Here is a 262,561-nt window from a genome sequence, read left to right on the forward strand (position 1 = left end):
CTGTAACTGCCCCGAGGAATGAAATCTTGGCGTCACTGGTGTTTTGAACTCTTGAGGTCAAATTCAAATCTGACGGTCAAGCATTTATCCATAATCCCTTTCTTGTTTCTTTCTACAATTCTCAATAAATTATTAACACTGCTGAAAAATAATTCACATTTTGAAATTTGCTTCACTGCTAAAGGCATAACAAATAAAATGTATTTCATTTCAGATATATTTTATTTTTACGTTTTATATGCTTTTATAACACTATTTTATTCAACTACAGTAGCACTACTACTGTTGTTTTACTGCAGTCTACCGCAAATCCAAAACATACAGTAAATCACTGTAAATAAAATGCTAATACCCATAATGCAATAATGTACAGTAATGAACTGGAAAAGAAAATGATGGTATTTTACTGGGCATTTTGTGGTAAGTAACTGTAGAAATTACAGTTAAGTCTAACAGTGTAGACACGCCACAACGTTCGCACATCTGATTAACTGTAAAACTATCCTGTCTTATGTGACGTGTGAGACAAATACTGGAAGGTATAAAAGGGAGGTGGAAACAGCACATTTCAGCTTTCTGTAAATCAGCAAGCGCTCTGTGTTAAAATTGTTTGTCAAATTGTGTGTCAAGTGTGTCTAAGAATGTTTTCAAGTCTGAGCCTTTGTTTTGGAACCACTGAAACTTCCCAGCCCATTGCTTAACCAAAAGGTTAATTTCCGGAAGCTTCATTCAGCATTGCTCCCTAGTGACACCTAGCTACTTTGAAAAGAAATGGCAGATAAATAAATAACATTTTATCCAATCACCTAAGCAGAAATTTGTTATAAATTTGTTACAAATTGTCTGGTTATAAAATAAAAAATGCATATGTATCTACAATAATACTGAATATATAGAATTTAGGACATGTATAAACTAGACTTATTTCATTTTAAACTGCTTAACATAACACAAAGTTGTTACAGTTTGGTGTAAGTCCAAAATTCCTAGTTTAAATAAAAATAGTGTCCATCGTCTAATTCAAAATGATACAGAATCATTATCTTGGTTTTACCTTAAGCCAGTGGTTCACAAACTTTCTCCACTGGCCCTCCTTTTGTAGAAAAAAATATTTTCATATACCCTTTGCATGCAAACTCCTTATAGGATGTATTTAAAACAGTGTAATACATTACTGCAACTTCAATGTGTGACATCTTACTACAAAAACTTAATGAGAAACAAATGGGGGCATTCAGACATAACTCTGAATTAATATAGTACAAGAGTACTTTAGGTTATCCTTAATTCTCAAACAACAAAATGTGGTGTACATAAAATACCAAAAAATAGTTTTATTGACCTGCTGATTCTAACTGTATCTCACATTATTTATACAAATATTCATATTCACAAAAGATTATATTGCACATGAAAACATAACTTTGTGAGCTTTGTTTTCCTTGTATAAAATCCGATCCATGTGAGTCAACTCAGACAGCAATGCGTTCCCATGTTGATGACAATCAAATACAGTTTGGTTTAGTTGAATGCCTCCAAAAGCGCATATACAGGGAGTTCAGCTCCAGGGATCTGAGTGATGTCGAAGGTTGTAGTCCTGTAATTTAATCTGATCTTGGATTTGACTGATAAGGACTTGGGAGAGCAGGATTCCCACCAGCTGAAAGAGAGGAAACACACATGCTATCATCATGAGTCTTTTGCTGTGGGATGGCCAGGCCCAGTGCAATGCCTCCAAGTAAAAATAGGTTGCTGTGGATCCAATTAACTACTTTATCAATACAGCCATTGGTATTAATAAATTCACTTGCTGTAAGGTAATCCTTCTTCTGCATCCCATGACCACACATAGTATTTATTACAGTCTGGCAAAAACAAAACAAACAGACAAAATGTATTTGGCCATTTCAGACCTCAATGTAGATATAAGCACACACACAAACACTTAAGGAGTTTTTTTACCTCGTTTTCAGCGAACAGACAGCAGGAGTAGGGAACTGAGCAGCGTTCATGACTGGGGTTCTCTTCAGAACAATTAAAGTAGATGTTTTGAGACCAATCCATGTAAGAGATTCCTCCACAGCAGTTAAACTTTACATCAAAAGACAAAAACATAATCATGAGCAAATAATAATGCAATAGAAAAACAGATTTGATCTAAAATGTAAATATTCAGTAATGTGCAAAAGTCTTAGGCCAGTGGTTCCCAAACTTTTTCAGTGTGTGGCCCCCCTTGTGTACGGTGCATTCCTTTGCGGCCCCCAAAAGAAAATTTGTGACAAAAAACTGTTCTAAAACTCAACATTTTATAAAAAAAAAACCCATTAAATTATACAAAAAGTAGTACTTTTGGTTAGTAGCCTTATTTTTTTTTAGGTTTAATTACACAGAATTCATGATAAATTAATGTATTTCATAAAATGTCATAAAACTGGGGTCCCCCTGGCACCTTCTCGCGGCCCCCAGTTTGAAAACCACTGTCTTAGGCCACCATGAGATTTATATAGTATAATAATCTCATATATATAATCATGTATCAGTCACAAATTACATGGATTTACATGGCTTACCTCTGTTTGTCCATAATCAATGAGATTTTGTAGATCTAGATCATCCCTGTAATGCTTCATTGAGCTGTTGAGCATTTCTGTAACCTTGACACGTGCCTGTAATGGACAAATACTTTCTGAATGTCTGAAACTCTGATATTTCATTAGGTCTCATTTATTAATAATGAATATAAAAGGCTTTATGAGAAAAATACCTGTCTACATAATTATCAGGGAATCAGGTACAGTGTGGTGCATTGTGAAATACAACTAACAGACAGTAGAGGGTGCAATTGAACTAAAAATTGTTATGTCATGTCAGGTTCAGTATCTTTAAATAATATAATTATGCCTGTCTCTACAAACCCTTTACAAAAACACATTTATTAATTAAGACAGTAAAATTGTATATTACATAATACAGGTCAAATTTAGATCATGACAAAATGGACATTTGTGTACAAATAGATTTATTTTGTGCATTTGACACATGCTTTTATCCAACCTAAGCGACTTACAGTGCATTACAATCTATACATTATATCAGTATGTGTTTTTCCTGGGATCAAACCCACGACCTTGTGCTAACCCAATGCTCAACCACTAAGCTACAGGAACACAGGTCAATACTTGCTAATGGTATGCATACTGAGACTTGCTATGTTCTATTATTAGTACACCACATATTTTACCTTGTCTGAAAAGACAAAACCCAGAACACCAGCCACTAGCTGCAGCAGAAAGAGTACAGTCAAGCAGATGCAGAACTGCAGGAGAACAAGTAAACAAATAAAACATCTATTAGAAACAACATGAAACACTTCCTGTAACCCACTGCAAATGTTTATAAACAGCATGAGGGATTCTACTGAAGTCTGTTTGTCAAGCTACTGACCGTCTGCAGTAAGCAGATGTTTTCTCTCAGAGATCCCACGCAGCCACAGAAAGTGAGGAAGAACATCAGGACCCCCACTATCATCAGTAGCAGAGCAGGATCAACAGTCAGACAGGCAAACGCTGTCTCTGCATAAAAACACAAACACATTCATATCAAACACAGAATGAAAAAATATGAATTGATGGTTAAGAACTGAAATTGAAAGCCAGATTTTCAGATGCATTTGAAGTTTAGATATCAGAGCAATTTTGCGCTTGTAAAGTATTCTTTCTTAATAATGGCTCATATGCTGTTTTTACATTACATCGCTTTCAACTTTTCAAATTATTTGCAGGACCTATGGTAATATACCACCTCAGACCCCCAAGGGGACCCAGACCCCCTGTTGAAGACTATACTTCAGCTTTATATACTATAATGCTAACTAAAAGTTATAAATACTCTAACTATAAATAAATACACTTACCATGTTTTACTATTCTGGAATAAATCCCAACAGATATCAGGACCAGTGCGATTACCTGTAACAGACAGATAAGACAATAGACATCAATAAAAGTCTGTTTAGTACCTAATACTGTATGTTGTGTACACAGTGTGTGTAGCCAATTCTATATCTTTAATAATATCTCTTAAGGGTGCAGCCTAAAATAGTTTTTCTTTGGTTTTAAATGTGTAAAGGACACGTTCTGTAAAGGTTTTGAAAGGTCTTTTAATCAAGGGTGCATATGTTCCTTTAATTGACTGGTTTATGACTTTACAAGGAGCAAAATCATATACAAGAAGCAAACACATCAGAATTTGATAAAGTTCATGGTATGAAGAGTGCTCGAAATCCTTCATGTAGAAGTGAAACTTCAGACAGCTTTTAATCTCTAGTTCACCAACCACTGAAGTTCCCAGTTTGTTTGACACAATGAAGCCTCTCTCTCTCTCTCTCTCTCTCTCTCTCTCTCTCTCTCTCTCTCTCTCTCTCTCTCTCTCTCTCTCTCTCTCTCTCTCTCCATATAAAACAGCTATCAAGTTACTATGAAACTCTGCATCCTTTTATCCCTGAGAATGCAGTGCCTGTCTGAATGAGTTCACTTCAAAGCAAATAGCCTAACCTTACTTAGAGGACTTATTTTTACCAGTTGAAAACCCAATGTCTTTACATTTATTCACTAAAATACACTTATTTATATTGTTATAGGTCGTGGGTTTTACTCCTATGGAGTAACAATAAAATAAAATAAAATAAAATAAAATAAAATAAAATAAAATAAAATAAAATAAAATAAAATAAATTAAATTAAATTAAATTAAATTAAATTAAATTAAATTAAATTAAATTAAATTAAATTAAATTAAATTAAATTAAATTAAATTAAAGAAAATTAAATTAAATTAAATTAAAGAAAATTAAATAAAATAAAATAAAATTAAATTAAATTAAAAACAAAATAAAACACTTGACGGTACCCACTGACTTCCATAGTATTTGTTTTTCCTACTATGGAAGTCAAAGAGGCTCAAACAGTTTTAGAACAACAAGGGTAAGTAAATGATGACAAAACGTTCATTTTTGGGTGAACTATCCTTTTAATAAACAATTTTATCTCTATTGGCTGCATATTTGGCTTATTATGATGTCCAACCGATGTCCGAGAATCAGACACAGTAGATAACTTTAAATCTAGACTTAAAACTTTTCTCTTTAACAAGGCATTCATATAATTTGTTTTAGTAATGGTACTTATCTCACAATAGCTAGCTTGTACAAGCTAATAAATAAATAAATTAAAACCTTATTTTCGTCAAAACTCCAAAGCATGGTAAATGTCATTAATACTCTTTAGTAATATGTTGAAACTTTGAATTAGTTGTCGGTTGAGTCTTAATTTCCACATATGGTCGGGTTGCGATTTTGGCTGTTGGCTTTTCTGTTTCTGTTTTAAAGATCATATGGGGGGCCCCATACATAGACTCGCCCTGGGCCCACAAATTTTCTAAAATCATCAACTATATGTAATACACTTAACCAGCAATAGTTAGCCTGTCCGGAACCGAGCTGACTTAAACCACATCACTGTGTGACACTTGCTTTACATGTGAATGGCCCCTACACTAATAAGATTTTGTTTCTCTCTCCCTGTCTCGTCCTCGATCCCGAGGACAATGAGACAAACAGATCCAGTTCCGGTAAATGTGAAAATCGGCACACCTCTGATCTACTGGCTGTTCTTCAACATGATGCCCAGCTGATGCCTGACCAATGACCACCGGCAGAACCCGCTTAATCTCCGCTTAATCTCCTTATCCATTTCGATGTATATATATATATATATATATATATATATATATATATATATATATATATATATATATATATATATATATATATATATATATATATATATATATATATATATATATATATATATATATACAAGGGTTTTTCCCCCCTATGACTTTTTTTACTTCCCCAGCTAAAAGGTCCGGGGTTTTTTTCTCCTAGGGGGTTTTTCAACCCGGGGAGGCAGCCTTCTTGGGCTTAACTTCTATACGTTACATTAGTAATACGATCGCTTATGTTGATTCATAGCCGCAGCAAATTTAGCTGCTTGTGCTATCGTGTATTATGTTGTGCCATCTGTCGATTTTCTGTGCTTTTCACTGCTTCTATTAATGTAAAGCTGCTTTGATACAATTTGTGAAAAGCGCTATATAAATAAAATTGAATTGAATTATTATAACTGCAATGATATAATGTAATAACAAATTGATTTTATTTGGTCAAATTTATTTAAATTAAACATGATCACGTGCTCAGCAAATTAAGAGTTTTTAATTTTTCATAATCATATGATGTCCATCTTCATGTGGTTTAGTGGCCTCAAGCAGCAATTCAAAAATTTAATACAAATATATTTTAAGCATTTTCTCATACACATTACAAAAAAATGAAGAAAACAAGTTTTCACATGTTTAAGCATCGTCTCTGTTCACAACAGACCCGTAGGCCAAAGATTCACTTCCACAATTTCAAAACAACCCTTACAGTCTAAACATGTAGACATGTATCCCCAAACACTCCCCAACACTGCCGGTACATTACAATGCTGTACAGCTACAGTATCACTGAAAGCTAAAAGCAACACATATGTGCATATTATCAAACTAAAAAAGAGGGCTTGGTGCCTCTCCCTCCAGTGCTTACAAAAACCAACCCAAATGTCAACAACAGCAACAACAGAGTCTTGTAGCAAAATGCAAAGCATTATAATGAGTTATAACAAATAGCGAGGTTTACGCACAAAATCTCCTTAGGTATTTCCATTTGCATATTTACACCATCAGGCCTGCAATGAACTACAATGTGATTGCTACTTTTTAATAGTTACATTGTTGCTGTGAGCTGACTTTTGTCACATGTCCAAATCAGCCCCACTGTTTAATCCACTAATCCATGCCCATTTCAATTTAAAGAGTTAACCAAACGATGCATCCAAGACTCTTAGATATTTTGGGTATCTACTAAAGAAGCACCTATTCACGTAGGTCTATTATGCACTGAATACTACAGGGCAACAAATAAAAGCACGGGGCCCTCACTCATACAAAACACACTGGGTTTCTTTATCAGCATACGAATCAATGAGACCCGGTGCTTAGCAACAGCCACAAGCTCAAAAAGTTTGGGTTCGTAAACTGGCAGTATCGAGAACTTAACAAAAGAGGGTTTTGTTTAATGTAAACTCATTATTATTCTAGTAAGATCTTATTGCACAGCAGGCTCAACTTATTGGGGCAAAATGCTGGATGGGAGTTTATGTCAAGATCGAACAGGTTCAGATGTTGCACTTTGTAGGATGAAATGTTATGCATGCCCTTAGTATGCTAAGAATCTACCCTATTGTTGAGACATGCCCATAGGTGATGTTTTAGTATGTTCATACCTAAACACACATTTAAAACTACAAGTATGTTTTGAAAGTCCTTGCAGTAACTATAGAAACCATCATCAAGATTTAACTGGGTTTAATGGTTATAATGGCAATTGTATTAGTTTCAATGAAAACTATAATGATCTCATTGGGTCTTTACTGGTAATGTACTCAGTTCTGTTAATGGGATGATGGGAACCAATAAATACCATCCTACAGGATGGAGTTTAAAAGTCAAGATGGAGTTTAAAGTCATTTGGTTAAACATTAATAATTAAACCAAAGGACATGAGTAACAACACTTTTTTATATAACGCAATCTTTTGTTTATTTACTCTAAAGATTATGTTTTTAGTTCTTATTAACTTTTATAAGCAGAAGTGAGCATCACTTACCCAAAATATCATGTTGAAGAAGAAAAGTAGATATTTGACCACTGGGCTTACGAAAGAGTAGTCTTCGTCATTTTTTGCTGTTCGATTTGATCTTGACATGATTAAATTGATATGAAGGTTGTCATACACAAACCTTTAGCAATAACTCATATTTGCGGAATCAAATTGCGGCTCTTTCTGAAACGACTCGCGTCAACTCTCTCGGTGTGTGTTATTAAACACCCAGCATCGCAAACTACCGCAATCACAAAAACGCATCGCAATGAATCTGTGTGTGTCGTCTTTAAAGGTATTTCCTGATTTAGTACAGTCAGCCAACTCGGAAAAAGCTGAACACAGAGCCCATGTGCACAAAAGAGCAGCAGTGGGCGTTTCCTTCCTTCCTCCTCGTTTATGTATTACTATATACAGGTATGAGGTACCTGACTCACTGTAAAGTCAAGGTGAATCCAAGCAAACAACAAGATATTATGTGATTAACACGACATCTTTTTTATAATATCGAAATGACGTTAAAACGACATATTTTCTCATAACAACAACAAGATACTATGCACGGCATCTTTTCTAAAATAACGATATGTTATGTCATTAATGTTTTCTCGATATAACGAGATATTCTGTCGTTAAAACGACATGTTTTCTTGTAATAACGAGATATTATGTCATTAATACTAAGCTTTTCTCGTTGTAACGAGATATTATGTCGTTTAAACGACATTTGTTTGTTGGCTCAATTATATTTTTGTCTACAAAATTATTTAAAACGTTTAAGCATAAACCTTCAGATCAAAAGATGTTTATATATAATGTGAAACAATATAGTAAATGACCCTAACATTATTTTGATGATGTTGCATAGTTGTTACACAAGAGGGCGCCATTGCCTTGCAATTCTACTAAGATATTTTAAAAACCAAATATTGTATTTTTATTTTTAGCTTTTACATTTGAAATATGCACTTTCTAATCTATACTTATACTAGTCGTAAAGCAATTTTATTAATAATAATATTATAATTATTTTTATACAATTTCATTCAAGGAGCGCTTTAACCTAAAACGTTAGTAAACTTCATTTCCCATGATGCATTTCGGTAAAATCGAGTTACGTATGCGGTTGACGTAAAACCTCGCGCATCCCTGCGTGGATTACGCAGCTCTCGTTTGTAATTAAGGACGTTCCCTGCTGTTACACAGTAACAAGAGTGTCGATGCCCATCCTCTTGTTAACTAAATTCAGGACAGAAGCGGTGAGAGGTAAGATGCTTTGGGTGTTTTTACCCTTTTAAACTACAGCGCAAAGCTCTTTTCTGGTTACACTATCTCATAAGTTACCTGCCTAACAGGTTTTCAGGGTCGTTGATTTAAACACAATGAAGGTATGTTTTTGTTATAATTGTGCATTTTAATATCCGATGTATCCAAGTATTTTGTACAGACCAACAGACACATACAAGTGTCATTGCATCAAGACTCCGCAGATAAGGCATGTTTACATGCACGTTAATTGTTTGTCAATGCTTGAGTGTTTTGCGTGGTTGTGGTGTTTATTTGTACGACAGTTTTATCAACAAAAGTCACTTCTGGGAATAGTCAGCATATCCAGGGACAAGAGTAATATACAACCATACACCCCCTGCTAAAAGCTTATTACAACATTCCTATGTAGTGTGTTGGGTATTTAATGGTAATCCACTGGTTCTCATTTGCCAGATAACAACCCACCAACAGAAGGCTAGCAAAGACCCACAGAGATAGACCCAGTTTCTATTAAAACCAATACTATTACCAATCATTTAATAAATTATATTTTAATTTCTCTGATAGTTTCTATTGTTTCTCAGGGCATTTATGCATAACTATTTTGTTTAATATAGCCTTATAGTCAGGTGATGTGCTAAAAATGGACTTGGTCATGCAGTACACCATCATAACTTGGGGGGCTGTTATTGCACAAGCTGAACACTGTGTCCTTGGTTTATGTGTTTTAGACGGACTATTGGTGTGTGTAAATAACCTTTTGTGATGTTGTGTACAACCTCAGTGTAGTAGAAAGCCATCAGTCACATGCATTTATATGCAATTTATTTAAAATTAAAGCATTTTCCTGAAATGCATAAGCAGGGAAACCAGTGAAGTATCTTTGTCCTCTAGATTGCAATGTAGTTTGCATTACAGATAGACACCAACTTCTCTAGCAAGCTGGTAAGGCCAAAACCGGATGACATTTAAGATTATTTTAAGGACTTGTAATCATACACCATACACGTGTCAAAAACAGGGGGTTGTCAGTGTAACCCAAACTGTTTTAATGTACTCTTATGTCAAAACACTGTAATTCTCCTGGAACAGATAATCAGCCCTGTGTTTAGTCTTTAGACACTGATTTTTGTTTCTTTACAGACAGATCTCGCCACCATATTTTAAAAACAGGAAGTGGAAGTGTAGGAAGAGCACGTGTGCTGTGTCTCCGAGGTCACCGGCTGCCTGATATGCCTGCATTTTTACGGTTGCTATGGAAGATGTAACTGCTAGTGAGGAACCGTCTACCACGGTCATGTACCGCGTGGAACGGTCTGTATTCAATGAAAGCTATATTGACTCTGAACTTCTACACAGGAAGAAGAAAACACCCAAGACATGTATACGGAGAGTTACTGATCAGCTTCGGTAGGGTTATTTCGACACATTGTGTTATCTTTTTATTCATCTTTAACTTCAAGAGCTCTGTGTTGTCAATCACCAAAACTTGCATGTTGGTTTTATAAAATGTAAACATTACATTATGCATTTGGCAGACATTTTTATCCAAAGCTTGCATTAAACCAACACATTTTTTATCAGTATGTTTGTTTGCTCGGATTGAACCCATGACCTTTGCATTGCTAACACAATGCTGTAATAGTTGAGCTATGATGAGTGTGTAATTGTGTAATTTTGTGCTCTTTTTGATCCAAAACTTTTATGTCCTGTTGTGTACAGCAGGGATTTTCACATAAAACAGAAAGGGTTATGGGAAAATTTAAAAAAATGTACTACTGTGTCTTACAATTCTCATATATTTTCAAATTAACCAGAATTTTGTAACCTTTGCAACCATGGAAATATATGAGAATTGTAGCAGACAGATGAAGACCAGTCAGATGTTGAGGAAGCTAATGGTTGTATGTGATCCAGTTTGTATGAATTATCCAAAATTTAATTCCTTAATTTCCAACTTGGAATATTTCCAAAATTCCCAAGCTTTGCAACCCTAGTCTACTGTTTAGCCAATTATTTAAGTTTATAAACAACTTGCTGTCTTTAAATATCACAATTACAATTTATCTAACACAGTTAAAATGTTTCTTTATACAAAATATGGGTATATGGATATAAATTTTAGGAAAGATGTCCCTCGCTAAAGGTTTATCATATGTGAGGGTCCCTGCTATACTTATACTTGTATAAGTGTACCTTATTATTACTAAAACACAACAACTTTATCTGCTTTATTGAGGAAAATACTGTAATTATGGCATCTAAAGTAGACTATAGGCGGTGTTATCGTAATAAACTCACGTTACTGAGTGAATAACCATTAGTCATTCAAGACGGGCTTCCTTGTTTTATCATATCATGGTGAGATTGCAGTGCTATAAGTATTACACAATAGACAGCGACATATTTCAACTGCTGTTAAACCTGCCCGTCCCAGTCTGAATCTGATAAATCCATGACTCGATTTATTGCACCCCGTAGGGTGCACCCCCAAAGAAAATATATGACTTAAAATAACTTATAATTTAGCATGTTTTGTGTCATTCAAATTCTATTTTACAAAATATATGATGAATTGATGTATTTTATAAAATGTCATAAAACTGGTGCCATCTCGTGCACCCCTCCCATCTGTTTTCTCATTTTCCAGCTGTTCATCTGAGAAAGCCAAATCTATTGTACTTAGTTTCCTACCCATAATAACATGGCTGCCATCATATCCAGTGAAAAAGTGCCTGTTTGGGGACATAGTTTCTGGTATCAGCACAGGTGTAATGCAGTTACCTCAAGGTCAGATGTTATCCAGTATTAAACCAAATCATCTACAAATATTGTTTGCACTCATATGTATTTGATATTAATGTTTGAATATCTCTCTCTTTCTTCTCAAGGTCTTGCATATGCGATGTTAGCAGCCGTGCCTCCTGTGTTTGGCTTATATTCGTCTTTTTATCCTGTCCTGTTATACACATTTTTTGGTACCTCCAGACATATATCAATAGGTAAGGTTCGCTGGCATGCGTGCAATAGTAAAATGCTCATGCCCGCTGTGTTTTGCTAAGTCAGTATTATTTTGCATACCTCTTTTTCAGTGTAGTGGATCTGGAAACCACAGACCTGTCCATATAAAAACTCTTACCTGCGAATAAGTTTTCTATAGTTCTGCCTAGTGTATAGGTCGACCACACCGAAGTTCCTCCATTTGCAATGTTTTGCATTTTGTTAGCGGGGAAAGAATGCAGAAAAAACTCTTGCACCACAGCATTTCTAAGAACTTTATTAGCATCTAGCATTGGTCCAGGCGTCGTTGTACTTTGTCATGGTTGGGTTGATGCCCCGTGGGGTTATTTTTGTCTCCTGTTTTAGCTGAACTCCTCGGTTATCTCTTCAGGAGGTTAGAAACCCACTGTGAAAATAGATGAAAGGTTCAAAAGTTATAAGGTTACCCAAACCAGAGTTGTTACTTTAATATCTTGCTGCTTGGCTCCTATTGCTGGAAGAGAAAGAGATGGTGGGCTCTAGTCCAAATGTTGGCAATAGTTTTGCAGCACAGAGGCAAGTTGTATCCTGTTTAAACAACCCTTGTGGTTTACTCTGTATGGTGTACTGGTAACACATCTACTTGCATAGGGCTTTATCTAGATGGAGAGGCAAAGCAGGTCTCAGTACTTTTTCAGATAATCTTACGTAAGAGCACTGGGACTTATTTGCTAGCATTGCATACTTTGTTTTTCTTTAGGTTATTAAAGAACTTGTTTGTCTATTATACAGTGGCTTCGTCAGACTCCAATCACAAAAAAGTTCAGTAATTTCGCTTTAATGGCAATGAAAAGGTTATTAGTCAGTAATTGAAATGCCGTAGTTTCACAAATGTCACTTTAGTCATTTCATTGGTATTTATTGGCCGTATAATGTCAGCTAGCAGCTAATAATGGCAACTAATAACACTGTCTTACAATATTAATAGCACAAATAAACATCCATCCATACTAAAAAGAGGTATGTTTAAGAATAACACGTCGTCTTAACATAGTTGTTTATTCTTGCAGGTACATTTGCAGTAATAAGTCTGATGATTGGTGGGGTTGCTGTAAGGGAGGCTCCGGACTCCATGTTTAAAATCAATGGGACCAACGCATCACAGGTGGTGGATCATGAAGCTCGTGATGCAAGAAGAGTAGAAGTGGTTGTAGCTCTAACAACGCTAGTAGGAATCATTCAGGTAGCTGTTGTCTGACAACCCACAAATTATATCTTGTATCAAAGTGAGTGTAAAATCTTGTCATATTATTAGTTTCAATAGAGATGAGGCTTGTAGTTTTTGTTATTTATGGTCTCCTGTGACTGTCACAATTTCATACAGTGAGGAAAATAAGTATTTGAACAGCCTGCTATTTCGCAAGTTCTCCCACTTAGAAATCATGGAGGGGTCTGAAATTGTCTTCGTAGGTGCATGTCCACTGTGAGAGACATAATCTAAAAAAATACAGAAATCACAATGATTTTTTAAAACTATTTATTTGTATGATACAGCTGCAAATAAGTATTTGAACACCTGTCTATCAGCTAGAATTCTGACCCTCAAAGACCTGTTAGTCTGCCTTTAAAATGTCCACTTCCACTTCATTTATTATCCTAAATTAGATACACCTATTTGATGTTGTTAGCTGCATAAAGACACCTGTCCACCCCATACAATCAGTAAGAATCCAACTACTAACATGGCCAAGACCAAAGAGCTGTCCAAAGACACTAGAGACAAAATTGTACACCTCCACAAGGCTAGGAAATGAAAGAAGCTAAACATGACTGTCAATCTCCCTTGGACTGGTGTTCCATGCAAGATCTCACTTTATGGGGTCACAATGATCCTAAGAAAGGTGAGAAATCAGCCCAGAACTACATGGGAGGAGCTGGTCAATGACCTGAAAAGAGCTGTTTCCAAGGTTACTGTTGGTAATACACTAAGACGTCATGGTTTGAAATCATGCATGGCACGGAAGGTTCCCCTGCTTAAACCAGCACATGTCCAGGGCCATCTTAAGTTTGCCAATGACCATTTGAATGATCCAGAGGCGTCATGGGAGAAAGTCATGTGGTCAGATGAGACCAAAATAGAACTTTTTGGTCATAATTCCCATAAACATGTTTGGAAGAATGATGAATACCATCCCAAGAACACCATCCCTACTGTGAAGCATGGGGGTGTTAGCATCATGCTTTGAGGGTGTTTTTCTGCACATGGGACAGGGCGACTGCACTGTTTTAAGGAGAGGATGATTGGGGCCATGTATTGTGAGATTTTGGGGAACAACCTCCTTCCCTCAGTTAGAGCATTGAAGATGGGTCGAGGCTGGGTCTTCCAACATGACAATGACCCGAAGCTCACAGCCAGGATAACCAAGGAGTGGCTCTGTAAGAAGCATATCAAGGTTCTGGCGTGACCTAGCCAGTCTCCAGACCTAAACCCAATTGGAGGGAGCTCAAACTCGTGTTTCTCAGCGACAGGCCAGAAACTTGACTGATTGTATCTCTGTCAAATATTGTCTTATCCTAACAAACCATACATAAATAGAAGCTAATTTATTTTGTTTTCAGGTAATGTATAAATCTCAATTTAAAAAATGACCATTATGGTTTTGTGGTCCAGGGCCACATGTCACCATTGCAAAGCAGGCATCTTAACTGGATTAACCATTGAAAAAGATAACTCTTTGTAAATGACTGTAACCAGATACTTTTGTGAAAATTGTGAAACATAACTGTTCTGATTTTCTGTAGTTTGTTTTGGGTATGCTGAGATTTGGCTTTCTGGCGATCTATCTGACTGAGCCGCTGGTGCGAGGTTTCACCACAGCCGCTGCGGTGCACGTCTCGGTTTCACAGCTCAAGTACCTGCTGGGGGTGCAGACTAATCGCTTCAATGGGCCTCTCTCCGTCCTCCATGTGAGTAACCTACACCCTGTTTTCATATGTGACACAATCACACCATCCACACGTACACATATATTTATTATAAACATTTACATAGACGTTGTAATTACTTTATAAGCACTTTTTTACCATTGGTTAAAATTTCAGGTGCAGTTCTATCTTTCTGTCGGTCTGTTTGTTCATCTGTATCTGTCTATCCCTTTTTCTGTCTATCCATCTTTCTGTCTGTCTGTCCTTCCATGTTGTCTATCCCGCCTGTCTGTCTGTCCGTTTTAGTCCATCTTTCTGTCCTTCTTTCTATCTGTCTGTCTATGCATTTGTCTGTCCATCTATGCCTCTTTCTTTTTGTCTATTCATCCGTCTGTCTGTATGTCCATTTAAGTCCATATTTCTGTCTGTCTATCGTTCTGTCTGTGCGTCTGTCTGTCCATCTATCCCTCTTTCTGTCTGTCTATTCATCCGTCTGTCTGTCTGTCCGTCCGTCTTTCTGTCAGTCTATCTGCCTTTCTGTCTGTCTATTTATCTATCTATCACTCTATCTGTCTATTTATCTGTCTATCCGTCTGTCTGTTTGTCCATCTGTCCCTCTATCTATCTGTCTGTCCGTCTTTCAGTCCCTCTGTCTGTCAGTATTTCTGTCTGTCTATTTAACTGTATCTGTCTTTCTTTCTGTCTGTCTGTCCCTCTATCTGTTTTTCTGTCCATCTGTTTGTCTATTTATCTGTCTGTCTGTCTGTCTGTCCGTCCGTCTATCCCGCTATCTCTCTTTTTATCTGTCTATTCGTCTGTCTGTTTGTCCATCTGTCCCTCTATCTATCTGTCTGTCCGTCTTTCAGTTCCTCTGTCTGTCTGTCTGTCCTTCTATCACTCTATCTGTCTATTTATCTGTGTATACGTCCGTCCGTCTGTCTGTCTGGCCCTCTTTCTGTCTGTCTACTTATGTGTCTATCTACCTTTCGGTCTGTCTAATTATCTGTCTATCCCTCTATCTGTCTGTCTATCCGTCTTTCTGTCTGTCTATTTATCCGTCCCTCTGTCTATCCTAGGTCTGTTCGTCTGTCCATCTTTCTGTCAGTCTATCTGCCTTTCTGTCTGTCTATTTATCTGTCTATCCGTCTGTCTGTTTGTCCATCTTTCCCTCTATCTATTTGTCTGTCTGTCACTCCGTCCGTCTATCCCTCTATCTGTCTTTTTATCTGCCTATTCGTCCATCCGTCTGTCGGTCTGTCCCTCTTTCTGTCTGTCTATTTATGTGTCTATCTGCCTTTCGGTCTGTCTATACGTCTTTCTGTTTGTCTATTTATCTGTCTGTCTGTATGTCCATTTAAGTCCATATTTCTGTCTGTCTATCGTTCTGTCTGTGCGTCTGTCTGTCCATCTATCCCTCTTTCTGTCTGTCTATTCATCCGTCTGTCTGTCTGTCTGTCTGTCCGTCCGTCTTTCTGTCAGTCTATCTGCCTTTCTGTCTGTCTATTTATCTATCTATCACTCTATCTGTCTATTTATCTGTCTATCCGTCTGTCTGTTTGTCCATCTGTCCCTCTATCTATCTGTCTGTCCGTCTTTCAGTCCCTCTGTCTGTCAGTATTTCTGTCTGTCTATTTAACTGTATCTGTCTTTCTGTCTGTCTGTCCCTCTATCTGTTTTTCTGTCCATCTGTTTGTCTATTTATCTGTCTGTCTGTCTGTCTCTCCGTCCGTCTATCCCGCTATCTCTCTTTTTATCTGTCTATTCGTCTGTCTGTTTGTCCATCTGTCCCTCTATCTATCTGTCTGTCCGTCTTTCAGTTCCTCTGTCTGTCTGTCTGTCCTTCTATCACTCTATCTGTCTATTTATCTGTGTATACGTCCGTCCGTCTGTCTGTCTGGCCCTCTTTCTGTCTGTCTACTTATGTGTCTATCTACCTTTCGGTCTGTCTAATTATCTGTCTATCCCTCTATCTGTCTGTCTATCCGTCTTTCTGTCTGTCTATTTATCCGTCCCTCTGTCTATCCTAGGTCTGTTCGTCTGTCCGTCTTTCTGTCAGTCTATCTGCCTTTCTGTCTGTCTATTTATCTGTCTATCCGTCTGTCTGTTTGTCCATCTTTCCCTCTATCTATTTGTCTGTCTGTCAGTCCGTCCGTCTATCCCTCTATCTGTCTTTTTATCTGCCTATTCGTCCATCCGTCTGTCGGTCTGTCCCTCTTTCTGTCTGTCTATTTATGTGTCTATCTGCCTTTCGGTCTGTCTATACGTCTTTCTGTTTGTCTATTTATCTGTCCCTCTGTCTATCTGTCGGTCTGTTCGTCTGTCCCTCTTTCTGTCCGTCTTTCTGTCAGTCGATCTGCCTTTCTGTCTTTCACTCTATCTGTCTATTTTTCTGTCTGTCTAGAAACAGTTGCAGAGGTTCCTAATATATTGAATAGACTTCATATGTCATGATAATAAGATATAATTTACCTGTCCATTAAGCTTATTAAATTAGACTAGTTTTACCAACCTTGCGTCATGACACTAAGCGGGCATTAGAACAAATTTATTTTATCTAAACAAAGACTACAACTTTGCATTTTACGTTTTATTATTTGTTTCGGACACAGAGCGTTGATGCTGTCTTCAGGAACATCGCAAGCACTAATATTGTCACTCTTGTTATTGGACTGGTGTGTACCCTGTTTCTGTATGGTGTGAAAGACCTCAACGAACGCTTTAAAAAGAAACTACCCATCCCAATCCCTGGAGAGATCATAGTGGTAAGACTTAAGGCCCTGCATGTAAAACTTTGCGCTAACCTGTATGTCTAAAATTATAAATTTAAAGGGCAATGCACTTGTGTTTATTCAAAGGTAATCGTCTCCACTGGGATCTCGTATGGCCTGGCTATGCATAAACATTATGGTGTGGACGTTGTGGGTAAAATTCCCACGGGGTAAGATCATCCGGTGATCTGCTTTGAACCGAAACCGTTTACATTTTTCATATTTAAAACTCGTTATGTTTAATTTCCTCTTTTTAGGTTGCTGCCACCCAAGGTTCCAGACTTTTCCGTCTTACCCAACCTCTTTACAGATGCCATCGCTATAGCTGTTGTTGGCTTTTCAATCTCTATCTCACTAGCCAAAATCTTTGCTCTCAAGCATGGCTACAGTGTGGATGGAAACCAGGTAAAAAAAGATGTGTAAGCACTGTGTGGTCTCTAAGGTCACTTTTATACAGTTGTAGATGTGCGCCATCATTATTTGCCAAGTAATTTGTTTCTGTCCTCTTAGATACAGTGACATGCACTGTTCAGATATTTTATGGCTTTAAGAAAGACCAAACCAGCTTGTGCTCACAGTTACTTAGTTACTTGCCATTTAGCGGATCCTTTGTCCAATGTGACTTATAGCAGCACACTATTTGTAGGAACAAATCTTGGACAACAACGGGCGAAGCACTATGCCAAGTGAACTTCGGAGAATGACTTCGAGCTTAGTAACTTACAAGTTTGTTTAAGACTGTCAAATCATATGCAACAAATGTGACTTTTTTGAGGTCATGGACCGTAACTAAATAGGTGTATGTGAACTGTTCTGCATAAACCTAGAAAATATACTGTAAAAATAAATGTAAAAGAAGTGGTTTATTTAATAAATGATCATCAATTACAGAACCTAAACATAAAAATGCTAATTTATGAGAAAACATGTCAGACGCACTTAGAGGGTTTTGCATATAAACTCTTCATATTTAATCTGATATTGTGTATTATGTTTGCTGTTTAAATGCCCATAAGGTTAAACAGTATTTTTTGTTAACAGATGATTTTGTGTAAATATGATTGTAGGAGCTCATCGCGCTGGGACTCTGTAACTTCATCAGTTCATTTTTCCACACGTTCGCTGTTACCGCCTCAATGTCTCGCAGCCTGGTGCAGGAAAGCACGGGAGGACACACTGAAGTAAGCGACATCCACATAGTCGCATTAAAATTCATCACATATACGGACGCAAATATGCTGCTTTCCTTTTATGGAGTGACCATGTGCTGATGACATCACAGAGGCTGCATTACTGCCATAAAACCATTAAGATAAGATAATCATGTTTAATTATGTTAATGTGTGTGTCTGAACTTGCAGGACTCCTGGCGTCTTTACTTGTGCTACTGGTGATCGTGGCCATCGGGTTTGTCTTTCAGCCTTTACCTACTGTAAGTGAAAACTATGCTGTACTTGTATACTAGCTTGTTTCCATGAATAGGGTGCAAGTCTGGAATGCTTACATAATTTTCTTTATAAATGGGAATTATTAAAGGTGAAATTGTCATATTAAATGACAAAAATCTGGATTTTTTTTTAAAAAAAGTATTTGTTTTTATCTTAAAATAATTTGGGCAAAAGATTTCAATGATTACGTAGCACTGACAAAGGCAGTGAACAGAAGAGTTTTTGTAGTATAAGTTTTTGTCTATTTTTGTATTAAAAATGTCTTTACCTTTCTTACCTGCTTTGTTGTATAAAAGGAGTGTCACATGCAGTTATGTTGGGGTTCAACAAAATATTTAACATGTTTAATATAGTTATCAAAACAAAAATGGGATTGTTGCTCCGCTTCAAAAATGTGTATTGTATTGTAAGTGGTAGATAGCATTCATGTAGTTGATCAAACTAAATCATAGAAATTGCTTAAAATGTTTGGCCTTTCTAAATGAAACCCAATCTAATTGGGTATCAATGACCAAAACCCTCGTGACAGAACATATGCATTCTTGGTGCAAGACAACAAATGTCAGATAAAGTGTATTTAGTGTCATCTTATATTTACTTTTATTAGACGGTGTTGGCTGCTATCATCTTGGTCAATCTTCTGGGGATGTTTAAGCAAATGAGAGACATCCCTGCATTATGGAGGACTAGCAAGATTGAACTGGTGAGCGTGGGGGGCATTTAACATTTGCTTTTGTTTACAAAGGTGGACAGTTACACCCACCCATTCGTACTGATTTCTGTCTATGCTGTATTTGATAAACATGATACCCTTGAAGGGTTCATGAAAAGGCATCATGTATGCAACATTTTTAAACTTTTCACATGTTAATGGATTTATTTTTAAGACATGGTTATTGTTTACTGAGTAGCGTTTTTTTTCTCAGGCAATTTGGCTGGTGTCCTTCATCGCATCAGTTCTTCTGGGTCTTGATTATGGACTGGTGGTGTCCATGGGTTTTGCCATATTCACAGTTATTTACAGAACACAGCGGTAAAACACACTTAAGTTATGCTTAATGCCAAACACATGCAAAACAGTTATTATCTTGTTATATTTCATACATAGTATATATTAATGTTTTTGTATTAGTCCTATGAGTTTTTGTATATTTAAAAAAAAATCTTTTGTGCTTACATTTTGGAATATTGAGCATTTTTCTCTCATCCAAACTTTATTGTTGTGTACATTATTACTTTGTAGTAATAATCATTTATCCAATGAACTGTCCAACTGATGAATCTTTTATTCTAGTCCAAAAAATGCTCTTCTTGGACAAATCTCAGATACAGGACTGTATTTTGATGTGGACGAGTATGAAGAGGTACACAAGATATGTTACTATATATAGTTACAAAAAATTCACCCCCCTCACAGCAAAATTAGCTATATAGACCAAAATCACTTTTTGTACCAGGTTGTAAACATTTATTTCTGCTGTAAAGTTGGGCATTTTAACATGGGTGGTCTATGGGATTAACTCCACTTTGGAGCTAGTTAATGAATTACAGTTTAAGTCACTTCCTAATAGGTGTAACGACAGAGACCGAAGGTTACTTTACTGTTACATTACATTACTTGCATGACTTTACAATTACATCACATTACTGTCAAATAACATAAGTTACATTTTACATTGTAATGTAATGTGACAATAATGTAATGTAATATAATGTAATTGTAGTTACATTACATTATCAGTGTTGAGGAAAGTTACTTTTAAAAGTAATGCATTACAATATTAAGTTACTTCCCAAAAAAGTAGCTAATTGTGTTACTTAGTTACTTTTCATGGAAAGTAATTCTTACGTTACTTTTTCGTCACTTTTTCTTACTTGGCTGAGGCTTGATCTCTTTTAGGCATTGTAGGTGTTTTGCATTCAGAAATTGCCTATTTCCCTCGCTGTTTCTGTCTCAAACTGTTCCTGATCAGGCACGCACGCATAAACTGCGTAATTCTAAGAGACTACATTCAGTTTAATTAATAATTATAATTTTTTTAAATCAAATTAATTAAACTGAAAAGTAACTCGCATTAACTAAAGTAACTTAAATATTAGTGTGTACATTTATAAAGTAATGCGTTACTTTACTTGTTACATCAGAAAAGTAATATTATGATGTAATGCAAGTTACTTGTAATGCAGTACCCCCAACAGTATACATTATATTACAATTACATTACATTACTGTTACATTACAATGGTCTCGTACACACAGCAAACTTTCGGGAGTGACAACCGCATTAAAATGCTGGAGTGAATCCCCTAAATGTTCGTTTCATGTCTGTACGGAACAAGACTCACTCCCGAAATGTGATGATTGACACAGAAATAACCATAGCAACGCTCTGCCGTCTTGGGTGCTTATCACTCACAGCTTTGACCAAAATAATAACCGCATTGTGTTTTGCAATAAACCTCCGTCTTGGCGTTGTGTATTTTACGCTTTTGTGAGGCTCACAGCGTGCGGTATTGCCGTGTTGCCAGGTCCTCGTCTTTTTGTACGTAAATACCGTTTTGCCGCTTAACCGTTTATGGCTTTTGGCTCATGAAGCGATCAAGTTTTTGGTGTTAATAAAGTGTGAGGGTGCCGGTCCCAATATTTTGATCTTTGAGGTAAAGCATTTAGATTAATTTCGGTTTATTATTGGATTTTTCTTGTTTGCTGTTTTTTCAGTGCAAGATCTGGCAACACTAGTCAGCAAACACTTGTGCCTCTGTCATTTTCTGAACCGCGCATACAGAAAACTTTTTCCTCTTCTAAGCAGTTTTTTTTTTTTTGAAGAGAGATGATAAACGTTTAAACACTTGATTAACAACTAGTTGTTCAGTTCGGTTATGTACAAGTTTTTGTAAATTCGGTTGTCACTACCTGCTTTTTGCGGGAGTTAATTCGGTTGTAGAATGCGGTTGTGAGTCCCGTAAATTACTGAACTGTGTGTGTACAGAACAGGATTAAGGATTAAAAGGTGAAGTGACAACCGAATTAATATGCAGTGTGTACGGGACCAATGTATGTACATTACATACATTATGTCCTGTTAACTTTTCAATCTTTATATGAGGCTGAACCAGTAACATTGCTTTAAAACCCCAAACCTAAAAATCTTCTCATCTTTTGAAGTCACACAAACCCAAATTAGACATGATTTAATCCATTATCCTTTTTCCCTATCTTTGTTCTCTTATCGGTGTTTTGTTCTTTTGTTCAAGGCCGAGGAATGCTCAGGGATTAAGATTTTTCAGTCTAATACCTCCTTCTACTTTGCAAACAGTGACTTGTATGTAAGCGCCCTCAAAGCAAAGGTAAGGATCAATGCTTAACATTCTGATTAACTAAAAAAGAATAAGCAAATAATTTGACCTTTCTTCTACTTTTGTATTATCCTGTCCTACAGTGAGTGATTATATGAACATGAACAGCAGGTGTTTTTGACCTGACTCCAGTGTGTTTTGCACACAAGATTGTTTTGTTATTCTCTTGTTTTTGTTTTGTGTGGCTACAGACAGGAGTTGATCCGGTGAAACTTCTCGCAGCCAGGAAATCACAGCTTGAATATGCTCAGAGACACACCAGGGAAAAGAAAAACTCGAAATATAATTCTTCACCCAAGAAAAGCTCTGTTGTTTTACTGGTATGAAGTTATATACAGCTGAGGGTATTCAGGACAGATGTCATCTTACATTTAGGCATAAGCTTTCCAAAACTTAACTCTTAAAAAACTGCAATGAGTCTATGGTGTATTGGTAAGTGGTCCGACATGAGGTGCAAATCCAGCTTTTAGTGACCCAAGTTCGATTCCCAGCCCGTGGTAATTTGCCTGCCTTGCACACCTTTATCTACCAAATATTATCCTGTCTTTTCCTTAGCTACTGTCATTCAAATAAAGACAAAATGCCCCAATAAAAAAACTTGCAAATATAGCACTACAGCTGTAAAGTTTATAGCTGCAAGGTTTTTTCAATCTTTCCAGGTAATGATGCAGTATTTCCGGTTATAATTGATACAATCTGAGTGTTGTCTGTGAAATTTGTTTAGTGTTCCTGTAGCTCGGCTGATAAAAGATGACGTTAACTAGAGATGGGCGATTTCGAAAGACTGCTTTATGAAGCCTTGAAACATTTACAAATCTTTTGATTTGAATCAGTGGTACGGAGCATGTTTCAAACTGGCCAAGTCACGTTATTTTACGAAAATCAGATGGTTTACCGCTAGGTGTTGATCACTAAGTGCAGTTGGTGAACCCATTGATGCTCGTCTAATATGGTTAGGTGTACTCGGTTCAGTATTATTATGCTAATTCATAAAACATTTATCCTTCTGACTGATAGTATTACTACCATTTGCCTACATTTTGTTTTGTTTTAATGACAAACATGTGCATGAGTGTTAATGATCTGTTTGCCCTAAATAAAACTAAAAACACAGAATACACTTTTACTTAATGGATTATTTAAGTTAAATAGTTTATTTTTCTTAAAAACATATTTTTAGAAAAACCTTTGCAGCTAATTTGTAAAAAGTGTAAAATATTTTTACAATAAAATATATCAATTGATTCAGTTGGAGTAAATTATAATATCCTTTTCAGCCTTATAATGGCTTTTGATAGAGCCCCATTTTTAAAGCTCCAAAAAAGTGCCATCTATCAAATGCTAATACCATACAGTAATTAAATATCTTGAAATGAAGCGTTAGTTTTTTAAATGTTTCCTTACAAAAACCCATTGCCTTGTGTCTGTCTCCATTCTTTAACAACACCCAGGTGACAGGTTTGAAGGGAGTGCATTTAATTATAAAATGATAGCTTGAATTGTCGACAAGCTGTTTTGGGAAAAGCTGATCTGATAAATGCATAATTGTAAATATTTTGTGTTGCCCAACAGGATATGGAGTTGGGTGTCACTAATGAAGTGGTGGCCGAGGCAGACAAAGAAATGGATGTATTTACAAATGGACAGGCAACTGAAACCCAGACGGAGTCGGAATCTGAGGACGAATTTTTCCTGCAGCGTCTGACCCCCATTCACTCCATCATACTGGACTTTACACCCGTTAACTTCATTGATTCTGTAGGAGCCAAAACAATCAAATCAGTAAGTAAACACTTATTAACACATGTGAAGACAATTGTATACATTATACCAGTGGTTTTCAAACGGGGGGCCGTGAGATGGTGCCAGGGGGGCCCCAGTTTTATGACATTTTATGAAATACATTAATTTATCATGAATTCTGTGTAATTAAACCTAAAAAAAAATAAGGCTACTAACCAAAAGCACTACTTTTTTGTATAATTTAATGTTTTTTTATTAAAATGTTGAGTTTTAGAACAGTTTTTTGTCACAAATTTTCTTTGGGCGGCTGCAAAGGAATGCACCGTACACAAGGGGGGCCGCACACTGAAAAAGTTTGGGAACCACTGCATTATACCATTGTAAAGTATTATATACTATATTATAGGGATGTACCGATATGGAAATTTTGTCCGATAACCGATAACTCTTTATATTTGGGGGGCGATAACCGATTTTTTATATATATATATATATATATAGGCCGATAAATATTCATATTAATTTCACAATGAAAAACTCCCAGACCGCGGACATCTTGTCTTTGTGCTAGACTTGCATACTCTTCTTAAGCCCGCAACATGTGTCATCTTCGTGCTATGTCACAGAAAAGCACCAATCAAAACTCCAAATGGCCAGCAATGAGCAAGTGAAGTGGTTCAAGAAACCAAAATAATCCATCATTTATCGGCTTTCATTTATCGGCCTAATTTTGCTGTCAGACCGATAACCGATAATATTAAAAATAAGCAGTTATTGGCCGATAACGATATCGGCCGATATATCATGCATCCCTACTATATTATATTTAAATGCTATTGTTATAAATTGTTTCAAAGTAAAATTAATAAAGCACTATTAAAGGGGGCTAATATTATGCAAAATCCACTTTTACAAGGTGTTTGGATGTAAATGTTGGCAGTGTGTGAACAATGGAAAAAATCCACCCTCTTCTTTTTTTAATCCCCATTAAACCAAAGCAGTCTCATGAGACATACTGTTTTGATTCACTATAATGTGATGTCACACAAACAAAGCCCCACCCACAACCACTAACTGACTGGTTAATTTTACCCAAAAGCTTTTTTAAATGTGTGTTAGCACGTTGTAGTGCTAATGCAGCTAAATATACTATTGTCCCAGACTGTACTCACAGGAATCAGATCTATTTTTAACTAAAAGCACCTATTGTCTGTTGGTAAGGGAGTGAGGGCTGTAGCTCATTTGCATTCATTTGCAACGTACACGCATGGAAAGAGCACTTTTTTGCTCCCACCCAAATACTGGCATTTTGGACATGCTATAATAAATTATCTTTACGGTATTTTGAGCTAAAACTTCACAGGCACACCTGAGACTTAAATTACATCTTGTAAAATGGGCATAATATTGGCCCTTTAATTAATAAACCACTTTTATTATTTTATTATTTGTGGTCAGAATTTTTGACACCGTTGTTTTTGTCCTGCAGCTGATTAAGGACTATGCAACAATCGATGTGAAAATCGTCCTTGCTGGATGCAGCAGTAAGTATATTTAATAAAATAAAATCCATTATGTATTGAAGACCTCATTAAATGGTTTGATAAGCAGTTTTCTTTAAAGTTACCTATTTTCTATTATTTACTATTGAACAGGACAGGACATATTGAAAGGAACAGAGTTATTTTAGTAATAGCCAATAGGCTTAGTTTACCATGATATGCTACTTGAGATTGCTATATAGACCATTTTAAAAGATGTAAACAACACTGGTCCAGAAACACTTCCTGTTTCAGTTTGTGACTGTTTTTTTATTTCACAAATATATCATTACCTTTAAGATGCTTGTTTAACTTTTTGACTCTGTTCTATATGTTCTGTTGGTTGTATTTTATCCGAAAGTTTATCTAGTGTTAAAAAACTGAAACAGGAAGTGCTTCTGGACCAGTGTTGTTTACATCTTTTGAAATGGTCTATAGAAAGAGGAAGGACCTACTTATTACAGAGACAATTTAATTTTGATAAAATTTTGTCATCAATTTTTTTATTTTAGATGAGATTTGTCTGAAATGTATATGAAATGTTTATTTATTATTTATTTTATTTATAACACCGGAAATATTTCTTGGTGTCTTTGAATACATGAGACCCTGGACTACAAAACTAGTCATAAGTTGCACAGGTATATTTGTAGCAGTAGACAACAATACATTGTATTGGTCAATATTACCTATTTTTTAATGCCGAAAAGCATTAGGATATTAAGTAAAGATCATGTTCCATAAAGATATTTCGTAAATTTCCTACCATAAATATCAAAATGTATTTATCATTAGTAATATGTGTTGCTAAGGACTTCATTTGGACACTTTAAAGGCGATTTTTCCAAATTTTGATTTTTTTTTTTGCACTCTCAGATTCCAGATTTTCTGGACAGTTGTATCTCGGCCAAATATTGTCCTATCCTAACAAACCATAGGTCAATGGAAAGTTATTGACCCTCATGACTGTTTTGTGGTCCTCTTCTGATATGCTTGTGGAAAACACTGCCACCTGCAGTTAAAACCAGTAAATGCAGTGTGAGAGGACAACTTTGTGTTTTTGTGCTTTGCAGGGACTCTGCTATCTGATCTCAGGACGCTACAGTTCTTTAGTGATCCTGTGACCTCTGACCTCATTTTCCCCACCATACATGATGCTGTGTTACACTGCCAAAACCAGAAGGATCCACCCAGCCGTCCCGACAACCAATGAATGACTAATAAATGCACTGTTTGATTGGCCAGAGTTTGTTGGAAGTGCTGTTACTCAACAACATAAGAAGACTTGGAGGTTCCTGATGTAAGGAACAGGCCAAACATTTTATCTGTTAGATGGATACACTTTGCATAATGTGTGTTTATACACCAGCAAACATTGGGCTTAAGATCATTATCGCTGGTGATTTATTACACAAGCCATGATCTTAAGCTTTGCTGTAAATTGTTACAGACGATTGTAGAAGACTCTTTATTCTTCTTTAAAGTGCAATTACGGTAGATAGACACTTGACCAGTGTTTATTTGTTTGCATTGGTCTGGGGCTTATATTGACATTCCAATAAGCTTATTTTTATGGATCACATTTGTTACCTGAATTTAGCATAACTGGATTTAGTTTTTACCATATTTTGCTTTATTCTTGCCACAGTTTCTCTGTGGTGCTGGGTTACTGGCTGTAGTATTATAGCAAATACGCAGTTTAATGTGTTACGTATTATTTAAAAGCTGACCACAGGATTGCACTGCTTTTTATATTTTAAACTGATGTTTGATAAGGCACCATGCAAAATAATGATATTTTTGTAACACTTTACAATAAGGTGGTATATGTTAACATTAGTAAATGCATTAGCTAACATGAACTAACAATGAACAATACTTCTATAGCATTTATTAATCTTAGTTAATGTTTTTTTAGCATTTATGAATACATTTTTAAAATCAAAAGTTGTGACTGTTAATGTAAGTTAATGAACCAACATGAATAGCTGTATTGGCATTAACAAAGATTTAAAAAAATTGCATAAAAACAGTATTGTTCATTGTTACTTTAACTAATACATTTACTAATGTTAACACACAAAAACTTTATTGTAAAGTGTTTCCGATTTTTGTTGTAGCTTTTAGTAACATCATAATTTTCAATCACTTTATGCCAGTGAATAATTTAGGAGTTTTCTTGAATTTTTTGTTTGTTTTAGGATTAACTTACAGGAGTATCAGTTAGTGATCAATGAATCAACTGATTCCATGAAGTCTTGAAAGGTTTTTATTTTTAGGTGTTCCTGTTTCTGGTGCATTACATAGAAAGTGCATCTCAATGTGTCAGTTTGATGGACAAAACTGATCACTTTCAGCACTTTTATGTTGCTTGTACAATTGATCAACAACCATTATAGGACATTTGAAGAAGTTTCTGTACTGATATTTAGATGCCGTTCCTCTTTTAATGAAGACCAAAGTTTAGAAATCAACTGCATATGTGGTGTATTTTATTGTTTTCATGTTTTTGTGTATTTGAGATATTTTGTATAATAAATGCAAAAAAATATTATAAATTATTAAAAGTTTATTTCACACAAGTGACTTGGTTTTACTTTATTCAATATATTTATTCAATATTAATCACACACCGCTCCTCCCCCCTTACGAAACACAGAGAAGCTACTACAGTAGCCACCACAGGACAACGTTTAATAGTCCCGAGACAACATTGTGACAAAATGCGCTTAGGTTTACGACTTCCATGTAAGGGGACCTTTAAATGCACCTTTAAACTAACCAATGAGCAAACATCTGGATAGAATAAAACTGTAGAAATTATGTGTAAGTGTAATATGGATGTTTTTATTAGTTCAATAATATCACAGAAACATGAAAATCCACTTAGGATCCACTATCAGTCAGAAAACAAACGCATACGGGAAAAAACATTTAGTTGTAAGTCATGTAGCGAGGGGTGGCGCTGAACTTGGCGTAGGACTTGATGACTTTGTTCACGGCCTCCAGAAAATCTTTCTCCGTAGCGATTTTTCTGCGAGCTCTGATGGCAAACATGCCTGCCTCTGTGCACACACTGCGAATCTCAGCACCTGGTTAGAAAACAAATAACAATCATACGTCAAATAAAGATGTACCTGAAACATCAACGTTGATTAACATAAAGCGCCGAATTCGAGATCAGTACTTACCTGTGCTGTTTGGACAAAGACGTGCTAACAGCTCAAAGCGGATATCTCTCTCAACACTCATGGAGCGAGCATGGATCTTAAAGATGTGAGTACGACCCTGCAAAGAGCATACAATTACAATGTAACACATGACATCATGGCTATTTTTTGGTCACTCCGTAGTTTTTACAACTTAGATTGTATTAATAGCATTTTAAAATGAATGATAGTATTTAACACTCACTTCTAGGTCGGGCAGGCTGAACTCAATCTTTCTGTCCAGTCGACCGGGTCTCATAAGAGCAGGATCCAATGTGTCTGGTCTGTTGGTGGCCATCAAGACTTTAATGTTTCCCCTTGGATCGAAGCCATCAAGCTGATTGATCAACTCCAGCATAGTCCTCTGCACTTCATTATCACCTCCAGCTCCATCATCAAAACGGGCACCTACAAGACAGCTGCATTACTAAAGTGGCTGATTCATTGTGAAGCTTAAGATCAAGATTAGTAAGGATTACATTACACAAAAGACACCTATGTGACTGAGATATTACCCATAATAACACCATGTAATTAGAGCTGGATAACAGACTGAGCCTTGGACTCCCAGCGGTCCCACAGGACCATAATCCAGTCCCTACTGTATTGCAAGTTTACTGTAAACAAACGAAATCACCTCCAATAGCATCAATTTCATCGAAGAAGATTAGACAGGCTTTCTTGGTTCTCGCCATCTCAAACAATTCACGAACCATCCTGGCACCCTAGATTGAGCACAAACACATTGCAATTACACTTAATCACAAAGATTTTGTTTTGTAAAAATTTTACTGTAAAGACACTTACCTCTCCAACATACTTCTGAACCAGCTCGGATCCGATGACCCTGATGAAGCAGGCATCAGTGCGGTTAGCCACGGCTCGGGCACACAGGGTCTTTCCAGTACCAGGGGGCCCGAACAGCAACACACCCTTTGGAGGCTCAATGCCCAGGTTTACAAAACGCTCCGGATGGGGGTAAAATGGTTTCAATTAACATCTTAATGTCTTTTAGACAAGTGCTGTTTATTTTTAATAGGGAAGCATTTGTGGCTTACATGGAGAAGAGGGGTCTCAACCACTTCTCTGAGCTTCTCTATCTGCTCTTTGCATCCTCCAACATCACTATAGGTCACATCAGGCTTCTCCTCCACCTGTGTACATTTAAAACATAATTATTATTTGTTACCCTGTCTGTGATAGCAGCCAAATGACCATATTGCCAAGGAAACCGTAGCTATTGCTTACCTGCATCATGGTGACAGTGGGATCAATTTTGGGTGGCAGGGGAATGTGGATCTGATACTTATTCCTGTCGACACTGTTAACAGATAAAAGCTTTGTAAGATCAACTAGATGACTTTTTTTAAAAAGTGGTGCTTTCCGTGGCAAAATCAAGCAGTGAATATACTCCAAGCCACAAGTAAAACGATCCAACCCCTGTGTCTCTACAATGTTCTGATGCAGAGATATAAGCTTTTTAATTGGTTGCTAGGGAGTGAATTGGCATCCACCATTGATTATACTCCAACCCATAAATAAAATGATCCAACTTTTGTGTCTCTACGATGTTCTGATGCAGAGATATAGGCTTTGTTTATTCCTTTCCTAGGGCACTGTATATGGTTGCTAGGAGTGGCTTGGCAGTGGCCAATAATGATACTCCATAGGCTGCTTGCCAGTTTGAGTAATATAAAGCAACCGCCATGTCTCTATGACATTCAAATTTGAAGATATAACTGTTTTTGTTGCTAGGGTGCTCAAAAGTGGTTGCTTGGGGTGTGGCTTAATAGCTCTATTAGGATCCTGAGAGACTGATTGGATGCCCACTCATAAATGAGACCACCCATCTAGGCATTTTATAATGGCAGTAAATGGGATCACTTGCTAAGGTGCCTAAAATGGTTGCTAGGGTGAACTTAAACTCCATTGTGGGGTATGTTCTTATAGAGTCTACCACCCTCTTTAAATTTAGTAACCCACGTTTCTATGAAATCCTTGCTCTGACCCATCAAAGTTCAGCGCAATGTTAATTCCAATGGGCTTTTGCCCCATAGTTTTTCTATGGGAAATGTCAGGTGCCTCTTACAACCCCCAGGGGCCAGGGGTACAATGTACACCCCAATCTGAGTCTACTGCCCTCTTCAAATGTTGTAATTCACATTTCTACAAAATCGTCGAGCTGAGCTATGACCCATCAAAGTTCGGCGAAATGTTAAGTCCATGGGATTTTTTTTGGGTGGTTTTTCACCCCTCTTGCCCCACTTTTAAAAGTCATGGAAGAGGAATATACCCGAGCAATAACAAGAGTTATTTGTTATTGCATAAATGCAAGCACCACTAATAAGAGAAACTTTTAAGGTGCTCCTGGAGTTAGAACGTAAAGTGAATAATCCATCATTTCCTCCTTACCCAACTCTCATTCCTTCTTCAATGTCAGTGGGAGCAACCTGGTCGCTCAGGTCCACTACAAACTTGGCAAACTGTTTCACATTAATGATGTACTTTGGATCCTCAGAGTCGGCGTTGATTATCTTGGTGCACCTATGAATAAACAAAATCAGACAATCAAAAAAATTTATATAGATAGATAGAATATTATGTTCATTGTGCCATCACTATTTTATACCTGGCAACCTGCAGAGGCTGTTCACTCTGCAGAGTCTGTTTGTCTGCTGCCAGATCCCATAATGCAGGAGGAGCCAGACCTGTATCAGATTCTTTAATGCCTGTAACATACACAAAAAATATGCATAATTGCCAAAATTACAGGATTTTACCATATGACGACATAATGCGAGTTGATGAGTGGATCCACAAAATGTTGGACATTTTCAATGACGGTGCATTTACCTGTGAGCTCATTTATTTTCTTCAGAAGGGATTGAATATCATCTTCCACTTGTTTGATCTGTCTGGAATAAGTGCTTTGGCCCTGTAAGACATTAACAAATAAGACATGAATCAATTAATTTCTAATGACATCACAATCTAAATAAAGTATTATAATGTTTAAAAACCCTACTTACATATGTTTTTAGGAGTGCAATATCTCCTTCATCCAAGGCTAAAAGAATAAAACAAAGATAAACATAAAAAAACTTAATTTTGGGTCTAATAATGTTCACTTTCAAATGCAAACATATATATATCAAATGAGATTCTGTGCTAAACGTCACATATTAATAAACACAATGAAGCAAAGACGAATTAACACAAAAACATATTTTATATGTGTAGTAAATACATTTTGTATGTTGTTGTTGACAAATTTCAACTACATTGCGGCTAGTTAGCAAATGCTAACTTGCGAATTTCATCCATTAAAAAGACACGAAACGTCTCACAAATAATACCTCGAATTGGTTTGTCTTCCTTTTCCTCCTCTTTAACTTTGCGTTGCTCAGAACCCAAATAGTCAGGCATGACTGCTTTCTTTAAATAAATCTATACGGTGAGTGTTAAAGCTAAGATTACACAGCAGGTTTTCAGGCGAACAGTAGCAGTACTTTTTTGTTTTCCGGTGCAGCGGGACACAGGAAACCTGTCTTAGATTTCAAATTAAAAGTCTTGTGATTCGCCACTACACTTTTACCTGAAGATTCAAGCCAGCTACACGGGCACGACACATGAAATATACCATAGTATATTTTAATATTCACTGTAGTGAATTATTATAGTATGTTATATAGTATATTATAGTAATTTTTACACATTGTTCCTGCATATTATAGTACTCTGTAGTTTTAACAATACGGTATTGATCAATTGTGATAAATATGTTAGTATAATTAAATATTTACTATGGTGTGGTTAAAACACCATAGCATTTATTTAGACATTTTACTACAGTAAAAATAAAGTATAGTACAATTTTTATTTAATTTAAGCGGACACGTTGTAAGACTCTTATTTTGATACAGATTCCCACCTTGAGTCATACCCCTTTGCCTTTAGAAATGTTATTGTTTTCTTATTATCTATCTTGTACGGAGAGGTAAACATTGGGCTGTGAATGTAAGTAATTTTTAATTTTAGTGTGTGTTTAAATAATAACTGCCCATTCCTGCAATAACATCTACATACATTTCTAGGTGATATTGCGTTTCTCTTAACCTGGTTAAATAGCTAACTCAGTACTAGCTTGTTCTTGAAATTCTTTCTGCTTTATTTGTTTGTCGACGTTTGTTTACCAACACATTTTATTTTTGTTGTTGGTAGATGTTACAGTTAGAAGATGCAGTTAAACTCACATTAAAAATACTGTAGTATGCTTTAGTATTTACTATAGTAAACTGTAGTAAATGCTACTGTAGAATATTACAGTAATTAATACTACACTTTGTGAACGTATGCTATGGTATTCTTCAGTATAAAGTATAATAATTTGATAAACGGTAGAAAATACTGCAATTTTTACTATGCTAAGGTGTGAAAAAAAAACTATAGTATGTAGAAATGTACTATGGTAAATGTTAAAGTATACTAAATTATTTTTAATGTTTAAAGGAGTGATAGTCAGCTTATGAAATCGACCCTAATAGAATGAGTGAAAACAACTATAAAGAGAGACTCAAAAGGTTTTATTTATTAACTAGTCTTTTTATTTGCAGATCCAGTAATCCATCCGTCACCTCAATGCCTTAATTAATCTACGCGGTCAGGTAAACAAATACATATGCATGTGACATCAGCATATATAGATTATACCTGAATGCTATATACCGTCTCTTTTGTTTAGCATGAATGACATGAACCTCAGCCCAGTGGGCATGGACCAGCTCAGCGTGCCCCCTGTGAGTGCGAGTCACCTCTGCCTTCCCACATCTCCAACCCACAACCCCATCACCACTTCAGGTCAGGACACAAACACCTTGATGCATTGCTGTGACGTTTTGTATGATATGAAAAGTTTCATAACACACATCTTGTTTAATTTCAGGCATGCCGGTCGCTATACCCAGCTTGGGTCCATCTCTTGGGCCTCTTCCTTCAGCACTGTCCTTGATGTTACCCATGGGTCCTTTAGGGGACAGAGGTGTTATGTGTGGCCTTCCAGAGAGAAATTATACATTACCACCTCCTCCATACCCCCACCTGGAGAGTAGCTACTTTAGACATATTCTTCCAGGTAACGTTATATTTTAAACCAAGGGTTTTCATCCTTTCCTCAGCCATCCCAAGGACCACCAAAACATAAGGAAATGCATGTTTAATATATAAACAAAATCTCTATTCTCTTTAGGTATTTTGTCATACCTGGCAGATCGTCCACCACCTCAGTACATTCATCCGAGCAGCCTTAACATGGATGGTACGCTTTCTGTCTCCAACAACCACCCTTCTGGCTTAGACCCATACAGTGGCCCAGGCGGCCCTCTAGAACAGGGCTTGGTGTCCCTAGACTCACGGCAAGTAGGAGGCCAGGGTGATCTCCACCAGGGAGGCTCTCACGAAGTGCAGCTAGACACCACAGGACTAACCATGGAGTCACGTGTCAGTAGTCCCATGTCTCCGGATGGCATGGAAGAAGACTTGGCCACCATGGAAGGTGTAGTGGTGGCAGAGACCCAGCAGCAGCTTGGGCCCAGACCTCAGCCTCATGAAGGTTTGGATTCCTCCGGAGGTGTTATGCCCCTGCATGGAGCAGGGCTGGAGCTGCCCGTTGTGATGGAGCAGGAGCATATGGGTGGCAGGGTACGAACCAACACTACTGGTGGGCTGAGCTCTGGGGTGGTTAGTGTTGTGCTCACTGGGGCCATGCCCCAACAGTCTCAGCTAGAACCTGTATCTTTACACGGGCCTGCGGGTATGGGACTAGAACCTGTCAACGTGTCTCCCATCACTGCTGAGGTGTCTTTAGGACCAGACAATAGCCTGGTGCTGGTGAACTCTACATTGCAACTAGAAGACTCAACCTCCAATAAGGAAAACATGGCCACGGCCTTTAACATTTGTAAGTTTGTATAGTCATTTTGCATTGGATTAGGGCAGTGGTTCTCAAACCCCTTTGTGTAGGGTGCACCCCTTCACGCCCCCAGAGAAAATTTGTGACATAAAACATTCTCAAACTAAACATTTTAACAATGTAGTGTTGTTGGCACCATCTCACGCCCCCCATTTTGAGAACCACTGGATTTGGACATTAAACAGTGTAATGTGGTTTGGTCAAATTTCATACTTTTTATTATCTACAAGGGTGTACTTTGTGTGAGCGGTCGTATCCCTCCGACTGCCCCGAACATGGACCTGTCACATTCATTCCAGACACGCCCATTCAGAGTAGAGCCCGCCTCTCTCTGCCCCGCCCCTTATGCATGCGGATTTCAGTAAATGATGAGCCTACTGGTAAGTAAAGTAAGCTTGTTGTATCACTAATTTAAATCCAAAACTGCTTTATCCCACATGTGTTGTTGTTTTTTTGTTTGTTGTAGGTGTGTTTGCTAGAGAGACCATACCTTCACGCACCTGCTTTGGGCCTATGGTTGGACAGCACTGCAGTAGTGTTGAACTTACAGACTGGTCTGACAAGGACACCCCTCAGATATGGAAGGTCGATATCAAATTTAAGTGTTAACTGGTTTAAAATTTTATCACACTGTTTTACCAATACACAGATTATGTTGGCAATGGTGGTGGCTGATTGCTTTTTCTTATTGTACCATAGATGTTTCACAATGATATTCAAGAGTTCTGTATCGTCACGACAGATGAGCACGAGTGCAACTGGATGATGTTTGTACGGAAAGCAAGGTAACTTTATCCCAAAACACTTTTTTTAATCAGAATTATCAGAAATTTGAATGATCTAATCTGAATTAAAGGGATAGTTCACCCAAAAATAAAAATTTGGTTACCATTTACTCACCCTAAACTTGTATGAGTCTCTTTATTCTGTTGAACACAAAAGAAGCCATTTTTAATAAATCATGGTAAGCACACATTTGCCGTTACCCATTGACTTCCATAGTATTTATTTTTCCTACTATGGAGTCAGACAGGTCTTAAGAAATAACATGTCATGCTTTATATGAAAGTCATTAGGTCTATTATATTTGCAGGACTTCAGAAGAAAGAAACCTTGTGGCATATATTGACAACGGGAAGCTTTATTTCTGCACATCCAGAGAGATCCTGCCAGACCAGGAGCTCATGTTTTATTACAGCGGGGATTACAGCAGGCAGCTAGGTGTGACAATGGGTATTAAAGGGTACCATGTCTTCATAGATTAACACTGGGATGGGCTATATGAATGTAAAATTAAAAACAGTACAAACGTCATAGTTTTACTTGTAGATCGCCATTTTGTTTACATCACAATGTCAACCCAGTCATTACTATGTCTATTCAGGTGTACCAGCAGTGCCAGAGGGCCAGATTTGCCACTGTGGAAAAGAGTGTGCCTCTTTCACCGAATTTAAATCTCACCTTAACAGCCATGCCCAGAGCCAAAGCCCCTCCCAGGACCACCCTGCACACGCTACCCACAACCAATCACAAGAGAAAGTGACCAACGAGGCATCCCGCTCCGCCTCCCCTCCACAATGGCAGTGCCATTCAGACATGAGCGAACATTCCAGCAGCAACGGGCACGCTCACGGCCGCGAGAGGAAGTTTAAATGCAGCATGTGCACGAGAGCGTTCACCACGTCCACCAAACTTAACGTGCATTTCATGGGTCACATGGGCATGAGACCGCACAAGTGCAGCTACTGCAGCAAAGCTTTTAGTGATCCAAGCAATCTCAGGAAACACCTGAGAATTCACACAGGTAAAAAACAATGCTATAGAAATATAGTAGCTATATGCTAAAAACTATTTAATTGTTTCAACTACGCACCATTATGTGGTTAGTTGCATTTTATGATCTGCATTTAGCAGATAATGTGTGTTTCCCTGTTATCAAAACAGACACACAACTCATTTTTATTGGATGTTGGCAGTTGATAACCTAAAGTATGTCAAACATGACTTCAGCTGTGCTTTTACAACTTGAAACTATTGCAAACAGCATAATAGGCTGAATCAATAGGTGGCCATGTTTGCAACACCTCCGTGCAGTTATTTCAGTCCGGCAAAACACTTTATTCAGGGTCGTTTCAGCTACTGTGCATGCACACAGTTTGGCAAGCGCCTCACGTGACTCTGTATAAAGCCCCACCCCCAAATAATCGTCAGTCTTTATTGATTGCTGATTGGCTCTTTTAAATAGGTGGTGTAACTTCTGTTGCCAGTGCAGCCATATTGAGCGTCGCATTGTCCCGTATTCGTAGTTGCTATCTAATATCTTTGGCTAAATATATGCTGCTTTTTTCTGCAGGTCAGAAGAACTTTAGGTGTACAGTATGTGGAAAGTCTTTTACTCAGAAAGCACATGTGGAATCTCATATGGTCATACACAACGGTACCAAGAACTTTAAGTGCGACCATTGTGACAGGATGTTTGTGCGGAAACAAGACCTTAAACAGCACATGTATTCACACTCATTGTAAGTTTTTCAAATTAATAGGTATGCTTTTATTTTGCACAGCTTTAAAATGTGACCCTGGACCACAAAACCAATCTTAAGGGTAAATTCTTGAAATTGAGATTTAAACATTATCTGAAAGCTGAATGAATATGCTTTCCACTGATGCGTGGCTTGTTATGATAGGAAGATATTTAAATAATTATATTTAAGAATTAATTAAACAAAAAAAGTAACTCAAATATCAATGTGTACATTTAAAAAGTAATGCGTTAGTTTACTCGTTACTTCAGAGAAGTAATATTATTACGTAGTGCACGTTACTTGTAATGCATTACCCCCAACACGGATTTTAGATATATTTATGGTAGGAAATGTACAAAATATCTTCATAGAACATGATCTTTACGTAAAATCGGACTGATTTTTGGCATTAAAAAAATCTATAATTTAAACGATACACTGTATTGTTGGCTATTGCTACAAATATGCCCACGTTAAATGGAAGTAATGATGGTACTAGATAGATATATTTAAAACAGAATTGACCCATTTTACTTTCTTAATATGTGTTTCTGGTCTTATTGTGAAGTATTCATTTTAAAGTTAGTCATTTGTAATTGTTTATAATATATTAACATCCTCTCTATGTCTGAAATGACAACTTAGGATGTAAAAAAATATTTTTTTACCCTGTCATGGTCAAATCAAACGTGGATGGATGAGCTCAGATCTTGCAATACACATAGACATGTAGTCATACAATCACACTGGACAAATAAAATAGTTTGAGATTGTCATATAATATCTAGTAGTCACCTCGTTGATTGTTCTTTATCTTTCCCCATTCTAGAGACCGCCAGATAAGCTGTCCAAAATGTGACAAACAGTTCTTGAAGATGGACCATCTCAAGAAACATTTAAATTCTCACGATGGCAAACGGGATTTCATCTGTGAAAAATGCAGCAAGGGCTTTCTTACTAAATACCACCTCACACGGCACCTTAAAATCTGCAAGGGTCCGAAAACTGGTCGAGGGGCAGCACAGGGGGAGGAAGGGGAAGACGAGGAAGAGGATGAGGAAGATGACGAGGAAGAAGAGAGGACTGCTGACAGGGATCAATCAAGCCAATGAGGAAGAGTGTAGAATAGGGCCATTTTCTTCTGAAAAAACTCTAACTATCCTTAAATGTATTGGGGTGAATTAAAGTCTTGTTTAGATTATGTTTTTGTATTTCTCTTTTAAGGCTTTAAATTCATGTTGCCAAAATCATTGTACCCACAAAAAATAACTGGTCAACAACTCCAATGTAATTTTGATTTAAATAAGGAAGAATTATGAATTGAAATGTTGGTCAGATATTGAACAACAGATATTGTGTCTTATTAAGTATTTGTTTACACCCACAGTGCGTTTTCTGTTTGTTTGTTTAATGTGTTTCTTGACAGCAGTCAGTTAAGCCTGTTCTGTACACTTAAATCTTGCATTGTATTTATTTTGTAAATAAATTAATACTTCAAATTTTTACATGCAAATTGTCAAACTCTAAAAATGAACTGACAAGCTCAGATGCAAAAGACGCTTAACACCATCTCTATCAAAAATGAGATAATGATATTAACCAAAAGCTCTCGGCACATATTATACATTCAAATATGCTAAATCCCTCATGCCTCAAGTATTTCAGAAATACTGGTTTGTTGGCAGAATCCATTCAGAGTCTGATTAAAAATTCCCATTTAAAAGAAAACATGTCAGACGCACTTCATGCGTCATTTCGCACTTCATCTGAGCTATCATTTATATAATGCATGATAACTATAATGTATAAATACACTTTAAAAAAAATGCTGTTAAAATAACTTGGTTTTGCAAGTCAATTCAACCTACTGTTTTAAGTTTTGACCTACGATAAGTTGACATAACTTATAAAAAGAAGTTGAAATTGTTTAACATAACAATATTGTGAGTCCACGATGTTTGAAAAACGCGTTGGAAAAGAAGACGGGCCGACTACCAAAACACACTTATAGCCAATCAAATCAAATGCCGGGTTGCGTATGTGTGGGTCGCGTCTATCAACAGAAGGTCCAGATTCTATTGGGGTAGGGGCGTGTTTGTTTGGGTGATTTCAAAAATCAACATTGGCTTTCAAACATCGTGGACTCCGCCTTTAAAGTAACATATAATAATGTTGATTTGACAAAAATGCTGCATTTGTTTACAGTGTATGTACAATAATAACATTACACAAAAACAAGTTTTAGAAATTAGACATAAATAATATACAGTATTTAAGAAAAAAGAGAAATTGCGGCACATAAAAGTAGTTTAAATATTCTCAGTATATTTACATAGTACAAACTGTGCAGGTTTGATAGCATCATTTATAGCAAAGTGGCTAATGCAATGTGTGAGTAGTTGTGTGTCCATTGGGTGGGGGGGGGATATAGTTTGGTGCTTCTGAGGACAGAGAGGAACAGAGTTCAGAGTAGCAATGTGTGTTTTACTAAAACAAATGCATTTCATGAAGTTTATCTCTGCTATGAGTCCTTTAATACTTTAAGGAGTCTGCTTGATTGGTTTGTGGTTTTAGTGTAAGAATGTCATGTCATGTTTTAATCTCTCTGGGGACAAAAGACAAACAATCCTGTAACAGTAGCAGCCAATTAGTTATTGATTTTCTCTCATTCACGTAAAAGTCTTCTAAAGGGACTTTGTTTGACCTTGAATATTAAGACAAAAAAAGGCTGTGGGCCACATATTAAGCCGAATGCGGGCCGCTAACCCGTTGCTGACTTATTTTGTAAAATGATCTTGGGAACAAGAAATAATGCACAAAAATAGTTTAGCTTTTATTGAAAGAATTGATCAGATGTCATATTTATCAGAGTTTGTTTACAGATTGTTTTGCTCAAAAAAAAAAAAAAAAAAAAAATACAGAAGCAAAAAAGCTGAAAGTAATGTTATGCTGTACAAAAAGCAAGATCAATAAAGCTTAAATGAAATCCAACATGCATCTGCATAAATTTTGCACTTCACATCAAATTTACAGCTGACAATGAATTAGTTAATGCAGACTCAACAAAATTTTACCATTTCATTTTTCAGGGTCCCCACACTTGAACATGATCTTTTAAAACAACCCAAGTATTTGTGATTACAGGAAAAAAAATTGTTTTTCAGAGATTGTTTGGCAGATTTATGTTTGTTTGAGTAGCAATTTCTGAATTAAAAGATGTGTCCAACACAAAAACAAAACTGATGTCGTCACACTGCGTTGTTTACCTAACAAAAGTGCTCATCTATCTGATAAAATATATTTACTTTAGAAATTACCATTATTCGTCTGATGCTGCTAATTTCAAAGACTTTAACAGGCTTGGAAATCACAATTTTAAAATGTTTTTATGACTGTGGGAACCCTGATTACTATTTATCATATTACTCCACATAATATGTTATATTCAATATCATTATACAATTTATATATATTAAAATATTACAAATATTTAGTAATCAAACAGTATACTGTTTTAGAGTAACATAGCATGGCACAGAGAAACCCTATTTATTTTAGTCTTATCTATATTAAAACATCATGGCCTGGTTTCACAGACAAAGCTTAGCTTAAGCCAGAACTATGCCTTAGTTAAATTAAAATGTTTAAGCATTTTTTATAAAATCCCTCAGAAAAAGGCATTACCAGAGTGCATCAATGGCACTGGCTTATTTTAAAATCTGTCAGTGTATTGAAAGTTATTTTCAGTTGAGGCAGCTCATGTGTTTTAGTCCAAGTGATGTATTTGACTAGTAATGCATTAGGTGTACTCACTGGCACAGCATTTCAATGCATTTTTGCTTCCACAGCAACAACTTGAAATACCTGCCAAATAAAATAGTTATCTCGTAATACAGTTTTTTTGCGCCTTAATAGGCCCCAAATAGTTGTGCCTAGTCAATATAAGCCAATATATCTGGATAATGCCAGCAAAAATCTTTTATCTGTGTTCTCAACAAGGAAGTACCATGTGCCATGCCACATTACATATACAGATCATACAGTTACACTTTTAATATATGCGAGACCAGGGCTAGTAGTCACATAAGGAAATTGTCAAAAGAGATATATTTCAGTAACTATAATTTTTTAAAACCTGTTGGGTAAACAAATGAACCCATTAAACAATTTTAACACACATTCAGAAAAGTGTCACGCGCCCTCAGTAAAATGAGTAACTAATGACTGTATAGTTTTATATGTTACCTTTGACAACTAGCCCAGATCGCCTCTGCATATATAGTATATTAGTTATATAAATGTTGTATATTAATTATATATATATTGACTCACAATTATCTCAGTTGGAATGCATGTGTATTTGACACTGTCTGTGAAATCCAAGATAGTCTCACTCTAATTAGAAGCATCAAAGTTTGATTTCATTCGTTGATCTTTGACATGGCCTTACTGTCAATTTTAAAGGGGACATTTCACAAGAGTTTTTTTTAGATGTAAAAATAAATCTTTGCTGTCCCCAGAGTATGTATGTAAAGTTCTAGCTCAAAATACCATATAGATAATTTTTTATAACATGTTCAAATCACCACGTTTTTTTGGGTGTGTCCTTGTAAATGCAAATGAGTTGATCTCTGCACTAAATGGCAGTGCTGTGGTTGGATAGTGCAGATTAAGGGGTGGTATTATCCATTCTGAGATTACAAGAGGACCCAAATTTCAATTACCTATTTTTTCACATGCTTGCAGAGAATGGTTTACCAAAACTAAGTTACTGGATTGATCTTTTTCATATTTTCTAGGTTGATAGAAGCACTGACCCAATTATATAGCATTTAAACATGGAAAGTCAGATTTTCATGATATGTCCCCTTTAAGAATATCAGGTTATATTTTTACAGAATACAGAATAATTTTATCTATTTTGATTTCTACTATAGTTCCTGTACTAGTCCGACCTTAGTCATAGTAATGATAACATGGATTCAAAAGGCATGCAAAAGAAAACAATCATTCATAAAGTTACTAAATACACCTAATGGAATGTCCTAATGGTATAAGCGCCAAAATTCGTAAAAAGAAACCATATGTTATATAGGATTAAACACTGTAAATGAAGGATGTGAATATATAGCAGTTTAACACTTACTTAAAGAAAATTAGTAAACATATTAGATTAGAAGCTTTTGTTTAAGGGCACAATGTAACATGACATCACTCCACTGATACCTTTTTTGGTGGCCCGCCCAGATCTTTCCTTACTTTACCACACCATTTCGCCTGTGGTGAAGAAAACACATAGCAAAAGTCACTCCTGTAAGTCATGTAAAACTATTTCACTGTCAGAAAAGGTCTGAAAAGGTCCTAGTATGCACCATTTAGGTACAGATATGTATACATTTGGTACCAAAATGCATCTCTGATGTATAGGCTACTATTAAGAATCAATAGGTGCAAATACTTTTGAAAGGGTACTACCCCAGTGAGAGCTAGGGACCTTTCTGACAGTATATTCTGACAGTGCATGACCCAACAAAAAATATGATCTAATCCACAGGAATGATAAAGGCTAAAATGTAATGCTCCTCAAGCATACAATATTGAAGTTATTAAAACTTTTTTGAAAGAACTCACCAATTTCAGCCTGGACAACCTGGATAATAATTCTAAATGATGATAGATAAAGCAACCAGAATTCCAATCACAATGAGGACAATCTTCAAGGCAGATAATCCCTCTGAAATGCATGACAACAAAAGTGTTGATTAAGAGATGAGATATATACTAGGCAAACTGAAATGTGAAATAACATTAAAAATGGTACTGTTTCGACTGCAGTCTTTATTATAACCATCTTGTTTGCCTTCTTCACCTGTATTATTTGACTGGGACTCCGTGGTTGTGGATTTTTTCACATCTAAAATTTGAGACAAAAACATAGACAAAAGCACATTTTATATCGTCTACACAGTAAAACAAAAAAGCTCTGTTGGAAAAGGTTAAAAAAAATCGTAAGTACTTACCAGTAAAATAGATATTGCAATTGAACTGTAACAGAAGAAAAATATTTAAAAATCATACAAAAGATAATGTTAATGTACAGACATACACATTTGATACATACCACCGGCGTGGGACAGTCAATCTGCAACTGAACATTCTCACAGCTGTTCAGTGACAAGTTGGGTATCGTTCCGCCATTTGAAAAAACAATACACGTTCCGTTCTGCACACAGAAAACTCGTGAATTACAAACAGATTTCTATTTATGAACATTATTTTAACTGTACAGTTAAGGTAAATAAGCCCCACCAGATAGTACCACCCATGTTCACAGTCATTTGCCAGATTCATCGGAGGCGCAGTGTATGTCAATCTCTGAGCAGCAGTGTGAAGTTTTTCACACGAAATGATTTGCGTTGTTGGACATTCTGTCAAACACAAAGCACAATTTCTTATAAAAAGGTTAAATGCTTTCCTCTCACATCAATGCATTTAGCAACAATGTAGTAAGTTAACCATTAACTCGTCAACTCTTACCGGGTTTTTCGGAAGCCAAGCTGTTGATGGTAATCAGCAGACTTGCGCAAATGATCATCATAATCATTATTATTATCCGATGGATCGTTGCTGTCAAATTCGCCAATTCCGTAGATCTACCGGAGCTCAGACTCGGATAAGATAGAGCTCGTTCTTGTTTGCAGCGCATGCTAAATATTAAAAAAGTTCACCTGTTCTCGGTTCCATATACGGAACGCCAAAGTGAGTGCGGTTTATGGGTTTCCCACCGGCGCGCCCACGCGTCAGCGCACCTTTCAAATATTCTGCTTGCGATGCGGCTACACGTGGATTTCCCCGGCTTATCCCCATATAGTCTCGCGTAGCCAGACCTTCAATACTGAAGTTTGTGGGCGTGACGTCTGAGGCTGAGATTAATTTCCTATAGTTAACTATAAATTACAATAGTACTTTTAATACAGTTTACTGTAGTACATTTACTATAGTATGGTTCAAAAACACTATAGTATTTACTAGAGTAATTTTACTTCATTTTTTATAGTTAGATAACTATAAATTACTATAGTACTTTTAATACAGTTTACTTTATAGTATGGTTCAAAAACACTATAGTATTTACTAGAGTAATTTTACTTCATTTTTTATAGTTAGTTTACTATAAATTACAATAGTACTTTTAATACAGTTTACTGTAGTACATTTACTATAGTAAGGTTCAAAAACACTATAGTATTTACTAGAGTAATTTTACCATAATACACTATAGTATTTTTTCATGTGGGACTGTGATGCAAAGATATCCATCTGGGCATTTTATAATGGCAGTCTATGGGATAGGTTGCTAGGGTGCCCAAAATGGTTGCTAGGGTAACCTTACACCCCATTGTGGGGGACATCCTGACAGAGTCTACCACCCTCTTCAAATGTTGTAACCCACATGTTTCTACAAAATCCTCGAGCGGAGGTATGACTCGTCAAAGTTGGGCGCAATGTTATGTCAATGGTGGTTTTTCGCCCCCCTTTCAGAAATCCTGCACCCGATCGCTTATAAAAGTCATAGCACACCTCTCCTCAACAATTCCGTCGATTTGAGCCCTCTTTCATGGGACTACGTTAAACCGTGCGGGACGAGTTACGCGCCGAAAAAGTGTCCAGAAAAAGAAGAATAATATGTATGAGGAATAATAATAGTGATGCTTTGCATAAATGCAAGCACCACTAATAAGAAGAAATCATTTGTATTGCATACCGTGCGGGGACAGGCCCGGCTGCAGAATGAAATGACCGAGGGGGCATGTGAAATTGTACGCAGCACCATGACCCAGAAAAGACTCACACACCTTTGGCTGATGCATGCCCACACAGAAATTCTGAACTCCCTGGGCATTCGTCCCCTAGCTCATGAGAGACTTTGGACTTTATTATACAACCGGGGCAATGCGCGACGCGAGTGTCTTTTGCTAGAGTAAGCGTTGATAATATGCGCAGTATTAACGGGATGACAACTCGGGTTTGCTTATCACATACATGGATGCGAAGCAGCACAAAAACGCGTTTTAATATGAAAAATTAAAGGATTAAAATGTAAAAGATTATTATTGAGTCTCTTGGACATAAATGATGACCGATTATGAGACGTTAGAAGGAGCAAAGAGCTGCTTCATCTGTAGCTAAGTAAAATAAATGCTTTGCTTTAAACTAATGCATCTATTTTTAAATGTTTTTAAAATGCAATCCCACGAATTTATTGTATATAATGACTCTGTACCTGTGGATATGGTGAGATGAGAACGTTTGTAAATTCTTTATCTCTTGTTTGTAACAAATAAAGTATTTTTAGAGTACAAACCTTATATAAAGCCTAATATATTCTAAAAATGCAATTATACACCATGTATTTCTTTATACAATATCAGAACTAAACCCATTATTATTTTTGTTCAATTTATGAATTATTTAAAAATAATAGTACTATTTAGTAAAAAGGAGCTATATAAAAATATACAAGGTATGTTACTGTGAGAATATTATTATATGTTATAATTGTTGTTATAATATTATATGTTGTATGTATATCTGAAGTTGTAATGAAAGTAATTCCCCCTGGGATTTTTAAAAGTATTTCTGCTTCTGATTAATAGCGCATATATTCATCTGAGAATTGATGATGTCTGTGTGTTTCAGACCCTGGCTGTGTGCACTGACTGAAGTGTATATGACAATAAAGTAGTGAAACTCAATGTATTTATTTAAAAAAACTATTTTCAAAGGAACTGTATTCTTACAGTTATTCAAAGATGCACACATTATTCCGCAAATTATTTGAATATTAAACGAGAGAATGTATATACGGCAATGGACGTCTCATATGGCAATAAATATCCACATAGGCTATAACTTAACATAACAGCATGATGAAATGAATAAACAAACAAGGAAGCAGGATTGACGTGTAAATTGTATTATTATTACCGGAAAAACAGCAATATTACTGAAATAAACTCTGAGGTAGGCTAAATGCGCAAAGAAACACGCTTTTAACCGCAAGTTAATACGCAATAAAAGTGGATAAAAAACATTATTATCTCTTAGAACTTTATATGACAAAAATCATATTTAAAGGGAATGTATTCTTACAGTTATTCAAAGATGCACAAATTATATTATTTCCTGCACGTTCGTCTCTGGCCTCGCTCTGTTATGTAATAGCTGATTGACAGGTGCGCATCTCCGTCTTTTAAACAGGTATAATTATAACCTTTAACAATAGAGTGAACTTAATAGTTGCTTCCACTGTGTTTTTCTGATATGAATAACACACGTCGGCAAATTATTATTATTTGAAATTGAAAATAATTAGTTTTTATTATTTGCAAATTATTATCTTATTTGACTAGATTTGTGTTGTTGCTTCCACAGACATCAGGGCATATTTTACAAACTAGGCTATTGGTTTACCAGTGCTTATGTGTATTTAAATGTCTGAAATCTAAAATAAACATTATGAGGTTGAAAACACATGCATAATGTTGATGACAGCGCTGAGCTCGTCCATCTGGCTCAGCCTCAACCAACGCGAAAGACATTTGAATCTGATAGTATGTGACGTCACTGAACATTCTACTCATATGGGGATAAGGTTAAATTATTATTTAAATCAAAAGGATGAAAATTTTATTTGTAACCATGAATAGAAAAATAAAACAGAGGGGGCACAAATCAGATCTGAGGGGGCAATGCCCCCTTTTGCCCCCTCGTGGCGCCGGGCCTGGGATAAGGTTAAATTATTATTTAAATCAAAAGGATGAAAATTTTATTTGTAACCATGAATAGAAAAATAAAACAGAGGGGGCACAAATCAGATCTGAGGGGGCAATGCCCCCTTTTGCCCCCTCGTGGCGCCAGGCCTGTTCAGGTGTGTTTGATTAGGGTTGGAACTAAACTCTGCAGAGACACTGGCCCTCCAGGACCAGGATTGGTGACCACTGATATAGTGTGATATAATTACATTTTAAATGTATATATATTTTTAAAATTTTAAATAAATACTATTATTTTTAATATTGAGTAGATTGTGGTTCATTACTGTGTAGCGATGTGTGTTTATATTTAAAACTAAAACAAACGTTTCAGGGCTTGACATAAATTTTTTGAGCAACTTGTCCTTCGGACAAGTAAATTTGTGTTTCACTTGTCCATGCACAAAAGTCACTTGTTCGGGTAAAGATTTATAATATAATGTATTTTTTGTGTTTTGCTAATCAGTGGCGGAGCAAGGGATTTTTCATAGGGGTGGCCAGGCAGGGGCCAGCAGTTACTCTGGGGTGGCATATAAAATCTCTATCATCCAACATTAAAATACTTTTAAGTATTATAGCTGTGTTAATCAGAATAATGTATAACATACAATTGCTATACTTTAATTTTAATTAAAATGAATTGAGATTAACATACAATTTATAGTCAAAATTCAACCATGGTTTTTTAAAACTATTTAATCAAATAAATGTTTTGGAATTTACTTTGAAACCAGGATTTATATCTCCCATTGCTGAAAAAACTATAGAGACCAGAAAATCATGTGATGAAATGTACGATTCATTTGGCTGCTTCTTGCTACTCTTTCTGAAGAAGGATGTTATATCTGCTGCCTTTCTCTTCATTTTTCCCACATTTCAATGATTGTCTGACTTTTAAACACCAAAGCAAAACATTTAAACATTACCATGTTTTAAAAAACTTATTAGGATAAATATATCTAGATTATCTGTTATATATAAAATCTTAATCTTGGCATTTACGCTCTAATGTTTGTTTGGGATTTTTAGTTGTTTGGGATTTTTTATTTTTCATGGCTAACTTACTCCTTAAAGGTGCATTGTGTAACCTTTACGAAGATCTCTTGACAAAAATGCAGTATAATATACATAACTATATTATCATTGGTGTATAAAGACTTTAAATAATGAACTGTATTGTTTTTATTACCTTTGAATGAGCTGTTTTATACGATTGACACGATATATACGATTGATGCTTTAAAAATAAAATTGTCTGCCTCAAAAAACTTTCTGGTTTAAAACAGTTTTTGTTCATAACCATTTTTTATCACCTTCTTACAATCTCTGTGTCATAGACGTACATACTTAATGATCCCAGAAGGTAAGTAAAGGAGTCACATTTGCCAAAAGTGTAGAATAGGGCCATAGGGACATTTTCTTCTGAAAAAAAAACACTCTCTAACTTTATCCTTAAATGTATTGTGGTTTGTTTAAATTATGTTTTTGTATTTCTCATTAAAGGCTTTAAATTCATGTTGCCAAAATCATTGTTTCCACAAAAAATGTTCAACAACTCATACCATTGTAATTAAGTTTGAAAAAGGAAGAATTATGAATTGAAATGTTGGTAGATATTGAACAATAGATATCGTGTTTTATTTGTTTAAACCCACAGTGCGTTTTTTGTTTGTTTGTTTGTTTCTTGACAGCAGTCAGGCATGCCTGTTTGTTTTGTACACTTAAAAATCTGTATTGTATTTATTTTGTAAATAAATTAATACTTTTTACATGCAATGTTTTACATGCAAATTGACAAACTCTTAAAATGACATGACGAGCTCAGATAGCCTACAAAAGCCGCTAAACACAATCTCAGTCAAAAAATGACCTCGCACTTCATCTGAACTGTCATTAATATAATGCAGATAACACAAATGTATAAATATGCATTCTGAATTAGATATGCTTGATAGCAACTTTTACGAGCTTAAATATAAATAGCCTACTAGTTATCATTATTTAGTCACAAGACATGCAAGAACTAATGAGGTTTACGTTATAGACGTGCATATTTGAATTTATCGTAATGTGATTGTTTTGGTTTCAATTTCGCTATAATGCTCAAAATATGAATATTTTCTCCTCGTAGACCCATCCTTTTGATGTATAGTACATTTGGTAATATTTTGGAGTACACGATATTATAACATCTTTATAATCTAAAATCCTTTACTAATATTCAACAGATTAAATTAAGGCATACAACGTCGGGGATGAGAGTGAGTGAGTTAATGATGATGATGATGAGAGAATTTTCATATTTGTTTAAACGATTCCCTAATTAACGTTAAAACAGGATCCAATTGGTGAAATCCTGTGACGTCAGCACCGCATACGACGTACGCCCATAGATATGCGTACGCCCATAGATATGTATAACCATAGATATGTATATAAAGGCTAGATGGCTCAAGGCGGAGTCCGTAACGGCATCACCTGGCGGCCATCTTACGACAGGGCGCTCGCTCACTCGTAGCATTGAGTTTAATGGTGCAGGTACATTTAAATGACCATAACTTGCTCAATTTTCTACCGATTTTCAAACGGTTTGGGTTTTTACAAACGTTATTAGCGTGGCTATAATTCTGGATGCTTTAACATGTTTCATGAATTTATTTTTTATTTTTAGTATAGGTATGCAGTGTCATAGGTACATCTTTGACGTTTATAACAAACCAAACCGTTTGAAAATCGGTAAAAAATTAAGCAAGTTATGGTCATTTAAAAGTACCTGCATCATTAAAACTCAATGCTACGAGTGAGCGAGCGCCCTGTCGTAAGATGGCCGCCAAAATGCGGACGTTGCACTCAATTGGCCAGCAGCGCGGACGAGCCATCTAGCCTTTATATACATATCTATGTGTATAACCAACCGGCACGCAACCAGTCGGCTCAGCCTGCCTCAGACAAGAGCAGTCGATATACCGAGCCGCGTGAACCCACCGACCTCCACCTTGCACACAGACGGTTGGACTTGGACTTCAAACATTTCTGTCAAAGTTTGCTTACGCGCTTATCATCATTCGTTCACCATGGCAACGTCCGTGAAGCTAAACACCGGGGCAGATATGCCAATCGTCGGCCTGGGCACGTGGAAGGTATTTCGTGGTTTCCTTTTGTTTTCAAGAGCGATCATGTTTCATTAACGTTACATAAGTGCACAAGTATGCTTGCACGTTGCATGGGAAAGTTATAAAACTCAAAAGATTAATTTTAAAAGCATGCATAATTAAAATATTACTTATAGATGAATAAAATATTCTGCATTTGCACAAAAATTATTGACTTAATCGAGTAGCATAAATTTTGTGGGAAAAGTTGTGAAGTTACAATGAAATGAATATTATTCGTTTATTAAATTAACATTTAAATAAAACAAAAAAAAAAACTGTAAAATGAAATGAACGATTATAGGTAAATTATCGATAAACTACAATGAACGATCCAAATTGTTTGCAGTTATGAAACATGGGAAATGGGCGTGTAATGTTTTTTTGTTAATGTAAGGGTAACTTTAGGGAACCTATGCACTTGTTTGGTCACAGTGAGTAAGCAAATTCACAGATATCAATCAACTTTTAATAAGACTTTTATTAGATAAACTTGGATTAGATAATCAAAGGTCAAAAACCTTTTTTTAAATGCTTGAATCAGTAAAAACTGTTTTTTAAGACAGTCTAAGCCAGGTGTCCAGGGACCCCCAGAAAGTTCTAAGGGGTTCTAAGGGGTTCCCAGAAAATTTCATAAGAAAAAAAGCAATGAATAAATTATATATATTTATAATGAAAGGGATTCCTCATTATGATAGTAAATGTATTCTCCAGTTGTGAGATGCCTCGGGGATCTCTCCTACACTACAAAGTGAGTTGTTTTTTTAGTCTCCTCCAGGTAAAGTGACAGAGGCTGTTAAAGCTGCCATTGCTGCAGGCTACAGACACATTGATGGGGCCATGGTGTACCAAAACGAAACCGAGGTTGGAGAGGGAATTCAGGCCATGATAAAAGATGGTGTGGTTAAAAGAGAAGAACTGTTTGTGGTCAGCAAGGTATGTCAGATTGCACCCTGTCTATTTTAAGACTAGCATGAGTAACACAGAATCAAGATTGTAGAAGTTGTACGTTTGATATAAATTGCATGTTTTTTTTCCGGACAGCTCTGGTGCACTTTTCACGAGAAGTCTCTCGTCAAGGGGGCTTGTCAGAAGACTTTAAGTGATCTGAAGCTGGATTACCTGGATCTTTACCTAGTTCATTGGCCAATGGGATTTAAGGTAAATTATTTATGCGTGTTAAGAGTTTAAGATGCTCTTGTTACCTTTATTTGTGGTGGCGTTCAACGTTACCAGACCCCCCCCACCCCCGTTGTTTTTAATCCCAAGAGTGGCATTGCTATGTAACACCAATATATATATATTTCTTATGTCACACTTGCTTTTAAGGCTGGGTCAGACCTATTTCCACTGGACAGTGAGGGCTTAACCATCAGTGACAACACTAATTTTTTGGACACTTGGGAGGTAAGATGACATCACCAAGGAGGAATAGTGTATTTACATTTTATTAATTGTGTAGTTTACATTGACATTATCTAACAATTGATTTTTTACTTGGGGTTAAGATTAAGACTTTATAGTTTGAATGCTGTCAAAAATGACTACAGTATGAGCTTTGTGCTACAGGCCATGGAGGAGTTAGTGGATGCTGGGTTGGTTAAGGCTATTGGTATCTCTAACTTCAATCGAGAACAAATCGAAGCTATCCTAAATAAACCAGGACTCAAGTACAAACCTGCCAACAATCAGGTCAGTACCATATACCCAAAAAGGCATCAGCATGGTTTTATTTCATTCACAATTACAGATGAACAGAGAAAGGTCAGCGTTTATCTAATGAACATCATTTCGCCCCGAGCAACCGTGTAATGTAATTATCCCTTAAATTTCCTGCTATTTGTCAAAGACGAACACCATCCTTTGTCTGATTATAGTCTTAAAATGTCATTTGGACCCTGTCTGCGGGCCTAATGCTTACTTTGCATGAGACACTGAGAATGCTGTTCTTTGTTTTAACTTTAAAAGCGAACTCAAATTGCAGTGAAAGCAATGGTTAAAATATTCACGAAAAGATACAAATGCATTACAAAATAATAGTAATATTCTGAATTTCTTTTTAGATTGAGTGCCATCCATACCTGACTCAGGAGAAACTAATAAGCTACTGTCATTCTAAAAACATTACAGTGACTGCGTACAGTCCCCTGGGTTCACCAGATAGACCATGGTAGAGACTATAGCTTCATTTTGCATATGATGATTTTATACGGTTGCCATTTACATTTTTCTTAATTATAGGGCCAAACCAGAAGATCCTTCGCTACTTGATGACCCAAACATCAAAGCCATAGCAGAGAAGCACAAAAAGACTACCGCCCAGGTATGGAAAATAAGAAAATCATCAGTTAATTTAGATCTTGCCGTTGATTCAAAGTATGACATGTTTGCTCTGCACCAATGCACAGGTCCTGATCCGCTTCCAGATGCAGAGGAATGTTATTGTCATCCCCAAGTCCATTACACCTCAGCGGATTCAAGATAACTTTCAAGTAAGCCCATCTGTTGGATGTCTTCAAAAGTGAAGTAGTTTTATAACGGACATAAAAATGCCCTTCAACCGTGATTTATTTCACAATATAGCACAGCCTTCTCATAGTGCTTCTTGTATTGCTTGCATAAGACAGAGGACAAGAAAAAGGATCAGAATGTAGATGTCATGTTGTATTTAAAGTTTTTAAATTGTAGTACAGCTTTGAGAAGTGAGAAAGATTGCAAGATTTATTTTTTTACATCCACAGGTCTTTGATTTTGTGCTGAGCGATGAGGAAATGCAGACCATCTTGAGCTTTAACAGGAACTATAGGGCTTGCCCAATGCATTGGTGAGTAGCTTTTTTAATGGGGATAGACCGTATTTTTCACACTACCTCATTTGTATTTAACATGTGATTTCTTCCTCATGTCATATAGGGGGGTGAAGCACAAAGACTTCCCATTTAATGCTGAATATTAAAAAGAAGAACATGATCAAAACATGCTGTTCGGTCGAACTGGATTTTTCTTTTTTTGTATTATTGCCATTGAAGCTTACAGTTTATGCTTGCCGTGTGGATTCCAAAAATCCAAAGCAAATAAGTCTTATGTCAAGAGCTAGATGTATGAAATACACTGGCTCAAATGCTTTTTGTCCATTCACTGTTGTCTGTTAAAGCATTAAAAATGTTAAAACAGGCTTGCATGGCTACTCCTTAAAAGTGCATTGTGTAACTTTTACGAAGATCTCTTGACAAAAATGCAGTATAATATACATAACTATATTATCAGTTGTGTATACACCACAAAATGAACTGTATTGTTTTTGTTACCTTAGAATGAGCTGTTTTTATATACATACACCGCAGGTCCCCTTACATGGAAGTCGCACCGCCATGTTTCTACAGTAGACTTAAACGGACAAACTGCTCTACAGAGTGAAGTAATAAGTGTTTGTCCTATGGTGGCTACCGTAGCTTCTCCATGTGTTTCGAAAGGGAGGGGTGTGATGTGGACTGAGCCGTTGGTTGCAATTCACAATCTCGCCGCTAGATGCTGCTAAAAACGTACACAGTGAACCCTTAAAATGTTTTGAAACCAAAGTAATTTTGAGTAGTTTTTTATTTGAATGATGAAACAACTTTTGCACAGTTGGTCAAAGTTTATTTTCGAACAAGTTATGCACACTTATATTTAGCACACTCCCCTTTAAAGTAAGACTAGAAAAGCACTTCCAGTTTACTCACAACAGCAACTATTGTTTTGCATATCGATTAATGCTTTAAAAATAAACTTGTCTGTCTCAAAAAGCTTTCTGGTTTAAAACAGTTTTTGTTTATAACCATTATTTTACAATCTCTGTGTCATAGACATACATACTTCAGTGATCCCAGAAGGTAAGTAAAGGAGTCACAGTTGTCAAATGCTGTTAAGCATATAAGATCAGTATTCTGCATTCAGTGGATAATCCTTATGCTTGGATGCCCTGCAAGAAAAGCCAAGAAAAAGGATATTAGGTGATGTTTCCAGGAATCTTAGAATATTCCAGAGGAATATCCTGCAATCTGTGTACCAACACTAACCATTCTAACATAAAAGCCCTCCAGTTTCTGTTGAAACTGAAGATTGTATCCATGTCCTCTTTACTGAGCTTAAAATCAAAGACCTGTGGGAATAAAATAAAAATCAGTGGACATCCTACAGAAATGATTTATCACATTGATGCATCCACGCATTTTATTTTTGCAAATCCGTACTGGTGGATCATGTCTAAAACATGGATGCACATTATTTAATATAAATGGGAGTACCTGGAAGTTCTCTTTGACTCTTTCAGGATTTATGGATTTGGGAATGACCACAACATTTCTCTCCATGTGAAAGCGGATTAAGACCTGTAAAGAACAGGTTAGCATATTATATGATAAAGGTATACCATTTCGAACGGGATATAATGCAAAGAGTAATTTTACAGTGTCAGTGAATAATTTAGGCAAGGAAAGGATATTGCTTTTTTAAACAATGCAGTGTTTAATTAATGCACGGCTATTGGCTCTAGCAATAAACTTTCACAATCATATCCGAAGTAATAAACTTGTATTACTTTACACCCATTATTACTACACGCTATTACTTTTACACCTACCTGTGCTGTGGTTTTACCGTGCTTATCTGCAATAGCCTTGATCTTTGGCTCTTGCAGAAGGGATGGCTCATCTGGCGCTGCCCTATGGGAAGTATAATCTGTAAGTAGAATGTAGCACCAATGCATAGGTATAAACTAGTCAATATAGGTGATTATTTTTTAAATTTATTTTTAATAAGTTCTATATATTTAAATAACCTTATCAAATGAGCAAATCTTTTGAATTAAAAATTTCTCTGTGCAATTATTCACAGTGTTCAGAACTGACCAGGTTTAGCTCAAACTTGTCATTACAGCAAAAGTTCAGTCCAGAAAATTCAAAATTAGTAATAGACATAAATATCAAGTCTATCCAGTATATTTATCTTTACTCACCTAAGGGCAAATCATGTAAACTATTTTGTTTGTTTTTCGATTTATTTAGTAAGACATAACATACAGCTACTGTTGGTACCTACCATGGTCTGGTTGGGGAACCCAGAGGACTGTATGCAGTGACAGTAATGCCTTTAGACTGACAGTAGTTAATAAGCTTCTCCTGAGTCAGGTATGGATGGCACTCAATCTGGCCATGAAAAAATATCAGTGTCACGAAAGATTTTGGCTTATAAAAACTCAGATTTATTATGACCATACCTGATTGTTGGCAGGTTTGTACTTGAGTCCTGGTTTGTTCAGGATTGCCTCAATCTGATCATGGTTGAAGTTGGAGATGCCAATGGCTTTGACCAGTCCAGCATCCACTAACTCCTCCATTGCCTTTGTGAACATAAACGTGGTGATATTAATCTCAGCAAAAAATACAGAATCAAAATGAATCAGTAAACTGGTTTGAGTTGCTTTTGTCTAGTGTCCATTGCCTCCCATGTCTCCAGAAAGTTGCTGTTGTCTGGATACACATGGCCATTCTCATCGCATGGGAAAAGCTCTTTTCCAGGCTGCCAATTAAAAGACAAAGATCAGTGGTTACACTGTATGTGTTTTATTTTTATTCTTGCACATTTTTTTAAATGTAATATGTATATAATAATAACAATATTTTAATATTATGCATAATATAAAATAGCAAAAGCAGTTTTGAACTAGTACTACCTTAACGCCCATAGGAAAATGCATTAGATACAGATCAACGTAGTCCAGTTTAAGATCACTAAGTGTTCTTTCACACGCCCCTCTAACCAACTGCTTCTCGTGGTGCGTGCACCATAGCTGCAAAAATGTGAATATATGTATTAAGCAAAATTTCAGTCCTAAAAAAACTCATATGACAACAAACATTTCTATTGTGGTATAAAATAAATCATTGTTCTTCCAACCATGTCTTGCATGTGTGTAAATGCACAATTACACTTAAAAGGCATGACGTAACAGTGGATTATAACTCAACAGCACATGACTAGATTTGTGAGACCGTATTGTATCTCCAGTCATGTGCCCAAGAGAAACAAATCTTGAAATTAAGATGTTAATTTACCTTGCTGACTATAAAAAGGTCTTCTCTCTTCACCACTCCTTGGTTAATCATAGCTGTTATACCGGCACCAACTTCACACTCATTTTCATAGACATGGGCCCCATCAATGTGGCGATAGCCGGCTAAAATAGCTGCCTTCACGGCTTCTGTTACTTGACCTGGTTCAGACTGAGTTTGTGAAAGTTTTCAGTTTTTTAGTTTTAGATCTCATTTGAGCACATTTTCAAATAGCTGTTAAAACTCCAAAATTATAAATCTGTAATATAAAAAATATAAAAAGCATTACAAAAATTAAACAGTTCTAGGTGGTTTATTTATTTCAAGTGACAAATGGCATTAATGTAAGTAAATAAAAAATGCACAAACCCAAATATACTTATGATTATTAGAATATACCATCAATTATTATATAGCATTAATATGATGTTTTTCCTTGTAAAAAAATGTTTTAATCAATTTGCTTGGAAAAAAATAATAATACAGAAATGCATAAAAACCATTCCAAATGAAATTATACTGTACAGCAAAAAATGTATACTTACCCTCCAGGTTCCCAAGCCAACAATGGGCATTTTAGCACCATTATTAAGAGTTACAAATGTCATAATGAAAATGTATTTTTAAAGCACTTAATAAATACAAACTACAGCCCTTGATAGCCTGCACACAGCAACAGCCTTTTCAACTCAAAGCCTGACGCATCAGGATTTTATCTGCATTTGATTGGTCATGTCTTATCCCACCCCTAAAAGGCACGGCAAGATGTTTCTCAATCGTTATGGTACACCATCAAACCGATTTCTTTGACTATAAAATAAACTTTATTATAAAATTGTTTATGATTTAAATCGTATACATAATGCATCAAAGCTGCGTCAACGCTACGTAATACACACGATGCAAACCTCTAAGCCTTAATGCGCTGCGCAGACCGATCAATATATGACATCAAAATATCGCGAGAGGGATTTAAAACAAATCCGAGCATCTGCTCTCGCGGTAGTTTGATGCTATATTTCGTTCGATCTGCGCAGCGCCTCATTGAGATGGCACACTTATTTTGACTTCACACATTTTCTTTTGCGTCTGCATGTGCTTATTTCGCGACCACACGAGAGGCAGGAGAGCAAAGCAGCCGCCAAATTCAAAAAGGTAAACGTATATAAAGTTAAAAATGGACGGTGGCGAGATGTGTAAAGGAATGTATTCATTCTACAGACGTTATAGTAATCGGCCATATCGACGGTCGGTCGTTATTTTCAGTCTTAGCATCAGTAACAAGTGTCTGCAGTTGTTTTTCTTAGTTTTGTCTTAATAGCTTAAAATCAATTGAAATGTCATTCCAGACATCCCTCTCCTCGCAAATACCCCTTTTAGATAAATATAGGACATTTTACGTCTCGTAATTGAACCAATATTTATATTAGCATAATGGATATATTTGCAGGTAATGTCTGCATTGTCCGCCAGATGTCACCGGCGCAGTGTTATTCAATGTGATCCACTGCTCACGTGTGCTGTTTTCAACACCTCCAGCTGATTTCAGTAAAGCTCAGTGAAGGGGATACTAAGGTATGCGTTTTATTATAAATGTAAATGATGTTACTCTCTTCAAATATTTTTTATTAAGACGAAATATTTAAAAGATTTATAATTAATACTCACTTATTATAGTCAAATTAAGAATGTAAGGATTATAATGCTGGCCTATGAAGTGTGTACAGTATGTTGAACATGAATACCAACATTGTACCAACATTTCTGGATTTATTTAAAATTTCTCCTCAATCCAATCCTTTGGTTACAACAGCAATGTGTTAATAATGCACACCCCAAAATTAAATTCCTCCTTTGTTTTTTTCCTCACATATAAACATAAAATCAATACAGTTGTATTAGAACTCAAAGCAGTAAAGGGCAGATGTTTGTGGGAGGTTGTATGGAGTCCCTCTGTCCATTCACTATAAGTATTTCCAGCTGGGATGGGAGAAGCTTGTGCCTGCCCAGCTGCTGTTCACTGACCTTCTGCATTCAGCAGGAGGCACATAGTCATTTAGTAATGCAAGAAGCAGGCACAGATTTTAAAGATCAATTTGACTGAGTTAGTTTTAAAGAGGAACATTCATCTCTACATCAACTTTAGATTTTTACATTGTACATTAAAGTTATAAACAACCAAGATTAATGTGATTTGTTATTAAAATTGTTGCTTTAAAATGTATTTAATAGAAAAAAAATCAGATCAAGATGTTCCTGTACATAATTAAAAATAAAGGTGCTTCATGATGCCATAGAACAACCATTTTTGGCTGAATGGTTTTAACATCCAAAAAATCTTTCAGTTTCAAAAAGGTTCTCTAGATGAAGAAAGTTTTTAGATTATAAAAAGGTATCAAATAAATGGTTCTTTGACTGAATGATTCTTTGAAAAATTAATCACTGTGAAGAACCTTTTAAGCACCATTATTTTTAACAGTGTATAGCTCAGTTAGCACTACATTAGCGACACGCAGATCATGGGTTTTATCCCCAGAGAACACACATAGTGATAAAATGAATAGGTATGCACTGCAAGTCGCTTTGGATAAAAGCATCTGCCAAGTGCATGAAATAATGTGGAATAATAAATGTAATAGTTCTAACCAACATTTATTACTTCTCTTTTCTCGGCTTGAAGCTCCTGGTTTACAAAGCTTTTTGGCAGATAGACAGATATACAAATTATAAACCCTGTTGTATTGTATTTATACATTTTTTTTTATTCCAGCTTAAAGGTGGAATACGTAGAATTTTTACCAGTAGATGGCGCCAAAACACAATAACATCAAATGACGTTGTTTATATATATATATTATAGTATTGAAACACTTTATATCCAAATGTCAAAAAAACTTACTAAAATCAATGAACAGCACTAATAAAGCATCATTCTTACAGATCATTAACTAAAAAAAGTTGGTTCTACACACTAATGTTGTGATCAATATAATAGCAAACGTTTTTTGAAGGGTTACAAATCAAAACTACTCACCCATCACGTAAAAACACAAGCAGGATCAGAATCTCTGTCTAGTTAAATGTGGTCGCGAAGCTCTCCCATCCAGATAATGCAACACCAAATTGATCCTCATTCTTTCTCTCGTTTTGTTCCAAACTCTTCTTGGGTCGTTTGGTTGGCCCATACGCTTACCGGAGCTGTCTTTGCTGACACAACCAGCAGCAGACGGTAAAGAGTAATCCATAAGTCCATAAGAAAGTGTGTAGCCGACAGTCACTTCCTACTTTCTGATATAAAAATATTTAAATAAATTATTTATAATTATAATTTAAAATTAAGTTGAGTCACATCATATAGACCTACTAATCAAAATGCAGAAGAGTTTGGTTAATTCTGTAAGGCCATCAGTTGTTTATAAGATCATAACGAGTTTAACTGAAAAAAAAAACGGGAGTAAAAAAGCACAAAATTAAATGTGACAAAACATGCTATTTAAATATTTGTTTGGTTTAATTTGACACTGATCCGTAACTTTGGTTTAAGTTTTCTCCTCATTAGCTTTACAGAACTATAGTAAACACAAGGGCAATGTCTTCTCTTCCTCCATTTGTGTTTTCTAATTTCCCCTCTCATCTCAAACAATCAATTACCAGACTGAAGTAAAGCCCTTAATGCCTTTAGCTGAAAATTGCCTTTGCACCCATGCAAGCCAAACAAACCAGATTAGCCGGTGGTGATTGAATTCCAAAGGCCTAATCTCCTGACTGGGACAAATTTCCTCATCTGCCAAACTCCTCCGGCAGTCGGGCGATAAGTCTGTGTGAACAGCTTGCTATCTGTGTCCCTGTGTTTTTTTTTCTTGTTTCAGGAAGATGATTTTTTTGCCCTTTCTGTGTTATGTTTTGCTAGTGCAAATGCCTATGTTGTGCATTGAGCATTTGGCAACAATTTATACCCACTGAAGTGGCTTGAAGTTACAGTATGATGACTCCTTCCCCTTTTAAAATGGCCAATAGCGTTTAATTTACCTCACTGAGAACCAGCCCCGACAAAACGTTGCACAGCTTTACTTTTACATATTTATGTTTTACAAATACAAATAATTAAAAAAGTGATTAGTATTTGTTATAATGCCAATGCAATCTTATGGCAATTTGTACGTATTTTACAAGGTGGCTAATTCGTATTAATTTGTATGCCCACGTTTTGCTCCTGTGATGTTGGGGCTAAGGGTGGGATATTGCTATTGTTTTATGCTAATAAATAATTATGATAATCATATGATTCACTTATTAATTTTTACGAATTAGCCAACTTGTAAAATACGTACGAATTCATGTGAGATCAGGCTGATAATGCTCTTCTCTCTTAGAAGTTTGTGCAAAATTTGTGGATCTTTTGTATCACAGCATAATATTAAGCATTTTGTGTGCTTTAATGTAATGGACGTCTTTAAAGGACATCTGTCCTTTTGTATTAATGATGTAATTTGTTGACTTAAATGTCGACAAAAAACTATTGCGAAATGCGAAGTTTCCATTTACAGATGTTATGCGACTAAAACGTAATTTTGTTATCTCGCGGTAAGTCATTCCATAAACCATGGCGCTGCGCTGAGCGACATCCGGATGACATCAAAATACAGCGAGAGCGACTCCCGAATTGCTCTTGCGATATTTTGATGCCATGCGCTTGGCGGTGCATGAAGTCGACCAAACCTCCTCTGGCTTGGCCTCCAATCAAACATACTGCGCCATATTTAAAGAATGATCATGTGACTTTAACACGTGTCAGATGACATATAAATGCGAAAAAAGTGTTTCCATTGCAGTTTCGCGATATATTCCTTTTTTAAAGTGCTTGAAAAAAACACCTAACCTGAGCATAAAGAGTTTTATGTGATATATGGGAGCTTATCTGTAATTGCCATGTTTCCGTTGGGCTTATTTTCAATTCGCTATTTTAATTTGCGCAACCATGGTCGTGTGTGGTCTGTTAAGCGTTTTTAAGAGTGCCTCAGGTAATACAACATCTATACGGCGATTGATCAATACCTAAACATCTAATAAATCACATCCAGTCACTTTCCTGCAGAAAGCATCGGGGGTCTCTGACATAGATTGCTGCCCTAGTTTCACTGCAAATATCCTCTGTGCTGAAAATCTGTATGAGATAACAAAATTGCTGTTAGGGGAAGCCACCGAAAGGTAATTTCACTCAAACTGGGGCGGATAGTGCATCTCATTTTTAGAAAGCCATAAATTCTGACGAAACATCAGAATTAAATACACATACGAACGATCAGACATAATCCCACGAGGGCCATGGTGTCCGCATTAGGTGAATGTAACTTCAGTGTGTTCGGTGGGCTTGTAATATTTAATAGCTCATCTGAGACCATGATAAAGTTTTAATGCATGCACAAAGGACCCTGCCTCTGCTTAATGAGATAATCCGATTAATGCTAACTTCACACAACCCGTTGAAGAAAGCTCCCTGCCTCCCCCCAGACACAAGACAGCGGCAGGGATATAAATAGGCCTTTAATCGATTAATTCGCTTATTATGATTTGTTTCCATGTCAGAGTTGGATCCAGGACCTAGTGACAAATGGTGTTTTTATATGGTGTAAAACAATTATGTTATTGTCTGTTCCACTTTTTTTATTCTGAAGTGTGCAACCAGTGGATACTTTACTATCCCATAAGCCCATGGGAGCTAAGGGCCACTGCTTTCATTATATATTTAGAGTGAGATCCAAGTAAATTTGTTTTGGTATTTTATTATGTTATGCTTTCTTCCTGCTCAGTTGCATGGCATAGCAGTGCTAAAGGTCATGGGTTCGATCCCATGAGACACACATACTGATAAAATGTAGCCTCATAATGCGCTGTTAGCAACTTAAAGGGGACATATGATGAAAATCAAATGTTTGTGAAAATGTGAAAAACGCTAGAAAATGTGAAAAAGAACAACCCTTTGACAGTGAAAAAATTGGTTTTTGAAAATTTGGCTCCCCTTGTGATGTCAAAAGGGGATCTTATTATAATATACCGCCCCTTAATCTGCACTATATCCAACCACGGCACTGGCATTTAGTGCAGAGAGAGAGAGAGAGAGAGAGAGAGAGAGAGAGAGGGAAAATAAATAATGGACAGCACAATTGAGTTTCAATTTGAACAAATCACTATTATGGCGATCCGTGTTTGCATTTCATCAGCTCATTTGCATTTAAAAGGACACACCAAAAATGGCACATTTTGTATTCTGTGTATTTTGTGGACACAAAACATTTATTTTTTTAAATGTCCCATTAAACGTTTGCCAAGGGCAAATATGAGCCAACATTTTCAACAAATGTGGCAGCGATGTACAGTATTTTTATTTTAAAGCTGTATAGCTACACAAAGAAATTCAGACTCAGTTTGGGCTTTCTCTCATCTCAAGTTTCTCACCCATGCCACATGTGTTTCTCAGCTTGTTCTACCGCCATCTCACACGCTTTAATGATGTGACTTTCTCTCACAAACATTCAGACAAGGTTGGTTTTTCAAGAGTTTTACAGCTGTTGGCTTTGTCACTTCAGTGGCCCAGGGTTTCTATGTTCAGACAGGAAATTCAGAAATAGCTGGTCTCACAAACTCATTTGAGCTCTACTGCCCCCTTAGAGACCAAGCCTCCAGCCCTGGAACCAATTAGAGCCAGAGGACTCCCTTCAACCGTCCACCAGAGACACCTTCAGTGTGGAGAGATGCAGGTGCTACTGGCGTTTCTCTGGAGATGTAATCAACAGCAGTTCTGTTTTAAGGCGAGTGTCTTTTTGAATGCTGGGTCACACTATGTCAGACATGTGGGTGTGTATGGGAAGGGGCCATATAATAAGGATGTAGCCCCTTTAAATCCCCTGAGCTATGTGTTCCTGTTGCTTAACTGTTAGATCATTGAGGTAAAGGGTCATGGATTTGGGGAATATACATACTGATACAAATGTCTAGATTGAATGCAGTGTAATTCTCTTTGGATAAAAGTGTCCACCAAATGTGTAAATGTAATAAGAGTCACATTTTCCCTGATCCTTCGGGATGAAAGACTTTGTCGAACTATAGAAACATACTGTAAGTTTAAGATCTCGAGTTTTCCTTCTCTAGTAAAACAGGTCCTTGCATTTCAAAAACTTAAAATATGAAAAAATGCCCACCCACATTTACACATCGTCACCGTTTAGAAACTTGGCCCGCCAAGTCACAATGAGGTAATAAGGAGGACATGAAGTAAAAAATGGGAAAGTCAGCCAAACCTTGTGTTTTCCTGGCTATGTGTCACATACTACTCCAGATGAAGGTTGGAAACTATATGAAAGAGTGACTGAAGTTGTTTAACAAGGCCTAGAATTGTTACATTGGCACATTTTGGTGTTAAATTATTTGTGAAGCTGTCACAATGCATTGCAAGATTTTTTAAGACTGTTGTTGAAGGATGGGGCGTTTAACAATATATTTTCATATTCTTATAATGTTTTACACTCTAAACAATTCTGGTTTATTTTAATGTGCCCATATTATGAAAAACTCACTTTTTCTGGGTTTTGGGGTGTTATTTTGTGTCTCTGATGCTTACACACGCATACAAACTTGGAAAAAATCCATTCATGCTGTTTTGAGTGAGATACAGGTTTCTGAATGTCCTCTGCCTTGAGTCTCAGATTGCACGAGTTCAAACTCAGCTCCAAAGTGACGTAACTAGCCGTTTTGTCACATTCCGTTTGAATTTTCCCGCCCACCACCCCACTCGCAGGTCTCCACCCACCAGGTGGCTAGAGAGCACAGAGCAGTCACTTCGCTGATACCCTCTATGCTGTTATCATGTCTCACGGAAATAACAGCGCTATTTGGATATTATGGATTATACTCCGGCCTACTTTTACGAACAAAGTTTTAATGCGTATTTATTTAAACCTAAAATGTGATCTCATATACAGTGTGTTACGACGCAAATAGTCCTCAGATTATAGGCAATAAGACGTTCATGCGAAATCTGATGTAAACAACAGACTATATAATTATATTTTACGGATTATACGCATTTGTGGACAAAAATGGTCATTTGATGAACTCTATTAGACTGTTTTCATGGGTTATTCACACATCTGAAACAGACTGGATTCAATTCTCGATCGTTATATCAACACAAAAGGTAAGAAGTCACGTTTATATTTTGCATGTTGTCATCTTCTGTCACAAAATACTACATTTATGATGCTAAAGCATCTGTATCTCAAAACAGAGATCATACATTGATGGTAATCCCGTAAATTATACCTTTTAAATGTATATGTTAATATTATTGTTTGTAGACAGTAGGCTATATAAATATTTTTTGCAGGCTAGATAGTTTGCAGCGTGGTTTCGAAAGTTAAACAAATATTTAACGGCCTTATTTTACAATTCTCCATGAACTAAGTAATAGTGCTTTGCCAAACTAAAAGTGTTTTGCCAAACTAACCGAGACCGGGCCTTACCGACCCTGCTTTTCTGACGAGGCTAACGTACCCCCGAGTCTCTTATAACTTTACGGTCTGGACCTCCCGCTAGCTTCTAGCAATTAGCACGCGGTCCACAAGCAGTATACATCCCCCGCCGGGTCTTAATTTCTGTAATTTGCGAAAATAATGCGTTTGAAAATGTTTTATAACGGGAATATGTTAGCATTGTTCAGGGAAAACGAGTGTTGAAACTGCTACATCACAATTTACTCTGGATTGTTTGTCATGAGTTTCTTCTCCTGTAGTGTACTTATTAGTGATACTTTTCTGCTTGATTTGTCTGTTGGCAACATAAACCGTTAATAATAATAATAATATGTAAAAATAACACAGTATGGTCTGTACTGCTCACGATATCACTGAGCATGCGCACATGACGTTAGTAGTGGGGCGTGATCAAAGGAGCAGCAGCTCATAAATATGTAATGACCACCTCAAAACGGCACAATCTGAAATGCACTGAAACAGAGGCTAATCGTTTCCTACAAGCTATTTCGAGCAAACAGCTTTTGAAACATGCTTTATGGAACTCATACACCTATTTAACTTGTGGAAAAGCAGTCATATGGGCACTTTAAACCCAGCATTGGGTCAAAAAAGGACAAACCCAATCGTTGGGATAAACTGACACAAAAAATGTTTACATTTTACCCAGCAATGGGTTAAAACAACCTAGCATGTTTTGTCAAAACAACCCAGCATAGCATGAATTTGAAAATTCAACTTTTTGATGATTTTTTTATCTTGACTAGTAGTGAGTTGCTGTAACTTATAAATTTGCATTATCGTAACTTATTTCAACTTTATTTTCAAACTTATTTCAACTTTATTTTAAAGTTACAGCAACTCATGACTAGATAAAAAAATCTAAGTTGAAATGACTTAAGTACTTAAAGGGGACATTTCATGAAAATCTGACCTTTTCATGTGTAAGCGCTATAATTGGGTCCTAAGTGTTTCTATCAACCTGGAAAATGTGAAAAAAATCAACCCAGTAACTTAGTTTTGGTAAAACATTCTCTGCAAGCATGTGAAAAATAGGTCATTGAAATTTGGCTCCCCTTGTGATGAAAGTAGGGGATAATACCGCCCCTTAATCTCCACTATACAACCATGGCACTGCCATTTAGTGCAGAGATCAGCTCATTTGCATTAAAAAGATATCCCAAAAAGAAATTATCTATTTGATATATAAAACATGCACCTTTAAATGCACACTCTAAAAAAAACTGTGTTATTTGCAACCCAGCATTGGGTCAAAAAGGGACAAACTTAACCCCCCTGAGTTCAGTTAACCGAGAAAATGTTTAGATTTGACAAAAGGATTGGTTAAAAAAACAACCCAGCAAAAAATAAATTACAACTCAACAGGTTCTGTTCGTCCTTTTTTTTTCCGTTTAACCCCAACCCTGGGTTAAAAACAAGCCGACATTTTTAAGAGTGCAAATAACTGTAGTAAATGTTTAAATTAATCTTAAGGAGAAAGGACAAGAGATCCAAGGTTAGACGTCTGAAAACACTGCAAAAGATAAATCTTTATTTCTGCCAGGTTGTAACAGTAAAAAGTTAACAAGTGCAATTACAACTCAGCTGATCCCCACCCGCACCTTTAACCCAATATTAAAAACAGAAAGAAGTTTAACAGGTGGACGGCCATATCACACTTCAACCGAAGTACCAACCACTATCACAGAACAAGGTGCTAGGCATGTACTACAGCTTTACCGTAAGGCAATTATAACTTATTACTCCAAAACATAATGTATCTCTCTTCCCTCCACGAGGGAAAACTATTAGATTCACCTTAAATAGTTAAAACAAGATCACAACAATTTCTCCTCTATACACAACACAACTCAGCACAATGCTGTGTGTTATTGCAGGTGAATACTCACAGCCTAACAGTGGCTACTGTTATCTATGTCTAATCTGTTTCAACTCAGTGCACAAGTTCGACAGGGATAGAAATAAAGTTACTGTATTTCTACAGTGAAGTAACCCTCAGATACATGATCGTGTGTGTGTGTAAAGATCTAGAAAGCAATCCCACTTAGTCAAGTTTCATTTTGTACGGTCATGGTTCATAGATCAATAAATGACAAGTTTATCCTAAACGTTTTCGTATTGCTATTGCTGTAAAAGTAATTTCCCCCCTGCACCCCATATTTCAGTAGTAACATATGTTTCAAGGTCTTACAAAGTGTCCTATATAATAGTGATGCAATTTCCTTGGAAATAAGATGAGAACATTTCAAACGATGTTTAAATCCAGAACTATTCAACTTTGTCCGCCATCTTACGTACGATATACTGTACGAATAAAACGTGATTTTAAATCGAAATTGGGTAACCACGATAACCAATCTTTTTCTGTTACTTCAAGAGAAGCCGACCAATGGCTTCACAGCAGTACAAACACATCTACAGATTACATCGAGTCTCTTCTTTATCTTATGTTAAAGTCCTTTTCCCTGTATCCATAACTCCCGAAATGGCAAGGCAAGGTAGTGGGCAACAATCTCACTAAAGTCCTTCAGGAGCCGCTTGAAAATAGTTGCCAAACATCCATCTGACTTCTTTGCAGCTGTCAATGGTGGACGCTCGCATTCTCAGCTTCAGCATGTCGAGAAAACGTCATTCATCATATCTGCAGGAGGTAGACATCATGGTCTGAGTCACGAATATTGATGGAGCCAGAAAGAGAATTTCCAAACGAAATCTCCCGTTCCACTGGCTCACATGTGCTCTGGATCAAAGCTGAATATCTAGAGAAACACAGGAGGAACAAATTAAGATTAAAATTTAAAAATCCTTTTTTAAAACTCCAATAAATCTAGTTTCGACATCAAATCAGCATGTACTTTTATAAATCTCTTTAACTGTTGACACTTATTTTTAAAGGGTGGCCTAAGCATCAGAAACTTAAGTGAAAGTAAAAGTTGTACTTGTAGCTCAGTTAGTACACTATCAAAAAACAAAGGTCAAAAATGGTCCCTGGCTATTGGGATGGTACCCTTTCAAAAAGTCCACTTTTGCACCTAAACAGTTCATATTTGTACCTTAGAGGTATGCATTGATATCAAAAAGTGCATATTAGTGCCTCAAATGTACATATTAGTAGCTCAAATACTGTATTAATACTCATACTGTATCTGTAGCTAATATATATATATATATATATATATATATATATATATATATATATGTACCTAAGCCAACGCTGCATGGCTTAACCCATTATTGTACTGTTTTCATTTAAATTTAGGTGAATTGGTCTCCAAATACAATAAAGTATAAACTTTATGAATTTGAATTATTATTATTGAATAATAATATTATTAAACACATGGAGAAAACTTAAAAAAACTTTAATGAATTAAAGAATATTCATGACGTTGTTATAAAACTATTTAACAGAGTATTAACACTTAATGACATTTTAATGACAAATTATAATTGTACCACTGTAGTTGAGGTCAAGAAAAATAATTATGACACTGTTATAAAACACTTAATGATTCAATTCAATTTGTATCACTGGTAAAAAAAAAAAGTCAAGTTATGTAAAGTTGTCATAACAAAGACATCTCAAACAATTTAATCTTTGCATTAAAATGACATAATTAAACGAATGACACTTAATGACAGTTAAACGTGCATAAAGTCTCATTTATGTTCATATCACGTGTCATGTCATGACCATAAGGGTGTCATGTCAGTCCTATGAACACCCCTTCAAGTAGTGTTACCCATTTTATTAATAAAATGACAGACAGTGTGTTTCCTCATATTTTAAAATATGTTGATGGGTCCCCGGATAAATTATACCTATTTAAGTGGGTCATGAAATAAAAAGTTTTAATACCCCTGGTGTAGGGTGTTGTGTGTAGGGTGTGAGCTCAATCCCCAACTAAACATACATAAATACTTCCACCAAATGCATAAATGTTAATTATATACAAAATAAAATCTCAGTATTTCAGAATACAGATAAGTTCAAAGCATGTGTTATCTGATCATTTATCAAGGAAAGGAGTGCAATATCTCCCAGTGAAACAGATGTGACGATTAAGCCCTTGTGGTTGTATTACTGTTCCATGTAATTAAACAACAGCTCCATAGCCACGGACAAGCCAGAGCACGAACCATTCACCAACAATCTCCATTCACATCTCAATTTGTTCACACACACTTTGGATTGCTAATAAGATCAGATACAGTGTAAAAAATACAGGATAATGTGATGCACTTGTGCGGTGCAACAGTGGAGAAAAAACATACTTTGTGAAACAATAGCATGTAATCTTAGCCTGAAGTACATGTAGAGTGGTCACATGACCCCTGTTACTCTTTAATTGTAACTTACAATAGGCATAAACATTTGTATACCTCTGCCACTTGAGTGGAAATGTTAGATAAAGACAGAACGTTTAATCAAACCTTTCCTCTAAAACTCTCCTTATTTGTAATGATAAATGCCCGGCTGACAGCTCGGCTGACTGATCCTTACCCTCCTTTGGACGTGGTAAGATTTTTAAGAATTAAGTCTGGGCGAAAGTTTGGGCAATGTCCAAAGCTTTGCCCTACTTCAGAGAAGGGGCTGTCTACACAGAGCCCCATGCTCATTTATAATGCATTACAGAATGCTTTTAAGCAATGTAGGCCACGAGCGCAGACAGGTTAGTTGGTCTTGGAGAACCACTGAGGAACACATGCGGAGTTGAAATGGCTCCGGTTTGCTCACAGGTCTTTCCCTAACTTCCCTGGAAAATACTTAAAATAGCACATTCTGGATTTAGTAATCTACATTTTAATTAAAGGAATAGTGTACCTAAAAATATTTTTACTCACCTTCGTGCCTTCTCCTTTCTAAATATAGAAGGAAATGGATCCAAAAGGCAAAATACATGTCATCTTGTTTGTGTCAGCTGGATTAAAGTCATATATAGCTGGGATGGCATGAGGAGGGTGGGTAAATAATTTTTGGGTAAACTATTCCTCTAACTTAATGTTAAAAAAAGTATTTAGTATTAAAGGCAGACTTAAGCAACTGAATTTGTGAGAGGAAAGTATGTTAATGTCCTTCATCCCAATCTGAGACAAAACCTCTGTGCTAAGACGATGATGAGTTACTTCACACTGAGATATTCACACAAGATGAAGGCTCCCTTTGGTGTACAATAAAATTATCAGATGGTCTCGCTGGGTTTGCCTCCGTTCAACGCCACAACCCCTGAGAGATGATTGCTTTGGGAAATGAAGCGGAGGCGTGAAGGCAAACAATCAAAGTTGATCTGAGCATTTGGTGACATTCAGAAGGTAAAAAGATCCAGTTGTGAGTGGTGTCCTTTCAGAGCATGAAAGCTTAACATGTGAAAATCAAGATGTGAAGGCTTTTAATATGAAAGGCAAACTAAATAACCACAAAGTTTTGAATTACTTTTCCAGATCAGCAAAACCAGTATCAATGTCATCTAGACCAAGCAAGCAATAGCTGTCATTTTACCGTCTAGGTCAGGGATTCCCAAAGTGTGGTACGCGCACCCCCAGGGGTACGCGAGCTGCCACCGGGGGGTGCGCGAGTGGAAAAATCTAATGGCGGTCTGGTTCTTTAAGTGGGATTTTTCCATACAATAAATGAATAAAAAACATGAACAGTAAACATTTCCTTTGTAATCGCTTTTATTTTAAATAAAAAAACTATACTTTTAGTTTTTGATAGAAACGTAGAAGACAGCTGCTGTCTTTTTCTACGCACTGCTCTTCTGTTATGCACTGCAGCCATGCGCGTCAACTTGTTTCATTCATTCCATATTATAAATATGCTTAACTGGCTGAAATCAGGGAAACTGTCAAGTGGGACGTCTTATGATAAAGTTGTTAGTCACGAAGGAGTAGAGGGACCAAGAGAGAGAGACTTTTTTCTATGGCAAAAATAGAAATAATCAAATGGGACGAGACATGGGTGCGTCTAATGCACAGGCACACGCGAGCAATGTGCTTTCATGCAGAGAGACCGGCAATTAATTTTTATAATAAAATACATAAATACTTACAAAGACACTGTAGAGAACTTATTAAAAGCTTTCATTTAATTTTTTTTTAAACTTGAGCTGTTATAATGAATCTGCAAACTATTATACACCTTTTGTGCGAACTGTAAAGGCTTTTGTGAATGTGTTTGATGGGTCTGCACGTGACGCACGCATCTTGAGGGAGAGCGCACTGGTGAACATGAGGAAAGCTCTCATATGTCATCTATTAGCTGGCGGCAGTAAGTGTACGTTTCTTACCATAGTAAAATCGAATGGCGTCTAAATATTAAACGCATACACGGGGGCGCGCATCATCTACGCTGAGCGTAGCTGCGTCTAGTCGTAGTTTCAGATGGTGCAACAGGCGTAAATATTTTTCACAATGTCAGACGTAGCTAAGCCCGACGTAGGACTTACACCCAACTTATTTACGGCGGGGTGTTGCACCCGGCCCCGTGTTATTTGCACTTTATTAAAAATGAGTCTTTATGGCGAGTCTTTTTTTTTTTTTTTTGAAGTGGGGTTTGGGGGTGCGCCAACCCGGTCGGGACATAGAAGGGGGTGCGCAGGAAAAAAAGTTTGGGAACCGCTGGTCTAGGTTAACGGTATATCAAGTTTTGATTATTGTATTTATTTAAGTAGTCTGGGACAGACCATTAAATTGACCGGTTGAACACCTTGGCTGTTATGTGCATCTGCACTTCATCCATTTATTTATTTAAACACTTTAGGTTGTTGAGTGTACAAGCTTCTTCACCAATAATGAGTTCCCCTGACTCCTTAAGAAACCATCTCCAATAAATCAGAAACGGCAGTAACAGAGCTAATTTTCAGCCATGTTTGTAACGGCTCTTGGGAGTTTTTTTCAGTTATGCAAGACTAAAGTCTTTCTACTTGAATGAAGAAAGACAGATATCGCTAAAATCACGCGCTAGAATCGTAACATCTGTGACCCTGTCTTTAATCAAGACTAAAGTCTCAAATCAAACTCTAAGATAACGAGCATCAAAGTTTGGTTTTTATTCATTAATTTCAATCTTTGACAGGGCCTTATTCAGTCAACACTCTAAAAACAAACGGTGCTATATAGCACCAAAAGTGGTTCTTTGCTCGTAATCATAGAAGAACCGTTTTTAGTGCCATATATAGAGATGTTCCGATACCATTTTTCTCTTCCCGATACTGATTCCGATACCTGGGCTCAGGGTATCGGCCGATACCGAGTACCGATCTGATACCTGGGTGTATATCTGTAAAATATACAGCTATACATACTACTAGTCCTGTATGAATGGATATAACGGTTTTATGGTGTGCTTCAGACTTATTCCTGTATAAAACATGAACAAATACATCCAGTGAACTAGGGTATTTTTATTATCTGAAAGACATTTGACAGTAATATTTATTTTTCCTAAGAGAAAACGAGCCACAAATCTAACACTGTACACTGAAAGGGTATTTTAGTTTTAGAATAATTTGAATAATCTGTGGAATTCTGTGGGATGATTTTAAATGTTTTTAGAAGAAATTAGAGAATTTAAGCTATTAAATATTACAAAATTGCATCTAAAATAATTACTTTTTAAAGGCTTACAATTAAAATGAATACACCAAACCAATGAGTCCTCTGAATTAAACTGGACCAACATGAACCAGATAATGTGCATGTCAAGATAGAATTATAGTTTGTAGCCTATATAAAATGACATATATTATTGTTAATATATATTATAGCAGAATAAAAAAGCTTGTGTAAACGTTCTCATTATGAATTAAGCCCGTATGAAGATAATTTCATCATTTTTACAACGCAATGTAAACTTTATATTAAAAATAACAAGAGCATTCGTCTTGTAAACGGATTTGAAATTATGGATGTGCTGTGCCGACTGTCGCGTCACATAGACGAAAGAGACAAGTAAGATCTGCGGTAAAACTCAGTGGTAAGTTTTATTTCATCTCAAATATCAAACGGTTCATGCTCTTATCATTAAAAACAATCACAGCAAACAGCACACGCAGGGTTTATGTACTTATCAATGCTGCTCACAAACGCGCGAGGCTATGTATGTGTACTTGTTGTCAATGACAGTACTGGTCACTCACAAACGCGCTCAAGCCCGGGGTGTGTGTGCTTGTCAATCACGGGCATTAACTCCGTTGAGTACTCCGCCGAAATCTGCGGGCGCGGATTCCGTTGAGACATGTCGATGTTTTGTTTTATTAGTCTGAAATACTAACAAACAGCGGACATACGGCTGCATGCTTTCATTTCTTTGCCGCTCTAAGTAAACAGTGGTTGCGTCACGCATGAGGTAACTTCCTGGTGTTTGCATTCAGAGCAGCGAAGAAGAAATGAGTTTCGCTTTGCAGCGTTAGCTATAACGGGCATAACTAGGTTTAGTAAGAAAATGGTATCGGATCGGTACATGGGTTCAAGTACTCGCCGATTCCGATGCCAGATTTTTTTGTGGTATCGGCCGCATTTCCGATACTGGTATCGGAATCGGAACAACTCTAGCCATATAGCACCGGTGAAGCACCAGTGAAGCACCTGTGTAGAACCATATAGTGCTATGTAGAACCATATTTGGTGCTATAGTGGTTCTATATGGCCCCTATATGGTTCTACACAGGTGCTTCACTGGTGCTTCACCAGTGCTATATGGCACTAAAAACGGTTCTTCTATGATTACGATCCAAAGCAACAGTTTTGGTTCTATATAGCACCGTTTGTTTTTTTAGAGTGAATATTAAAGCGATCTCCAGGGTCTATTTTCACAGAAAGTTCTTAAGGAAGGTTTTATGTAGAAAACAGTAAATAAAAAAACGCATATCTGGCTTTTCACAGGCAGGGTCACATTTCTGACCAAAAATTAAACCTAAACTGTACCACACAACTCTTGTTTCTTAAGCTCAAATTGCGCTCAAAAACCCCTTCCAATGTTGTTTTAGCTGCGGTGGATGCACACAGATTCACATTACTCTGTACAGAGCCCCGCCCCCAGAAAATCATCAGTTTTCATTGATTGAAAATTGGTTCTTTTAACTGGAAGGCGGGATTTCCGTCGCCATATTGAGTGTTGCATTGTCCCCTATTCATAGTAATAGCAGTGCTCAAACTTGTTATGTACAACATCTTTGATAACACATAGGGTGTGTCTCAATCAGCTCCAAAGGTCTTGAATCAGTATATCGTGTATACAGGTTTGGGCACTGGTAAGGACCATAGCTCACTTCACATTGTGACACTGTTCACTTATTTTCCTGTGATGTGACTGCTTAAGCGCGTTGTGATAATTCACGGCTTATTCATCAACAATCGGCAAAACCAACATTTTAATTTTTAAACAGTTATTATAAAAAAAAACTTTAATTTGGAGTAATATTACATTTAAATATTAAGTAGATTGTGGTCTCTTCTTGTATTTATATTAAAACTAAAACAAATGTTTATAAAAGTTCTGTCGCATTTTCAGCTGGAGAGCTTCAAAAAAGGTCCCATGATTTCCGTTAAGGAAACATATGAAGAGTTTGGTTCCAAAACGCGATAAACACCATTTAAAAAAAAAGGAGTTACTGCCAAAATCAGTATTATATTAGGTCAGTATTTAAATGTTAATTCTCAATTTTACGCAAAATACAATATCTGCCGTGTTATTCTGTCATCTTTTCTCCCTTTTTTCCCAAAACGCGACAAACGCCATTCTCCTTTTCTACAGAACGCAATAAATCCGCTCCACAAATTACAGCGCACTGTAATTCCTGGCAATGTAAACAAACAATGGTGGCGCGTTAAGTACACGGAATCCTAGTTTTCCTCATCTACTTTGTACTTCGTGATCAACAAACAAACAAAAACAAAAGAATACTTTAATGGCATTGATAAACCTGTGGTGGTTTTCTGTGACGAGAAAGAAACGTAAGCCATCAACATCTAATAATTTACATGAGAAGCACTCGGGAGACGGAAAATGCCGGTTGCTTGTTCCCCCGACAGCATCAAGCTCTCTCTCACATTGAGCCCAGGGGATCTTATAAAAACTTTTATTTTACGCGAAGCCAACGAAAATTGAGCAGGACCAAACATTTTACAGCTGATCGCGGTCAAAAAAGTTCAGCGACGACGTCCCAAGTAACCGCAGCAAATGACAGTGTAATTAATATGATTAATTAAGTGTTTTGGTTAATGCCATTAATGTTTATTTTAATCAGTGGATACCACTAGTCAACTAAATGAATATAACATGGCAAAGATGAATGCACATTTATATATTGACTCAATAGATTTATAGCATTTTGGGAAAAAAACTTGTCATGGATTTATTGCATTTTGTGGAAAAAATAATTCAATTTTGTAAAAAAAATTTGAAAATCAAATTATGGATTTGGATATTTTATGTTTTATAACCTAAAGATGCTATGTGAAAGTTTGTAACAGAAAATAGTGGTTTTCATCTTGTCACTTTCTTGGTATAGAAAACACGTTTTTACCCAAATTTGTCAAAATGCATTTATTGCTTTTTGGAACCAAACTCTTCATATGGCCATCAATGCTTAGTGGTTTTTGCGTTGCATTGTAGGAATTTTTAGGAAGCAAAGATTCTAGTGCACTGAAATGATTTTGCGATTTAGACAGCCCTTAAAATAGCTGACTCCCTGATCAGTGCCCTGCCTACTGAACAAGGGAGCTGATTGAAACACAGCCATACATTTGAGTTAGGGAGTTGGAGTTTTGGGAGTTCGCCCTTTACTTTTAGAAAAAGTTCAGACTAAAGCTTTTAAAAAAAGAATCATTCAAAAAGCATCAACTGGTGAGAGGGCAATCTTGACACAGCTTGACAGTCTCTAACGGAGGCCAGAGGAAGGCGCTCACTTGTAAATTATCTCCTGTCAACAGCATGCAGGTGGAGGACTTTAATTATCAGCACCTGCACAACACACACTCGCACACATACAGATAAACCAGATGGAAGGAGGCAGACCAAAATCACATTAGCTCACTTACATTATAAATGACGGTGTGTGTTTTTATGTTTGTAATGCATTGTTGCAATTGTCTAGCATTTTTAGTGGTCATTTATCATGTATGGCTTAAGGTGTTAAGTGAGGTTTGCTACACTGAATGCATTCAGGAACTTCAATGTAGCGAACGTGTCTGCAGACATCAGAGAAACTGATTCGCACAGCCTAATCTCAAGTATGCCGATACTCAATTAACCTTATCCGGTAAAATTCCTATAGAGTCTGCAGTTGAAAAGCCAAACAAACGTAATGTAGCCATGAATCCACCTGTCTTATCTCTGAAATGTGAGAGCTTCATTTCTCTACTATCTTCAAAGGGTGAGACACGCCATCATCGTCACATTACACGCTAGATTCCACTCGCTCACCTTCAGTCGTTCTGCTCTCAGATGTGGGACAACACGAACGGACAGGTGTGCAAGGAAAGGGACGAGAATGGGTAAACAGGAAATGGCTTATTTAAGTGTTTAGTCTACTTTTCAAACTAACTTATCATATAATTTGTCTCCGCATCGGATGGCATGTCCATCTACAGCCTGTTCTCTAGACCGCATATGACTCCGGGTCGAAAACAGCCCCGGATCCGTGCCAAAGTAAGCAGCTCCAGTGCAGATTCTGTCTGGCTAACCATCTGATGCATGTTGCACAACAAAGATGTTTTCAATGTAGTAAACGCTGATCCCATACGGCAATTTTTTTTTTCAAATGGCCATTAAAAAAATTGCAAAAAATATGTACTAAAATATATTTTGAAAAATGTTTACAAAAATGTATGTTCCACCAGTATATTTTTTGGCCATTTTTTGAAATATATTTTAAAAATAAATATATTTTAAAGCATTTATATTAACATCGCATTGGAAGAAAAACTTTGTATGTTACAAACCTGTAAACATAACAGGTTTGAAAATATTAAAATTAAATTTAAACTGTTCAACTTCAAAAATATATTTATAATTGTATACGATTTATACTGTACCAAGCCCCTAAGATGACATTGGAGTAAAAAAATCTGAAGCTTAGTTTCATGTGCTCACGCGAAACTTTCGCGTGCTCACCTGAAACCTTCATGTGCAGATGTTTTTTAAAGTTTAGTTTCTTGTGCGCATGTGAAACTATTGTGCGAGTGCACGCAAAACTAAGCGCGATAGTTTCGCGGACGCACATGAAACTATCGTGTTTAATTTTAAAACTAAATTTTATTTAATTTTTGCTCCATGTCCCCTTAGGGGCTCCGTAATACTGTATACATTTTGTAAAAACTTTTATATTTTGGCAAGGAAAATATATATATTTTTGCCATATAGGCTGTAAAATTACAAATAAAATTTTTGCCCCTGGAATACATTTTAAAATTAATATATGAAGGTTAAAACTAAATATATTTTCAAATTCAAAAATATATTTAATTAAAGGCAGGGTCCATGATCTCTGAAAGCCAATGTTGACATTTGAAATCACCTAAATAAACACGCCCCTACCCCAATATATTCTGGACCTTCTTTTGATAGACCCGCCCCACACATACGCAACCCAGGCAACAATGTCGTTTAGTAGACACGCCCCTTACTGCTAATTGAATGTTTTGATAGTCGGCCCGATTCCCTTTTTCAAATCGCTTTCTTTTTCAGGAATTGTGCACTCTGCATTTAAAGGCGGAGTCCACGATGTTTGAAAAACGCTTTGGAAAAGAAGACGGGCCGACTACCAAAACACACTTATAGCCAATCAAACCAAATTAAATGCCGGGTTGCGTATGTGTGGGGCGGGTCTATCAACAGAAGGTCCAGATTCTATTGGGGTAGGGGCGTGTTTGTTTAGGTGATTTCAAATATCAACATTGGCTTTCAAACATCATAGACTCCGCCTTTAAGCTTTACTTTCTGAAAACATATTGTTGGCCAGAGAAATATATTTTTTGCCGTATAGGATCTGATTGGCAAAAAGCACCTGACGAGGTCACAGATGGCAACCTTAAAACATCCAAAGATTAGGTCTGACCTGGCAAAGTTGGCAAAGCTTTGGTTTGGCATAGATGCGAATCCGATGCCAAAGGTCGCTGTGTGAAGGTCACATCAAGCGACTGCAACATGCAACATATGGCAGAGCGATTGCTACCTCATGCTAATCCAAATTAGCTATGACAGACTCATGTGGCCAACACCTGTCGTGGGTAGAATTTGAATCTTTCGCTCCTCTGAAATTATTTTGAGGCTTCTGAGTACCAAGAATGTGCAGCGGAGACTGGTTTAAAAGGTCAGATTTCATCCTTCTTTTATTAAACAATGTCTTCTCGGCTGTTAATATTCATGTTGTGAGAATATCCAGCAGATGATGTCTACTTGGAAATCACGAAATGGATGCTGTAAATGTCTCCCAGATGTTGAGTAAAGAAACTCTTTGGACCCTCAGACATCTGCTACGCAGGATTTTACAAATCACATGCAAACAAAACTAGGGTTTGTTTTTGTCTGCAGGATTGCGACCAGAAGACTTGAGTTACACTTCCTTTCATGTTGATGTGCCTCATTCAATCTTACTGAAATTATATTTACTGGTTATTACAGAGCTCATGGGAGCTTGTATCTGAAGCAACTTGCAATGCATATAAGGAATACTTGTTAAATGCATTTTAAACTTATGGTACTCCTGATCATCATATAATACAACATACTCACCACGCTGTAGAGGTTTGAAAGGTGAGGAGCGTGGGGCTCTGTGGCTCCCCTCTCAAGCTGTGTCTCAGATGATGGTGGTGACCCAGCTGCGAACCCACGGTCTGTTCGCCCTCCTGAGCTGCACTGTGCCATTGACTCCTGGCCTTTTTCAGCCATCGACCACCCAGTCCCCATTTCTCCAAGTAGACCCGGCACAACTCGTAGTTCATGGCTGAGTAGTACAGGAAGTCTAAAGCCAGGAGAACCATGACGAAAAAGCCGTAAATCCACACACCAACGAGGGCGGTGTAATTGCTGAAGCAAGAAAGATAGAGAAAATAGTGATTAGTATATTAATTCTCTATTGAGTTTTTTGTAAAAAGGCAATATTTTAGAGATTTTTTTCAGAGATAAATGGCATACTATAAACTCAATAAACGTGTATCTTAAAGGAATAGTCTACTCATTTTCAATATTAAAATATGTTATTACCTTAACTAAGAACTGTTGATACATCCCTCTATCATCCGTGCGCGTGCACGTAAGCGCTGGAGCGCGCTGCGACGCTTCGATAGCATTAGCTTAGCCCCATTCATTCAATGGTACCACTTAGAGATAAAGTTAGAAGTGACCAAACACATCAACGTTTTTCCTATTTAAGACGAGTAGTTATATGAGCAAGTTTGGTGGTACAAAATAAAACGTAGCGCTTTTCTAAGCGGATTTAAAAGAGGAACTATATTTTATGGCGTAATAGCACTTTTGGGAGTACTTTGACTCGCCTGAAAAGTCCGCTCCCCTTCTCCCTCTCATAATGGGGGAGGGAGGGTGTTACTGCGCCGAGTCGAAGTACTCCCAAAAGTGCTATTACGCCATAAAATATAGTTCCTCTTTTAAATCCGCTTAGAAAAGCGCTACGTTTTATTTTGTACCACCAAACTTGCTCGTATAACTACTCGTCTTAAATAGGAAAAACGTTGATGTGTTTGGTCACTTCTAACTTTATCTCTAAATGGTACCATTGAATGAATGGGGCTAAGCTAAATGCTATCGAAGCGTCGCAGCGCGCTCCAGCGCTTACGTGCACGCACACAGATGATAGAGGGATGTATCAACAATTCTTAGTTAAGGTAATAACATTTTAATATTGTAAATGAGTAGACTATTCCTTTAAAAAAACATTATGGTGTCCTGACAGAGAAATTAGTTTAATTTTAAAATATATGCCTTTTTTATAGGGATTCACATGTCCCTACTTTCTTTTCTATAAATTCTTCAATCATTAACATTTAGAAATTTGGCAGGCACCTATCCAAGGTGACCAAGGCTGGATTTACATTTTGTTGCCTGTATCCGATTTTTTTTGACCACCCGCTTACATCATCTTTTAAAAGCGACTCATATTCGATATTAGCATTACACTAAACACTTGCCAAAACAATTCACGGTAGACATACTAACCCGGAACAAAGGAAGCTAAATGCTGCAATATGCAATGGACACTTTACTTTTTACTTTATTTCTGTAACAACACAGAAAACTTCAACATTACTCCACTATGTGGAGCCGTCGTCCTCCATTGCGCTGCTAAGAAGAGTCATGTGATCATGGTGTTGTCCACTTGAGGTTACGTCATTTGTAAGTGTCGCATTTTTAATGATGCAGGTCGTGTCTTGACATGAGAATATTCGATCTGGCTGCTTACATTGTGGATGCTAATGCATGTATCCGATTCATATGCGATTTAAAGTTATTTTTTTTTGGCCATTTTGCCTTTATTTAAACAGTGATAGAGTACAGGGAGGAGAGAGGGGTATGAAAACGGCAAATGACCACGAGCCGGGAATCGAACTCGGGTTGCCGAAAGTGCAAAAGCACCACATGTAAGAGCGCTGGCCACTACACCATTGGCTCTGACCATATCAGATTTATTTCCACATGTAAATGATGCCTGAAACCGATCGGAGAATATCGGAATCTATGCACTTTTTTCCTGCTTACACGTTCGTGGGTCATATCCGATCTGTGCCACATAAGGGAAAAATTCTGAATCGAGTCACTTCAAACATGCAATGTAAATTTGGCCTTACAGTGAGTTCAGATACAGTACAGCTCCCTTGGAATCAAACCCAAAACCTGCTTTGCTAACATAATACTTTACTCATTTAGTTTAAATTAGGCAATGTCAAAGTCAGCTTTTACCCTGATGTTCCTCTTTTAATATTTCACCAGCTGTGAGTTTAACTAGAACCCCCTTTATACAGCACGTTGATCCCAAAAAATTGCCTACGTGAACGCAAAACACATCCTGGAATTGATCCCAGAAACGCTTCCGGGATGGGGGCCTAGTAACAGTGTGTGAACAAAAGGCAAGAACCACACCATAAGGGGTGAATCATAGTGGTGATGAATGTGTCGTCGCAACAATGTAGTTTTCATTCAACTATTTAACCTGGAGTTTTGAGTTAAGATATTTTATGATCGTTTCAAAAAATGCATTTAGGTGGTTTCTCAAGAGATAAATCGCAGATAATAAGCAAACTTAAGACACTGGGGAAAAAAAATCCCCCAATTGCACAATTACATTACACTTTAGGTGTCTATACGAGATCTTTACAAAATGTTTGGGAACGCATGCACAGATTCCAGAAAATCACTGGCAGTGTGAATGAACCAAAGATCTTGGTACAAATCCCAGACATGTTATCCATGTATTTTCAGAAAACTGTATGTGAAAAGTCTCACCGTGGTCACCAAGTTTGTGACCAATGAAATGTGCCCAAATGTTCTGTATCTCGATCATAATGTCAACTGTGTCACACAAATAAATAGTTTAATTATTTGTCCTGGTACTCGACAATCATTGGACAGCTTGTTAACAATTAACAATCAGCTTCTCTAGCATTTTTCTTCTGAAAAGTAGAGAAAGAAAAAGCTCTTTTTTAATGAGTACAGCAATATCATTACTAGGAAGAATTGAGCTGATTTCCTTCCACTTAAATGAAAAGAGAGGTCAGCGCCCATGCAGTGCTAGTAAAGTGCTGTAATTGCTTTCCACTGGCCTCTGATATAACTTCGGCAGGATTTTGTATGGGTCAGAGCGGCAGCACATAAGTGAAGTGTTGTATGGCTTAGCCAAGCGAACAGCCAGTGGTCTGGTATGCTTCGGTTACACAGACGGATCAATTTCACTTGAGTGGTGAAAAAATAAAATTTCCATGCTCGACCAGAGCCAGGACATGGTGTCAGGCTGCCCTTTATGCCACCGGCCCATTGTGAGTATAAGAGTAATTGATTTGATCTGAATGTTTTTCAAAGAAATTCCTGTGTCTGGATGACATGGTTGATTTTGTATGCACCTTTAATGTTAAAAATGGAATCACAATTGTGCAAAATTACGGTAAGATACTGCATTATAGAGGAAAAGATGCTGAATATAAGGCGTGTGGGATTCTTTCATCTTTACAATTATATATCAATACTTGAGATTTTTCTATTTTATTTGCGTGCATTCAGTGTCCTATCCAACAAATGAACACGTTTGTTTATCAGTTCTCTGTATTTAACCCTTTCTGTCAGGTATTTGTCATCCATTCATGCATGTGTATATGTGCTCTATATTTTGTTTTTTGACAAAACATCCATCTCAGTCAGCTGGAGGGATAAACAAGCCATGTTGATATTCAGTAGAAAGGCGCCACACTACCAATCCCTGGTCTGGCTTGCACCTCCAGGGACCGGGATTCATTTTTCAAATTTAGTATTTTTACCGGTCTGCAGGGAAATATGAACAGCCCTGCTATGCTGTTGGTTGTTACAGTATAGGAAGGCATTTAACAACACAGAAAGTAAGGGTCGAGATCTTGTCAGAAAAGTGTTTAGACTACTGTATTCTCATTGTGCGTGTTAGAGTCTGAGTTTAAATGTGTTGGAAGGATCAATCAATTCCCATTTCATGAGATGTGTGCCGGTGCGAGCATATCGCTCTGTGTATTGATAGGGCAAGCACAAAGGTCATGGGTTTGATTTCCGGTGAAAACATACTAATAAAATGTGTTTTTAATGCACTGCAAGTTGTTTTGGATAAAAGCGTCTGCCATGTATAAATGCAAATGAATCAAATTGATCGCTGTCATTTTATTTCTGTTTACCTGTTAACTCCAACATGTGCTTATAACCCAATGCCGTAACTTAAGTATCATAAACTGTTAAAAAAGTCTGTAGAAATTACAGTCTACAGTCTTCATCTGTACAAAATAAAACTAAAATAACAGCCTCATGCAAAGCATTCTGGGAACATAAATGAAAAAGGTTGATGAGGATTTCTGTTTCTCAGAATGCTTTGCGTGAGGCTGTTATTTTATAGTGACATTGTTTTGTCTCAAGATGCACACATGTAGTGTTTTTTTGTGAGGTAGGTTTGTAAAAACTTCTTAAATGACCTGCCTGGTCATGGATTAACCTAAACCCTGTCAAGGAAACCACCCAAATGTGTTTAAATGACATTTTCCCAAGACACACACAAGTACAAACCTGCACTCTAAAAAAGTTGATTCAACTTAAAAAGTAAGTTACCTGGTTGCCTTAAATTTTGAGTTCAATCTTAAAATATTAGTTGACAACAATTTTTACTTAAAACTTTTTTTAGTTAACTTTTTAGCTGAATTTTAAGGCAACCAGGCAACTTACTTTTTAAAATTGAACCAACAAATCTTTTTTATAGTGTGGCATCTTCAATTCATTCTGACAACAAAGCACCTAAACACAACAAGCTCGTAATCTTGACTACAGAAGTGGGAATTATCAAATTTACGATAGCACATCGAGTTTTAACCAATGGGATGTCTCTGTGGATGGGGCTACCCAGATTAACAGCACAGACCTACCTTGGTACCTTGTCAACCAAGCGCTTGACAAATGTCCTGTTGCAGTTAAAAATAAATATGAAACAGCTTGTTGTATCTGGTTAGGACATGGTGCCAATCCTAAAAAAGTTATATATTTGTAAAAAAACAAAAATGAAACTCCAGCCACTCACTTGTGGGCAAAGCCATCTGAATTAGTGGTGAGGTTGAGTTGCATCACACTCTGAAATTCGCTTTCGTTGCAGCAGTACTTGAAGGTCGTGTTGTTATGGTGACAGCAGAATATGTAGGTCTTGTTGTCTGATAGTCGAGGGCAGTGGAAACCGAAATGATAACGCCCCTTGTGGTCGGAGTAAGGCTCGCACACCCTGAAGTGTGCAGAGAGAGCTGCGGAGAGAAAAATAATAGGATGAAGGGGATAAAGCATGTCTTTCACTGGTTAATAGAGCTGAGTGATTTAAAACAATTTGAGATCTAAATCAAAGTGGAATGGAGGACTTCTAAGACATGCACAATAGGGATTATTGGGCTGGAACAGATGAAGTTCAGAATTGGAAAGATTTATGGATCAGATCTTTCATATCACCAATTAGAGCTGTGGCAGCTAAATTCTGCCAAATCATTAAATATGACTCTCAGAAGTTGATGACAAGGCACATTTTAGCTCCAGATTATTAACACTGTAGAAGTGACGGGTTTAGTATCATTCGTGACACAACGAACATGTTCGTGTTGCACCAAGCAGCGACTCATCTCGAACAGTAATTGCTCAGATAATGCAGTTCCTCGAACACTAATGATAAAGTACATGAAGTAGGAAGTATCTCAGGAAAATATTTTTATGGAAAAAAAAACCACACAATTCCTCCTCAGCAGCACCCATAGACCCACTCCAACCACCCAGCTGCTCATCTTTAATGTTTCATATTCAGGTTTATGGTGGAAGAAAGCACCATGCCGTCATTTGCATATAGATGAGTGTGGTCTGAAAATGCAAGATTGGTAAGTGGAATAGACAGGAACACTTGAGTTCTCTATCAGGTCCTCTCTTGTATTTGATGAACCCTGCTGTCCATTTTTACAGTGTATTAATATTTGTGCTGGAGTGGTTCGGTTGGTCGATATCTTGGAAATGTGCCTTGGGCATTTTCTGTGTAGGCAATGGGGCCTAAAATCTCCAAAAACATATTGCATATCAGCAATAAAGTATGACAAGATTGATATCATAAGCTATGCATTTTTTGACCCGTTTAATGCACATACGTACGTATTTTGCATTGCCTTATCAAAAAGCTGATTGGCTCTTTTAACTGAAAGGCGGGGCTTAGCATGTCTATCCACTTTTTTAAGGCATGATCTAAGGGATACTGTTTCCGGGTTCAAGCCTCCACACATTTCATTAGAGGATATTATTTAAATAGCCGTTTATGATCACTATTACACATTTAAAGGAATAGTCTACCCTTTTGCCATATTAAACTATGTTATTACCTCAACTTAGACAAATTAATACATATCTATCTTTTTTCAATGCATGCACTGTACAGCACGTCGTGAATGTGTTAGCATTTAGCCTAGACCCATTCATACTAATGGTACCAAACAGGGAAGCACCAAACACTTCGGTGTTTTCCCTATTTAAATACTGTTACATGAGAAGTTATACCAGTAAGTATGGTCCCACAAAATAAAACTTTTGTTTGGTACCATGGGAATGAGTGGGGCTAGGCTAAATGCTAACACATTCACAACGCGCTGTAGCCTACAGTGCACGCACTGAAAAAAGATAGGCATGTATTAATTCGTCTAGGTTGAGGTAATAACATAGTTTAATATGGCAAAAGGGTAGACTATTCCTTTAAGTGAAAATTATATAAATTCATGGTGTACATGTGCAGCATTCTCACTGAATTACCGGCGACAATATATTAATAATTCGTAAAAAATTCATGTCCATTAGTCCAGGTCTGGTCGTCCAAGATGGGTTGGACCCGGAAGTGCTGCATGACATCAGACTTAAAGCTCACGTAACACACGCTGTTTCTGCATTTCTGATATCAATCTGGAGTACCTATAGAGTAGTATGACATCCTTTATATCTCTGAAGAGTCTTTAGTTTAATCAGATTTATAAAAGAAATATTAGCTTTAACGAATCTTTCCGATAACGTACGAAAAAATGAAGAAGGAGGAGTTATAACACGGGAGGAGCAAGTACGAGTCATGCAACACTATACAACACTTATAACGTATGATTCACTACATGTTCGTGTCATTTATATAATATACACGCGCCTATTTCCAACATAAGACAGAAGTCTTACTTACCACGTATAACTCGTCATGACCCGGTTCTGAAAATCCACCGCATCAAACACACACGCAAAACTCCGCTGCTAATCCGGATAATAAACTATATCCATTGTTTCCATAAGGCTGGATGTCTTCTCCTTACATCCAAAAACACACTTCTTGTTGTGCCATTGTTGACTTTTGAAATTAAACAAAGCTGAGTGGCGTGATAAGCTGTTAGCAAGCTCTAGCGTCTCCCGCTGACTGACGGCTGGGCGGGGTTTTCCGGGGGAAGTTTTCTGGCGGAAGCCCATATAAAGAAGTGATACGTATCGAAAACCCCTGAAACGTCAGTTAGAACCGTAATCGAAAAAAATTAGCCGAAACTTGTACGAACCCTGGCGAAGTGCATTCGGTACAGAAATACTCTGAAACACGCCCAACTGCATTTTTGACACTTTGCCTACGTTTAGCATGAGGAAACAACTCTATAACTGTGTTAATAAGTCAGAATGCTTAAAATACCATTAAACCCCCCCTTTAACAAGCGGATTAAGAGTTGTAATTTCATTCATTTTATACTGTCCCTATTTGAACTGTTGTGGGAAAAACATGTAATTCTTTGTTAAAGCTTTCCCTCATGAAAACACCAGAGATAAAACGGCAAGGTTCTCAATCATTCCCATTCACAGCATATCTGAAACAAGACCCTTTAATTGTTATGAATCAAAGTTGAGTAAGAGAAACAAAAATATTATGAGACAGGAAATAATTTAATGTTTGCCGCATTTGACCCCTCGCTAATGACCAAAACACTCAATTGTATGAGTGTGCAGGCATACAAAAAAGCTTGGTAATGATCTAAATAAATCAGCACTGACAGCGGTGTGGGCCAGAGAGCCCTCCAGCACCACCTCTGACCCTATAAAGAGCTCAGTATTGCAAGGGGAAGTTATTTGGCAGGGCTCAGACTACGTATCCATCAACCAAATAAGTAAAAACTCAGGCAATAAGGCAGGTCTTTCATATTTGGGGAAAAAAAATTAAAATGAAAACCACCTGTTGGATATTTTCCTTCTCTTTGGCAGCAAGACCATTTGAGCGTGCACCCCATTCTTAACACCAGCTACAGTCACAATGTTGACCACTGACACGTAGGTTCGTGCTCATTTCGCCAGAAGTAAAGGGAGGATGAGATATGAGTGTGCACTTTGTTCAGGTAAACAGAAAGCTGTCTGATTGCTTTGAGACCCTGATATGAACCTGAAGTATTAAGTACACCCTTCAACCAAAATATCTCTTCTCCGTTCAAAGTGTTGTCCTAACCAGACTTGACAAGTGATAGGACATTTTGTCACTTGTGAAAAAGCTTATTACAGATGACTGCTCATGTATAATGAACATTTGTAGCGATCATGGACCCAGGACCTCTTTTAGCAAAAATTGATGTTTCGAAATTATTATCCTATGTAAATTAGGCCCGTTACCGATTGCGCCTTATTTATGCAACTCTGCTGTTAGCCGGACGCGAATTAGGGACAGCGCTAATTTTACGGGCATGTTTTTGCCATTACCCGATTTGCTAGATGCCTTAAGGGAGCTCGTGCAAATAAACACAGCTTCTACCGACCGCAATTTACTCTGAACTCCCTCGTGTGTGTATCACAGCATATACAGACTAGAGCCCGACCGATTTATCGTTTTGCCGATTTTATCGGCCGATATGAGCATGTCGCAGATATATCTGTATCGGCGTATTAGCCGCAGATATGAAGCCGATATGAACGTTCCTTACAGAACACATTAAATGCTTTTGAAAGATGTAAGTACTTGTTTGTCCAGCAGAGTGCGCCATACTGGTTGCTAATGGCGACCCAGATCACTCACTGTAGTGACACCAGCCAATCCCCCACCCCCTTCACTTCAGTCGGTCAGTCTCTCAGTTCAGGTGGCGGCAGCCAGTCACGCGGTTTCTTCAAAACATTTTACACCTGGTATTAAGACGCGCTTTGGTCGATTGGATTATAAGTGGACGAGAGAGACACATTCCTGTTTACATTTGGTGGTTTTAATCAGTCTTTTTTTGTCCACTTGCGAGTTGGTTCAAACGCAAGCGGAAGAAATGACGCGAGGCGGAGAAAGGACATGCTTAAACTGACGCACAGTCTGTGGGAGTACAGCTGCTTGTGCTGTTACATGCTCATTTCAAAGCAATTGATTAAATAAGCTCGCGCAACTTTACACGCTTTCTTAAATAAAAGAGGCGGAGAGCAGACGCTTTAGTTTTATAAAAGTTTAAAGTCCCGGCAGAACACTGTGGGTTCGTGTTATAAAAAAGTTGTGCAGTACATTAAACATTAGCCTACATCAGTATGTTGTCAGTAATTCAAGCATTGTTGTCTTAATGGTAAGTTTTTAATTAATTTGTGAAGTCTATAACTTACTCTAAAGCTAATAAACAATGACTTTATAAGTTTCCATTTAAAATAAGCCCAATATAACATTATTCTCGTTAAAACTGACAATGGTTTAAGTTATATGTATTTTGTTTTGTTTGTGTTTTAAAGTTATTTATAATAAGTCAAATTTACTGTTTTGTGCACTTATATCAGAATCATTTTGGATAATAAAGTTTATTGTTAACTTGTAAAACACACCTGCCTATATTACATATCTTTGTCACGTCATTTTAAGTGTTTGATCACCACATTTGTGGTGTGATCATAGAGTGATCATTGCAAAAAGTATTTATATATAGTATATTCTGTTAATGTATATAGTGTATTCTATGTACAGTACTGTAGTAGTATAATATACTGTAGTATATGTGTACTGTACTATAATATGCACATAATGAATATCGGCCGATATATCGTTATCGGTCTTTTTTTACTCTCTAATATCTGTATCGGCATCGGCCCCAAAAAATGCATATCGGTCGGGCTCTAATACAGACACACTGAAGTGATTTAACCAGTAAGCCCACGTCCTCTTCACCTAACACTATGTTTGGCAGGTTTCACACACTTCAGCTCATACAGATTATTCAGAACCCACATGCTGTGATGCAGGCACACCAGAACTGCTGAGACATGCCTGAACGATAAAGACTGAACCATGATGTCTCTTTCTGAAGACAAAATCCAGAAAGTATTTGTCTTTTCATGCTTATCAAGTCCAACGAATGTTGTAAGGATACTGCACTTACCATACATGGATACATTTAGATCTGTTAACCTCAGGCAAAGGCAGATTTTGGATTTGGGTTTAATGCTTCACGAAGCCAAACATGAGGCACGGACTAGCTGCGCGGACTTATAAAGGTGAAAGTTCACTTTCTTGTGGGAGTTTTGGCAGATGAGGAGAATCAGCATGTGCTGTCTGGCAGAACTCCTGGAGAAAGCGGATCTACCTGGTTGTGTTTTAATGATGGTGGATTGTAGCTCACGCTCATTATAACCAGTACCATGACTGCAAAAAACATTTCATGCAAGAAATATTAAATATTTGCAGATGTTTGTAAATGGCCGTGTCCTCAAGTTACTTTTGATAGTTGTCTCTGTCTATGTCAGGGGTTCTCACTCTTTCTAACTTCCAGGTAGTGAATAAAAGCTCTGCTGCAAAGTAAACCTCACTTTAGCCTCCTTGCTAGAGCGCATGACTTCCATGCCAAACCTATCGCCGGTTCGAGGCCCACTTGGGGCTGGTTTGAATTGTACCGGTTACAATGGTGCCATGACCTGGATGGAAGTGAGGTTTAGGGGGGTCAGTGTAACAAAGGCTATTTAGTCAATCAAACCTGTGCTGTAAAGTAACCCTCACTTTCGATCTCAATAGAGGCTGTGGTCTTAAGCCTCCTTGCGAGAGCACATGACTTCCTTGCCAAACCGATTGTCAGTTCGAGTCTCACTTGGGGCTGGTTCGAATTGTACCAGTTACAATGGTGCCATGACCCAGATGGGAGTGAGGTTTAGGGGGATGAGTTTAACAAAGGCCATTTAGTCAATCAAAGCTGTGCTGTAAAGTTAACCTCACTCCCCAATATCAAGAGAGGCTATGGCCTTTAGCCTTCTTGCTAGAGTGCATGACTTCTATGCCAAACTGATCGCTGGTTCGAATCCCACTTGGGGCTGGTTGGAATTGAACCGGTTACAATAGTGCCGTGACCTGGATGGAAGTGAGGTTTAGGGGGGGTGAGTGTTACGGAGGCCATTTAGTCAATCAAAGCTGTGCTGTAAAGTAAACCTCACCCCATGATCTAAAGAGAGGCTGTGGCCTTTAGCCTCCTTGCTAAAGCACATGACTTCCATGCCAAACCGATTGTTGGTTCGAGTCTTACATGGGGCTGGGTCGAATTGTACCAGTTACAATGGTGCCATGACCCAGATGGGAGTGAGGTTTAGGGGCTGAGTGTAACAAAGGCCATTTAGTCAATCAAAACTGTGCTTGTAAAGTTAACCTCACTCCCCAATATCAAGAGAGGTTGTGGCCCTTAGCTTCCTTGCTAGAGTGCATGACTTCCATGCCAAACTGATCGCCGGTTCGACTCCCACTTGGGGCTGGTTTGAATTGTACCGTTACAATGGTGCCATGACCTGGATGAAAGTGAGGTTTAGGAGTAAGTGTAACAGAGGCCATTTAGTCAATCAAAGCTGTGCTGTAAAGTAAACCACACTCTCAATCTCAAGAGAGGCTGTGGCCTTTATCCTCCTTGCTAGAACGCATGACTTCCATGCCAAACCGATTGCCGGTTCAAGTCCCACTTGGGGCTGGTTCGAATTGTACCGGTTACAATGGTGTCATGACCCGGATGAAAGTTAGGTTTAGGGGTGAGTGTAACGGAGGCCATTTAGTCAATCAAAGCTGTGCTGTAAAGTTAACCTCACTCCATGATCTAAAGAGAGGCTGTGGCCCTTAGCCTCCTTGCTAGAGTGTATGACTTCCATGCCAAACTGATCGCTGGTTCGACTCCCACTTGGGGCTGGTTGGAATTGAACGGGTTACAATAGTGCCGTGACCTGGATGGAAGTGCGGTTTGGGGGGGGTGAGTGTAACGGAGGCCATTTAGTCAATCAAAGCTGTGCTGTAAAGTTAACCTCACTCCATGATCTAAAGAGAGGCTGTGGCCCTTAGCCTCCTTGCTAGAGTGCATGAATTCAATGTAAGAGCGAACGCCGGTTCAAGTTCTGCTCAGGGCATGTTCGAATTGGACCGATTACAATGGTGCCGTGATTCGGATGGGAGTGAGTAAACCTTACTCCCGATCTCAAGAGGTGCTCTAGCAACAGATGCTAGAGGCCGTGGCCCTTGGCCCTTAGGCTTAGAGAGCCTTTAGACCATGGTGGACCGATCGGCGGTTTGATTCCCTCTAAGGGTGGGTTTGAATAGGACCAGTTACATATGTTACAGTTAAGATATCTGTGCTTACTGAAGAGTAGCAGTGAAATGTTTTGCGTGCCGTTCTTTCAAAACATTTAGCAATTAGCTTTTAAAAAACAGTGTTCTCTATTACTTCCTATTCCTTCCTCAAGGACAAGGTTCAGAATCTTGCAAATGTTTCATACAGGTATTAATGTGCTAAATTAACAATGAATTAAAATGAATTCATTGTAATTCTTTTAAGCAGCAGTTTCTATGCAAATGACACTTTAAAATGCAAGTCATTCACCAAACTCAGTACTATTTCGCCTTGCGCAGTTAACGTTGTTATTACTGCCTGTTAAAAGCAGGTGGCAAGAAGAATTTTAGAGAGAAAAAATTGTTGTTGATCATAGCAGCAGAAAAATAGCCGTATAGCCAGGCACATATTCAGAATAATGGTATATATCGAGTACACTTTCTGCATTTTAAAAACCCAGTTCACGTATATCTGGATCGCAGTGGTGGAGAGATGTTTTACAGACTAAACCAGATAGGAGTGATTGTGGCAGAAGAATTACAGCATGCAAATTGCAATAAGCGTGTTATTTCTTATTTCATTTTTTGTGGCGTAACCTGCATTGCATATTTAGTGAATTGGGCGCTAAAACAAACCAGAGAGTGTGCAAATAAAAATGCTATTAGTGCACACAATTAATCTTCTTGAGTATTATGGGTTTGTTTGAGTTTGTTTGTTTGGCCAAATATTACAAGAGCAAGTAAACAGATTAAAAATGAAAATAATTTGCTGTAATCCATAAATATTTTCTTAAATGTCTCTGTATTTGTTTTTTTCTCATATACTTATTCCATATTTTAACCAGAGCTCAATACAAAACACACATCTGTCATCACCCCAGCCTTTAATGTAATGGCAGAATAAGACTTGAGGGTTATGTTCTGCCTGTTTGTCTTACATGAAATGTGGTTGTAGGTATTGAATGCATCTGAGGGCAATTTTCCCCAAAATTTGATTAAATGTTCAAAGAGTCCCTGCTGAACAGATGTAGTTGCAGTTTCATAGTGTATTTGCTATTATACCCAGAAGAGATAGAAAGAAAATGGTAAAGAAAATGGTTTTCTATTTTTGGTAGTCGGTTTCAGTGTTTAATTAAAAAAAAAAAATGTATAGCACTTTTTACAACACACATTGTTCCAAAGCAGCTTTACAAAACAGAGAAAACAAGAAAATAGAAGGAAAGAGAATAAAAATACAGAGTGCTTTACAGGCGCCAGATCAAGCAAAAAAGTGAACTGTGCAGAGAAAATTTTAGGAAGAAACGTTAAACCAATAGTCAGCTGGAATGTAAATGGTTGTAAATGGATCTTTTAGTTTAAATATCTGGATGGCAAGCCTAGGAACAGGTAAGTTTATAATCTATTAATCATATAGGCTTTAATAATAAATAACTTGCAATGCATATTTATTACTATCTTAAAAATATATGAGGGAAAATGCACAGTAATGCATTTGCATTTGTTTCACGGTGGGTAACACATCATTCCACAGCTGTTACGTCCTAAAAGACCACACTAGTATTATTCCCCTTCACACACTTGTGATCTAACTACAAATTTCATTTCGCACTACATATTTTGCCCTGCAGAAAGAGCAACTAGATGATTGTTCAGTTTGGAGTGACTCATTTCAGTGCTTGGTGTAAGCCCAGTCACCCGAAACCGTAAGAAAGTCAAAGCTGAATCAGCTTCTGCCAAGTTAAATCCTTAAAACTCCAGTGATTCAGCGTTATTACCACTTCTAAAGGCACACATCTGACAAATTGTGTGTGTGTTGTAAAACTTAAAGCTGTATGGGAGTCTTTTTGCAATGCTTATGGGTGTAGTCATAGTCTGTTTGAATGTGACAGCTGTATGTACAACTCTGATTGTTCTGGATGTACAGGAGATGATTGAATACTGTCTCTATTAACATTTAACCAAATTACCTTTTTAACTAGCGATTAATGTGACAGATTAACAAAGATATTATACTCTATAAAGACTTTGAGCCTTTTTACACCTGGTCACTTCATGCATTTTCTTTGATCGGATAGCTATCGGATTGTCAAAAGACCAAGTGTAAATACCCTGTGCTGCCTTTTGTTGCATAAGCTTCGTCTTAAGTTTTTTAAGTTGGAGTAATGAATAGTGTGTTTGCATTTTCCGCGGGGGAAGAAGATCGGATTGATATCCGTTTTGCCAAGACACATGTGGCTGAATGTAAATGGAACAGTTTTAACAAATTCGATAGCTATTCGATCATATAGTGATTATAGGCGGTTCTTGGACGCATGTGCTGTGACGCAATACACTTCTGGTCCGAACTTCCGGTTTCGTTTTTTAACAGTCTGACTAGTTGCTAAACTGAACTTTTGAACAAATGCGTCGTTGAAAATAACAAATGTTTTGGTTCCTAGGTAATCTATGTGTTGTTTATTTAGCTTGTTATATAAATAAACAACGTTTAAAGTACTTTGTTGTTATTTATTCTTAGCAGAGTTTACCAGAAGTTACGTGTTGACCACGGCAGCCGCTTGTTTATGTTGTTACTGCTGAATCCCTCTATAATACACTAATACAGTAAAAAAGGCGGTCACACTACACTTTCCGACTTCCATTAATATGCATAGGAATGCAACAGACCGTAAGCCGCAAGCTCGTGCAAAGATATTTGGCATTTCGCTGCATATCCGTATCATGTGGAGACATGTGACTAGTAAGAAAACAAGTAGCCTACAGATTGACCTTTTTCTTGATTAAAAATGTACTTCAATTAGTCAGACCTAAAAAATTGAATTTGTTTACAAATTTTTTCACTTACATTTTTTCACTTTAAGTATAAAATTGGATAAAAGTTGATAAAGCTTAAATATATAAGTGTTATCATTTGAAGTAATTTTATTAAGTAAACCCAATTTTCACTTTTTACAGTGTAGAAAGGTTGACAATGGCACTACCCACCCATATTTGCAGCAACGTCCGAAAAATATTTGCGTGCTCTATGTCTACTGTGACGTCCCTGAAATCATTATTTTGAATCTGAATCACACTCCAATTACTGTATCAAGTGTAGCTTTAGGTGTGTAGATCTTTTAGGTGCGTGATCTGGGCTTACCCGCAGTGGACAGCAATATAAAGATGACGGCCAGTGTGTTGAAAGACCAGCGACCGTGCATGGTCATCTCTCTGCCCTCATGAAGACACAGTGGGGAGAGAGAGAGCGTGTGCGTGTCTAGGGGGCTTTATCGTTCAACACGCACTCATTGCTCACTGCCTGGTGGTCATAATCTTTATCTTGCAAGCTCTGAAAGAAAGAACACAGAGATATATGAGTGTAAACTTTGCATGCTCAGCATACAGAATTTGAAGAATCAAAGTTTTTCCAAAGTAAATCCAGTATAGTAAGAGTAGTCTGTATATATTTGGTAATGCACCTTTGGGAACTGCCTAATTGATTCTAATTTATGATGCAAATTAAAACAGGATTGTGAGGAATAGACAGACTGTATATTTTCTATTATAAAGTAACGCCTACCAGTGTGACTTATTGAACTGACTGTATCTGCTGCATCACCCACAAATACAGTTCTATTTCATCCCTACTGACCGCCAGAGGCGGTGCTTAAGCACTGAATGATCCATCTCGCGCATGCGCAGGTCGAGTGTTTATACCAACAAAGTCACCCGTGACCCCTGATGCCTACGGAGAGTCTATAACTTCCGGTGACATCAGAGGATCTGTTCCTTTTCATCTTCTCGCTTCGCAGGTTGTTTTTTCCGCGCTAGCAAAAGACTACAGGATATTGTGTTTCATTCGTTGCTGGTGGCCTTGTGACATTTTATTGTCGGAGCAGCGAGTTGCTCGCCCTCCAAAGGCCGCAACGAAATCTACCGACAGGTGAGTTACAAACTTTTTATATAACTGCTCGTTTGGTGCATTTGTTGGTGACGGCTGTGTTTTCGCTCCCTCTCCCGACATTTGTAATCTAACGTTAACAGTTACCTTTATATTATTGATTCATCTGCGATTTATTGTTGTAACACGGACGAGTTTTTTGGTTGATTGTTCAACTGCGCTCGTGTAGTTACTTTGTGCCAACTCGGTTGTGCCGGTTTATTTTGTTAAACGTCTTTTTGCGCTTTAACTGCGCTTTTTGTATTTAGTACCAACTCGGTTGTGTCGGTTTTTGTTAAAAGTTCGGCGCTTAACTGCGCTTGTGTATTCGTGCCAACTCGGTTGTGCCAGCTTTTTGTTAATCGTTCGGCGCTTAACTGCGCTTTGTGTATTTTGCAACAACTCGGTTGTGACAGTTTTTTGTTAATCGTTTCGGCGCTTAACGGCGCTTTGTGTATTCGTGCCAACTCGGTTGTGCCGGTTTTTGTTAATAGCGCTTACCCTTAACTGGCTTCACAACGTTTGCGGTAACGGTTGTGCTTTCGCTCCCGGCACCGGTACTGCGTTTAGTGTCTTATTTTCTCGTTACCCTAAGCTGGTGAAGGCAGTGCTTTCACTCCCGTTACCAGCATATTTGTACCTCAGTGACTAGATTGGTGGCAGTGTTCCCGCTGAAGCTAATCTTTTTTCTTTTTTGCTACATTTGTTGGTGAAGGTTGTGCTTTCGCTCCCTCTCCCGGCATCTGTACTGCATTCTGTGTCTATTTTTTTCGTTGGGATAGTTTACCCTTAGCTGGTGAAGGTAGTGTTTTCGCTCCCGCTCCCAGCATAGGTGTGCCCCTGTGAATAATTGGTGGCAGAGTTTCCGCCGAGGCTACCTTTTTTCTCAGTTGCCAGCATGGTTGTCAACCACTCCTGCTCGGCCTTTATTGCTCCTATTCAGCTTGAGGATGGCCATGATTTATGTCCCTCATGTCTTGGCTTCGAACATTTAAAGGAGGGTCTTTCTGACGACCCCTGCATGAACTGCGGTATCATGCCTCGGGCAGTGAGGGCAGCTAGACTGGCTGAGGTGGAGCAACTGTTGGGCTCTACTTTGTCGATTGGACATTTGACCCCAGCCCAGCGACTGGTTCCAGATCAGTCTGGGCAGTCTAAACGTCGGGCTGCTGAGGCTGCAGGCCCCACTCCTGCAAAAAAGGCTAAGGGACCCCGGCTTGCCTCTAAAGTGGACCAACTAACAGCGGAGCTCAATACTATGAAGTCCCTCTTCCTGGCTTTCCAGTCCGGTACTGGAGCAGAGCCGCCAGATGATTTTGTCCCCTCGGCAGCCTCCTTGGAGTCGGAGGACGATGTGCTTTCCATGGCAGCGTCAGCTGGCCAGTTTAATGAATATGAGCCAGAGGTACTTCCACAGATGGAAGCCTCCCAACCTTCTGGGGCCTGCTCCCGTTCTTCAACCCATAGCTCTACTGGTGGTGTTGAGGACTGCTCTATGGGAGCCATCATTCGTATGGCTCTTGCTCGTCTCCAGTTGGACGTCCCGCAAACTCAGCCGGCTCCGGCCAGTGCTTTTTTCAGGCGTGTCCCAGCCTCCGTCAGCTTTACTGCGCCCCCATCGGAGGAGTATTTGAGGGAGTTGCAGGCATGTTGGAGGGATTCTAGGGCCCTCTCTCATGCAACGTCCGATGGCCGGACCCTGGCAGCCATGCAGGACGCCCAGAAGTTCGGATTGGACCGCATGCCAGCAGTTGAGCCGACAATAGCGGCTCTTATCATCTCACCTGATGAGGCTTTGAGGCCGGATGCTAGGTGCCCTCGTCCCCAGTGCCGGGTTACAGATGACCTGCTCTGTAAGGCCTATGATGCAGCGGCCCGCATGGGACGCATCGGTAACTCCATGTCCCACCTGATGCTCGCTTTGTCAACTTCCCTGCAGGAGACTGAGTTGGATGCCTCTGTCCACAATTTTAGCGATGCTTCACTACAGGCATTCGCATTAATGTCTAGGGAATTGGGGCGGTTGATGTCTACTCTTGTGCAGGCTCGCCGCCAGGTATGGTTGGCACAATCTCCTCTCACTGAGGCCTGTAGGAGAACCCTCCGCAGTGTTCCGGTGGAACCAGGGGAGCTGTTTGGTTCCGCAGCTCTGGAAGCGCTTGAGCGCACGGTCCAAGCCGGACGGACTCGACAGCAGCTGTCCGGGCTTCAAAGAAGCGTTCCGCCTCCTAGCAGGCCTAGAGGTCCTCCAGCTGCCCCACAGCGCAGCTCTCGTCCACAGGCTCACCCTAGGGGCTACCTAAGGTCTCTGCGCCCACGTCCACAGCCTGCTCAGCAGCAGGCCCCGACCTTTCGGGTGCCTGACCGGCTGCCCTCAGGACAACCTCAGTCCTTTCCAACCCGTCGTGCCTCTGGAACCTTTAGAGGCCGGGGACCCCGGCGCTGAAGCCCGGGGGTCGGCCGTCGGCTGTTTTTCCCAGCAGCAGCTCAGCTATTGGGCTGCTTCCATCAGGGACCCATGGGTGCTCTCAACCTTAACCCACGGGTACAAACTTCAGTTCCGACGCCGGCCCCCAGCCCATGGCCGGGTCAAGATGACCATCATAAGCGACCCGGCAAAAGCCCAAGCCCTCACCCAGGAGTTGTCCGCCCTCCTGGACAAGGGCGCCATCGAGCCAGTAGATCCCCTATTGCACCCCGGGGGGTTCTACTCAACTTACTTTCTGGTAGCAAAGAAAGATGGCGGACTCCGTCCTATCCTCGACCTAAGGGGTCTCAACAGGTTCCTGAAGGTTCTGAGGTTCCACATGCTGACCACTGCAGAGGTTCTACGTACAATTGCCAAAGGAGAGTGGTTTACGTCAGTAGACCTGAAGGATGCCTACTTCCACATCCCTATAGCTCCACACCATCGGCAGTTTCTGCGGTTTGCCTTTCAAGGGCGTCATTTCCAGTTCCAAGTGCTCCCATTCGGTCTCTCCCTTTCCCCTCGGGTGTTCACCAGGTGTGTGACGGCAGCCCTCTCGCACTTGCAGTCGCGGGGCATGAAGATTCTCCCATATCTGGACGACTGGCTCATCTGTGCGCCATCCCAGTTTCAGGTGGCTCTGGACACGTCGTGTCTTCTCTCTCATGTGGCCCGCCTGGGCCTCCGGGTGAATTTTACAAAGAGTTGCCTGGTTCCATCGCAGGGCACGCTTTTTCTCGGGATGACTCTCGATGCAATCACCATGAAGGCTCGCCCATCACCACAGCGGGTGGACGACATCCTCCGCCGCCTCCTCCTGTTTCGGGGGGGCAGGCAGTTATGCTATGTGGAGTTTTTGCGCCTCCTAGGGAAACTCACAGCTGCCGCTACCGTGATTCCTCTAGGACTGCTGTCGCTGCGTCCCCTCCAGAGGTGGTTGCACAGCTTTCACCTAGATGTCAAGTGGCACCGGCACAGGAAACTCAAGGTGTCACGTCGTTGCCTTCTTGCTCTGGCCCCATGGAGAGTAAGGTCATTTCTCCTGCAGGGCATGCCCTTGGGTTCCATCGCATCTCGTCGGGAAATCCTCACAACAGATGCTTCCCTCTCGGGATGGGGTGCTGTGTGGCAGAATCGAACAGCTCAGGGGCTGTGGTCTGTGCAGGAGCGCTCACAGCACATCAATGTCCTGGAACTGCGGGCTGTGCACAAGGCATTGCAGGTTTTCCTTCCCTTCCTGGGAGGCCGGCATGTGCTTGTGCGATCAGACAATGTCTCGACTGTGTCTCACATAAACCACCAAGGAGGCACCAAGTCTGCACCACTGCTGCAGGCATCCCAGGATCTCCTGCTGTGGGCAGGGCCACACCTGGCCAGCCTGAGGGCGATGTATTTGCCTGGGGAGCAGAATCAGGCGGCAGACTTACTCTCCCGTTGCAGGCCTCCGCCGGGGGAGTGGCGGCTTCATCCGGATGTGGTCCTCAGCATCTGGGACATCTTCGGCAGGGCAGGGGTGGATCTCTTTGCCTCAGAGGAATCGACCCATTGCCCCCTTTGGTTCTCCTGGACGGAGAAGGGCAGCCCTCTGGGCCAGGATGCTCTCGCACACGATTGGCCAGAGGTTCTCCTCTATGCTTTTCCACCAATCCCTCTGATTCTTCCAACACTGCAGAGAGTCCTCCAACACGGTCACAGGCTACTGTTGGTAGCCCCCTTCTGGCCGGGAAGAACATGGTTTCCACTGTTGTACAGTCTCTGCAACGGTTCACCGTGGCGCCTCCCAGACAGGAGGGATCTCCTGTCTCAGTTACGGGGCCAAATCTGGCATCCCGATCCTCACCGCCTGCAGCTGTGGGTCTGGTCGCTGCAGGGCCCGACCCGCTGCTGACTGAGTGTTCAGATGGTGTCTGCAATACCATATTGAATGCAAGGGCACCTACGACCTGGGTGCAGTATGAGAAGAGGTGGCAGCTGTTTACAACATGGTGTTCAGACAGGAATGTGGACCCTGTGCACTGTTCAGTTCCAAAGATTCTAGAGTTTCTCCAGTCACTCTTGGATGGCGGCCGGTCCCCGGCTACCTTGAGGGTATATGTGGCAGCCATTTCCTCTCGACATGCTCGGGTGGACAACGACACGGTGGGGTGTCACAGATTGGTGTCCCTTTTTCTGAAGGGTGCATGGCGGTTACGCCCCCCACGAGCACAACGCGCTCCAGCCTGGGATCTACACCTGGTGCTCGATTCCCTATGTTCACCTCCCTTTGAACCCCTGGCTCAGGCAGAGCTGAAGTGGGTCTCTATTAAGACTGCCTTTCTCCTTGCTATCACATCAGCGAAACGTGTTGGGGAACTTCATGCGCTCTCTGTGAGTGACTCATGTTTGAGGTGGAACTCCGATGGCTCGGGGGTTACCCTGTGGCCGAATTCAGCTTTTCTTCCGAAGGTTTTGTCATCAACCAACTTTAACCAGCCTATCCACCTGGCACAATTTACTCCCCCAGAAGGGGAGGACAGATTACGGCTGCTGTGTCCCGTACGGGCTCTCAGGGCCTACGTTGTCGCGACTGCAAGTATAAGGCAGTCAGACCAGCTCTTCCTCTGCTATGGTGGTCCTAGGAGGGGCTGTGCTCTCTCCAAACAGCGGTTGTCTCATTGGGTGGTGGATGTAATCACCCAGGCATATAAACGAGGTGGTCACCCCCTGCCATCCGGGGTGAGGTGCCACTCTACCAGGGCAGTCTCAACTTCATGGGCGGCCCTGCGCGGCGTGCCCCTGGAGCGCATCTGTGAGGCGGCATCATGGGCATCCCCGAGTACCTTCTCCAGGTTCTACCGGGTGAATGTCGCCACCCCCCATCCACTGGAGGTGGTCCTGTTGCCAGACTCTGCGCTGTCCTCTCAATAAGGTACGTGCTAAATTCCTCGTGACTTTTCTGGTATGTGTCATCCAGTGCTTAAGCACCGCCTCTGGCGGTCAGTAGGGATGAAATAGAACGAGAGTTACGTATGTAACTACGGTTCTATGAATCCCGGATGACCGCCAGAGCGTTCTGTCACTCAGAATTCCCGTGTACTCGCGAGAAGATTCTGTAGGAACAGATCCTCTGATGTCACCGGAAGTTATAGACTCTCCGTAGGCATCAGGGGTCACGGGTGACTTTGTTGGTATAAACACTCGACCTGCGCATGCGCGAGATGGATCATTCAGTGCTTAAGCACCGCCTCTGGCGGTCATCCGGGATTCATAGAACCGTAGTTACATACGTAACTCTCGATACCACACATAGTTACCATCACTGTCGATTTTGAAAAATTGATGATTAAGAGAATAAAACTAAGAAAATTGATGAAGGCAATTCATGTACAACATCCATAAAAGATACACATAATATGAAAGTATGCAACATAAATGCAACATATCGCAAATGATCACAATAAATGCGATCATGCCTTATTGATGGTTTCACACATGCTGGTCTTTCCACATAGGTTTTTGATGAATAGCACTTTTTTAATGGAGGAATATAATTAAATATCTTCAACCTCCACACAACTCATCAAATCTCATTGTCCAAAGTCCTCTCAAAGCCTGTTCGAAGACCATCTGTTTTTAGTAGTATTATGGCAGTCTAGAAAAAGGTACACAAGCTGTCACTACAATGGTACCCTTTAAAAGTTTTAGGTAAAGATATGTATACATATGATAAATGTACCTCAGAGGTTCAGATTTGTAATGTGTACGGCACTGTCCCAACTTTTATACCTCTTTTTTCTGAGAGTGTAGGTTCGGATCCAGATCACATCATTTCCGTCAACTGCACTTTTCCTATTTTCCTTTCACCTCTTGATTAGTGCTATTTTAAGTTGTGCCACAAGGGCAAAAAATGTTTGGAAATAAAAATCACTGATAGACTGTAGATTTATTTAGAAATATCAAATCAAATGATTCATTAATTTATGATAATCAATGTTAATTTATTTGAGTAAAATGTCGAATGCGCATTTGACTTTTCACAGTCCAGTCAAGCGATAAATCACAAACATTAAAACATAGATTTGATAAATCTCATTTTTAGTTCATTTGTCATCACCTGTCTGTTTTTTCATCTTCAATGTGGTCAGTCCGAGCAAATATAATGCATATTTTGCCAAATGTTGTAAATCATTTGGACATTATGTGGCAAAAATTCCTTAATGGTGCCGTAGAATGTAAAACTGTATTTATTTAGGCATAGATGAATAATTCAAGTTTTGTACATGGTAATGAGTCTCAAATGCAATTGTTTCCTCCTTATGCTGCGTTTACACCAACCGTGGTAGAGGCGTGAAGCGCGAGTGATTTCAATGTTTAGTCAATGTGAAGACGCCTTGATGCACGTCTGGAGGTCTAGCTCGCGCGAAAGGCGCGAATTGAGCATTGTGTACGGTACGCGCGAATGGTGCTTTTTGTGCATTTTGTGTTTGAAAATTTGAGTTGAAAATGTTGAACTTCGGTGGAAATTTCGCGCCGCGTTAACCAGTCAGAAGCCTGCTTGCTGCTGTGGAGGCAGCCCCGCCCGGAGTCACTCATTCAACCTGAAGGAACGCTTGATATTGTTCGTAAGCAGTCACCCGGAGCTATACGACAAGTTCTTATTCCTATAGAGACAGGAATAAAAAGGACCTTGCTTGAAAGAGTGTCAGTGAGGACATTGGGCAACCTGGTAAGTTGTAATACACATTTCACTTTTGAGTCACGTGACGTTTATCGACCCGCGCCGTTTATCGACCCGCGCCGTTTATTTTCCCCTATAGTAAGGTTACCAAATACAAACCGATAACTCTCTTGATAAATGCACAATCAACATCAGCCATCTTGCAAACAGACAACCCCATATCACTTGCCCCTCCCACAAGAAGCGGATTTTGTCTCTGACGCGCGTCAAATGCTTGCTTTTTCCTCGCGTCTACTCCGCTCTACATGCGCGAATGCATTCAAACCGTTCAAGCGGCATACTAGGCGCGGTAGACGCGATTTTGACGCCTGAAATGCGGTTGGTGTAAACGCACCATTATGTAAACATCCCAATCTCAACATAACACCAACTGTGACGTTACAGTCGAGATGCACACCCCAACATTAAATTACACATTAAATTACAATGCTAAAAACAAAGTTGTGACTGCTGGGTTAGCAATATATGCTAGTTATTGCTATATGCTAGCGCTTTTTCCACCTGTACACAAGTTGCACTTATCTCTCAAAGGGCATGGTACTTTCTAATGTTTGCAGGTCTGGTCTCATTGTCTACTGTCTGCTGGGTACTGTTGTTGTTGATGTATAGTGTTTGTCTGTTATTCAATGTTTACATTTGTTAATATGATGTGAAGATGCTATTTATGTCTGAGGGTGTGGTACCAAGACAAATTCCTATCAACTCTGTTGTTGACATGGCAATAAATTTATTGAATCTTGAATCTTGAATCTTAGGCAGAAGTTCTGCTATTGACATTATATTTACGTTCTGCAGGTCCATACTGAAAAAAATGACCACTCAGAAATGTCCATTAACAATCTCCAAACATTTGATTTTTTCCTCAAATTCTGTATTTTCGCCTGATACAGGCTCAAACTTAAAGTCTGTTTACACACAATCAGAGCTATTGAAGGGGCCGAGCCAATCAGAGCCGGGCTCAATATTATTATTCATGACCCTTTCAAATAAGGTAATAATAGACCATTCAATTTCAACTCCCGCAATTCACACACACCCGGAGCATTGAGCAGCTATCACTACAGCCTGGGGAGCAATGGGCGACAGGTGCCTTGCTCAAGGCCACCTCAGTTGCAACCTGCTGGCCGTTAGACCGTTAGAGGGTTACAAGCCCGACTCTCTAACCACTATGCCAAGCTCCTCTCTCCTTCTCTCTCCATCTATGTATTTACACAATCTATCTTATCTATCTTTGTGTTTACGCAGCAGTCAGCAGGTCTGTGTTTGGTTTACAACTACTCCAACAGGCTGATGGCTCCGAGCTGGCCGTCTGTCATAACACGTCACCATGCCAATCCGCTTCCCTCACCCTCGCAGCCCTCTGAATGACTGTTGGCAGTCACAAACATTCCCTCTTGCCAGCATAAAGGAAAACACACCGCACATACACAAAACACATTTTATATTACCGCTTTTGGCAGTGGCTTTTATCCAAGTGCATTCAAAGTATGTTTGTTTTTGTGTTTTATGGGAGTCAAACCCATTTCTTGGCATTGCTAGTTGGATCAGTGGTGCTACAGGAACAGTACACACCAGAGGCCAACTAGACAAACACCAGTAACTTGTCCATGCATATTATACAGATTCATATTGGTAAGGTAAACTCTGATTACAATAATAGCCATAGCTTGCAAACATAATATGAAGGAAATTGTATTCCACAATACCGGAAGCCAGGCACTTGCAACAATTTTGTGGACATTTTGGAAAAATCTAAACATTTAGGCACTATGGTAATTGCATTTTTCTTCACAATTTAGGTTCATATCGCTGTCACAAATGTATAGAATCTTCAAAAAAGCCTTTAGTTCCCCATATCCAAATCTGAATTATGTCATATATATTTGCTAATTACCCTAAAGTTTTTCTATACTGTAGCTCATCTGGTAGAGCATTACAATAGCAGCGCAAAAGTTTTGGGTTCGAATCGTTAGTTGCTTTGGCTGAAAGCATTTGCCATATGTAAACAAATTGTATGAAGAAAGCATCTCTTTGTTTATTGTTTGTTATTTTAATAGTCTAAGAATATAATCAACACCGAACATATGCTGTGTGACTTAGTTGTAAACTAACGTAGCATTTTTATATGCTAAAAGCTAAAAACAAATATGGTGAACAACATTGTCCTACGCACATGCACACAGATTTAATGTTACCGTGGAAACTCAGAGAAAGTGCAATCGACATTAACATGAACACCAAACTTTTCACAAACACGAAACCACAGAAATCAGCATCTACACATTCACTAACACAAACCATACATAATGTACTACATACAGTACTTTGGTGGTGGTAAAATGGTACAATGCAACACAATCTCACGAAAATGTGTACGTATTTTACAAGGTGGCTAATTTCGTATTACTTTATCCAACGACAGTCATACGTATTTGTATGATTTGCTTTTTGCCCCTATGATGTTGGGGTTAGAGGCGGGGTTTTCAGTTAACCATGCTACTTAATAACTACTGTACAAATTATCATGGTGCTACATGTCCAAAAACATGCTAATAACTGGTCATGATTTTACCATGGTATCTTTTTGTACTTTTTTGTAAGTTGGTATTTTACAATCGAACAGCTTTTAATACCTATAACTTTGCACACACAGTGCTACACACTAGTTGTGTAGTACTCGAGAACAGTCTTATCTTTGGTCTCAGATTTCGTGGTCTTGTGATTTTATTTTAAGACTGGTTAACTGACCGTAATTACACTAAATTGCTGATGCATTGTCTGATCTATGTTCTAACATAATTGATGTAATTGGTTAAAAAAATTTCAGAATTAAAAACAATCATTGACTTATTTCTTGTTGGATTTCTTTTGTTACTGTTGTGCCGGTAAGAGATGAATGGGAAATAGTCCAAAAAGAAATTTGTTCTAGATGGAATTCCATCCATTTTTTATGGTCTTGGTTTTGTCTCGACCTCAACTGTCTTTGGTCTCAGTCTTGGTCTCGGCCTCTCAAAAACTTGGTCTTGTCTTGGTCTCTACACACTCTGGTTTTGGTCTTGTCTCGGTCTTGACTGTCTTTGGTCTCGGCCCCTCAAAGTCTTGGTCTTTCTTGGTCTCGACAAACTCTGGTTTTGGTCTTGTCTTGTTCTCGACTGTCTTTGGTTTTGGTCTCGACACACTCTTGTTTTGGTCTTGTCTTGGTCTCAACTGTCTTTGGTCTCAGTCCCTCAAAGTCTTGGTCTTGCCTTGGTCTCGACACACTCTGGTTTTGGTCTTGTCTTGTTCTCGACTGTCTTTGGTCTTGGTCTCGACACACTCTTGTTTTGGTCTTGTCTTGGTCTCGACTGCCTTTGGTCTCAGTCCCTCAAAGTCTTGGTCTTGCCTTGGTCTCGAAACACTCTGGTTTTGGTCTTGTCTTGTTCTCGACTGTCTGGTCTTGGCCCCTCAATGTCTTGGTCTAGTCATGGTCTCGACACACTCTGGTTTTGGGCTTGTCTCGTTCTCGACTGTCTTTTTTGTCTCGGCCTATCAAAGTCTTGGTCTTGTCTTGGTCTCGACACATTCTGGTTTTGGTCTTGTTTCATTCTCAACTGTCTTTGGTCTCAGCCCCTTAAAGTCTTGGTCTTGTCTTGGACTCGACACACTCTGGTGTTGGTCTTGTCTTGTTCTCGACTGTCTTTGGTCTCAGTTTTGTCTCGGTCTCTGCCCTTTAAAATTTTGGTCTCGACACCCTCTGGTCTTGGTCTTGACTTGGTCTGGACTGTCTTTGGTCTCAGTTTTGTTTTGGTATCTGCCCTTCAAAGTTTTGGTCTCGACACCCTCTGGTCTTGGTCTTGACTTGGTCTCGGTTAAAGTGGTCTCTCGACTACATCACTGCCACATACGCACCCTTCACCCATCTTGAACCAATGGTGTGAAAAACATCAGTTTTATATGGAAAGCATCTTGGACAAGCAGCTTATATTATTTTGCAGTTTGCTCTGTGGGCAATTTCTGTTCAGCTAAGGTCCAGAAAATATATTTATGCATACAGTTCAAAAATGTAAATAAAGATAGACTACTAGACAGCTGCCACTGTTAACAGTTGAAAAATAAGGACAGAGAGAAAAATTTTGAAACGGTTCCACCAAGTGTGGATCAGTGTAACAGAAGCGTGTTGCATATGGCTCTGATTCACAGACATTTGTGCCACTCCTGGCAGTACATCACATATTTCTTCACAGAAGGAAACGTGTGAAGAGTTGTCTTCTCTCAAAGCTACACTGTCCCCTCTAGATGAGTGTGTATCTGTGCGAGTGCAGGTGCGTGTGTGAGATTTGGGGAAGGGAGAACGGAAGGCGCTCGAGTTGCCTTTGAGCAACAGATTTCAGCAAATTCTGCTCGAGTCATCGCTTATCTCCCAAGATCAATTAATATTTATATTCATATGCTCGCCACTCATCTGCATACCTTTATTCTCCTTCTATTGAACAGCAAAGTAGCTACTCGCTAATTGTTGGTGAATTATTTATCACAGAAAGCTTTGTACACTAATTTCATTTTAGAAAAAACAATGGGTGTTCACAGGATGAAACATCATCCTCTGAGACTTAGAACTGTTATATGAACAAGTCCCTTACAGTTACAAGGGATTTTTTTTGACAGAATTAGGTAGAGCTAACGAGGTTTATAATACCTGGAGAGAGCTATCCACTAGCATTCCCATTAATCTCAATGACAGGTGCTCAGCAGGCACATGACCCCCGGAAGGCAACCTGTATGCCATCTTACTCATGGGTACAAGTATTATTTTTTTTTTTTTGATGCAGATATGCAAATACTAATCCAGTAACAGCCTGTGAATAATTACCATGGATGAAAATTACCTCATGACATCTCTCATGTTACCAAATATAGCTGTCTCAAGCCCTTTCCTAGCAACCATCTTAATCTGTCGAAAGAGTCATTTATAAAGAAACATCTATTATAATACAAAATACGTATTTATATGTAACATATGTGCCAGATTGCAAAGCAACTTTTGAATAGCTGTCAGTGAAGAAATAAGCTTTTTGCCTGCAGAATGGTGTGGATGTGTGATCTACCAGCCAAAACTTGAACCATTGGGTATGGAAGCTGTCCCACACATATACTGGACAAAAATTTAGTAAGCATAGGAAAGGAATGTGCTAGGTAGAGGTATTAACATGTCCACTTATATCCAAAACCCGAGGTCCGAACCGAAATTGTAATTTAAAATGAATGTGTTTTTGCCGAACAGATCAGAAAAGACACGAACTATCTCACATGTGTACATCGAGTCCTTTTCCAAACCCCCACCCTGTTTGCCAAGAGTGCTTGCGACATCATGTGGCTGGCGGTAGGTTAATTTTCGTTGAGCAAGACATATCACTCAATTTTAAGTGCACACTGTAGTGGTTACCGTCATCAGATAACAAATGAAAGTAGATCAGTCGGCCAAATTGATTGCGAGGCCACCAGGGTCTGACTGGTGCATGCGGGCTGCATACTGCACAGGTTGGTGCCGTTTACATTCGGGTCCAGTCGGGTTAAAAAAGCACCATGGGTTGTGTCGTACTCAAGTCTAATTTTGTTGGGTTTTTCTCAGGTCGGGTCTTTCTTAAAAAAAATATGCACATCAGGTTTAGGTGAAAAGTGATTCGGGTCGTTTTGGGTGGGGTACATTTCTTTGGATCCGAGAAGACCTTTAGTGCCAGGCTGTGTGTTCACTGTATCACAATTTTGGATCATGTTGCTCGTTAAATCTGACTGATATTCCCACAAGTGTATAAAACGTGTTCACAAGTTTGAGCTGGCACGGAAAAAAGACGGACCCCTTACAAAGAGCCCGAACGCTCACTACCCAAGAACACCATTCAAATTCAAAACCACTGCAGGGCCAAATGCAAAGTATCTCTGAATTTCAATAATGTCCCTCGGTTATTGGTCTTTTGTCGTGCTTCTGCATAGCCAGACAATTTAAAACTTATTCTCCTCCATAGAAACTAACTCTATCATAAATCAGACAGAGAGTCAGTGAATGTGAATTTTCTTGAGTACATATTCATGCATCTACTTTTGTCCAAAATGTCACGATTTTTGCTTAAAGATTTGGTGTTACTTTCATGCAGATTTTTAAGAGGTCTGACAGCTTAACCACATTTTTATTTCCACATTTAAAGAGGCTGATGTGAAAAATTGGGGACTAAAGCCCCCACATAGACTCTAGCCACATCTCTGCCCTGTATGTGTCTGCTTGTACTGTAAATGACCTCTTTTAGAAATTGGTAATGTTATTTATTCTCTGTTTTCCATTTATAAGAAGTGACTGCATTAACTGCCTGTTTAAATAAGAGATCAACAGCCACAAATAGCTTTTATATACTCTCTTTCTCGGTCCATTTCTGCTTAATTCTCTCTCCTGCGCTCTCTTTGTTGTCGTCTCACTAAAGAACTGTTTATGTCTCCTCTGTGACGTTTTTCCCTGGTAATGTGAGAGTGATTGAGAAAGGTGAATTCATTACACGCTTTACTGCTTATTGTCCTTAAACATCTAAAATGCCCGTGAGTGTAAAGTTACATCACCTTCACTTCACAATGAGCCAGAGGGGAAAACTGCATTCGGTATGATCGACTACAATCATTACATTTTACTGTTTGAAACAAAAGCAAGGTGTAATAGGCCTGGTACACAGTTCATTTAAATTCGGTTGTCACATAAGCACCTTTTAGTGCGTATTCCTGTTCTATACACACACACTTCAGTAATTTACGGGAATGACAGTCGCATTTTACAACCAAATTAATTCAGTGACAAGCGCGTTTACAGAAACTCTGCATGGTGTGTACATTATTAATAAAGTATTTAAACGTGCATCAATATGACACGTCTCTCTTCTGAAAAAAAACCTTAAAGTCTTCTGTATGCAAAAATTTCTGACTAGTGTTGCCAGGTCTTGCACAAAAAAAAATCCAATAACAAACCAAAATAAATCCAAATGCTTTACCTCAACGATCAAAATATTGGGACCACTAGCTTGTCACTTTAATAACACCAAAAACGTAATCGCTTCACGGACCAAAAGCTATAAACGGTTAAAGCCGAAGGTATACTAGGGATGTCCGCGTACGAGCGCCGTCTGCATAACGTAATTTTGGCATTAGGAAGGTCCACGGTCGCCCACGCACAACGTCCGTGTGGGGCCAAAAATGCGAGAAAATATTGAGACAGGACACTCCACTACAAAAGGCAATAAACAACATTGGCACAAACACTATCGTTTTTCTTATTTTATTTTCACTTCTTCCAAGAACAGAAAGCTGTGAAGCATTTTCATCACCTAATTTTCATCAGCAGCCCTGATGGCCTGGTAGAGATCATCTATCACTTTAAATGAGTGATGTCAGGCGTTGCCGAACTGAATTGTGGATCCGTCGGCACCACGTCAGTGCCGTTGCTTGCAGCAGAAGTTGAACATTTCTCAACTTTTCAAGCAGCAACGTGTGCGTCAGCCAATCAAATCATCTTATGCAAATAACCTAGGCAGAGCCAGCCAATTACGTTTATGGAAGACCAGAGCATGTGTTGTGGCCACTGTGATTGGCCGTTGGCCACGCTTCAGAGAAGCCTTCCGTCAAGCGCTAACCCCGGATTTCCGCCGACTGCGGGGCTGGCTGCGGATCGGCTCCGCTGCGTTACGGCTCCACACTCCGCCGTCCGCTAATACACACCGGTTCCGTATTTGTTGCAGAGCGGCTGCGTGTTGAAGTGACGAGGTCTCGCAAATTAACGTTATGATCGCGCAATATCTAGTTCTGTCTCCGCCCATTATGACGTTAAATTATGACGTTTTGCTGGACCAGCCCAGATCACAACACGAGATCTCGCGATTCAGGTATGATCACGCGATATAGTCATGGCTCCGCCCTGGGGAGCTGTCCGGCATCCGTCAAAAATAGAAGCTTTGCGTATTTGTTCCTGAAGGCTGCGGATGGCCGGAGCTGTGACGGATTCGGAACGCAGTCAGTGGAAATACACACATTGACTTGAATGGAAACCGATTGACTCCGCCGCCGTTCCGCAGCGGATCCGCAGCCGTTCCGCAGTCAGTGGAAATCCGGGGTAACGCTTTCGCCCCGTGTGAATGTACCGTAATAATTTGAATAAGAAATCATTTGTTTTGCGTGCGTGTCGAACACGGCCATCCGCGCGTAGCCACAGTGAGTATACTTTGAAAGGTGCGCGGACGCATGCGCGCGCAAGCCAGAAACGTATAAAAGGTATACAATACAAAAAAGACCGGGCAACACTGCAAGACAGCGCTGAGAGAAGCAGCCTCACAAATGTGTACAACACACACCGCCAAGACAGTGGTGTATTGCAAAACAAAATGCTGTAATATTATTTCCGTCAAAGCTGCGAATGATATTCCATGTGAGACGGAAAAAGTGTTTACAAGGACCATAGAAGCACGATCTCTTGGTATGTCTCATACATTAGAGATTTTGTGTCTCTTAACACATGCATTCAAAGCAAACAGGCTAGAGGCATCCAGAATGGGTTGTTTCTAATTGAGAGAGAAGTTTCTCGTATGCTCGCTCTCTCTCTCTCCCTCTCTCTCTCTCTCTTTGTGAAAGGCAGATAACCAATGCTGCCGGGGTAAGAGGCCTGAAATATGGACCTCATTAATACCCACGCCTTTGTTCTCCATCCTAAATACATTTCTCACTTTCAGGATGACGCGTTGAAGCTAAAATTAGCAGCCTAAATTCAGCTTTCCATTCATAGAGAACAATTTCCGGACAGCGTTCCCGAAAGGCCCACTACAAACAAAAAAATACCAATGATGAATGAATTTAAACATTGAAAGGGAAGCAAATTAGGAAGTCTTTAAGCACACACTTAATTATTATGTGTCACAAAAAAAAACTTAAATAGCCCTCAGGGAGAGGTACAGCAGCACGGGTGGGCTCATAGTGATGTGTATACTTAAATATTATTTCATCGTGGACATCATATGAAAAAATATTTGGTTAGATAAACCCAGAGATGCCTTAATAAAGTACCTTCAAGAGAAATCAGCTAAAAAGTCACCTTACCCCTCAGTTGAAGTCTTGACAAACCAGCTTGAGGGCTCAGTCCAAAATCATTCATCACTGCTCAGCTGAGGACATGTTTTGATAAACTGAAGTATACTTGAGTGCAACAACTGACATCTCAACTACTCACAGAGATAAAGAAGAAACACATACACATAGTCTGACAAACAACAGAGGTGGGGAACCCGGTTACGTACCAGACCCAATGCTTATCAATCCTTTGTTGACTTTAACAAGTTCATTTCAATTCCCCTCCCATTGTCCCTTATCACTTTGAAAACAAGCACAAATGTACGCACAGGGTGTGCTATCCACGCTTCTGTTTCCAAGTTACCAAGGTATCTCCTGACGTTTCCTCTCCACTGCCGAGCAACAGGATAAACAGGTGTGCGCAAACTTCCTCGCACGTATCCAATAATACCACAAAAACACGATCTCGCAAACAGCACACGCAGGCTCCCGCATCATTAGCAGATACACTATCACCTGTCCAATTATCTTAGCTTATGGATGAGATGTTTTCATAGATATATCCACATCAGCAGTCCCAGGATACTGTACATTAGCTGCCCACGTGGGCACAATACTGCAAATATCATTCATTCACCCAATCTGTGAGCATTACGGTAGGCTTGGAAATAAAAATCACAGATTGCAACTCAAGTGCATGTGTAGCACAGCAATTTTAGCGCATTTGTGTTGGAAATGCATCACAGGAAATGTTTGCGATTTTTGTGATATTACTAAATGTAGAGAGCAATAGTGATAGATGCCAATATTGATCAGCTGGACCTTTTATATCAGTACTGCCTATTGGCTATGTGACTTGAGTCTCTTTTGACAAAGATGTCAGCCTACCATAAAGTATAACAGATCAACCTTATGTAGATAATGGGAAAGTGATTCTACATGTGAGGATAAATAGGTGACTTTTATTATTTTTTTTAAAGCTGAATAAGTCAGCTTCTCATTGATGTAGGTTTGTTAGGATAAGGCAGTGCTTCTCAATTATTTTCTGTCAAGCCCCTCCTAGGAAGAAGTAAACATTTCGCGCCCCCAACTCTCCGCCGCGACTGTAAATAGTATAATTTGTCTATAAAATGACACATCTGCAAAACATTGTATCCTCATTAACATTAAAGAAAACACAAAATAAAAAATATCGATCAACTTACAACAAGGAATAACTTTATTAACATTGTTTTTTAGTCTGTAACAAAAAAGATTTAAAATGCATCAATTTGCCTGAAAAAACAACAACAATCCTTATTTAAAGTATAATATTTTTGGACCATTTGATACTGAAAAATTAAATTAAATATAATCAATAAATAATAATAAAAACTCAAGCGGCTTATCAGCGTAATTGGGGTGTAATGTCTATAAGTGACAGTGCAAAAAAATCACTTCCTGAAAAAGTATTTTCCCCGGGGTCTCGCGCGCCCCCCTGGTGTCGCTTCGAGCCCCCTTTGGGGGTCCCGCCTCACTATTTGAGAAGCACTGGGATAAGGCAATAGTTGGCTGAGATACAGCTAGGAAATCTGGAATCTGAGGGTGCCAAAAATACAAATTTTGAGAAAATCACCTTTAAATTTGTACCAACTGCAGATGGTTTGTTTTGATTTAAACCTTCATAACTTAAAAAATACAGCTAAGTAGCACCATAAAACAAAATAATAACATGATAACATAATAATGTTTTGACAAAAAAGTTCATATATACATTTAGAAAATATCTTCATGTAACATGATCTTTACTTAATATCCTAATGATTTTTGGCATAAAAAGTCGATAATTTTGACCCATACAATGTGTTGTTGGCTATTGCTACAAATATAACATTTGACTTATGACTAGTTTTGTGGTCCAGGGTGACACATAATGGTGAGCTTTATATTGTTTGTTATTTATGCGTTATGTTATTTAACATTTATGGAAGATATGTTGTGCTTTTAACTACAAAAAATACCACTCCAAAGTGGTAGAATAAAAACTTCTCACAGGACAACCATGCATACAGTATATACATATATACATTTATTTACATTCAAAAGAAGGAATTGCATATTCCTTCTTCTTTTTCAGACAGGTCTTCCAAATATGTGGCAGTAGTAAATGCTATCTAATTGTTTGAGATAACGACGAAGGTTTTGGTCTGTCCTGTCCCTAAAAATTTGGCAGTCCAGACCCTGCTTGGTGATTCGAGCAGCTTCTTGCCGTTCTCTCTTGGCCTTCATCTTTAACTCATGCTTTTGCCAATAGGGCAAGGGTGTTGACACAACTGGAGGGCAGTTGGACCATCTGCCAAGAGGTTTCGCTCTGTCGCTCATGTGTTGGTTTTCCAGATCATCTCTTCTGAACTTTTTAGTTGCGGGACACTCAGTGGTTGTCAGTGTGCATTCATCATTTGCACTAACTTGATGCTCTGTCACCTTGAACATCTCGTGTTGCATAAATGAGGTGATTGTTGCCACCTCAGGAGTGCGGCGAGATGACTGGTGAATCAGGTTCGGTGTGGCGTTCTGGTTTCCACCACTAGTCTCAGGCAGTTCTCGCTTCCGTTTCAAGCCTTTGGTAACTGGCCCGCAGTTAGGGTGACCCGTCCCATCTCTTGGATTTCTTTGTTTGGGAATCCTTTCAACACCCATGTTTGTAGTACTCACAGGGTTGGTGTTCGTCCCAAGTTGAAAAAAATCTTTGGTGTCCAGCATTAGCTTCTTACGAAAGTAAAGCTCTGTAGGAGAGATGGTAGTCCTCACTACGCTCTTCTACGCTGGATGAAGCATTCACATGCATATGTGCCATATTTGGATAAATTTCTGACGTTTCTTCAACAAAAATATGCTGATCAACTCTAAAAACAAGCTTTCTTCACTCAACTCAACTGACAATTTTGACAGGTGAAAGTGATGTAACTGATTTAGAACTTATGACATCACAATGCTGTTACCATGGAATTCTGATGCACAGTGCTAATGTAGAATAATGACAGTTAAAATCTACTTATATTATGCCTTATGCTCTTAATAAATTACACTGAACACTTTCTGGTTTAGTAAAATATATTTGATTAACCCTCATAAGTTCTACATGGGAAAATCTAGTCCTCAATACATTTTATTATTACTAAGTAAAATTATAAATAAATACACAATTTATTCATGTCAAAAATGAACTGTTTGGGAACGGTTAGTCTTATTATATATTTTCTTGTATTATTTGACTGTTTTAAAGTCACTGCACATAAACACATTTTAATCCAAATCTTAAGCGCGTTCAAGTCTGCCTAAAAATCTTAGTTCATTTAACTTTTAAGGTATCCATTAAACTAAAACATTTAAGTGAAATCAACTTAAAATTATCAGTACATGTTGTAAAGAATACCCATAATCCTTTATGCCTGAATAATTTGACTATTTAAGCTTTTTTACAGAATAGAAACTGATAAGAGTTTTAAATACTTAAATATTTGTTAATAAAATGTCATAGAGGTTTAAGCTATATTATATTTTTAATGTTGTTTTGTTGTAAATGATAATTTTGTAAAGTCACCTTTAAGGTGATCAGTGTTAAAACCCTGTTCAGCATTTTTATTGTATTTCTCTCCACAGTACTGACATTTCAGAAACGCAGTTTTGTATGTGTTTATGTGCAAAATCATTTTTATTCAATGATACATTTTGTGTTATAATGTCATTTAAAACATTAAGGGGTGGTTTCTCGGACGGGGATTAGACTAGTCCTAGACTAAAATACATGTCTGTCCAAACAGAAAACAAGTTGCACTGACATATCTTAAAATACATCAGTGCCCTTTGTTTTGCTTAAAATGCACACAAGTGATGTTTTTAGTAAGGCATGTTTGTTGAAACTAGTTATATTTCCAAAATAATCCAGGGCCTAGTCCTGGTTTAAACTAATCCCTGTCCGGGAAACCTCCCCTAAGACTAACTAAGTCCATACAAATATGTAAAAGAAAATAACAAACAATAAATACAATACCCTTCAACAGTAAATAAGATTTATTTAATATTTTTAGGACAGCAATGCTTTAGTATTTAAAAAAGTAATAGACTTTACCTAAAAAATTTAAATATATCTAATAGTTAAGTGAAAATGTACTTAATTAATTAACAAATGTGTCATTAAGAAGATTTTGGTAAGTAAGTTGTAAATGAAATTAAACCAGTAAATTTTACTTAAAAAAAGTTTGTGCAAATTGTTACTAGGATTTTATTAAGTAAAGAAGTACAAGTTATTTTTTGTGTACCTTTTTGTTGCCGATAGTAAAATGTAAAGTCTGTCTGAAATGTCATTGGTGTTCCTGTGGATTCTTGTGCTGGAGCATTGCATTAGCAGTGCAAAGGTCATTCATGGGTTCAATACAGTTATATGATACAAATGTATGAATGCGCTGTAACTTGCTTTAGATAAAACCGTCTGCCAAATGTGAAAATCTAAATGTTGTGATTGGTAAACATAAATGTTATTATTATTATTGGACCATGCGGTATGACACCACCAACTGTGGGACAGCCATAATTTTGATACATATTAATACATATTAAAATGCTTTTTTACACTTAAACTTTAAGACAAGCTTCATTCTTTTGCTACATCTCAATTGCTAGAGCATTGTGTTAGCAGCCCAAAGGTCAAGGGTTCGATCCTCAGGGAACACACACGCATACACACACGCACATGCACACACCTTGTGCTGTAAGTCAATTTGGATAAATATGTAAATGCCAAATGTGTAAATGTAGTGGTACATTGGTAAACACCCATGTTATTGCTATTGGGGCATGTGGTGGAAATGACGCACCCACCACCAACTGTGGGACGGACATAATGTTAATGCTTTTACACTTTAGATTTCAGATAAGCGTAGTTCATGTGATACATGTGTTCATATATATATGCAATTGCTGGAGCATTGCGTTAGCAGCCCAAAGGTCAAGGGTTCGATCCCCTGGGAACCCAAACATACACACGCGTGTTGCACTGTAAGTTGCACAAAAAGTGTCTGCCAAATGCCGAAATATGAAAATATAAACATAATGTAACTTTAAAGGACTGGATAAGTAAAAGAATAAATCCCTCATAAAAGCACTGGAAAAGTAGCAAAATTGTCTATGACAGCATGGTATAAAAATGTAGCTTTAATGTGACTTTCACATAATTAAAATAAAAAAATTTAAATGTTAAATATAAATCAACCCCTGGATATAAACTTCACTGCATGCGTCCCACTAATAAGGTCAGGTTTAACGTTCAGCACTTATAAAAGAACAGGGCAAGCACCAGGGCTATAAAAGAAATTATTACAGATCAATAAAGTTTAATGGCTTAATGAAACAAAAATCACCTTGACACAATCAGGGTGCATATTTAAAACAAATACGATATGTGAATTGACGACGTAAAAAACAAAACATGAATAAATATGCAAACACAAATGCAGAGCAAGATAATAAACATTATGCAAAGGATAGAAAGCAAGCAATAAAAAATAATAAATGGCTGAACAGAAGTAAATAATCTTGTAATTGAGGAGCTGCGCAGGGAGAACGAGAGAAGGAAAAAGAAAACGACACGTTTAATTTTAATGAGAAACAGAGAAGCGTTCTTACCTTTTTCTTGTGTCTTTTTTCTGATAAAGTCAAATTGCCCAGTGTTGTGGCATGTTGAAACAGTCTCCCATTCAGCGCTGAATAAGTACGCTGAGCTCATCCAGGTACTCTCTCATCCTGCCATTCCAGTGAACGTACAGTCACAGACTGTTGTGTAAGTGCAGATGAACGGAGGTAAAGAGGAAGGGAAACACACACTTCTGCCCTCTGCCTTTCACGCACTAAGCGCCTGCACTTAAACTGCGCTCAGACAGAGCGAGTGAGAGGAGAGAGAGAGCGAAAGGGAGGGGGATTGTGTGTGGATCAGGTTTTGCCTGTATTATTGTAGGTACTAAATGTCCCCACAAGGGCAGTAAAACCTGCTATCACTAATATCGCGGGGACCACATAATGGCCCTTCATGAGAAAATTAGCTTAATAAACATTATGGGTGACATTATGGCTCATCCGTATTGAATTTTTATCATTATTTACTCATCTTTAGGTTTTCAAATCCATTTGAATAAATGCTGGGTTGTTTCAACCCATGGGTAAAATATGAACAAACCCTACGGCTGGTTTTAATTAACTTAGAAAATGTCTGTATTTAACCCAATCGGGTGATTCTCTCGAAATTGTATCACTTATGAGGTGTCATGAAACCTTTTAATAAAAAAGTAAATGTAAGAGTAAAAGAAAGAGTATCAAAATAAGAAGCAGTTACAAACATCTCTTCATGTACTATTTTGCACATGATTTCAAATGACATCATACAAACCAATTTTTTTTTCCATATTTCAGGGGAACATTTTCAGTACCGCAACGTGTCCATGAGTGGATTTGGGTTCTTATACTACAATAAAGAAACATGTGGTATTTGCTGATCATTGGTAAATGTAGAGACAATAATAAGAAATACAAATGTGTTCAAGACCAATTTTCTCATCCTCCGCAACAATTTTCAATCATTGTTTAAGCCCTCAAGGAACTAACATTTTCAAAAAAATTGTTGGAAGGGACATAATTGACTGTGACACTAAAGATGGCTACCAAGTAAGCAGTGTTTGTCATAGTACCTAGACAACTTTTTAATTCTCATTACCGAAACATCAGTTTGTAAATGCATATATTTAATGTATTATCATGTTACGGTAATGATAATTTTTGATAATGATAATCTAAAAAATGTTAATAATTCTTTAGGAAATCTTTTTTAAATTCTCTAAAAATAAATGTTATAGTAAGTTCAGACCTTAATTTTATATGTGCAAAAAAATTGGTTTCAAGGGCTTTTAAAAAAAATCTGATGTTGGACACCTTCTAAGTCTGGATTTCGTGAGAATCACCCAATTATGGATTGAAACAACCCAGCATAGGTTAATTTACATTTCATCCACTTCAAATATATATATTGAATTAACTGCTTTAACATTATTTACACCTTGCATGGATAAAAGTCATATGGGTTTGAAATGCCATGGCGGTGATGACATTACAGAGTTTTTATTTTTTGGCTTGTTACAAAAACAATGACAGTCCCTACCACAATAGAAAACAAACATATGCAACAAAGCTGCTATTTAATTTTCTATTATATTTTACAAATTTATGAGTGGGTGTATGCTGCTAAATATGCGTGTATATGCGTAGGTGAATTCTGCCCACGTGTTGAAGGATTTGGATATAGTCCAACGGCTGAAGGCGCAAGGTCAGTATTGGCTCACTAATGAGGGTTGGTCTGGGTGTGAATCTGACAGCTGGCTTGAGCTCAATCAACCAGTCTTTCTTTTTTTCTTTCTTTCTTTCCAACACTCACATGCATGCATCCTCTTCTGAGTTGTTTAAATCAGTTCCTCCGTGGTTGAGGATCTCCCCTCCCTGGAAGAAAACGAGAGAGAGAGAGAAATAGAAAGATCTTTTTGTTTACAGTTGGTCCAAACTAACAAACAAGACCTAACTAGCAAACTTCTTGATAACGACCATACACCAATCATCTCTGCTCATAAATAATGCACATGATCAGAGATTTACTCGTACTGTCGTACTGACTGATCTGTATTTGAGGCTGAAATATTTAAACTTGCTAAAATGAACTGAAATGAATATGTCATAAAAAGACAAACAAAAATATATCTGCATTGAAACAAAGAGCTTCATCACTTCCAAACCATGTATTTTATTGTTTAAACTTGAATTGAAAAATATCAGAAATTGAAATTTGAATTAATAATAGGCCTACACACTGATATAAAATAAAATTGGCAAAACTATAATTTTGTTATTTAACGAACCCAATGACTCCTCCGCGCTTTCCAATAGTTTGCACGTAAATATTTGTGCATATGTGCCACCAGTACTCCGTCAGAGCGGGCAGCACCGCAAAGAGCAGCCAGCACTTCCATCCGCAGCTTATTAAAACTAGACAAAGTGAACAAGTTGGTATTTCTGGCCAGTAACATCGAAATTTAAACATGGTCTGTGCATGTAAATCCTGCGTTTCGGTCGGACTGTTGTTCCCGTTTTCTTGTTCTTGGCGTTCGCTGAATTCTGGGTTTATATCTAAACTGCCACTTCAGTGCACTATAGCCACATAGCTAACATAGCATGTTACAATGAGCACGATCTCCCGAGACACTACAATAGGCTACTAATAAATTATTAATATGGGCTGTTTTCTGTACAAAATAAAATATTTTTAAGTTAAATGTACAACATGTAAAAAGACAAGATTCTAGCAATGTCAAGATCAAATGCCTGACAGGATATTTTTACAGACTAACACACGTCACGTCTCAGGCATAGACTACAGTATTTAAAATAGCATATATGCATTAGTTGTATTTTCAATTTAATTTATAGAGCAATTCCCGCAAAGATTTTAGGTTAACTATAGTTTATAGAAGAGAGTTAGTCTATGTCGACTCGCAGCGGAGTGGGGTGGGGGCGTGGCATCACGATGGTGTCTCTCCATCGTGATGTCAATCAACCATCACGATGGACGATGATATCGTCAATCAACCATCACGATGGACGATGATATCGTTCATTGGCACAACCCTAATATCAACATTATTTCACGGAAAGTCATGTTATAGTCATGAAAAATTTGATTAATTTATTAGTGTCCATGGCACGAAATTCAGTTTTTTTCATGCCTTGAGCACAAATATCTTTTTCATGTCACCTGCACAAATTTCTATATATAGTTTTTCATGTCCATGGCACGACTTTCTTTTTCGTGTCATTTAAATGAAATAGTCTCCCCGTATGTTGAAATCAAATTGCTTGGGGTTAAAGTTTGGGTTTGGGTTAGGATGTCTAAAAATGTAACAGAAAGTAATTCTAACCCCAACCCCACGCGACAATAGTAAGAAAATTGGAAAAAACTATAAGAAAACAATACATAAAATGAAACAGAAAAAGAAAGTTGTGCAACAAACACGAAAAACTATTTACAGAAATCCATGCGGGTGACACGAAAAATAAATTTGTGCTCAAGGCACGAAAAAATTGAATTTTGTGCCATGGGCACAAATAAACTAATCAAATTTTGCATGACTACAACACAACGACTTTCCGTGAGATCAGTCTGATATATATGGAGAGAGATAGAGGGGAAGAGAGAGAAAGAAAGAGAGGTACAGTATTTTGCATAAATGACATCATGCGCCCCAGCTGACAGTTTGTGCAAAGCCTGATGTGACACCAGCATAATTCTGCATAAGTAGTATCCCAAAGACCATCTTTTATTAACCTTATGGCTAAGAGTTAATGTGGCCAATTAGTTTTTTTTTCAAATCTATAATTATTCAAAACACTTTTCACTCAATGCAAGGTTTAAGTGTGCTTTATTAAAATGGCCCAAGCCATGAAGAAACTGTTTCTCCTCAACCTAATATTAGAAAGGAACAATATGCATAAATAAATGTTCATACACACACTGAATTAATTTTTCTAAAATTCTAGAAAAGCCTAAAAAAAACCTGCAAAAAATTTTTTTTTCCTTTTGAAAAACATTCCTGATTTTTAATTTTTATAATGACGAGCACAGAAAGTACAGCAAATTGCTAATAACAATAAAGTAATTGCTACCAATCTGTTACTACATTTAACAGTCTGATATTAAAATATGAAACCTTCCCTTGAGTAAGTGGTGCGGGCACTATAGACAGTTGGCTAATAGATGGCAGCTGGCTAATAGATGACAACTAATAGATGAATATTTTGTGTTGGAAGTATGTGTGTGTGTGTGTGTGTGTGTGTGTGTGTTTTCCGAATATTCATTCACCAAAACACCCCCCACACACCACTTTTCTGCTGCAATACCCAATATATTGCGTTGAGCACCTAAAACAGGACATCTGCATTATGAGACACCTCTGTAGTCCAGATGACATGATTGCACACCAAACTTTTTCATTAGTGTGTCCTGTACCCCCCCCCCCACACACACACAAACTTACATAGAGAGTTATATCATGTCTGCATATAATGGCTTGCATTTCCCAAAAGTTATTATCTCCCTCTTCTATCCATTAACATTTACATCATCAAACCCATAATTAGCATTCACTTTGCATGTTTTGCTGCATATACACACATGCATGATGAATTTTATCTGCATTTCTGTTTTGAAAAAAAAAACGCTTCAGAAAAAACATAACAAATGAATGTTATGATTTTGTTCCATCGTACATGCAGTTCCTATTGAGTCGGTATTTGTTTTCTCTGAGGAGATTCAGTTGATTTGTCTTTCCCAGACATGTCTTTGGATTTTAATCATAAACAAATCTGAGATGTCAGAGTTTTTCTTCCGTAACCACTGCAAAAATTGCAGCGCAAATTACCTGCTGTTTTTCTGGAAACTTAAGGGTCCTTTGAGAAATCTACTCCCAGACTGGAATGTCTCTGATTGCGATATACTAGTTTATTTTTTCATAACACTTCTCCTCATTTAGTTTGACCTTCACTGAATTCTTTAACTAAAGCTCAATTTCTTGAGCGTGGCGCTTTACAAATTTTCAAAATGTACACCTAAATGTGCATATTAGTAGATGAGGTACACATTGATACCTCAAAGGCACATATTAAAAGCTTATAAACCTTTTCTGACAGTGTAGGATGTACATAAATCAATATGTCAACTATTTGAACATCAAACAGAGAAAGAAAAGAGGATTGGACAAAGATTGACAGAAAGAGATAATAAGAAGTGAGTTTAAAAAAAGAAAGACCAACGTTGCAATCTGAGGAAGTGATTTGCTAATGCCAAAATTCATCAAGTGAAATACAGCTAGACCTCTTCCTCACCTTCCTGTTGGTGTCACTGGCTTTTATCAACCTCACCAGATGCCTGGAACAACACACAGAAAGAAAAGGACAACTACAGAGAGCAAGTAGAAACAGATAAATGTATAAAGCCATAGATTGAAAACCCGGACAAGTGATGTTAGGAGATTGCATCAATAAAGCCCTAACCTTTAAAAAGCAAAATTTTGCATTAAAAAATGTTATACATAATTTCGAAAAAGTCACGTTTATACCAATAGTAAAATTTTATAAAATTGGTCGTAGCATATGATACAAGTTCCTATTGATTTGTTTACAACAGGTATCAAATTCGTCCATTGACAAAGTAAGATATTGCTTTGCTTTTTCTAATATTGCTTAGGATAAATAAAAATGAATGACATGTGTGTTAATGTAACAATTGTTTGTGTTAATACCGAAATCTTCAATATTATTGACTATTGATTTCAGACTTGATAAATCTGAGCTCAGTTTGTGGCATTGAGTTCTCTACTGAAACTCTAATGCTGCGTTCACACCAGCTCGATGCCTCAACCGCGAGTGATTTCAATGTTAAGTCAATGTGAAAACGCGTTGACGCGCGTCTGGAGGTCTTGCTGGGCGAATGAGGCGTTTAGCGTGCCGAGGTAGACCAGATTTCACCTCATTCGCGCATCGAGTTCGCGAAAATGGCGCAAATTGAGCGTTGCCGCGGAAAATGTGCGAGTTGAAAAATTTTATCTTTGGCGGCAAAACACGCCGCGTTAACCAATCAGGAGCTTGCTCTAGTAGTGGCGTGATTACATGAAGCAAGCGAAGTTGCAGAAGCCCCTCCCATGACGCGAATTTCCATGTCAATGTCTCGTTGACTAGAATTTTATGCACAAATGAAGCGAGTAAATTCTAAATATTCCAGAGGCAAACTAGACGCATTAGACGCAAATTCGACACCTCAAACGCGGCTGGTGTAAACCGAGGGTAATAGTGGGAGATTTTTTCTGAGGTCTTTTTCTCAGGAAAAATATCTCAATATAATAAGATTGTAAAAAGGTCTCATTTGGGATTTTTTTCCGATGTGGGAACGTCTTTTTTACAGTTTTTTGCCGTAAATTTTACAGTGACATATTTTTATGTTACAGAAAACATAATTTAACAATATTTTACCATAAAACTACATGTAGAATGCCATTGAATATTATAAAGATTTCCACCTTTAATTTGCACCTTTTACTTTCAAAAACTGTATTTACTTTATTTTACCATAAAATTAAATATATTGTTTTTTTTAACATCTGTTACAGTTTTAAGCTGTATTTGTCAAGGTTTTTTAGAGTTAATTCACTTTTACAGAACCTCTAGTGGTGACATTTGTGAAATTTCTGGGTCTTTTTTTCAGGAAAAATATCTCAATATAATAATTGAGATATTAAAGAGGTCTCATCTTTATTTTTTTTCTCATGGGCAGGAAAATTATCATCAAACAATGAAAAATAAGCATTCTGGACATGTGGGACATTCCAGATGAATATGCCTTAAGAGTAAATCTCTCTCTCTCTCTCTCTCTTGCGCTCTCTCTCTCTCTCTCTCTCTCTCTCTCTCTCTCTTAAATCACACAGAGTAAACAAGCAAGCAGCGCTCTTCACTTCTCTCCAAAGAGCTGCTAATTATAGGTAAATCAATCTGCACCGTGTAAACCTCTTTGCTGATAGAGCATCAATTTAATCTACACCACCATTTAGCACATTTGTGGCAGTACAGTTTACAGGCTTGTAAAACTGCAAGCGTTTCATTTGGCCAAATGAAACGTTCCTTGTATGAAAGACAATGAAAGAAAATGATTTGTAATTAGCATCGTGTCAGTGATCTGTTTGTCTGCCGTGTATCACTTTATAATTATTGAGTTTGAGTTGTCCGGTAGATCTCAACAATGGAGGTGAAAGCAAAGACACTTTCTAAAGTCTGCTAACTGTACTATAAAAAGTGCGGAGTGACATACACAAGCAGCGGTTGTACTGTACATTACACAACCATTGAGAAATATAGGCTTTGGGCAAAGTTAAAGATACTCGAGGGAGTTATACAGTAGTTTCACTATACCCTTAGCTTTGTGACCCTAATAAAGGGAGAGTACATTTGGCAGACACTTTTATCCAGAGATATATACAGTGCATTACAAGCTATACATTTTATAGTTATACCCAAGATTAAATCAATGAACTTTTGTTGTGCTAACGCAATGCTCATTGAGCTCTACTGTAGGTTTAGTCCTTGATGCTGATTGGTAAATATGGTTATGATGCCATGGTTTATTAATCATGAAGCACAGTCATAACCTCTTCTCCAGGATACTCATAACTTTGCATGTCATCTAAGGGACCTATAAAATGTATTGGTTATACACCTGTACATAAATATTTTTTTTTTATATTCTTTAATATTTGTATTATTTAGTAACTTTTAGAAAAACAGTAATGCATGCAGTGTTGTGATATACTCTGAGTAAGTTACAGCTTGAGGAACTTGTAACTTAATTTTATAATTAACTCAATATGAAAAGTCCCGCCTTACAGTTAAAAGAACCAATCATCAATCTCTGGAGGCGAGGCTTTGTACAGTGTCACCTGAGGCACTTGCCAACCTAGTGGTGGGACTTCCCTAAAACGACTTTGGTTGAACACAACAGATCACAAAATCCAGAACTTCTTATTCCAGACCTCAGTTAACCTGCATCCACAGGCAGTACTCAGTGTACTAACCATGCTGATTTCAAGCTGTCAGATCAATGGTGCACAAGATCAAGGTTCAGACAAAATATTGTGTTTAATTACAATTGGAAAAAGCTGATATTATCTGGGAATGTTTAGAGATGCCAAGCATTGTCATCACCAGTGCTGTGTTGCTTTGGTGAAGAAAACACAGCTGGTTTCAAGAAAAGATTTCATCTGAATGATTGAGTATTTGTGTCCTTTTACAGGTTGTCTCCTGTGGGACCGGGTAACAGAGGATCTTCATTCCTTCTTTGCCGAAGTTTACAATGGTGATAGAGAGCAGATCTGCACATGAAGAAACTTGAAGTCCACCCAAAAACAGTTCATCCTGTTGACCGTATTGGATCTGTAAGGTACGGCAGAGGAAAACTCTTTTTTTTATAGTTTAGCAGACATGGACACTAAAGGGCTCGTTATAGTTGTGTGTAGGTCCTACGGCGTAGCCACGATGGCGTAGGTTACGTGTCGGTTTTCATTTATACTTTTGCGTGATCATCCGTGTCGTTGTGTATGTTTTGAGAAGACCATCAGTGATGAAAGTAAATAAACAGCAACTAATGTTGCAGTTTGAGTAAAATCACTTCTTAACTTGGTTTGTTCTCTCTGTTGCAAACCGAAATACCTATGACGCAGTTTTTTTACCTGACGGGAGAGGTACTAGTGGACCAATCACAGCACTTGCGGTCCGTGTAGAACTGACACGCTGTTATAAATTTGGTGAGGTGTGCATCAGGCTACGCAGAGGTTATGGATAACCTACAGCGTAGATACGGCGTAGACCTTACGCACGACTAAAAATTGGACTTATGAATTATATATGTATTAACTCTTTCCCCGCCATTGACTAGTTATCTCCTCAATTAAGAAAAAACACCTCTCTGCCATTAACAAGTTTTTACTGCAATCCGTATTTCTGCTGTTATCCACCAGGTGGCGCGCTTACCCAACTTATAAAACACTGAAGGATCCGCTGATTCAAAACAGTAAAAACTCTGTTTTCATTGTATGTTTTATATTTAAAGAAGAACATTTTCTAGAAGGCATTAAACATAAAAAATGCTGGCGATGTCTGGCAACACTTTTATAAAAAATCTGGCGGGGAAAGAGTTAATAGATCTCTTTGAAAAATCTTATAAATGTTTTATTAATTTCATGGCAAAAACAACACAAGTTCAGAACAACTCGGGTGAAACGTGACAAATTTTGCTTGAAAAGTGATCAATGCATTCATGTAAAGTACTGAGAAATTTGTGTTGTGTTTATTTTAGTGCTGGGCAAAGATTAATCGCGATTAATCACATACAAAATAAAAGTGATTATTGGTATAATATATGAGTGTGTGCTGTGTCTAATTATTATGTATAAATATATACACACACATTCACGTATGTATTTAAGAAACATTTACATGTTTATATATTTATTTATATTTTTATATAATCTATATTAAATATTTAAAAAAATTATATATAAATAAAACAATTCTGAAATGAATATATGTGTTGTTAAATATACATAAAAATTAGACACAGTACACGCACATATATTATGCAAAAAAATCACTTTTATTTTGTATGCGATTAATCGCGATTAATCTTTGCCCAGCACTAGTTTATTTATTCTCTTCTATGTCTGTTTCATTTATACATATTTATAATTTCTCATTATTTTTGTTGGTTTTACGGTAATACATATACAATTAAAAATGTATAAAATAATAACATAATTTTCTGGGCAAACTGTCCCTTTAAAAATGACAAATTAAAAAAATAGTATTGCTGTTGTGTTTTGCACCGATCTACAGTAACATAATAAAAGTTGGTGCAATAGATTTTTGCAGATGCCTTTCCAGATGTTCTCTTGCTTAATCACTAGTTTCATTCAAGCCATTCAGCACTTTACAGATGAACCGATTGTGATGTAATATTGTGTCTAAGGGGAGAAAGAGAGAGAGAGAAATGAATGGAAGAGCTTGAGGGATGTGTGGGTAGAGGACAAGATCTATTTCTGTTCTGGTTTTACACTACATTATGACACTACAAGCCACCATACACCAGGCTTTGCCTGTTACTTGTAATTATGTTCCTTGATTTCTTTTTCTTACCAAACAGCAAAACTAGATAATAATTACTGCTAAAAATGAACAAACTAGCCTAAGTTTTTTAAGCTGGTCTTCTAGTGTGACCAAGTTTGGCCTTTTACTGGTCCAGAGATGGTTTTCCAGCATGGCTATGTTGGTACTGGTTGGCCAGTTGCACTCTGGGGCTGACAAGTGCCCAAAACCTTTTTAGACCAGCAAACCAGTTTAACACCAGCCGAATACGCCTTTTTCCAGAGTCTTTATGCTTGAACATCAAACATGTGCAACCATTACTCAGTGCATGCCTTTTTTTGCACATCTCCTTCCCCTTTTTTACTGCATGGTTCCTCTGCAAAGTCATCTAGGCAGGGATGCATGGGAAATGCCTGGTGACAGATCCACCAAGGACAAATTTCAAAAATAGGTACGTCTCCCCCAGGCTGCAGAGCTTTTGGACGCAGTCCAGACCTGCATGACAACCGAAAGCGACAGTCAGCTCTCCAACACAGGTGACAACACAGGAGAAACTGACAGGTATGCTGTGATTTTCACTGTGTTATAGAAATTGACCTAAAGTATTATTCATACCAGCTGGAAGATCGCTGATGAATACATGCAGATTTGGGATTTTTTTCCACAAGTATAGAATACAAACCACTCACGTATTAGAAAAATGCAGAGCATTAGATTAAAATGGATGTAAAAGAGAATGTCGAAGGAGAGTTGAATGTAGAAAAGCTTCATATAAATGGGAATCCAGAATTCCCGAAACTATTATAAGACTACCCTTATTTTGATGCGATTAAGCCTGTTAATCCAACCCAAGGGTGTTTGGAGAGAACCGAATTTAACACAGCCATTTTAGCCCCAATCAGTTTATGAAAACTAGTATTTATTTTATCTATTTATTTATTTATAAGAATATTCTTTAATAGATGCAACCCGAGTCCATGAGATAATCAGGATTACTGCTATGCTGCTGATTTCCATAGAAAAATTAAGTATTTATGAGATTTACTTGCACACACTTTATTCTCTTGTTCTCTTTTCTCTAAAAGTTTATGTTATTAGGTATTATACAATTATAAGTTTCTCTTATCTGATTGGCATGCAGCATTCCAGGAGCATGCATTGATTTTCTCAATCTGCAACATCACTCTTGCTTAAATATTTCAGAAATCGTTGTTGATGCATAATATTGTGAAGGTCTTCATTCATGGTCAGCTTTTCAAATGTTTGCTTTTTACTCTGAAAAATTGACTGGATGTAGCTGTTACCATGGAGATGCATCGGGTCCATAACGTGGGCCTTAGGAATGAAGAGAAAAGCCGTCAAATGATTTTCTCTTATTTTTCATTAGGACCTGATTGCATTTGGATAGACTCATTTGGGATCTTATTAGAGTGAAGCTTGATGAAAATCAGGAAATCTAATGACATTACGACCCAAACGTTTGACTGTGTCTGAGTCATCAGTCATCTCTACTCCTAAAACCCTGTCTCTGGAAATATACAATTGAAGCTTAAACTGATACAGCTTGTCAAAATGTATCATTATCATAACAACCTAAAATGCACAATGAGTACCCAAAGACCCGCTAGTGTTTCCCTTTAGAGAAGTTGCTTTGGGCAGTAGAAGTGTCATATTCTCCTGTCTGTGAGAAGCAGTAATGAACTAGATTTGCATTTCCTGCAGGAAATACCTCGGCTTGCATGGCAGCAATAGAATAGTATTCTGCTAACCATAAGCCTTTAGTTGTTCATAAATGAAATGCTGTTTTAGATTTTGCTGTTGTCGTGATGCTTATTGTGCGTCTCGTTTATAATTCACCCCTTTAAAGAAAAGGAATCAATGCATTTGCTGCAGGCAGCATAAAGGTGACATATTTTAAAAACCAGGAAATCTACGCAAGCTCATTGGAAATATGTACTTCTGCCTACATTTTTGCAAAACCTGAAATACTTTGCCTCATATCACTGCATTTTTCTTTTGGATTGTCTACTAGAGCCAATGGAGGTGCTTGTTTTTCAGCATTTTGATGCAGGTTTATTAAAGCTTAAAAAGCCAGACAGCAGACGACTTCGGGACGGATCTGCAACAGATCTGCTCCAGAGCTGCAACAGATCCGGCCCGGAACTGCTGACTTTGTTGTGGATCTGAGATCCCGGAGTCGCCTGGGAATATTTAACATTAGTGCGGTATATTCTTCAGTTAATGCTTGTGTGCTTGTTGTGGATAAACGTCTGATGTCTTTAATGTAAAGATTGATTAGTGGAGACTTCCAAAACGGACTGTAATAAATGATCAAAATACATCTGTTTTAGTCGTCTGTGTTTTATCAAAATTAAACCGCAAGGACAGCAAAATTTGCGCATATGACAGCAATCCTGTGTGATCCCAGATGAACTGAGAGAGAGAGAGAGAGAGAGAGAGAGGGAGAGAGGTACAAAAGTGGAAACGATCGAGGTTATCACAAGTCGGCTCTTAGGGCGCACTCACATTATCCAAACCAAACCATGTCCCAGCGCTATTCCCACAGATGCACGCACTCACACTGTACTTTTATCGATCCGAGTCCGGGCGCGCTTTCGTCATTAAGATGCGATTGTTTTGAAAAAAACAGGAAGTAAACCTCTCTCTTAACACTGACACCCACAGTAATGATAAGTCTGTGTTTTCAATTCAAAGACGTTTGGTGCGCGTTTACAGACAGCCCTCTCACATGTCATCAAATTGCTTAATTGATCTGTAACGTGTGCAGCTCGGACACTCACGTAACCCCGCTGCTCGCATCATAAGGTTTTTATGAAGGCAGATAAAGGTGAGTGGTCGCACAACTGACGTCTCCACCTTTTGAATCGCCCAAAATGTGAAATTGAATGAGCCCAGGTGAACTGCGCTCCGGCCCACCTCTCCAACCCGGCCGCGCCGCGATTAACCAATCCGCGCCCAGGCGTGGTACAGAGCGATCACACTAGTCAAACAAACCAGGCTTTGGGGGTCAAACGCACCCGAGCATGGTCCGGTTTGGATAGTGTGAGTGCGCCCTTAAAGGTGCAGTGTGTAAATTTTAGCGGCATCTAGTGGTGAGGTTGCGAATTGCAACCAACGGCTAAGTCCACTGCTCACCTCTTGCTTTTGAAACACATAAGAGAAGCTACGGCAGCCGCCACTGGACAAACATGTTATCGTTGGAGACAACTTCGTAAAAAAGTTTGTCCGTTAAGGGCTTCTGTAGAAACATGACTGCACAAAATGGCGGTTTCCATGTAAGGGGACCCTCGGTGTATGTAGATAAAATGTCTCATTCTAAGGCAATTAAAACATAACGGTTCATTATGAAAGGTCTTTATACACCCCTGATAATTTAGTTTTGTATATTATTTTGCATTTCTGTCAAGAGATCCTTTTAAAAATTACACACTGCACCTTTAAAGGGCAAAACAAAAAATTTTTCCAGGACGTTCTTGCGACCCGGTGGCAAGTTGTCCAGGACCCGGTACTGGGTCATGACCCGGTGTTTAAAAAACACTTTTATTAATTTTTAGTTGAACTATGCCTTTAATACTTCACAACCAACTCATAACTGTAATGGTTGAGGGATATCAATGCAGTACTCTTTAATAACCTGTAGATCAGATTCAAATACCAGGTCTAAATATATAAAAATCCTTGTGTGTAGATTGTTTCTAATTTATCCGAGGCCGAACCTTTTGAAACATCTAAAGACTTTTGAGAACAAAATGTTGATGTATTTTCTGCACTTAGTCACTGCTGAAGGTAGTAATTTTGCACAGTTTTGAACCGCTTACCCCTCTCACCCTAATCTGTTCCCGTCTCTAGACACCGGGCGATAGGTGACACTTAGAAATGCTTTGCAACGTCTCATTTGCGCTGATGGCAGATTGCAATCAACAGGTCAGGCGAATAATTAAAGAGGAAAAAGGACGAGATGATGAAGAGAGGACAAATGATTATATGTATTGTACTGCCAACAGGTCTATACTTTAAGGTAATATCCCCATCAGCATCACCATCTTCATCCGTCTTAAAAACCGGTGTTTGTATGCGTGATGCGTCCTTTCATTCAGCTAATCAGGAGTATTCATGAGTACTCTCCTGAGTGTTTAATCAGACTGATGCTAAATCCTAATCAGCATTAAGAATCTGTTTCACAAGTATACAGGTTCATATCGTATGAGGATGATGCCTGGTTCTCACAATCCCGAGTTTGATAGCTCAGAGTTCCCATAGGAAAGGAAAATTGCAAATAAAATATAATTTGTTTGTTCTCATAGACAGGAATGAGATTAGATTAGGAAAAAAATTAGATTTTTGGCTTGCTTCTCAGATGTTTTTTCTGTCTATATCTCTCTATAATCTAGCCTGGGTGCCAGCCGATCTTAGCCCCACCCACAACATTTTGAGAAACGGGAAGATCGGTCTGGGGTTTTTCTGTTGAGGAGCTACTATGCTAGACCCAAAGCTGGTCGAACCAATTAAATTGTCAGGGCGGGCTTTATACGATGATGGACAGATGATCAACAGTAATGTAATCAACCACGTCACCAAAGAGCGCGTGTGTTGAATCTGTTTACAACGAAATGGCTGCCGCGGTAGAATTCAGATGTGTGGATTCTAACATTGAATCTTTTCTTAAAGATATCGACAGAGCATTGATTTTAAAAGAGGAACAGAGAAACCCGAGCAAGGCATTAGTTGATGTTTTTGCCGTCCTTCCTATAGGATTCGGCAAAAGTTGGTCCCACTTATGAAGGATCAAGTTAAAGAAGCAACTGAAATGAGTGTCACGGCGATGCAACTCGGCGTGCACGACGAGATGGATATAATTAGCGGTCGTCTTTTCGGAAGCCCGGAATTGTGGCTGCTGAATAAGTGGAGGGACATGTTAGGCTCCGATATTAATGGGTATCGTCGTGGATGAAGTTCAACTAACGTACAAATGGTAAGAGAGAGTCTTACTGTATGACTTAGTAAATACTTAATGTTGTGATATAAATGAAATGTTGTAAACATAGGAGGTGTTGATGTACGTTCGCTAACTCAAGCGTGTAGTGTCATTGTAGCGAAATAACTAGCAGTTCGGTCAGGCTGCAAAAGACGTCATTTTAACATACGTCACACACTCCGTTGCTCTGATTGGTCATAGGTCTAGCCAATTGAGTGCAGAGGCATTTTTCGGTTGAGACACGCCTCATAATTATAGCTCAATGGAGCGGTATCAGACTCAAATTCTGACTAGAATTCAGTATGACAACGTCAGGCTATCTATAATATATATATATTTTATAAAAACAATTTTATAAAATAGTATCTAATACATATAGTATATTCTCTATAGAATCAGCTCTAGAATCATGTCTGGGTTTCTCTCAAAGGTTTTTTTTTTAAAAATGGACATCTCTATGAAGTCTCCTGAGCTTTTATGGAGCAAAATGAAATTGTGCTTTGGGTCGAGCTGAATGTGACATTTGCCAAGCTGATATTTGGACTTAACTTCCACCCAAAATGAAGCCAGATAGTGAAATCCCTTTCAACTCGGAGAGTGATCTGCTGTTCAAGCGAGAGCAGCAGGGGTGTCCTTTATGCCGATGGCTGGCGCATCACTGACCCGTAAATTGTATTTGATGACAGGTCACCATCTGTCACCCTGGACCAACAGTACGGGCCACTGGATGGAAAACAGTTATCAGCGAAATGGCAATTTGTGGATTGAGGAAAATATTTGGACTATTGGTTCCCCAGACAAAAATCTCAAGACAAAAAGGGGCCTTATTAAAAAGGATTTTTTTTCTCTTTCAGGAATGATTCTCGCTGAGCTCTGAATATCTCTCAGCATCGCAGTTAATGAGAAAACGAGATCCATCCTGAAAGTTAATATTCTTCATCACGTAAAAGTTATTTTGAGATTGATAAGGAGATGAATATTAAAACACTCAGAATTAATAAGGTTTAAAAGATCAGTGAAAAGCGGTGCCATGGAAAAGTCACTGGGTGCGTTGCGTCTACAAAGCTACAAAAGTGAAAGTTAGGAGTGCTGGTAAACTACCCATTTAAATAACAGATGTCTTGAGTTGGGTAAATGCACTCAGCCAGGATTTGTGTATCCTTGAGTAATCAAACAAACAATGGACGAAAACAGTAGAGACGCCTGTCATTCTATTCTGAAATTATGTTTTGTTGTGTTAGAATGGCCAAGACCCTGATTTGGCATGATTTATAGATGCACTTCTTTGCCCAGACTTTTAATTTTAGCAGGAAATTAAATTATGATGCTGTGTTGATGTAATTAAGATGATTTATTGTGCATGCACTCATTCACCTTTTATTCCTGGATGAATTGTTTCCATGACAACTGGCTAATATTGCCTGTATTGAAAACCTTCTGTTGTTCTTGAATATTCGATAATTGTATAGTACTAAACATCTGTGAGGACAGAAGCAACCTTCTTTACTGAAAAATTAATAAAAGCAGCTACTCGCATTGCACCACGAGTCTAGCTAAAAAAAAAAACATTGTCTTCCTCAATCATCTCCTCTGAGATGGCAGATGGCATTTGGATTTCTACCATCTTTGGAGAGCAGACTTTCCCGCACCAGATTTTCCATAGTGACTGTACCACGATCACAGTGATTAAGATAGGTCAAGTGCCCTTAGAGAAGTGAACAACTACTGGGTAAGAGCCAGCTGTTGAGGGTTGTAGTAAACATGACAGGGTTATGGATTGCTCACGTTCAGCGCTGTAGATTCTTCTGCTATGATATTTACAGCTCAGTGAAGATTAACAAGGTTTTGCACATTTAATCTGTGAAGAAGTATTAAACATATCATATAAAATTGATTTATTCTCATGTCATTCAAAGCCTGTTTTACTTTGAATTTAGAAAAGCACAGATGAGACTTTTTATTATTTCATTTCTTTAGTTGAGATTGAATGGAGAGTAAATGGAAACATTTGGTGAAGTTATCATTTAAGCTTTCAGAAAGGTGTCAACTGTGAGATCAGATTATTATTAAAGATTTTGATATGAACTCACATCACATTTATCCAAAACTAGATCATCCAAGCTAAACATTTTACTTTAATAGTCCAGCACATTTCTCGTAAATTTAACAGGGAAAAAGTGTAAAAATGCTTTGGTAAAAACCTAGCCTGGGTGGCAGCCGATCTTAGCCCTGCCCACAACGTTTTGAGAAAGGGAAGATCGGTCTGGGGTTTCTCCATTGAGGAACTACTATGTGAAACCCAAAGCTGGTCGACCAATCAAATTGTCAGGGAGGGCTTTATGATATGATGGACAGATGATCAACAGTAACGTAATCAATCACGTCAGCAAAGAGCGCTTGCGTTGAATCTGTTTACAACAAAATGGCTGCCGCTGGAGAATTCAGATCTGTTCTAAAAGATATCGACAGAACATTGATTTTAAAAGAGGAACAGAGAATCCCTATGGGATTCGGCAAAAGTTTAATTTATCAGCTAGCTCCGAGGGTCGCTATGAAGTCGGGACATGAAAACGCTATTGTCATTGTTGTTTCTCCTTTGGTCGCACTTGTGGAGGACCAAGTTAAAGAAGCAACTGAAATGGGTATCACGGCGATGCAACTCAGCGTGCACGACGAGATGGATATAATTATCGGTCGTTGCCAGCTTTTTTTCGGAAGCCCGGATGCGTGGCCACTGAATAAGTGGAGGGACATGCTAGGCTCCGATATTTTTCAAGCCAATGTAATGGGTATCGTCGTGAATGAAGTTCAACTAATGTACAAATGGTAAGAGATAGTCTGACTGTATGACTTAGTAAATACTTAATGTTGTGATATAAATGAAATATTGTAAACATAGTAGGTGTTGATGTACGTTCGCTAACTCAGATTTGTAGTGTCATTGTAGCGAAATAACTAGCATTTCGGTCATGCTGCAAAAGACGCGATTTCAACATACTTTACACACTCCGTTTGCTCTGATTGGTCGTAGGTCTATCCAATTGAGTGCGGAGGCATTTTTCGGTTGAGACACGCCTCATAATCATAGCCCAATGGAGCGGTATCAGACTCAAATTCTGACAGGCTAGTAAAAACCCATCAATTGGTTAACTCTAGAAACATTGATATATACAATTAAAAATGTAATAGATTTTAAAAAAAACATAAAATTAAATTTTATGGTAACAAAGTAAAATTTTTGAAAGTAAAAGGTGTGAATTACCATATATTTTATGGTGAAAATCTTTACATTGTTTAAATAATTATTTGTGCAAGTAAAAAAAGTGAAAAACAGTAAAGTAGTCACACTTTACATTTTATTATATTTTACCAAAATAATTATGCTACCTTTTATACGTCTTACATTTAAAGCTGTTTTATGTTACATTTTGTCTTGGTTAATTAATGCTTATAGCACTATTTTCATGTCACATGTGTTACTATCATGGTGTTTTGTATTTGTGTGAATTACACTGTGCACCATCTCTACATGTTTTAAGTACTAAGGAAAAACATATATATCAGTTAATTAAATACACTGTTAAGAACTGTAAAGTTTACAAAATTTTGCCATGAAAAATACAGTTAAGAATTGTAAAAATATACAAATCTTTGCTGCAATGAAAAAGAAAATGCCACCGTATTTTTTACAGTTTTTAACTGCAAAGTTGTTTACATGTTTCCGATATTTTAAAGAGGTTTTCTAGCTACCACAGCTATCATTATTTTACGGTAAAAGCTATGGATTTTACAGTGTATTTTTACAGAAATGTCTGAGACAAAGTTAAAGGATTACTCCACTTTCATAAAAAAGAAATCACGTAATTTACTCACCCCCATGTCATCTAAAATTGATGTCTCTTTTTCTTAATTTAATAGACTTTATTGAACCCCAACAGTTTACAGTTTCATTGCAGTTTAAAATTGCAGTATCAATGCAGAGTCAAAGAGCTCTAAACGATCTCAAACGAGGTATAAAGGTCTTATCTAGCAAAACGATTTTCATTTTTGACAAGAAAAATACAAAATAAGCACTTTTAAAGGGACACAAGGCAGCATTTTTATGATAATAAATCATCTTCGTAAGTCGGTATATGGTTAAATGACTCATTACATGACGAATGAAGACTCTCCCGCCCGCCCCTACCGTCTGTAGGAAGAATACCCCACTTGCAAGTTCGCTGTATCCGACCCGGTGTCCTTCAGTCTCGTATAGTCTCAGATATAGAATGCATTTACTCCCAGACACTAGGGGGAGCTAGTAGAGAAATAATACTCAGACTTGCCTTGTGTGCCTTTAAACCACAGCTTCTCATCTTGGACTAGCAGTGTGACCCTCCAGCGCGACCTTACGCATTGCGTAAGCACGTCGAAAGGTCACGTATGACGTATGCGAAACTACCATCCCAGTGTTTACAAGTGTGGAGAAAGAGGACCGTTCCAACATTGTTGTATGTGGAATAATACTAATTAATGTCTTTGTGTCAGTTTATTGTTTAAAATAGTCTGCAAATGTGTGTTTCACATGTGACGCGTGACCCTTTGACGTGCTTACGCAAATACGCAAGCCAAGGTGGCGCTGGTGCGTCACACAGCTGGTGCAAAACGAGAAGTTGTGGTTTAAAAGTGCTTATATTGTATTTTTCTTGTCAAAAATGACTATCGTTTCACTAGATAAGACCCTTATACCTCGTTTGGGATCATTTAGAGCCCTTTGAAGCTGCAATAAAACTGCAATTTTAAACTGCATTGAAAATGTAAACTGTTGGGGTCCAATAAAGTCTATTAAAATTAGAAAACCCTGAATGTTTTCCTCAATAAACTTCTTCTTGACTGAACAAAGAAAGACATAAACAACTTTGATGGGATGGGGGTGAGTAAATTATCTGGATTTTATTTTTATGAAAGTGGAGTAATCCTGTAAAAGAAACACAACAGAGAGCTCTATCAAATCTCCTGAGCTATCTGATCAAATAAACATTCCTCTATAGGTGAGGAAATAATAACAGAGTTTTCATTTGTACTGAACTATATGCTTTAATCCAGACTTAAACGGTTTTTGATGTTACACCGGATACTCTCTCAGCTGAGTGAACGTCCTTCTCACCCTTCTCAGGGAGAAGGTAAACAGACAGCAATTATTTTACACCGCTGGATAGAATAGGACATTTCAAGGCTTGTCCCTCAAGTTCAAAAGCATCGGACATTATATTGACATATTTGTTTTGTTCTGTTGGCTTTCTCAGAACACTTTAAACTTCCAGGAGGAGCGTTAACCTTGGGCTGAAGCTTCAGGTGTCCTCCAGCCTTACAATAAACAGAACCTCAAACTCCGGGCCTTGGAGATGGAATTTATGTATCTGGCTCCAATACAAAGAGACCGTCTGATAAGACTTTTAAATATCGGGAAGATTTGTAAAGCGTGAGAGTGGGTGAGAGACATTCTTGCTTTTCTTGTGCAAAGCATCAAGTGATAAAACACTGGGTTTTGGCATCTGAGTAAAATATATTCGTTAATAATGGCCGATCTAAAATTGACATATGCTTGCCATAAATTCAGTTGGCCAGCATGTACAGATTGATATAAATAAGATACAGACAGAAACAGGAGAGTCAAGCCAAAATCACACAAAGTGAAAGAAAATGAAAAGCTAATGAACAATCCGTAAGATGGTTGTTGGGGGGTAATTTACACTTTAAAAAAATTCCGTAAAAAATTACAGTGTTACTTGCAGCTAGTTGCCGGTAACTTATCCTACATTTAAATTTACAAGTCTTTGTGTTTACAGAGTAAAACTAAAATAACAGCATCAAGCAAAGCATTTTGGGAAACAAAATCTGAAGAAAAAAACAGAAAAAGGTTGGTGATGATTTCTGGTTCCCAGAATGCTTTGCATGATGCTGTTATTGAATAGTTTTATTCTGTGAAGATAAAGACTTGTTAATAATTAAAATGTATTTAACTTTGAACAAACTCTTGCCAGTAAATAACATAAATTTAAATCTATGGTAAGTTACCGGCAACCAGCTCCAAGTAACACTGTATTTTCTATGGAATTGTTTACATTGTACATTTACAATTACATATATGCATTTGGCAGATGCTTTCATCCAATGTAATGTACAGTGCATTCAAGAAAACATTTTATCAGTATGCATATTACCTGCAAAAAGTACACTGAAAAAAAAGGCTGGATTAACTTTAAAAAATAGTGCATAATTTTTGCATCCTTTTTTAAGTAAGTTTCACAAGGAATTTTAAGCAATTTATGCAAAATGTAAAACTTACTTTAAAAAGTAGATGCAAAAATGATTTTTAAGTAAATCCACACTGTAAAAAAATCTGTAAAAAAAATGGGCACAATAATTTACAGAAATTTTCCATAATACAAAAATACATTTTTTTCTGTAATTTTACATTAACACTGTAAAAAAAATCTGTAAAAAAAGCTGGGGTGCCAGAAAAATACTGTAAAATACTGGGCACAATAAATTACAGAAATTTTCCGTAATACAAAAATACATTTTTTTCTGTAATTTTACCCCCTCGTTCAGACAGCCAGCGACATTATCGCTGTGTGTCGCTTGCCTCTTTCAATGAGGCGTTTCTAAATCTGCTTGTCATAAACAAATGAGTACCATCTACGCCAGTAACTGACGAGAGAAGGATGACGTGAACTCCACTGCTTTGTTTTCATTGGTAGTCGCTCCCGAAAGTCGCTCGACATTTGCATAAAGTTAAACTTTTCTTAACTTTCTCGCGTCGCTGGACACGCCCATACGGTCGCCAACGGTCACTGTCGCTCGTGTCGCCGGAAGTCGCCCGGTTTCCATTGAAATGAATGAGATCGCGTCGCTCTGCTACTGCTTGTCGTTGGCTGTCTGAACGAGGGGTCACATTAACACTGTAAAACAAATCTGTAAAAAAAGCTGGGGTGCCAGAAAAATACTGTAAAAAACTGGGCACAATAAATTACAGAAATTTTCTGTAATACAAAAATACATTTTTTTCTATAATTTTACATTAACACTGTAAAATAAATCTGTAAAAAAAGCTGGGGTGCCAGAAAAATACTGTAAAATACTGGGCACAATAAATTACAGAAATTTTCCGTAATACAAAAATACATTTTTTCTGTAATTTTACATTAACACTGTAAAAAAAATCTGTAAAAAAAGCTGGGGTGCCAGAAAAATACTGTAAAATACTGGGCACAATAAATTACAGAAATTTTCCGTAATACAAAAATATTTTTTTTACCAGTGTACCAAACCAGTCAATCAAAAAGTATACATTTGTTTCTAAATGGCAGGGCTGTAACCACAATTGACAATGAGAGGGACATGTCCTCCCAGTAATCTGAAACGGCCAAATTGCCCCCCCCCCCAAATATTTGCTGTTTTTAACAGACCTGGACCTGAATGTTTTTCGGTCCACCCAATGTTCAATGTGTGGTTATGGTTTTGCTAAATGGTGCATATGAATACCTAAAGGGTGCATGAAGATACATATTGGTACCTCAAAGGTACATAGTAGAATCTTAAAGGGGAACTGTCCCAGTGACCGCACTTGTACCTCTTTCTGAGAATGCGGAGATCAAATTAACTTTGTATTGCTTAGGTCTTTGCATGCCTAAATAAAGGTGCTTAACAATGCCATTGAAGAACATTTTCTTTCTAAATAGTTTTTAAAGCACTTTTAACATCTGAAGAACCTTTCTGTTTCACAAAAGGTTCTTTAAGGTGAGAAAAGGTTCTTCAGATTATAAAAATGTGTAAAGAAATGGATCTTTTAAGAACCTTTGACTAAATGGTTCTTTGTGGTTATTTTAAAGCATCGCTTTTTATAGCATCGCTGTGAAGTACCTTTCAAGCACATTTGCACCTGCAATTCACAATCATGGCACAATGGTGATCTGGCATATTTTGCTGGGCCTGTACAGCATCACACGATCAAGTGCGGTAGTCTACACCATATGCCTGAATGTATGTCTGGTCATAAAGCTCTTCTCCATCCTTTAATATTTGATGAATAACTGCTGCCTGCCACAAACAATAGATTGAACAGAAATTCAATGTACTGCCTGCTTTCTGTAGGAGGTCAAAGTAAAATCTGAGCAAAATTTACATAGTAAGGAAGAAAATAATGTAGGTGGCTTAATTTAAATGTAGTGGAACACAAATGTAGCACCTTGTTAAACCGTATAGAGGCCGGATATATTTTAGTTTTAGCTTAAAAGAAGTGAATTCACCCCTTGATGTTCAAAAACAAACCGGCTGCAGGCAGATCACAAACTTTATTGAACAAAACAATAATATGTTTGTGGGGAGTTCAGCATGAATTTGATGCATAGCTGTGGGGTCCAGATAATGGAAACTTTAAAAAGCATCCATTATGTTGACTCGGGTGGTATAAGAAAGACAAATCAAATGAAGAACGATATATCAGATAGAGGAAGGAACGATCGCTTTCATCTCACCCAAAGCTATTCACATAACATATTATAGTCAGATTACCTTTCTGCAAAACTGGTGATTGGAGCCAATACCATTTGATCCGATGAGGTGCAACGTAATGAAGTGTCGTGGATAGCATGATTAAGGTTAGGCTATTGTGAATTATTATCGCACCCCATTATGTGACATGACACTAAAAAAAGATCATTCAGGCACCCGGGCAGCATACCGTAGCTTCTGATATGGGCCTCAATTTCAGAGTCATAACCTTTCGGTCGAGTCCTATTTATTTCTCCATTAATAGAGCTGTCGACTCCTTACATCTCTCTGACAAACACACAATACCTGTTGTCATACTGCTCCAAAAAGTGAAGCCCACCTGGCTTTAAGAATGAGAATGTCATAGTGTGGTCTGTTTGGAGAGATAGCACCACGGAAACTGTCACCGGCAGGCTGTCGCCATGGAGCTCATCAGGAACTGCATCCCGGACAACAGAAGTGTAGGGAACACAATGGCCTCACAGTCTGCGTTTCATGACAAAGAGATGAAGCGTAATTAGAGGCGTTGTGTTTGTGAAGGCAAGGCTTGAATGCACCGTGTGGCTGCCAGTTGGATGTTAAATACCGAATACTGGATGAAAGTTATGTGACTGGAATGTACGAATAAAACAAGGAGAGTTTGCCATAATACAGATCACCCACTGATGTTGTTTTTGTGTCTTCATTTCTCAGTATTAGAGACCAACATTTCACAAATGCATTTAATCTTTTTGGAATTACACTTAAATTACCTCCAGTCTGACTAAGCACCAGCAGATCATAAATATGTGAATTGCATTGGCTCCAAAGTCAAAATGAAAATTTGTTCATTATTTACTCCCCCTCAAATCCAAATTTCTGATTCTTATAATGTTGGTTTTCTGTGAAACACAAATAAAGGTTTGAAAGATTGGACTGCATCTGTCAATACCAAAAGCACCATAACAGTAGTTCATCTCGTACACTATAATATAAAACTTTTGAAGTTGTATGGTAGCTTTGTGTGAGGAACAGACCAAAACTGAAGTAGTTATTATTTTCCCATCTACACTGTTAGAAAAAACCTTACACCCTTTCAAAACGTAGACCTTTTCACTTAAGAGCGTTTATTAGTACCTCAAAGATACCTATTATTATCTCAAAAATATATGCATGTCTGTGCCTAATGGTACATAATAGTAAAGGGCGCTGCTCCAGTGAAAGCTGTGGTACATATTTTGACCATTTCTTCTAACGGTGTACCAAAGTTTGCATCTAGAATTAAAGAGCACCTATTGTCCGATTCACATTTTTACATTTCCTTTGGTGTGTAGGTGTGTATTAGTATGTTAACGATATGCAAAAGGTACAAACCCCAAAGTAAATAATGATGCGAGTTATCGTCTCCAACGTGAATCTCTTTTCTTGGACTACAACAAACACACGGATTATATGCAACAGTTTGTGATGTAGACAATTATCATAATTCCTCTCGCTTGGACTCGCTCTTGCTAAGTTAACTCCTGTTAGCATTGCATTGTGACAGAATCTTTCAAACATGGTAAGGAGCATCACATTTCCAACTGATGGCAGAGGTATTCAGGCCAATCACAATGTACAGATTAGCTGGCCAATCAGGACACAGAGCTTTTCAAATCCTTGAGTTTCAGGACAATCCTGAAAAACTTAATTTGGTCAACTTTAAAGACGATTTTCTCAATATTTAGATTTTTTTGCACCCTCAGATTTTCGCATAGTTGTATCTTGGCCAAATATAAATCATACATCAATGGAAAGTGTATTTATCAGCATTTTTTTTAAATTACCTTTAAAACTGATTTTGTTGTCTTGTGTCTGTTCTGTATGTAAAAGAATGTGGTTATGATTTTAAAATAGACAGATTATTTTTTTTAATTATGAGATTTTTTTGACTTTTAAATTAAGCCTGTCAACAGATGAAAGCTTCATTTTACCCTGGTCTGAAATTCAGTCTTGATGTTGGAGCGATAACGGTGGACCTTTAATGAGGAAATAGTGACTCATAGTGAAGGGTTTCTAGGGTCAATCTGATGTAAGAAGCCAATGGAAGCTGGCAGAAATCATGTTCACTTTATGAAAACACACGCTAACCTTTAATAACATTAGGAGTGGGAAAGAGAGACTTACAGACTTGTCCAGCCTTGTAGCTCAACTACTGTGGTGCTTGCACAACCAGCGTCATGCGTTCAATTTCAGGACCACACATATTGATCAAATGCATGGTTTGAATGCACATCTGATGAATGTAAATCCGTTCTCACATGTTTAATGAGTAAAACAGATTTTAATTTGAATATGGAGAGTTATAATCTGCCACAATATATCAAATACAACATCTGAATGTTTAGAATAAAAGCATATGAATATATTTGTAAGTTGAGTTGGGGTCTAAATGTAAGACAACCATATTCAGGTTTAAAATAGATTGAAATTTATTATGACAATGTGAAGATCAAAGTGTTGCCTGTGCTGGTTTTTGGTCTGCTGAATGATACTTGAGGCATGACTCAGTCTGAAGCGCTCTCAATCAGCAAACATGGTCCAGAGACTTAACATTTAAATCTCCTATGTCTTCCAAAAACACACAAACAGATTCGGCACATTGTGAAGATTAAAAACATGACATGCATACAACCATCAGGCCATCTCATAGAAGAGTTTTACAGTGTTTTAAAACTAAAACAGATTTGACTTAAAGTATCTACAGATCTATCCAGTAAAAAGGCTTAATGCCATCTGGGCTGTCCTGTGCCGAGCTAAGAACGATTCTATTAAAAATAGTACAAATTATCCTTTGTTTATTCAACATTTCGGCTTGGCTTAACACTCCGTGAGCGTCTTTGACAACATCATTGCACTCCTCTGTGTGTTTGCTTACATAGTTAATTCTGTTAAAACCAAGTGAAACATTTTTATGGAGAGTTTGACTTGGAAGCCTCTACACAAATTTTGCAAGCACTTTAACTTTTAAAATGTTTCATTAATTTTTCCCGAACAAATAGTTGGAGAGGATTAGCCAAGATTTGACAATTTTATTTGCATTCAGTTTTTACAGTAAACCTCGCAAACTCGTATACAGCATTCCTGAAAAAGTTTGTCAAAAATAATTTGAAGAGCTCAGATGTAATATTATTAAAGAGCATCTATTGTCCGATTCACGTTTTTCCATTTCCTTTGGTGTGTAAGTGTGTATTAGTACATGTTAAGGATATGCAAAAGGTACAAACCCCAAAGTAAATGATGCAGTGAGTTACCGTCTCCAACGTAAATCTCTTTTCTTGGACTACAACAAACACACGAATTGTAGGCAATAGTTTACTTCCTGGGATTGATGATGTAGACAAGACCGACATTATCATAATTCTTCCCGCTTTGGACTCACAGCCTGTAAGTTAACACCTGCTAGTATTGCATTGTGAGCGAATCTTTTAAACATGGTAAGGAGCGTCACATTTCCGGCTGACGTCAGAGGTATTCAGGCCAATCACAAAGTACAGATTAGCTGGCCAATCGGGGACACAGAGCTTTTCAAATCCGTGTGTTTCAGGAAGAGAGTGAAATCTGGAACTACAAAAATGTACGGTATCTGGAAATATACAAAATAAAGTTGTTTTTAGCAATGAAAAAAGGTGCTCTTTAACTGAATGTTCTCAGCACGTATTATCCGTCATACGTCAAATACTTTTGCTTCAAATACGCTAAATCTACTTTATACCGGTTTGTGGCAGAATCCGTTAAACACACGTTGATTTTCTTTTAAGCAAAGTCCTCAAAGTGCACAAAAGTGCAGTGCATGTTTTTTTTTGCAAAAAAAAACAAACAAACTTGCATGCACTAAGAGGGTTTTGCAGCGAAAGTCAAATTTGTTAAATACCATTAAATTGACTAAAGTGACATTTGTGAAAATAAGACATTTAAATTACTAACTAATAACGTTTGTATTGCCATTAAAGTAAAATTACTGAATCTAAACATAAGAGCCTGATAAAAATCTTCATTTATAAGAAAACGTGTCAGACGCACCTAGAGGGTTTTGCAACTCTTCATTTATTAATCTTTGTCTGTAATGATGCATGAAATAATATTTTAATTCACACACTGTGCCCATGAGCACTCATCTTAATATAAAATACATATGTGCAAATAGCAATGGCAGCAGTTACTTTCAGACCAGCTGTCAGTAACAATATTTAAAAATCCCAGTAGCAAGCAAACTATGTGAGATAGTATAAAAGCTCAATGGAGTTGTTTAATCATGAAGAAAAAGTAGGTGACATAGAAAACCCCTCGAGAACAATTTCAAGAAACATGCTTAGCTTGTGGGGATCAATAAAAGCAACATGGATTGGTTATTACAATAACAAAAGACTAAAAGAGAGCAAAGAACAAAGGCCAATGTGGAGCAAAGGCTCTATTGGGGAAAAGAAGTCATTTCTGTGTTCATGAAAACAAGATCACGAAGCACCCATCCAAAAACTTTGACATGCTTGTATTGTTTCCCTGTTACTCTCTCACACAGAGCACATTATTAAAAAAAGACAGACATGAAAATGGACTGGACATATATGAGACACTGAAGTCCAATTTTTTTTTAGCTGCCCACTACACAGCATTCAAATTTGTCCAAAATGGTAGGCATCAATTTTATGCTACATTGTCAGAAAATAAATTGTCAAAATGTACCCTCCAAGATGAGTCCAAGATACTTGTATAGGTTATAAAGTTTGAAATATGGATATTTTTCTTACACAATCTTATCAATTACCCGCATAGGACCTTTATTAACCCCTTGGAGCTGAGTGGATTCACTCTGTGAATGCACTTGTTTGGGGTTTAAGGTTAGAAGTTGTGACCTGATCCCTATTTTCTCTCATTATAAGCTTGGAAAAGCAATGCCATTTACTAAAATAACTCCAGACATGTTTGTCTGAAAATGATGGACATTTGTATCTCGGATTGCTTGAGAGTGAGTACATCATGGGGTAATTTTGATATTTGGCTGGAGTATCGCTTTAAGTGCAGTGAGACCAAATGAGCTTGGGATCTTTTCATGGCACTTTCAGCCACTGCCAGGTTTGTTTTACATGTAGTTACTTTGCTAAACAGAGAGAGACGGGCATACGATGTTCCAGTTTGGCCGCGTTTATACAACCGGGAGATAAGAGCCAAGCCCGGGCCTGGATTCCCTCACTTGTCTCTACACACACTCACAGACTGCGGGGTGTGTTTGGGATCCATCATCTTGACAATTTTTAGTAATGGCCACTTATGTCGCCATGTTTACACCGATCACAGGCATCTCAAACTATTTGGGTGAGTGTTGAGTGCACCGCGACTAAATTGAGGCCTCCATTTACAGTACATTTGCGACTGGAGTAGTGAGTTGAATTCGGAGTGGCTTGCCTGCTTATTTTGTTGTCAAAACCGAGGAGCTCAGGTTTTTATTTAATGCAACACTATGTCAGGGTTTGGGCATGTCTGCTGCCTATAGAGCTCAAAACACATCTGCTGTATGCCAATCCTGACTATGTAAGGTATTTCTTTGCGCTAGAAACCTAAACAAGTCTCACAAAGTACATTTTAGCAGCAGTGACTTAAATAATTTAGAGATGTTTACTATACTGGAGCCTGAGTGTATTTTTAGAAAGATGTTACAGAAAAAAACATTTTTTACAGTACTGATACACTTGTTGTCTTATATAAGACCTTAATAGTTTTTTAAATGTATTTGAGACCAAAATTACACAAACATATTTCATCTACAATACCCAGCAATTTTGCGTTTAAAAAGACATCAAAGGTTACACTTAAACTCTAAGGGCCCTATTTTAACGATCTGAAACGCAAGTCCGAAGCGCAAAGCGCAAGTGACTTTGTGGGCGGATCTTGGGCGCTGTTGCTATTTTCCCGGCGGGAGAAATAAGTCTTGCGCCGGGCGCAAATCAATAAGGGGTTGGTCTGAAGTAGGTTCATTATTCATAGGTGTGGTTTGGGCGTAACGTCAAATAAACCAATCAGAACGCTATCCAACATTCCCTTTAAACACAAGGGCGCAAGTTCCATGGCGGGTTGCTATTATTATGACGGATTTACCAGGCACACGCCAGGAGCGGTTCACAGCCGATGAGACTGACGTCTTGTAGGGCAGTCAAAGACAGAGAAGTTGTTTTGTATGGAGATAGGAGAAACCCGCCCAAATCAGCGTCGGTTAAACAGGCGTGGGAGGAAATAGCCACAATTGTCTCATCAGCTGGCATCCCCATTGTTGCGCCAAGTGCTACAATGATGTCAGGAGACGGGGGAATCCCAAGCTTGCCAGCATATATCGGGCGCTCCGTGTAACGGGAGATGGATCTGCCTCTACACATGACCTGACGCCAGCAGAGGACATCGCTGCGTCCATCCTCACCACTGAAAGCCAAGAAACGCAAGCAGTCCAACCCCAAAGTACACTTACAAATCAAGTTCACATACATTAAGGTTTCTTATGAAAACATTTTAATAATTATTTACATAAAATAAACGTAATACAGCAACACAACAAACTTATGAAAATATTTTAATCGTTATTTGCATGATAATTTTTTAACGCAGCCACACAAAATAAATATCACCACAATGCTCACCACTATGATTTCCCTTATCTCATGTGTTAATATTTTTTATTGTAACAATTTATGATTTGCAAAAATAACTTGCATCTGTGTAGATTAGATAAGCAAAATGTGTGCGCGTTGTGCACGCTATACATTATGGTCAAGCATGCGCCCTTAAATTAGCATAATGAACCACGCGCAACGCGCCACTGACTTTAGACTATTTTTTTCTGGTCAGTGGCGCAATTGTTTTTTGAAACTGCAAAATAGCATCAGGGATGGTTTGCGCCGGAAACACGCCTTCTTTTTTGCGCTGAACCGCCCAGGGAGCGCAAGTTCATTCCCTAGTTTGCCGACGTGCGTCTGTGGAGGAAAAAACCCGCTGTGCACCGGTGCAAAATATGAATGATACATGCGTCACTGACAAAGTCAATTGCGCTGGGGGCAAGATAGGGCCCTGTGTGTTATTTCGTGTTGATTTTATGTTCAAATAATTAAAAGGGAAAACACAAGATGTGTTAAAACAACACAGAGTGTGTTGTTCCGAAAAGGACAAGTTAAGGACAATACATTAAATATGTTGTCCTTAACTATACACAATATGTGTTGTTTTAACACACTAATTTTAACAGTGTATAGTCTTTTGGGTTTTTTATGAGCTGTTTTCAAAAACAGAGCAAAGATGCACAATTTGTATAGAAATAAACTTCAAATATCTCCTAGGCCTTATATGTGGAGGCAACGTATAATTGTCATTGTAGCCTTGAGGCAGATAAGAGATCCAGAGGCTGCGGTTTGTGTAATTACTCTACTGATTTGGATACTGAAAAATATCTTATATGTTATTATAAGCTCTCTTCAGAAGCTCAAAAATTTAGTTAATTTGAATAAAATGATTTATGTTTCCAACCAAGAACATGAGAAAACTAAGACACTGGTTTAAATTTGATTGTTGGAAGACACTATTTTATGAACCAAATCACTTATGGATCTTTAAAGGGGGAAGAGTTTGTATAGAAATATTTCCTGTAGCTAGTGCACTTTACACTAAGATTGTATTTGTTAACAATTAGTTATGCATTACATAACACTATCAATGAACATACAGTACTTGTGCAGCATTTACATCTTAGTTCATGTTAATTTTAGCCTTTACTAACATGAATAACTGTATTGGCATTAACTAATATTAACAAGAATTAATAAATGCTAAAAATCCTATGCATTTACTAATGTTTACAAATACAATCTTATTGACTGAAGAGAAGATTGTTTGATTTTCAGGCATAGAAAATTGCAGCTATTCATTGCATCAATAATTGAGCTCTCATTGCCTCCTAAACTGGGCTAAAACATTTACTCATGACATCAAGTTGTGGGTGTGATAATTAGTCAAATCTTTCATGCCAGAACATAAATACCATAAATATCAGGACTAGGGGCAAAAAAGTCAATTCACAAGGCAAACATTCAATGCAAACTTTGATTTTGTTTTATTGATTTAGTTGTGGGTGTGTCCTTTTGGGCAATGAAGTGATCTCTCGGTGCATGGTCAACCATGTTTGCAAGCTATTTTATTTTTTAAAAATGTGACCGTTCTGCATGAAACTCAAAAGCCAGCGGGGGAAACCATTGGGACTTGATTTCATCTATCATGAGAATAAATAAAAATTGAACCACTAAAATGGTTGGATGAGAAGGCTTGGTCATGAAGTTGTGACCGGCTGAAGTTGTTTAAAAAAATGCTATTTTATCTGACTAACACATAGATAGAAAGCACTTTATTGTCCGTGTACACGTACATTTGTCTTGCAATACAAATACACTAATAATATACATCAAATATAAACTAAAATAGCATAAATGCACTGCACAACATTATTTTGCCAGAAACATGATTAATTTTTCTAATCAGTTTAAACCGAACACACAAGATGTTTGGGTAGGTCTAATCTAACTTGACAAACTCTGGATTAAATGACTTTACAGCTAATCCACACAAATGTTGCCGCGTGGTCTTACTGCTGCTTTTATCAGCTAAATACCTCTTCTACTGTGATCAATACTTTAACAAGTGAATGAATGGCCTCTTTCAGAGTTCAATACAAGCAAAGTGCAACCCATGAGAAGAGAGTTAGCATTATTACTAGTTTGCTCAGATGTTAATGGGTATGATGCATCATAAAAAATAATGTATATGTGACCCTGGACAACAAAACCATTATAAGTAGCATGGATATATTTGTGGCAATAGCAATAATAAATTGAATGGGTCAAAATTATATAAAAAATAATTCGATATTAAGTACAGATCATCTTCCATGTAAATTTCTTAGTGGAAATATATAAAAAATGTATTTATCATTAATAATATGTGTTGCAACTTTATAGGTGATTTTTTTTGCACTCTCATGTTATAGATTTTCATACATACATCAATGGAAAGCTTATTTATTTAGCTTATTGACCCTTATGACTGGTTTTGTGGTCCAGGGTCACATATTATAATTGATCTTTGATCAGTGATTTGCTTCACACTGTGGTGGCTTCCCAAATGTTTTCACTTTGCCCAAGGCAGTAATTCATAATTCAGAGATCATCACTTGGCAGTTTTTCTGCTGAATGTGACAAGCTAGATGCATAATTCATTAAATGCAAAAGCATAAAAAATGTATGTAAGGTCATGCACTGCATTTCTCTTAAATATATAGCAAATACAGCATGGACTCTTGCATACAGCATTGTTTTTGTTATTTTGAGTACCAAGTCACGTGGCATGACATTTTGTAGCTGTTCTATAATTCGTGTATCAGTGGCGAATTCCTACGTTTTTATATGATCTGCTTATGTCCCATCATCAAAAACTCCAACTCATAATATACTTACAAATTCTCACAAGATTGAAGAGAATATGCTTTTAATAAATAAGCGATTGCAGCTGAGGTCTCTTTCAACATCGACATTTTCTGGAAATGGAGGTTTAGGGATTTGTAACAGCTTTGTGAATAAGAGACAGATTTGCTAACATACCACAAAAATTTTCTTGTAACAGACTGAAATTGAAACGATACTCGAGTCGGGTCAGGGGTTCACACATCACTGGGGAGCGACAGAGGACATGTACTGAATTTAAATAAGGTTTGTGGGATGAGAGAGAGAGTTCAAGTTTTGTGAATATCTGTGAAAACTGATTGTAGTAATGCAAGTTAGCAGTTCACTTAATCTCTGTGAGCAGGATGCGCAACGATTTAATGGTTTAGCTGCCTAACATTCATCTCAAAAACTGCCAGTGTTGACCTATTTTTGGCACATATGGTTTCCTTTTAACAAAAATAGTGTGTTAAAGTGAAGTTCTGCATAAACTACGTTGTTGCAGTTTTTCAGGCAAAAACAGGGATGGGTTTTATAGATGTTTAATCAAAGCATGCCAAAACATATGAGTCTTGTACAAATGCTAAACTAGTTCACCAAGGATATCCCTTGGGGAAAAAATGTGTTTCACGGCGTTCAAGGGCTATCCAAGTTGTGTTTAAATTTTCGGGCTTGAAAGAATTTTTGAATTGAAAAATGTTTTGTAATTTTTAATAGTTGGTTTGACAAAACATAAAAGTGAATTCCATCCTTAAACCTAAAAGTAATTGGAGCAAGAACAGATCTTACAAGTCATTGACATGTGCCAACTTATAGGGTGACCACTCGCCACGCTTTGCATTATGCCATTTTCAATATATATCCGGCATGTCACATATTAGGGAAATTTGTCTGCATTTTATCAGTGTTGGTTTTGAAATTTGTAGGTTACGAAAACATGCATGCGTTCTTTAAAACACTTGTGTTTTAAATGTGGTGTAGCTTCTTCGCTATTTAACAGCACTATGTCAAAAACACCCAACCCTGTGCGTTGTCAGAAAGTAAGGTACAAAAGCTGTCCCTGTAATGTTTCCTATAAAAGGTCCTAATATGTATCATATTGAGATACCAAAACTTGTACCTCTAAGGAACCAATATGCACCTGTGAGGTACTAATATGTACCCTTTAGTTACAAAGGTGTACTTTTTGACAGCATTTGTACCTTTTTCTGAGAGTGTGTGAGTAATTAATACCTTTGCCCAATCGATACTCCTAACCAACATTGATAAATGTGGCACAGAGTCTGCTGTTGTTGTTTGTTACTAGTCAAATGAGTTTTTTCAGATCTTTATTGGCAAGCAAACTGACGCCATGTATTAAAACAGCTTTGAATTAGCGCTTAGCTTTGAAAATCTCACCCAGCAATCATTATATGGCTGAGTGTGGATCTTTAAATGCATAAAAAACACAAAAGAACAAAGAAGTAAATTAGAATTGAAACAATAAGCCACTTTAACCAAATCCTATACCCCTGGCGAGCAGGTGGACGCCTACTCTGAGATCTGAAGAGCTGTGAATGAGAATATGAAGATCAGAGGGGGAGAGCGAGACACCTGCTTACCAGTTCTGTGCAATAACAAAAACCAAGGCATACGCATGCGAGTGTTTGTTATTTAGAAACCGTAGACTCGCATAAATTATATAAAGTCTATTTAACAACAAGCAATGCTGTACTTTTTTCTCCAAAAAAAGTTTACTTTTGAGATGAAATAACACAATTTGATTACAAATATTTTAACAAATTCTTTTGACTCAGTTATATAAAGTAATTTTTTGTGATTTACAATTCTCTATATAAAATCATCCTAAAGAACATTCTGTATTTATATCCTTGATATCTAACATTGACTAAGGTCATGCCAAAGATTGAAATTAATGTGAAATCAAACTCTAATCTCAAAATAAGATTATGAGACTTAAAGTCCAGAATACACTGCACGATTTTTGCTCTCCTATAGGCGGTTTCATCGGACACACGTGCGCTGACGCGATACACATCTGGATCCGAAATTTACTTCCGGTTTAGTTTTTTTAATAGTCTGACTTGTATTCTTAGCGGAGTTTACCGGAAGTTACGTTTCGACTACGACAGACGTTTGTTTATGTTGTTACTGCTGAAATCGTCTATAAGATCATTACCTTATCACACTGTGCGACATTAATCCTTTGAACTCGGGTACGACAAGCATGTAGACTGTACGATGATGACACAGAAACTTCGGCGGCTGCGTCACACGTTAGCGTAACATCACCAGCATGCGCTCGTGGAAAACAAACACCAGTACGCAGGTCGTAGCAGCAAACACACTGTGCGGTGTTCATGCCGAATTTCTGACACTGTCAGAAAACTATCGTAGGCTATCTTTGGACGCAAGACCAGGAAAACGGACGTCTTTTAACCTCTCTCACTGCACGACATAGAACCACCGATGAAGAGCCACGATCACAGAAATTACAACAATTGTTTCATGATGGCAATCTTTTGTCTGGGACAGCCAATAATTGTGCAGTACATGCTGGGCTTTAGCCTGGATTTCCAACCCAATCTCAAAGCAAGTCGCGGTATAGTCACAAAATATTTGATTTATTTATTCGTGTTCATGGACACGATTTTCCGTGTGCCTAGCACGACTTTCTTCTTTGTAATATTTTTTATAGTTGGGGTGGGGTTAGAACGACTTCTATTACATATCAGACATCCTAAACCAAACCCCAACTCTAAGCCCAAGCGAAAATAGTTTAAAAATCTGAAGAAAACATGTAGAAACCAATAAATAAAATTACATGTTAACCCAAACCCCAAATCTGACCCCAAACGACAATGATTTAAAAATAGAAAAAAAAAGGAAAAAATACATGAAATGACAAGAAAAAGGAAGTTGTGCTAGGGACTCAAAAAACAATTTATAGAAAATCGTGCTGAGTGACACAAAAAAGACATTCGTGCTTAATGACCTTAAAAAAGCGGAAAATTGTGTCCATGAACACAAATAAATCAAGCAAATATTTCGTGACTATACCACGAAATGCCTTGAGGTAGGGTTGGGATTTCACAGACAGGGTCATCAGGGTACATTTTAAATTGAGGTTTATAAATCTGAATAAATAAAAAGCTGAATTATTAAAATTTAAAGCTGAATAAATAAGCTTTTCCTGACTGTATGGTTTGATAGGACAATATTTGGCCGAGAATATAACTATTTGAAAATTTGGAATCGGAAGATGCAAAAAAAAGGAGAAAATTGCCTTTAAAGTTGTCCAAATGAAGCAACATTACTAATTATAAATACTTTTTTCTATTTTTACAGTGGGGAATTTACAAAATATCTTCATGATCTTTAATATCCTGATGATTTTTGGCATTAAAAAAATTAATAATTTTGACCCATACAATTTATTGTTGGCTATTGCTACAAATATTCCTGTGCAACTTAAAACTTAACTTGATGTCATTTATGCAAGTAAAAATATTTTTACTGGAAATTCAAGTAAAAATATTTTTAAGAGAAGACATAATATAGTATAAAATAGAGATGCACCGAATCCAGGATTCGTCCGAATACTGGGCTTTTTGACGGAGTTCGGCCGAATCTCAGATTTTTTTCCACCGAACCGAACCCTAGGCTTGCGCTACGCTGGTCGACGTCACGCGGCTGATGATTACACACATCGGGTGCTGACGTGGAGATAAGCTTTTTTTCTCTGTGAGCCTTAGGGGTGGTTCACATTTTGCGGACGCAACTGGAAAAAACTAGTGCGACGCACTGCATCGCTTTCATTATGCATATGCTTATGGTAATTGTCAAACTAGTTTTTCCCACTTGTCATCCTGGCATAATGTTGCCTATCCTTTTTTACAGTTAAAATCAAATGAAATAAAAAATACACTGCTGTGGACATTGTTTACTTCATAAATGTGTTTTACTGTGTTAATGGAATAAGGATGCGACTAGGATTCGGTTTCGGAATAAAAAAAAAAGTGGATTCATGCATAGTATAAAATACAGTATTTTATCATTGCTGATGATGTAAATGTGGAATTTATTCTAATGTAGGAAGTCTGACCTGTTGACTAAATCAGCACATTAGTTATAAATACTGAACTACCAGAATGCAGGTCTAACATAAAGCTGTTTGGACACATTCAGACACGTAGAATGAGATTGCTATACAAATGATAAAATAAGCATTGTTTGCTTTATGAGCTGTGAGAATGTTTTAAAACGGCTCTCCTGGTTCTCATTATGCAGAACTGAAGCCGAAAGCGGTGAAACCTTTTCTGCCGCTCCGTAGGAAGCCCACACCCTTAATAATCCTGCAGGCTGACAGAGCGTTGGTGTCTGTGGTGTCTACAATATCAGTTTGAAGATTGAGAGGCTTCGCTCTGTTGTGTTAGGCAGGGACACACTGACATTCTCTCAGTAATCTATTATAATGGCGAAATATTCTGTCTAAATGTCAGGAAAGGCCAAGAAAACCTTTGGACTTGACTGCGAGGGGAAAAAGAAAATTGTCTTTCCAAAAGGAGAAGAAAACAAATTAGGAAAATCATTTTGAAAACAGTGCAAACCAAACTGAAAACGGGTCAAAGTCATGGCCAAATCTGATTTCACAAAGGACGAATGAAAGAGTTTATGAGAGAATATTCGTATATGTGTGCAATAATGCTTAATTATGAAGAGTGTAATCATTTTTCTTGTGTATTTTTCTTAGGAAATTTGAGGGAAATGTTGGCCCAGAAATTTTCTTAACTTGGCCTTAAACTGGACATTTGCTGAGCAGTCTGAATCCAAGTTTACCTTGATATCAGTAAAGTTCATTGGACTCTTAAACTTGCTGAACAAGCACATCAGTGCTAATGCCCTTTTCCAAAAAAAGTATTATATATATATAATTAAAGGGGCTGTGTTTTGCTTTATTGAAGACCTGAGAGCCCAGGGAATTTTTAAATGGTCTGAACGCAGCGCTGGGTCGAAAGCTGTCAGGCTCTGCGAACAAATCAACATTTATCGTTCCAGTGCCTCAATAGGCAGCAACTTTCCTTGAACCGCATCAATTAATGGACTTCTTGTGGTTAGAGGCGTAAATGGGATTTTTCTCTTAAAATCTGCCTCTCGCTCCTCACCTGGCTCCTCGGGTCAGTCTGAAGTTGCAGTTTAACCGCATCGACCCTGACAACAGTTACTATGGGACAAATGATGTGCTGACGCAAATGAGACCAACCAAACATACATTAAACCAAACCAAGGGAGACAGTCAGTCCGCTGGCCTTTCCCCCGTGAGCCCAACGATTTTTAATGAGCTACATTTTTATTTTAACATTGTAAACAAAACAAAAGCTCTTTCCAGCATGCAAAAGGACAAACAAACATTGAATGACAGCAGAAAGGGTAGAGTCATTATGTAGTGTAGCATAGGGAATGAATTCACATCTCCATATAAAAAGCTTGCTTTTATGTGACCCCTGTGTGTGATTCCCTTTCATGAGCTCTGGGCCTTAGATGCCAAGATGCTAGTTCTTATTTATTTCAACTACAAAGTAACTTTTAATTTTAAATGTATGCCTTTGGCAGACACTTATCCAATGCAACTTACAATATATATCAATTCGAAGAGCTCAGATCCAAAACCTTCTCATTTCATTGGTATTTAACAAATTTGACTGTCTTTGCAAAACCCTCTAAGTGCATGCAAGCTTTTTTGGCAGCAACCTTCACTTCTAAAAAAATCAAGACATAGTTGCAACTAGAAACTTTGCAAATGATTAAAGTCAGAATTTAGAATGTAAAAATGAAGAAACTGAACCACAAATTAGGGGGCGCTGTGACGCATATGGCTGCCACATTCAGGTTGCATTCAGGTCCAAAGAAATTGTGCACTTTGCTAGAAAATTATGTTGCGTTTAATGGATTCTGCCAGCAAAGCGGTATTTTTAAATGGCCTGAGGGCGGGATTAATCAGATTTGAAGCAAAAGTATTTAATGAACGTATGATATGTGCTAAATGCATTCGGTTAATATTATTTTCAACTTTTTGACAAAGGTGTCATTTAGCTGTATTGCATCTGACCTCTTCAATTTGTCTCATTTATCAGTACGTCCTTTTCTAAGATTTGAACTTATGACCTTTACATTTCCAGTGCTTTGTTCCACCAGATGAGCTGGAACAGAAAGAAACATCATGTCTTGTCTGTTTTGTGTTGCGATTCGCTGTTAATATGAATAAATCTGCAGGAGACACAGTTTAGTCATGACAAGACATGCTGCAGTTAGTTTTCACAAGACCAAGGAGTCATTAAGCGACTCACACTCATCTTAAAAGCAATAGGCCTGTTATTGTTTTGTGCGTCCTTGACGCTCGCACAACAGGAAGTCCTGCAAGTCTGAAACTGCATTTGTGATTGACTGACACAAAAAAAAATGAAAAACTACCAAGACCATTACCATTTAATTGCACTTAAACACTGTTTGAGTAAATGAATTCAATCACTTGATCATTAAAAATCATTGGCTTAACTTAGCACCCACTTCTATACATTATTAATACGCTCGCTTTTAAGGTTTATTCATAGCCGCTGTATTTTGCTACTTATGTTGTCTATCAATTTTTAGGTGTTTCCCCGTGCTTCTATTAATGTAAAGCTGCTTTGAAACAATTACCAATTGTGAAAAGCGCTATATAAATAAAATTTAATGTAATTTAAAACTCATGTTATATTTATTTTAGCATCTGCAGTGTAGTGACCCTTTCCCTAGAATTTGCAAAATCGTACTTAAGGTCTCACCGGATATGCATTTTAAACAATTTTAAAAAATATTTTCTTTATTCAGTCTAAGTTAGTACAGTATATAGTTGAGTTTTGGACCAATGATATATTGGTCAACGGCGTGACTTTAATTATTTTGTGTCCGTATGGATAAATTAAATGTAAAAGGTTTCAAATTTCAAAATAAATGTGCAGATTACTTGCATACATTCTCTTTTTTGAGGACCAAGTCTAAAATTTCTGGTTTTATTTCATTTTGAAAGAATATTTGGGGGATAATTGCAGAAATGTCAATGTGGTGTAACCGGTTTGTGTCAATTGGTGTAACTAGTATTTTTTTAAATTAAAATATAAATATAATCGTAAACAAATGTGGAATAAAATATAATTATCTAGTTTAGTGTAATATGATTTTTTTACATACTTTTTACATAATTTGTAAAATATTATGTAAATATGTCAGGACAAATATTACAAAAACGCATTAAAATTTACATTTAGAAATAACTAATACTATGATATTTTAAAATGTTTTTAATGATTATTGTTACATGACATCAAGGTGGATAAAATATTGAATATTTCTCATTCTTTGGCACAATTGACGGTTACACCATTTGACATTTTCAGGTCCATTCAGTCTTAACTTTCATAAAAATGGTGCAAATGTAATTTTTTATTGCATAAATTAAATACACTGCATTGAAATGAATGCTTTTAAAACAAGCTTTTAAAAAAATTAATTTCTCCATCTTTCCAACCGTTTTGTCACTGACCTATATGACGATGAGAACATGCATAATGGTTATTTAAACATTATCTTGAGATTTTGTTTGCTTGACTTTTAAATTTAATATTCTATTTGCTTTCTGAACTTTCTTTCTAAGAACCTTTTCTGACTGAGATTCAATAACTTCTACAAGGGGGAAATGCCCATAAAAGGAATATGGGGTCAATGATACATAACAAGTACCCATGTTTGAAAAAAACTTTCTGAAACTTATAGGAAAGAGCAGGCGTAAGTTTGGCAGTCACATGCTCAACTGTTTTTTTTTTTAGATTGCATTTGTTAAGCATGAGGATTACAACTCTTTAACTGTGAATGAGTCAGAATACATGAAATAGCGTTAAAACCCCCTTTGGATATTGTATATAACAAGACCAAGCACTATGTATAGGGGACAATGCAACAATCATTATGGCCACTCTGGCAACAGAAGTCCCGCCTTTTTACCTAAAATAACCAATCATTAATCAATAAACAATTCTTTGGAGGTGGGGCTCTGTACGGAGTGCATGCGCAGTAGCTGAAACGACTTCAAAAAAGGTATTTTTAGTACAATTTGAGCTTAAGAAGCAAAAGTTATTTTACAGCTGATGTCAGGATTCATTGTTGGTCAGAAATATTTTGTTTAATTGTGATTAGATATTTGTCTTTCCCCATTCAAGTAGGACTTTAGTCTTGCATAACTGAAATAACTGCCCGGAGGCATTGCAAACATGGCCACGTATCGGTGCGACTTCCCTAAAGGGACTTTGTTAATACTTACTGATTCAATGGGTTTGTGGGGGCTGTATCTCTCCATCTAAAGCTCAGCTTTTGAAAAAGCTGATTTGCATTGGGTTTTTTATTACTGTGCCTCCGTGCTTCTGTCTGTGTGAAAAGTGGGAGCAGACAAATATTGATTCTTCTCTTCTTCCTCATACTTGTTAATGACTTTTTTTGTTTAGTCAGTATGCAGTCCTCCTCTCTGCAGCATTGATCCAAACAGGGATCGTTCGCTGGGTATGCACTCCTTTGCTGTCAACAGCTTAAGTGCCCATCAAAAAACGTATATATACTAAATAAAACTGGTGCAAAAGGCCAAGCTGTGTTTAAAGAGCGCTCATATATTTTGCATAACAGCAATGGGAGATTTTACGGTTTCTGCAGCATTTCAGCCCAGGGTAACTCAAGAGTTTCCTCCCACAAGCAGGTGGACGGAGGGAAATTTGTCTTGTGTGATATTTCGATTCAGTGCTGCTCACCATCCACTGCTTTGTAATAATCCGTCATAAAAGGAAGCTCTGGCTAGCAGATGTGTAATAGTCCCTGATTGTCAGACCATCTGCCACCAGCCGAGGCTGTTCCACCTAATTGCGAGTGACAAAACACGAGGCACGAGGCATACGCTTTCAATCTGAGAAGAGCTTGATTGATCATGCTTTTTTTTTAATTACAGGCTATTGTAGTAGAGTATCCAGGGAATCTCCAGCTACATCGCAACTTTGTGTTTGATCCATATAACATCTGTCTTTTGCTTTTGTTTGGTTGTTTTTGATGAAATTGTGTCGAAATTGTAGTGTGTTTTGTACATCCAGTGGGCTTTTCACATTTGTTGTCAAGTAATTTTGAAAGGGTAAAATGCTTTTCTCTGCACACTGCAACCAATAGCAAATGAGCTGGGTGATGTGTCCAGAGCGGTTGTAGGGATTGGCTGGTTGTCATTTGGTACTAGATGCGTAAACAACACTATTGTAAAAGCAAAAAGTGTCCTATATGCAGTGTTGGGGAAAGTTATTTTTAAAAGTAATGCATTACAATATTAAGTTACTCCCCAAAAAAGTAACTAATTGCATTACATTACTTTTTAGTTACTTTTGCGTTACTTTTTGTTGGCTGATGCTAGACCTCTTTCAGGCCTTGCAGGTGTTTTTTATGACCGAAAAGTTCTGCATTCAGAAATTGCATATTTCATCACAAAAATGTCAAGCTCTAGCTCAGTTTCTGACTCAAACTGTTCCTACACAGGTGTGTACGCATAGAGTGCATAATGTGACTACGCTTTTTTTCAAATTAATGAAACTGAAACAGTAACTTGCATTACTTTCTTAAAAAAGTAACTCAAATATTAATGTGTACATTTAAAAATGCGTTACTTTACACGTTACCTCAGAAAAGTAATATTATTACGTAATGCATGTAATGCGTTACCCTCAACACTACCTATATTGTAGTATGGAAGCACCAATAAATCGGCCGATGATGCTTGCTATGCTTCTCAATGAATTACAATCCAAAAGCCAGAGGGCGCTCTTGTGCAGAAACTCAATATGGGCCGCAGAAGAAGAACCATTACACACGCAGCCAACGTGGTCTCACGGCAAGTCGTGTTATAGTAACGAAAAATTTGATCAATTTATTTTGGTGTCTTTTTCGTGTCACTCAACACAAATTTGTATAAATAGTTTTTCGTATCCATGGCCCCAGTGGCGGCTGGTGACTTATTTTTTTTTAAGCGCACCATGCGAAGTTCGTCACAACATGTATGTAGCTTGTCATATGTGTGGTTCGTCATTTCAAAATATGTGTTCTGCGCTTTGAGAGATCGTGTGTGCATCACGTGACATGCCAAAATAAGTGCCTGCTGCCTTGAACTTGAACTTGAAAAGAGACGCTCGCGTTTGCCAGATACTCGCATATTCTCATGCGTAATCAGTGTATACTGTTAAGAGAGTGTCTTGCGTGTATTTTGGGAACGCAAGCGTCTCTTTTATCATAAACGGTTTTGACGCGTGTGCAGCAGGCACTTATTTTAACAAAACACGCGATGCACACAGAATCTCTCGACACACAGGACACATATTTTGAAAAAGGGAACCACACACGTGGCAATCCAAACACTTATTTTGAATTAGCGAATCCTCGGAAGAGCAGTCACGAACCGCCACTGCATGGCACGACTTTCTTTTTCATATCATTTTATGTATTGTTTTCTCATTTTTTCCCTATTTTTAAATCATTGTCGCTTGGGGTTATATTTGGGGTTTGGGTTAGGATGTACTTTTATGTTTTGGTTTCTACATGGTTTTCTTACACTTTTAAAACTATCCTCGCCTGGAGTTGGGGTTAGAGTTGGGGTTTGGGTTAGGATGTCTAAAAATGTAACAGAAAGTGATTCTAACCCCAACCGATAATGGTAAGAAAATAGGAAAAAAAACAATGAGAATGAACAATACATAAAATGCCACGAAAAGAAAGTCGTGCCACGGACATGAAAAACTATTTATAGAAATTTGTGACACGAAAAAGACAATTGTGCTCAAGGCATGAAAAAAGCTGAATCTCGTGCCATGGACACAAATAAATTAATACAATTTTATTTATATTGCTGTTAAAATATCTCCCCAGATATTTTCACCCTAATTTTGAGCTGCTACACATAGCAGCGGACAGACACACTGAAAGCTATTTTGCCAGCCACCATTAAAAATCAATACGAACTTATCGTTAGCACAATTCAGAAACATATTTTTGACTGATAACCACTTTGAATGAGATAAAGTTGGTATGAAAATGTCTCATTTGTGGCTCATCTCTGACTTTGGGTTCGCTCTCTGGCAGAGTGTTCCCGACTCAGTTGGTCCCTGAGGGACGGCCCTCCATTCTCTCCCCAGACTGATGCTGGAGGCAGGTATCAGATTCCAGCCTTACCCGCTTTGATCTCCCCCTTTGAGAAGCGGATCGAAACCCAGCGATCTCCCCTCCTATACACACAACACCAGCTCCTGCATAATTCAGTGCTGGAGGCCTATTTAAATACCCTGACCACCCTGACTGACTGTTCTTTTAAGAAGCCTGCAAGGGAACATTCAAAGATTTGTAGTGCTTTGTTTGACTGTCAGTATCTCATATGCAGGTGTTATTGGGTATCCAAAGAAATGAATGTAAGCATCCCGAGTCATATTCCCATCAGCTCAGGTCCCATTGTTTTCTAAGCCGACAAAAATTACATGACATTTGTGCAATATTGTGCCAGCTGCCTCCAGATTTACATCTGCCTCGTTTTTTGCCCTAAATATTTCTGCTTTGAATTGCCACACGAAATCTCTTCTGATCCAAGGTCAATGCTGTTTATGTCCCATTCCAAAGTATTATTGAAAGATGTCGACCTTCCATTTTCCATCTTGCTTCAGAGCTCAGTCACAATGAAGGGCCCGTTTTAAAAAATCTTATTTCCGGGAGCGCTTTACCCGTTAATCTATCCGATCTGATCGTTTAACGTTCAGTCACCTCCAGGATGTTTTTTTTAGAGCAATGCTGTTGGGAATGTCACATATCTATTAGGCTGCCCTTATCAGGACCACAGCAGGGCCACGGTCAGAGTTTACTTTCTACAGTGGCCACAGATTTCCATTAGACTGATTTGCGACAGGTTGCTCAGCTGGGCTGAATAAATTGCTTCCTACTATCTGATGTGGATAATGTGTTTGGGGTCATGATTTGTTTTCTTGCAAAGCCACACTTCTCTCTCTCTCTCTCTCTCTCTCTCTCTCTCTCTCTCTCTCTCTCTCTCTCTCTCTCTCACACACACTCACACACACACACACACACACACACACACACACACACACAACCACACTTTTTTGTCTCTCTCATCCTCAACCTAAGGACTTTTGTGGTTTATATCCCAAATGTTTAGTCTATCTCTTCCTAAAATACCTTTTAGGAATATCTTCCTGTACCACAGTTTTTGTCCAATCAGATGCTCTCTAGACAACCTGAAACTAGTAACCCAGCAAGCAATTTTGCATTTAAAAGACGTCTCATTGCCATCTAAACACAGCCCAGATGTCTAGGCCAAAACAAGGAAAAATTTGGGATGTCAGTGAAAATTTTATAGACGTGTAACCATAGCCCAATCATAAATGAAATACATGATGAAATATCTCAATTTATTTTGGCAAAAACAACATATAACAAAATTCAAGTTTAGTTTGGTTAGAAATGGGCTGCTCACAGGAAGGTATCGGGTGTATAGTTAACCTATAGAGAGTGAATTGACAGCCATTGTGGCTTATGGCCAAGGGATTGTAGCCAAGATTGTATTAATATTGACTTCACAGCCCATTATATTATAACAATATATGGTAAATACTGACAATTAGCACTGAAGTTTGATGTCATTCTGACCTTTCATAGATAAATCATACAATCAGCAATCAAATACCTTTTCACAAACTGATTAAAAATTAATATTTAATGATATCTTATTTAAAATTACTGAGCATCTTAAAGGTCACCAAGCTGATTTGCTGTTCAAAATAGTTAAGTTTTAAATAATGGATAAGAAACAGAATACAAATGCTATAAGAAAGCACTAAGCTGTGGTTCGGCTGTTAAGCACCCAGTTTTCTAAAGATTTGTTCTGTGATTTGCTTTAAATTCAAGTCTCATATCATCACTGCTAATAAAGAGTCTCAAAGTTTTAGTCGTACCACTTTTCGTATCTTAAATCCATTCTTCTTCTGGGAGCATTTGGTCTCTTTACAAAGCAGAAGATGAGTGTGACAGTAAATTAGCAGCGAGTTTAAGTGTGAAGATGCAGGAAGTGCTTACAGAGTCCAAACACACAATGAAAACTGGTCTATTGATCTCATTCTCTCTGTCAAGCCGATCCTCTGGGTAATTTCACCTCACCATTATCTGCTTCCTGGGATGCACACAGTCGACAATAAAGAGCCGAGCATTACCAGGGGATATACAAAATAACAATGTTTCGGTATATTTCGATTGGGTAAACGGTTAATTGCGATTAATCACATACAAACTACAAGTTTACGCCATTTTTTTTATTAGTTACTGCCAAAATCAGTATTGTATCAGGTTAGTATTAAAAAATAAGTTCTAAATTTTACGCAAAATCCGATATCCGCTTTGTTATTCCCTTTTTCCCAAAACGCGATAAACGGCAGTCCTCCTTTTCTGCAGAATGCAATAAATCCGCTTAACAAATCACAGCGCACATGTGTGTGTATATATCTAAACATAATAATTACACACAGGACACACACAAATAATATGCAAACACAAACTTTTATTTTGTATGTGATTAATCACGATTAATCGTTCATTCAGCCCTAGATTCAAATGATTTTACCTAAAAATACTTTATTGATATTCTCACGTCGTGGATCAGTACTTTTAGGTAAATTCTTTACAAATCATTTTTGAAAATCCACTATAAATAGCGAAAATACTCTGCATACGGGCAAACTTAAAAGATGCCCCCATCTGATATCCCGAACTACATTTGGACGACCATAAGACATACATTCCTTGTGTTCTTACAAACACAGTGACTGACACATGCATATAATATATCCCTACTATTTCCAGTCCCTTTTAGCATTAGATTTACAGCCATGAAAGACTGCTTTAAAAGCATTGTGAAGAGGAAGAGATGCATGTTTAATGTGACCGTGTAAATATAATAGAGGAAGAGAACCATAAGCAGGAGGGTTGAGACAAAACAGGACAAGATCCTCCGTAACCTCGTAAATTCAAGAGCTTTTCCATGTAAGGATCAGCCTCAAGTCTCTAAGCACTTTACACAAGAATGAAAGAGTTTACGGAGCAGATCGGTGTATCCTGCACATTCATTTGTGAATGACCTCAATGTCACAGAGTTGATTCACTTCATGTACTTGCTGGGAAAGCACTAGGAATTCATTCTGCCGTTTACTCCCTCGTAACTGGGATTCCCCTGGCAGTTATAGAGACCCAACAAGGGAAAAGTGATGTTCGGCAATTTGCTTTACAATTAAAGATGGTGTTAGGTAGGGGCGTCGCCCCAGTGTAAATCTCCTGTGCCTCAGTATAAATTGTAACAATTCACTTTAATTGTTAGTGTATTCATTTACATTAATAATCGCACCACACCCCCCCCCAAAAAAAAAATATGAATCTGTATGCATTGCAACATAGTAGTAACCCAATTCACTTCACAAAAAACTGACGTGGAAGTCCATATTCGTGCACAGTTGTCAAGTCAGCGTCCTTAAGGCGGAGTTAAAGATTGGGCTACTGTTTCCACGAGGTAGATTTTTTAAAACAATTTACATTTAATTCTTAGTGTTATTATTTACATTGATAATCGCGACCCCCCCAAAAAAACAAAATCTGTATGCATTGCAATGTGGTAGTAACTAGAGATGCGCGGTTGGCAGTTACAGCCACGGATCGGGCGGATGACGTGACGAAAAATAATATTTTAATTAAGTTCAGCGGTGGCGGGCGGTTGAACCAATCAAATTAAAAATATATGTATACATTGTTAAATAGTGTTATCTGACTATACCTACATAAAAAAAAAATCGAGCACAGTTTGAAATAGTCACATTTTAATCAGGCAGTAATATGGCTAGTCGGTCTATGCAGATCGACTGCTTTTTATTATCAGAGATGGCAACACCAGCAAAGGAGGTATGTGACAAACTCAAAAAAGGAGATGTAAAAACAAAGGAAATAGAAGGTCAGAAAAGTGTTGCCTGGAATAAGTTTTACAAAGTGGTAAATCAGGATGACACCAGTGCAGGCTATGTAATTTGTGCGTTTAGTTTAGGCTATTTATTTATTTTTGTCCCTGTGCGCCGATCGGAGACGGAGTTCCCTGCTGATATTCTGAGAGCTTTCTAGTCTCCAGCGGATGGCGGTTTTGAAAAGTTAGGGTTGGTGCGGATGGATGGCGGACGGATGATGAGTTTTATGTTGCGGATTAAATAGTAGCCCATCCGCGCATCTCTAGTATTAACCCAATTCACTTTAAAAACACTTTAACCAAGAACACAAAAACTGACGCAGAAGTCAATGTCCGTGCGTGACTATGTGTTGCCAAGTAAGCAGCCTTCAGGCGGAGTTAAAAATTTAGCTACTGTTTCCGCAAGTTGATTTTTTCAGGGGGTTAAAGATGGAAGAATTTATTTCATTAACTCATAATAGGTATTTGGGCTGTGAATGGTCATTTGGGGTGCTTTCGGGATAGTTTTTAATATGTCTTTGTTACGCAGATCTGGCAACCCACGCAGCTAGGTGACGGTACGTGATTGAGGTACTGTATGCTATGAAACATGACAAAATTAAAGTGAGTTTAATATTGATAATATTATTTTGACTACCTGTGACCTATTCACTTGTTCCCAATCTCTCTCATGGTTAAATGGAAAGAGTAATCAGATCACGTAGTACGATCGCAGACCCTGCTATGTCTGTAATATCAAGTCTCAGCGTTCTTGTCTCCTCTGAGCCCCTAGTGAGTTTCAGCTTTCTTCTCTGAAAGCTTGTTTCGTTAATGCTGGTGAACTCAGATGTCCTCCCCTCCAAAGCCTCTGTGCCCTATGCATAATTCAATGAAGTTCTCAAAGGTGAAGGATAAATTCACCTTGGTGCAGCGGCGTTGACCAGACTCCTCTTCAAGGAAAGAGCATCTCATGTGAGATCAAACAGTATTGGGCCTGTCACTCAGGATCAGGCCATTGCAAAAAGCATTAAGGAATCCCAAAGGGTTTGCTTAAAAGGCATAGCAGTGAAAGTGTGTGACGCCCATGTTGTTGCTCATACACGGGACACTTTGCTAATAGGACACAACTAAGCACACTATTTTTATATGCAGAAAGACCTCCACATCAGCACAAATGCAAATTCCTTATGGTGCACACAGGAAGCAATGATTTTGAACAGGTGCAACATGCCCTCTGTTTTTACAAGCGATCACTTTATTTGTTGGCATCGAGCATGTGGGAAACCTCAGGGACGGACACATTAATGCAGTTATGAAGCAATTGATTAGCACTAATATGCCAAGAGTAAAATTTAATAGAGCTCTGCTCGCTTCAATATTCTCTCATTCGTGGAACGGCGAAGACACGACCGTTAAGTAATTGGAAATAGTTTTTTCATCGTTTTTCTTTTCCAGTATGCATGTGATAGCCAAAATAGCCCTTGTAGTTTTGGCTTAGACCTAATATAATTACGAAGCTGGGGATGAGAAGAATACATTATGTGTATTGCATCTGGATGTGCAAGATACCTCAGTGGTGGAAAAATCTGTGCAATATCATCTTGAGCGTGAGGATGATTCAGACAGGTGGGGGTTTTGCAATCGATGTCAAAATATGTGTGGAAAATGTTAACCTGCAATATCCTCTCGCTAACCTTGTTTACTTCAAATGGTCGGGAATTCGAACTGAATGGAAAATGGAGCGCTTTGAGATATCATGACACCTCATTAATGCAGAAAATGGCTAAAGGAACAAAGATTTACTCATTAAAATTACCTCTAAGTTTTCCAAAAGTTTGCAATTGGGCCAAAATGGAAGTCCACATGCAACCCGAACATAGGATGTATTTGCATACATGTCGTGTAGCAATACAAAGAGAGTTCAGATCTCCAAGGCATAACTTTTAATTAACAAAGGGGGTTTGGGTCGTGTGCACTGTGCCTATCTGTTAATTAATGTGAGTTTCCTTTTTAATGGTGTTGTTCTGGTCCGGTTGACATTTCCCATAAGCCTCACACATAATTATCAACTTTTTATATAATAATAAACAGTTGCCGAAGTATTTTGTGTTTATTTTACATTGTTGGTTTTCATGAGAAGAGGTCAGCCATAGGAAGAGTTTTGCTCCCCAAGACCAGACTGTTAACGACAGAAATATGAGAATTTATATTTTATTCATCTAATCTTAATATTTTAATGGGTAGATTAGAGTAACTTAAGGCTAAAAATGTTTTATATTAAACCAAAGTCGCACCCTCTCTCGCTAATTTTAAAGTATTGTAGTTCCCTTGTTTACCACTAGGTGCCCCCAAGCACAAACGCGAAACACCGCCTATGGCCTCAAAATAAAATGTGACATGATTTATTAGTCTCAAAGGTGTCTAATGCAAACAGGGTGTCCCTCGATGTTACTTCGAATAATCGAGGGAATAAAAGCTTTTTATGAGAATGTCGATGGGCTTCTTGTGTGGGGGTCGCGCTCCGAAACAAGATGCCGAGAAGACCGTCAACAGCAATATACCCGCTGTCAGTGTCAAATAAAACCTCCTCGCTGACAAATGAGCTTGTCAGCGGTGCAAATTAAAGTGCTCTGACCTCATAGAAAAAGACCCTTAACTAAAAATACTAGTGGAGTGTAACTCAGAAGGACAGGTGAGCAGTGTGTGTTGGTGTTTAGTACATTCATCATGGTCGCATTTGATAAACTCAACGGGGCTCGATTTGATATATGGGACCTTGTGTCGTATCAGCAAGGCTGGAGCTTGGGTGTCCCATGAGGTTTCAAAATTAGGAATCAGGCTCAGTTTTGGGAAGAAAATTAAAATCGCTATTTGCTCCAAACTGTGCCGTAAGGAAGTTCAACCAGTTAGAAATAGCCAATTAGCTACTTTTTTGTATCCCCACTATCCGTCCTGGGGTGACAGGAAGGTTGAGAATTTAAATATAAGGATTTACGAAGGAAAATCAGTTTTCATTAGGAAAATTATTTATACATGCATTTATCAATGTAGCGTAGAAAGAAGTGCACAAAGATGTTTCAGCAAACTGTGTTATAGCACTCCCTGCATGGTCTCTCTTGCACGAATACAAACTTAAATAACTTTGGGTGTGATTCACAACTAAACAAACATGGGCACAAAAAAGTCTTCTGGAGCACGAACTCGAAAATCTGAGTCGCAGACATGTGCGTACTGTACTACTGATGCACATATAGCAAAGTAAGTGTGTGACATAAGATTGATGCATGACTGCAGCAGCTTCATGACTTCATGACAGCTTGTTGAAAAGTCTTCATCATTGTCAGTTCACTGTACAGTCTCAGGTGTATTACATAATATTTAAAAAAAAATACATTTCGTTATCGTAAATCCATTGACTGATGAATGCAACTTTTTTTGTAGTGCCGCAGATGTATTTTGAGTCTTTGGTTTGTGAATTTATAGTGAAAAAAAACCTTTTAACTTTTTTTAGTTGTTATCGCATTCATTTTTATTCCAGACGATACTGTAGCTGTCAATGAAATTTTACTGTAATGCTTTTTTTTTTTGCAAAAATAAAGTAAGCTTTTATCGCATGCTAAAGGTGTTCCTATATGTAACACTAGTACATTTACAACCATAATCTGATGTTTTTTATATTTATATATTACATAAAGTTTTTCATAGCACAGATCCTATCAGTGCAGAAATGAAATGTCTTGCCATTCCAAGTTTATCATCCCTAGAGTCTAAAAACCACAAAGTCAATCCAATCGCTTCAAACCCACCTGAGGCTCAATTGCAGAACATACACAGAACCGCAGACAAGTATGATCTTTTTTTAATGAGTTGATCGGTACGAGCAACAACTGGCAGGGTTGACGGCTGCCGCCGCACACCTGTGCCCCATATGACAACTCTCATCACATTTTATTGTCCCAGTTTAATTGGCTCCAGTGGACAACTGGGAGAGAGATGGGACATCTCTACATGTATTGATCCTTCAACTTACTGCTTGACTTGACCAAAAATCTCATGCAGACTTTAATTAGGCAGTCTCTTCTTGGCTTTAAAGACAGTCATGTTTAAAGGGCTATGTCATGGACTGTTTACTCATCTGGTAAAGCATAGTGCTGGCAACGCAGAGGTCATGGGTTTCATTCCTAAGGAAGATTGAATGATCTCGCAGTTTGAAGTTATTTCACAGCATATCAGATTTATTACACTTTTAGAAATCTTATCTTTGCTCTCTTTGGTTGAATAAGCGTATTGAACTTGACTTTGGGCATATTTGTGATTTTTGCTGGCTAAATGAGTATCTGAGTTTATCCCTCTTCCTTTGAACCGTGCACACAAAACTGCAACCCTGCAATGATGTGCCAGAGGATGACAAGAGAGTTAATTGAGTTCACCGTCTCTCGTAGGATGCATAGATTAAGAGGAGCTATAAATTAATAGACTTATTGAGTATTAATTGTGGGTAGTGAGGGGAAATCTCACCCTCATTATGGCCTCTGTGCCGTACCCTGATCATCAGATGTCACTCGGAAAACCAAAGGTCATATATTTCCACCAAACAATAAAGAAATTCATTAAGGGGGGAAGAGACAGTCTGAGATATGACTACATTTAGAGGATCAGCCAGTTTTAGTATGCAAATTTGGGTTACCATAGTAATCTACTTGGTAACATGTGGTTGGATAGGTAAGAAATAAACCAACCATGGTTTAAATGTGATTTTTAACATTCTTGGTAATGTTACTCATTTTAGGTTTATGATAATAGTGATGTAACAAAATACTTCAATATAAACAATTCAATATAAACATTTGTACTTTTCATCCAAAATCAGATATTTGATGAGGATGTTTTTACTGTTTAGCAGGCATAAGAGTTTCAAAAAGCTAAGGACTTATAATTGTTGTTTATTATAATGTCCTCACGAGTTTAAAAACATGGGGGGAGGGTGCGTTTCGAATATTTATCAGCTTGTACAATGCCGCCCTCTGGTGTTCGTTTTGGATTACAACCGATACCAACCAATTGCAAAAAAAGGTGATAGGCACTTGTACTTTTAGGGGGCACACTTTTAAAACTCATCTTAACCTACTTTCAGTATTATTCTTTCAGTCATTTTTCACCATGTGATGTATCACTGCAATCTAGAAGTAAGTCTATTAAAACATTCAATTTAAATGAATATTGTATCATATTTCCTTTATTTAAAAAAATAATGTCGTATTGTAGTGTGTGATGATCAATAAGAGTAACACATTTTAGCATCCAAGCACATCTAGGCACTTTTCTGACTCAGTAAATTATGACACAAATGCGTAGCTTAATCACCATATTACGTCACGCCCACTTTTAATTCTTCGCTTTTTGGTCCTCTCTGAAGCATGTAGTTTTGCTTGGTTTTGGCTTTAACAAAGAAAATGTATTATTTGGTATTTTTGTGAAAGATAAAACACATGACTTGGCAATTAATAAGCTTATTATTCTTAAAAGTAATGAAGATAAAATGTGCCATAAAACTGTTATTTGGTAGAAATCTTTAATCTTACAGAAAACCCCTAGCGTTTTATTGTATTTCTTTTTTTTGTATTGTTCATTGTTTTGTTGGTTTTTCCTTATGTCATGTGTCCTTTTATTTATTTATTTATTTGTACCATGCTTGTCTGTTGTGTACAAAGATATCTGCTTTGTACCAAGCCTTTTTTGTTGTTAAACTGACTTTGTTAAATAAAGTTTGGAAAAAAACTTTTGGGCTAGAAGGGATATGGGCAAACGCCGAAATCTCGCGAGATTTGGGATTGCTCTGGGTTAGGGTTAAAACCATAGATATCTATGGTTAAAACAGCGGTTCTGGATAGATGGGATACAGCTGCCTACGGCCTAAATGTTGGGTTAATGTTTGAAGGTAGTAGGATTGGGATAAAAATGTGCTCATCCGGCGAGATTTCAGCGTTTGTTGTATCCCTTCTAGCCACAACCGTTTTGCTTTGAGTAATTTCCTCTCGCACAATGATTTACTTCCCCATGTCTGTCGCCCTCAATACAAGCGGTGCTTTCCACATTTTGTGCGGCCATTAGGGAAGCACGTTTATAATCAGTTCTTGAAATGTTGCTTTTAAGAGATTACATTAGCCTACATATATTACGATCGTTTCAATCAATAGTCAATTTACCAAGTAAATTTGAAAAAATTTAATTTCTATTCTTCAACAATGATATCAGTCCCCGTAGAGACTGTCAAAAATTGCCAGAGCCGACTATATTTCAAGTCGTCACGGCGGGGTATTGGGTAAAGTTTTCAATTAGCAATAATCGCGCCTCGGATAAACCTCACTGGCTACGATACTGCCTCTGCGCAAGGATAACTAGAAGATGGGGAGCCCTGACTACTAGTGTAACCCAGCCCATGTGATCATGAACGGTGACTTAAACCAAAGTCTAAATATAGCTGCTTGAACTATTTGATTTCAAATCTTTACTTTGAATTCATTAAACACATAATGTCCAACAGCAGACAGCTGAAGAAACTAATTTCTGTTTTAAAAGTGAAATACTAAACATGTGCATTTTCAACAAAGTTTTGTATAATTTACAAGCAATAGAGAAGCATCCCAGTTGCATGATGGGGGAATTAGGATGCAAAAACAAAGGTGTTGGGGTGCATTGTTTGGTGGGGGTAGATTAGATCAGGGGTGTTAAAAGGGGAAGTTACATGTTTGCCTAACAGCAGCTACTAAAACATCCCCTTCACCCCCCTCTCTCTTCAGCATTTGAATGGTCCGGCCTCTACAGATGGACACAATATTGCATCATCATCACTGATAGTAGATCTGGTCATCTTTCAGACATTCCTTGAACAGGATGTTAATGATGGAATTAAACATTTCCATTGGCAAACTTCCAAGGAATTATATGAAATAAGCATTTTTGGATGAGCATTTTCATGTGCATTATGTATTCATTGTTTAGTAGACATAAAAAAATAAGTTTTCAAACTTTTTGACAGCCAAACCCTATACCTAAATTTACTTGATTTGACATTATTTATTCCTAACTATTAAAAGAAAACCAGAAAAACACATTATCAAAATAAACGAAACTAACAAAACATTTTTTTCATACTCAACCCGTTCAAAAAGGGATGGGAGGCCATAGGCTTATCATATCCCCTAGTATTTAATAAATCACAATCAGACATATAATTTTGAATAAAACAAAAATATCACTCCATTGTTCATCCTATTTTGTCATTTAGTTTATTAGTTTTTACTTTTTGTCTTTGAACTCTGTTTAAATTATCAACATTATTCTGATGCTGATCATAATTTATATATTTACCATTGTTATTTTGTCATTATCTAAGGTAACACTCCATACAGATAGGTATTGAGTTGTAAGGGAAAAATGTAAATATATATCCATCCGTTTGGCCAATGGCAGAAACCAAACATCATGGTGAAGGATTCTAGCGCGTTCGGTCTTTTCCGGTGCTTGCAAATGAGGATTTAACATTACGCCATTTAGGTAGCTTTATTTGACTCCAAAAAGATAAAACATGTGTTCATAATTATGAATCAAATTGCTGTAATTGTAGAATTTGGATAAACATTTGAACATTACTCATTCATTTGATTATCAGTGTCGTTGTGCGTGTTCCGAACACATACTTGATCGTACCAGAAGTTTTGGGCTAAAGCAATTTAACAATGCCGCTCCTGTGATCATTTGCTGAAAGGTACCCTAACCCATCTTAATACTTTACAGAAGAGACAATAATACAGAAATTAGAATGAATGCAAACATAACAATTTATTAATCATGTAGGAAAAACACAATTCAGAAGGCAATTTACATTCCAATTCAAATATGAAACAATCAAACGAAAAAGCATTGCATACATGGTAAGGATGACCTGGTTACAGATTCCTCAAAATGAAAGAAAAATACATGCCAAAACAAAACACGACATCATTTCTAAATATAGAAAAACCCACCTGAATCTTTTACCATTTTCCTTAAATATCCAGAGAACAAAGCATTGTGATAATGAAATACTGAGTCTTGTAAACCCAGGGGTGTTGCCCAATATACATAAAGTGAGGTGTCTCCCAACAGTAGGTGAATGTTACTTATTTGATTGTGACACTTTAAGATTGAATTCTGTTGTTATATTAATAAACCAAATTGTACCACTTACATTGAAACCATTCATAATTCATATGACACCAAACAAGACCAGTTATCAGATACTTTGTGTATGCAGAATGTAGCATTCCATATACAGTTTGCTTTGAGAAAATGAGGAGAGGGGGATGAGAAAGTGTGTTGGATCAGGTCTCCACACCACAGACAAAATAAAAAACGATCCAGCCCTGGACGCAGATCACCTTGAGCTTCCATAAACATTCTCTTTATCTGTTTACAGAGAGACAGGACAGCTCATAAAACTTCACAAATGTGAGACAACTATAAGACTGGACAACAATTAAATCAATAAGTCATATGAAACATATATAATAATAATATAATATAATATATAATGAAATATAATGATGTATGAATAAACATAATATAATGATAAAAATTATGATAATGAAATTGATAATAGTAAAAATAATATTGAATAATCAAATAATTATTATAAAATTATTATGTAAATAAATGATTAGGAATAAAACAAAAAAACAAAAACAATAATAAAAACATTCTGCCCATGAGGACATAAAGTTGGATCCTTCATGTATGACTTCTGTCCCTACACCATGAAGTAGCTGCCTGGGGGTAGATGTAAATTTGATTAGATCTTTCTAGATCCTCTCTGTTCTAACAAAAAGTGATTGTCCTTGAGGTAGATATGAGCTTGTTTAGTTTCTTACCAGAATGTTTTTTGATAAACGGTTTTGTGGATTTGGTGTCGGTCTTACAAATATCTTTTTTTTATGCTTGATGCCAAACACACACCTGGGCTTTTTAATATCATGCGAGACTAGGCTACTAACGCAACAAAATGGCATCCGCAGTGGATCTGATAGGGTCAGATATAGAAAATGCAAATACTGGGATTCTGAAAGCAAAGACTCTCGTCAGGGAAGCCTGCAAGATTAGCATAGCAACGCTGCTATACACAGGGAAGGAGACCAGAAGCTGTTTTTAATAAACAGATTAAAATGTAATCTTAAATTCTGGCAAGAAATTAAAATGTAAACTGTAAATGAATGTTGTTACACTGTGAACGCCCGCAACATTTATCATTGATCATCATTATTGACTGGCTGAGGGGCTAATAGCCAAGTTGACTGTTGCAGGTTTTCTAATGGAAGGTATCTTCATAAAATAAGCATCTTTGCTGAAAGTATGCTGCATGGCTAAGCTGAGGTGACAATGGGAAAAACGCCCTTCGTTGATACACCGTTTGTTGAAGCACTTCTAGGATATAATTACAACAAATGGTGTATCAACGACTCGGAAAGCGAGGTGAACAACTAGAAAAAATAACACTTGATGCTAATGAAACTTTCATGCGAAAGTGAAAACGAACTTTCATGCGAAAGTGCCCATATGAGGTGGAGTTATACTGTTGACTCATTTTACAATCCCACTAGCATGTTATTTAGTAGAGCTGGCGAAAAAAAAAAGAATCCCCTGCGATTCTCATGCTATCACCTGCTTTCAGATGGAGCTGCGTTTACCGCACGGAGCCGTGTTTCACTGAAGGCTGGGCAGAATCGCGTTCATAATCGTGGAAGATCGTCTTCGGTTGTGGGCGTGATTTTGCCTGGCTTTTTGGTGAGGTGCGGCTCTGTGTAATATGTGCTGCTCCATCTGAAAGCAGGTGATGGCAATTTACTACTAATCACCGAACCGGCTTTACTGATGAGACACGCATGAGAATCGGAGAATCGCAGACGATTTTTTTTTCGCCAGCTCTATTATTTAGGCAAAATAAAATCTTTTAAATCGCGTGAGGAAGCTGGGGTTCGATTTTTTTAATTATTTTAATATAAATGAAGACACATTATCATCATTATATCAGTTTTGGGCAAATCAGGCAAAGTTGTCTCTAAGAATTGTCCTTCATTTTCAGTTCCAGGATGTACTTGGCGAACTCTCTCACGGCCCCGTGACCCGCTGAGCTGTGGCAGGTGTACTTTGCAGCATAGAGCGCCACCACCGGGGCATCACTGGGTACCGCACTTAACCCTGCCAGGTTTAGACAATCTATGTCTGGCTCGTCGTTACCTGATACATAAAAGCACAGAAGGAGCATAAATGAAACATAGGACTCTCTTTAGAAAAGCTAACTGATTATAGCCTTCAGCTGATAAAATTTGGAAAAAACAAGCTGTCAACTCACCCAAATAAGCCACCTGATTCCACTGCAGACCTCTCTTCTCCATAATCTTCTCAACCTCGGTTTGTTTATTATCCACTCCTTGCAAGACTAAACATCCCATTCTCTTAGACAGCTTGTCAGCCAGGGCTTCAGGGATTAGGTCTTCACTGGCAAGCATTAGAATAACCTAGTAAAAAAGAAAGTAAGTCTTTAAAGGCATTTGAATATAAAATTAACATTCTTTAAGGGGAAAACCAACAAAACGCAAACTATAATTTCTATTTTTCACCAGTGATATCAGTCTCCTTCGAGACTGTCAAAAATTGCCAGTGCCGACTATATTTCAAGTCGTCACGGCGGGGTATTGGGTAAAGTTTTCAATTAGCAATAATCGCGCCTCGGATAAACCTCATAGGCTACGATACTGCCACTGCGCAAGGATAACTGACCAGTGGAGAGCCCTGATGACTAGTGTGATCCAGCCCGTGTGATCATCAATGGTGACTTAAACTCTTCAAATAAAAAAAATTACTTTACATTTTTTTTTTAATTTCCAAAAAGCTAATCAGTAGACATCTATAGAACTTTTTTATTTAAAGTAAAATACTAATCAACTTGTTAATTTTTAAAAAGGTTTCGTTTAATTTAAAGACAAGAAAAAGAAGCAGCCCAGTTGCATGATGGGAAATTAGGAGGTAAGAAACCAAGAAGGTGTGGGTGGGGGTTGAGGTAGTTTTGGTCGGGGGTGGGAAATTTGTTAGGGGAAGGGAACATAAGATCTCCAAACAGCAGGTACTGAAACATTTAATCACCTCCACCCCCTCTCTCTTCAGAATGTGGATGCCGGCCCTGTCTCTGCAATTGAAGGACAACATTTCCTCTTTATCCACCGATAGGTACATTTGACCGTCTGTCAGACATCCCATCACGTTGCACAGCAGGAGCTTTACATCCTTTGGTTTGTCCTTACCAAAGTAACCAAATCTGTTTTGCACACACAGAGAAATAATTATTGGCACATGCTTAATACAAATGCTTACTACAAATCCAAACGGACTTGCAGAGCATACAAGTGTGACTAAATTAATTCTAGATGTTTAAAAAAAAAAATTGTGAATATGAAGTCACCTCAGCACTCTTTGCTCAGCTACAGGCCAGTCTATGTCTACATCAATATCCACACTGTACTCGGGCTTCATCTCGTAGTATGCAATATTTCCACCCTGTACAGACAAATGAAATAAAGTACAACATTAGATGCTATGAGGAAAATTTGCTTTCCTGCCTATGGATAATTAATATCCAGTTTTTTTGGCAGCATTTGAAAGCCTTGTTTATACCAGACGTGTCCGCATGTGTGTGTCGGTGCTTGGCGAAAATGACACCATTTAGGTTGTGTATGTTCAAAAATTACGTCATGCAGAAGGGCGCGCGTACGACCCTAATATACCTAAGAATTAAGATTTCTATGTTGTTTGTTTAATAATTGTTATATTAACAATATATTTAAGAGGTTTTTGCTCTACTTTGTGTTGGTTTTGGACTCAGATTCATTTCAAAGGATCTTGCAGCAGCAAGCGCGTCAAGTATAAATGAATTGTCCGTGCACCTCCAGAGGGACTCTGCTTTATGGATTTAAACGTTTTTCATACTGCAGGTGGCCAATGGACTTGTGCTACCTGAAGAAGTCCTTTATCAATGAGGTTTTTAGTTGCAAAGTAAAAGGAGCCGTTTTCACAGAGTTCCCCATTCCAGTCCTGACGGCGTTTTCTATTAGCTGGGTCGAGGTTTTCAGGACAAGTACAGGAACCTTGAAAGAAAGAATACTCATACTTTAAGTGACAGATATATTATAACTATATTATTACAAACAAATAAAATGTAACGTTAGTAAACATCAAGTTCCAGACTGCCATCAACAAACCTTTTTTCACTTCTTGCCAACGAAAATGATGCCGGCGGACCACAGAGAAGACAGAGTCAAATTTATTTTTTGTTATGAGTCGGATACTTAGTCATTAATGGATGAACAGGAACAATAGCAGCAGGACGTCTCTATCAGGTAATTAATTCTTGTTTGTTTATCCGCTATTTTAATAAAAAAGCAACATAATCCAGTTTTTAACTGCATTTGCCCGTTTTAAAAGGTGTAAATGTTGTAAGTGCAGTACAATGCCAACTGAGGCGAAAAATGTTTGCTGTTGTTGGTGTTGTTTACATTACATGCACGTATGCGCGATTGCAAACAAAGATTTGCAAACAAAGTCCACAGTTTTCCTGCAGAACTGGTCAGAGGTGGGTAGTAACAAATTACATTTACTTTGTTACATTTACTTGAGTAAATAGTTTTTGTAACTACGACTTTAAGGGATGGTTTCCCGGACAGGGGTTAAATGTAATAAATGTATAAATGTAAGAGCTGTCCAAACTGAAAATAACTTGCACTGACATATCTTAAAATACATCAGTACCCTTTGTTTTGCCTCAAAATGCACACAAGTAATGTTTTTAGTAAGGCATGTTTGTTAAAACTAGACGTGGAGCATGCGGTGTGCACCAAAACGAACTGACATCTCAGGGTACAGGAATTCAAGCTCCAACCTGAAACAACTGAACACTTTTTATGGTAATTTGGTAACTATGGGCACTTGTACTTTATTGTAAAACTATTTTTTACACACCGTCCACTGTTTATGTTCAGAAATTGCACTTTAATGGCAATGAAAATAACCTATGCATATAAAAACAGGATAACAGACACTCTAGTCTAAACACATAGGGCCCTATTTTATTGATCCAAGCATATTGTCTAAGGGTACGGCACACAGTCTGTCCGAATCCACTTTTGCCAATTTAACGACAGGAAAAATATTCTAAAGTCTAAAACGGTTGTCTGTATATAAGCAAAACAATGAGACTTTCAAGGAAAGGTTTGTGAAAGCCCTCCAAGTAGTCTGAAATTCAGTGTTTTTACGCTTCTTCTCTATCAGATCAAAAGTAACAACTTGAGTAGTTTTTTATATAATCCTTTTTTTACTCTTACTCAAGTAACTATTTAGATTGTTACTTTTGTAAACATTTCTATAGGTACTTTTACTTGAATACAGATTTTGGGTACTCTACCCACCCCTGGAACTGGGCTACTTTTTAACTGTTTCCGGCTGCAGGATTTTTTTTTTCAAATGGGAATTTTCTTAATAGGATGTGAAAAAAAAGATAACATGACTTTATGAAAACAGACTCTGTTTACAATTACTACTATACAATTTATACCATACAATTTTAAATAAGAAATTGTTTGTAATGCATTACAATGAATGTAAAATATGTATCTTAGGCATGGGAGTGGCATATTTTGAGGTTATGGTATTAGGGCTAGGGTCACTGGGCTGTTGTGTTTAAGCAGATTTGTCAATCCTGTCAAGACACATTATAGAAAAAAGTGGCTTAAACGAACACAATAACCAATGAATAGACAATAGACATTTCTTAATGTGCTTTACGGTATGCAATTTCTTTCTTTTGACAATGGATTTTACGTGGACAAAGTCAACATACCCGTTTTGCAACGCGAGTTAAACTCCTTAATTAAGCACGCAAAGCAGTACAATGGAATTCCACTACAACACAGGTCATTATCACATAAAGACAAATCCTGCTCACCTGAGTTTTGACTGACAAATTCTTGAATAGTTTCCAGTGAGGTAGATGAGTCCTTAGAGACTTCCGTACTCCTCCTGTGCACCTTGGCACCCAAATTTTTTGCAACGTCCGCAATGTCATCATGATCCGTAGACACCCAAACACTGTGAAAGCATCCACAGCATTTTTAATAATGCTTTATTAGAGCATACAGTTAACAATATATGAAAAGAATGGTAATAATGAACAAAATGAGCAATAGAAACAATACCAGCATAAAATGTAAAAAATATGGACGTAGTGTCCAAGACATCACCATGTGAAGATCTTTTATGAAGTCAATAGTTGGCGGAGCATGCCATCTTGGCAGTGCGTCACCCATTTTCGGTTATGCCAAGTAGCGGATAACCGAAAATGGGTAAAGAGGCGGGATGTGTGTAAAGCTGAGGTGGCTGTTAGCTGAAACCACGCCTGCCTAGCTCGACAGCAGTGGTTTTAACGTCACTCAAGTAGCCACGTCCTTAAATATGCAGAACTTTAAGGCTTAATCTAATTTAAACGTTACAAAAAAATCACCCCCTCATAGTTGTTATAAAGGGAAAAATTAGCTGTATAGACGAAAAACACTTTTAGTACCAGGCGGTAAACATTTATTTCTGCTGTAAAGTGGGCATTTTAACATGGGGGTCGACGGAAATTGACTCCCTTTTGAGTCAGCCTCTAGCGGCCCATGGATGAATTGCAGTTGAAGTCACTTCCGTGTTGCCTTCAGCAGAGAGATCGGAAGGTTGCCCCCCGAAGAATAGAGGGTATGCACGTGACATCACCTTCGGCGAAAGTGACTGCAGTTACGCCCACTGATTAACAAGAATTCGGAGCTATCATTTTACAGACTGCCAAAAAACAACCAAAGAAGTAAATAGATCATTCATGCCAACCTCCATAGACCAAAGGTGGGTTGACAAGTTGCTAGGGTCACTATCAAGCAGAGGTTTTACTTTCTATTTAAGTATTTTTTCAAGTATTTGTATTTTATCCGTGTTTTCTTTGGAAAACATACATTCCAAAGCATATTATCATAATTTTTACTCTATTACATTTCATAAATACAAGTTTTTGTTTTACATTTAATATTTAAGTACAATAACATACTTTTACTCAAGTAAAAGTACACAATTTAAATGTAATTAGGTATTACATTTTAATATGCAATATTAAAGAATACACAGTATGATTATATGCTTTAGAATGTAGTGAAGTAATGTTTTTCCCGATACAAACAACCTAATAAAGCACAGATGCTTGGAAAATTAAATTAATGTAACTAAGAATTGTCCACCTCTGCTATCAAGTCCAACTAAACTCAATTTAAGCTGATAATAGTCAGGTCTACTGGCATTTTCGCATCAGTCGCTATGAAAACCAGCCATTTTGTTGAACGTTTGCCCCTCAACAGGGTACCTTGTATAATAAAGGCTAGATGTCTCGCCCGCACTGTTGGCCAATGTAGGTCAACGTCCACACCTGGCGGCCATCTTGTCTCAGGCAGCTCGCTTACTCGTAGCATTGTGTTTTAAAGACACACTATGCAGTTATTTTACCTTAATATAACAGCTTCAAAGTTATTTCGCTGGTAAACAAAGTCATAGTACGGGCGAATCATCCTCCTGTTGAAGCTCGGGGAGGACGGCGCTAGCAAAACCAGCAATGCAAGCTTGAGAGAACCGCCCCTGACAAATCTCGCAAGAATCATGACTTGCTTTACGGCAACGACATCACACATGTTAGGCTTGTTCGACTTCCTCCGTCTCGGATCATTCTCGCGGTACTTTGAGGTCATCCGGCTGTCGGTTCTTGCAGCTCCGCATGAAGTCGAACAAGCCTTTAAACAACTGCACGCGCGAATTTGAGACGTGATGCTCAACGATGGAAAAGTTGACCGCGTTAGGAACCGGACAAGAGTCCCACTCGGTCAGGCTTTTAGTCGTTGGCATGAGCTAAAAGACAGCAATGGATGCAACAGGGATGCTGATCTGGCGATCTTGTTGATGGACTAGTAAGTAAATCTCTTATGTGTAAACTTGTTTGCGGTCTATGTTGTTGCGCTTGCTTGTCAATATCTCAGGACATAAATAAGCCTAGAGGTTGTAAATAGTGTAAACATGCACAATTTGCAAACTATTATGATAAATAGCAATAATCATGTATAGTGACATTATAACGACCAATGTTATGAAATAATGCAACGTACACAATTAACTTTGTCATGGCATTTTGTAATGTTTACATTACAATAAAAACACAAATGAAATGATACAGTAGACATAGACTATTTACTTGTGATTTAGCTGCGATCATGTAAAAACGTAGTTTAGTAGATGCAGTAGCCTAATATTTGTATGAAATTGTAAAAACATTACCTGGTCATTATTTTTGGAGGTGTACAGAGTGGGGGTGGGAAATTAAGACAGTTGCAAGTATTCCCCAGCGACTCTAGGGGTCGCTGTTTGACCAAAACGGAAAAATGCATAGAGCGCCTTTAATGGTGCATGTACTTTTAAATAACCATAACTTGCTCAGTTTTCTACCAATTTCCAAACTGTTTTTAACTCTTTGGTTTGTTATAAATGTCAGAGATGTACATATGACACTGCACCAAACCATTTAAAAATCGGTAGAAAATTGAGCATGTTATGGTTATTTAAAAGTGCATGCACCATTAAAACACAATGCTACAAGTGAGCGAGCTGACTTAGACAAGATGGCCGCCGTCAAGTGGACGAGGGAAGTTTGTATGGACAGACCCTCGCTCCCTCGATTTTGACAGAGGGAGCGAGCCTACTTCATATGTACACTTCAGGCAGCTCCATATCCCACAATGCATCATGATTGTGACGTCATTTCAGCAACTCGCGCTTTGCACATGGAGGAGGCGGTCTCCACTTTCCATGTGATCGAGGGCTTAGGGCGATCCATCTGAACCTATTCAAGTGTTTCAGCAGTAGTGGGCACTCGTACAACGTAAGCAATGACGTACATCAGAGTGAACAACACTGAGGGAAGTTAGCGAGGGAAGGTCATAAAAAATGAACTGGAACGCAGGCCAGCTCACCAATAGAGGGTTTTCACGGCGCGTCATCAGAGCGGAAGTCGCCATTTTGGAGGCACTCCGCATAACAACAGAGAGCACAGACACTGATGTATATTCCGAACGTCGTCAAGGAAAATGGTTAATTATTGCCGTGTTTGAGGTTGTACAAATATGACAGATCGAGAAAAACATTTGGAATATTATGGACTTCCAAAAATTATTAAAAGGAAAGGAATGCAATAAATTATCAGAGGAGGCCCTTGTGGTGGGCAAAGCTTAGGAAAAATAGTAGTATTTTATTAGAAATATTACTGAAGTACATAAAGTATAAAACAAGTGCTTCTACTTGTTGTGCTTTATTTAAAGAGTATTTAATATGTACTTTTTAAAAGTATACTTTTAGTGTATGCACAAAATGTACTTTAAACATTGCACTGCAATGCCAGTTTGCTTAATTGCTCATAACAAATTTTCTTACTCTTTTTTTATTGTAATGAAAAAAAAAATTTAAATAGTAAATTGTAAAAACAATTATTTTACTGTGTGCTTATTGTACTGTAAAGCACTTTGGTAGGACACTGGCTATTTTAAATTTGCTATATAAATAAAGCTGACATATGGGCTCGGCATGAAAACCAGGTATTTTACTATATCGGGAGATGCAACTGAAGGAAGAATCGCTGGGTCGTCACGGATTCAAGAAGAGGGAGCTGAGTCGCCGGGATCTGCACCACCTATAAATAGTAATTTCTCGAAATATCGTGCCTTTTCTTGTGGTCCAAGTCCTTCCCTATATGCCTTTGCATCTTGGACGCGTTTTCTGTTGTTTAGACATGTCTACTTTCCCTTAAAGTATCCAAAGCGCACAATACTCCATTGTACTCCGTTCAGTTCTTTACACCGAGTGCCTCCACAATGGCCGCGCATCCGGGTTACCGCCCAGAATGTGACGTCGGTGAAAACCCTCGGGAGACAGGAAATATTGCCAAAGACGGCGTTACAGGGACGCAGGAAGTATGACAATGGAGACGCAGCGTCTCGCTCCCTTCTCAGGGACCAAGAGTTACATACGTAACCCGAGACGTTTTCATGTGTCAGCATTCACATACAGAAGATATAAGCATTTAAAGCGAACAGTTTAGCACGTGTGCTTAAAAAGTCTAGAATTTTTATGATATTATCCTACACTACACAGGAAATAATATGGATTTTTTTCCAGAAAACTTCTTGCATAAAATAGATTCAAGCACTTATAATGACCTGTATCCTATGTATATTTTCAAAAACTTCCCAGGGCCTTGAATTATTTCCCCCAGATTCACAAACTTTCAAGGATTTCAAGGACCAGTGGGAACCCTGAATAAGTAATAAAGTAATTGTTTAAACAGTACAAATCATAGCTAAATCGCATCAACTACTACACTGAGCTAACTTTGCTCTGTAAAATTGTATGAAAAATGTATGAAAACAGATTCTGTTTATAATTACTACTATACAGTGATTTTCAAGAAGAAATTGAGTGTAATGCATTTCAATGTATGTAAATATATATCTTAGGGATGGGAGTGGCATATTTTGAGTTTAGGTATTAGGGCTAGGGGGAATGGGCTGTTTTTTATGCAAATTTGTCAACCCTGTCGGCACACATTATAGAAAGAGTGGCTTAAACAACCACAATAGCAATGAATAGACAGTAGACATTTCTTAACTTCATGTGACCTTAGATGTGTGTTTTGGGTCACAAACATGTTAAAAGATTGCCTGTTGATCAAGGGCACAGAGTGATGGTAGCATCTTCTCTTTATGTTTCACAGTACATCTGTGTATTCATGATGACGTCTATAAAATTGACTCCAAAGTATAGAGAGCTAGAGACCCAATAGTCTTTACCTTTCTCAATATGAGCTCTAGCAAAAGGCTTTTTGTGAATTGGCTCTACCAGTGGCTTTTTTCTATGAATGACAGCCATGCATGCCTCTCCTTTGCACTATACCTCCGTCGTGTGGCATCACAGGAAACACCCCAGATTGACTTTCTAATGATTTAGTCAACTGTTCTGAACTTGCATTATGATTTTTTTCAACATCTCTCATCACAAAACGCTTTTGACGAGGTGTTAACTTCAGTAAATGTCCTGGAGATCGCAGAGAGCTTCTCAAAATCCTTTTTTAATTTTTGGATCCCTTTCGTGACAGTATTCAAACTTATTAGCAATGGTTAACTAATTATCTTGAAACCTTGACCATTTTGTGCAAAGAAATTATTTTATTTCTCATGTCTTGAGACATTTCTTAACCATGTGGTGCTATTCTGTCATCATTCCATGAAAGTGGATTTTTTTCTCTTAAATACCACCCTTAATTGCCAGTTATCCTGTGGCCACCTGTGTAATGATTAATTATATTCATCATTTCCTAGTGAATTCCTGTTAATTACACTTTATTTTTTTTGCTAACATATTCATCAGGGTGTACTCATTTTTGCATCACCCCATTTGATTTAAATAAGTTATTTTTTGGTTGTAAAGATGGTCAGTGACTTTTACTCTTTTGTTAATAAAAAGAAATGTTTAATAAAACTGTTTTGTAAAAAAGAAAGCAAATGGGTCTCATATTTACTAACAAATGGAGAAAAATATTAATTTTCAAAGGGGGTGTACTCATTTATGCTGTGCACTGTATCTTAATTTGACACGCAGAATTTAACATACCTACAATAAAAAACTATACAAGTTAGAGTTTAAATTTTACAGAATACACAAGATTCAAAAAGAATATTATTATATATTTATAGAAAATGGTTTGTTGGATGAATTTTATTTATTATTTTAAAGTATATTTTGTTAACTTTATTATTGATACAATATGTGTTATACATCCAAATCAATCTCCAATTAATATTTTCAAAATGGTCATTCCAAAAAAATATATTTTGAAATGTCACAGGACAGTGAATAAAATGTCTGAAAAAGGCATTATTACATTTACTGTCTTTAAAAAGAGATCTTGTTGGACGGTGTTGATATAATTGTTAATTGCAACCTGTTGGTATTGCATCAAATACAATGCTATATTCTCATGGAGATATAGGAATACAGTATGTCTGTAAAAATTCAGAACATGTAATAAAGTAGCCCTTATCATTTATTAATTGCAAGACCATTAAGATACCATTTTTAAACCAATTGTTGTAGAATACCGATTTATTCTTATATTTAATCATTTTATTGTTCAAAATTATCTAATTCATGCCACAAAAACCGATAGACGTATGACATCACAGTACCGCGAGAGCAATTTGAGAAATGTATGATTATATGATTTCTCAAATTCTCGCCGGTCGGTCGGTCTGTCTGTCACACACAGCATTACAGTTGTTATGTTATACATTTACTTCAAAAGCTTTTAATTCAAGTGTAGCTGCATTACAGAGCACATAACAACTTCAGCTCATTTTCATTACAATATTATGAATTTGCAATTACAGTTGCGCAAAAAAACAAAACCTGAATTTTTCAGTGTAATAACATTATGTGTCATAGGACATAGTGTAAATAGTTCAACCATATATCTTCAGAAAGGATTCAACTCTGGGCCGAATTTGCACTCGATCTGGGCCGAAGTCTGCGGGTCTGGAACTGATCCAGTGCGGGTTTGGTCCGGAGTCGTCGGAGGTCTGGGAGCTTGTTGATTGGCAAACTTTTATAATGCTTCCTTACGTCTGTCCGAGATCTTGACAGGTTGTGTATTACAGGGTTTTTCTCATCATCCTTCTTACCCTGGTATCCATACCTGTTTTACATACACATGCATAGAAACCGATATAGGCTGAAAATGCAAAGACTGAGACAAATGTAGCACTTGGCGTTACAGTAACACATTTACTTCAAATGATTTTATTCAAAATGTATTTGACTTACAGTGTATAGTACATTTAATGTATACGTTTAATCAGCATATGAGTTTGCAGAAGCCCTTCACCTTGTGAGTCACAGCAACTACAACATGCTGCACATAATACATTACAATATTACTGCATTAATGTGCAATTAGCATATAAACGTGTATTATTTGTTAGTGTAATTACATAAAGTATCATGAGAAGTGGTGTAAAGTGTGACTAAATCAACAATATTTTTTCATTAAGGATTGTGAGTGCAAAATCACCTTCGCACTCTCTGCTCAGCTACAGGCCAGTCTATGTCTTCATCAATATCTACACTGTACTTGGGGTCCATCTCAAAGTATGTCACATTTCCACCCTGTTAAATGTACAGAAAAGTTAAGTACCACATTGGAGTCTATAGGTGCATCCAAAATTGCACACTATTATGCACTATTCTACACCATTTCCTATCATAAATAGTGTAAGTAGTGTGTTCACACTAAAAATACCAAATAAGAAAGTGCACTTTAACTACCCGGGTGATACACTCTTTAAATCGAAAATTTCAGGTGTGCAACACTGGACACTGCATGCACTCAGTGGTCGCAGCTTTACTTGCGTAACGAAAGAGAGGCGGGGCTATCAGATGCATGGCATTAGGCATAATTTTTAGCTGAAGGAGACGTAAGAGTATTTTGCCAAGAAAAGCCCCTTATACGGCAACGAATAGGTGTTTCTTGGAGATAGTAGTACATTATTTTAAATCAAAAGAGATGTAGGAGTGTTATCCAAACATTATTGGCAAGGAACGTCTGTAATACTTGGGAGCAGACACATATTGAGGTGTTTCTGGGAGGTTTTTAGTACATACCACATCATCTTCAAATAATAATTATGTGACTTGCATCCTGTGACAGGAAAACGCAAAAATTGCAGTTTTGCGAAATACAACTTTTCAAAATTGCCTGAAAAACCACCCCATGCGAGTGTAAAAACTTTGCGATATTGGACTTTTTGCAAAATTGACGTGTTTCCATTTGATGTATTTTCAATTGGCTATGTCAATTTGTGCAATTTAAAGACGCAGTAATGGCAGCACAGCTAGTTACACCTTAGTCTGATGCTTACTAAAGGTCATGTTGAACAAAACAAATAACAATAGCTATGTTTCCATTCACCTATTTTTATGCATTGGATGGCATAACTGGACTAACAAGCTTACAGAACTCATCTAAAATGCAGTTTTTGAAGTTCTGAAATTAATATTTAAAGTCAATGGTTCTGTAACATTACTTCACAGGACCGTCTTACTAAAATGTCAACTCAAACAGCAGGAATCCACATCCGAAAGCAGATAACAGGTGTATTGTGTTCCGTTTGCATGCATTTATTTTTATGTTATTTTAAGTTTTATAAGTTGTGTGAGAGCGCAACTTAGTGCATAGTAGCAGAAATATGGATTGCCGTAAAAACTCGTCATTGGCAGGAAATAACTCATCAATTAACTAAACAACATAGTGCATTGTTTAAGTGCATAAGTGTATAGTATGTCATTTGGGACACACATATAAAAATATATGCTTTGAATTTTTTTAGGGCTGCAACTAACGATTATTTTCATAATCGATTAATCGGGCGATAATTTTTCCAATTAATTAACTAATCGGATAAAATGTAAATATTTACTTATTTAGCTATAATACGTGAAAACATCTAATTAAGGCACTAAATTAGGTATTCACATGTAGAAGTGTACTTTTAAAAGTGCAAATGCCACACACTACTACAGAGTTCTAATATAATATTTTTGATTTAGATATTTAAGCCTTAAATAAAAAAAAAGTTTTTGCAGCTTTTTAAAACATCTTTAAATTTTAAAATATCAATTAACAAAATGAATCGAGTCTTCAGGTACAGTATGTGCTGAGAATTTTGCCACAGATTAATGAACTAATTTTAATATTCAGCTTTAGACCTTGATGAATATTAAGATTATTTGTTATTAACTAAATAAGCCATTATGATATGAAAGTGGTGATATACATGCGTTGTTACAGTAATAAAAAACCTGGATTTCCCCCTTACTTTAAAACAAATGCTTGTGGTTCAATACTATTTTTATGAAAACCCAACAACAATTAAACAAATACAAACTCACTTATATTAAAGGAAATTAAACCATTATTATCTTTATTTGTCAGAAGATCACCTGTAAAAGTGAGCTTGCGCTGTATTAAGAAACAGCACCTGACTTTAATTACAAGCGCATAGCTTTGCTGTATGAAAAAAAAGTGAACTTGCACTGTATAGAGGGTATGCACATGACGTCACCTTCAGAGAAAGTGACTTCGGTTACGCCCACTGAGTGGCAAAAGACAGAGCGGCAAAAGACAGAGCGGCAAAAGACAGAGCGGCAGAATTTGTGTACAGTATGAAATCAGCGAAAACATGGGGAAAACGCGTATAAATGGGAAACAGCTGTTGTGCAATAGACTGTACTAACAGATTAACAAGAATTCGGAGCTATCGTTTTACAGACTGCCAAAAAACACCGAACGGAGAAGTAAATAGATTGTTAATGCCAACGCACTGACCACAGATATTTTAAGCTAGAATTTCGCATAACTACTCTGGGAACACCAAAGATTATTTGACATCTTAAATTCTTGTGAAATGTCCCCTTTAAGTCAGCGAGATTATGGATTTTAAAGACTTCTGGGACCGCAGTTTGGCAAGTAGATTTGTGTTACCTGAAGAAGTCCTTGCTGGATGAGGTTTTTTGTTGTAAAATAAAATGAGCCATTTTCACACAGTTCCCCACGCCAGTCCTGACGTCGTGGCCTTTTATCTACCTCGAAGTTTAGAGGAAAAGTAGAGGGAACTGGAAATAGAGAATTCTCATACTTTAAATAATACATATATGGAGATTCATGCAAGTAGACTTCAATTCCAGACTGCACTTCAACAAACCTCCGTCCTTGACTTCTTCCCAACGCAAATGGTGTCGACGGACCACAGAGAAGACAGAGTCAAATCCTTTTTTGGTTATGAGTTCCAGGGCATCCTTTAGATGGTGTGGGTGTAGGCATGGAGAAGTGGCCTGGATGTTACAAACGACATCAACCTCTGCAAGAGAACATCAGATAAAAACAAGCCTTTGTCAGGGAAGGTCTATGAATTAACTTCAACAACTCTGACCGCAAAATACAGGTATGTAAAACATTTATTTTAAGTATGGGAGTAGTATGGCTATTAGTAGGGATGCACGATATATCAGCTGACATATTGTTATCGGCCGCTAACTGCTTATTTATTAATATTCTCGTTATCAGTCTGATAGCAAAATTAGGCCGATAAATAAAGCCGATAAATAATGGATTATTTCGGCTTGTTGAACCACTTCATTTGCTCATTGCTGGGCATGTGGAGTTTTGATTGGTGCTTTCTGTGACGTAGCACGAAGATGACGCGTGTTGCGCGCTTAATAAGAGTATGCTAGTCTAGCGCGAAGACACGATGTCTACGGTCTTGGGAGTTTTTCGTCGTGAAAAAAGAAGACTTCAAACTTGCAATTTGCAACAGCTGCAAATGTGAGGTAATGCGAGGGGGCAGTAAATAAAAAAAACCTACCAAAACTAGCCAGTACAACAAACACTTGACAGCACGAGGAAATTTAGCAAATACAGTACTAAAGCAAAAGAGATCACATGCAAAGTTGTGGAAATGAAAATTCGAAAGGGTTTAAAATAAAACCAGATATCCACTGTATTTGTTTGTCTTAAGTCTTTGCAATCATGCTTAGAAAATGAATATGTATATTTATCGGCCTACTGTCATGTGAAAAAATTAGGACACCCCACCACATTCTCCGTTCTTCATCAAGAAATATTTACATATCATCTAGTTTTTATTTTTGTCTGGAAAAGAAAGTGATTCAATTGCAGGCAAACAACAAAAACTGACCCAGCCCCACTCAACAAACAAAAAGATGAACAAAAATGTGAATTCTCACAGAGGAAAAAGTTAGGACATCCCAACAAAATCACACACAGGTGTATCATAACAGGTACACATGATTAGAACATTGTTACGAGGAGGCTTGCCCTATTTAAATCTTACACATTTGGTTTGGTGTGCTCTTGGCTGTTGAGGTGAGATTGGACCATGGTGAGATCAAAAGAGCTATAAGAAGCCTTCAGAAAGAAGATTGTAGAAGCTTATGAGTCTGGAAAGGGATTTAAAAAGATCTCCAAAGATTTTGAAATCGGCCATTCCACTGTCAGGAAAATAGTCTTCAAGTGGAGGACATTCAAATCAACTGTCAACATGCCAAGGTCTGGCCGTCCAGCAAGTTCACCCCGAGAGCAGGCCGCAAGATGCTAAAAGAGGTCACCAAAAACCCTAAAATTTCATCACAGGACCTACAGCAGGCTCTTGCTACTGTTGATGTGAAAGTGCATGCCTCTACAATTTAGATAGAGACTACACAAGTTTAACGTTCATGATAGGTGTGCAAGGAGGAAAACCTGCTCTCTAGGAAAAACATAAAGGCCAGACTGAAGTTTGCCAGAGAGAACGTAGACAAAGACCAGGACATCTGAAATAATGTTCCTTGGACAGATTAGTCTAAAATTGAATTATTTGGACACCGCAACAGAGGACATGTTTAGCTCACCATCATAGAATCCACCATGAATTCTATTGTGTATCAGGGGGTGCTTGAGGACCATGTGAGATCATCTGTAAAAAAAATTAAAGGTGAAGCGGAACTGGATCCTGCAACAGGACAATGACTCAAAACATAACAGTAAATCCACCAAGAACTGGCTGAAAACAGAATGGAGAGTACTGGAATGGCCGAGTCAAAGTCCAGATTGGAATCCCATTGAGATGCTGTGGGCTGACTTAAAACGGGCTGTACATGCAAGAAACCCATCAAATATCTCATAGCTAAAAAAAATTGGCATTGAGGAGTGGGGCAAACTTTCCTCAGACCAATGTCAGAGACTGGTAGATGGCTACAAGTAGCGTCTCACTGAAGTAATTTTAGCCAAAGGGGGTAACACTCACTATTAGAGGGCAGGGTGTCCTAACTTTTTCCTCTGTGACAAATCCCATTTTTGTTAATCTTTTGTTTAATGAGTAAAACTAAGTGAGTTTCTGCGGTTTACCTGCAATCAAAACACCTTCCTTTCCAGACAAAAAATATAACAGGATAAAAATCAGTAATATGTAAATATTTCTTATTAAAGAACAGAAAATGTAATAGGGTGTGCCAATTCTTTCACGTGACTGTATAAATCGGTTATCGCCCCCCAAATATAAAGAGTTATCGGCCAAAAATTCCATATCGGTGCATCCCTAGCTATTAGTATTTGGGCATGTGTCATCTGGCTAGTTTTGTTATGCAGAATGTATACAGGTACTGACATGGTATGCAATGAATAGACATTAGACAGCTTACACATCTTAACTTACTGCGTTTCATTGTACGTGGTTTCTTTCTTTTCACATTTCCTTTTAACCTTAACCTGTTTTACGCAAAAAAGTCAACACACCTGTTTTACAAGCTGAGGTTACACCCCTTAAGCACACTTGACCTTATCACATAAAGACAATCCTTTTTCCCATCCTGTTCACCTGGGTGATGTTCAAGGAACTCTTTAATAGTTTCCAGTGACGTGGATTTGTCATCAGACACCTTTGCACTTCTCCTGTGCACCTGAGCTCCCCCGTCTTTTGCCTCTCTTTCGATCTCATCATGATCAGTAGACACCCAAACACTGCAAAAGCACCCACAGGAAAGAACATTGTATCACTTTGTAATGCTTTTACAAAGTAAAAGATACACAACACTTAATAGAAGCAGAAACCAGATCTTTCTTACATTGTATACTTTTTAACACTGCATAATTTTAACGTCACCTGTCAAACAATTCCGCATCGATAGTGGCTCTCAAAACCCATCTGATCAGAGGAATACCTGCCAACGGCTTGATATTCTTTAAAGGGATCCCTTTGCTCCCTCCTCGTGCGAGGATAAGAGCAGCTACATGCTGCTTTGTGCAGGAACTACTTTCTTCGTGCTGTCCTCTTGAATCGTCGGAATAGACCTTTGTTACCTTTTTGGAGGGTTCCCCGTCACTTGTCTGTATCTCGTTTTCGTAAGGTTGGTCGATTTCTTTCACTGGTCTGCGTGTATGTGACATCGTCGTTACAGCAAAAGACCTTTCTCACAACTTCCGTATTTGTGACCGGAAATACGCAATCGTCGTAGTAATCTAGGGGTGTGTCTCAATCAGCTCCCTTGTTCAGTAGTCAGGGCATAGACATTTATACATAGACACCTCGTAGACTGAGCTGCCTATTGGAGCTGACGTATCGCGCGGCCGCCATCTTGGATGGGTCTCCAGTGCGCTCCCTTGCATTCATTTCGAATGAGGAATAATTATAACTCCCCTAATTTTTACCGGATTTTCACACGGTTTGAGTTGTTATAAGCGCCAGAGATTTAGTTATGATACAGGACGCTGTCACACATTGAAAAATACTGCTTTCATGCTAAAATACTTTGTATTATGCTCGTTTTCTACATAAAAGTAAATTTTCAAGTATCTGTATTTTATCAGTTTTTCTTTGGAAAACTTATATTCCAAAGCATATTATCATAATTTTTACTCCACTACATTTCATAAGTTTTTGGATTATATTCAAGTACATTAAACATCTACTTTTTTTTACTTTTACTTAAAAAGTACTTTAGTACACAATTTTTATGTAATTTTTACGTAATTAGGTATTTTATGTAATTAGGTATTAAATTAATTTTAATATGAATGAATTGAGAATGAATTGGCTGTGAGAATTCCAAATAGCGGCCGCGCTACTGAAGCGCCATCTAGTGGCTGTTGCTAAAAACGAATCAGAGTTTCCCCTCTTGTTCTTCTATATACTCATTGCTACAGAGCTTTGACGACTCTGTCACAACAAAACTCTCCCGTTTTATAGCAACTTGCCATTGCCTCCTCATGCCTGTATCACTGGGAAACCTTCAAATGTGAAGAAAAAACAGCGAGAGATCATGAGAGAGAGTACCAGTTCCTGCTGAACATTGACATAATATTATAAATAATAACGTAAAGTAACCAAAATGATTGTTCAATCTTACTTGTGAAATGTAATCCCATGTGATCTGGAATCAATACTGCGCCGGTTATTGCAACCGTAAGCTGCACAAAATACGGCCATAGTATGGCTTTCTTTCCGTTAACTCCCATTGACTCTGGTGCTAGTGTACAGTGAGGAGACACATCCAATATGGCGCCGACGCTTGATGCGTTCCAGCACGTCATGAGGTGTCTACGTATATAATGTCTATGAGTCAGGGCACTGATCAGGGAGTCGGCAATTTTAAGAGCTGTCTCAATCGCAAAATCCTTTCAGTGCACTGGAACGTTCGTTCCCTAAAAATTCCCACAGTGCAACGCAAAAACCAGTGACTATCGAAGGTCCCTATGTTCCCTTACCGGAAATCACGTGACCTTTTCTGAAGCTCTGAATTATATTCCTCCAATTTTATGCACGGATATGTAAAAGAATAATGACAGCGTTTTCACAATGCACTGTTTAAAATTAAGTCAGAGAGATGTTGGTTTTGCCAGAATTGGACATACTGGATTAAATCAATCATTGCACAGAATAGGGAAGCATCCTACTGGATTCTGTGGCTGAATCCGAAACCGCATACTGCCATACTATATAGTAGGCAAAAAGCAGTAGGCGAACGAGTAGTATGTCCGAAACCTCAGTATACGTAAAAGGGTAGGCGAGAATTAGCGGGATTTTGGACTATTTCTCGCGAGATTCAGAGGCACGTGTACTTAAGTATCGTCCGAAACCGCCTACTTACTGAAAATGTATTAGGGGAAACAGCACTTGAACATAGTAGTACGTCCGAATCCTCTGTATCCATAAAATCAGTAGGCGAGAAATCCCCAGTCCGCCCAGATTCTGAAGCGTGCATCGGATGGACACTTCTATCCCAGCTTTCCCATGATGCCACGGGAAAGCAAAGCAATCGACCGGAGACCAGCCAATCGGGGGATTTCGATACGTTACACAGGGGTGTTCCTCAGCACCCTGACTTTACGCACAGACTTAGAGGATATACCACAAAGTGCTCAGCTGATTCATGTAAATAAAGCTGTATTGTCACAGCTGTGTTGAGATGACAGTAAATATGTGATGGTTTCTTAAATAAATACATTTGAATAAAGTTTTGTTTCATATGGTATTCACTTCTATACGTTTTCATTTATTGTGATGGTTTTATTCATACATTTTTTTATTCATGTTTCCTGTTGTTTAAGTAAATACAAGAGATTGCTAAACTAAAATGTATAAAATCACATGGCCTGCATTGTCTAGTTTGAGCTGAGAGGACGCCACAACAGTAAGGCTGAGCTCAAACGGTTTCCGGGTCTTCTTTTTTTGTCTTCTGTTTCATTGCCGATAAAAGAGAAGACGAGTACTTTTACGTCTCTTAACCCCCTAACCCATGCCAATAAAGTTATCTTGAATCTTTTGCCAATCCGCATTTAATAGTGCATTGTTGCCATCTACTGGAAACTTGGAACATTATTATTCTGAACAGTGAGCATAAAAGGGCAAGAGTATATTTCAAATATGCTAAATATAATGATAAACAGATATAAAAAAAATCACATTGAAACGGGTACAAAGTATTACACATTTAGTCAAACGAAAGATTTAAATTTAATGCTTTACAGTAAATTTGCTTTGTTATTTCTTATTTCTTTTAAGGTGTACAGGTAGTGATTTAGTTCTATTCTAAAATGAGTAAAATTGTTTTTTTTCACAGCTCATTTACATTTATGGATAAAGAATTTTTCATATATAATTCATAATGTACCAAATTTTGAAATCAATAGAACCATCATAAAAAAGTGTCTTTTTCTTTCAATTCTATATTAATGTTAGTACTATTGTAACCCACACAAGGTTACTGAGTGCAATTCTCTTTATCGCCTGCGAGTGGCGCAAAGAAATCACTCTGCCTGCAAGTTGCCAGGCAACCTACCAGTAAAACAAACACTTGATGACTGTCCTCCGGTGAAGACGCTGTTAGAAAGTATCAAGATCTGGTATGAATAATATCCTCTAATGGATAGAAATTCAAAGGAAAATCTTATACCATTTATTGAAATATTGTGTATTTATTAGGTTGAAAGCAGTGAGACAGAGAAAAAGTTAAGCTGCTGATACTGAGTTTTTAAGATACCTCCGGTAAGGATGTTAATACTAAAACGAGTGTTATGATTGCGCAAGCTCCATTATAGCGCAAAATATCGTTCTTTTAAAACCAATTGGAGTTGTGAACATGATTTTTGCTGTTTAATACCATATAAACACAGATTCATATTGTTTTATGTTATTTAAGATGCCCATAAAAGATCGTTAATCTCGCATACCTATTGTTTACATTTAAATGCATGTTGATTTGATCCGTTATGCTGTTCACCGTTAAAGGTGCCTTAATACTGTTTTATTGACTTAAAAAGTCACTTGATTGATTGAGTATTTGTTTTGTCTTGTTTTATAAGGGTGATTTAGTACATTTAATTGTCAATATACATGTTTATATTTATATGAAGATCTTAACTGATAAAAAGAATAAATATGTTAAAATGTAACATTTAAAATGTTATTTAGATGCAAAAATAGATTTAAAAGTTTCAAACATCAATATCTATTTCAGAAATCCTTTGATTTATTTTTGTATTGTGAGATGGAAGTTATTGATTGATTAATTGTTGTTTATTGGAACTGACTTTGTGGTGTGATGTGTAACTATTCATTTGCATAATGATTAGAGTATTTATATCCTTTACAATTGGTTATATTTGATTTGACATTTGAATGGAGAAAAGTTGATTAGATTTGAATAGAAATGAGGCAATTGTGATTAATGCATTCTGTACTGTATGTATAGATTGTTTTTTAGAAAGGGATAGATCTGATTCTGACCCTAGCGGTCAGTGGCGAGCCAACCGCAGAACTGAACGGACCAAGAGCCTGGTGTGGCCAGCTGTGGCATCTTTGGACCTATGATCATCATCATATGCCTCCATTTTAAATACAGATAAGAACACAACCTACCCGGGTAGTGAAGAGAACACATATATATACTTCAAGAAACACACACAAACACACTGAGAACTTCCATGGACTCTTTCCTCAATTGAGTTATTTATTTTGAGTTTATGGTGCACTGTGCATTCCGGAAGCCGGCTTAGATAGGCAGGGATTGTAAATAATTTATTTATTTTTTATAATACATTTTATAATACATTTTTAAATGTACCTGTTTTGTGTTGTCTGTTTTCTGCTAACATTTGACTCTTTTAGGCTCCGTAGTCGTATCTAGCGCTTCTGATACTAGCCCAGATCTCATTTACCAATACTTAAATTAGTTATTAATTACACTAATTTGAGAAAAGGGGTTACACTATTTTTAACAAAAAAGCTAAATCACACCAAAATAATTCAGTGTACAATTATAAAACAAATGGATAATGCTCTCATTTTCCCTTTCACAAAAAAACACAGTTCAAGTCAACATCTTTACAATTTTTTGCAATTACCTGTTTTACAGTGTTTATATTATGAACAATCTTAAATGATACCTCCATAATTTTATTGGTGATACAAAATCTTGATGTCTTGAAATTGTGATCTCCAAAAACTAATGGATGAAAGAACATTGGAAATTTGACAAATTGTTCTGAGAAAATTATCATAAATTTTTTTATCTTTTAAAAGTACACCATCCAGTTTAAGATCAAAGTTTGGTTTTTCATCAGCAATGTTTCCTAGCAAATAAATCAGTTCTGTGGGACTATCATATATTCCTTGATGGGTATATACTTTTTTTTTTTTTTTGAGAATTCTAAGTGAGTGAATAAATGGCCATTGCTGTTAAAGAGTTGTGAAACAAAACAATGTTTTTATTTCTATACCAGTTAACTATGAAAATTATTTATTTAGTTGTATAATGTATGTATTATTCCAAATTATTTGTGAGGGGAGAAATTGAGTTTGTAAGCAATCACCCATGATAGCAATACCTGTTTGTGAATATGTAAAAGCGTTATGGGAATGTCGCTAATATTAAAATTACAATGGAGAAATTCAATACCACCTACTTTTTCAAAAATAATATTGGAGCTATAATAACATATTTATCTTTGGAACGAATATAGTTTTGAATCCACTTGATTTTAAACATAGATAAACATTTTAAACATATTTCAAAATCAAGTACATTTAGCCCACCTTGGTTAAATGAATTACAAAGTGTTTTTTTTTATTCAAATGCAGAAACGCTATCCTTATCAGAGATCCTGCTCTACCCAGCCCGGTTTCCTGGTCACGTGTCAGGAAGCTTCATTTTAGGAACAAAATATGGTGAATGCAATTAAATTTCTGCTGCCTTTCAAAGGCTTTACATCTGTCCTTTTAATGATTTAAATTACATAAAATTATAACCATTTGTTATAATTTGTTACTATTTTTCATTTATATTATTTGTTTTAATTTCTCTAACCAGGGGTATCCAACCTTTTTTGTGGGCAATGTTACCACAATGGATAAAAAATCTAGAGGCTACTTTTTATACAAGTCTACTCGAAACATATTTTTTTACTTTATTTATTTTACATTATGATATGTTTTAGTATTGTTTAAAATATAAACATGCGTAAACCAAGCCAAGCTAATATATACAATTTATAATAATTAAGTAATACAATAGAGACTATCAAAAGTAAGTGCTTTGACGGTCACCACTTTCGAGATCCTTGCTTTAAACACACAATTTTATGAAATTATAACAAATTCCATCACTTTTACCATGTGATAAACACAAAACAAGCAATACTGTAACTAAAGCGTTATCAAATATACTACCAACTCACCTGCCGACTTCTTGACTTCAATATCTTTTCTTTCAACAGTAATATCAGTCTCCGTAGAGACCGTCAAAAATTGCCAGTGCCGACTATATTTCAAGTCGTCACGGCGGGGTATTGGGTAAAGTTTTCAATTAGCAATAATCGCGCCTCGGATAAACCTCATAGGCTACGATACTGCCACTGCGCAAAGCTAACTTATCGTTAGACTGAAAGAAGAGGTTACCAAAGACCATACCGGTTACCTAAAGGGTAAGATCGTTTAGTATATTTTTCAATCTACGTAAAGTCACTGCTGATATACTCGTGTATTAGAAATACAGCCGTAGAGTTATTTATTTAAATTACTGTGCGTTTACGTGTCTTTTTATATATAAATGTACAAATACTAACTACGCGCGGTGCATGATGGGATGCGAGCCATAAGGCGTGTTTGACGTCACGTGGTATGCTCTTGCAGCGCTGCGCAGAATGATCAGATTATGACATCAGAGAACCGCGAGAGCGATTCAAAAGCTGTCCCTTCGAATAGCCCTCGCGGTACTTCAATGACATAAAAATCCTGACGCGGCTGTACTTTTAAAGCATACTTTAAAAGTCTCATAAATTCCTAAAGAGAGTTTATAAAGCAATTTATAATACAGAGGCAGACGCTTTAAAAAGTGAAGTTTCTCTAGTTAATCTCCAGTGGCAGTTTAATGCAGCTAAATGTGACTTTAACATCTTTACGCAACTACTCGCTTTTAGATGTCATAACTACGAATGACCACAAGAGGGGGATATTCTATCATATTGAACTTGTAATTAAAATTGTTCAGCCTGTTAGATATTAATAAACGTTAATATATAATACAAAAAAATACTGTATTTAAAAACAAACGATTAACGTCTTAATTCGTTAGTAAAGTGTGGCAGATTATTTTTTAAAGTAATATCTGCATCTGATAATGAGGGTTTGGTTTGCTGGGAAGATCACAAATACGATAGGTCCATGTAAAAAATTAATTACGGTCCAAAATTCATTATATAAAAGTTATTATACCATAAACGCAATTTTATACTTTATATATATTTATTTTAAAAAATGTGTGGAAAAAATATATTTGTGTCCTAATTTTAATTAATACCATGAATTCTGTAAACAATCTGTCTGAATATCTGTCTGTCTATCTATCTTTCATGGCATACGCTAAAAAATAACATTCATAATCGTCCGTTTACCTTCTCTCAAATACTGTCAGGCAGCGGGTGATGTGTTATTTCAAGGCGATTGATTATATAATTTGTCATTATGTTTGTGCAAAGATGCCGCCTTGACTGATTTTGTAACAATTATAACAGATGTAGTTCCACCAACAGGCCACTAGAGTAAAAACGTGTAGTTTCACTAGCTCACCACCAGAGGTCGCCATTAACACAAATAATAGATCACCACCAGAGGTCTTTATCACTATTATTCAAGGCTGAAAGTTAAGCTGAAAATTGTTTTACGTATTTCTTCGTCTTCCCTGTCGTTTCCTCTTCTTGCTGTGGATCTTGGATTGCTTAATTTATTTTGTTCATCATTATTTTTCATGAAAGATTTGCATTTGAATAGCGGTTTTATTAATAATCCTAATTACAGTGTGTAATATAAGAATCCATTAAAACATAATCACAAAACAGATGGTGTAGACTAAAAACAGCATAATAAAATGACTATTATAATACAATACGAAAAAGCATAAAAACAAAATCAAATATTTATTTACTTATTATAATTGTTGTATGCTTGTCATTGATCTTGTAAAATATAATAAAAATATTAAAAATGTGGAACATATACATTTGTAATGTAAAGTTTAACAAAATGTCACTGTAAAAATTTGGTCGAAAACCTACACAATAACACAATAAACAAACAAGGAACAAATTTGGAAACAGTGACACAAGGACAATTGAGGCCTACAGATAGACAGGTGAAAATAGCTAACCAAAAGGGACAGGCCTCTAGTCACGTGACAATGCTTGGCCCACCCTCCGGTGTCAGGAACTGCACTTTGGGCACGGAGAGGCCCGAATTGTTGCGGCGCATCGTGTTGTTTTTGCGTATTGAGTTGTTGCGGCGCATTGAGTTCCTTTTGCGCAAAGAGTTCTGATGCGACAGCTCGCTCTTCTGCAGCGTCTGGATTAGGATCGAGGGCTTCTCGTCCAGCTCACGGGCGCTGCAGGGCGGAGTGGCCACCTTGACGGTGTTGCCAAACTTTGAATAGTCCACCGAGTACACACCCTCTTCTTCGGTCACTATTGGCACGAAGCGCTGGCCCCATAGGATTTCCTCGGCCACGTATGAAGTGCGCGCCTGAGTGGTGATGCCCGTGGTCTCCACCACGCCTTCCAGTATGACAATAACCTCTAGATCACTACATGGCAACTCCATGGCCGAGAGATCGTAAAGAGGACTGTCTTTGTCAATGACGTGACATATGATTAAGGGTGCCAATAGGAAGATGTTGTTGCTGGCCACTGCGCTTTCCGTTTGCACGTCGATCTGATGGATAGGTATGACCTCTCCTTCCGGTGTGGTGGTCTTTCGGACCACCTGAAGGCGCACTACAGCATTGATGATCATGCTTTTGCGCAGGTCTCCCACCCGGATCATGAAACACAAGCGGTTGTTGCGCACGGCGATTACAGCTTGACGGCTGAAGATGAGGGTCTCGGCCCGCCGGTGGGATTGGGCTGTTTTCATGAAGATGCAACCGAGCATTATGGCATTAATGATAAGTCCTCCGATGTTTTGTAATATGAGAAGAGTTATAGCTAAAGTACACTCCTCGGTTATCATGCGTCCCCCAAAACCTATGGTGACCTGCACCTCGATGGAGAAGAGGAAGGCAGAAGTGAAGGAACTGAAACAGATGAAGAGACAAGTGTTGGGACGAGACACCAAACAGTTCCTTTTTTTTACTAATATGCCTAAATAATCCACAGACAATAAAAATATTATAAACATTTGACAATTAGATCTATATTTGGATCTGTATTTGTTTGTTTATTCTTAATGATTGCGCACTTGACTGATTGTTGTGATATTGAAAACTTTTTGTTGATAATAAATTCTAGAAAAGTAGTTTTGTAAATATTTTTCACAGTTTTGAATAATTAAAATAACCGAAATATTTAAACCATAAGCTTTGTATGGTGCCTTATATGCGTAAAGTTCTTCACATTTGTTTAAATAAGTTTTATTTTTCATATACTCAACATGACTTCTACTATGCCCTTTATTGTAAATATGACCAAATTTGGACACATTCGTTTCACATTGGTTTGTCTCCATCTCCATAGTCATGCCATGTCCTAACTCTCGTAATGTCTTTAATGTCTTTATTCACTTACTTGACATTTGTGACACATTGCTCTCTGCCAGTACGATTTTTGTCCAAATCCCCGTGCCCAAAAGCCACCAACCACCATAGCATAGCAAACAACAGCCAGCTGCACAGGAAAGTCATGGTGAAGATGACCAGGGTAAAACGCCATTTGAGATCCACCAAAGTGGTAAATACATCCTGTAGAAATCTGCCTTGCTCGCGTATGTTCTTGTGCGCTAAGTTACACGCGCCGCTCTTGGCGATGAAGCGCGCTTTGTTTACGCGATCCCTAAACACGGGTTTGCGGTGAATTCGAGACGCGAGCGCCGGTACGGAGTACTCCTCGGGAATGATACTTTTACGTGGCAGCATTATTTGGGCACGTCAGTTAAGATGGTCAAGAATAACGGCTGTCCAAAAGCGCACCACGACTGTCAAACGCGCAACAGTTTAATAACCATCCTGCATCATTCATCCAACTCTGTTAAAGGAAATAAAGATACTCTATATCTAATAAACTTTAAACTGTTTTAAATCTCTGTTAGGCTATACAAAATAAAGTACGAGACACCAGAACGCAAACTACGAACCGCGTAAAGGTTTCAAAAAAGTATCTTTATGATGATTCCTGTCCTACAGTCTTTGACGCACATGGGCGGTATCACTGTCCTGCTGGCCATGAGAAACCACACTTAATAGAAGACTTCTAGAATAAGTTATAAGTTAATTATCCAAAAATTACTCAGTATCATATAAACAAAAATGTTACATCAGTCCCCTAAAATAAATAAAGACCTTAATGTACTTTATAAAATATATCACAGGAAACACAACGTTCCCTTAATGTTTTGGGAACTGTGTGTAATATTTTACGTACTTTAAGAAAAATTCCATGGCTAACCAAAACAAATCTTAGGTTATTCTGGGAAAGAAAACTAACTTTCTGGGAAGGTTCTGGGAACGAAAATATGTTATTTATTGTCAATTTGTATTTTATTTTAAACACACAATTTAAAACTAGCAAAGTGCTTTTGAATGTTCATTATCTGTGTACTGGAATGAGAATTATTGTACAAAGATATCTAAAGTAAAAGATTTATAAATTAACGATAATGTGAGCAATAGAGGGCGCTGTGCAGCAACTTATTTTCCGGGTAGTTTTTTAACAGATGTGATTGGAGGGTGTGTTAATGCAATGCCTCATCATAAGTCTGTTAAAAACAAGTTTAAAAAACAACTAAGATGTATTTTTTGGGGGAGTGTAAGTGCTTTTCTACCTAGTGCACTGTTAGAAAAAAAAGTCAATAGGCAAAAAAAGTGTCCTAATATGAATGATTTTGGTACAGGTAGCAATCTGGCACCAATACTAATATGTATCTCTGAGGTACTGATATGACCTCTTTAGATGCAAAGCTGTACTTTTTGAAAGGGTACTGCTGCCCCAGTAAATTCTGACAGTGAAAAATACAGTGACTTACTGTATTAGATAAGTCAAGAAGTCAAATTACACAAATGTTTGGTTTCTCTAGCAATGGTTTTGTATAGTGGTATGTAACATGACATAAAACTGTAATGAATTAAAGTATTAAATAAACATAAACATAATTTTATTGACAAATATGTGTACACTCACATAAAGGATTATTAGGAACACCTGTTCAATTTCTCATTAATGCAATTATCTAATCAACCAATCACATGGCAGTTGCTTCCATGCATTTAGGGGTGTGGTTCTGGTCAAGACAATCTCTTGAACTCCAAACTGAATGTCAGGATGGGAAAGAAAGGTAATTTAAGCAATTTTTAGCATGGCATGGTTGTTGGTGCCAGACGGACCGGTCTGAGTATTTCACAATCTGCTCAGTTACTGGGATTTTCATGTACAACCATTTCTAGGGTTTAGAAAGAATGGTGTAAAAAAAAGGAAAACATCCAGTATGCAGCAGTCCTGTGGGTGAAAATGCCTTGTTGATGCTAGAGGTCAGAGGAGAATGGACAGACTGATTCAAGTTGATAGAAGAGCAACTTTGACTGAAATAACCACTCGTTACAACCGAGGTATGCAGCAAAGCATTTGTGAAGCCACAACACGCACAACCTTGAGGCGGATGGGCTACAACAGCAAAAGACCTGACCGGGTACCACTCATCTCCACTACAAATAGGAATAAGAGGCTACAATTTGCACAAGCTCACCAAAATTAGACAGTTAAAGACTGGAAAAACGTTGCCTGGTCTGATGAGTCTCGATTTCTGTTGAGACATTCAGATGGTAGAGTCAGAATTTGGCGTAAACAGAATGAGAACATGGATCCATCATGCCTTGTTACCACTGTGCTGGCTGGTGGTGGTAATGTTATGGTGTGGGGGATGTTTTTTAGGCACACTTAAGGCCCCTTATTGGGTATTGTTAAATGCCACGGCCTACCTGAGCATTGTTTCTGACCATGTCCATCCCTTTATGACCACCATGTACCCATCCTCTGATGGCTACTTCCAGCAGGATAATGCACCATGTCACAAAGCTTGAATCATTTCAAATTGGTTCCTTGAACATGACAATGAGTTCACTGTACTAAAATGGCCCCTACAGTCACCAGATCTCAACCCAATAGAGCATCTTTGGGATGTGGTCGAATGGGAGCTTCGTGCTCTGGATGTGCATCCCACAAATCAAACTGCAAGATGCTTTCCTATCTATACGGGCCAACATTTCTAAAGAATGCTTTCAGCACCTTGTTGAATCAATGCCACATAAAATTAAAGCAGTTCAGGGGGTCAAACACAGCATATTGGTGTTCCTAATAATCCTTTAGGTGAGTGTATATTGGCTTTGAAAACATCATGACAATAATGACTGGAGCATTATCAAAAATATGTAGTGACCAATTGCACTTGAACAAAATGACTCTCATGGGAAATAAGCACAAAAAGCAATTTTATTTTCAGCTGATGTGTAAAAAAAAGTTAGGCACACTCTGTTAAATGCCTATGGTACAAATGTCATATTAATTACATATGTACATAAAACAGTCTGACATGACCAACATGCATTTCCGTAAAATTAGCATTAAACAGCATCTGTTATTAAACTTTGATATGGGAGACTGAAATCTGCTCCTGCTGACACGTTCAAGTCTCTAGAGTCCAAGTCTTAAGTGTTTTCACAAGTCTTCCAAGGCCAAGTCTAAATCAGGTCTCAAAGTATTTTAATATATTACATTTTTAAAAATTCGCTTATTTCTTGGAATATCAAAGCAAAAGTATTGCTGTACAACACAGATTTAAATAAGCCTGCTTTTTCACATCGAAAAGAGTGACAGGAAGTACCTGAGAGACATTATTATATAAACAGTGTCATGATATTCACAAAAAAATGCATTTCTTTGTGGACCTTGTGTTGTTACAAGCTCTTTAATTCATTTTTATTTTTAAGTACAAGTCTGAATCCATCTCAAATTTCCATCTCTGTGTTGGCTTGCAGCTGTTACATTCTGTCCTATAACGCGAGCGTGTGAAGCGTGTCGGCTGAAGTTTTACGCACATGGTTATATTTACAGGTAACTGGAATATTAACACTCGAGTGTGACATCACACCGCACATATTCACAAAATCTCTGTCTGTGTTAGTATCGTCACATCACAGCGTGGCTCTCATGTCCGTACAAAGACTCGTTTACAACATTCTTTGGCTGGGCCTGTTTGAGAATAAAGAAAGCTGAAGGTTTAAAGGTCCGAGGGAAGATGGTTTAGGATAGTCTGGCACACCATTAAAGGAAGATAAGAGCAACAGAGACAGTTATGTGTACAATACATCGCTTGGCTGTTGGGAGACCGCAAAATTGTTATGACAACTTCATAGCATGTGAGTCAAGAAGATCATCTTATTAGGTCCCAGTAACAAATTATTTATTTATATTTTGGGGGTAAATGGACATTGCTTAAGCTTTCTTGAGATTTTGAATAAGGCGCAAATGCTTTAAATAAAAACAAAACCAGCCAAGATGACAAAATCACATGCACGTGTGATTTAAAAAAGTTATGCAAACAAATATCAAAGCAAAAAAAAAAAGTTTAAGTAGTTGCATAAGAGGAATATAATGCAAAGTATAAAATACAATCGCTTTCGTATAAAGAGGGTATATTTGGTGGACTCTGTGCCACTCCCCAAAAGTGAGGGCCTGCAGTTCTCTCCCTGGCATGTAAATGTATCAGCAATGCACATCAGACAGACAGATCTGGAGAGTGTCGGACCTCATCAGAAGGACAGACATCCTCTGTACAGTGTTGTACTAGTCAAACACAGTAGATAAATACTTATTGCTTACGTGTTCTTGACTACACATCAAAAAAACGTGGAAAAAGAGTAACAAAAGGATAAAAAAGTCTAATACTGTACTTGGGTTTCATATAAAATGGCAAGAGTTCAGACCTTTTGAATGCTTGTGCCAACACAGAGGCAAAAATGGCTGCAGCGTTTCTATAAGGCCAAACTTGGTGCGAAGGTAATGGATGAACGAATTATGGTGATAGAGACGATTGACTCTACATGTCGGCTTTGACGAAGGACGCAAACAAGCTGTCTTCCTGTTCCATGAGAATCTCGGGTCTCCCGTTTTCCAGGATGACTCCTCTCTTCATCACGATGACCAGATCAGCAGTCAGGATAGTGTGGACACGATGCTGTGGGAAAAAACACGTACAGGCAATTGAGCAATTTAGCAAAAAGATTAAAAAAAAAATGTGTAAAAAATGTTTTTTCTAAATTGTGTTCTAATGTTAATAAAATTACTTTTGTTAACAATCGATCTGAATGTCTGTCTGTCTGTCTGTATAAAGTACAGGCCAAAAGTTTGGACACACTTGACTAAAATGTTAACTATGATCTTAAAAATCACTTAAGCTGAAGGCGTATGGTTAAATGCTTAAAATTACTTTTGTGGACAAAAATATATCTGTGCCAAAGAGATTAATTTTTGTTATTAGAAAACTTAAATTTTATTTTAAAATGTTATTTTTGAAATAGATGACTTATGAATATTGAAGAAAAAGCAGTCAATAAGAGCCCAGATTAAATATGAATTAAATCTTAAAATTCATCCTAAATTGAAAATTTAAGAAGCTTCTTAAAAAAATGACACGCATACGGTTCAACTATTTCTAGGCAAAGGGTGATAATTTCCAACATAATTTCCAAAGTTGCATTTGTTATATTTTATTATTTATGCCATAGTTTGGATGAGTTTATTATTATTAATATTATGTTATATGGAATAATGTATAAAAATAAGAACGAGTGAGTGTGTCCAAAGTTTTTGGCCTGTACTGTATATATATATATATATATATACCTAAATATATAAATATATAATACCTAAAAATATTATTTAACAAAAAAAAGTTGTTGACTAATATTTTTAAGTTGAATTAATTGAAAATTTTTAGCCAACCAGGCAACTTACTTTTTTAAGTTAAACCAACTTTTTATTTTACAGCACTGTTAAAAAATGCAGCATGAAGTTAAAACAACTTGTTTTTGCAAGTCAATTCAACCTACTATTTAAAGTTTTTGACATAACTTAAAAATTGAAATTTTTTTAACTTTATTTTTTAAGTTAAAGTAACATAAAAATATATGTTGATTAGACAAAAATGCTGTGGATTTTTTTACAGTGAGTGTAGCCATCCTAGTTAATTTACATGCAAAATGAGAATATTAAACACTTTTAAACCAACTTTACTTCTACTTTGGTTTTCATTTTGAATGTAGAAATGTTTTAAGTAAAAAGATGCAAATTTGCTCTCTAGGCCCTTATAATTTGTTCCTTTATCACTGCTGATTTGCACAAAGAAGACAATTTTGGAAAAATACTACATATTTCGATAGCAGGTGCAGCCATCTGGGTCTTTTATTTAAAAGATTGTAAAATACCCTGGATCCTGGATGGAAATAAATCCTTTCCTAATTGCCAGTCAAACATGATTCTCCATTTAAAGTTGATTTAACATTATACCTGGTTTAACCTCCTAAGACCTGGGGCCTCATTTATAAAATGCTGCGTAGAAACCATCCTACATTTGATCTTACGATCTTTTATCAAAAATGCGTATGTGTGATTCATAAACCGAATTTATGCACAGAAAATGCGCGTACCCCTTTCTTTCAGATGTGAAATAAATCGCAAATGATTTTCTTTAAACGATGCCTAATTAATGTCCTTGACATATATAAGAGTGCTTGTCAATGTTTAAACCCAATTTCGAGCAGCAAGAATGGCTTATATTGGCACAAACAAAAGTGCGTACGTCTGCTCAGACCTTGACGTGGCGCTAAGCACATTTTCACATCAAAGACCGTTTTTATAAATATGGACTTTGCTGTGTGTGGATTTTTGCGTATGCACACTTTACGATCAAATCTGTGCGTATGCACGCTTTATAAATGAGGCCCCAGGTGTGTCCACATACGTGAACAACACATTTTTGTTTTTTGCACCATAATACTTAATTCGGTGTAACTGGAACCGGTTGTACACTAACGTGGACAATTACACTGAAAAAAATTTGATTATTATATTAATTGGTTCTTTCTGACCCCAAATAGCTGGAAGAAATCTAAAAGGCAAGCCAAACAAAGCTCGGGTCTCAGGAGGTTAAAATGGCTGAAAAATATGCAATGTCCTATCTACTCAATTGGTAACAATTAAAAAATTTAAGGTGAAAAAGTGTTACTAATTGTAGGCTTTCACTTTTAACAGTATATGTGATGATGGTGACCAAAATAATTTTGTGTAATGGCACACTAGAGGAAGCTTGGTTACCAACCAATGTGTCAGGTGTAGGCGCATAGGGGCGGAGCCAGAGGACGCCTACTTGTGCTTCCGTACTAAGTTGAGGAAGAGGCTGTCCTCCTGCGCCAAGAGATTAGCAGCGCTGCCGCTCTCTACCAGATTCCCAGCGGAAAACACCAGCACCTGCTCCGCCTCCAAGATGGAGGAAACCAGGTGCTGTGTCACAGAGGAAAACAGACAGGTGGATAAAGACAGAAAGAGAGGAAAAGAGAAAAACAGAGAGGATTAAAGTGTGAGAAGAAAATGAGTGAAACGTGGTGAAAACAGGCAAGCAAACAAAGAGCATGCATTTATTCAGAGCTACAGTCAATTTTTAGATAAAAAAAACATTTTTAATGCTTAGTTAGGAGCCGATGTATGTTAATGCAAGAAGATTTACATTAAACTGTCAGAAAATATTGATTGGTGGAGAAAAACAAGGGAAAAAGTGGAAATGTCAACGCCTGGAATGTATTAAAAGTCCATAAAGGTCACCTTATATGAGACATTCACTTTTATATGTTGTTTGAACATAACTGTTTGTGTACACAACCACCCTTTAATGATAAAAATACATGTAAAACTTCAACAGTTTCATGGGACAAGCTATGAGCAAACTGATGTCACTTTGCACAAGCCCCGCCCACAACCATCCAAAAACCACAGGTCATAATTTCTATTTTAAATCTTCTTCACATAATTCATTACCACACATTCATAATGAACAATGAAGTAAAGTGATTGTCTTATTAAAAATTATAAACAACTGTAAACGGGGAGGGATGCAGCAGCTTATTTGCATTTAAAGAGACGCACACACAAAACAGCAATTTTTCCAGCACACCCAAAAATGGGCATTTTCAACATAATCTATAGGGTATTTGGACCTAAAATTTCACAGGCATATTTTCTAGGGACAAGCACACTAATATAACATCTTGAAAAATTGCCATATTAGGTGACCTTTAACAAATGTCTAATAATAGGAGAGCTCTTTTAACTTATTGTACATGTAGCCAAGACACAATAAGGGCTTTTAATGAAAAAGAGTGCCATTGTCATCCAGTGTTTTGTTGATTTAAAATCTTTTTTAAGACTTGGGTTTGTGTGTGTTTAGATCAGGATGATATAAGGTAACTCACGGCTATGGTGACAACCGTCCGATCCGCGAACGCAGTCATCACAACCTTCTGAAGAATATTTTCCTGTTGAATCACACAAAATAAGTCATTGTTAATTCATGTTCATACAAATACTGCTATTTTACTTTATAGCGTCCGCTTCATTATGTTATATAACACCCACTTTTCACAGTCCAGTCAATACCAGATAAATTCAATCAAGTTCCACCTCATATATTTTCCTGTTTCTCACAGTAATGTCTCATTATTAAGTGTGTTATGATTTTTGTTTTCTATGCAACTTCAATTTTGTTGCAATGCAGTCGTGGCTATTTAAGTACCGGTAATTGTTTAGCTAACAGAATGGGTCGTACCGTGGCCATGTCTATAGATGCTGTTGCCTCATCCATAATTAAGATGCTGCTCTTCCTGACAAAAGCCCTTGCCAAGCAGAACAGCTGTCTCTGCCCCACGCTGAAGTTTTCGCCTCCTTCTGTTACAACAGCGTCTGGAGAAAGAGATCAATTTGATGCTTTATAGGTGCTCGCAAATCACAGAACAATACTGAATGATTAGGAAAGGTCAGAAAGATCCAGTATTTTATTTAAATAGAGATTTAGGGGTTGAAACTGTCAGGCTCACCCAGTCCTCCAGGAAGTGCTTTCACCATATTCTTTAACTGGGCGATTTCCAAGGCTTCCCAAAGCCTGTCGTCAGTGCAAGTACGCTCTGGGTCGAGATTTAACCTGCCGAAATACAGACACATGTGCATTTGCAGATGAGCAACGCAATTTCAAAATTCTCATTTTCTTGTTAACTCTGAAAGATAAGCAATTCTGAAATTCCCTTTCTGAATGTCCGTCACATAAAAATCTGTTAGTCACCCCTGTGTCATTACAATCCTGTGTGACTTTTAAGTTTGTCTGTGGGACAAAAACATGCTTGCCTTAAAGGAATATTCCATTTTCTTGAAAGAAAAATCCGGACAACCTACTCACCACCATGTCATCCAAAATGTTGCTGTCTTTCTTTGTTCGGTCGAGAAGAAATGATGTTTTTTGAGGAAAACATTCCAGGATTTTTCTCATTTTAATGGACTTTAATGGACACCAACACTTAACACTTAACTCAACACTTAACAGTTTTTTTTAACGGAGTTTCAAAGGACTATAAACAATCCCAAACGAGGCATAAGGGTCTTATCTAGCGAAACGATTGTCATTTTTGACAATAAAAATAACAAATATACACTTTTAAAGCACAACTTCTCGTCATGTAGATCCGGTCGTGATGCGCCAGCTGACCCCACGCAATACGTCATGACGTCAAGAGGTCACAGAGGACGAACGCGAAACTCCGCCCCAGTGTTTACAAGTGTGTTGAAAGAGGACCGTTCCTACGTTGTTGTATGTCAACTGATACTAATTAATGTCTTTGTGTCAGTTTATTGTTTAAAATGGTCCGCAAATGTGCATTTTATATATGTAACACGTGACCTCCCTACGTCACTACGCATTTACATTAGGTCGCGCTGGACCGGACCTAGACGAAAAGTAGTGGTTTAAAAGAGCATATTTTTTATTTTTCTTGTCAAAAATGACAATCGTTTCGCTAGATAAGACCCTTATGCCTCGTTTGGGATCGTTTGTGGTCCTTCGAAACTCCGCTGAAAAAAAACCGCTACCTGTTAAGTGTCAAGTGTTGGTGTCCATTAAATTCCATTAAAACTAGACAAATCCTGCAATGCTTTCCTCAAAAAACACAACTTCCTCTGGACCGAACAAAGAAAGACATCAACATTTTGGATGACATGGTGGTGAGTAAATTATTTAGATTTTTCTTTTAAGAAAATGGAATATTCCTTTAAATGTACTTTTTTTCTCATAAAATATAGCTCAGTGTTGAAGCATTGCATTAGCAGTGCAAAAGGTTTGATCCCAGGGAACACACAAACTGATAAAAAAGTATACTTTTAATGCATTGTGCTGTAAGTCGCTCTGGATAAAAGCCAGTAAATAAAGTAAAAACAAATGTAGATTTTAGTGACATCTATTGGTGAGATTGTGAATTGCAACCACAGCTCATCAGTCCACAGCTCATCCCTCCCTTACGAAACGCATAGAGAAGCTACGGTAGCCGCCACAGGACAAACATATCATCGTCTGAGACAACATAGTGACGAAAAACTCTCTGTAGAGCAGTTTGTCCCTTTAGGGCTCCTGTAGAAACATGACGGCGACTTCCATGTAAGGTGACCTGCGGTTTATTTAGATAAAAACTGCTCATTCTAAGGGAATAAAAACAATAGAGTACATTATGTAAGGTCTACACCACTGATAATATAGTTATGTATATTATATTGCATTTCTGTCAAGAGATCTTTCTAAAAGTTACACAGTGCACCTTTAAGTCAGTTACAGCTTGTACGCTATATGACTTTTATAACTATTTCCTGACATTTACAAATTTACAGAATCTTAATTTTTTCATTTATTGGGGTGCTATTCCTTTAAATGAACACAGGACACTCGTGGGACTCATGTTAACGTACCCAATGAAAACAAAAGTCAGTGCTTATGAACTCAGATCATCTTTTCCTCTAAAATGGCTTCAAAACCCAGAATCCATGGCTTTATATAAATAAAAATCTAAATCCGTGTCTAAATCTATGGGCATCATAAGAGATATGTTTGCATATACTGATTAAAGTCTGCTGGGACCAATCTTCATATAAATATTGTCATAGCAACCGCTTACTGGAGACCATTCCCAGACGATTTCTGGAAGTTTTATTTTCCTTTACATCCTCTGGAGGACTCTTTAAACAAACCCCATATGCTTACTGTCTCCAACAACAAACATGACATGTGGTATCCGTGAGACGTCCGAACAGGTTTGAAGCTAATGACACTTGTAGCATATCCGATAACATAAATCCCTCAGATACTTTGGCAAACACGGATTAAGATCTTCAAAAGCATAAGTGTGCATGCCAATAAATAGATACCCCACTATTTCAACTCATGTAGTGTTCCTGTGAAAAACTAAATGTTTATGCTGAACATCTGAGTAAAAAAGCAGAACAGGAAGTGATTGTTTATCATCTGTTTTGGTCAGCTGAGCCCTGCATCTGTCAATGTGTACAGTATGGAGGGATAATGCAAATATAAGTTATTTTATAATATAGTAAAACTTCTGTTTTTTATTTATATATATTTTTTATTTATATTTTAAAAGATTATGTCATCATTTGCAGTTTTTAATTTCTTTGTTCTGCTGAATAAAAGATTTTTTCTGGGGCACCATTGACTTTACCATTATATAAAAAAGATTTTATTATGGAAGTGAATGGTGCCTCAAATCAGTTTGGGTATTAACATTTGTGTTCAGCACAACAAAGAAATGTATACAGGTTTGATTGAACAACGTCAGGGTGAATAAATGATGACAGAATTTTCAATAATCCTTTAAATATCATTGACATAGCACACAGAATCTACATCTGTCACACATTATACCAAAATCCACTGAAAGATGGATCAAAACTCATTTATTTGTTTATTCTAGTGTATGAGATAAACGTTTTGACAAATGTTATACATCTCGTAAATCAAGATTTCAAGTAAAAAATGACCTTTAACTGAACAATCAGCTATATCTATTTGTGTCTGTATGTTTGGATGAATGTGATTGTACCGGATAGAGCCGCTAAACAGCACTGGATCCTGCAGGATGATGGACAGACGAGATCTCAGGGTTTGCAGTGGAAGCTTGCAAATGTCGATGCCGTCAATAACAATTTTCCCTTAAGCAACAAAAACGATCCGTTACAAAAACATGACATGCATTTTTAACATTGCAAACTCTTACGCTTCAATCAAAATCTCCATAAAGTCCTTCTTCGCTAAAGGTTTGTTTAGTTTGAGATGTTAAAGTCAGTTTACAATATCTTGACTTAACACTTAAGCCCAAACATAGCTTCCAAAATTTCCATTTTAGCTTTATATGGACACGGAGAAGAGAGGTCTGTGCACGTTGTCACATCATACGGCCGTGCTCTTGTGCACAAAAGCAGCGTGTGCTGTTTGATTTGGCTGAAGATTGATTTTGACTACGTGAGAGAAATATAAAGTTATCCTTGCATGCTGGATAATATGATAAACTTGGAAAATAATGCCTGTCGTTTTGTTTGAAATATGACAGACTATAATAACATTTACGACGAGACTCGCGGCTCTTTGTAGCTAATGTCTAACAATGACATTATGGCTGTTTGTCAAAGTGACTCTAACTATACATAGAACAGAAAAAAAAACAATATGGACAAACAAATAAAGGTTTCTGGTGTAAGACTATAATAGCTGAGAGACTTAAAGGGATAGTTCACCCGAAAATGAAAATACTGTCATCATTAACTCATCCTCATGTTGTTTTAAACCTGTATGAGTTTCTTACTTCTATTAAACACAAAAGAGGATATTTTATCAAAATATATTTTGGATTCAAAAGGTTTAGGACAATGTTAGAATGAGTAAATTATTTTTAGTTGAACCATCCCTTTAAAAACAGCTGTATCGACAAATTTCACACACATCTGAAGCCACAATATGTAAGTGTGATATATTTTTATGCATTTGTGTACTTACATTATCCCAAAAGTTCCCAAAGATTTGTAAATCCAGAGAAATTCCTGTTTTAAATAATAGCTTGTCACTTGTCACCCTTTAGTGATTTCGGCTGAGTCCGAAGCCACCTACTTCCATACTATATAGTAGGCGAAAAGAAGTATGCGAGGCGAGTAGTATGTCCGAATTCATAGTATTCGAAAAACAGTATGTGAAAAGATACAAAGATACTACTTTTGATGGCATTGATAAACCTGTGATGGTTTTCTGTGATGGGGAAGAAACGTAAGCCATCAATATCGAATAATTCACGTGAGAGGCCCTCGAGCGAAGGAAAAATGTCGGCTGTTGCTTGTTCTCACAGGACAGCATCAAGCTTCTGTCATACTAACACATTGACTCCAGAGGATCTTATGAAAAACTTTCCATTATTTTTCTCGAAGTCAACGAAAATCTAGCAGGACCAAATTTTTTTACAGCTGACCGCTTTCGAAAAAGTTCAGCGACGACGTCCCAAGAATGGCTGCAGCAATGACAGTTGTGTGTGTTTTTATTAATGCCATTAATGTTTATTTTTTTATCAGTGTATACCACTAGTCAACTAAATGAATATAACATGGCAAAGATTAATGCACATTTATATAGTGATTCAATAGATTTATAGCATTTTGAAAAAAACTTGTCATGGATTTATTGCATTTTGTGGAAAAAAATCATCATTTTTTATAATAAATCTTTGAAAATCAAATTATAGATTTGAATTTTTAATGTTATTATAACCTTAAGATGCTATGTGAAAGTTTGTAACAGAAAATAGTGGTTTTCATCTTGTCACCTTCTTGGTATAGAAAACAAATATTAACCAAATTAGTTAAAATGGATTCATTGCGTTTTGGCACCAAACTCTTAATATATTAAACAGCTGTCCCTTGTATTCAAATTGCGCTTGTTTAACGATATTCCGGTTAATGAGTAACTTGTTGTTATGAGGACGTATGTCACGTGATGTACACAGGCCAGTCTCACGAAATTTGGTGATATAGTCACGTAACTTTTTGATTCTTTTTTCGTGATATTGTCATGAATTTCCGTGTTTTTTTTGTGATTGTATCACAAATTTTTGTTTACGTGTGATTGTCACATATTGGTTACTCAACTGTTTTGTCCTATTTCCTTACCACTGTCGCCTCGGTTCAGGGTCAGATTTACATAAAATGACATCCTTACTAGGGCTGGGCAAAAACGTTTTTTAAAACGTGGTCGATTCAGAATCGATTCTCAAAGAGCAGAATCGTTTTTTCCCCCCATATTTGTTCCTGCAAACATTAAACGTAAGATTAACGTTAATCAAATTACTAGTCTTCTTCACTAGATGTCACCCTCTTTTTTGCCTTGCGCGATGTTACCAAGGAGCCTGTCATTCTTTAACTCATTCACCGCCATTGACGAGTTATCTCGTCAATTATGAGTTAATATTTAACTAATAAATATGCCTTTCTGGACGAATTTCAAAGTGAAAGTGTAATACCAAACCGAATTTATCAAAAACGGAAGTTAAAAAGATTTAATGATTGATTTTAAATGCCTTTATGTTTGATAGTCATTCTGAGTCTGATCTCTAACATAAATTCCTTTACAAAAACACAATTTTTTAAGCTTTTTGCTCAAAATGTTGTATTTTTGAAGAGAAATATCCATATTTTAGTGGTTAAATTAAGTGGAAAAAGTAAAAAAATATAATGAAAGTTTTTTCCCCATTTTGTTTGTTTGTTTGTTTATTGTTTGTTTAAAAACAGAGGGTGTGTTCTTTAATTTGATATCATTTGTATGTTTATATATTTATAGAAGATAATTTTTCCTGCAAGGAATTTTGTGAAACTTTTGTTAAAATCACAAAAATGCAGGTGGGCAACTTTTCTCAAAAAGGCTGGTGGTGAATGAGTTAAAATAGCGGTTTTAGGGGGTTCATCGACGTTGATGCTACCTTCACATAAAAAGTAAGAGGTATGGAAGCATTTTAGATTTTGCAAGCAAGACGACAAGGTTAGTGTTGTGGCTTTTAATTTCTTTTTATTAATTACCCACTTGTAAACTTTGTTATTTTTTATTAATATAGTATTTGTATTTAATCTATATTCATTGAGTTGAATCAATAATCGAGTATAAAAACCGACACAAGAACCAGAATCGAAAATTGAATCGAAATCGAATCGATTTGATAGCTTTTGAATCGAAATTGAATCGATCTGGAACATCTGAATCGATACCCAGCCCTAATCCTTACTCAAACCCAACTCTAACCCTAACACCAGGCGACAATGGTTTAAAAACAGAAAATAAAAAAAATTTGAAAAAATTGTATAAACCAATTCTTATAGTGACATCCTAACCCAAACACCAAATCTAACCCTAAACCGAAGCGACAATGGTTTGAAAATAGGAAAAAGCAGTTGAGTAACTAATACGTGACAATGACACGTAAACAGAAATTCGTGATACGATCACGAAAAACACGAAAATTTGTGACAATATCATGAATAAAGAATCAAAAAGTTACGTGACTATATCACGAAATTTCGTGAGACTGTGACGTGTATCTACATGGTGGATGTAGTACCTCCAAAACTCACTGAGTTTCGCATATGTTATTGTTATCGTGTTATTACCTAATAGGGACCTCTAGTGGTGAAACTTACATATTGTGGCTTTAATGCAGTCCGTAAGTAAACGGTTATCTGGGGGTTTCTAATTAATGAAACAGACACAGATTACTTTATATTTTAGATCCACTATTATAAGTTAAAGGATTACTTGGAAGATGCCATGTGCATGTAAATGACCCTACCTTCAAAAACATCCACCATATTGAAGAAGGCCAGAGATAGCGAAGACTTTCCACTGCCAGTTCTACCACAGATGCCCACCTTGAGAGAGAGAGAGAGAGAGAGAGAGATAGAAAGAAAGAGAGAGAGAGAAAAACCAACACAGCTTGACATTTTCAGTTTGCTCTTTTATAAACACGCTGTACTTCTCAATTAAACAAACTAGTGTGGACAATTCACAATATGTCACAATATGCAGTTGTTTGTGCGGTCTCGTACTATTATTATATGATGATCGTAATTCATGACATGTGAGCAAAAACAATCTAGACTATTAAAAGTAACAACTGATAAGGGTATCTGCAACAATTGCAAAGATTTTAGGGTGTATAAATAAAATGTTAACAGAAAGATTTTTTAATGCAAGCTACATTAAGAACTGTGGCTTAACTGGGCAATGAGAAAATAAACACCACTGTGACAAAACCACAGCTGACTGTTACGTGTGACACAAGACTGATTGCTGATTCAAGAGTGAACTGTAATCATGTAGAAAAGTCGATAGATCAAATAATTTTAATAACTTTTAAAAGCATCAAGAGTTGCGTACCTTCTGCCCAGGGTTAATATAAGCGTTGACTTCTTTGAGGACAGGCTTCAACATGGGGTCATAACGTACACACAGGTCTTGGATCTTTATCTCTCCATGCTGCGGCCAGTCTTCTGGTACCTGTGAGACATCTGAGATCAAACAAAAACACAGGAGAACAATGATAAGGCCAGCAAAACAAAATGCATATTGGTCAGAGCAAGGAAAGATCTGGATTTAGGTTCCTCTGAAGAAGATTTTGGCCATGATTTTGCCATCTGACACCAAATTGTACTGTCCAGTCATTTCAAATTAAATAAAATAAGTCCCACCCCACATTTCCTTATTGCATATCCTGTTTCACTCAGGATTCTGATATTGTTTTATGCAGATTGTAATGATGTGCATTAAAGCTTTAAATGCTGTGTCAAGCATCTATTATGCCCATTTTCATAAGATGTAATATAAGTCTCAGGTGTGCATGGAATGTGTCTGTGAAGTTTCAGCTCAAAATAAGCCACAGAGCATGTCCAAAATGCCCCAATTTGGGAGGGAGCAAAAATTCACAATAGCGACTTATTATCTCTTAACAACTTATTATCTCATAATAACGACTCAGTATCTCATAATAACAACTTAGTAGCTCATAATAACAACTTAGTAGCTCATAATAACAACTTATTATCTCATAATAATGACTTAGTATCTCATAATAACAACTTATTATCTCATAATACCGACTTATTATCTCATAATAACGACTTAGTATTGTATAATAACAACTTATTATCTCATAATAATGAATTAGTGTCTCATAATAACAACTTACTAGCTCATAATAACAACTTATTATCTCATAATAACTACTTAGTATCTCATAATAATGACTTATTATCTCATATAAATGACTTATTATCTCATAATAACGACTTGGTATCTCATAAGAACGACTTAGTATCTCATAATAACAACTTATTATCTCATAATAATGACTTAGTATCTCATAATAACAACTTAGTAGCTCATAATAACAACTTATTATCTCATAATAACGACTTAGTATCTCATAATAACAACTTATTATCTCATAATAACGACTTAGTATCTCATATAAAATTACTTATTATCTCATAATAACGACTTAGTATCTCATAATAACAACTTAGTAGCTCATAATAACGACTTAGTATCTCATAATGACTTAGTATCTCATATAAATGACTTATTATCTCATAATAACGACCTAGTATCTCATAATGACTTAGTATCTCATATAAATGACTTATTATCTCATAATAACAACTTAGTATCTCATAATGACTTAGTATCTCATATAAATGACTTATTATCTCATAATACCGACTTAGTATCTCATAATAATGACTTAGTATCTTATATAAATGACTTAGTATCTCATAATACCGACTTAGTATCTCATAATAATGACTTAGTATCTTATATAAATGACTTAGTATCTCATAATACCGACTTAGTATCTCATAATAATGACTTAGTATCTCATATAAATGACTTAGTATCTCATATAAATGACTTAGTATCTCATAATACCGACTTAGTATCTCATAATAATGACTAAGTATCTCATATAAATGACTTAGTATCTCATATAAATGACTTAGTATCTCATATAAATGACTTAGTATCTCATAATACCGACTTAGTATCTCATAATACCGACTTACTATCTCATAATACCGACTTACTATCTCATAATACCGACTTAGTATCTCATAATAACGACTTAGTATCTCATAATAACGACTTAGTATCTCATAATAACGACTTAGTATCTCATAATAACGACTTAGTATCTCATAATAACGACTTAGTATCTCATAATAAAGACACAGTATCTCATAATAATGACTAAGAATCTCATAATACCAACTTTGTTTCATAATAACAACTTAGTATCTCATAATAACAACTTAGTATCTCATAATAATGATTTGGTATATCATAATAAAGACTTAGTATCTCATCTTAATGACTTATTATCTCATAATAATGACTTTGTATCTCATAATAACATCTTAGTAGCTCATAATAACAACTTAGTATTGTATAATAACAACCTAGTATCTCATAATAATGACTTAGTATCTCATTATACTTTTTGAGATACTAAGTCATTATTATGAGATACTAAGTTGTTATGTCACATTTTACTCAGATTCTCATTATTTTAAGATACTAAGTCAATAATATTAGAAAGTTTCTCATTATTATGAGATACTAAGTGGAAATATTGACTTATGATCTCATTATTATGAGAAAGTAATTTGGAAAATTTGACATAGTTTCTCATTATGTTCAATTACTAAGTCATTATTATGAGAAAGTTTCTCATTATTGCGAGACACTATGTCATAATAGTTACTAATTATATATAATTGTTAAACAAACTGTGGCAGAAATAGGCTTCCATACTAATGAGACAGTTTAATGGGAGTTAAAAAAGGTTGTGTTCACACACTCCTGACATATTTATGTCCAAACACCTTGTAAAAGTGGATTTTGCACATTAGGTACCATTTTAAGCTTGTTTACGGTCACACCCAAACAACCCAAAGGGACAAATGTTGTTATTGCTTAGGTTAGAAACAAAAACAAAAGCAAAAGCACCTAAATAATAATCTAAACATTATATAAGCTCACATATAAATATGAAAAATACATAAAAACACTATTTGATAGATGAAATCTACAGTAGTCACATACTGAAGAGTTTAGGCTGCTCCCTTTTCTCCAACATGTAACAATATATCTGCTTATTGTCCAAGATCTCTGTGTGTATATAATCCAGTGATTTTAATCTTAACGTTCACTTTGGTGAGCTGAAGTACTTCAACTGCAGCCAGCAAATGATAATAGATCAAAGGCGAGAAGAAGCCTGGACAATTGCAAGCGAGCAATTAACAATGCTATATATGGTGTCAAACTGCAACAGTTTAGTCTCGTGATACAACCGTAAAGCCAAACTTTCCATTATGTCACTGAGCAGATGACAATTTATCAGAAAGAAAAAACAATGAGATCACAGTAACCTCTCAACTTTTTTACAGATCTCAGCAATGTCTAAAGCTGTGCTCAGACTTGCCAAAAATCGGATTTCTCTATGCTAACTCAAGCATTCATGAAACACTCTCGAGATCAAATTATCTGATGTATCTATATTCATTAAACTCTATAGTCTGCATATCAGCATTTTTAAGTCTATATAAGACACATCTCCTATTTTGTTTCCTCTGTTTAGGTGTATTACGCTCCTTTCACATCGCTCTCAGTGGCTTGTGTCAGGTCGCTCTGTCCGCGAAATGCACAAGTTTAGAGGAATAAGATATTTTGCAGATCCTATCTTTTTACTTATTAAGGACAAATGCAATGCTCTGTTCAGGATGCCACTTATCTTTTATCTTGTAGGTTAGCATGACTTTCCAAAAAACGTTAATTAAGACTAAATACATTTTAAATGATAGGAAAATTATATATTACCCATAGATCCCTCGTAGTTTTCAGACTCTGTGCTCAGAAAACTGTTGACCTTCTTCACTGCAGCCATCTGGACCTCGAGGTCTGCCAGATTCCTCACCACCCAGTTCAGGTAATTTGTCACCTTAACACAAAACAGAACGTCCCTTTTAAGAGGTGTATGACTTTTTAAGGAGATTAATATTCTGCTATCATTTATTTAGCCTCAAGTTGTTATAAACCTGTATACATTTCTTTGTTTTGCTGAACACATATAAAGATTTTTTGAAGAATGTTTGTAAGCAAGCAGATCTGGGGCACCATTGACTTCCATATTTGGAAAAAATAATACTATGGAAGTGAATGGTGCCCCACTTCTGCTTGTTTATACATTTTTCAAAATATGTATATATATGTATATTTTTTATAAATTTTTCAAAATATAAAAGAGTTAATGATGACAGAATTTTCATTTTTTGGTGAACTATCCCTTTAAGTCATGGAGATGTGCCTAACTATCTCTGATGCATGCTAAACATTTAAATTAAACTACTCACAGTAAGGGCGTATGTTAGACCCAGTCCAACCAGACCCGACTGAGATGAGGACCAGATAGCTGCAACTGCGGCTGTGAGGACAATCATAGCACCCAGATAATCCTGAGAGGAAAACATTTTTTTTCCAATAATATCAATATAAAACCATTCATATCAAACTTGCATGTGGCTTAAAGTACTCCTTTACATTTATACTTGAGTAAATACACATACACACTATTTTGAATGCACGTATGTATCAAGATAAAATCTATTAGCGCTATTATGTTTTATTTTTGCGTTTGGAAGTCAAATACTGCCACAATCGGCCATTAATTTGCTACACTTCGAGCAAAACAAAATAATAGTTGTTCATTGAAGACACCGTAATTCTGCTTAAAAGATGCTTATAGTGTATTTATCCACTGAATAGCATGTTATATAAAGTATATAATATTATGCTTTATAATGTAGTAAAAGTACAAAGTAAAAGTTTTAATTTTTGGGTAAGTGGAGTAAAAAATTAGGGCTGTCAAAAGATTAATCACGATTAATACAAAATAAAAGTTTGTGTTTGCATAATATGTTTGTGGTGTATTGTGTGTAATTATTATGTATAATATTAATACGTATGTATAAATAAAAAAATCTTAATTTATATATATATATATATATATATATATATAAAATATTTAAAAATATAAATAAATAAATTGTAAAGTTTAAATAATTAAATAAATAAATATACATATATTACATACTATATATATTATATATTACACAGTGCACACACATATATTATGCAAAAACAAACTTTTATTTTGTATGCGATTAATTGCGATTAATCACAATTAATTCTTTGACAGCCCTAGTAAAAATGCTTTACTGTTCACCTTCTCCACCATCTCTAAAAACTAATACAAATTTGAAAGGAAATGAGAATAAAAACAAGGAAAGGACTCAGATCTTGAAAAGTTACAAATCTTAAACAAAAATTTGTGCTAATGTACAGTAGTCTTAAAGCTACATTCAACCTTTTGTTTCCATATTTAAAACTATAGTTCTGTCCCAAATAATGTACCATACACTATGCACTATATGCATTACCATCTAGTGTATGAAACTTAGGGTAGTGTCATCTCAAATCGAACCCAAAATGTTTTTTTTACTATCCGGACGAATAAGAGGTATCCCAGACGAAACAGTACCTGATAGCCCCACCTCTCTTTTGCTACCTAAGCAAAACACGCGTCCAGCACTTTATTTTTCGGTTGAACGCGTGCATCAACTACAAAAGTATTATTTGTACTACAAAACGACTTTTAGTTTTACTTACAGTTCTGACCTCCAGCCACCGGTTGGCAGCAGAGAGAAAAAGGTATGCAGTGTTGTTGGTGTCAGTCAGCTCCAGCATCCTCTGCTTGAAACGAGCCTCATGTCTGTAAGATACAAATCAATGTGTGACCATTCGGCACGCCGCATCGAACCACAACAGCTGTTAAGGACGAGGGGGATGGGGGTCGATTAATTTATGTGCGCTTTCAACACTCCATAAGTGGACAAGTTCCCTTCTATAAAAGAAAGACATGTGCTTTTGGATGAGCCTCAATACACTGACCTGAATGCTCTAATAGTGGTAAGACCCTCTGCAGTCTCAGAGAAATGACAGAGCAAAGGCAGTTGAGTGGAGTCATCCAGATCCTGGAGATCCCTGAGGAAAAATTAAATAAAACAGATGTACAGCGACACAAAGACAGGACGATAAGATTATATGCCATGTATGTGACTCAATTCTTCAGGAAACGTACTTGGAAGCAACCCTGAAATACTTCTGTATGAAGTAAAATGCCACAGCAAGGGGCACAAGTGCAATGAGAAAGGTGGGGGTCACAAAAGCAATGACGCCAATCGCAGAGAGACACAGGAGTGTGGACCGGGTGAGAGACTCCAGCGTTGGGGGAATGTGCTGTAGAGAGAGAGAGACAGAGAGAAAGAGCAAGAGATATTAGCACACATATGCAATGTTTCTGAACTTATTAATACATTTATGTTAACTACTACAGCACTGTGATGCCACGTCTGTGTGACAACGCATGTCTGCTCATCTTAGCGGGTTTAAATGTCAGAGATGTCTAAAGGGTTAATATAGGCTTTCAAATGTTTAGACCTAATATTTCTGTATAGGTCAGTGTTAGAGCATTGCGTTTGCAGCGCAAAAGGTTATGTGTTCAAACCCAGGGAACACAAATCTGATAAAATTGTATAGCTTGTAATGCACTTAAAGTCCCTTTGGATAAAAGCGTCTGCCAAATGCATAAATATAATATATCATATCAATATCAAATATCATACCTAATGAACACTGTGGCTCGAACAAAATTATTTAACCACTATATAAAAGACCTTTCTTATGATTTTCAAGCCTGGAATTTTAAAGAGCACCTATTTCATTGCTAAAAAAACTATGTTATTTTTTGTATTTGGTATAATACAATGTATTCACGTGGTTAATGGTTTAAAAAATTATTTTCAATATACCATACATTTTTGTAGCTCCAGATTTCAATCTCTTCCTGAAACGCACAGATTTGGAAAGTGTTGTGTCCCTGATTGGCCAGCTAATCTGTACGTTGTGATTGGCCTGAATCGTGATGCTCCTTACCATGTTTGAAAGATTCGGTCACAATGCAACGCTAACAGGAGTTAACTTACAGACTGAGTCCCAAGCGGGAGGAATTATGATAATGTCGGTCTTGTCTACATCACCAATTACAGGAAGTAAGCTGTTGCCTACAATCCGTGTGTTTGTTGTAGTCCAAGAAAAGATTTACGTTGGAGATGATAACTTGCGTCACCATTTACTTTGGGGTTTGTACCTTTTGCATATCATTAACATGTACTAATACACACTTAAACACCAAAGGAAATGAAAAAATGTAAATCAGACAATAGGTGCTCTTTAAAATTCCTTTAGTCTCAGGTTTTCCATGACTTAAGTTCCACTTTTAGCACCTGTTGCTAGGTAACAGATATCAATGTTGCTATAGGTTACGGATCATAATTAGCACTTCTCTTTCCCTTATTGGCACAGATCACTTACGAATTGTAAACTGTACTGTTGTCTATGATAACCGTACCCAGGTCCCTATCCTTCAGCTGACTCAACTGCGGTTTTCTTGGTGTGTTGTGCAAGGCACGCCCTTAAAAAGATTTTTCATCCAAACACAATCATACTGACTCCGGTCCAAACCAAGAGCTCTAAAGTAAAAAAACACCCATACAGCACCCCCCTTTTGTCTTTTCTAGTCTTATTCTTACCTGATCGATGATGTTGGTGTCCGCTGAGAAACGATTCAGGATTTGCCCCAGCGGTGTGATATCAAAAAATCTAAAGGGGAGATTAAAAAAAGTTTTAGTTGAGGATGTCAGCATCAGCAAACGTCTCTTTAGGTTAATACCTGATGGGAGCGTGAATGATCTTGTTGAGAAGATTATGATGGAGCTTAGTAGCAGCAGCCACACCCAAAAACTCCACAGTTAAGGACGTGACGAGGCAGAGGACAATCGCTGACCCACACAGGATTATAAACACCGGCACATAAGAGTAATGCTGTGAACCACAAACAGATAAACTTGACATCGCTAGCTAAATCAAACAAGACAAGACAACATTTCCATTGCCAATGCTTCACCTCTAAGGGATCGTTATTTTCGGTGTAATTGGTTCCATTGGCAAAGGAATCGATCCGACTTTTGTTACGCTGGTTTGAGGATGTCCAGTCCGCTAACCAGTAGTCGATGGCAACCATAACAGAGTGCTTGGCCAACTTGGAAGACACCATGAGGAAGACCATAAGGCAACCACCTGAGGACAGGTAACGCCAGCACATCCTCCACGGGATCTTAGAACGTCGGCTGGTGGTGGTGGACATGTTGTCGTCATCATCTTCCTCCATTTCCTCTTCTATGGAATAAAAATAAAAACACTTTAGTACTAAAAACAGGACACGATATAAGATGGGAAGTTGGAAAAGAATTGCCTTCATCTTCATCGTCAATCTGGTTTTTGGCCTCTCTTGAATAAAACGCTCTTCTCAAGGTCTTCCTCTCGAGAGTGGTCTGACTCTCCAGTTCAGTCTCCTAAAATTAAGCATCCAAGCATGTTAAAATTAGCCACCGTCGATGTAAAACAAAGATGAACTGTGAATAGGAAGATTGACCTTCTCAAGCTCCTGGTCTTGTCGATTCATCAGGGTCTTCCAATGCTCATAGAGCTTCACATCGTGAGTCTGAATATCCTTTAATGTCCCCTCCCTCAGAACAGATCCGTCCTTCATGGCTATTATCTATCCCACAGAGAATGTAAAGTCATAAAGTAAAATTATGTTAATCAGTACAATATCCCTGCGTCTGAAAACACATACATCAAATACTATGTTCTATATAGTATAAATATCATTAGTGTGAATGAAATTCGGACGTACAACATCCACCATACGTCATCTAATAACAGGTGAGCCGTTAATTAGGATGAGGCACAGCTTTTTTCTTATTTGAATAGAGACGTGTTGTCGCTTTTCAGCATTTTTGAATATGTCGACGCCTTTTCTTCTTCTATGTGGATTCCTCTCTGGGATAGTAAAGTGTCCATCTCATACATACACTTGAAAATCTTGCTAGAAGTAGTGGTCATCCAAGTACTTTTCGCCTACTGTTTTTCAAATACTGTGAATTCAGACATACTACTCGCCTCGCCTACTGAATTTTCCCTACTACTGAAGCCGATGACGCAGCGAATGTATCAGTGTATCAACGTCAACTTTTGGTTTATTTGGCCAAATTCAAAATTTTATAATTCTAAATTTAATCCTACAATGCAAAAATGTATTTATTATTAAGTATTTGGGCCCTATCATACACCTGGTGCAATGTATCACAATGTGCGACACAAGTGTCTTTTGCTAGTTTCAACCCAGCGCAATTATCATTTTGGGCAATCTACAAAAAAATAACAATTTCAATACAAATGAAAACAATGCAATTTTTTAACATTTAATCTTAAACTGGTGGTCTTCTTCTTCCGCTTAGTTTTTCAGTTTACAAATTGCGTCATCTAAATGGTGCAAGCGCAACTGGCGTTTAAAGGGGATGAGAGCTGAGACTTGGTTGGTTTTTTGCATGTTACGCCCAAAACACACTCGTTACACATTAGGAGAATAGAAACAACCCTTTAGACCGTGTGCTTAGTGCACAAACCATTTTTCCCGTCGTTAAATAAGTGAATTCGTCCACACCTGTTTAGACTGTGCACTGTGCGTTTTAGACAATGCGCTTAGATTGTTAAAATAGGGCTTTTACAAATGTTTGCTTTTACAAATCTAAATTTTTTTAATTAAGAAAGGCAAAATGACCTAAGATGTTAAGGTTTTCTGAAGACAAAAACTCAAAAGTAAAACAAGAAACAAATCTGCCATTTATTAAGTTTACCTTTTTATTAAGTACTTTACTAAATACTTGTTTTCTTTCTTTTTTTATTTATTAGATTTTTCTTGTTTTAAGCATAACTCATAAAATAAAATTTCTTTTTTCTTTTTCAGAAAACAACATTTATTATTATTATTAATAAAGTCATTTTGCATATCAATTAAATGCATCATGATTTAATAATGTTTAGATTAGGGCTGTCAAAATAAACGCGTTAATAACGCGTTAACGGAAATTCATTTTAACGGCACTAATTTTATTAACGCGCGATTAACGCAACACGCAATTTCTGTTTGAACCACAGCTGGATGAATTGAGACGCAGCAAGTGACCGGCGCTGCCTAGATGAGTCGGAGCTTTTCATGAAAATAAGAACATTAAGCTCTCGTCTAGTGAATCCAATGTTCTAATGGTCATTAAACATCTAAAATGCACGTTTTCTGCACGTGCAGTTTTCTTTATCTGCACGTTTTTTGTGAGGTGTACCGTCCCAAATCCATATAAAGCAAAGACGCGTCTTCTTTCACTTTTTCGTTTTTTTTTTTTTTTAGAGCATTCAGAAGCTTTCTTGATGTTAAAATAATTATTAAAAGAGATAAAGTTCGGGATCTGATTGATGTTAAAAGAGTTATTAAGGGTGACAAGGCTCAAAAGCGATGTCTGACGCAGACGTCTGAAGCGCATGCACACAAACGCGCGAGTGCGTGACCCTGATATATTTAGACATCTAACACAAAATTACAGGTTTAAAAATATCTGTTTTGACAAGAATTCACGCAGGTATGACCTATAATCTGTTATATCTGAAGTGAATGTTTGGTTAACTGTTAAGGAAAAGTATCTGTTGTGTCATTATATTAAACCCTTGCATTATCCTACACTGTAAAAAAGAATACGCTGAATTTACTAAAAAGTATAGTGCATCATTTTTGCGTCCCTCTTTGTAAGCAAGTTTCACATGTAATTTTAAGCAATTGCTTAATTTTTTTTTTAGCCTAAACTGCTTAAAACTCCATGTAAAGCTTACTTTAAAAATTGCAAATGCTTAAACTGCTTAAAATTCCATGTAAAACTTACTTTAAAAAGTGGGTGCAAAGATTGTGCACTAAATATTATTATTTTTTAGTAAATCCAGCGTATTAGTTTTTTCAGTGTACAGTATCTTAAAGTGGTCTGTCTCAATGTCAAAATTAAACAAGAAAAGAAAAACATATATGTATATTGATATTGTTTTTGCTATGCATTAACAGGTATAGTTCTGTCATGCTTTGTCAGATTCCAACAATTGTTCCAATTGTTTTGAAGTTTTTTTTAATAGAGAATGTTAAAATATAAATGACACATTTTTGAAAATTTGCTCATCCCAACTCAATTTGCCAGCACAGGTCACAAATGATGCAGCAGCAAACAGAAATGGAGAAAGATCTTCTAAAGGCAAAAACATTTTAAAACTATGGCTGATGGTTCTGTTGAAAATGTAAACAGGTTGTTGTAGACATACATTTGCATATAGCATATATATTATCCAAATCCATGCTGATTAGAGCATTAAAAACTTGAAAAGTGTTACATTTAGGTAAATTTAGAACAGATCAAAATGTGCGATTAATTTGCGATTAATCGCGAGTTAACTCATGAAATCATGCGATTAATCGCGATTAAATATTTTAATCTATTGACAGCCCTAGTTTAGATATTGAACTTGAAAACAAGACAAATATAATAACTAGTGCTGGGCAAAAATTAATCGTGATTAATCGCATACAAAATAAAAGTGATTTTTGGCATAATATATGAGTATGTGCTGTGTGTAATTATTATGTATAATTAAATACACACACATTCATGTATGTATTTAAGAAACATTTACATGTTTATATATATTTATTTATATTTTTATATATTATATAGTAAAAATAAATTATATATAAGTAAAACAATTCTGAAATTAATATATGAATGTGTGTGTGGTTAAATATACACAATAATTAGACACAGTACATGCACATATATTATGCAAAAAATCACTTTTATTTTGTATGCGATTAATCGCGATTAATCTTTGCCCAGCACTAATAATAACCCATGAGTTACCCAGTCAGCGTGGATGAGATACTGTAGCTTGTGCGTGACCAAAACCACGGTCCTCTTGTCATCCTGCAGAAACTTTAGAATTCCTTCCAACATCAGATGATCACTGAGGTGAATATCCAGGGCAGAGAATGGGTCATCCTATTACCAAAACAAGGTTAAAGGGTTAATTCTGCATTCAGTTTACATGAGATAAAATCAAATAGCAAAGCTGATCCAGATTTTTCAGAAATTCTTAGTTTGGTAATTCAATATTCCAATATCACTGTCCGCAAAAAGATGATCTGTTATGGTCACGCCAAACTTACTTGACAGATTAACCTAAAATGACACTAAATCAAACTCTATGACTGTCTGGGATTTGAGACATGACGTCATTCCAAAGAATGATTATAGGAAGATGAATTTATGATCCGGCCCAGAAGGGTGTGTTTTTATGTACAGTAATCCAATGCTAACCTTCTTGTTTATGTGCCACGAGTTATCACACATCGCTTGAGAAATCTTATCTGGGTGTTCATACTAAATCAAATTTAAAACTGTGGTGATCATCAGAAAGCCTTTGCAACGCAAACATATCAGATGTATGGCACATCATTCGGAAAGAGATTACTTTGCAGGGTGGAGGCACTTTATGACACTATCAGCAATATATGAGTGTGATATGTTTGTATGCTTGTGTGGATCCTATGATGAGTAATCCACCCGCTTCTGCATTGCAAAAGTTGATTCATACCAGGAAAACAATGTTGGTGTTCTGGTACAGCGCTCTGGCCACACAGATGCGTTGTCTCTGACCGCCGCTGAGATTAATGCCCTGTAGGATTACACACATAAATGCAAATCAAAACACTTTCGGTTCTGACAACATGCAACACTCTGGTAGTCTATACTATATATCAGATTTTATCCGATTAGTACTACAGCAGCTGATGTCAGATAGCTGGTCTCATGCCCAGACACACTGAAGTTAGAGAAACGCCAAACCTCTCTCGTCCTCTCTTACCCGTTCTCCGATTTCGGTCTGGTCTCCAAAAGGAAGCAGGTCGATATCTGGTTGAAGCGAGCAGGCATCTATCACAGCTTTGTATCTGGCCAACAAATAAAGAGTAAGTGGTTTAAAAGTATTAAGTACTGTCACTTTAATAAAAGTGTTTTTCATATACTTTACTACATTCTTGGGCATTATATCATACTTTTGAATAAAATTTTATTTAATACCTAATTTCGTTAAAAATATAACATCTGGTAATAATTCATGAGTAAAAAGTAACAAAATGTTTTAATAAGAATATAAGAATTTTTATAATGTACTTACATGTAAGTATTTAGGTTAAAAACAACTTGTATTTATTAAATGTAGGGATGTACAAAGTGCAACAGTACGCATCGCAAAGTAAAAGGTTGCCAGTTTGTACAGTTATGCTGCGTACACACCAGAAGGGAATTTAACTATTTGCGCAAATAAATTACATACAAAGTCAATGCAAATAGATGCAAGTTTTCACGGAGCGATGCGAATGATGGAAACTGGGTGGCACGATTGCCGTGAACATGCGATATACACTCTAAAAAGTAAACGTTAGATCAACTCAAAAAATTATTTCAATTGGTAATGCCTAAATTTGTTTTTTCAACTAAAATTTTCTCACTTAAATGACAATTTAAGGGGAAATAAATGTAAAAATTACTTCAATTGGTAACACCTAAAATATTTAAACATTTTCAACTTAAATTTTCTCACTTAAATGAAAATTTAAGGGGAAATAAATGTAAAAATTACTTCAACTGGTAACACCTAAAATATTTAAACATTTTCAACTTAAATTTTCTCACTTAAATGAAAATTTAAGGGGAAATAAATGTAAAAATTACTTCAACTTTTAACACCTTAAATTTAAACATTTTCAAATTAAATTTTCTCACTTAAATGAAAATTTGAGGGGAAATACATGTAAAAATTACTTCAACTGGTAACACCTAAAATATTTAAACATTTTCAACTTAAATTTTCTCACTTAAATGAAAATTTAAGGGGAAATAAATGTAAAAATTACTTCAACTGGTAACACCTAAAATATTTAAATATTTTTAACTTAAAATTTTCACTTAAAGTAAGAATTTTTAATTTAAGTTAATTTGTTAAGGCATTACAAACTAAAGTAATTTCTTTCGTTGATCCAACTTTTAATTTTTACAGTGTATTTGCCTCAAACAAAAAAAAATTCAACTTGAGCGAAACATTTGCATAACTCAAAATTAAATCTCGCAAATAATCTAGAGTGAGGAATGCAATGCTTCGCTTTTGGTGACTACACACTGTTATGCCTCTGTTTAATATATGATTTCTCAAAATCAATTTTAGGAACCCAGAAAAGTCTTGAATAAGTTGAAAAACTAAAGCTGTCGTGAAAAAGTTCCACAAAGATTTTCCAATTAATTAAAATAGTACGACAGAATAACAGTATATTTCAACCCATTAAAATTATAGACCTAAAATTAACTGCTGCCCTACATCTGAATCTTAAAGCAAAATGGTGCCAAAATTACTGCAACCCACAGTAAAAAGTTCACATGGTTGACAAGGTTCACAAGTTTTAATAAGATTTAATAATAAAGATATTTGATGTGCTTTCCAAGAGGAGGGCTGAGAGCTCAGAACCCAGAATACTGGCCCCTCCTAGATACCAGCCGTAAGTGTGATGGGGTGGAGTTCAGATGCAGATTCGGATAAAAATTGGCCTTTGAATTGATAAGTTTGTTAAAATAATGTAGCGTTCAATAAAGTCTCAAATTAAATATTATTTCTTTCTTTGTATTTTGTGTGGTAATGTTTTACCCAAAATGGATGTGCAATTAAATGCGAATCAACAGCATTAAATATTAACCCCCCTCCCCAAAACTATGCCATTGGATGATCATGCTCCTCCCGAATTTAGTTAAACAAAACTTTATAAAATGACAAATCTTGACCTTACCTCTGCTTGTTAAAAGAACTTCCAAATGTGATGTTTTCCTCTACAGTGGCATTAAGCAGCCAGGATTTCTGGCCTGCATAGGCAACTGAATACCTGTTTTTACTGATCCATTACAGAGAGAGAGAGAGAGAGAGAGCAAGGAAGAAAAAAAATTAATTGATATGATAGAAATGTTAAAATATACACTCTGGTTACCATCACACCAAAACACTAAAAGCTCTGAGATGAAATGGAGAAAAACGTTGTTAATGATAAGCTACATGAACAGATTGCAGACTATAACAAATGCAGGGAGCCCTTCATGTAGCTACTTGAGATTATTTTTGAATATCAACGATCATCTTCAATCCCAGTTTTTTTGTGTAATCCAACATGTTAAATTCTGGCTCATCCAATGGTGTGAAGTTGAGAGTAGGACACCCAATATTTTGACCAATGAATGATGAGGAGAATGTTCCTGTTTGGAAACAACTTCGTTATTTTTCAATTCCATTTGGTTTCGCTATAGTGGCAGAAAAATGACATACTTCACCTTTAATGAATGCAAAAGATAGCAAAAATAAATAAATGTCTTTGCAAGACAAATTATTCATAAGTAGACATTCATATTTAATAAATATTCATAAAGAGAGATGTCACCAAGAGAGGTAAAGACTCCCAGCATTTTCGCACACTTTGCACTTCACAAAAACAAACAGCATAACATATTATTTTAATGTTCAAGGAGGTCAGGAGGATGAACGGAAGATGCATTAACTATTTCCCCGCCAGCATTTTTCAAAAAAATTGCCAGCGGCAGCATTTTTATGATTTTCACAAAAGTTTAATGCCTTCCAGAAAAATGTCTTCTTATATATAAACATACAATATATCAAATGAAAGAACAGACCCTCTGCTTTAAAAAAAAACATTTAATCTTATCTTCATTTCTTCTCTTTTTAACAGATTCAGAGCGATGATCAAAACATACACAGAGTTTTTACTGTTTTTGAATCAGTGGATGCTTTTATAAGTTGGGAAAGAGCGCCACCTAGTGGGTAATAGCAGAAATATGAATTGCTGTAAAAATTTGTCATTGGTAAGGAAGCATTTCTCTTAATTTACGAGATAACTCGCCAATGGCGGGGAAAGAGTTAAGAAAAAATGCAAAGGGTCTTAGGAGTAATAAATGAATGGACAGATGAATGGGGTCACTGCATGTTTAAAGGATTTGTAAATGTACATGTACCTCCATTCTTCATAAGTGAGGCTTGTATCGTGCCCGCTGCAAGTTGCAAGTCAGGTACATTAGAAGATATTTAAACCCATAGCAGCACAGTCACACAAACCAGACACTGCTTTTTGTTGGAAACGGCAATTCAAAGAGATATTTCTTGCTCTACCTCAGGGGTTTTGAACTTTTAAAGACTCACCGAACCCCTCATGCAAACTCTAAACTCACCCGAGGAGTCCCGGTATGAGAAAGCTATTTTCTTGGATGCACATTATGTAATATATAACATTAGTCAATTTGATAGTTCACTCAAAAATAAAAACTGACTCACTCTTATGTTGCTGAAACCTGTATGACTTTGTTCTGCACAACACAAAAGAAGATATTTTGAATGTCTCCATTGTTTTTGTGATTAGCATAAAAGTCAATGGGGTCCGAGACAATTGTTCGTATGAACAAAGCAAGAATTTTTTTCTAAATAAATTTTTTTACTTTGAAGAAATGCATTCAGGTTTGAAACGACATAAGTGTGAATAAATAATGGCAGAATTATAATTTTTGGGTGAACTATCCCGTAAAGAACATTAACTAACATAATTTTTTATGTAATGCTAAAAGGGATAAAAATTTAGTGCTGGGCAAAGATTAATAGCATACAAAATAAAAGTGATTTTTCTGCTTAAAGTCGCCATGAAACGGAAGTAGCGATTGCATTATTTTCCCCGTGGTGACGTATATCCGAATGAAACGGCTTTTGAGATAAAATAAGGCAGGGCTGGATTGGTATTTGTCCATCGAGATCTGATTGGATCGTTTGAAGTTGGGTCATGTTGCTAATTGCTAATCGCTGTGATCTTCTCTCGGACCCCGCCCACCTGCCATACTTTTGACCGGAAGTGAAGAGAGATCGTTTTGAAGAGGGGAGGAGATTTGCATTTTTGATTAAAGATTTTGAGAACACATGAATTTTTAAAAAATAATGAAGCTCACAGATAAGTCATTTATTAATAATACCACAATATTAAAAAATATATATAGTTTTTCATTTTAATTTCATTGCGACTTTAATATATGAGTGTGTGCTGTGTGTAATTATTATGTATATATACACACACATTCATGTATGTATTTAAGAAACATTTGTGTATATATATTTATTTATATTTTTATATATTCTATATTATATATAAACAAAAACAAATTGATATATACATAAAAATGTTCTGAAATGTATATATGTACGTGTCTGTGTTTAAATATACATAATTATTAGACACATATGTTATGCAAAAATGCACTTTTATTTTGAATGCGATCAATCACGATTAATCGTTGCCCAGCACTAAGATGTAAATTCTGTCATCATTTACTTACCCTCAAATGTGTTTTGCTAAATACAAAAGAAGATATTAAAAAAAATTTAACCAAGCAGACCTGGGGCACCATTGACTTCCACATTAGAAAAGAATAATACTATGTAAGTGAATGGTGCCCCAAATCTGTTTGGTTATTAAAATATTTCTAAATGTATTTCTTTGTGTTCAGCACAACAAAGACATTCATACAGGTTTAAAACAACTTGAGGGTGATTAAATAATGACAAATTTTTCGGTAAACTTTCTCTTTAACGTGATTAGGTAGAAAGTTAGAAATAAGATAACATCCTCTATATCAGGGATGTCTTAAGGTAATACCCTGACTTTATCTGTATAACACAGGCATTTATAAATAAAAAATGCTTGTAAAACTATTTTCAAAGTGACTTTAAAGTCTTGTGCTGCACTGCTGTGTTGCATGTAAGCGTGTAAAACCCCTGATGAAATACCTTATATTCCCTTCGATGTGTATCTCATAATCAGGCAGTCTGATTGAGTGCATCAGGAGGAGGATACAGAGAAACAAGACACACACACACGTCACCAGCATTAGTAGACACTGCTTTTTGTAATAACACTGACATACTCCACCCGTGTTGAATAGTGATTTGAGTTAGTAATCAGTTTAGTAAAAACATAAGCGTTAGAGTTTAGGTGGGGAGTGATGTCACCGCCATTAGAAAATTTGGAATTGAAAAAATAGACTAAGATGCATTGTGCTGTTTGCAAAGACAACTCTTTCTGACTAGTAGAAGTCTTTTGCAAACACACACAGACAAACAGAAAGTAAGACGGCTGTATGTATGCAAACACCATTGCACATACAGTACATCATTATAACAGTGACAAGAACAGACAGGAGAATATTTCCATGTGTTTTTGTAAAGATAAAGGCTTTGATTAGCATCTGATGGGTCTGGCGTGCACATGCACTCCCCTGTTTTCTGGTAGATAAACATAAACATTCAAAAGTGCTTTGGCGTCCGGAAAAACAGGAGAGGTCAGTTTTGGTTCACAGCTCCCCACTACATTAAGTAAAATGACAAGCTTTTCAATAAAAAATGAATTTTGATTATTGCAAAATTCTTCATCGTATTATATAACAGCATATATACAGTAATTCGTGAGTAAATTTTCTCTTACTTGCTCCAGTAGACTTTCCCGCTGATGGTCTGCATTTCACCTAGCATGGCCAGCAACAGAGATGATTTCCCACAACCCACCTGACCCACGATCATGGTCAGCTGACCTAAAAAGGCCAATGAGATGGTTAAAGATTAGCATGTCCAGGTGTTGCTTCTGTGGTTACCCAGATAGTGGACAACTCCGGGCCGGATCCGGGCTTCAGCGCCGATCCAGTGTGCTTTCAGCCCGGAGTTGTCTGCTGTCTGGGTATATGGATGGATGCTGTCTGCGGGGTCTGGGATGACTAGAGCAGGCTACAGAGATGTCCAAATGTTAAGCTTACAGCTTTAACTCATTCCCTGCCAGCATTTTTTTACAAAAGGTTCATAAAATGCCTTCCAGGAAAATTTTATTTGATAAATATATAAATATACCATATTTCAAATGAAAAAAACAGACCCTCTGCTTTCAAACAAACAAAACAGATTACCATAAAATTACCATAAAAACTCATCAGGGAAGCGTCACTGGCAAGGAAGTGTTTTGTCTTAATTGACGAGATAACTCGTCAATGGCGGGGAAAGAGTTAATAAACCTTGTAAACCATGAGCAAGGACATTAAATGATTTCTGTGTATTATGTCTATTTATTTATATCATTGTGAACATTTCTAGTCATTGATTCTTGTCTCTGTGTTTATTTTTTATTTTATTTTATGAATCATTTAGTTTATTTGTATTACTATTATTATTTTTTTACTTTTTATTTTTGACCTATAACATCAACTCCTGTCCAGGGACAACAGATGTAAATTAGCCTTGTGGCTATAATCTGGTCCAATTATATATTGTGCATTGTCCCTGTCAAATAAACGTAAATAAATAAATAAATTTATCAATAATGTATCTGTTTTCATGTACATGACTGATGGTAGCGCCATGTTACAATAATGTTATTCAAATAACTCCTAGGCTGTGTACCTGAAGGGATCCTGACGTTGATATCCGAAAGCGTCGACAAACAGCTTCCCCATGTGAAGAACCCATCATTCACCTTGATTTTGAGCGATAAAAATACAAATAAAAAACAATCGAATTACAAAGTTTGAGGCAAGCCAGCACATCAAGCAATGCAGTAAAGTCTGACGTACGCTGCTCTTTTAATCTACCACCACGCAAGCTGCATCTGTCACATTCATATCATCCGGATGTGTTTTAAATTAAAATTTTCCGATGTTTATTTACAGCAATAATAACACTCCCATTCATTGGAACAGTACAGTAAAATAGAAGTGAATAGTGGGAAACACAGAATACTGATAAATTATAAACATCTGTGAGAATAAGAGGGAAAGAGTTGGTGAATGACTGAGGTGAAGGAGTGTAAATGTCAGTGTATATTATATTCATATCAGACCGAGCGGATGTGACAGTGGGTCAGTGTGGGGGATTGCTTGTAGTTTAACACAATGTGTGTGTTTAGCTACTAAGCTCATTAGCTAAAAGGCTATTGCTGTCCAGAGGGACGGCAAAGGAAGTCAACCCTCCGGGGGACAAAGAAACAAAAAAAAATAAACAATAAATTTATGTCCTTCTGATTTTAAGTGTCGTTCTTCTCGTGAGAATCATGAAGTGCACTCGGAGAAAAGCTGAACCACAGCTGAACCCAAACCACCTTTAAATAAAACCATGTCTATGTGGGTTTTAAACCAGCTGAGAAAGGAATGAACATGTATGTGTGTGTGTGTGTGTGTGTTTGTGTGTGCGTGTGTGTAGTAAAACGTAGTAAAATCAAGGCTGTTTTAACTGAACTGAAAAGTTTTCCAATTCTATTCCTCGATTGAAATTAAATTTAAGAAGCCAAGCATGATGTAGAATTTGAACTAAACGAAACATTTAAACTAAATTTAAAAGCATTGCAATAGAAATTGTCTAAGGACATTACATAATATATTTAATGTTTGAAAAAAAACATGTTAGATGTTTTAATGTTTAAAGTCCCTCTGTGGTGAAAATCAAGTTTTTATTGTTTATTTATATGTCTCTGCGTGAGATTTTCAAGGACAGACTTAAAACCGTGGTTTGAAATGGAAACATGCAACCAATTACGTCAACAGAGTTGAACGAGTGGTTCAGAAGTTCGAGCCATAGATATATATTGCATAGACTCTGCACTGAAACAAACGCTACTTTGCTGCTTTAGCTTTACTTCTATAAACCCTAACGTGCCGTATAAATGCTCTTCTAACCTGTTAACATCACTGTTAAAAAATTTGTGCAGCAGCTATGCGTCTTAAACTGGTTGTGGCTAGAAGGGATATAGCTACGGCAAAAATCTTGTGATATCTCTCCAGATGAGTTCTGTTTTATCTTAATCCTACTCTCAAACCTAACCCTAAACCCAACATTTCACAGGATTTAGGCTGTAGCTGTATCCTATCTAGCCAGAACCCCTGTTTTTCATCCTACCCCTATCCCCAAACCTAACCCTAAACCCAACATTTCACGGGATTTAGGCCATAGCTGTATCCTATCTAGCAAGAACCGCTGTTTTTCATCCTACCCCCAAACCTAACCCTAAACCCATCATTTCACGGGATTTAGGCCGTAGCTGTATCCTATCTAGCCAGAACTGCTGTTTTTTATCCTCCCCCCAAACCTAACCCTAAACCCAACATTTCATGGGATCGAGGCCATAGCTGTATCCTATCTAGCTAGAACTGCTGTTTTTCATTCTAATCCTACCCTCAAACCTAACCCTAAACTCAACATTTTACGTGGTTTAAGCCGTAACTGTATCCTGCCTAACCAGAACGGCTGTTTTTTATCCTAACCATACCCCCAAACTTAACCCTAAATCCAACATCCTGCAAGATTTGGCCGTAGCTGTATCCCCTCTAGCCAGAACCTCTGAAACTGCTGAATGTAGCATCTATGTACATGTATATCTATGGTCTGAGCTGTTGTGATTGAGCGAAGGCAGGGACTAATGTGCATATTGATGGATTTGCATATATTAAATGAGGCAAGTGTGTATACGCTATTGTAAACATTAAAAAAATTACTGTCGCAGGAAATTATATGGTTGGCTTTCTTGTATTTAATATCATTAAAGTTGCAGTGTGTAACTTTTAGAAGTCTAATAAAATCTAATATACATAACTATATTATCAGGTGTGTATAAAGACCTTGCATAATGAACTGTTATGTGTTTATTACCTTAGAATGAGATGTTTTTATCTACATACATCACGGTTCCCCTTACATGGAAGTTGCCATTTTGTGCGCCATGTTTTTACAGTAGCCCCAAACGGACAAACTGCTCTACAGAGTGCGTTTTGTCACTAGTTCTGCATTTTGTCCTAGACAACATGTTTGTCCTGTGGCGGCTACCGTAGCTTCTCCATGCATTTCGGTGAACGGTGGACTGAGCCGTTGGTTGCAATTCACAATCTCACTGCTAGCTAACCCACCTTTAAGTTATTTGAAAACAGTTTCTTATTTTGTAGTGCTGTTTAAGAAAAAGCATTTTGATGGATGTGTTAATTAATGCATATTTAATTAATTGTGTAATCAGTGGCCCTCCAGTAAGCAGTGTGTGCATGTATAATGAATGTGCATTTATAAGGAATGTGCAGAGTATAAATTCAACTGAATTCCTTGTTATAGGCAACTCTGCAAGTTTTTTGTATTCCCAGTTTATTCCCATTAATTCCCGTTAATTCCCATATATTGTTAATTCTCATGGAAAGCTTCCAGCTTTGAAAGTTCCTGGAATTCTGCAACCCTAATTAAGAGCCTTACATTGAAAGTGTTGCCTTACCCTAGTTATACTTTTCGCACTATATTCTCAGGCACACAACGAGTAAAACAACTTATTGGCTGTGACTTGAAGGTTATTGACATGTAAATAGGAACAAGCAGATCTTAAGCTCTTGAACTTTAGCTCTGTGTTTGTGTGTAAGAAGCATGGAGGATCAGTTCTGATGGGGTCGTTGTAGAAGATAGTGACGAAAGTCTGTCCTCTACGGCGATGTCCTCGGTCTCTGAGGGCCGCAGCTGCCTGCGCATGGGCTGCTCATAGTTATCCATACGATAGCGTCCCTTCCTGTTTATTGCCTTCGTCTATAATGATAGAATTAAGGCAAATGTTAAAGCAGGAAACATTACATGACTGTTAAAATCTGTTGCTAAATTTTTATGCAGCTTGTACCACACTTAATAGTGAATCATGACTTGAAATTTCATTTCATTTTTATTTAGAAATGTATTTCCCACAAAGTCATAGGACACCAACTATTATAAAAAAGAAACATGCCTTCTCTCTCTTATATCTATGCAACACCAACTTGACACCATCTTTTCCCTGATGTCCCCCTTCTTTCTGCCACACTAAATCTTTCAAATCCCTCTTTCTCTCTCGTTTCCTCACCCCTTCTTCCAACTTTCCTCGGTTCCTCAAGGAACAGATTAGGCTTCTCCATCTCTCAGAAAACAGCTAAGGGTCACTGTGAGACCAGCGAGACTGCTTGTCTTCAACACTTTTATGAAATCTCAGCTATTCCCAAAGACGTGCTCCCGTTTCAGGCCCCTTAATGTCGCCTCTAGAGACGTGACAGTGCTGAGTATCATGTTTGCTGTTATTTGGGGTCAAACTGCAAGTTATGACGTCAAGCTTAAATCTCAATCAGATTGTTTATATTTTATATTTATGCTTAGTGCAACTTTACCAAACTCACTTTTTTTCTCTCGAGGAGGTCCAGAACGAAATGACGTTATTAAATGTAAGTTCGGGAGGAGTACACCCATCTGATCTTCTAATTATTACCAGGATATAAAAGCACTCTCTTACTTCTCGACGTCAGTTCTTTCGGCATCCCTTCTCGCTGTCCCTATATTATCATCATTAGCAGTCAAGTGGGCAAATGTGAGCTCAAGTGTTCACCCCGAGCCCCACTATAGCAAACAGCAAGCTAAAACTGTTTACCACATGTGCTAAGATTATATGAGCACAACTTGTGAACTGTTGTGAAACAAGCTTTCTATAGTTTAGTTTTTCCTTTTTTCAGGAGATAAAAGTACATATAAAGTTTTTTTTGCCTAAAGAACATTCTTTCATTTTCCTGAACTTTAGAAAGGCAACTGTCATAGATGACAAGATATTAAAAAATTAAAATAAAAGTTCTAGTGAATATGCCTAAAACACTCATGAAACAAGTCTGACATGAATAAGATTTAGTAAATATTTAGAATATAATTTACTCATAATGAAATGATTAGATTAACAAAGGGTTTAAGACATTTACCAATACACTGACAAGCCCAAACCTTTATAAATATACTAACTACTCTCCTACCATTTTGTATCTGAAATGGAAATTTCTACAAATGCATATGCAATTAAGTCAGTCGCATTTGGTATATTGTATGTTTATATATTTGAAGAAGAACATTTTCTGGAAGGCATAACATTTTTGTGAAAATCATGAAAAACGCTGGCGCTGGCTGGCAACTTTTTAAAAAAACGCTGGCGGTGAAAGAGTTAAAGGGAGAAGGATACAAAAACATTCATTTTAACTTTAGACTTTAAATTTTGTTGTTAAATACACTGTTATATTATATATAATTGTTCTATACCAGTCGATCGCAAAGGCAATGCCGGTAGATCGCACATAAGTTAACTGCATATGATGCTCCATGAGCATCGTAAAACAGAGGGCGAAATAGGCATTATGAGAGGGGCCAATCACACCAAAAGCGTTTATGGCAGTTGCAGGCGCCTTTTTTGAATGATATTCTATGGACAGGGAGCGTTTGTGCGCTGTTGTTTATGCGCGCTGAGTGCCTTGCGGTTTTTGCCGCCGGCCGCAGCACGCGCCTTTGAAGGAACGCTGAGAGCGGAGGAGCGCCCGACGTTATTCGCGTCTTTCCATTGTCCAATCGAATGAGGGGAGAGGCGGGCCTTACGTTGTGGTGAGGGAAGTTTACAGTTGCTTTGAGAACCGGACTCCACTCGCTCTCTCTCTCCTGCGTGTTTGTGCACCTCTCATCCTCAAACAAGGTCAGAGCAAGCGCCCTCTTTTTAAAGTTTTTGCTAATATGACAGTTAACAGCAAAAGAGCGCTCACGCTTCAATATTTGATTGACAAGACAGCTGACTCGGTGGTTGCCTAGCAATAGAAAGCCGCTTCGCACTGCTCCTTTTTTAAAGAGAGGCTTCTGATACTGTTGTCTTTTTCTAGTTTGTTTTACTAAACTGCATCTCCGCTATTTTAAGCAGTACTTGACATGTACTCAATGACTTTTTTAACTCCTCAAAAAGAATGGAGTAGCCTAATGGGGACAGCCTTAAATTCAAAGTAGAGATATGCATTATAGTCCTAATACGCTTTTAAATTGTCATTAAAAAATTTTACTGTGTTTTTAGCAGGTAGATCTTGTCGGCTTTATCATTTTAAAAGTAGATCACCACACAAAAAAGTCTGGACAACCCAGTCCATACACAGTACAATTTAGTTCAATTACATCAGAAGTAATTGTAATTAAATCACTGGAAAAAATAAGAGTAATAAGAAAAAGTATTTAAATTATAGTAACTAATTATTTAGTAACTAGTTACACCCAAAACTGGTTGAGATAGAGCAAACAAAATTAAAATAATTTGGCCTATTTTACACACAAGAAAATTTTAACTATATCTTGCCATTGTTAGCAAATGTTTAAAAAAAACAATTTAAAATATTTTTATACAATTATTTGTGGAACATTTTATGCATCTAAATTTGAGCTCAAAGCAAAGCATATTGGAACGCACCTAACCGCCCCAACCACACCAACCCCCCACCCCCCCAGTATACTCTGGCGCCCCCTTAAGAGGACCACTGTGTTAGTCGATCTGCCCATATTTTAATGCAATGACTATTATAATAATAAGTAGACAAAATGTTTTGATTCCTTTTAGTTGAGAACAAGTGTTTTAAGTATGATATTACACGGGACTCTGGAATGCTTGATTCTGATTGGCCAATGGCAACATTTTGAAGGTTTGTTATTTACAGTAAAAAAATGCCTGAAAATAATAACCTATCCGTAGTAACATACATACCTAACTGATTTAACCAAATGCATGTTCTTCCTGTTTACACTTTAAACTTGCTTGAATGCATCCTGGCTTAAAGCACCTCACACATTTCTAATAGCACATATCAAATCAAAATTTCATATAATATTTATCTTACTTATAGCATATTTTTTATGCCTGTCCTTTCCCGTATTTGTGACATAACTTGGCAAATAAGATTTTTGATTTGGAATGGTCTACAAGTGTTGGGAAATGTCTTTAGGTGCAAATCTGTGAGTACTCACATCTCCCGGGTATTTGTATTTCTTTCCAGAGTCTGCAGGCATAGACAGATCACCATTTCGCCAGCTGTCATCTCCAATCTCATCGCTCTGGAGGAACTCGCCAAGTTTCTGCACGCTGGAGAGGGGGCAGTGCGTTTAGTAAATAAACAAATTCTCAGAAAGCAGGCTATGCACACCTGTGTTGACCACACTTTCAAATTCATCATAATTTCACCATGTAACTTTTACAAAGCAATAACGTTCAAAAGTCAATATATACCAGCATAAAATAATATTGGATTACTATTCTAGGTAGTCACGTACCTGACCAGGGCCTTGACGGCAAACCTGACCACCGTGGACAGGAGAAAGAGTGGAGTGACCAGGATATGGAAGAGAGCCAAAGAAGCAAACGCCTTTGCTGGACCGAGCCTTTCCTCCTCGATATAGGCATGTGTGACAAAGGTCTACAAGCAATTGGGGAATAAGCTCAAGGGTATGTTTTCACATTAAATACTAGAAGTAAATAAGGTTGATAAGCCCAGTGAAGATCAATCTCTTACCGCTAATACTGCAGCAATTGGGATGGCTGCATTCATAAAAACTAAAGAGATAAATAGAAATTATTAGCACCAAATTGTCATTTGTTAAACTGGAGAAATTACAGTATGTGAAAGGTGAGGCCTATGAGGTGGGTGGAGCATAACGGCGCATTCACACGGGGCGTCAGCGTCAACGCTTCCCATTCACTTTTAATGGGTGACGTCATGCGTTGCCGAACTGAATTGTGGATCCGTCGGCGCTGCGTCGGTGCCGTTGCTCGCAGCAGAAGTTGAACATTTCTCAACTTTTCAAGCGCCAACGCGTGCGTCAGCCAATCAGATCGCCTTATGCAAATTACCTAGACAGAGCCAGCGAATTACGTTTATGGAAGAACGGAGCATGTGTAGCGGCCACTGTGATTGGCTGTTGGCCACGCTTCAGACAAGCCTTCCGTTAAGCGTTAACGCTGACGCCCCGTGTGAATGCGCCGTATGGAGATGGGAGGTGCCTATGACTTGGGGTGGGGAATGTAATTAAGGGGAGGGGCATTCGTACTGGACATTGAAGTGTAGAGGGCGAAAGTCTTAAGACTGGTCAGCTCTTTTTCTCGGGTCTCCTCCACACGATTACAGAAGATTTTCTCCCACGCGTAGAGCTTTAGTAGCTTTATTCCCTTTAAAATCTCTGTTGTCTTTTTAAGACGGTCTGTCGAGTAGTCCTGACAAAAATAAAGAGTCAAGAACCATCGTGTGTTGACAAAGCATATACAGATTAACCCAGTGAGGTGAAAGTAAATTTACCAGCGTACTCTTCTGTGTTTCTGCCAACTTGGTGGCGATGAGGTACTGAACCGGGGCCAAGAGCAAAATTACCCCGGCCCCTATCAGGGCACTATTACCCAACAAATAATACAGTAGGATCACTCCCATAATAATCTAGAAGATATAATGACACAAGAAATTAGGTAAAAAGATGATTTAGCTACTTTGGCAACATTCTTACATGTAAAGATGTACCTGAACTGGCATGGCCCACAGGTTGGGACATAAGAAGAGAAACCACATGAGCTGATTGGTCTCTATGGCAACTAGGTTGTTGATCTGGCCTAGGGTCATCTCCCCCATGGACATGTTTGAGGTTGAGAGACGCAGAATTTTATTGTAAATCATGGCCTGTGGAATGAATCCAACAAGTTGTTGGTCAGATTGTTGGTCATTGTTAAATTCATTTAAAGTAAAATAAATCTTCAAAAAGTGACTTGAGGGAACAGTTTTAACAATGGAGAATGAATCAGTCTTCTCAAATCAACATTTCAGTGACAGAAAAATGAAAACAGATACTGTTATAAACACCTCAAAGTCTCCATACAGTCTTTTTCAAAAAAAAAAGCCCTGAATGTTTATCAAATGCCTGAAATCTTTACTTAAAGGATGAACTAGTGTAGATCAGGGAAAACTTGAATATAATAGTTTTGAATATAATATGAGACAGAACACAGAATGGGAATAGGATGGGACGGAAAGGAATAGGATAGGATAGGATAGGACAGAATGGAAAGGAATGGGATAGAATTGGATAGAATAGAACTTTATAGGATCTGATATAATAGAATGGAATGGGATAGGATATGGGATATGATGGGATAGAATAGAACTTGAGAGGATAGAATAGAATATGATAAAATAAAATAAATAAAATGAAATAAAATGGGATAGGATGGGATGGGATAGGATATGGTATAGAATAGAATGGAAGGGAATGGAACAGAATAGGACAGGATAGGATAGGATAGGATAGGATAGGATAGGATGGAATACAATGGAACGGAGTGGAACAGGACGGAAAGGAATGGGATAGGATTGGATAGAATAGAACTTGATAGGATCTGATGTAATAGAATGGAATGGGATGGGATAGGATATGGGATAGGATGGGATAGAATAGAACTTTAGATGATAGAATAGAATATGATAAAATAAAATAGATAAAATGGGATGAGATGGGATAGGATGGGATTGGATAGGATATTATATAAAATATAATAGAATAGAAATTGATAGAATAGAATAGAATAGAATAGAATAGAATAGAATAGAATAGAATAGAATAGAATAGAACGGAATAGGATAGGATAGAATTTGATAGGATCTGATAGAATAGAATGGGATGGGATATGGGATAGAATAGAATAGAATAGAATAGAATAGAATAGAATAGAATAGAATAGAATAGAATAGAATAGAATAGAATAGAATAGAATAGATAAAATGGGATAAGATGGGATGGAATAGGATATGGTATAGAATTGAACTTGATAAAATAAAATAAAAAAATTAAATAAAATATGATAAAAAAGATTAGAATAAAATAAAATAAAATAAAATAAAATGGATATGATAAAATACATTACAATAGAAAAGAAAATGATAGAATAGAATTTGATAGAACTTGTTAGAACTGAATAGAACAGAATAGAATAGAATAGAATAGAATAGAATAGAATAGAATAGAATAGAATAGAATAGAATAGAATAGAACAGAATATAATACAAAATAACTGGATATGATAGAATGGAACAGAACATAACATAACAGAATAGAGAACAATGTAAAGAACAGAACAAGATGTGATCAGACCCAGAACACGACTTTGCTCTAATAAGTTGAAAATTTGTCTTCTGTGTATTATGAACTACTAAAACGTTTAAAACAGTGAGGGTTGATAACTCTCTTCATGTTTGACTTTCAGTAATCTCCTGAAAACTTACAAGCAGTGCCCCACGCAGGTTAATGCCGGTTTCTATGGTGACGTAGTAGGAGGCCTGCAGGAACGTTCTCTGCAGCACCAGCGCCAGGAACAGCAGAACGGCAAGAACAGAAGTATTCTGCAGGAGCTCAATGGAAGACATGAAGTAAACTCCTAAAGTCATGTCTCCTGTCTGACAGATCAACACACACACATAACACATTAAACCCTTTTGGCTTATCAGCAGTGAATAAAGTCACATACAAGTAGTCACACATTTATCACCAGTAAAGTTTACATTGTGAGAATATATTTGGCCTAATTTTTGAAAATGTCACCAATATAAGTAAATTTAGCTGGGTTTCCACAGACAGGGTAACATTTAATATACAACAATGCTAACTGGTTTGCTTGAAGGACACATTTGGGGCGGGGGAAAGTATAGTAAATATTATTATCCATGGACCAGGACAACCCAAACGCAGTGATATCATTCACTCAATCAGCTCAGTTTCGATTTTGTTCAGCCAAAGTTCTCTCACACTGAATTCTTTCTTATCTAAACCTCTTGAGAGTGTTATGAAGCAAAGGCACATGACATCACGGTCATCCGAGCAGGAAGAACGTGCTATGTGAAATCTAATAACTGCTATCATCTCTCAGGGCAATGACATATGGGCGTCTCATTAATAGCGCCGACGCCTCTGTGACATCACACAGGAAGTGATAAATAGCAAGTCAAAACAGGAAGTCACACTGATAAATAAGCACAATCTAAATAGCAGCACAGCCACCAGACATAAATTATTTAATTGACATTTATCCGAATAACATCTTAATTGATTTAACAAGACTGTGACGAATGAGCTTCAAAATAAATTTTATCATCTCTTACCCTGTCTGTGAGATCCAAGCTAAAGTCTCATAATCATATTATGAGAGTATGTTTGATTTCACATTAATTTCAATCTTAGACATGACCTTAATCAATATTAAAGATATCAAGGCTATGTTTTCACAGATTGTTCATGACGATGATTTTATATAAAAACTGAAAACTGTAGAAAAGTGATTGCTGTTAGTAGATGCAAAAATGTCTAAATGCTAAATAGAAATATGGTTTTGATGCCACTGTATTTCCATTGCATTGCATAGTTTTCTCTGCATTTTTCACAAACACACAGTATCAAACTAAACACACACCTCGCTCGTCGTCTTAACCGTAGTTTTTCTATTTAGATGTTCCACAATTCCAGAGATACACAGTGGCCCGGCAAAACCCAGCAGGTCAGCCATGTACCGGAAGGTGCTGCTGAGGAGGATGGGCCGTCCGAACGCCCGGTACATAGACCTCCAGATGGATGGAGATTTCTCTGGGTCCTCTGTGTTCTGCTGTCAGAATGTGCCAAAAAATAAGACACGATGAGACTTCTCAATGCTACAGTATAGATCTTCCTGAACACCACGGGTCTCATTTGTGCGAAGGATCCTTATTAAAGGTCTACGTACGCACAAAAGCCAAAAAATGGCATACACCAAAAATATAAAGACTTATAAAACAAAGCAATGTTACCTTTATAATCCTCAGATCCCACCCTGCAAGCCAATTCTGCCGTTTTTTATAGATCATAACCTTTGCGTGGGAACTGGCGTACGCACATTTCCAGCCCCTTTTGTGCATACGCACGATTTATAAATGAGACCCCATGTAACTCCATTTAAACCTCCGCTGATTAATCATTGTGTATTGTTTTAAAGGGGTGGTTCACCGAAAAATGTAAATTCTGTCCTCATTTACTCACACTCAAGTTGATCCAAACTTATATACATTTCTTTGTTCTGCTAAACAAAAGTTAAGATAATTTGACAAAACAGATCAGGGGCACCATTCACTTCCATAGTATTATTTTTTCCTATTATGGAAGTCAATAGTACCCCAGGGCTGCGTTTCCCGATAACGTTCTCCCTTAGCGCGCTACGAAGACTCTTAAGTTAAACCTTAACTACAGGTTTACCTTTTCTAGGCGCGTTTCCCGAACTGTACCTTAGCGGGTTTCTTAAGGTATACTTTCTTACGTACGACGTTACCAGGTGCTGTCCATGGCGATGGTGCTGAATAGGTTGATATCGATTGCTCGACAATCAATTGTTCACTTTATGTAATAGGTACTTCGCTGCGTTATGAGAATGAGAGAGCGGTGTTATTTATTAAAGAAACATTTCAGAAATAGAAAAAGTTACATTTATTAGGAATATCTGGTAAAAATTTAATATAAACCTTGTATATTTTATTTTATATCAAACCCATGCAAAACTCGCAACTTCATGTCCAAAAGTATAATGCATAAACTGCTCCAATGCATCCATTATTCCTTCACTTTAAATGATAATTTATATTAGGGGTTAATAAATGCGTTGCACAGGGGAATAAGGTGGGTCGTGCAAGTCACCTGGCTTGGCATTACACTAAAAATATATAAAAACAAATTGTTGTTCATTAGTTCACGCGTTTATGTGCTTGGACACTGCGCAAGCAGCGCGTTTAAAATGCGGATAACGCTTAATGGACGCGTTTCTGGAGCCGTGCCTGTCTGTTTACCTTAAATATAACATAAAATATATATTATATGATATATAATTGTTGTATATGATTGTTTTAGGCTTTAGCTTTGATTAGTTTTAATGTGGAAAATTTGTTGACCTTATATACAAGCAATAATCAAGTGGAGCATTTTCTTTTGAGTGTTTATAAAGAATTTGGCATGCAGCTGCCTCAAAGTTAGAAAACATTAAAAAACTTCGATGCAAAGTCGACTTAATATCAATAATAATATTTAGGAAAATCAACAATTATGATTTCGTGATGAATGTGCTCCTGTGGTCTGCGATTTTACTTTATTTGTTTTATTGCAGCTAAAATAGATTCGCCCTGCCATAGTTTCACCAACTCCTCCACCCAAACTCTTTTTAAATAGTTTCTTAAGCCTGTAATAGTTCGAAGCTGATGTTCCTTTGAAAAAAATATAAAAAATCTAACAACCATCAGTGTAATAATGTCTAATTATGTGAATATTTTAATCTTTAAATAAAAAAATGCCTAATTTAACACGGAGTGTACTTCAACTTTACAGATATTTAGTTATATAGACTGCAATCTACACAAGCTTTTATCACAGTCATGGCCGCTAGCGGAGTCAAGTGGGATAAGGTATAGCTAAGAGTGCTTCAGACCAACCTTCCGAACGAACGCAGACGTGATACGTAACTAAGAACGTTTCGGGAAACGCGTATTAACGATAAGGTACAGCTTAAGGTACAACTTAAGAACGACGTAGAGCTAAGAAGGTTTCGAGGAACGCAGCCCAGATCTGCTTGATTTTTGTTCTGCTAAACACAAGTTAAGATATTTCGAAAAATGTTAATAACCAAACCAATCAGGAGCACCATTCACTTGCATATTATTATTTTTTCTAGGAAGTCAGTGGTGACTCGTGACTGCTCATCCGTGGATGTGCTAATTTAAAATAAGTGTTCGGATTGTCACCTGTGTGGTTCCCTTTTCCAAAATATGTGTCCTGGTTCGTAAATAATGGCAAAATTTTTATTTTTGAGTAAATTATTCCTAAATAATCAGTGGCGGCCAGGGCACTTGATGCGAAGTTCGTCATGTGTGTGCAGGGTCCGAAATTAACACCCGCCAAGCGCCAAATGCGGGTAGATTTTCCGTTTGGCAACTAAATTCAAAAGGCTACCCGCCACACTGGCGGGTGATTTTCATACCAAAATATTAATGCAATATAATGTGTTTGCCAGTAACTAATCTGGGGACGAGGTGAGCTAGCCACAGAACGTCTCTACGCTCCAAGTCTCGCACTAGAGACGGTCTGTTTCTAGCTAGTACTGCAGGCTTGCGGTCAGCAGCTATCTGCAGCATATTAGATATCAATGCATCCCCGCCCTGCCCGTCGGGCTATCTTGACTTCTAGGGAGGAAAAAATATCTTTAAATGCTTATGCATTCTTTCACAGATTTGGATGTGTAATAATGGGGTATGAAATTCAGGATATTTAAATTATGTTTGAGCGCGCGCTCAAGTTTTACTTTCACTTTCGCGAGCGCGTGAAAAGACGCAGTACAGGACGCAATCCGTCATGATTTGTCATGGATTTGTTGGGCAAATCCTCCTTCGTCCTGTCAGTCATTACTATCCTCCCGTAAGAAAATTTAATCTCGCGCAGCAAGCTTTAAAATGATATAGATTGTACGGGCAGTGAAGAGAGTGACTTTTGCACAATCGCTCTTAAAGCGACAGTAACCCCTGTTTTTCTGATCGAAAAAAATTATCCAATCTGTAACTGGATGATCCAAACTGTGAGTTTTGTGACCCACTAAACCACTTTTAAATGGTGAGTATATCTGGTGTGGGGATGAGCAGGAAAAGTTGGTTTACATGGAAATCCAGTCTTTTTGTTTGTTAAAAAAACAACAGCATCAAAACAACAACAAGAATAGCTGATTAAACATTGTGGTTAGAGGCCTTATTGGCATTGTATTGGCAAAATTTGGCCTGTGGTAAAACTAATTGAATAAGCCTGTGCTATGCCCACAAAGTCAAGTGGCATTTTCTTATCTGTGACTTCATTTAATATTTCAGATTCAGAATCTGATGTATAGATATTTCACTTTGGTTAGAAGAAAATTTTGAACTGATGATTGATATGTACTGAAAATTGATATGTGTTATTTGTGTTTTGATAGATGTTTTGTTTTAATATTCTACATTAAAAGTAATGTATTTTTTATTCGGGCTACTTGCATTCATTTCGGGCTACCAAAAACTAAAGAGTGCCGGCCGAAGGGCTACCAGGGATTTTGAAATTTTGCGAGCAATGCCATGAATACAGCAAATGAAATTAATGTACATGTGACAAAAAAAGGCTGTTTATTATTCTGGCCGGTAAAAAATATGCTTGGCTGGTAGATTTTTTCATCTACCAGTCCCCATGGCAGGTGAGCCAAAAAGTTAATTTCGGACCCTGTGTGTGTGATTTGTGATTTCAAAATGTGTGTTCAGCGTGTCGAGTGATCCTATGTGCTTCAAGTGTCTTGTCAAAATAAGTGCCTGCTGCAGACGCGTTTAAAGGGTTTATGATAAAAGAGACGCTCGCGGTTGCCAGATACTTGCATAATCTCTTGCGTAATCAGAGTTTACTGTTAAGGGTGTGTATTTTATGAACGTGAGCGTCTCTTTTATCATAAACGGTTTTGACGCATGTGCAGCAGGCACTTATTTTGACAAAACACATGATGCACATTGTTCACATGACGCAACAAACACACATTTTGAAAACACGAGCAACACACATGACACTCTGAACACTTATTTTGAATTTGCAGTCACAAGCCGCCACTGGCAATACTGCTGCACCAAAATAATTTTTCTGCCAAACCTGTGCTCTTCTCCACATACCCTCTGTTCTTCATAGGCGTCCTTCAGAGACATATAGTTGGTCAGGGCCCTCATTGCTATAGGCAGCTTGCCAATCTTCTTCAGCTCAATCGGCCTCTTATGGGCTCCAATGATCAGCGGGTTCATCCACCAGTACGTTGCCTTGGACAGGAGGTTAACGAATGGCTGGAGGAATCGGACGCCGAGGTCCTGCAAGTCCTCAGGAGGCTTCACCCTCTGGGGGTTTGTGAAGAACACGTACTTCTGCAGGTAAGGTGAAATACAGGTCAGAATAAATTCAAGCTTTTAACCGTGATGAAAAAGCACGGGTCACAGGGCATGAGATGTGCGATGGGTTTTCATACAAGGCTTCTTAAAGAGATTGTTCACCCTGGAAATGAAAATTGTCCAATCATTAACTCGCCTTTCAAACCTCTGTGACTTTCTTTCTTCTGCAGAACATAAAGATATTTTCAAAAAAAAAAATCAATTTATTTTTGGCCCCATTGACTTCCACTGTATGGACACAAACTACCAAGACATTTATCAAAATATCTTCATTTGTGTTACACAGAAGAAAAAGTCATATAAAGGTTTTGAACAACATAATTTATGATGTCAACTAAACCTTTCAGTCAACATTGGTTGCCAGATCACGATGCTGGTCAGAAAGCTAATCTGTCTCCCTAATAATGTCTGCAATTAAACATGATTAGTAATCTGCATTTTGCCCATCTATGCCTCCGGTGAACCTACCCTGACTCTGATGACATTGATCTCGACCGCCATGAGCAGGCCATACAGGATGACCAGCAGAGCTGTGATACAGAAACGAAGATGCTGCACCCCCAAATTCGCCTCCGCAAATTTCCACAACTTGATCATCTTGGTGATGAAAGCCAGTATCCAGTAGATGAATAAAGCTGTGAAAAATAATTTTGATGTTCTCCTTAATTTCAAGGAAGAGCTACAGCAACATCTGATACCGACATCACGTTTGCATAATGAGAACGACTTACCCAATAGCAGTTTGGGGAAATTGGCTGTTTCTATATTGTGATAATATACAACAGATGTAGTTGCTGCTATGAACCCCATCAATGCTGGCATGAAAAGATGGAGGTGATTTGACCCCATATGCCTGAGGTGAGCCATTCATACACAAAAAATACAAATAAATGCACAATGATAACCACAAAAACATTAATAAAACTTGAATATCTTCATGTTTACATTGTATCTTTTGTGTACTGTAATAGAAAGTAAAGGTGCAGTGTGTAATTTTTAGAAGGATCTCTTGACAGAATGCAAAATAATATACAAAACTATATTATCAGGGGTGTACAAAGACCTTTCATAATGAACCGTTATGTGTTTATTACCTTAGAACGAGACCTTTTTATCTACATACAAAGAGGGTCCCCTTACATGGCAGTCGCCATTTTGTGCCGCCATTTTTCTACAGAAGCCCTTAACGGACAATTTTTTTTTACTAAGTTGTCTCCGACGATAACATGTTTGTCCAGTGGCAGCTACCGTAGCTTCTCTTTGTGTTTCAAAAGCAAGGGGTGAGCAGTGGACTACGCCATTGGTTGCAATTCGCAACCTCACCACTAGATGCCGCAAAAATTTACACACTGCACCTTTAACCTACTGAAACAACTTTTATAAAAAATTAAAAACCTAGAAAGCTAAAATTGGCACAGTGAATGAGTAACATGAAACATATATGTTTTACATGAGCATCTATGCTAACACTGTCTGAAATAATTTCATAAACCTTTTTGAATAAGATACGGAGTGTTGGTAAACAATATTTACACTAGCTTTTCCCACCAATGTCTGGTTAGACCACTAAAGTAAAAAAATAAATGCACAAAACTACTACTATAACTTAAACAGAATATATTGTTAAGAAAATATGCTATTTGCACTTATTGTAAATAGCCGCTGCCAATAAGATATGATGGAGTTGCTTTAGGTCCCATCACTGTGGAAAATGTGGTTTGTGTATTTTGTTTGTGTGTTGAGTCTCACGTGTTGGAGACGATTCCCTCGGCGATCTCGCACACATGAACAAACAACAATGTGAAGGTGAGGATCCAGCGGAGGTTGTGACCGGGAAAGTGCAGCCAGGTGTTATGATGGATCTGCACTTTCGAACTCTGGCTACCCCAGCCTGGACACACACACATGCATATCAATATTGTTATTAATAATTATTTGTTTCTCAGTGCAAAACATTTATATTACTAACCCCATTAACTAACACCATTACGAGTTCAGTATAAAGAGTTTATCCCAACAGAATTAAGAGATGACGTCATAACAACAAACCCAACCTTTATTATTACTCAATAGACACGTGCACGTCTGTCAAACATGAAATCATACCGATAAAAAGGATAGGGAACGTGATGAAGAGGAGAAACACGTGTGGGACGAGGTTGAGGGCGTCCACGAAGCAGCCATTATCCAGGACTCCATTGTCCACGCTGTAGGCGTCACTACCCCTGTCGTTCCCACAGAAAGACAGGGCCATGTCAACTGATCAGCCTAAAGGAGCCAAGGGGTTGTCAAAAACAAATGCTGTAAATGAAGTAAATCGAATACTTAATCCCTAACTGACATTAATTATCATTGCTATAATTATTATTGACTAAAGAAGGTCTAAAAGAATTTGACTACATTGATCTTGTGCCACCAATCAGTATAAGAGCCAGATTAACTAACAATCTCTAGGGACAAAGCCTTGCCTTTACCCCGCAGCCAATTCATTTATCTTATTTACAAAGTTTTTAATGTTTAATTTCTCATTCAGGAGAGCTGCTTTTAGCAAATTGACCAGAGAGTGTGGGCAAAAATGAATTACTTTACATCCTCAGACAGTTTGTTGCACATATACACTACTGTTTAAAGGGGTCAAAGCATGAAAATCTGATTTATAATTTGGTCCCCAGTGCTTCTATTAACCTTGAAAATATGAAACAGTAACTTTGTTTAGGTAAACCATTCTCTGGAAGCATGTGAAAAAATTGCTAATTCAGATTTCCCCTGTTTGTGTAAGTAGCAAGTCTTATTACAATAATACCGCCCCTTAATCTGCACATCCAACCACGACACTGCCATTTATTGCAGAGAGAGAGAGAGAGAGAGAGAATTTGAAAAATACCTTATTAACAATTAAATTAATCTTTCTTCGCAAACAAATTGCAGCATAACCCCTAATTCACAACAGAATCATGAAGAAAAAAGCACCATCACATACACAGCAAATTCTGGTCTTTGAAATAAACTCTCTGGTAGTTAAAATCAACTCAACCTGAGTGTACAAGCATGACCATCTAATCAATTCCAGTGGAGAGTTCAATTAACTCGGCTCTTGGAATCTAATTTTAACAATTGTTTTAAAGTTAAAATGTAACTAACCCTAACCCAACAACAGAAAGATTTATGCTGCAATGCATGATCAATATAGTACTAAACTAATCCATGAATCCCAGCATGCAATGCAGTTGCGTGTCTCCTCTGAATAAGTTTGTCACCATTGTTGAGATATAGGATGAGTGATAATACTTTCTGTTTACCTTATCATAGTGCATTAACAAAGCAGAACAATTATAACAAACACAAAAGGATCAGTCTTATTATGTAAAGCAGCTTAGTTTTGTCTCATCTTGATGTCTTCATAAAAAGCAACCAATTTCAGCTTAACTTTAAAACATTTTTTTCCAATGCACATGTGTTCATCCTAATTAAAACACATACAAACTCTGAAAAAAGAAAATAAGTGTTTAACTTAGTGAAAGTCAAGTGTCAAGGGCTTAACTAAAGCACACACTGATCACCATAATATTGGTTTGTTGAAATTATGATAGTGGTTTGTTGAAATTTCAATAGTTTTTTTCAATATTTATGGAGAGTGCAAAAGTGATATTGATTCAATGGAATTAAAAGTCTCCAACAATGCCACAAAAGTCCCAACATTTGTCAGGTTTGCTTTTTGAAAAAAGGCGCCAAACGGGTCTTGAAAGCCACTGAATCTAATGACAAAGTCGCCAAGTGGGCAACACTGCTTTGTGGTGCTGAACTATGGTCATGTCATGGCGCACTTTCTCAACATTTAACTCTAAATGTGGAGTTCAAACATGCTGCTGAACACCAATTAATTAACTCCTAAATACAACCCAGCCACGATGTATCCCACAACACAAACTATAGTCAGTTAAAAAATAAACACACTTTTTTGCTTGCCAAAGAGAGAGAGAGAGAGAAAGAGAGAGAGAGAGAGAGAAAGAGAGAGAGAAAATAATTGACAGCACAATTCAGTTTCAATTTCAACAAACTACCATCATGGCGATCAGTGTTTGCATTTCATCAGCTCATTTGCATAGGACACACTCAAAATGCTACATTTTTGCTCACACCTACACATTTTAACATGCTGTAATAAATGATTTGTGGGGTGGTTTGAGCTAAAACTTCACATATGCACTCTGGGGACACCAAATATTTATTTTACATCTTTAAAAAAATCTTATAATATGACCCCTTTAAATGTTTAGGGTCACTTGACTGAAACGATTTCGTGATCTTAAAATATTAATGACGTTTACAAATTGTTTGTGGTCAAAAAGTATTTATGCTAATTTGTTTCAAAACTAAAATATAAAGAAATAAAATAATGAAGAAAAAGCACAATAAATGGGAACTCCTTCAATACTATGTCAAACGCATTACAAGGCTAAATAAAGTCTAGGTAAAAGATGGCTACTTTGAAGATGCTAAAATGTAACAGTTTTGATATATTTACTCATAATATCTCAATTGTATATTTCGTTTATTCTAAAATGTGGAAAATATTCAAACCAGCCCCGATATTTAAAAAACGACTTACCAGAGTAATGTCCCTGCTTTAGTAAGTTTTCATGCCCGTTGACTGAAGTAAGTGACAGTTATATTATTTTTAGCTGCGGTGTATCAGCTGCTCATGGTCTCCCTGCTCTCTTGGATCGGATTTCCAAACTTGAACAGGAATGTTGGCATGGACGTGCTGAGAAAATAGAGATCCACATTGACTTTAGTTGTGTTTCAAAACCACTTGGACTGCATTGGTGGGTATCACATTGTATCAAAAAGAGGTTGTTGTTGTTTCTTTTAAACACAACATCACGAACTGTTTACCTCAGATTTGTACTGTAATGACGCTGAATGGTTTCTACCTCTTCAATACGATGTTATTTTAAGATAGCCTCCGTCTTGCACTTGCTGTTACAGTGATCACTCGTTTTATAACCCAAATAAAATCAGAACCAATCGCAATTAAAACATACGATGCCCATTATTGATATTAGATAGTAAAGCACTATACAGAATTATCGCGCATGTGCGATATTTGGATGATTTTAAGATGCGGTGCACCAGGATTAAAAACGCTTACCTCAGTGACTTTCTCGTTTTGTTGAAAGCCTCAAAAATGCATGTAGGCAATTAAACAGACCCGTGTGACATTAAACACGATGATGGTTGTATGTCGGTGTCCTTGTGGTACTGAAGAAAGCGCATGTCCTTCGGCGTTGTGTTGCTATGGCGTCAGATATAATAAGGAGGGATGCCGGTGCACGAGCGCATATCGTCAGATGTAGGTCATTTCAAGAATAACGGGATCATAATCAAGAATTTAATTACAATCAAGATGAGTTTTTGTTTATATTTTCGAAATAAAATGCATACACATTCGGCATGATTGAAAGATAAAATACTTTAGTGTAACAAAAATTGACAAAATAAATGCAATTGAATGTATAGCAGACCAGAATGGGATAACTGGTCTATGTAAAATATTCACAAATTGCATAATAGTTTTGTATAGATTTTTTATACTGGAAAAAAAATAGCTGGTGAGCTGGTTTTGCTCAACCTTTTGTTGGTCTTTCAGCTTGGATTTAGCTGGTTTAGCTGTGTTTTGATCACTTTTTAAACTGGACTTAGCTGGTCTGGTTTGACCAGCTTTGCCAGGCTGGGAGGATCAGCGTAAACCAGCTACTGCCACTTTAAACCAGCTAAAACAATCTCCCAGCTAGGGGTAATATGAAATAAATGAGTTATTGGCTAATCCCAGCCTAAACCCAGCCTGGTCAGCTTGCTGGTTTAGGGGGGTTTTGGTCACTTTTTAGCTGGTCAGCTGGGAGACTATCTGACCCACCAGCTAAACCAGGCTGGAAAATCAGTTTGACCAGTTTGCCAGGCTAGTTGGACCATCTTAAACCAGCTACTTCCATCTTAAACCAGCTAAGACCAGGCAACCATCTTAGCCAAGCTGGCCATGCAGGCTTCCAGTCTGGTCAAACTGGTTTAAGCTGGTGGGTCAGCTGGCCAAACCAGCCTGCTATACTATCTGAACCAGCTAAAACCAGGCTGAGAGACCATCTTATGCTGATTTTAGCTGGTCTTTATTAGGGTTGTATGCAGAATTAGACATTTCTACAAATATTAACCCTTTGGTAGCTACTACGACACAACAGTTCATTCCCAAGCCTTGGGATTAAAATTAGCCTTGCCCTTGAGGGATTTTCTTTCAGGTTTGTTTGTTTGACTTAAACTTAAAGTTAGCTCAGAAAAAAAAACACATTCTTCTGACTTTTAATCCTTAACCGCCTTAATAATCTGTTAAAAATGTTTTATAACATCTTAAGCAAAAATAAATCACTGAGCTATTATTCATAAAATCATGAAATCTGCATTTAGCAAATAAAATGATCCAAAGTGACTTTCGATATGTGTGTTCCCTATGACAAACAATGAAAAAAAATGTCACAACTGACATCAACTGAATAAAAAGTTATGCGGTACCCAAAATTTGCATGGATTTGTGAAGGACTTCATGAGAAGCAGAACCTCATCTCCAGAGGGACAGAACTCAAGGGTCACAGATGGTTTGGAGACTGAAGTGTGATGAGAACTGCCGTGGGGTGCATGCGCGTGTGTACGACTGAAGGAGGTTGTAGACGCAATAGGGTTGTATAGAGGTTAATGGGTACATATTGTATATTTATGATTGCCTGTGTCTCCCTTGGGACCAGAAGGGGGCAGCCCTAACTGTGCCTCATCCCTATTAACAGGAAGTAGTACAGGAAGCAGCCCATGTGTGAGCCATCAAAGGCCCTGTGGTGACACCCAGAGCCTGGGACGGGTTGCCGTGGCTGGGGATAGAAGGATGAAGTCGAGGCTGAAGGATTCTGGAGGTCAGGAAGTCAAACACAGCCTCTTTGAGAAAGTTGCAGTTTCCCATAACTAAGCTGAGAATCAGTGATTTCCACACGCATGCATGTGGCGTGGCGTGCGTCATCAAATAAGACACATCACACGTACAAAGTTGCTCTTAATGTCCTTGACTCAATCTCATTAATCTGTTGTTTCTCTGCATTGAATCTGTGATTTATTGTCCTTTACCACAGGAATTATTATACATAATAATTATTATGAAGTTTAATAAAAGTATTTTTTAAAGTCATCAAACATTTTGGCCAGACAAATAATTTATTAAACCTATATGTTATACCACCTTAAGCTAAATTAAAACACTTTGAAACGTAATATAGAACCATAATTATGGCTTCATATACATTATAGGTGAAAGGGTAATTTAGTTTATAAAATTTAACTCACATTTTATTTTATTTAATTGTAACATTTCTACAGTTTTGAAATGTTTTGAAATAAATGATCTATTTTTACCATTTAAAAAGATGATGATGGTTGATGTTTTAAAGCACTTTGTTGATTAAAATGAGATAAAGGGATAAAAGCAAACTATGATTTGGACTACAAGAGTTCAATTGAATGTCATTATAACAAACAATGATAATATGCTGCCATCTAGTGGTTCACACTTTATTTACACTTATTTAATTAGATTTCTTAGATAATTAGGTCAGACAAATAAAGCCTTAAACATATTAAGCTTAAAGAAACCCCTTTATATATATTGCAACATAATAATGCCTTCATGCAGTAAATGTATAAAGGGGTTTAATGTTTATAATGACATTACAAGCCTTGATTCTTTCTACATTTTTAATCAGTTTTTACTATGCTAAATCATATAAGCCGGCTAATGTAAAGCATTTTGGGGATAAAGGAAACTTTAACTGGCCTTTAAGAGTTTACTTGAATAGATGGTCATTATAACTAACATTGATAATATGCTGCCATCTAGTGGTTTGTATTTTATTTACACTTGTGGTTAATTTTAGTTGGAAACATTGGCCCTCATTTATCAAAAGTGCGTACACCAAATTTCCAGCGTACACCTTGCGTACACCCAAAACCACGGCGACTTTGAGATTTATCAATATGGACGTTGGCGTACGGTACGCTCAAATCCTACGCCAGCTCAGGAGGTGGTGTACGCACATTTTGAGTTAGTGCAGAAATGCGCAAACACTTCCTAACACCCCAAAACGCACTGACAAACTAAAATATATATATTATGACCCACTGAAAAAAACAAAAACATAGTAATTATAAACTTCAGTGTTTATTTTTATGCAACAATGTTCAATGTTTAATTTGTGAGACTTAACCAAAGCATTTGATTTGTATGCATATGTATTCCTTTAGTTGAGAGCCTGTGCGCTTTACCTGATGTTTCAGAGTGAGCATGTGAACGGAGCTTAGCGGGAGCGAAGCGTTAAGCGGTGCGGTAATATTACCATCAAAGCGCCTTTCCGAAAATTCCGCTCCTTCAGCACCGCTCGTTGAACCCAGAACGCCCTTTGATAATTTGCTAGTTCGAGAATCTGTAAAAACGTCTAGCAATAAGTTATGGAATTCAAGCCTTATACATAAATGTAAAGTAAAAATCAAAGTTAAGATTGAGCAGGAAGAAAAAATTGAAAGGGACTGCGGAGAGACTGTAAAGAGTTAGCAAATATTCTTCCTGGAATCTGAAGCGGCACATTGCAAGAAAGCACAAGGATGTGCTACGAAAACATGGTAATGCAATAAAAGGTAAGCTAGTTACGTACCATTCGATGATAAATAAATACAGATGAGGTAAATGCTTGTGTTGAATGGAGCCATAAATCCGATCATGATGACATGCGGACAAAATCATGGCCACGAATTATCTTTTATGCTACATTATGGACACTTATTTTTCTTATTTAGTCTAAAGTATGGCCATAAATTTAGAATTTGTTCCCAATATTCAACAGTTTGTTCCTTGGAATTAATTATTATAATATTTCGCAATTACTATTACAATTATTATTACTTCAAATTATGAATTAGCTTAGTAAAACATGTGGATGTCGTGGAAACAAATTGTTAATTTGAATTATATCCGGAGCTCCGTATCAAACTGGATCTAAGACACAGCTAACAAACAACTGTATGTAAATACAGAACAACACACTACAAAAGTTACTACATCATTTTAAAATATTATTTAAAAAAAATTAACTGAACCATTAAGCAGACATAGAATTTAGATGTAGGCAACAGTAAATAATAATAATAATAATAAATAATTATTCTTCTAAATATCAATTAATAATAAAATAATAATAAGAATATTACAAATTGTCATCCAATTATTAATGTGTCTTTAATCCCACTCTTTAAACTCCCGAATAAAACAATTTTGTTTCTTTTCACTTCCCCGGATTCTCTTCTTTGCCGTCTTTCGTGTGTCAATGGCGTAAAATGAGGGCGTGGGGGAGGAGGAGACTTGAATTTATATGGGCTTGTTATTCTAATGACGATCGTTTTCGGCCGCAGCATTTATGAAGGGCAGATATTGCGTACACCTGAATATCAACGGTACGCACAGTTTCATAAATCAGGCGGTGAGAGGAGTGTAAGCATAATCTTACGCCAACATATACGCCCGTTTCTACGCAAGAATGATAAATGAGGGCCAATATGAGCAAGACAAATGTATTTTCTTAGGGCCCTTCTTTTGGCTTAAAATCTAATACTTGATCATAATTCAAACATAAGCACTATTATGTGCAACATATTAGTAAAGAGATAAAACCTGAAAACAGCTGTCTACTGTAAAAACTGAAAGTTGGATTAACTTTAATTTGTAAAAAAATACTTTAATTAGTAACACTTTAAAAGATTAAGTTTTATTAACTTATTTTTTCACTTTATGTCAAAATGTTAAGGTGAAAACACATTTAAAAAATACTTAAATTGGTAGTTTAAGTGAGAAAATTTAAAGTGAGAAAATTTAAGTTGAAAAAAACTATTTTTAGGAGTTACCAATTGAAGAAGTTAATCCAACTTTCACATTTTACATTGTAAAAATTGTTTTAACTAAATTTTTTTAACTCAAGATTTTCTTTAGTTCATAAAGCAAAAATATTATAGGTGTTTAAATTAGGTGTTTTATGTTTTTGTTTGTTTCGTGTTTTTTTTTTTGTTGAGAAAATTTAAGTTGATAAAACTTTTTAAATGGTACCAATTAA

The 262,561-nt window shown here is 37.3% G+C and overlaps 11 protein-coding genes, 2 long non-coding RNA genes and 3 other non-coding genes across 23 annotated transcripts; 5 read left to right on the top strand and 11 right to left on the bottom strand.

Annotated features, from left to right (window-relative positions):
* Window positions 1–930: 930 nt before the first annotated feature.
* On the bottom strand, window positions 931–8,158 carry tspan33a (tetraspanin 33a). The gene is made up of 8 exons (XM_073868540.1): window positions 7,769–8,158; window positions 3,914–3,968; window positions 3,445–3,572; window positions 3,242–3,316; window positions 2,571–2,666; window positions 1,963–2,091; window positions 1,703–1,865; window positions 931–1,659 (listed from the first exon to the last, which is right to left on the bottom strand). The coding sequence occupies exons 1-8, from the start codon at window positions 7,865–7,867 to the stop codon at window positions 1,559–1,561; spliced, it is 846 nt and encodes a 281-aa protein (XP_073724641.1). The 5' UTR covers window positions 7,868–8,158; the 3' UTR covers window positions 931–1,558.
* A 713-nt stretch (window positions 8,159–8,871) lies between these two features.
* slc26a5 (solute carrier family 26 member 5) lies at window positions 8,872–28,375 on the top strand. The gene is made up of 19 exons (XM_073868557.1): window positions 8,872–9,028; window positions 10,175–10,441; window positions 11,682–11,821; window positions 11,923–12,033; window positions 13,081–13,253; window positions 14,813–14,977; window positions 17,545–17,697; window positions 17,791–17,873; window positions 17,961–18,108; window positions 18,771–18,879; window positions 19,053–19,135; window positions 19,759–19,854; window positions 20,078–20,184; window positions 20,446–20,515; window positions 22,407–22,499; window positions 22,700–22,828; window positions 24,081–24,290; window positions 25,741–25,795; window positions 26,866–28,375. Exons 2-19 carry the CDS (start codon window positions 10,287–10,289, stop codon window positions 27,003–27,005), a joined length of 2,220 nt encoding a protein of 739 aa, XP_073724658.1. The 5' UTR covers window positions 8,872–9,028; window positions 10,175–10,286; the 3' UTR covers window positions 27,006–28,375.
* A 237-nt stretch (window positions 28,376–28,612) lies between these two features.
* Window positions 28,613–32,532, bottom strand: psmc2 (proteasome 26S subunit, ATPase 2). The gene is made up of 12 exons (XM_073868561.1): window positions 32,358–32,532; window positions 32,031–32,068; window positions 31,855–31,936; window positions 31,631–31,730; window positions 31,414–31,545; window positions 30,250–30,322; window positions 30,066–30,155; window positions 29,809–29,979; window positions 29,639–29,726; window positions 29,207–29,409; window positions 28,984–29,080; window positions 28,613–28,884 (listed from the first exon to the last, which is right to left on the bottom strand). The coding sequence occupies exons 1-12, from the start codon at window positions 32,425–32,427 to the stop codon at window positions 28,727–28,729; spliced, it is 1,302 nt and encodes a 433-aa protein (XP_073724662.1). The 5' UTR covers window positions 32,428–32,532; the 3' UTR covers window positions 28,613–28,726.
* Window positions 32,533–32,748: 216 nt separating this feature from the next.
* Window positions 32,749–38,999, top strand: prdm4 (PR domain containing 4). Of its 2 annotated transcripts, none has more exons than XM_073868546.1 (12): window positions 32,749–33,018; window positions 33,615–33,665; window positions 33,743–33,858; window positions 33,944–34,132; window positions 34,247–34,957; window positions 35,200–35,349; window positions 35,436–35,554; window positions 35,669–35,754; window positions 36,063–36,202; window positions 36,354–36,773; window positions 37,323–37,491; window positions 38,324–38,999. In XM_073868546.1, exons 3-12 carry the CDS (start codon window positions 33,744–33,746, stop codon window positions 38,604–38,606), a joined length of 2,382 nt encoding a protein of 793 aa, XP_073724647.1. In that variant the 5' UTR covers window positions 32,749–33,018; window positions 33,615–33,665; window position 33,743; the 3' UTR covers window positions 38,607–38,999. The 2 variants fall into 2 exon arrangements, with proteins under 2 accessions (XP_073724647.1, XP_055047441.2); XM_055191466.2 differs by having other exon boundaries at window positions 32,755–33,018; window positions 36,063–36,190.
* Window positions 39,000–40,131: 1,132 nt separating this feature from the next.
* LOC141364310 (uncharacterized) lies at window positions 40,132–44,096 on the bottom strand. Its single transcript, XM_073868564.1, has 6 exons — window positions 43,804–44,096; window positions 43,616–43,717; window positions 43,515–43,539; window positions 43,364–43,408; window positions 43,126–43,228; window positions 40,132–42,771 (listed from the first exon to the last, which is right to left on the bottom strand). The coding sequence occupies exons 1-5, from the start codon at window positions 43,843–43,845 to the stop codon at window positions 43,158–43,160; spliced, it is 285 nt and encodes a 94-aa protein (XP_073724665.1). The 5' UTR covers window positions 43,846–44,096; the 3' UTR covers window positions 40,132–42,771; window positions 43,126–43,157.
* A 6,168-nt stretch (window positions 44,097–50,264) lies between these two features.
* LOC129432837 (aldo-keto reductase family 1 member B1) lies at window positions 50,265–53,635 on the top strand. Its single transcript, XM_055191470.2, has 10 exons — window positions 50,265–50,449; window positions 51,230–51,397; window positions 51,506–51,622; window positions 51,791–51,868; window positions 52,031–52,153; window positions 52,525–52,631; window positions 52,703–52,784; window positions 52,870–52,953; window positions 53,203–53,285; window positions 53,374–53,635. Exons 1-10 carry the CDS (start codon window positions 50,384–50,386, stop codon window positions 53,414–53,416), a joined length of 951 nt encoding a protein of 316 aa, XP_055047445.2. The 5' UTR covers window positions 50,265–50,383; the 3' UTR covers window positions 53,417–53,635.
* A 405-nt stretch (window positions 53,636–54,040) lies between these two features.
* Window positions 54,041–57,276, bottom strand: akr1b1.1 (aldo-keto reductase family 1, member B1 (aldose reductase), tandem duplicate 1). Its single transcript, XM_055191298.2, has 10 exons — window positions 57,098–57,276; window positions 56,556–56,723; window positions 56,174–56,290; window positions 55,942–56,019; window positions 55,718–55,840; window positions 55,540–55,646; window positions 55,082–55,163; window positions 54,747–54,830; window positions 54,519–54,601; window positions 54,041–54,421 (listed from the first exon to the last, which is right to left on the bottom strand). The coding sequence occupies exons 1-10, from the start codon at window positions 57,158–57,160 to the stop codon at window positions 54,379–54,381; spliced, it is 948 nt and encodes a 315-aa protein (XP_055047273.1). The 5' UTR covers window positions 57,161–57,276; the 3' UTR covers window positions 54,041–54,378.
* A 115-nt stretch (window positions 57,277–57,391) lies between these two features.
* LOC129432717 (uncharacterized) lies at window positions 57,392–64,116 on the top strand. Its single transcript, XR_008640233.2, has 3 exons — window positions 57,392–57,707; window positions 58,003–58,127; window positions 63,222–64,116. It is a non-coding gene; the product is annotated as an uncharacterized lncRNA (long non-coding RNA).
* A 2,481-nt stretch (window positions 64,117–66,597) lies between these two features.
* Window positions 66,598–117,453, bottom strand: shisal1a (shisa like 1a). Of its 3 annotated transcripts, none has more exons than XM_055191136.2 (5): window positions 117,202–117,446; window positions 94,505–94,693; window positions 83,854–84,067; window positions 78,837–79,130; window positions 66,598–67,860 (listed from the first exon to the last, which is right to left on the bottom strand). In XM_055191136.2, coding segments are annotated over exons 2-5 (576 nt in total). In that variant the 5' UTR covers window positions 94,572–94,693; window positions 117,202–117,446; the 3' UTR covers window positions 66,598–67,859. The 3 variants fall into 3 exon arrangements, with proteins under 3 accessions (XP_055047111.1, XP_055047109.1, XP_055047110.1); XM_055191134.2 differs by lacking the exon at window positions 66,598–67,860 and adding an exon at window positions 78,407–78,697 and having other exon boundaries at window positions 117,202–117,453; XM_055191135.2 differs by lacking the exons at window positions 66,598–67,860; window positions 117,202–117,446 and adding exons at window positions 78,407–78,697; window positions 111,568–111,728.
* Window positions 117,454–124,083: 6,630 nt separating this feature from the next.
* On the top strand, window positions 124,084–129,581 carry LOC129432495 (uncharacterized). Its single transcript, XR_012369015.1, has 4 exons — window positions 124,084–124,139; window positions 125,444–125,590; window positions 127,675–127,851; window positions 128,678–129,581. It is a non-coding gene; the product is annotated as an uncharacterized lncRNA (long non-coding RNA).
* Window positions 129,582–171,646: 42,065 nt separating this feature from the next.
* On the bottom strand, window positions 171,647–171,787 carry LOC129432853 (U4 spliceosomal RNA). The gene has a single exon (XR_008640312.2). It is a non-coding gene; the product is annotated as a U4 spliceosomal RNA (small nuclear RNA).
* Window positions 171,788–175,441: 3,654 nt separating this feature from the next.
* Window positions 175,442–192,649, bottom strand: cmasa (cytidine monophosphate N-acetylneuraminic acid synthetase a). The gene is made up of 9 exons (XM_073868585.1): window positions 192,301–192,649; window positions 192,016–192,158; window positions 189,346–189,501; window positions 186,665–186,667; window positions 177,437–177,567; window positions 176,886–176,980; window positions 176,570–176,741; window positions 175,779–175,944; window positions 175,442–175,663 (listed from the first exon to the last, which is right to left on the bottom strand). Exons 1-9 carry the CDS (start codon window positions 192,582–192,584, stop codon window positions 175,485–175,487), a joined length of 1,329 nt encoding a protein of 442 aa, XP_073724686.1. The 5' UTR covers window positions 192,585–192,649; the 3' UTR covers window positions 175,442–175,484.
* LOC129432852 (U4 spliceosomal RNA) lies at window positions 176,059–176,199 on the bottom strand. The gene has a single exon (XR_008640311.2). It is a non-coding gene; the product is annotated as a U4 spliceosomal RNA (small nuclear RNA).
* A 5,770-nt stretch (window positions 192,650–198,419) lies between the features above and the next one.
* On the bottom strand, window positions 198,420–198,560 carry LOC129432854 (U4 spliceosomal RNA). Its single transcript, XR_008640313.1, has one exon. It is a non-coding gene; the product is annotated as a U4 spliceosomal RNA (small nuclear RNA).
* Window positions 198,561–200,096: 1,536 nt separating this feature from the next.
* Window positions 200,097–202,396, bottom strand: kcnj8 (potassium inwardly rectifying channel subfamily J member 8). The gene is made up of 2 exons (XM_055190184.2): window positions 201,747–202,396; window positions 200,097–201,256 (listed from the first exon to the last, which is right to left on the bottom strand). The coding sequence occupies exons 1-2, from the start codon at window positions 202,091–202,093 to the stop codon at window positions 200,359–200,361; spliced, it is 1,245 nt and encodes a 414-aa protein (XP_055046159.1). The 5' UTR covers window positions 202,094–202,396; the 3' UTR covers window positions 200,097–200,358.
* Window positions 202,397–204,641: 2,245 nt separating this feature from the next.
* Window positions 204,642–257,685, bottom strand: abcc9 (ATP-binding cassette, sub-family C (CFTR/MRP), member 9). Of its 5 annotated transcripts, XM_073868589.1 has the most exons (42): window positions 257,524–257,684; window positions 256,981–257,136; window positions 254,478–254,639; window positions 254,121–254,262; window positions 253,103–253,224; window positions 252,840–253,006; window positions 252,105–252,347; window positions 247,838–248,026; window positions 246,657–246,827; window positions 244,905–245,060; window positions 244,689–244,823; window positions 244,444–244,606; window positions 243,909–243,949; window positions 243,670–243,812; window positions 243,367–243,481; window positions 240,024–240,126; window positions 236,983–237,054; window positions 236,021–236,126; window positions 235,327–235,365; window positions 233,517–233,552; window positions 232,289–232,390; window positions 230,317–230,401; window positions 230,047–230,127; window positions 229,314–229,451; window positions 225,956–226,081; window positions 225,776–225,875; window positions 225,428–225,699; window positions 225,194–225,345; window positions 225,054–225,123; window positions 223,544–223,701; window positions 223,354–223,446; window positions 223,072–223,174; window positions 221,757–221,858; window positions 221,224–221,344; window positions 217,729–217,859; window positions 217,142–217,220; window positions 213,368–213,476; window positions 210,314–210,417; window positions 210,046–210,179; window positions 209,693–209,755; window positions 208,546–208,727; window positions 206,263–206,403 (listed from the first exon to the last, which is right to left on the bottom strand). In XM_073868589.1, exons 3-41 carry the CDS (start codon window positions 254,623–254,625, stop codon window positions 208,590–208,592), a joined length of 4,752 nt encoding a protein of 1,583 aa, XP_073724690.1. In that variant the 5' UTR covers window positions 254,626–254,639; window positions 256,981–257,136; window positions 257,524–257,684; the 3' UTR covers window positions 206,263–206,403; window positions 208,546–208,589. The 5 variants fall into 5 exon arrangements, with proteins under 5 accessions (XP_073724706.1, XP_073724691.1, XP_073724690.1 ...); XM_073868605.1 differs by lacking the exon at window positions 208,546–208,727 and having other exon boundaries at window positions 204,642–206,403; window positions 247,838–248,023; window positions 257,524–257,685; XM_073868590.1 differs by lacking the exon at window positions 208,546–208,727 and having other exon boundaries at window positions 204,642–206,403.
* Window positions 257,686–262,561: the final 4,876 nt, after the last annotated feature.

Source organism: Misgurnus anguillicaudatus, chromosome 1 (assembly GCF_027580225.2).
Source record: "Misgurnus anguillicaudatus chromosome 1, ASM2758022v2, whole genome shotgun sequence".
NCBI lineage: Eukaryota > Metazoa > Chordata > Actinopteri > Cypriniformes > Cobitidae > Misgurnus > Misgurnus anguillicaudatus.

What these genes read in the sequence shown, in the direction of transcription:
- LOC141364310 (XM_073868564.1), bottom strand. Translation starts at nt 43,845, where the DNA reads ATGAATCTGGCAAATGACTGTGAACATGGGTGGTACTATCTG. An exon ending in AACATGGGTGGTACTATCTG is followed by an intron (nt 43,718 to 43,803) that starts GTGGGGCTTATT and finishes TTCTGTGTGCAG; the next exon opens with AACGGAACGTGTATTGTTTT. An exon ending in GTCCCAGTCAAATAATACAG is followed by an intron (nt 43,229 to 43,363) that starts GTGAAGAAGGCA and finishes CATGCATTTCAG; the next exon opens with AGGGATTATCTGCCTTGAAG.
- akr1b1.1 (XM_055191298.2), bottom strand. Translation starts at nt 57,160, where the DNA reads ATGACATTTGTAACTCTTAATAATGGTGCTAAAATGCCCATTGTTGGC. An exon ending in ATTTTCCTATGGGCGTTAAG is followed by an intron (nt 56,020 to 56,173) that starts GTAGTACTAGTT and finishes TTTAATTGGCAG; the next exon opens with CCTGGAAAAGAGCTTTTCCC. An exon ending in AGGGCTTTTATGTTAGAATG is followed by an intron (nt 54,422 to 54,518) that starts GTTAGTGTTGGT and finishes CTTTTCTTGCAG; the next exon opens with GGCATCCAAGCATAAGGATT.
- shisal1a (XM_055191134.2), bottom strand. Translation starts at nt 94,571, where the DNA reads ATGACCATGCACGGTCGCTGGTCTTTCAACACACTGGCCGTCATCTTT. An exon ending in TATATTGCTGTCCACTGCGG is followed by an intron (nt 84,068 to 94,504) that starts GTAAGCCCAGAT and finishes TTCTCTCCGCAG; the next exon opens with CTCTCTCTGCACACTTCAGG. An exon ending in TCAGATGGCTTTGCCCACAA is followed by an intron (nt 79,131 to 83,853) that starts GTGAGTGGCTGG and finishes TTCTTGCTTCAG; the next exon opens with CAATTACACCGCCCTCGTTG.
- kcnj8 (XM_055190184.2), bottom strand. Translation starts at nt 202,093, where the DNA reads ATGCTGCCACGTAAAAGTATCATTCCCGAGGAGTACTCCGTACCGGCG. An exon ending in CAATGTGTCACAAATGTCAA is followed by an intron (nt 201,257 to 201,746) that starts GTAAGTGAATAA and finishes CATCTGTTTCAG; the next exon opens with TTCCTTCACTTCTGCCTTCC.
- tspan33a (XM_073868540.1), bottom strand. Translation starts at nt 7,867, where the DNA reads ATGTCAAGATCAAATCGAACAGCAAAAAATGACGAAGACTACTCTTTC. An exon ending in TCTTCAACATGATATTTTGG is followed by an intron (nt 3,969 to 7,768) that starts GTAAGTGATGCT and finishes TGTCTGTTACAG; the next exon opens with GTAATCGCACTGGTCCTGAT. An exon ending in ACATCTGCTTACTGCAGACG is followed by an intron (nt 3,317 to 3,444) that starts GTCAGTAGCTTG and finishes GTTCTCCTGCAG; the next exon opens with TTCTGCATCTGCTTGACTGT.
- cmasa (XM_073868585.1), bottom strand. Translation starts at nt 192,584, where the DNA reads ATGTCACATACACGCAGACCAGTGAAAGAAATCGACCAACCTTACGAA. An exon ending in GATGCGGAATTGTTTGACAG is followed by an intron (nt 192,159 to 192,300) that starts GTGACGTTAAAA and finishes GTGCTTTTGCAG; the next exon opens with TGTTTGGGTGTCTACTGATC. An exon ending in GCTGAGCAAAGAGTGCTGAG is followed by an intron (nt 176,742 to 176,885) that starts GTGACTTCATAT and finishes TGTGCAAAACAG; the next exon opens with ATTTGGTTACTTTGGTAAGG.
- slc26a5 (XM_073868557.1), top strand. Translation starts at nt 10,287, where the DNA reads ATGGAAGATGTAACTGCTAGTGAGGAACCGTCTACCACGGTCATGTAC. An exon ending in TAAGCGCCCTCAAAGCAAAG is followed by an intron (nt 22,500 to 22,699) that starts GTAAGGATCAAT and finishes GTGTGGCTACAG; the next exon opens with ACAGGAGTTGATCCGGTGAA. An exon ending in CGTCCTTGCTGGATGCAGCA is followed by an intron (nt 25,796 to 26,865) that starts GTAAGTATATTT and finishes TGTGCTTTGCAG; the next exon opens with GGACTCTGCTATCTGATCTC.
- prdm4 (XM_073868546.1), top strand. Translation starts at nt 33,744, where the DNA reads ATGAATGACATGAACCTCAGCCCAGTGGGCATGGACCAGCTCAGCGTG. An exon ending in CAACCCCATCACCACTTCAG is followed by an intron (nt 33,859 to 33,943) that starts GTCAGGACACAA and finishes GTTTAATTTCAG; the next exon opens with GCATGCCGGTCGCTATACCC. An exon ending in ATGTTTGTACGGAAAGCAAG is followed by an intron (nt 35,755 to 36,062) that starts GTAACTTTATCC and finishes TTATATTTGCAG; the next exon opens with GACTTCAGAAGAAAGAAACC.
- psmc2 (XM_073868561.1), bottom strand. Translation starts at nt 32,427, where the DNA reads ATGCCTGACTATTTGGGTTCTGAGCAACGCAAAGTTAAAGAGGAGGAA. An exon ending in GGAAGACAAACCAATTCGAG is followed by an intron (nt 32,069 to 32,357) that starts GTATTATTTGTG and finishes TTATTCTTTTAG; the next exon opens with CCTTGGATGAAGGAGATATT. An exon ending in TCAGCCTGCCCGACCTAGAA is followed by an intron (nt 29,081 to 29,206) that starts GTGAGTGTTAAA and finishes TGCTCTTTGCAG; the next exon opens with GGTCGTACTCACATCTTTAA.
- abcc9 (XM_073868590.1), bottom strand. Translation starts at nt 254,625, where the DNA reads ATGGCCCTGTCTTTCTGTGGGAACGACAGGGGTAGTGACGCCTACAGC. An exon ending in CAATTGCTGCAGTATTAGCG is followed by an intron (nt 243,813 to 243,908) that starts GTAAGAGATTGA and finishes AATTGCTTGTAG; the next exon opens with ACCTTTGTCACACATGCCTA. An exon ending in AGTTCTTTTAACAAGCAGAG is followed by an intron (nt 230,402 to 232,288) that starts GTAAGGTCAAGA and finishes TTTGTTGGCCAG; the next exon opens with ATACAAAGCTGTGATAGATG.
- LOC129432837 (XM_055191470.2), top strand. Translation starts at nt 50,384, where the DNA reads ATGGCAACGTCCGTGAAGCTAAACACCGGGGCAGATATGCCAATCGTC. An exon ending in TCGGCCTGGGCACGTGGAAG is followed by an intron (nt 50,450 to 51,229) that starts GTATTTCGTGGT and finishes TTGTTTTTTTAG; the next exon opens with TCTCCTCCAGGTAAAGTGAC. An exon ending in AACTGTTTGTGGTCAGCAAG is followed by an intron (nt 51,398 to 51,505) that starts GTATGTCAGATT and finishes TTTTCCGGACAG; the next exon opens with CTCTGGTGCACTTTTCACGA.